Raw genomic sequence first — 288,358 nt, forward strand, 5'->3', positions numbered from 1 at the left:
GATATATGTATGATTTAAATTAGAAGTAAATAATAAAATATGGATGAATGCTGTGTTGCGCCACCTGTAGGATTTTTTATGAACATTGATATCGATCATATTATTTCAAAATATATTCCTATAAAAGATTTATTTTTAGTCTTAGAACAGGAAATACAATATTTATGTAAGTATAAATACTACATTGATGTAAAACCATGGGTTTCCACACCACCTAGCGGAAGAATTTAGAAACGCGACTCTCTTTGCTCATATCCTTAAGAAAAAAAAATTAATAAAAATAATTATATCTCATTTTTCTAGAGACAACACAATTTGAGAATGAAAGTAGCGAATAGAGTTGGTGGGCTTTTTTTTTTTTTTTCGTGATGCCCAAATGATACTGGGAAAGCTCGCTGATGTTAAAATTATCAAGAACTATGCGCAGATATTTCATCTTATTTTTCTCTTAAAGATATGCTGTAGGCGTATGAGGAGCGTGATTTAGAACAGGGGAGGGAGGGGTTTTATCCCTCAACCATTTCGAAAGGGAGCGGGGAGACTTTCTATCCCGGGTAGCGGGCGGAAGTGGTCGTAAAACATTAAAGAATCAATTTCACGTATCTCTAAAGTGGTAATTAAGCTATGAAAAGATGTTTATCATAAATGGAGGAAAGGCGTACAGGATATACTGTTCATTGCTGTAATTAATAGACCGCTATCAACAGTAAATTATACTTGACATGAAAGGACTTACTCTATTTGCCTTTTGAAATAGTATAGCAAACAGAAACGAGCTAAACAGACCAAACGCATCTGTGAACTTCACAAAATGGAAGCTGTTATCCATTGCAGTTAAACTAAACAAATGAAAGAGATTATCACGAGCAGCTGGAAATAAAATTATTTTAACCGCGAGACTGAAATTGCAGTTGTTATAGAAACGATTTTGAAACAGATAAAAAAAACGTGGCGCTACGTTACTATGGAAACACCATAGCAACTGTTGAATACTACCAGGCAACAATATAATATGTGATAATTGTTCAATCTAATTCACGTGTTTTTTGTTTTGCTGGATTTTCCGGTAACAGTTTTGATGTTCTTCATGAAGGTTATTTTCTTGATCATAAATTAGTAAATAATAATATTTGGTTTACCGATCAAGTGTTGATTAATTTTATTAACTGAACCAACTAGTTTCGCCACGCTTATCTGTTGGCATCTTCAGGGCACTTACATATAGGTTTAAAGAATCTCACAATTATGCGTAACTGCAAAACTGACAAGAATAAAAACTGACTAGAATAATTACAAATAAAATAGTATCGAACGTGAGTGAAACAAGATCAGCTAGCACTTGCTGAGGAACTTTCTGCAGTTTGTATTAAAATTAATTTCTTCCGTTTTTAAGGTTCTGATTAGGGTTTTCCATATCTCTGGGAGTATTAGGCCTTGATTTCTGTTAAGGTTTACAGTAGAACGGGCAACTGTGGCTTCTTCTTTGAAAATTCTTGAATGGTAATCTTCCTCTAAGTAAGGGGAACAACTTTTGTCCCACTCGATGACATGGTTAGTTGTAGAGAAATGAGACGATAGGCCAGAAATGTCCTGTCTGTTGTTTTTGACATAGCCAATGTGCTCCTTTTGCCTGATTTCGAGGTTTCTCGAAGTCTGTCCGATGTAACGAGAGTCACATGAGCATGGAATATTATAAACTGCAGCATATTTATAGATAACCTTTCAAGATGAGTTAAAATTTATTTCAAACAATCTGTACTTGAACCGCTATCCAAGAAGACTAGTCAATAAAGTCCTTTTCTCTGAACCACCACAAAGAGAACAAGAAAAGATTCAATATATAAAAACTATTACAATTCCGTTCGTAAGTGGCATCTCCAACAAGCTCGTCAATCTCCTAAAACAACACAAAATAAGAGTAACATTCAAACCAATAGAATCTATTCGTAAACTACTAAGATCTCCAAAAGACAACCATCCTTTCTATAAATATGCTGGAGTTAATAATATTCCATGCTTCATGTGGCTCTCGTTACATCGGACAGACTTCGAAAAGACTCGAAATCAGGCAAAAGGAGCACATTGGCTATGTCAAAAACAACAGACAGGACATTTCTGGCCTATCGTCTCATTTCTCTACAACTAACCATGTCATCGAGTGGGACAAAAGCTGTTCCCCCTACTTAGAGGAAGATTACCATTCAAGAATTTTCAAAGAAGCAGCCACAGTTGCCCGTTCTACTGTAAACCTTAACAGAAATCAAGGCCTAATACTCCCAGAGATATGGAAAACCCTAATCAGAACCTTAAAAAGGGAAGAAATGAACTTTAATACAAACTACAAAAAGTTCCTCAGCAACAGCTAGCTGATCTTGTACACGCGATACGTGTTTCACGCACGTTCGATACTATTTTATTTGTAATTATTCTAGTCAGTTTTTATTCTTGTCAGTTTTGCAGTTACGCATAATTGTGAGATTCTTTAAACCTATATGTAAGTGCCCTGAAGATGCCAACAGATAAGTGTGGCGAAACTAGTTGGTTCAGTTAATAAAATTGATCAACACTTGATCGGTAAACCAATTATTATTATTTACTAGTTTTGATGTTCTGTTTAAAGTTGCCTATTTTTTTAGACCTAAAATCAGCAGTGCAAATGGAGACGGATGAAAGGAAATAAAGATAATTTAGTCGTAATGTCGGACTATGAACAGGTGCTATTTGCGGTATTTATCTATCTCTCTTATATTAGAGCATATTTTCTTGCTTTCCGATGTATCACGAGTGTATAAATAGTAGAACTACTTGTGGAATTACACTAATCTGGTTCGAACCGTTATAGCAGTCTCAAAGGTAAGTAGACTGATGATTTTGATTTACATTACGTAACTACTAAGATTGTTTATGACATCCATATAAATATCTTTTGAATTTCTCAAGAAATTGTGTGTTTGTTCACTCGCAGACGTGACTATTTTATTTCTGTCTTTATTTAGGTATCAAAATGTTGCCAGTGATTATGATAGCAATGCTTGTTCTACACTCACTGTCACAACAATTCGATCCCGATTTGGACAAACAATGGGAAGAATTCAAGGTAAAAACAAGTTATATCAGTTGTTAAAACTTTAAAGCGTTAAAATGAACTATAAATATTGGAGTTGGTAATATCGTATCACATCCACATTCCATGTTCGTGAACTTATCTATTGTGCTTGAAGAGATATTAATTTCGATGTAAGGGGTAATTTGCAATAACGATAGCCGTAAAATATTAGAAGAGAAGATGTGGGAAAATGATACAGAAACGGGGAGAAAAGATGCAAATTAACAGTATTTAAAATGTATAAAAACAAAACACACACTATTTAAATTTTTTCAAAAAAATGAAATAATCAAAACTTAAAGTGGACCATGGATATGAAAAAAGGGAAAGAAACGCTGAAAAATAAAAAGGTAGTTGATATCTTCACGTAGTGGACGGGTGGGTGGTGGTGGTAAGATCTTACGCAATCTGAATTTAGCATTACTCACTCATGATTAAAAGTAGACAACAAAAAACAAAACAACAACAAACTAAACGAACTTTAATTCAACGAGACTTATTACAATACATTGTTCAAATCAATTAAAATATCTTCTCATCCAGTTCTTTAAGTAAATCTCAACCCAAGAAAGCCTGATTGCTTACATGTTAGTGTTAGAGTATATTAGTATCATCCAATAGCGCACTCATGATTTAATGCTGGGGGGGGGGACGATTTAATAGACGAGTTGAGAATACATTCTACGCATCGCATACGACCTATGACTGAGCATGTGCAACGATTGCTAATTCATAAGTAGTATAAAAATAGAAGATGACACAACATAAATAAAAAAAATGAATTTTAATTAGGAAAAGATGTGTGGAAATTTTTCTAGTGTTTTTTTTCCTTTTCTTTTGATGAAGGCCCCCCCCCCTCTGAGTGAGCCACTGGTATCATCTATAGCAGCGCTTCCCAAACTGTGGGCCGTAGGTTTTGTTGAGGGGGACCGTGAAATAATGAAAACAAATTGAAAATGTTTTAAGACTAAGTAGATTTTTTATTTAAAAAAAATATATTTAATTTTTATTATTTATTTTTTGTTATATTTTATATATTTTAATGGAGGAAAAAATCACACATTGGTGCGGGTTCAAAAATTTTGCTTCTACGTATTTCGGCGCTTAATGAATATTAGTAAATGTATGGTTATTCATATAAGTTTCATTTCAAAGCAGAAATCTAAGAATTGCAGTTTCAAATATTTCCCCTGATATCGGTGTAGCAGTATTGAAACACATCCACCGCATTAAATTGTTATTCAACTTCTTTTATGTTTTTAATTCTTTCTTTATTACTAATCGTTTTATGTTCAAATGTGTTGCAAATGTGTTTTGCAAAATTTTTGCTGTGTATATTTTGTATTGAATATAAATACAATAAATATTATAATAATATAAGTCTATATTACGATTTTTTTAGCGGGGGGCCGTGAAATATTTACATTTTTCCAAAGGGGGGCCCTAACATCCAGACGTTTGGGAAGCACTGATCGTACAGCAGTATCAGTAACAGGTGGGGGGGAATAAGGAATGGAAATCCGAAAACTCATACCCTACCGTTCTAAGGAAAGTTATGTCTGAGTATGAAAAAAAACTGGTTCTGGAAGCAGTGCCGCCTCGTGGTGGCATTCGATCACACGACCTATTGGTCGAAGAGCGGAGGCCCTGAACACCTAGTAAACCAGGCAGACAATTTACAAAATTATGAATAGAAATAATACAAAAATCAATTATATTATGACTCATTTAATGTAATAAAGTGAATCGTATGTATAAATGATTAGCACAAGTCCTTTCTTTGGGATTTTAAGATATTATTTAAAAAAGAGGTTTTTACAATATCTCTTTTAAATCGAAAGTTCAGTCGTGTCAAATTCAAAGTCTTTTGAACTCCATATAAGGAATTAATGGGTGATCCTGAAGGATCTTTCTCTCTAGCAATCCTGTGGACATAAAATCTCCTAGGACAGTCGTTCCACCTGTGGCCTGCATCCAGATGAAGTTTACTGATCTCTTTACAGATATCTGACTATATATCCCTGAACATCACAAATGCAACCTGTACATTGATAACGAAGGTGTGGAAATCCTTTCCATGTCGAACTAATATCTATGGCAAACATTAATTCACAGAAATAAATAACTAAAAAGTATTGCTTGCATGCGCGCAACAAAATATAAAAAAAGTACAATAAGCCATTGTATGGAGAAAGAGAAAGAACGATAAAAAATAGTTTATCAATTTGTATATTACAAGGTTTATCTGATGATTCAGCATGGATTTATTGGACGCGACTCGAAGGCTTTCAGGCCAATTAGTATGAGAATTGGATTTATTGCAGGCATATACAATGTGAGGGGTTAAAAATGTATGAGAGGGATGTTTGTCTCCACATTTACGCATCTGTACTCTGCTCTACAGAGCTTCGGCGCGTGCCTGTATTTCTGGCAGAGGTGGCATTGACCTGCAGATGTTTTCCTTCTGAGTGGTTCAGTCTTTATCACAAGGTTTCAAACAGTCTTTAGATCAGAGATCTCTCTCTCTGATTTCCACTAGAACCAGAGGCATTGGAGGTTTGTCTGCTCGATACATACGCGAGACTTTTATCGGCTGTAAGCCTTGACTTGGAGTCAGTGGCTATTTCATCCCATGTTATCGTTTCCACTAGACCTCTAATAACAACATTTAGTTTTTCTCGATCTTTAGTTGGAATGTATGGTATGGAATTTCCTGTTCACCCAAGAGCATAGTATGCCTACAGTAGTCCGATGCTCCTTCGGGTTGAATGCGGATTCCTTCATCGGCGTTTTTCATCACCTCCGCAACTGTCGACCAGAGGTCTGATGTTCCTCTGATTCAACTACCGGCATCTTATGTAGTCTGCTCTGCCCGGCCATTTGGTGTGTAGCAATATTCCTACTTTTCTGAATACTACGAGCAGTTGTTTATAGTCTAGGACTTCTAATTGAAGATCCATGTCTAGGCCTGATCTGTGATTTAATAGAGGTTTTGTGCGGTTCAGGACCTGCCTTGTCCCTTCCTACTACCAAGTGTACAACGGCAGTCGAAATGTCCTTCTGGAGACGGAAGACTACTGACGGGCACAGGAGAGTGCCTGAGTAAGTTGCATTAAAAGCAAAAATCTTACCTTGCATTGAACAAATGCTGATAATCTGACTTCCAGTCAGTCCTCACAATCGACCATCTCCAATCACTCCTACCTCAAAGTCGAGGTAAAAAAATCACTAATTTTCAACACGACTACTCATCTTAAAAAACAGTGAAACAAGTTGATCATAGAGCCAATCATCTGTTTACGCGAATCAAACTCCTACACTTTACTTCTACTATAAAACTTTATTATAACAATGTGATATAAAACAGAAAAAGGTGTATTCTAGATTTATCTATATTTTTCATAAATTATATTTTTAATTTATTTTCAATAATAAATAATATTTATTATTATTTTTAATAGGAAAATTATAAAATTTTGGTAAAAATTTGAAGAAACAGAATAAACAGTATCAGTAAACCTTGTTTCATTAAGTTTTCTGTGAATTTTCAGTTTTTTCCTGATCAGCAATTAGCAGAGCGATTAAAGTTTAGTGATCATGTGACCATGATTCAACAAATGCATGCTACTCTAAAAGAAAGTTCTTACCACAAAGTGAGGAGATACTCACTTGTCAACAATTAATATATCGAAAATATGTACTTATTTTAGCCTTTATATACGAAAAGCAACTTCGTTTATTGATACGTCAAAATGCACAGGAACACAAATTGAGAGGAATGCGAATTATTTTAATGTCAACAACAACAACATTACTGGCTAGATGGACGAAGCAAATATGCTTTTCATAATTCCCCTTTATCTGTATAAGGAAACTTGGGGATGGGGGTGAGGTTGTGAGCAACGCTGATCCTTTGGGGACTGAGGAGTTAGCTGTGTTCAGCTGGGAGCAGGATTGTCTGGTCTTTTGTGGTCGGATTCGTTGTAGTTGGCAGCTTGTCTGATTAGTGAGTTTGGCTACGTGCTTGCTTATAAGAAGAATTTTTCAGCTAGATGATGAAAGAGCAGAAACATGTATGGTATTCTGGTCTCTCGATGGATCTGGATGTTTCTAATAAACCATGGGCGTCCAATACCATCAGGCACTTATTCAGTATTCACTGTAATTTTAGAATGTTTGCATTCGAGGTATGGCTCCACGCTGGGGAGGCATATGTCATCAGGGCGTATCACCATCAAATATAGTAGTAGCTTTCGTGTATCTAGTTTGCTGCTGCGGTTGATTATGGGGTAGAGTTGAGCTAGGGCTTTGGATGTCTTTGCACCTATGAATTAGATATGGCTATTAAATCGGAGTTTTTTGTCGAAATGTACTCCGAGATATTTGGTTACTGTCTGCCATCGAATGTTTTCTCTAAAGAGCTGGATGTCATCATTGATGGAGGCTTTTCTTCAGGACAATAGTATGGCTGTGCTTTTGTGGGGATTAATTGGATCATCCAGTCCGAGAACCATTTCTCCAGTGTAGTGATACTGTCCTGGAGTCATCGGATTGCCAGGAGGGGAAGGAGAGGTCTTGCTAGTATTGCCGTGTTGTCTACGTATAGAGCTGCGATGGTTGTCCTTGGATTTTGTGGGATGTCTGCGATGTAAATTGCGAATAGTAGGTGGGCCAGTAGAGAGCCCTGTGGAATTCCTGCTGGGATTTTGCGCCTGGTTGAGACTGTTCCGTCGATTTTTACCTGCATGGTTCTTTCACAGAGGTATGCTTTTATTAACCTCATTTGATGTATTGGCATGTTTACTTTTATGAGTTATAGAGAAGACCTTGGTGCCAAATTCTATCAAAGGCCTTAGAGACATCTAGGCATACAGCGCCGTTGTGCAGATTCCAATTACTGTATATCCTGTTGTGATGTATTCTATTAATCGGTGAATTTGTTGAGCTGTGGTGTGCTCTCGTCGGAAGCCGAATTGTTCATTTGGTAAGATTCCTAGTTTGTCTGTTGTTTCTTCTGATCTTGAGAGGATGACTTTTTCTGTGACTTTTCCTAGGGGATGCAATCTGGACCTGGTGCTTTTACTTTAAAATCTTTTTTTTTTTTTTTTGGCTTGATGATTGAAGCAAGAATGCTTTTCATATTCCCCGTTATCTGTATAAGAAAATGTATGGATAAGGTGTTATTGAGCTATAAGCTCTGGTCACGGCTGGAGGGTAACAGCAATAGCCGAACCTCAGTTAAAACTTCATTGGATGCAGCATTGCCATCCATTACCCTTCCTGAGTACCCATTTTAGTCGCCTCTTACGACATTCATGAGCTACATTGGGGCATTTCTTATCCTCGCCACCACACGGGGATAACTAAAAATCCTTATATAAGGACTGGTTTAAAGGGGCGAAGCAAGAATGCTTTTTTTTATCTTCCCCGTTATCTGTAGAGGACAGTGTAGGGATAGATAAAATGGTCTTTAATAGCTCATTAACTTAGTGTTAATGAGCTATTAACACTAAGTCCAGAACATCCAATATCTTTTATACTAGTATTATATAAAATTATATATACTGTATAAAAACAAATTGCAAGTACTAAGTATTCTGATAAGGACTTCTATCTGGCTACTTTTAATAGCAAAAGGATAAAAACTTTCACAAAAATATATAGTTAAGTTTTACAGATAATAATAAATAATCTCTGCGCAGAACATAAGCAAAAATGGTGCTTGATTCAGTCCTTGTAATAGCCAATGACATCACAGCATTCCTGTATATCATACTGATTGCCAAACGTGCATGTTAAGTGATTTCTCTCAGATCATTGACTTAATTCTTTATCTTTAGAAAAAGAATTGCACGAAGCACGCATGTTTTAATTTTCTTTTCTAAGGAACAAACAAACAACAAGTTAATGAAGGAACGCCATATTGTTTAGCTATTATTTTATATTAAATAGAGGTAAACAGATCTCACCCATGGAAGTTTCTATACCTACGAGGGTGGACTGAAAAGTTCTGATAAACACCCAGAAAACAAAAATGATATTAAAGCAACCGATACAACCACAAGAAAGAATATATCTTAAAACCCTTTATCCCCCATTTTTCAACAACTTGTAATAATTTGTTCTTTTTCTTTTAGGATATATAAGAAGAGTTGCTATAATATCACTTTTGTTCTAGTTCTTTTTCAGAACTTTTCAACCCCCTTCCCTCAGCCGTAAATGTTATTCTGCCAAGTGTGACTAGGAAGCCGATAACATTGGTATTGGGGTGTGGAGCGATACTGCCGTGGACATAGCAAATTTTTTGCTATGACAAACAAATTGTCATAGCAAAAAATTCCTTTGTCTGTAAAACTAATTTTTTAAAAAATGTAATTCTTATTATATTTATTTTCAGAGAAATTTTAATAAGAAATACAAAGATGGAGAAGAGCATGCTAGACGGCTGATTTGGGAGCAAAACGTCTTAAAGATAAATCGTCATAATGATGAGGCTGATAAGAAAATCCACTCCTATAGGCTGGGAATAAATGAATTTACTGATTTGGTAAGTGCGTTCCGATAAGATTATTTTAGTTCTGGGTACAAATACGTTCCTTTTTTAGAAAGCACACACACAGCATCTGAATTCAAAAATCAGAAATACATGCTTCTTTGAATCGACAATCGACTCCAACTTCGCACTTTTCCAACTTCACACAAATGCACTGTGTTGTCTCAGAAGAACGTAAAAAAAAAAAAAAAACAAAGATCGGATGCTGTCTTAAATGGAAAAACAGAGCTTTCAATTTCCTACGATTTAAACAATGACGGTTGTCATGACAACTCACGATCTGAGAAACAGAAATAATTACACCAGTTAATGACACTGTTCCCATAGTAACAGTGGTTTGTTCAATGCCAACAACAATTGAAACTTTTTGCTCTCTCAAAGGATTATAAAAAACGCATTAAGTCAAAAAAAAAAAAAGAAAGATTGTTTGAAATGTAAAATACCTGAAATTAACTGAATTGGCTTCGCTGGTTTTTAGGAAAGGGGAAAACACTTACATTTTAATACACTTAATCTCAAATTTAATCTTTGTTATCTTTAAATAGTTCGAAATAACTGACTATTAAAATTAAGACTTTTTTTTGTGAATTAGAGCCATGAAGAGTTCATGAGACTTAATGGGTTTCGAAAAAAGTCAAAATTATATTCTAAACCGATTTTGTGTCCGGCTCCCTCCGATCTTGAAGCTCCAGCTAAGGTAGATTGGAGGTCTAAAGGCTATGTCACACCTGTTAAGAACCAGGTAAGCTGGGTGATTTCTTATTTCATTTTGTGAGGTAAAAATAAATTGTTAATGAAGGATAACATGAAATTTGACAACGTTACAAATAAAGAGTTTGTACAAAAATAAATCGACTTCACTTTTTGGTTTATTCTGGTATAATTAGAAAATGTAAATTAGCAAATCCACTAGAGATTTTATTTCTATGAAATCAAACAATTAACCAGAAATTTGTGTGCCACGGTTAGTTTCATTCTAACCGACAAAGAAACAAATCGGCCAGAGAACACACACATAGTTAATGAAGTCTGTTATGTAGATATTTGATTTAACTGGTTAAGAAACTGTGTGTGTGTGTGTGTGGAATAATAATAATAATAATAAATAATAATAATAACTGGAATAATATATGCTCATGAAATGCTAAGAATTATACTGTGTTACACAAACTACTCGTAAGCAGATTTTAGTGGATTTCGAAATTCGATTTACATTTCCAGGTGGCGTGATTGTATGAGTTATTTTGGCATTCCATACACGGTATCATTGTCTGTGTTCACTGTAGAGGACCAATAGTATGCAATTAAACTCCAAAATGCGATTCTAAGTTACGTTTATCAAACTCTTTCCATCACTAGTTATCATGTTTTTCTCTACCTCAGATGTGGACCGGAGAGATTCCCAGCTTGCAATGCCGTAAGGCTCAACGCAGTGGCTCCACCTAGGGAAAAAATTACGAACTACGCCTAAAGCACATCTTTCATTTGTATATTATGAAATGTTCATAAAAGCCTTAAATTTGTGAATTAAAATGCTGGTTGGTAAAAATTTCAATCAATCTGTTTTATTTAAGTAGAAAATTCATTATTTTTCACTGGAATTCATAAACTATCCAGTTCTGTCTAGTTTTCTTTTTGTAATTCTTCATTTAGGGAGCAAAATGTGGAGCCTGCTGGGCATTTTCTGCTGTGGGAGCGTTAGAAGGTCAACATAAAAAGAAAACTGGAAAGCTGGTAGCCCTTAGCGAACAGAATTTGGTGGATTGTTCTGCTAGTGAAGGTAAAATGATATTAATTTTAACTGCTAATTATTATGCATTGCTTGGGAAAGTTTCAAATTATCTGATTTTTAATTAATCTTAAGACGTAAAGTCTTTTGAAAGACTTTCCGATCTTTATTGAAAGACTAAACACGTTTTCTTCTTCCATTCAGGTAACTACGGATGTTATTACGGTTCTGTGGAGGCGGCTTATAATTATGTTAAAAAAAACGGGGGCATTGACACTGAAAAATCATATCCCTATACTGCCAAGGAAAGTATTGTGATTACTGTTTTTACATCATTTAATATGACGTAACCAAAGTTACTTTTAACTACAACTTTCATTTACTATATCGTGTATACTCTAGCAATGTTATTAATCCTAAAATAGCTTTAAGATATTAATAACCCACACCAGATGTGGGCTGTGTAGATTCACAGAACTAAAAGATAACGCTTGCGTTATTTCGATTGAAATAGTATAAGGAATGTATTTAAAATTTGATGAAATAATTTTTCTGGAATATCTTAGAAATCATACCTTGATGTAGAAGAATCGACAAATAATGAAGCCATATTGTCAGATATTGTAACTGGTCAAAGACTATAAATTAAGAGTCTTGGAATTGACGAGAAATTGTTCAGTGAAATACCAGCAGAAGAAAGGCCAAAACCGAATACTATAGGAGAGTGATTGGGATGAATCTATGAGAATGAAGTTCCTTAGTAAATCAGATTTGCATCTTCTTAATAGCATCGATTTAGGGACAGTTCCCCTAATGGGTGAGCAGTATTCCAAAGTTGGAAGAATTTGGAATTTACAGCGTTCTCGGGAGGAAGAGCATATCTCGTTTTTGGAGGTTGAAGAAGCTATGCGTTGTGGTACTGAAGTTCAGAAGGTTAGGAAGCTCACCATGAGTTTGAGATAGTGTTTGTTAAATAAAAGAGGATGGGTTCTGCCATTATCAAAAGGATTCCAGGTCAACGAGAGAGTTTGTCTTTTACATAGGAAGAAGACAGTGTGTGTGATAATACAGATCCCTGGACAGTCTTTTTGTGTCAGACACGATCCAATGACCTAGAAATGTTGAAAGCGACTATGTGGGTTTCTTCAAACTATGGCTTGGATCCAAAGATGGATAATTGCTAGGAGATTAGTGATCTAACGAGAATGGAAGATTCCATATTGATGATCATTAATTAGCTGGTAGCCTTCTAGGAAGTTAAGGAGAATCGATGTTGATGAATCTCTATGATTTTCAAAACGTGAAGGGTGAATAATTGGATGATAGTTGTTGGCTGATTTTTATATCCTCAGAATTCCATACTCTAAACATCATTCAATCCAAACACAAAACGTGACATCAATAACGGATGAATGTCACTCTGGGATTCCAAGATTAGAGATAACATTCCAAGTATTACATACTCTATGTTATCTCTAACCATCACCCACAATTCCATACGCAAACGAAAACACAAGATGTAACGTCAATGTCATATGTTGCCCAGGGAAATTTCAAACATTCCAAACTTATGACGTCATGCACACAATCACACACAATGACGTAAATGATCTTATCACCCAATCACGTTACGATTCCTTATCTTATCTTGATCTGGTTCAGAGTGCCTACCCTACTACTATTAATGGTGTTGGCCAATTCGGAGGAGAAGTGGCTTTATAAGTACTCCTGAGCCTTTATGAGTAACCGATTGGATGGAGTTTATGAGTTCAAGTTTATAACCCTTCTCTGGACAGCACGAAATATTATTCTTAGGGAGAGGTTTTCAGCCCAAATGTGTGATACCAGACGTCAGGGATATTGCAAGACAATAACATTATCGATAGATGAATCGTATATTTATAATTATGCATTATTCTTATTTTTTGTTTATTTTTTATTCAGGTTGGAAAGTGCGCCTTTTCCGTTGAGAATATTGGGGCCACGTGTACCGGTTACTGTTTCCTTCCGGAAGGTGACGAGATTGCCTTGCAGAAAGCAGTTGCCACTGTGGGGCCAATCTCGGTGGCGATTGACGCTAGCTCGGAATCCTTTGATCATTACACGTAAGATAAATAGTATACTTTTGCTATCATATCACGCAGAAGCTATTTTCCCTGTTTATAACAGGGGATCTCAAACGCAGCCAGTCAGTTCGATGTATATCAGACGCGGGCCGTATTCAATATTATTCTCTGAACCAAAAACTAAAAATAGATAGGCTCTAAAAAACGCCCTTTTGTTGCCGGAACTTTACAACTTACGTAAACAGTTACACCACCCCTTAAATTTTAAATTTATAATCATTTTTATTTTTAAATTTTAAAAATATAACAAGTTTCGAAAATATAAGTTCAATTACATTTTATTCATACTTTAAAGTATATATCGTGATGGATACACTATATTACTTTGATTTTACGAGATAATAATTTTTCAATGTGTTTCATTTTCATATCTCATACTTTAAATATTTCTGTGTTTTTCAAGAATGACATAATAAAAATTGATTACTTAAGTTTTTTTTTATTGCTCACTATTTTCTCTTAAATAAACGTTTGCGGCCCGATTATTAAAAATAAAATTTGAATGTGGCCAGCGGGTCTGAAAAGGTTGCCGAACTCTGTTCTAGATTAAATGCAATATGAAGTATTACATGTAATCTAGAATCTTTTATCCGTGAGCGGAACTTTGACTTATTAAGTTTCATAATTGAAAATAATTGCTCACATACATAAGTGCTTCCAAAGATGGACAACATTTTTGCACAATAAATTTTATATTTGGGATATTTACTGCCGAGGTATTTATAAAAATTTGGTATGCCAACTTCGTTATATTTATTTTTTAGTTCAGTACTGCACTGGAGTTCAATTACTTCCATTTGTAATTCTTCAACATTTTCAATATTAATTTAAAAAAGGTGAACTGAATAATAATAATTCACTTTCAAACAAAAATCAGAAAATCTTTTTTCAAATTCAATTTTCAATTCTTGAATTTGAGGAATGTACTTTTCAGCATCATTATTATTTCGAGAAATCGATTTAAGTGTAGGAAAGTGGGCTAAATTATTCTTTGCCAACTGGGTTTGCCAAAGATAGAGTTTTGCCAGAAATGATTTAATTGAATCATACGTATAACATATCAACTCTTCACTCCTTGCAGAGCACTATTCAGTGTTTAAGTGGCTTGTTATGTCAACTAAAAAGGCCACGTCTTTGCACCAATCTTAATCGGTGAGCTGAGGAATCAATTTTCTTTTGGATGAAGTAAACATGTCAATTTCTTTTAAGAGTTCAAAAAAACTTTTTTAAAACGACTAAGCCACCTAACCTCAGTATAATATCTGTATTGTGAATCCAATTCATCCAACAAAGCATTGACTTGTCGATGATTCACGACCTGAGAGCGTATCCAGTTTACTGTTTTAATTACTACTCTCATGACGTGTTCCATCTTTAGTTTTTTAGCACAAAGTGACTCCTGGTATATTATGCAATGAAACGATTTAAGTTTGTTCTTGCACAACATTTCCTTTTTCATTTGAAGTTTTGTAACAAGTCCGACGTTAACACCAACCATAACAGGACCCCCATCTGTAGTCACACTTACTATTTTGATCAGTCCGCGGGAGCATTTTCAACTTTTTCTTAATACACAAATATGTCATTTCCTGTCGTTGTTCCTGACATAGGCCTTATATCCAATAGTTCTTCAGTCACATTCATATCGTTATCAACGCCACGAATAAATTTGCTAACTGGGAAGTATTAATAATGTCTGTACATTCGTCAACTACAATGGAAAACGCTACAAAACTCTTTTATTTTTTCACGCAATATATCTTGGAAGTTCTCTGCTATATCTTCAACCCGCTTCACAACTGTATTTCCTGATAGGCTTATACTTTGAAATGCTTGCTTTTTTTCCCGGACATATGATTTCGACTGCACCTAAAATACAATTTTTAATAAATTCTCCACCAGTAAAAGGTTTCGAAGTCCGAGCAATTTTTTCACTTATGACGTAACCACATTTAATAGCAGCATCACTTGTGATAACATTCGAAAATGTCCTATATTGAAACTTCAGTTCATTTTTTAAATCTTTAAGTTTGCCATCACGCATCTTTTCTGTATATTTATCACAGTTCTACTGTTTGTTTCATAATGGCGTTTAAGGTTATATTCTTTCACCACGGCGACACTTTGTCTACATATCAAACATGTTGGAATATTTTTTACTTCCACAAAGACCTATGCCTTCTCCCATTTTTCTTGAAAAGTTCTGCCTTCTTGATCTATTTTTATTTTTTTAATTTTAAATTCAGACATTGTTATGGGCTAAAAAATATAAGTTATTGAGGTGACTTTTTTATTAACACACTATCATATTACAATGGTAACCTGTAACTTATTGACATTGAATCACGTGGCTTAAAATAGCTGCAAGTAACTTCTATTCAGTGTTGCCGATATTTGATGATAGAAACATGGCACAAAGAATTGTAGTAATAAGTTTTATTTTTGTTTAAAGCTGTCATAAAACATTTAGAAGTTTGCATTTTTTTCTGTTTTAATCCCCGCAGGATGTTAGAAAAATTGATTTTTAAAAAAGTTCTCATTAAGTTCGCGGGCCGTCAGTTGGCGAGCCCTGGTTTATAACTTTGAGAACACATACGCCATCTAGCATACGAAACTGTCATCTATTTGTTTATTATTAAAAAAAAAGGCATGTACGCCACCTAGCACACGCTATTTATTTATTATTTAAAAAAACGTCATTATTGTAAGGAATATTTAATAACTTAATCATATTTTTTTTATATACAGAAATGGAATTTTCTATCAAAGTAACTGTAGCAACAATCCCGGAAGCCTTCACCATGCAGTTCTTGTCGTGGGTTATGGTTCAGAAAATGCCGAGGACTACTGGCTGGTAAAGAATAGGTAATAATTTTAAGTATATTTCTAGATTTAGATATTAAAGAAGCGAAAGCTTCGACTACGATATTAAAACTATGCAAATAATTGAACAGAATCCTAAGAACGTGCATTCCGCTGTGCACAAATAGGATTTCAGTTGGGCAACATAAATCAATATTGAAATCTGAAGAATATTGTAAATAAGTAAATACGTGCATTCATTGAAACTTATTACAGTAAATAAGTCTGAATTAATTTCTTTTTATTTCTGTTTTTATATCTTTCTAGCTGGGGCCAGTCCTGGGGTGAAAAAGGATATATAAAGATGGCCAGAAATAAAAACAATAATTGCGGTATTGCCACGCTTGCCACCTATCCTACAATGTAAACAATTAGAGGATCTTCAAGTTATTCGGTAATCTTGTAAGCTCTACCATCTTGTGTGAACAATGTCATCATTTCTGTATGAAAAATGTCATTATTAAAAAAATAAAAAAATAAAAATATTCGCATTAATTAATGTAAGTGGATTTTCTTTTTCTCAAACAGCCAATTCATAACTATTTATGTAATAATTATGTCTATATCGGAACTGTATTTAATACTCAGAAAGGTAAAATAGAAAGATTCTTTTATAATAAAAGTTCATTTTAAAAGTTCTATAAACTTTAATAATACTTTTTAAAATGTCTTTATTTTATAAAATTAAAACGTGTTTTTCAAGACACCTGTTTTAATTTAAAAGTAAATTGTTATATAATACATAATTGAAAGAAAAGTGAGGTCTACTTGATCAGAGCTAGGAAAAGATTCCGTAACACGTGTGCACCACAAGATAAAACAGCTCTAAACAGGCCTAAATGGGACAGTAAGAGATGCGCTCAAAGCTAATAGAGGCCAAGTATGGGAAGAAAAGTTATCCTCCATTTCACCTACTGAACACTCCATCTGGGGACTACTGAAAAATATCAAAAACAAAGACAGATCCCTTCCCCCCAATATTCTCTGACCAGGGCCTTGCTCACACAGATGTAGACAAAGCAGAAGTTATAGCAAACAATTTGGAGGAGCAATGCAGGCCTTCGTATGGAAACCTTGACTTTGACCACATATATAAGATTCACAGCAAGGTCAGACACTAACTCAAATTTCCTATCACCAGCACTGACCATATTGCACCATCACCTGCTGAGATATACGACATTATTAAAAAATTAAAGAACAAAAAGCTCCTGGGCCAGACGGAATTACTAATCGGGTGATCAAACTTCTGCCCAGAAAAGCAGTAGTGGACCTGACCAGTATAATAAATGCAATTTTAAAATTTCCCTCTTTTCCTTCCACCTGGAAACTGGCTGATGTAATTCCTATACATAAGCCAGGCAAAGACTCACACCTACCGCAAAATTATCGTCCAATCAGTCTCATCTCCAATCTGGGTAAGGTTCCGGAGAGGATCATCCTCTCACGACTCCAAATCTCAGTAAATCCTAAACATCCTGCCTAAAGAACAGTTTGGTTTTCGACAACACCATTGTACTACTCAGCAAATCCACAGAATTGTCGAATACATCACCACCAGCTGCAACTAGCGCCAGTGTACAGGAGCTGTTTTCCTAGACCTATCCAAAGCATTTGACAAAATCTGGCATTTTGGACTCCTGCACAAACTTATCTCAGCCGGTACCTCACTAAAAATAGTTCATCTAATCCATTCATATCTTCAGAATAGATCAAGGCAAGTTAAAATCAACGGAGTGCGCAGGGATCTCTATTGGCTCCATTGCTGTTTTCTGTATACATGTCAGACATCCCGCACAATCCGATGACTTCCATTTTGATCCTGTATGCGGACGATACGGCAATACTAACCAGATCTCTCCGACCCCATTTCGTTACCAGAAAGCTCCAAGAAAACCTTCTAAAGATGGAGGGTTGGTTCTCCAAGAGGAGATTGGAAGTCATCACCCCTGAAAAGCTCAGCCATTCTTTTCTCAAAAAGGCCAATGTCTCCTACAGGAGATGTGTTACTATTCAATACCAAAATTTCCTGGCAGACAGAAACAAATTACCTGGCTGTAATTCTCGACAAAAAGCTATCTTTCAAAAAACACAAAGTCTGCGTTCGCAAAGGCATCTAACGCCATAGCTCAGATCTATTCGCTAATTAACAGAAATAGCAAGCTCAACAACAGAATCAAATTGCAGCTATACCAGATGACGATTCGTCCTATAATCACCTATGCCTCTCCAGCCTGGAGCCATATCTCTAATACTAACATTATCAAGATACAACGAGTGCAGAACAAGTGCTTGAGAATGATTCTAAAGGCCCCGTGGTATGTTAGAAACAATCAACTTCATAGAGATGCAAATATTCCCTATATTTTCTCTTTTCTACAATCTTTAGTTTCCAAGATTTTCTTAAAGACGTCCACACATCCCAACGATTTGGTTCAGCAAGCTGCAACATACGAGGCAACGGACATATTCAAATATAGAAGACCAAAAGCTATATTAGTCTCCTATAGCGATACATAATCTCCATGCCCATTCAGGACGAGCAAACTGCTCATAAAGTTTACCCTCACTGTAACCACAACAGATAGCGGAGAATATGAAAAGCATCTTGCTTCACCCCTAAAGACATAAATGTCAATTGTCAAAGTGAAGTCTAGGTTGATGAATAGAATGCGGTAGTGATGGTCGATGTAGAGTGAATGCGTGACGAGTAGTGATTTTTTCATGATTATTTTAACGGTAGCTATTGCAGAAAGCAAACTTGTAAATTCAAAAAAAACTTTACCAGGTGTGAGATTCGTTCAGCGAAAGGTAAGGTTTCGCTATTAATTTCAAGTCTTAGTAATTGACCCCCCCGTCCCCCATCAAAACCTACTAGACGTAATTATGACTGAAATAGACACCGACGCCCTGATAGAAACATTAGACAAAGGACTGGTGCTAAGCCTACTCAAAAAATTACTAAAAAATTTGAAGTGGAATGGCCAGGCTATTTGAACCTGTACTCCACAACGACGAACGATGAGGATAGCGAAGATACTGCTAATACAGAGGAAAAGCTGGATTTGGTGGTCTCCAATCCCCCCCCCAGGAACAAGGAGAGACCCACCCGCGGAAAAAACGCAAAACACAGACGATAGAACCACCCACAGATGAAGGTATGGAGGAAGACCGACAAAACTCTGACCGCCCTGCCTCCACTAAAGAGAAATTGCCCCCAATTATCTTAAGAAAAAAGAACAGGTGGATGGAACAAAGGACCACTATGACTAATCTAACAGATAGCATACACAACAGCAAAGAATTTAGACTCTGGCATAAAAATCCAGCCTGCCACTATAATGTACTACTGCAGACTCACAAAGGAGCTAGACAATAAAGGTATACAATACCACACCTTCACCCTCGACTCCGAGAGGAGCCTGAAAGTGGTTCTCCGTGGAGTATCAGAGCACATACAGAAGACAGCCGCTGATCTCTGCTACCAAGACCTACCACCCATCAAGGTCAGCAGAATGACCAGAGCAGACAAAAGTCCGATGCCACTCGTCTTAGTAGAGATCCACCAGGCATACAAAAACATATATGACCTAACATCAATTTGCGGGCTAAAAATCAGCCCAGAACCACTAAAAAAAAAGGACCTCATCAGGACAGTGCCACAGGTGCCAAAAGTATGGTCATGCCCAGAGAGTATGTAAAGATAAATACAAGTACTTAAAATGCGGTGAGAGTCATCCTACAAACACCTGCGCAAGCCAAAATCCACCCCGGCTAAATGTGCAAACTGCGGGGGCCCGCATCCAGCAAAATGCAAAGGTTGTATATAACACCCAAAAAGACAGAGGATCTGCTCCCTCTACTAATTTACAAAAACGAGTAGCAGTAGCCCAAGCTCCTTAACCCATCAGAGGTCGACAAAACACGATACAGAACCAACTGCCCCAACCAGAAACCCCGATCGAATCAAACCACAAACAGCAGACGAAGAACGACGAAATGCAGATGTAGTCCGCTCAACAAAGGCCACTCAGGAACAATACCACCCAAATTTAGCAGCCGTCATCACAAACTCCTTCGCAAATATGCTGCAAGACTTAAGTAAATCTAACCCCACATCGGACTCCAGAAAAAGATTTCTACAAGAAACCCAATCCATCGTAGCAGCTCTCATAAATGCATAAAAACAAAAGCACCCCAGTGTTTCCCTACAGATCATCGCATGGTACGCGAACAGACTTGGAAACAAGATTCTGGAACTCCAAGAATTCGTAGTGAGATACAACCCAGACATCATCCTAATAAATGAATCCCACTTAAGACCAGCAGACAACCCCAAAGTTAGAGAATACCTTCTCTACAGAAACGACAGAATAAACTATAGAGGAGATGGCACCGCCATTTTCATAAACAGCCACATCGATCACCACTCTGTAACCAGCCCCTCAACCAGAAATCTAGCGCTTACAGGAACAGTAGTAGTACCCACTACTTCAGCTGGGAAACTAACACTTTATTCAGCTTACAACCATCCATCAAAGAATCTACTGCATTCAGATCTGAATGCCGTCCTGGGCAATAAAGAGCAAGTCATCATTGCCGGTAACCTAAACGCGAAACACTCTGCATGGAACAGCAAAACCACCAACAGAAACGGCTATACCCTCTTCAGCTACTCCAGTTCAAACTATGCAGTGGTGGCAGGCCCCGCAGAACCAACACATCATAGTACGTATGGCACAGCCGACATACTTGGTATTGCTATCCTACAAAATATTATGCTACAGTAAAGCCTAGACTCTTTAAACGAGCTGACAACCGATTACAATTAATCCTGCTCCAGCTAGGAAAGCAAGAACAACTGCCGGTTCCCCTCCCCCTTCCAACCCATTCCTTCATCTCATGGGAAAAACTGCCAGAAGTACTATCGGAACACATTGGGCCTGTCCCTCACATCAGATCCATAAAAGAAATTGAAAATGCTGTCAAAAGCCTGACTCAGCAAATCAACACAGCCATAAAGATTGTCACCTCTATCAAAACCACATTTAAGCCAAACTGACTACCCGAAGACATCATGGATTTAGTTAGGGACACAAACAAAGCAAGGAAAAGGTACCACAACACCCGTGCACCTCATGACAAAAAGATCCTCAACAAACTGTACAATGACGTTAGAGAAGCACTTAAAGCTCACAGGAACGAAACATGGGAAGCCAAAGAAGCCTCTCTATCACCCGGCGAACACTCCATCTGGAACATATTAAGAAGGCTCAGAAACAAAAACAAATCTCTTCCCCCCACTCAAGTCAGACATTGGACTAGTACACACGGACGCAGAAAAAGCTGAAGAGATAGCAAAGAACCCAGAAAAACAGTGTAGCCCTACATACGACAACTTAGACATCAAGCATGTCTATAAAATCCACCTCCATGTCAGACATGCACTATAACTCACTGACACCTGCAACAACAAACCTGCAAACACCTCACCAGCGTAAATCTATGAAGTTCTAAAGAAGCTAAAGAATAAAAAAGCCCCTGGCCCAGATGGCATAACAAATAGAATAATTAAACTGCTGCCCCGAAGTGCTGTCGTACATCTCACCACCATAATCAACGCCATGTTCCGATTTAACTATTTCCCCAGCGATTGGAAAGTCGCAGATGTGGTCCAAGTGCATAAACCAGGTAAAGATCCACAACTGCCTGAAAGCTATCGACCCATCAGCCTAATCTCAAACTTAGGCAAAATTGCCGAAAAAATCATCCTCCCCAAACTCCAAGCCTTAGTAAACTAGTTAAATATCCTTTCAAAGGAACAATTTGGCTTCCAACAACATCACAGTACTACTCAACAGTTTCATATCATAATTGAGTACATCACCACCGGCTACAATTGGCACCAGCACATTGGAGCAGTTTTCCTCGACATAGAAAAAGCTTTTGATAAGATATGGCACTTCGGATTACTACACAAACTCATCTCAGCAGGCATGCCATCAAGAATCGTCCACCTAATTAAATCTTACCTCCAGGACAGACACATACAAGTCAAAATAAACGGAACAGTTTCAAGTCAGCGATGGATCTCTGCGAGAGTTCCCCAAGGTTCCCTGCTGGCACCGATCATATTCTTGATATATATATGGCAGACATCCCACACAACCCAATGTCATCCATCTTAGCACTCTATGCGGATGACACAGCAGTACTTGCCAGATCTCTACAACCAGATCTCGTCACTAAAAAACTGCAAGAAAACCTTCTAAAACTAGAACAATGGTTCTCCAAATGGAAATTACAAGTGAATCCCCAAAAGGGTATAGCCATACTTTTCATCAGAAGATTGGCAATTCCCAAGCGGGACTTTTATCTATTCAACACCAAAATCCCCTGGCAAACAGAAACAAAGTATTTTAGGGTAATTCTAGACAAAAAATTATCGTTCAACCCACACATCAAAGCCTTATGCGCGAAAGCATCTAAAAAAGCAAGCTAAATACCAGAATCAAAGTACTCCTCTACCTGCTGACGATCCGCCCCATAGTGACATATGCATCTCCAGCCTGGAGCCACACATCCAACACCAACATCCTTAGGCTGCAGAGAGTGCAGAATAAGTGTTTGCGCATGATCATGGATGCACCGTGGTTTGTGAGAAACGTCCAACTGCATAGAGAAACGATCTAGTTAAACAGGCAGCAAACTATGACGAAACTGACCTCTTCAAATACAAGAGGCCAAAAGCCATCCTAAATACTAGCAACAACGATTAATCTCCGTGTCCCCCATCCCCAGGGCGAGCTTACAGCTCATAAATCTTTCCTTCAATTCGTCCTCCCTATCAGACAAGGGAAATAAAAAGCATTTTGCTTCACCCTTCTGGCCAGTGATGGTAGGTTATGTAAGTGAGGTCTAGCGTTGTAAAGGATCTGCTTCTGCGTTTAATTTCATCTGTGGGATTACGCTGGATAGTTGAAATGGCCAGTAGAACCAAAGTAACCAAAAAAAGCTGAAGGTTTTTTTTTGGTTACATTGGATAAGCAGTTTACTACACACGGATAAAATTGAGAAAAGACAAATTTATAAATTGATGGTGCATTCTACTTTGGATTTGGATGTTTTATTTTATTTACATGAAAAAAATATTAATCATTGACTAATACTAGTCAATGAGAAAGAGGCCTCATTGATTAGTATTAGATGTTGACCCACCTAGTGCTTCTAAAATGGTCGTTTGAGTTTCACTCTTTAAAAGAAAAGTCGCAAAAAAAGCACTAAAAAAACCTAATAGGATTAAATAGATAAGAAGAATATGAAAAATGTTATAAAAACTAGTATACGAAGTATAAAAGCTTGTTGAATCTAATAAACGGATAAAAACACGTGAACAAATTGGGGAGATCTGGTCCGGGAGATCCCGAGGTGGTCCTGCGCCCGTTAAGGGCACAGGACCACCTCGATGTTGGGTTTTTGCAGCCTGTATTTGTTCGGAACCAATTCAGGCCCCTCTACATTGGAATAAAGTGAAATTAGACTAAAATGAAAAAAACTAATAAAATCTCAGTTTAAAAGATCATAAAAACAGTGATGTTACCGATAAATGCGCACTTTAATTCTTCCCTGTGTAATCTGACATATGTTCGTGGTCTACGCCATCTCCTTAGGAACAGTCTTTCGCCCCGGAGATATTTTCCTGTTCCAGGAATCGAGGGAGATAGGCGGAGAAGCACTTCCTAATTCGATGGTAGATTCTGTCTTCTTCGGTGTGATGTTTTTTTTTACGTATTTTCCATATCTGATATTTTGGAACATTGATAAGAAAAAATTGGATTTTTATTTTTTTCAAGCACCGGTTTGGGAATCTGCAATAGTACTACCTCAGAGAAAGTGGTAAGAAACGTGAGCACTTCAACCAACCTTACACTGATAAAAGATATGCCCCTACAGTTTCAAATCCCATTACGGCCTGGGAGGCTGCCGTAAGCGATTTCTCCGAGGCAAATGAATAGGTTTTCCACAGATGATTTTGATATTCTTAAAAATGCGCCTCTTCATTTGTATCAAATCTTTTTAGTGCTTTATATTTTGCATAGTATAGTACCACTCTGGCCCCATCTCCGCACATGGTCCAGCGTGGCCGGTGGTCCTAAAACAGGATAGGAAATACTTGTTTTAAAGTTTCGTGAAAAACAGAAAACCCAAAAAAGGAAACACGTAGGTTTTCGAGAGTTTTCTTAGGCGAAAATGTCGCGCGGTGAAAAATATATGAAAAGATAAAGAATTATTACAATGTGTAGGCCGTATTATATCGAAACAGCGTTGTATAAGTACCGCGTTATATGAGGATTACCTGTATTGTGACCACAGCTTGTTTATAAGTTCACTTTCAATCTATCGTGTAGGATATTGTGTCCTTTCGGAGACTTCTTTAAATTTCGCAACATAGCTATTAAGATTCAGTAGATGAACATTTTTGGAGTATCCAAATTACCTTCCTTAGCAGTACGATAAATAGGCCATGCTTTCAATTTTTTTTAGAATGATGTTATTTAGAATTTTCAGGATAATATATTTCTTGTTCCCTTTGCTTTTTAAGGACAAACTCTCCGATGAAAGCCATCCTATCTTATTCTACTCGCAAGCAAATTTCTGACAATACTGTTTCACAGTATTGTCAGAAATATTTATTCTCCAGCACTTTTTTCGTTTGCGAATTACTGTGGACTACTAAGTAATTGTTCTTAATTAATTTTATAATCCAACAAAGTTTCAGGTTAAGATAATTTAAAGTGCCTTCTATTTCATCGAGTTGCAGTACAGTTGAATTGCATTTCTCTTCTTCTTCTTCTTCAATCTTTTAGTTCTGTCCACTGCTGGACGAAGGTCTCCCCATGATTTTCCAGACCACTCTGTTTTCTGCCTTTCCCATCCATCTCACTCCTGCAATTAGTTCCATTCATCCCTCCACTTTCTTCTCAGTCTTCCTCTTTGTCATGCTCCATCCATTGACCTCCACTCTGTTGTTTTTCTAGTCCATCTCCCGTCACTGCATCTGGCAATATGGCCATCCCACCTCCACTTAGCCTGTTTAATGTATTTTACAATATCCATGACACCTGTTTGAGATCTTATCCAGGTATTTGTCTTTCTATCTCTTAATGTTATTTTTAGCATACTTCTCTCCATGCGATGTTGTGTTGTTCTCAGCTTTTTGTTTAGGTTTCTGTTCAAGTCCATGTTTCTCCTCCGTATGTTAGGACAGGAAGTGTGCACTGGTCGAAAGCTTTCCTTTTCAGATTCATAGGGATGTCACTTCTGAATATGTCTCTCATTTTCCCATGAACCATCCATCCAAGGTGAAATCTTCGTTCAAACTCTTTTCTTTGGCAATCCTCTAGGTGTTTAAAAACGAAATTAAAAACTAAAGACCTATAAGCCTACTTCCCACATATATAAGGTCTTCACAAAAATTATAAATAACAGAATAAAATATAGACTTCAGGGAATGCAATACTGTGAACAAGCTGGATTGAGAAAGAATTACACTACTTTGTACCATATTTACACATTAAGACAGCTCATTGAAAAATCAATTGGATACAAGAAACCCTTACGTCTGGCCTATATATATACTACGAAAAAGCATTTGATTCAGTTAAAACATCTGCAACAATAAAAGCAGTTGAAACCCAGAGAACTGAGGAACCATATATTGAAACACTAAAACATATTTACAATAATGCAACTTCTGTAATTAAATTATATAAAAACACTGAAAAGTTTCCAACACAAAAAGGCATCTGGCAAGGCGACACCATATCTTCCAAATTATTTACAGCTGCACTAGAGGAAGCCTTTAGAAGCTTTGATTGGGAAACAAAAGGAACAAACATAAATGGAGAAAGGCTGCATCATCTGAAATTTGCAGACGATATTGTGCAAATATCAGATCATCTTGAAACTCTGGAAGTCTAAACCAACTAAATGACGCCTCCAAAGTAATTGGACTAAAAATAAATAGAAAAAGAAACAACAATAATGGTGAATAAATACATAAATCATAGAACTATCAAAGTTGAAAACCATGAAATAGAACAAGTTACTTCATATGTATATTTGGGCCAATCATTATCCTTTGAGGAGTGCCAAAGAAAAGAGATTGAACGAAGAATTCACCTTGGATGGATGGTTTATGGGAAAATGAGAGACATATTCAGAAGTGACATCCCTATGAGTCTAAAAAAGGAAAGCTTTCGACCAGTGCACACTTCCTGTCCTAACATACGGAGGAGAAACATGGACTTGAACAGAAACCGAAACAAAAAGCTGAGAAACAACACAACATCGCATGGAGGGAAGTATGCTAAAAATAACATTAAGAGATAGAAAGACAAATACCTGGATAAGATCTCAAACAGGTGTCATGGATATTGTAAAATACATTAAACAGGCTAAGTGGAGATGGGCTGGCCATATTGCCAGATGTAGTGATGGGAGATGGACTAGAAAAACAACAGAATGGAGATGACAAAGAGGAAGACTAAGAAGAAAGTGGAGGGATGAACTAATTGCAAGAGTGAGATGGATGGGAGAGGCAGAAAACAGAGTGGTCTGGAAAATCATGGGGGAGACCTTCGTCCAGCAGTGGATAGAACTAAAAGATTGAAGAAAAAGAAGAAGAAAAAGAGAAATGCTATTGAACTGTACAGCAACTCGATGAAATAGAAGGCACTTTAAATTATCTTAACCTGAAACTTTGTTGGATTATAAAATTCATTAAGAACAATTACTTAGTAGTCAACAATAATTCGCAAATGAAAAAAAGTGCTGGGGAATAAACAAACAGTTCACCATGTTAATCACCAAATTCTCAGAGAAGAGAATTTGATCAAATCAGCGTTGATAAAATTCTTCAATTTTATCAACCTTGAATTTAAAAAAAAGAAATTAGAAAAACGTTGACTGGAAGGCAACATCAATCAGCACTAGAATTCTGTTTCTGGTGTTTATTCAATACGAGTTCCTTTTTATTAAATTCTCATCATAAGTAAACAACTTGATGAAAAATTTCTGACATTTTTTGAAAATTAAAACTTGACTTAGTAGCAAACTTTAGTACAAATTGTCATTTGTCAAGTAGAAGAAAAGAAAATAATTTTGTGAAAACTGCATTGTCATCTCCTACTTTGTTCCAAGAAGGCAACATTCAGCCATATGTTGCATTTTTTTAAAAAAATTAGAAATCGTCACATACAATAAATAAATGAAATCCTTAAAAAAAGATGCAAATATATTTTTTATCTACATTGGTATATGATTAAAAATAATTCCTCTTTACGACAAACTAGAATATTTTTAAGAATTTAATTTTTTTTTCAAATATGAATTCAAAAGCTCAATAGATTTTCTCTTGTGGTCAATATCTCTTTTCCCATATATACAGGGTGTTCGGGATAAATTTGACATTTTTATAATTAATTATATTTTTCCGTAAGTTACATGTACAATTAACACACACTTCTCTTCATTTAAAAGTTTGGACCCTTCTTCATTCATATACAAGATGTCAGAAAGGATGGATAGCTGGAACCCACCTGAATCATGGAAGAGAATAACTTGTATCATGATGATTCGTGCCCGCCATCAAAATAAGGATATTACGACTGCTGCCCAATGCTCCCTGAATACAGTAAAAACAATCAGGCATGAACTAGAGACTTGCAATGGTGACTACGAGGATGTAGCAAGAAGAAAGATCCCTAGCAGACGATCTGATTGCGTTCGTACAGCAGAATTCCTCGCAAATCTGCAGGAACAGGTGTTGAAGAACCCTGGCATTGGAATTCGGGCTTTATTCGTGGAGTTGCTAACTGTAGTCAAGCCCTGGATAACAAGGGTAGCCAATGGTAGGCCGTATGTATGGCAGCAGGATTCGGCCCCTTGCCACACCTCTGGGAAAAGTCAAAAATGGTTGTCTGAAAATTTCTACGACTTCACCAGTCCAAATGTTTGGCCTCCAAACTCCCCAGACCTTAACCCCATGGATTATTTTGTATGGGGCGCAGTTGAAAAAGACACCAATCGCACTTCCAGTAATACAAAAGCCCAGTTAATGGATAAAATTAAAACAGTTTTTGCGGCCCTTCCCAGGGAGACTGTAGCATCAGCTTGTTCGAGGTTCCGAAGCAGAATTGAAGCTGTGATCGATGCTAATGGTGGTTATTTTGAGTAAATCTTGTTGATAGTATTGTAATTAACTCTGCCTGTAATGTTTTTTTGTCAATTCATTAAATTTAATAGATACAAAGAAGATTTTGTTTTTCCTTACGAAACTGTCAAATTTATCCCGAACACCCTGTACATCACTATTAAGCCAAGAAAGTGTGTCAACTTGTTCACGTTTCTGATGAATTTAATGTGCAGTGTTTACCATATATTAATTGCATGTCATATGGATATTACCAAAGCATCCATCTTGTGTTCCTAACCCTAATTAGTAATAGTTTGTTGCCTGATTGTCTTTTTAATTTGTATAGTAAAAACCAGATTTCTTTTGAAGTTAAAATAGATCAACAGATCGACGTTAACTTATAACCAGCAATTATACCTTAAGATTCTGAGTTTTCCTTCCGTCAGATAACAAAGTAGTTAATTAATGGCATTGACATACTTCAGCATAAGCGTGTCTCAGTTATATGCTAGCATTTATGGGAGACCGAATACACTGGCTGCGAGGAGAACTGTCGAGGCCACATATGGAGATGAGACTGAGTTCCATCTGTGTTGACGGTATGTTGCCGAGTGTGTCACTTCTCATTGCAGGCACCACTTCCTATTTATCTCTTCCCCATCATATACTATGGACCACAACCCAAAGAAATGAGATTTTACGCTGACCTCAAAAATCCTACGACAAAAAAATAGTTCAAACTTCCATAAAAGCAAAACAAAAATCCAACCCACCAACATTAATTCTTACCAAAAAGAAAAGTTTCCACATCCACTTAACGTCCAATTCCAAATCCAGAAGGCTATTAAATTCATAGCAACATTCAAAACGAAAGTGAAGTTGAATCGATCCTGATTAATGTAAGTTATCCATTTAACACTAGTAAACATAGACTTAAAGGCAGTAGCTTGTTGTTATCAATTAAATAAATACTGATAATGCGTTATCTTTAAAAAAAAACTCTAACAAAATCTGTGGCGGTCGTTATCACAATTGCACGTATCAGCATTAGCATTAAAACCAACGTAAGGAAGCAAAGCTTCTGTAAATAGCCGCCAATCAGGACGCAGGTTTCAAGAACAGAATATCCGCTATGAAACATTATAAATTATTTTAAAATAGTTAATATAAAAAATATTTTATATTTTATATTAACCCTACACACGTAAAGTTGACCAAACTGTAGCGGATCATTTAGGCAAATAGTATGGGGAAAGCTGGATAACTGGCGCAGAATCATGTACAGATATTGACTAGTGGCTCCCTCTGCTTGTTAAGATAATATCAAAGGTTTGGTGGATTACGAAATTGTATACGATTAAAGACTGCAAATATTGTGAAAGGTCAAATGTGACATCAATCTCAAATTTGGTAAAGAAAATTATCTGGTAATAAAATAATTAGAGTTAGTATAGATGACTGCATAGTAATTATAAAGATGACTGAATAGCAAACGTCTATCTTTTTCGTGTAGTCTAAAGGTAACCTGGTGTCTATTCAATCAAAAAAGGTATTTATTCTTGCGATGAAAAAACAGAATGTAAGGCATCATTTGTTTCGATTTGGAACAACCAGAACCACAAATATATGCTGATATATGTGTTCATTTTCATGTAATTGATTTTCATTTAATTTCATGTAAATGTTTAAATCCAAACCTGCACACACGCCAAAAGTAAGTAACGTATTACTAATAAATATTATTATAATATTAATTGTAATTAAGAGGGCGCCTTTGTAGCTCAGTGGAAATGGCATGTGCCGTCTATGGCGAAAGAGCTCCTGAAGAATGAGCATCTTAAATGCTACTCTAGCTGGAAAAAAGTGTCTTAAAATTCCATTCACTTCAGGTCTCCAGTAAGCAAAGTACTGTTACGAACTAAAATGACCTGGATAGCATGGACAGTCACTTGCGTGGGGGGAGGGCTACAGGGACGCTTTTCGTAGTGATGTCTGTTGTTGATGCCAAACAAATTAGATGATAGACAAAAATAATTCATAACTTCATCTTTTATTTGCAGTTTCTATTTTTATAGCGGCAACACATTATGCATCTGAGGAAATCTCACATTGATTGTTCTTGTTTCTGGCGATCCTGACATATCCACAATCACTCCTTTCGTCTCCCCAGCTGCAAAAAAAAAAAAGATCAAATCAGTTGATTTAAATTCCATGTTTCAGTTTCCGTAGCTATTGTTGTTATTCATGTCGAAGTTTCTGAAACAAACTACGAGGATGCTGAATATAAGGAAATAATTTAATAGCTCAAATTAATGATTTTTAGCAGACGCTTCGCTAGCTTCAGCTAGCATTATCAGAGACAACTTAACACTACACAATCAGCATAGACAAATTAAAATAACACGAATAACAAAGACACGTGCCTGGAGGGCGAGAGGGGAATACTCATTGACAGATAGACCAGTGCACCAAAGCTGTTTAAAACCATCCCGTCCATTTTTTTTTTTTTTTTTGCATTTTGCAGTTGAATTCACCGAGTTTTGTATAACCTCTGCCACTTCCAGGAACAGTCTATCCGATTTAAACCGGGATTTGTAAATTAGCCTGGCTTTCTTCCATCTTACGAAGTGGTCTTTCTCCTGGGAGGGAGGGAGAGGGTCTAATCCTTGATTTGTCTTAGGCAGGTAAATATATTATTTAAAGGTTTGTATACAGTTTTGATTGTCTGTCGTTTCATGAGGGAACCCAGTTTATTGTTGTGCCTTGATGTAGGGCAAAGATACAGTGCACGTGTAGTGTGGTTTGGGAGTGGGTGGGGATTTCTTGTTCTTTTTAACGAGTTTGATCAGGGGTGTTTTGTTGTATCCATATTGCTGGATCGATGTGAGTAGAGCCTGCTGTTTCAGGTGCAGCGCTTGTCCTGAGGATGAAGTTCGCTCGGCCGTGTAGGCTAAGATTTTGAAAATTCCAAGTTTCTGGGCAGGATAATGGTGTGAAGTGATATTTAAGTATCTGCTTATGGGGGGGCGGAACTTAGAGTAAGCTGAACGTATGAGGGATCTATCTGTTTGCCTTGTAACTAAAGTATTCAAGAAGGCAAGAGCTCCTTTTTATTCTTCCACAGTGAAACTAATACGAGTATGGATATTATTGAGGAAATGTACAAAGTTAGACAAAGCCTGCGAACCATGCTGCCAAATGAAATCATCTAAACACCATAACTATACTTTGGGCTGCTTGACGGGTGGAGAATTAACTGCCACAGATTCAAAATATTCCATGTTTAAATTTGCAATGGAGGAGTAAAATGGGGAGCCCGTTGCAACCCCTTCAATTTGTGTAAAGAGCTAGTTGATCCAGATAAAATACCCTAATTTAAGATAGTGTTTAAAGAGTGGGTAAATGTCAGGGAGATAAATTTTGGATAGGAGAATTAGTGAGTCGCCTACTGGAACATTTGTAAAAACGGATGACACATCAAAGCTTACCAAGCGATAGTTCTACTATAATTGAAGGTTTTCTATAGTGCTTTTGAAGCTTGTCGGAGTTTTATATGTTCTACAAAACCCCAGTTACCTAAAACAGAATAATCGGTATGATTTTAAACAGATTTTGGCACATGTCCCTATCTGTCCATCAGCATTACCAACAGGAATCACAGCGAGGAACGCCACTGTCACCCACTACGCACGTGGCTATCCTTCTTATCCAGATCATTTTAGTTTGTCTTCACTGATTGTGTAGTGTTAAATTGCCTTTGATAATGCTAGCTTAAACTAGCGAAACACCGGCTGTAAATAATTGATTAGAGCTATTAAATTATTAGCTTACATTCAGTGTCCTTTTAGTTTTATTCAGAAATTTCAATATGAATAACACGTGATTAAAAGCTGTCAATGCAATTCACCAAGAATTATAATTTATTCTTCTGTGTCAAGTGAAATATAAATATAAATAAAATTACGAAAATCAAAACAAAAAATATTATTGGAAACTATTAGTCAGCTGAAACTAAAGAAAATCGACCATAGAACCTAAACTCTTTCAGACAATAGTATTAGGGTTAGGGAAAACTTAATGGTAGCTCTTGGCTGCCATACTCACTTTCCTGTTTAAAATTAGTGCAAGTCTTGGGTTAGATAGGGTTAAAACGACCTTTCATACTTACTTCAGGGAATAAAAGGCATAACGGATTTATTTATTATTTTAACCAACGAAATTGTAAAACACCAACATGCTTTGACATCTAGTGATCGCGCATGTGATTGTTAAGTACCTGTGCCTATTTTCTGAAGTATTTTTTGTCTGTCGTGTCTTTCGTTCTTATCTAAGTAATCTCTGTCTTTATAGAATTCGCAATAAGATATTTCAATTTAGAGTATATACTTACGAACTTTATTACACTTCCATAAGCTTGAAATGTTATACGTGGCTGAGACGTGATAATCCCACCATATTACATAATTTTCTTATACTGCAGATTAAAAACGTATGTGCTTTTCCCGATATTGGCTAATCAGAGAATTTGTTGAAAAAAAAGTCAAAAATCATTTCGCCATCAGATACTAGATTTTATCGTATAAGATCTCTCTTCTGATCAGCATTAGAGCCATTACGAGAAGCAAGGCAAATACCTCAGAAAAATTACAATGAAAAACTAACAAAAGCAAACTAAAAAATGTTCATGTTCTTGAACTTTAAGAATAGAAACTTTAAAAGCATATTTCAAAACATTTTAGTTTCACTTTTTATTACCGAATTATTCCAGAGTATATAAATAAACGAAATAAATCGACTATTGCCTTTTATCTCCAAACGGGAATAGGCATGGCATTTAGCCTTAATTAACTTTTTGAAATGAGTAGCTAGGCTCAACCCTTGTCCCAGATATTCTGTGTCAACACAGAATATCTGGGACAAGACTATCAGCGATTTTAATTGCACCCAGAGAGGAGAATGCGGGTAGACAACTGATGCCATCTTTTGGTCACTAATCGTAGTACTTTATATAATTGTCCGAACTAATGTGAGTTCTACAGTCAAATTTCTGCAGTTTACAACATGAAAAACACGAGTTTGGGAGAGTCAAAAACTCTTGCCAGGTCAGAGATCGATTAACTCAAGAATTGATCAAAGAAGGCTTCAAAAAAGTTCCTCTAGTCAGCAAATGAATTCGAATATGGAACAGTCTTCCTTCCAGCGAAATAGAACTATGGATATAAATACCAATTCCACAGAGGTACACAGGCCTTAGTAATTACAGAGTATATTTAGTATATAATAAATGAGAACATTAATTTCTGATACATTTGTATGGAAATAATTTTCGAAAAAAAATCAAATTGGGATTCCATTATGTGCATTGGATATACAAAAGTGTCAAAGCTTAATCTATAGTTTAATCGTTATGCTGCAAAATAACAGAACAATAAAAAAATTAAAATTAAAATAACACTGCTTTATATAAACATTCCTGCATTATGTTTAAATCAGCAGGGGTTTGTAAAAGAATCTGTTGGGTTATTCACCCATAATTTTATTTTTCTGTTTACTCTTTTCAAACAATTTAATATTTTTTTTCTAAATATGTAAGTTGTAAATCTAATTCTCCAATTATGTATATTGGAAGGGTTGAATATGAATTGGGTCATCGTATGCGATGTCTTAAGACAATGAGCTTTTTTTTAAAAAAATTTCAAAGAATCTAGTAAAGATATAACAAACTCGCACAGTACCGAGAAGAGGAACCACAGCTTCCTCAATTTACATCACATGATTGTTAAAGTGTTGCATTTAGTTAAGATCCCCATTGAGCATTTGCATATTTCGGAATGGGGCTATGGAAGAATTACCAGAATTCCATGTCAACCTTCCTTTGCGTTTATTGACTGAGATGACATTTTCTCATTTCACTGAACTGATTATATTCCATACAGTTGATTTTGGATAATGTATTTGAGGATTTTACTAATATTACGAAGGGATAGGCCAGTGACATAGCTATCATACATAATATTTCTTTCTGAGTTCATGTGCATTGAACGCATATTTGTTTCTTATGTGCTGCTTTGTAAAGGTACATAAGAACACAAGTAGGAACCCTGTTGTGTTGTGGGGAAAATAGAGTATTCACGGAGTAACCACTCCATTCAAGTATCAAGCTAAATCCTTACCAAGGTTTATCAACTGAATCTTCTTTCTCCTGGAGAAGAGATCGAAAATCAATGAATTTTCTACATTACACAAATTGCATAAGTAGTTCGTACATTTCTGAAAAACGATCGTAAGGCAGCAAAAGTGAGGTTGACTGACATTTTGCAACAGGGAATTTTATTATCAGGAGTCATTGACATTTTTGTACACTATCTAACCAGCCTACAGCAGTAACTTTACACTACTGATATCTATTCACAAACACTCATCAATAAGTTGAATCACAGTATTTCCAGAGAGAGGCTTAATTTATTCAGTGATTACAGTATACATAATTATGTTATATGAAACAACTATAAATCTCAGTGGATTGCCTTTAGAAATCCCCTGATCCCTGATCAACACTGGAATGTCATACCTGAGTGTGCCTAAAGCAAACAAAAACAATATAATGCTTATGTCTACAGAAGAAATGTCTTTAGGGATTCATTTTTTCCTGACTTGAATAGGAATCTTTTCTAGACTATAAGTTTCCAAGTTAGTTCTCAAGTTATTGCTCTTTGATAAAGGCATCTACACATCCTCCTCACTGGGATTTCATCTTGCAACTCAGAAACTCGGCTGTAGAATTCAAACAGTTTCAAACAGTAATACCACTTAGGACTAGGAACTCAAGATGGCTGTACTGTTGTGATCTCGTGGGTAACATTAAAATATGTCGGTAGAAATAAACTCTACTAATGACAACTAAAGGGAGATCAACTGTTTATTGATTTTATTGATTCAAACATTTAGACATAATTGGGGAATTTTTGGTAGTAAAATTCTAAAATTTCCATTTGTTATTGAAATGCTGTAAATTAATTGATATCAACTGACTTAATTGCCATATCTATGTCTTATACCTTTTCATCCGCTCTATGAAGACAGAAGACACCTTCTAACGTTGCACGAATCGGTAGACCGCTGGTTCTTGCCTTGGATCATCGCCAAGTTTATGTGCAATTAAAACGCCTGATAGAGAAGTGGCATGGCATACTAATCTTAAATTGTATTTATTTGAGCGTACTCGTGCAGTTGATTTGCTGATATTCCTGTTCTTTCACAGTCATTTTTATCCATTGCTGGACGAAGAACTCAAATGTTTTCCATTCAGTCTCATCTTGAGCTTTTCTATGCCATTTGAGTTCCACCTTCTTTTTATTCCGTCCTCCCACCGTCTTTCTTTAGAAGCTCTCATTGCACCTAAGGGGATACCATTCAGATTTCAACTTTCTCCATTTTTGAGTGTTACAAAGGGAAACGCAAAAGAAATAAATAAAATAAATCACTACTGGTTCACCTCACCTTTATGCACTATCCAGCAATGACCTCGTATTCTTTCATTCCAGTCTGTGAATAATCTCAGTATCAGTTTAATAAAATCCTCTCGGAAAATTACGCCTTTAGGTGGTATATGATTTTCGTCGTCCGGTGTGACACACCACGTTTTTTTTTTTTTTTTTGAATTTCTGAAAATAAAGTAGTACCATGTTTAATCTGAAGAGTCTGTTGCTAGTGTCGTGACGACTCTTTTCTGTCGTGTTCTAATTCTATCTAGTTTCAAGTCACTTTTATGAATAATACAACTAATTACGAAATGATCACCGATCCAAAAGTAGGGAAATTTATATTTATACTGCGCCACCCTATTCTTAGATTAGTCTATATAAATAGTAGGATCAGTTCTAAATTAAGTTAACAGTTATCTCATTAGGCCGAATCATCTATTATCATTTTTACTTGGGGTTCCCGCAAGATTCGAATATTTATGAATGGTGCAATAATAAGGAATTCAGGCAAACACAATATTTAGATCAACAAAATAAAACATTTAATATATGATATGGTCAACAAATACAAGAACTCTATTTTAAAATGGAACTATACAATTAACTTAACACATCTTCTTAGGTCACTGATGCTAATTCAATGTTCTAACTTTCATATACTATTCACAGTCTCAAAAAACACAAATTTTCTTATCTCAAGTTAATATAACAATTTCACATTTTATTCAGTCTTCACAAATCTATCAGCTCAATGTTTATATTCACAGCAGGCAATAAACTACGTAAGCTATATTCCAAGCAAATATATTCCAGGACCTTGAGCATCGGAGGTATATTACAGTTAATGCTAGAATAGAGAACCTTATACAACTACTCTTACCAGACAGATTCTTCAATACATCAAATTATTGAGAGAGCACTTATGAATTAACTTAATTAACATTAGCGGAACACACATAACAAATATTCTCCATAGTTTAAACTGTATTACTGTAAGTCGCACTTCACTATTCCAAACAACAGTAAATAGGTACTAATATCTTTTCCTGTTCACTTTTCTCCAAGTAACCAATATAACCTTTTCCTAGGGCAACATAGAATTTAATCGTAATCCAGATTAACTAGAACTAATCAGAATTTTCGCATTGACTGTCCAGTTTCCTTTTATCTGATTACGGTATCAACCTTTCTTCATAACAACAGCAGATTTCGCTTATAACATTAAACTTTATGTTTCACTACTTATAGGTTCACTTCCGAACACTATACTCATAAATTTCTGCCCTGAGGATTATATAATCTTGGTTCCGCAAAACTCTCTCCTCCTTCTTAATAATAATTCTTCTCTTCCTCTCTATCTTATCTATGACCTCCCCTCTTCTTTTCCTTTTTCCCTATATCTCTCTATCTATATGACCTTCACTCCCACCTTACGTTCGAACGCCACGTTCTACTCCACTCGTGGTTGTTTACGCGTGCGTTTCCATGACAATAGACTAAGCGTAAACATTTCGCCAATGTAATGTATGCTATATTACTGCTACATGAGTGATTACATAACATTAAATATTTCACAAATAAGAACAATATAATATTTAAGCTATTTCTTCAACTTTTTGATTACGTATACATTTAAATATAAAATAACACTTTACGTTACACCATATATATTTAGTTATACAAGATTCTATACATTTTATTATTTTATAAGTTAATAATAGGTCAGGTTTTGAGTAAATATTTAATTAGTAATTCTTAATCAAGGAATAATAAACAATTTTATATAAACCATGATTAATATTTAATAAGCAATGTTAAATGTGAATGAAAAATAATAAATTACATAACATAGCTTCATTCACAATTTAACATAGGCTCACCCTTTCTTTGAAAAATTTTTATTATAAGAAAAATTTTTCTTTTTACACTAGGCTCCTTTAAAAAAAACTGGATTACATATTCCTTTCCGATTTTTTAAGTAATAGCTAGTTTTACTGAAACTTGGTTCTTTATTATGTTTTGTGCCTTTATTCTCTTTCACTTTATCATCAATTCTCTTATTACTATTATTATCACTTTCTGCATGTCTTTCAAGTTTGTAGTATAGGATTCTCTTCTTTGAATTAAATTCACGTTCTCCATTATTAGAATTAAGTCTTTGTTGTCTCACAACCTGGCGGTTTGTTCTACGATATAGATTAGACATTTTACCAAAATTGACTTCAACCTTTAGTTTACTATTAGTGGTAAGTTCTGATTTGGGCTTTGTCACTACTACTTTTTGTTCATCAGTAAGAAGAGGAGTATCAGATTGAATGTGTACATAAGAGTTATCACCACTATCTCTATTAGATGATTGATTCACAGCTGATTTTTCTTCAGTAGATGGTTCTGATTCAAGTGGTAATCTAACTTGTTTTGTTTGATACTTAGACTTATCATAATTATGAACTTCATTTCTTCTAGTATATCTCCTTTTGTTCATCAGGGTTATTTCCTTTTTAGAAAAGTTACAAGAAAATTGATATTTTGCTAGGAAGTTTGTTCCCAAGATAATGTGAGAACTTAGATTGGAAGTAGTGGGGACAACAAGTAGGTCTTGCCACACGTACAGTCCAAATTCTGGTAGATATATTCTTGCTCGAAGCTTTTCATATGCCATAAAGTTTGAGTCTGAGAGAGAAGTAATCCTCACAGGTTGTCTCAGCTTGGCAGTGCTCTTCCACAGTTTGTTTTTTAATGTTAGGAAATAATCCATCCTGATGGTAGAGGCATTGCATCCTGTATCTAATAAGATGTCACATTTAGAACCCAGGATTTCTCCTCTAACTGTCATCATTCTTTCATTAGGTGCCTGGTGTTTCTGAATTCCATTATTTCTTTTGTGGTTCACATATCCAAATTTTGAATTCCTTCTGTTGTTATAGTAGTTTTCTTTGTTATGGAAGCAGTTCCTGGCATAATGTCCAACTTTGTTGCAATTGTAACACCTAAGAGGATTTCTTTGCTTTATCTCTGTCTTGGATTGAGGAATAGCAGACATTTGTTGTCTAACATCATTTAATCCTCGCATTACCCTATCTAGACTACTTAAAATAGGTTGACTTTGTTGTTCAACTTGATGTTTGATCATCTCATCAATTTCATCTGTAGTGGGATTTTGATTTTCCTGAGATTTCAGAGTAATAGCTGATAACTGTCTCACAACTTCATTAAGACTATTCATTATAGGCTGATTTAACTTATTCACGTTACACCATATATATTTAGTTATACAAGATTCTATACATTTTATTATTTTATAAGTTAATAATAGGTCAGGTTTTGAGTAAATATTTAATTAGTAATTCTTAATCAAGGAATAATAAACAATTTTATATAAACCATGATTAATATTTAATAAGCAATGTTAAATGTGAATGAAAAATAATAAATTACATAACATAGCTTCATTCACAATTTAACACTAGCATATCCAAACCATATCAGCCCGTTCATAGTACTAAATGTACGACAGATTTACAATCTTTCATGGCGACATTCACACAAAAATAAACAAACCTGTCTCGGTAACAAAACTGGTGGCGGTGAGCAAACCAAATGAATCAAATTTTAGCAGCATCTTCAGAATCAAATTCTGAAGATGCTGCTAAAACGCTAAGTTCTGATTTATCATAGAATGGATAAAAACAGAGCACAAAATAAGTTCGGCGACTAACATTAGATGTTAGTTTTTTATTCAAAATTGAGTCATTCGTCCCGATAATCGGGGACAATTATCGGGACGACAAATGAAAAAAAAAAAATGAAACTCCTATTATTATCGCAATCTCAACTCACTTCATCCTAAAAGCCCATTCAAGCAGGGAAGAGTATAAAAAAAAGTTTTAGCTCACCAGGTATTGCTTCCGACGGAACATCATCGTCGAATCCTTTAGCAGAATACGCGTATTTAACGCTAGAACAAGGCAAGTCACTTAAATTATTCGTACATTCTACTATTTTTATAACAAGCATTAGCACAAACAGACGAGGTCTTAGCCCTTCTAAAAACATTTCATACCCCCCCCCCCCACCCCCCCCCCCCCCCACCCCCCCCCCCCCCCACCCCCCCCCCCCCCCACCCCCCCCCCCCCCCACCCCCCCCCCCCCCCACCCCCCCCCCCCCCCACCCCCCCCCCCCCCCACCCCCCCCCCCCCCCACCCCCCCCCCCCCCCACCCCCCCCCCCCCCCACCCCCCCCCCCCCCCACCCCCCCCCCCCCCCACCCCCCCCCCCCCCCACCCCCCCCCCCCCCCACCCCCCCCCCCCCCCACCCCCCCCCCCCCCCACCCCCCCCCCCCCCCACCCCCCCCCCCCCCCACCCCCCCCCCCCCCCACCCCCCCCCCCCCCCACCCCCCCCCCCCCCCACCCCCCCCCCCCCCCACCCCCCCCCCCCCCCACCCCCCCCCCCCCCCACCCCCCCCCCCCCCCACCCCCCCCCCCCCCCACCCCCCCCCCCCCCCACCCCCCCCCCCCCCCACCCCCCCCCCCCCCCACCCCCCCCCCCCCCCACCCCCCCAAAAAAAGCTCCTGGGCCAGACGGAATTACTAATCGGGTGATCAAACTTCTGCCCAGAAAAGCAGAAAGTGCACCTGACCAGTATAATAAATGCAATTTTAAGATTTCACTATTTCCTTCCACCTGGAAACTGGCTGATGTAATTCCTATACATAAGCTAGGCAAAGACCAACACCTACCGCAAACGTATCGTCCAATCAATCTCATCTCCAATCTGAGTAAGGTTGCGGAGAAGGTCATTCTCTTACGACTCCAAACCTCAGTAAATAACCTAAACACCCTCCCTAAAGAACAGTTTGGTTTGTTTGGTTTTCGACAACACCATAGTACTACCCAGCAAATCCACAGAATTGTCAAATACATCACCACCAACTACAACTGACGCCAGTGCACAGGAGCTGTTTTCCTAGACTTATCCAAAGCATTTGACAAAATCTGGCATTTTGGACTCCTGCACAAACTTATCTCAGCCGGTATCTCACTAAAAATGGTTCATCTAATCACTCATATCTCTAGAATAGATCAATGCAAGTTAAAATCAATGGTTCTACATCGTCCCAGCGCCATATATTTGCTTTGGTGCCGCAGGGATCTCTACTGGCTCCTTTGCTGTTTTCTGTATACATGTCAGACATCCTGCACAATCCGATGACTTCCATTTTGGCCCTGTATGCGGACGATACGGCAATACTAACCAGATCTCTCCGACCCCATTTCGTTAACAGAAAGCTCCAAGAAAACCTTTTAAAGGTTGAGGGTTGGTTCTCCAAGTGGAGATTGGAAGTCATCCCCCTGAAAAGCTCAGCCATTCTTTTCTCAAAAAGGCCGATGTTTCCTGTAAGAGATGTGTTACTATTCAATATTAAAATTTCCTGGCTGACAGAAACAAATTACCTAGCTGTAATTCTCAACAAAAAGCTATCTTTCAATCAACACATCAAATCTACGTGCGCAAAGGCATCTAAAGCCATAGCTCAGATCTAGCCGCTAATTAATAGAAATAGCAAGAATCAAATTGCAACTATACCAGATGACGATTGGTCCTATAATCACCTATGCCTCTCCGGCGAGGGGTCACACCTCTAATACTAACATTATCAAAATACAACGAGTGCAGAACAAGTGCTTGAGAATGATTCTGAACGCCCCGTGGTATGTTAGAAACAATCAACTTCATAGAGATACAGATATTCCCTATATTTTCTCTTTTCTACAATCCTTAGCTTCCAAGACGTCCACACACCACAACCACATCAGCAAGCTGCAGCATACGAGGCAACGGACATATTCAAATATAGAAGACCAAAAGCTATATTAGTCTCCTATAGCGATGCATAATCTCCATGACCATTCAGGGCGAGCAAACTGCTCGTAAAATTTTCCCTCACTATAACCACAACAGATAGCGGGGAATTTGAAAAGCATCTTGCTTCACTCCTAAAGACATAAATGTCAAAGTGAGGTCTAGGTTGATGAATAGAATGCGGTAGTGATGGTCGATGTAGAGTGAATGCGTGATGAGTAGTGATTTTTTCATGATTATTTTAACGGCAGCTATTGCAGAAAGCAAACTTGTGAATTCAGAAAAAACTTTACTAGGTGTGAGATTCGTTCAGCGAAAGGTAAGGTTTCGCTATTAATTTTCAGTCGTAGTAATTGACCAACCCCCCCCCTTCCCCCATCAAAACCTACTAGACGTAATTATGACCGAAATAGACACCGACGCCCTGATAGAAACACTAGACAAAGGTCTGCCACTAAGCCTACTCAAAAAATTACTAAACAAATTTGAAGTGGAATGGCCAGGCTATTTGAACCTGTACTCCACAACGAGGGACGATGAGGAAAGCGAAGATACTGCTAATGCAGAGGAAAAACTGGATTTGGTGGTCTCCAATTCCCCCCCCCCTCCCCAGGAACAAGGACAGACCCAGATGTAGTCCGCTCAAGAAATGCCACTCAGGAACAATACCACCCAAATTTAGCAGCCGTCATCACAAACTCCCTCGCAAATATGCTGCAAGACTTAAGTAAATCTAACCCCACGTCGGATTCCAGAAAAAGATTTCTACAAGAAACCCAATCCATCCTAGCAGCTCTCATAAATGCATGAAAACAAAAGCACCCCAGTTTCCCTACAGATCATCGCATGGAACGCGAACAGACTTAGAAACAAGATTCTGGAACTCCAAAAATTCGCAGTGAGATACAACCCAGACACCATCCTAATAAACGAATCCCTCTTACGATCAGCAGACAACCTCAAAGTTAGAGGATACCTCCTCCACAGAAACGACAGCATGAACTACAGAGGAGATGGCACCGCCATTTTCATAAAAAGCCACATCGATCACCACTCTATAACCAGTCCCTCAAATAGAAATCTAGCGCTTACAGGAACAGTAGTAGTACCCACTACCTCAGCTGGGAAACTAACACTTTATGCAGCTTACAATCCTTCATCAAAGAATCTACTACATTCAGATCTGGATGCCGTCCTGGGCAATAAAGAGCAAGTCATCATTGCCGGTGACCTAAATGCGAAACACCCTGCATGGAACAGCAAAACCACCAACAGAAACGGCTACACCCTCTTTAGCTACTCCAGTTCAAATTATGCAGTGGTGCAGGCCCTGCAGAAGCAACACATCATAGTACACATGGCACAGCCGACATACTTGACATTGCTATCCTACAAAATATTAAGCTACAGTATAGCCTAGACTATTTAGACGAGCTGACAACCGATCACAATTAATCCTGCTCCAGCTGGGAAAGAAAGAACAACTGCTGCCTCCTCCCCATTCCTTCATCTCATGGAAAAAACTGCCAGAAGTACTATCGGAATACATTGGACCTGTCCCTCACATCAGATCCATAAAAGAAATTAAAAATGCTGTCAAAAGCCTGACTCAGCAAATCAACACAGCCATAAAGGTTGTCACCTCTACCAAAACAACTCTTAAGCCAAACTGACTACCCGAAGACATCATGGATTTAGTTAGGGACACAAACAAAGCAAGGAAAAGGTACCACAACACCCGTGCACCTCATGACAAAAAGATCCTCAACAAACTGAACAATGAAGTTAGAGAAGCACTTAAAGCTCACAGGAACGATGGGAAGTCAAACTAGCCTCTGTATCACCCGGCGAACACTCCACCTGGAACATATTAAGAAGCCTCAGAAACAAAAACAAATATCTTCCCCCACTCAAGTCAGACAGGGGCCTAGTACACACGGACGCAAAAAAAGCTGAAGAGATAGCAAAGAACCCCATAAAAGCAGTGTATCCCTACATACGACAACTTGGACATCAAGCATGTCTATAAAACCATCTACATATCAGATATGCACTAAAACTCACCGGCACCTGCAACAACAAACCTGCAAACACCTCACCAGCCAAAATCTATGAAGTTCTAAAGAAGCTAAAGAATAAAAAAGCCCCTGGCCAAGATGGCATAACAAATAGAATAATTAAACTGCTGCCCCGAAGAGCTGTCGTACATCTCACTACCATAATCAACGCCATGTTCCGATTTAACTATTTCCCCAGCGATTGGAAAGTTACAGATGTGGTCCCAGTGCATAAACCAGGTAAAGATTCACAACTGCCTGAAAGCTATCGACCCATCAGCCTAATCTTCGCTCGTCGTCGCTTGGTGTTGTACTGATTAGATCGTCGGCTTGTCGTGAGCTAATGAAAAGATTAGTAGTATTTTGTGTTAACATTAGAAAGTTTACTAGAATTTTAAGTAGTATTGTTTGCTTTTTGATTCTTGGTGTGTCTGTGCAATTTTTGCGTGTTTTCTGTTATTTTAATTATCAATTTTAAGATGAGATAGCGTACACATGGCACCGATAAAGAAAAAAATGGCGGCCAGGTCGCCATGTTTGTTTAAGAGTTTTGATGTAAACGAATTTATGCAATGTACTGTCTGTGAGATGTATGCTTTGCGAAGAGCGGTGGGAGTCTGGTTAGAGGGTGATAGTGGAGTTAATATGTGCAGAAAGTGTAAAGAGAATGAGGATTTCAAGCGTGTCTCGTGTGGCGAGAGTGATATCGTTAACGATAGTCAGAATGTAGAAAATGGCGGTGTGCTAGAGAACTGCGTGGTAGTGCCAGATAGGTGTGAGAGCGTCGTTGAAAGTGTAAATGAAGGTAGAAATATAGAACGAATGGATGATTTGATTGATAATGAAAATGGTGAGATAAATGCGAGTAGTGAAATTGCCCGTTTGAACGGTGCGATACACAGAGCTAAAAGGCAACTGGAGCGTATGGAAAAATGTGTGCCGAACGTACCGACTAATAACCGGCGAAAGTCTGTTACGGCAAATAATAGAATGTTCGTAAACGAAAATAATATGAAGGAGCGAGTACTGTATGGGGATTCGATATTAAGAGGTGTAATAGTTGAGAGTTTAACGAAGTCGTACCAGCCGGGTGCGAACATAAAGGACGTCAGCGAATCTGTGTGAGGGAATTATTTGAGGTAGCAAAAGAGAAGAGTGAGAGAGTTAGGATGGTGAGTATCTTACCGCGGTATGACAGCGAAGTGTTTAGAAGGAGGGCCATAATTGCCAATGACTTTATGCGTGGGTTATGCATGGAGAGTGGTGTGGAATTTGTGGAATGAGTTCGATGGGCGAAAGGACTTATATAAAATGGATGGGTTACATTTCAATGGAGTTGGTGTACGAAGACTTGAAAAAGTGTTGATGAATGATGTGGAAGTGGATGTACAGACTCAGGGAAACTAGATTTATTAAGAGGGGGGGGGAAGTAGATATGCACACTTTAGGGAGGCAGTTGAGTGTATGAATCAGTGTATTATGGCCGAGCGAGTACGAAGGACAACAAATCAGAATGGGATAGTTAGTATAAGGCATCAAAGTAGGAATGGGACAAATGGGCTTCTGCAATTCATGTACACTAATGCCAGGAGTATTAGGAACAAGAAGGAAGAGTTTTTGGCCATGGTTGGCACTTCCAGGCCGCAGGTTGTTGGTATTAGTGACACATGGCTGACAGAAGATGATAAAGCTAGTGGGATTGAATGCGACGGGTATAGCGTGTTCAGGAGTGACAGGGTGAATAAAAAGGGGGGGGAGTGTTATTGATGATAGCTGATGAGCTACAGCCAAGGAGTATAGAAATTGAACTGCAGGATAGAGAAAAGAGCACATTTGAGGATGTTTGGTGTGAGATAGAATCTAGCAGAATAAAATATACAATTGGGTGCTGCTATAGACCAGGTGATGGAATAGATGGTGGGGATAGTATGCATAGGTAAATAGAAGAAATGAGTGGAAGGAGGGTAATTATTATGGGTGATTTCAATTATGGTATCATTGTCTGGAAAGAGGAGAGGGCACATGGGAGGAAGGAATTGGATTTTATACGGTTATTAAGGGACAACTATCTACGGCAACATGTAGTGAAAATACCAGGGGGAAGAGAGTGCTGGACCTCGTAACTGCAACTGAGAATGTGGCTGTAACGAACATGACCATGTTGCCACCAATTGGTGAAAGTGACCAAAAGGTCATGACTTGGGAGGTGGCTAAAGGAGGGGAATTTACAATTAAAACAGGGTACATGTGGAATTACCGGGCTGGTATGTATGACAAGCTTAGGTGTGTGCTTGGCTCAGTGCCATGGCATGTAAAACTGCAAGGGCTGGATGTTGATAGTGCATGGGAGGTGGTTAAGAACTGTTTGCAGGAGGCAATGGTTGACTGTATACCAAGAGTCCGAATAATAAATCAAGTAGGGGTTAAATGGATGAATAACCCTATTAAGCTTGGGCTGCAAAAATAGAAACAATTGTGGAGGGAATTTAAGGAGAAAGGTGACCAGCAAGCGCAGGAACAGTATAAAGCTCAGGCCAGGATGGTAACAAGGGTGGTAAGAAAAGCAAAAGCAGATTACGAAAGAAAATTGGCCATGCAGGCTAAAGAGAATCCCAAACAGTTTTTTCAATATGTTGCAAGTAAAAGGAAAAATTCTCATGGTAGAATGATCTTAAAAAAATGCTGAGGGTAGGGAGGTAACCGAATCAGTCGATATTGTGGAATTACTGAGCGAGCACTTTGCAAGAGTATATCATCCAGGTGGTGACATTGCAGGAATGGAAGAACCAACAGCTTATACTGGAATTGTGATGAATGAAGTAGAGGTAACTAGTCTATTACAGAACCTCAATGTCAATACATCTGTGGGATTTGATGGCATACCAGCTCATGTCGTAGGTGAAGGGGCTAACGAGTTGTCGGTGCCCTTGACCATTTTGTTAATTTGAGCCTCGGGTCTGGTTCAGTCCCAAGGGAGTGGAAAGAGGGGAAAATAGTTCCGCTGCATACAGGTGGTTCCAAGGCTGCTGTTGAAAATTACTGGCCAATCAGCATAACAGGAATCATGATCAAGGTCTTAGAGAAAATAGTCAAGAGGAAAATACAAGATTGGATAGAAGAAAATGGGATACTGTATCGGGAACAGCATGGTTTTGTGAAGGGTAGGTCATGCCTCAGTAACTTGCTCACGTATTGTAACACAGTGACGGCTGAATTGGATAAGGGTAATGTGTTTACAGTGATTCTACTGGACCTTGCTAAGGCCTTTGACAGGATACCACATGGAATTCTAATCAGTAAATTGCAGCATATGGGGATGGACATAGGGTTGGTGAGACGGATAGGAGGGTGGTTGACGGAGAGATATCAGAGAGTGGTTTACTCAGGAGTAGAATCCACAAGACGGCCTGTGACTAGTGGAGTGCCACAAGGATCTGTTCTTGGACCACTGCTGTTTAGTTTGTTCATTAATGATATAGGAAAGGATCTGAGAGGAACAGTTCATTTGTTTGCGGATGATGCGAAGTTGGATAGGGCAATTGTGAATGCAGATGACGTCAAAATTTTGCAGGATGATTTGGATAGATTGGAGGTCTGGGCTAAGGAGAATGGATGTCAATTTAATGTGGCAAAATGTAAGGTTATGCATTTTGGGGTGAAAAGATTGGCGGCAGTTTACTGCATTGGTGGAACTGTGCTCCAGGAAATTGATGAGGCACGAGATTTAGGAGTGTTGGTGGATAAGGAATTGAAATTTAGGGGACACATTGCAAAAGTGGCCAAATCAGCTCATCAAATCACGTGGTTGCTGAAGAATACGTTGACAAGCAGAGACAAGCAGGTTATTATTCCTCTGTATCGAGCCTTGATAAGACCCCATCTCGACTACTGTGCCCAGATTTGGTCACCTAGGTTTATTCTTGATGGGGAGGAGGTTGAGAGGATCCAGAAGTGAGTGACCAAGATGATAGCAGGTCTGTGGAATGAACCTTATGAGAACAGCTTGAGGATTTGTGGGTTGCAAAAATTGGTTGATAGGCAGAGGAGGGGAGATATGATTGAGACATTCAAATTACTCAAGGGTTTCTATAAAATTAATTCAGAAGATATCTTTTAGAACAGGGCTGGTTGTGGGAGGACATCCATGGAAACTGGGCAAAAGTGTGATTAGTAAAGGTGTTAGAGCTGAGTTCTTTACTTTTAGAGTAGTGAATGAGTGGAATGCGCTCCCTGAGTCTGTGGTGGATGCTGTGACAGTGAATGAGTTTAAGGCGAGGTATGATAGATACTGTATGAATGTCGAATAGTGTTGTGATGAATATGATTTGGGGCCTCCCTCGATGAGTCTAATGCCTCCCTGGAGTTGCCCCTAATAATAGTAATAGTAATAATAGTAATAATCTCAAACTTAGGCAAAATTGCCGAAAAAATCATCCTCTCCAAACTCCAAGCCTCAGTAAACTAGTTAAATATCCTTTCAAAGGAACAATTTGGCTTCCGACAAAATCACAGTACTACTCAACAGATTCATAGGATAATTGAGTACATCACCACTGGCTACAATTGGCACCAGCACACTGGAGCAGTTTTCCTCGACATAGAAAAAGCTTTTGATAAGATATGGCACTTCGGATTACTAAACAAACTCATCTCAGCAGGCATGCCATCAAGAATCGTCCACCTAATTAAATCTTACCTCCAGGACATACACATACAAGTCAAAATAAACGGAAGAGTTTCAAGTCAGCGACGGATCTCTGCAGGAGTTCCTCAAGGTTCCCTGCTGGCACCGATCTTATTCTTGATATATATGGCAGACATCCCACCCAACCCAATGTCATCCACTACTGTGGATGACATTTAGTACTGCTGTATCATCCGCACTCTATGCGGATGACACAGCAGTACTTGCCAGATATCTACAACCACATCTCGTTACTAAAAAACTGCAAGAAAACCTACCAAAACTAGAACAATTGTTCACCAAATGGAGATTGCAAGTGAATCCCCAAAAGAGTATAGCGATACTTTTCAGCAGAAGATTGGCAACTCCCAAGAGAGACCTTTATCTATTCAACACCAAAATCCCCTGGCAAACAGAAACAAAGTATCTTAGGGTAATTCTAGACAAAAAAATTATCGTTCAACCCACACATCAAAGCCTTATGCGCGAAAGCATCTAAAACCATCGCACAACTTTACCCTCTAATAAATAGAAAAAGCAAGGTAAATACCAGAATCAAAGTACTCCTCTACCTGCTGACGATCCGCCCCATAATAACATATGCATCTCCAACCTGGTGTCACACATCTAACACCAGCATCATCAGGCTGCAGAGAGTGCAGAATAAGTGTTTGCGCATGATCATGGATGCACCGTGGTTTGTGAGAAACGTCCAACTGCATAGAGAAACGATCTAGTTAAACAGGCAGCAAACTATGATGAAACTGACCTCTTCAAATACAAGAGGCCAAAAGCCATCCTAAATACTAGCAAAAACGATTAATCTCCGTGTCCCTCACCCACAGGGCGAGCTTACAGCCCATAAATCTTTCCTTCAATTCGTCCTCCCTTCACCCTTCTGGCCAGTGATGTTATGTTATGTAAGTGAGGTCTAGCGTTGTAAAGGATCTCCTTCTGCGTTTAATTTCATCTGTGGGATTACGCTGGATAGTTGAAATGGCCAGTAGAACCAAACTAACCAAAAAAAGCTGAAGGTTTTTTTTTGGTTACATTGGACAAGCAGTTTACTACACACGGATAAAATTGAGGAAAGACAAATTTATAAATTGACGGTGCATTCTACTTTGGATATGGACGTTTTATTTTATTTATTTATTTTATTTATATGAAAAAAAAAATATTAATCATTGAGTAGTATTAGATGTTGACCCACCAAGTGCTTCTAAAATGGTCGTTTGAGTTTCACTCATTAAAAGAAAAGTCGCAAAATGAAAAAAAAAAGCACTAAAAAAACCCTACCAGGATTAAATAGATAAAAAGAATATCAAAAATGTTATAAAAACTAGTATACGAAGTATAAAAGCCTGTTGAATCTAATAAACGGATAAAAACACGTGAACAAATTGGGGAGATCTGGTACGGGAGATCCCGAGGTGGTCCTGAGCCCTCTAAGGGGTCAGGACCACCTCGATGTTCGGTTTTTGCAGCCTGTATTTGTTCGGAACCAATTCAGGCCCCACTATATTGGAATAAAGTGAAATTAGACTAAAATGAAAAAAACTAATAAAATCTCAGTTTAAAAGATCATAAAAACAGTGATGTTACGGATAAATGCACACTTTAATTCTCCCCTGTGTAATCTGACATATGTTCGTGGTCTACGCCATCTCCTTAGGAACAGTCTTTCGCCCCAGAGATATCTTTCCTGTTAAAGGAATCGAGGGAGATAGGCGGAGAAGCACTTCCTAATTCGATGGTAGATTCTGTCTTCTTCAGTGTGATGTTTTTTTTTACGTACTGTCCATATCTGATATTTTGGAACATTGATAAGAAAAAATTGGATTTTTATTTTTTTCCAGCACCGGTTTGGGAATCTGCAATAGTACTACCTCAGAGAAAGTGGTAAGAAACCTGAGCACTTCAACCAACCTTACACTGATAAAAGATATGCCCCTACAGTTTCAAACCCATTACTGCCTGGGAGTCTGACGTAAGCGATTTCTCCGAGGCAAATGAAAAGGTTTTCCACAGTTGATTTTGATATTCTTAAAAATGCGCCTCTTCATTTGTGCATAAATCAGTCGTGTCAAAACAAAAAATGAAATCGAAAATTGTCCAATAGAGCTTTGGGCTAAACTAAATGGAGGCATCCCGAATCCCATCTGTATCAAATCTTTTTAGTGCTTTACATTTTGTATAGTATAGTACCACTCTGGCCCCATCTCCGCACATGGTCTAGCGTGGCCGGTGGTCCTAAAACAGGATAGGAAATACTTGTTTCAAAGTTTCCTGAAAAACAGAAAACCCAAAAAAGGAAACACGTAGGTTTTCGAGAGTTTTCTTAGGCGAAAAAGTCGCGCTGTGAAAAATATATGAAAAGATAAAGAGTTATTACAATGTGCAGGCCGTATTATATCGAAACAGCGTTGTATAGGTACCGCGTTATATGAGGATTACCTGTATTGTGACCACAGCTTGTTTATAAGTTCACTTTCAGTCTATCGTGTAGGATATTGTGTCCTTTCGGAGACTTCTTTAAATTTGCCAACATAGCTATTAAGATTCAGTAGATGAACATTTTTGGAGTATCCAAATTACCTTCCTTAGCAGTACGATAAATAGGCCATAATTTCAATTTTTTTAGAATGATGTTATTTAGAATTTTCAGGATAATATATTTCTTGTTCCCTTTGCTTTTTAAGGACAAACTCTCAGACGAAAGCCATCCTATCTTATTCTACTCGCAAGCAAATTTCTGACAATACTGTGAAACAGTATTGTCAGAAATATTTATTCTCCAGCACTTTTTTCGTTTGCGAATTACTGTTGACTACTATGTAATTGTTCTTAATTAATTTTATTATCCAACAAAGTTTCAGGTTAAGATAATTCAAAGTGCCTTCTATTTCATCGAGTTGCAGTACAGTTGAATTGCATTTCTCTTCTTCTTCTTCAACCTTTTGGTTCTGTCCACTGCTGGACGAAGGTCTCCCCATGATTTTCCAGACCACTCTGTTTTCTGCCTCTCCCATCCATCTCACTCCTGCAATTAGTTCCATTCATCCCTCCACTTTCTTCTCAGTCTTACTCTTTGTCTTGCTCCGTCCATTGGTCTCCACTCTGTTGTTTTTATAGTCCATCTCCCATCACTGCATCTGGCAATATGGCCATCCCACCTCCACTTAGCCTGTTTAATGTATTTTACAATATCCATGACATCTGTTTGAGATCTTATCCAGATATTTGTATTTCTATCTCTTAATGTTATTTTTAGCATACTTCTCTCCATGCGATGTTGTGTTGTTCTCAGCTTTTTGTTTAGGTTTCTGTTCAAGTCTATGTTTCTCCTCCGTATGTTACGACAGGAAGTATGCGCTGGTCGAAAGCTTTCCTTTTCAGACTCATAGGGATGTCACTTCTGAATATGTCTCTCATTTTCCCATGAACCATCCATCCAAGGTGAATTCTTCGTTCAAACTCTTTTCTTTGGCAATCCTCTAGGTGTTTAAAAACGAAATTAAAAACTAAAGACCTATAAGCCTACTTCCCACATATATAAGGTCTTCACAAAAATTATAAATAACAGAATAAAATCTAGACTCGAGGGAATGCAATCCTGTGAACAAGCTGGATTGAGAAAGAATTACACTACTTTGTACCATATTTACACATTAAGACAGCTCATTGAAAAATCAATTGGATACAAGAAACCCTTACGTCTGGCCTATATATATATACTACGAAAAAGCATTTGATTCAGTTAAAACATCTGCAACACTAAAAGCAGTTGAAACCCGAGAACTGAGGAACCATATATTGAAACACTAAAACATATTTACAATAATGCAACTTCTGTAATTAAATTATATAAAAACACTGAAAAGTTCCCAACACAAAACGGCATCTGGCAAGGCGACACCATATCTCCCAAATTATTTTCAGCTGCACTAGAGGAAGTTTTTAGAAGCCTTGATTGGGAAACAAAAGGAATAAACATAAATGGAGAAAGGCTGCATCATCTGAAATTTGCAGACGATATTGTGCAAATATCAGATCATCTTGAAAATCTGGAAGGCTAAACCAACTAAATGACGCCTCCAAAGTAATTGGACTAAAAATAAATAGAAAAAAAACAAAAATAATGGTGAATAAATACATAAATCATAGAACTATCAAAGTTGAAAACCATGAAATAGAACAAGTTACTTCATATGTATATTTGGGCCAATCATTATCTTTTCAGGAGTGCCAAAGAAAAGAGATTGAACGAAGAATTCACCTTGGATGGATGGTTTATGGGAAAATTAGAGACATATTCAGAAGTGACATCCCTATGAGTCTAAAAAAGGAAAGCTTTCGACCAGTGCACACTTCCTGTCCTAACATACGGAGGAGAAACATGGACTTTAACAGAAACCGAAACAAAAAGCTGAGAAACAACACAACATCGCATGGAGGGAAAAATGCTAAAAATAACATTAAGAGATAGAAAGACAAATACCTGGATAAGATCTCAAACAGGTATCATGGATATTGTAAAATACATTAAACAGGCTAAGTGGAGATGGGCTGGCCATATTGCCAGATGTAGTGATGGGAGATGGACTAGAAAAACAACAGAATGGAGATGACAAAGATGAAGACTAAGAAGAAAGTGGAGGGATGAACTAATTGCAGGAGTGAGATGGATGGGAGAGGCAGAAAATAGAGTGGTCTGGAAAATCATGGGGGAGACCTTCGTCCAGCAGTGGACAGAAGAAGAAGAAGAAGAAGAAAAAGAGAAATCAATTGAACTGTACGGCAACTCGATGAAATAGAAGGTACTTTAAATTATCTTAACCTGAAACTTTGTCGGATTATAAAATTCATTAAGAACAATTACTCAGTAGTCAACAGTAATTTACAAATGAAAAAAAAGTGCTGGGGAATAAACAAACAGTTCACCATGTTAATCACCAAATTCTCAGAGAAGAGAATTTGATCAAATCAGCGTTGATAAAATTCTTCAATTTTATCAACCTTGAATATAAAAAAAAAGAAATTAGAAAAAAGTTGACTGGAAGGCAACATCAATCAGCACTAGAATTCTGTTTCTGGTGTTTATTCAATACGAGTTCCTTTTTATTAAATTCTCATCATAAGTAAACAACTTGATGAAAAATTTCTGACATTTTTTGAAAATTAAAACTTGACTTAGTAGCAAACTTTAGTACAAATTGTCATCTGTCAAGTAGAAGAAAAGCAAAATAATTTTGTGAAAACTGCATTGTCATCTCCTACTTTGTTCCAAGAAGGCTACATTCAGCCATATGTTACATTTTTTAAAAAAATTAGAAATCGTCACATACAATAAATAAATGAAATCCTTAAAAAAAGATGCAAATATATATTTTTATCTACATTGGTATAGGATTAAAAATAATTCCTCTTTACGACAAACTAGCATCTTTTTAAGGATTTAATTTTGTTTTTCCATTATGAATTCAAAAGCTCAATAGATTTTCTATTGTGATCAATATCTCTTTTCCCATATATACATCACAATTAAGCCAAGAAAGTGTGTGAACTTGTTAACGTTCTGATGAGTTTACTGTGCAGTGTTTACCATATATTAATTGCATGTCATATGGATATTACCAAAGCATCCATCTTGTGTTCCTAACCCTAATTAGTAATAGTTTGTTGCCTGATTGTCTTTTTAATTTGTGTAGTCAAAACCAGATTTCTTTTGAAGTTAAAATAGATCAACAGATCGACGTTAACTTATAACCAGCAATTATACCTTAAGATTCTGAGTTTTCCTTCCGTCAGATAACAAAGTAGTTAATTAATGGCATTGACATACTTCAGCATAAGCGTATCTCAGTTATATGCTAGCATTGCATTTATGGGAGACCGAATACACTGGCTGCAAGGAGAACTGTCGAGGCCACATATGGAGATGAGACTGAGTTCCGTCTGTGTTGACGTCTCATTGCATGCATCACTTCCTATTTATCTCTTCCCCATCACATACTATGGACCACAACCCAAAGAAATGAGATTTTACTGCTGATCTCAAAAATCCTACGACAAAAAAATAGTTCAAACTCCCATAAAAGCAAAAGAAAAATCCAACCCACCAACATTAATTCTTACCAAAAAGAAAACTTTCCACATCCACTTAACGTCCATATATTTCAAATCCGGAAGGCTATTAAATTCATAGCAACATTCAAAACGAAAGTGAAGTTGAATCGATCCTGATTAATGTACGTTATCCATTTAACACTAGTGATAAACATAGACTTAAAGGCAGTAGCTTGTTGTTATCAATCAAATAAATACTGATAATGCGTTATCTTTGAAAAAAAAAAAAAAGCTCTGACAAAATCTGTGGCGGTCGTTAATCCTATTGCACGTATCTACATTAGCATTAAACCCAACGTAAGGAAACAAAGCTTCTGTAAATAGCCCCCAATCAGGACGCAGGTTTCAAGAACAGAATATCCGTTCTGAAACATTATAAATTATTTTAAAATAGTTAATATAAAAAAAAATTATTTTTTATATTAACCCTACACACGTAAAGTTGCACAAACTATAGTGGACCATTTAGGCAAATTGTATGGGGAAAGCTGGATAACTGCAGAATTATGTACAGATATTGACTAGTGGCTCCCCCTGTTTGTTAAGATAATATCAAAGGTTTGGTGGATTCCGAAATTGTATACGATTAAAGACCCAAATATTGTGAAAAGTCAAATGTGACATGAATCTCAAATTTGGCAAAGAAAATTATCTGATAATAAAGTAAATAGAGTTAGTATAGATGCATAGTAATTATAAAGATGACTGGATAGCAAATGTCTATCATTTTCATGTAATTGACTAAATTCCGAAGTGTTTATATCCAAACTTGCACACATGCCAAAAGTAAGTAACGTATTTCTAATAAATATTATTATGATATTAATTGTAATTAAGAGGGCGCCTGTGTAGCTTAGTGGAAATGGCATGTGCTTACACGTCTATGGCGCTAGAGCTCCCGAAGAATGAGCACCTTAAATGCTAATCTAGCTGGAAAAAGTGTTTTAAAATTCCAGTCACTTCAGGTCTCCAGTAAGCAAAGTACTGTTACGAACTAAAATGACCTGGATAGCGTGGACAGTCACTTGCGTGGGGGGAGGGCTACAGGGACGCTTTTCGTGGTGATGTCTGTTGTTGATGCCAAACAAATTAGATGATAGACAAAAATAATTCATAACTTCATCTTTTATTTGCAGTTTCTATTTTTATAGCGGCAACACAATAAGCATCTGATGCAATATCACATTGATTGTTCTTGTTTCTGGCGATCCTGACATATCCACATTCACCCCATTCTTCTCCCCAGCTGCAAAAAAAAAAAGATCAAATCAGTTGATTGAAATTCTGTGTTTCAGTTTCCGAGCTATTGTTGTTATTCATGTCGAAGTTTCTGAAACAAACTACGAGGATGCTGAGTATAAGGAAATAATTGAATAGCTCAAATTAATGATTTTGCAGCCGACGTTTCGCTAGTTTCAGCTAGCATTATCAGAGACAACTTAACACTACACAATCAGCATAGACAAATTAAAATAACACGAATAACAAAGACGCGTGCCTGGAGGGCGACAGGGGAATACTCATGGACAGATAGACCAGTGCACCAAAGCTGTTTAAAACCATCCCGTCCATTCTCTTGCACTTCACCGAGTTTTGTAGAACCTGTGCCACTTCCAGGAACAGTCTCTCCGAATTAAACCGGGATTTGTAAATTAGCCTTCCATCTTACGAAGTGGTCTTTCTCCTGGGAGGGAGGGAGAGTGTCTAATCCTTGATTTGTCTTAGGCAGGTAAATATTTTGTTTAAAGGTTTGTATACAGTTTTGATTGTCTGTCTTTTCAGGAGGAAACCCAGTTTATTGTTGTGTTGGAGTTTTATATGTTCTACAAAACCCTAGTTATCTAAACAGAATGGTCGGTATGATTTTAAACAGATTTTGGCACATGTCCCTACCTATCCATCAGCATTACCAACAGGAATCACAGCGAAGAACGCCACTATCACCCACTACGCACGTGGCTATCCTTCTTATCTAGATCATTTTAGTCTGTCTTCACTGATTGTGTAGTGTTAAATTGACTTTGATAATGCTAGCTTAAACTAGTTAAACACCTGTAAATAATTAATTTGAGCTGTTAAATTATTAGCTTACATTCAGTGTCCTTTTAGTTTTATTCAGAAATTTCAATATGAATAACACGTGATTAAAAGCTGTCAATGCAATTCACCAAGAATTATAATTTATTCTTCTGTGTCAAGTGAAATATAAATATAAATAAAATTACGAAAATCAAAACAAAAAATATTATTGGAAACCATTAGTCAGCTGAAACTAAAAAAAATCGACCATAGAACCTAAACTCTTTCAGACAATTGTATATAGTATTAGGGTTAGGGAGAACTTGATGGTGGCTCTTGGTTTCCATACTCACTTTCCCGGATGCTGTTTAAAATTAGTGCAAGTCTTGGGTTAGATAGGGTTAAAACGACCCTTCCTACTTACTTCAGGGAATAAAAGGCAGAACGGATTTATTTATTATTTTAACCAACGAAATTGCAAAACAACAACATGCTTTGACATCTAGTGATCGCGCATGTGATTGTTAAGTACCCGTGCCTATTTTCTGAAGTATTTTTTATCTATCGTGTCTCTCGTTCTTATTTAAGGAATCTCTGCCTTTATAGAATTCGCAATAAGATACTTCAATTTAGAGTATATACTGTACATACTAACTTTATTACACTTCCATAAGCTTGAAATGTTATACATGGCGGAGACGTGATAATCCCACCATATCACATAATTTTCTTATACTGCAGATTAAAAACGTATGTGCTTTTCCCGATATTGGCTAATCAGAGAATTTGTTGAAAAAAAAGTCAAAATCATTTCGCCATCAGATACTAGATTTTATCCTATAAGATCTCTCTTCTGATCCAGCATTATAGCCATTACGAGAAGAAAGAAAATGCCTCAGAAAAATTACAATGAAAAGCTAACAAAATAAAACTAAAAAATGTTCATGTTCTTGAACTTTAAGAATAGAAACTTCAAAACGATATTTCAAAACATTTTAGTTTCACTTTTTATTACTGAATTATTCCAGAGTATATAAATAAAAGAAATAAATCGACTATCGCCTTTTATCTTCCAACAGGAATAGGCATGGGCATTTAGCCCTAATTAAATTTTTGAAGTGAACAGCGAGGCTCTACCCTTGTCACATATATTCTGTGTTGACACAGAATATCTGGGAGAGTACCATCAGCGATTTTAATTGCACCCAGAGAGGAGAATGCTGGTAGACAACTGATGCTATCTTTTGGTCACTAATCCTAGTACTATATATTATTGTTCGAACTAATGTGAGTTCTACGGTCAAATTTCTGCAGTTTACAACATGAAAAACACGAGTTTGGTAGAGTCAAAAACTCTTGCCAGGTCAGAGATCAATTAACTCAGGAATTGATCAAAGAAGACTTCAAAAAAGTTCCTCTAGTCAGCAAATGAAATCGAATTTGGAACAGTCTTTCTTCCAGCAACATAGCACTATGGATGTAAATATCAATTCCACAGAGCTACACAGGCCTTAGTAATTACAGAGTATATTTAGTATATTATAAATGAGAATATTTTGTGATACATTTGTATGGAAATAATTTTCGAAAAAAAATCAATTTGGGATTCCATTATGTGCATTGGATATACAAACGCGTCAAAGCATAATCTATAGTTTAATTGTTATGCTGCAAAATAACAGAACAATAAAAAAATTAAAATAACAATGCTTTATATAAAAATTCCTGCATTATGTTTAAATCTGCTTACTCTTTTCAAACAATTTAATATTTTTTTCTAAATATGTAAGTTATAAATCTAATTCTACAATTATGTAAATTGGAAGGGTTGAATATGAATTGGGTCATCGTATGTGATGTCTTAAGACAATGAACTTTTTTTAAAAAAATTTTCAAAGAATCTAGTAAGGATATAACATACTCGCACAGTACCGAGAAGAGGAACCACAGCTTCCTTATCTTACATCACATGATTGTTAAAGTGTTTCATTTAGCCGAGATCCCCATTGAACATTTCCATATTTCGGAATGGGGCTAGGGAAGAATTACCAGAATTCCATGCCAACCTTCCTTTGCGTTTATTGACTAAGATGACATTTTCTCATTTTACTTAACTGATTATATTCCATGTAGTTGATCTTGGATAACGTATTTGCGGATTTTACTATGATTACGAAGGGATAGGCCAGTGACATAGCTATCATACATAATATTTGTTTCTTATGTGCTGCTGTGTAAAGGTTCATAAGAACACAAGTAGGAACCCTGTTTTGTTGTGGGAAAAATAGAGTATTCACGGAGTAACCACTCCCTTCAAGTATCAAGCTAAATCTTTACCAAGGTTTATCAACTGAATCTTCTTTCTCTTGGAGAAGAGATCGAAAATCAATGAATTTTCTACATTACACAAATTTCATAAATGGTTTGCACATTTTTGAAAACCCGATCGTAAGGCAGCAAAAGTGAGATTGACCGACATTTTGTAATAGAGTTTTATTGTCAGGTATTTCACATTTTTGTACACTATCTAACCAGCCTACAGCAGTAAATTCACACTACTGATATCTATTCGCAAAGACTCATCAATAAGTTGAATCACAGTATTTTCAGAGAGGCTTAATTTATTCAGTGATTACATTATACATAATTATGTTATATTAAACAACTATAAATCTCAGTGGATTGCCTTTAGAAATCCCCTGATCCCTGATCAACACCGGAATGTCATACCTGAGTGTGCCTAAAGCAAACAAAAACAATATAATGCGTATGTCTACAGAAGAAATGTCTTTAGGGATTCATTTTTTCCTGACTTGAATAGGAATCTTTTCTAGACTACATGTTTCCAAGTTACTTCTCAAGTTATTGCTCTTTGATAAAGCCATCTACATATTTTCCTCACTGGGATTTCATCTTGCAACTCAGAAACTCGGCTGTAGAATTCACACAGTTTCAAACAATAATACCACTTAGGACTAGGAACTCAAGATGGCTTTAGCGTTGTGATCTCGTGGGTAACATTAAAATATGTCGGTAGAAATAAACTCTACTAATGACAACTAAAGGGAAATCAACTACTTATTGATTTTTAAAAGTTAGAACACTTTATTCTGATGGTCTTGATTTAGTTTCAATCAGTAAGATTGCAGTGAACGTTTGTTATTTTTATTTTTTAATAATTACACGTGCAAATAATCAAATGCACCACTCAGTGTAAGATCATTTACCTGTTCTTCACGAGCCAGTATTCTTTTTCCTTCTCTTTACCAAAGCCAATAATGAGAACTGCATGATAAATATCCGGTTGCACGTTTTTCGGTTGGGTATAAATTCCTTCTCTGAACATACAGAAATATTGTCATCATTAAATACTTCTCGCAATTACCAATAAGTTTTGTAAAAATATAAATTTAAACATTTAGACATGATTGGGGAATTTTTGGTAGTAAAATTCTAAAATTTCCATTTGCTATTGAATTGCTATAAATTGATATCAACTGACTTGTAACTAAGGAAGTGGTTGAGATTAATTTCAATTCCAACGGAAACGGGTCCTTTTTCTTTCACTGCAAGCTTAAGGGCATCCTCAGATGAGCGTATTTTTTCATAATTTGTGCATTTCACTGCAACTGCATCTTCCTTGTAGATACATCGGCCAGCCTATAAAAAGATTCAAATAGAAATCTTTTAAACATATAATGTAATATTGAGTCTTCTCAATCAATGTACAGACAAAGCTTAAGCTTATTTTCGTATCCATTTACACCACTGTGGCTTTTATTAAGCAATGTATTTATCTGACATCTAACATTCGATCTGTAAAAGAAAGATTTAAGAGAAATTCACAACGTAGGGAAATACTATTACTCAATCTACACCTGGTGTTCACTTTAAGAAATATTGAGTCGATTTATTGTGTTTAGAAGTGAGAAATATCAATATCACGTGTATTATCACGCTGATGTTCCTCTTCTTCCACAGTCATTTTTTATCCATTGCTGGACAAAGAACCCAAAAGTTTTCCATTCAGTTTTATCTTTTCTATGCCACTTGAGTTCCACCATCTTTTAACTCCATCCTCCCACCGTCTTTCTTTAGAAGCTCTTTCCACCTAGGGGATACCATTCAGATATCAACTTTCTCCATTTTTTAGTGTTACATCATGTAATATGACCTACCCATTGCCATTTGGATCTTTAAATATCCGATACAATATCTCTCTGTAATCGAAGCTCCGGCTCAAATATTGCATCTTCTATCTAGAATGATAATTCCGAGAAATGATCTTTCCATTTTCCTCTGGGTAATCCTCAACTAGTTGGTCATTTTGTAAACCAAAATAAAATCGACGTTTCACTTCCATATTTCATGATCGGAAGTATAGAACTGTCGAATATTTTTCTTTTATAAGGTAGATTGGAATGTTTTCTTTGCTTACATTAAATCATGTTAAACATTGAAATAATTTTCGATGACAGAGAGAGAGAAGTATGATAAGTTGATTCGAGTACATTGAAGTTGATCTGTGTAAAAATGTCTTAACCGTCCTCTGTTCATATTTTCATGAGTTCCGTGGAAAGAGGAGAAATGGTGAGTATCTTCAGTGCCTATGAAAGTACACTACATAAAAGGCAGAATCATATCCACTGCAAGAAAGCAATTACAGAGACTTTGAGAGAGGAAGGATCATCTTTTATCTCTTCAGGATTCATAAAGTGTTAGGAAATCAAAAGACGGGAATTGATAAGAGTTCTCTCTCTGTGACACTGATGAAATGCTATGAAGATATAGTTTTTGTCTTAAGGTAAGTAAATGTGGTTAGAAGAACAACTGTGGAACAGAACAAGAATGAAAGAATCCATATTGGTCATCTCTAATTACTTTGTGATCTTCCACATTGTGAAGAACTCAATGGTTGATGACGATTTTTGAAAACAAAGATGATAGCATGGTACAATAGCTTCATGACTTACTTTTATCTTCTATTTCAGACAGTGTTGAATCTAACTTCCTTGGGGTTAAACAGATACTAGATGATATCTTCAATAAGGAGCATCGGAAGATAGAACGTTTTCTTATATCTTTCTGGGGGAAGATCTTGATACCAAAGTCAGCTCTATTTCGTTGGGTGATGTAAAAGAATACTTGCTAACTCTAATCACTCTTTTTCTCTTATTAACCCCTATTCTTCTGTCTTTGCGTCTCAGACTACAATTTTGTTTCTTTCCTCTTCCACAGATTTAGCTTCCATAAGTTTCTCTCAGCACCATTTAATTTGGCTTTACAATGGCGTAAACAACCACTGATTCCAATCCTAACTTTCTCTTCCTTTGTCGAGTAACACTATTGTGTCCACTGTCCCAATTCACCTCGATTATGCTGTAGAATTATTCGCATTCGAATTAAGGACTTAATTTTCCAATGCATTCAACATTTCTGTCCATTCAAGACATGTTGAGCAACCGCTGTGCCTGGAGTCCCAAGAAAAAATTGAACATATCCCAAACACCTTCAGATAAGAATTACAGCTTCACAGAGGCTAAAATGAAGCATGCTAAAAATGCAAAACAACCATCAAACTCCACATTTTAGACTTCACATCTGTTTGTCCATTTTAAAAAGCAATGCCTCAGGCGCATATCTTCATACGCTTGCCAATAGGATGCGGATAACTTAGTCACCTTCAAATTTACCAAAGCGCAGTCCCATCTTTCTCGACAAAAAAAATGTTCAATCTTTCCTTACTTATAATAATACTCAGATACTTAGACAAGTGATGTGAAATCAATTACCTCTATGTACCACTAGACTAATCCTGAGGATACATCAGTCGTTGAAGTAATGTAAAATATATAAATTACATAGAAACAGCTGTCGCTACTCACCTGTCCAGTGTATTTGTGTGGGTAGGACTCTTCCGTGTAGATACCGTAAGTTTTCATATATTCGAAAGCCCAACTCACTCTACCTCCTTCATAAGCTAGAAACAGAAAATACTTTTGTTTACGTTTTCGCCATTTTAATACAAAATTAGAAACCTAAATATTTTAAATGTTTGTGGAAAGTTTATACTTCCTAAAATTGCTCATATAAGTGTTTGCATTGTGTATCATTTTACCGTCGAATTCCACACAGTCCACTATATTCTGTACACTCAGTGGTACAGGTTGTCCATTTTCCTCAGGAGGTAGGGCTCCTTCAACAGCTCCTACAGCAGAAAATGCCCAACACGTCGAGTGTGTTTCCTTAAGAAAGAACAAAGAGAGAAACACTCACATTATTTTGTTTATTGGGCTGGATGAGGAACGGTGTGTGTGTGGGGAGGGGGTGAACACCCCCACACAAATAAATAAATTAATTAAGGAATTATTGCAATAAAAGTAATTTATACATGCGATTTAAACGATAGATTATTGACCTTTTAATGTACCTGATTCTTCACATTAGTCACCTGGCCACAGCTTCTATAATCCATCGTATCCTGAGCCTGAGTGTTGTCAGTAGAAGCCGCATATCGCACTTTCTTACGATGTGATTTTTTTCCCTTTAATTGGTGGCTGTTTCGTCTTGCGAATTCTTTTGGAGGCTGTACGTCATAATAAAAGTACGATCTCAGTTAATAATAATTCATATCCATATTTTATTCAATTTTTCAACAAATTTGAGCTAGTTTTTTTTTTTATATTTAATACGAAATTATAGATGAGGTGGTGACACTTGTTGAGCCGTCTCTTCACTGCGTGCCGCTTAATTAGCGATAGCCTTGGGCCAGCTATCTCTGATTGGGTACCAGTGGAGATTGAACTGCCCACTCAGTCTCCAAAGGTTAGAGAGGGCTAAACGGCCTCGCCTACTCCCTATATACGGGAATAAAAAGGCGTTAGCTGGTTTTTTTATTACGAAATTATATAAACAACTACCTCCTTCAGCTTATTTCTGATGTATTTTAGAACTCCAACTGAAAGAGATAAGCTCAGATCTCTTTGAGTTACTCTCCTGGAGTTAAGGTCAAGTTTAGTTCATTTATTAAAATACCTAATCGTCCTGGAAAGTTTAATGGCTGCAGTTTTAATTGTATAATTTCTCTTTTTCTTAAAAAGAAAGATAAGGTAAAACATCTAAACGAAAAGTGCAAGGAAATTGAAAAAAGCAATATAATATGATGGGTAGAATAGGAGATCTGTTTAGAAAAAGAAATGATGTTGCAGGGAAGTTTATCCCTAGATTAGGAGTTGTAAAAGGTAGTTCGGGTAAATGTCTAATGGAAGAAGAATTAAAAAAAAAAGATGATAGGTGTATCTAGAAGATTTGTACAAGAAACATAATAATATTATAGGAGAATTTGTTGAGGAATCCATGATAATGAAAAGTGAAGTGATGTCAGCAATGGAACAGCTTTCAAAAGGAAAAGCTCCTGGAACTGATGGAATGTCAGTGGAATTATTGAGAGCAACTGGAGATGAAGTAGTGAATGTATTGACTGAAACTTGTTAACAGGTTTGGAAGAAAAGGTACTGAACTAGAGATTTGTAAACATCAGTGTTAATGCCAATTCCAAAGAAATCAAATCCACAGATTGTGCGAATTATAGAACCATTGCTTTAATTTCACATTCAAGTAAAGTTATGCTGAAAGTGATCCGACAAATGTTGGAGCCATATGTGAATAGAGAAATGCCACAAGAAACAGGGGGGTTTTAGGAGAGGTAAAGAAATTAGAGACCAAATAATCTGTTTTATTTGTTGTAAAAAAAGCTTTTGATTTCGTGGATCCCAACAGACTGTGGATTGTAATGAGATCAATGGGAATCTGAGCAGCATCTGATTCTCTTGATAAGAGAGTTGTATGACACCCAAGCAGCTTCACTTAAAACAGTTTTTGGAGAAACAGACAGTGTTAGAGTGGACAAAAAAGGGTGCTACTGGGTTGTATACTGTTGCCCTTCCTTTTTAATATTTATAATGAATATATTATGAGAATGACTGATTTAGACAAAGATCCAGCTGGAATTAAGATTAGTGACAGAAAAATAAATAATTTAAGATATGCAGATGATACAACCCCCATAGCAGAAACTAAGGAAAGTCTAGAGCAGTTGATTCTATTGGTTAATAGGGAAAGCAACAAAGCCGGGCTTTATCTAAACATCAGGAAAAGAAAAGTGATGGCTTCTGGCAACTTAAAGGAATTTATAATAGAGTTACATAAAATTGAGCATATTTGAAAGTTATGATTTTGCGGGGTCCAGAATCAGAAATGATGGCAAATATGAAGATGAATTTAAAAGAAGGATAGCCAGTGGAAAAAAAAAACTATGTTAAATGTGACAAAATGATAAACAATACTAATAAGGCTGCAAACGTTGAAATTGTTAAGGCAATGGTATTTCGAAGTAAAAGCTAGATGATTAAGAAGAAAGACAGAAAGCGAATTGATTCATTTGAATTATGGACGTGGAGGAGACTATTAAGAATCCCATGCACTGCAAGAATGATTACTAAGAAGGTTTTAGAGAATACAAAACAGAATGCTCCTTAGAGGCGATGATTGCTAAACAGAACTTAATGTACTTTGGACATAATATGCGAGTGGATGAAGCATTGGAAAATTTATTCACGAGTTTCAAACAATGACTTCTGCTTACATAACTAAGAAATTCAGAAGTCAACTTACCAAATCAGCGTGTTCGTTGAGGTGCATAGTGATCATCTCTTTTCCCAAATCTGCCAAAAGGTTATTCAGAATTATAGTTTTGATATTTTGTTCAAAGAATTTACGTCTACGTTTTTCTTCATTATCTTCATTCTATAAGTCACACAATATCATAGTGGTATTTTTAGGAGTTTATAGAATTATTAATAATAATATATAACAAATGCTGCATATAGTAAAACAAAATAAAATACTGTATTTTATAAACTCATTTTTGTGTCATATTTAAATATAAAATAAAAATTTATACGTAAATATAAATTAATTTTTATTCTACTTTAAAACGTTTAATAATTCTTCCAATAATCTTATTTCTTACTAATAAATGACAAAATACAAAGACACCTTTTTTTATCCTAAATAAATTCTCCTAAAATTCACAAAGTGAGAGTATAATCAACTGAGGGAATCAGTCGACTGTGAGATGCGGTGATTGATTCATTCAATCCAATACCCTTGGAGGGTAATGGATGGCAATGCTATAGCTAATGAAGTTCTAACTGAGGCTCGGCTATTGCTGTTACCCTCCTGCCATGATCAGAGCTTTAATTGCTCAATAACACCTTATCCCTACACTGTCCTCTACAGATAACGGGGAAGATGAAAAGCATTCTTGCTTCGCCCCTTTAAGCCAGTCCTTATAAGGACTAAGGACAATCAACTGAGGAGAATGAAAATCCATACCCTTGGAGGTAATGGATAGCAATGCTGTAGCTAATGAAGCTCTAACTGAGGCTCGGCTATTGCTGTTACCCTCCTGCCATGATCAGAGCTTTAATAACAGCTCAATAACCTTATCCCTACACTGTCCTCTACAGATAACGGGGAAGATGAAAAGCATTCTTGCTTCGCCCCTTTAAGCCAGTCCTTATAAGGACTAAGGACAATCAACTGAAGGAATTAATCGACCGTGAGATGCGGTGATTGATTTTCAATCCATTACCCTTGGAGGGTAATGGATAGCAATGCTGTATCCAATGAAGTTCTAACTGAGGCTCGGCTATTGCTGTTACCCTCCTGCCATGATCAGAGCTTTAATTAATAGCTCAATAACACCTTATCCCTACACTGTCCTCTACAGATAATGGGGAATGTGAAAAGCATTCTTGCTTCGCCCCTTTAAGCCAGTCCTTATAAGGACAATCAACTGAATTCACTCGTCAGAATTGTTGATTGTATAAGGACAATCAACAATTCTGACGAGTGAATTCTGATTGTGATTTGTTAAGTTATATTTTGATCGATTCCCGAAACTCCTTTTCTCCTTGTTTAGGATAGCCACCTATAATAATTTAACTTTTTGCTTGTGGATGCTTACTCTAAGCTGTCTGCAGGATTAGCTAGTGGACTCTCAAAGTCTGCAGGATCACTTACAAACTACTCGGGAAACCAGAGCAACCGCTGTTTTCTCTTGGCCAAGTTATGGACTCTTCATATGATGAGCTCGACTTCAAGCAGCTATTGGCAATCTTCAAACATGTAGGAGGTCTGCTGCAAAGGAAATGGCCAGGAAAGGTAGCAATCCACCAAATAGAAGAGGTTGAAACAGAGGACTGTCAATCCCCTGACCCTCTCCCCAGCACTTCTCAAGATAACACCAGGGAGATTATGTCGACGGTTAACGACCAGCCCTAGTGGACTCAGATAACTCTACAGACTATCAGGTTGTCAGCAGAAAGAAGCGCAAGAAGGGGTCGCCAGCTGCAGATCCTGAAATAATACCTCAACCCTTGGAAAGAACAACTCCAATGGACTTAACAGCACAACCTGATGAACGAATAGAGACCAACTCCAGGGCACAACCCAAAGAGAGGATTCCACCAGTAATTTTAAGAACAAAAGAAAAATGGTCTTTAATTACAGAGACGATGAAGAACGCAAACATCAAATTTACATCAGCCAAGAGCACAGATGAAGGAATCCGGATTCAACCCGAAGGAACTTCGGACTACCGCCAACTCACCAGACTTATGGATGAACTGAAAGTCCCATATCACACGTTTCAGCTTAAAAGTGAAAAAAATCTAAAGGTGGTCATCAGAGGTCTGGCTGAGACCATACCAGCTGAAGAAATAGCTACTGACCTCAGATCACAAGGCCTGGAGCTGATTAAGATATCGCACATGTACCGAGCAGACAGGCGCCCTATGCCTCTGGTCTAGGCTCATCATATGAAGAAATTTACGACGTTAAAATAGTCTGCAGCTTAGTCATCAAGACCGAACCTCTCAGAAGAAAGGCTTCAGCTGGTCAATGCCATCGCTGCCAAAAGTATGGGCATGCACAAAAACTATGTAAAGTAGATTACAAGTGCGTCAAGTGCGGTGACAACCATCCCTCGCACGCTTGTGTCAAACCGCGAACCACGCCTGCTAAGTGTGCAAACTGTGGCGGCCCACACCCGGCCAACTACAAGGGATGTTCACTCCACCCATCCAACCTGTAGAAGACTAGAGAGGCAGTATCCCCAACCACTCAGAAGCGAACTACACCAGAAATCAGAACGCGGGCTGTTACTCCCGAAAAATCATACGCATCTGTGGTCTCTACAAGTAACAAACCTTCAACCAAACCTCCGCAGCAATCTTAGCTGCTACTCTAGGAGAGATGTTAACGGCCTTTAGCAAAACAAATTCCAATCAGGCCGACACCAACAAGTTCCTCAAAAACGCACAAGTCATCTTCTCCATGATTAATGGATAACACGGTTACCATAGCTAACTCAATATAGATTGCTTATTGGAATGCTAAAGGACTAAACAACAACCTCCTAGAACTAAAACAATTTGCTGAACGATATACGATAGACATCCTTTTAGTCAACGAGACGCATCTTCGGCCTTGCGACAACCCCAAAATAAGGTACTACACAGTACTATCTGGCATTGAGCCTATCTGTCCTAAGGTACTTAGGACAAATAGGCTCAATGCCAGAGGGAGCGGAACGGCTATATTTGTTAAAAAAAGCATAAGATACCATGAGATCAAGAAGACAACAACTACAAACCTGGAAGAAACTGGAATTGAAATACACACCAACAACACAGGTAGTCTAAAACTATATTCAGTCTACAACCCCCCAGGCAAACCACTCCTAGCCTCAAACCTCTCCCAACTCCTTAACACAAACCAAGCAACAATAGTGGAGGGAGACCTAAACGCAAAACATTCTGCGTGGAAAAGTAGAAACACCAATAATAATGGGAAGAGCCTACACAAATTCGCTATGACAAGAAACATCACCATAGCAAGTCCTGTTGAACCGACTGTACGGACCACTGGGCAAACCTGATGTGCTGGATATAGCCATTTTCAGGAACAACCCACACCAGTTCCAGTTGCAGATTATTAATGATCTTAGCTCCGACCACAATCCAGTTCTGCTCAGCCTAGGCGGAGAAGCAGAAACCATCCCCGGACAATCCTACAGAAGAAGCTCAACGCAACTCTCTGCAACATCACGGGCCCTGTCCCAACCATCTCCTCACCCAAAGAAGTAGACACAGCGATCAATAAACTGGAAAGCACAATCCAAACTGGCCTTGCAACAGCCTCCACTGTTACCACACCAGCTCAAACTAACTTGCTCCCAGAAGAGATTCTAAAGCTTATTCGCAACAAAAACAGGATAAGACGTCGATACCATACAACACTATTACCCCAGGATAAACAAGAGCTAAACAGGTTAACAAACGTAGTCTGATATGCAAAGACCATAAGAATCAACTATGGGAGAGAAAACCAAGCTCCTTAAACACTATAGATAACTCACTATGGAAAATGACTAAAGCCCTTCGCAGCGATCACCCCAATATACAACCAATCCATAGAGAAAGAGGCATAGTCTACCGAGACGATGAAAAAACAGAAGCCTTTGCAGATACCCTGGAGCTGCAATTTCAACCAAACTACACTCATGCTGACTTGCGCTTCATTGAAAAAATCCACAGTCAAGTACGCTATGCACCTCATCATACCACCTGCAGTGACAACACAAGCTATACTACACCAAATGAAATATACCCAATCATCAAGAACCTCAACAACAGAAAAGCACCAAGTCCTGATCAGATTTCAAACAAAATCATAAAAGCACTCCCTCACAAAACAATAATGCATCTAGTGGCTATCATCAATGCGATGCTAAGACTCCACTACTTCCCCACTCGCTGGAAGCAGGCAGATATAATCCTCATCCACAAATCGGGGAAAGCACCTCAATTCCCCAAGAATTACAGACCTATCAGCCTCTTGTCAGGCCTTGGGAACATCGCTGAAAAAAGTAATACTAAAACGCCTACAAAACGAAACGGACAATCTAGACCTAATCCCAAAAGAACAATTTGGTTTTCGAACCGGTCACTGCACAACTCAACGAATCCACAGACTTACAGAATACATGACTATCGGATTTAATTGGAAACAACATACAGGTGCAATCTTCCTGGATGTGGCGAAGGCCTTCGATAAAGTGTGGCACAAAGGCCTCATCCACAAACTAATAACTGCGAAATACTCACTAAACCTCATCCAAATCATAGACTCTTATATGAAAGACCGAAAATTTCAAATGAAACTCCGTGGGCTCAGATCCACTACAAGAAATATCACAGCAGGTGTCCCGCAAGGCTCCCTATTATCGCCGCTGCTCTTCAATATTTTTATCTCAGACTTCAATATTTTTATCCCAAGCACAGCATCAATCACCATGGCTTTCTATGCAGATGACATGGCGATACTGACCAGATCGCTCAGGCCATACCTAGCCACACAACGACTACAAAACGCAGCAACAAATCTTGAAAAATGGTTTCGGAAATGGAGAATTGATGTCAATGCAGACAAAAGCACGGCCATACTATTTACAAGGAAGAAAGCAAACCATCACGGAGCAGTCATGATGTTCAATACTGATATCTCTTGGCAAAAAAAGAAGTAAAATGCCTAGGAATCAAACTAGATAACCATCTCAGCTTCAACTTCCACATCTCTTACGCCTGCAACAAAGCAAACTCAGCAATAGCTGAACTCTACCCTCTACTCAACCGTAGAAGCAAAGTCAGTCCAGAAAACAAACTAAGAATATACAAAGCAATCATCAGACCTATACTAACTTACGGTTCACCAGCGTGGAGCCACACCTCCCCTAGCAACATCAAAAGATTACAAACAATCCAAACCAAATGCCTCCGAATGATCTTCGATGCCCCGTAGTTTGTAAGGAACACTATCCTCCACCAAGACGGAAACCTGCCAGACATACCTACGTTTCTCCTCCAGATAGCAACCAAGTACTTTGCTCGGGCATCACTCCATCCCAACCTACTCATTCGTGAGTCATCAGATTACGATGAAAAAGACAGATGGAAATATAAACGCCCAAAGGCAGCTCTAATCACAGATTGAAATATTTCTATAGAACCCCTAATTAGGGCGAGCCAAGTGCTCAAAACTTTCTTTCTTTAAACAATTAAAAAAATACCGATTACGGGATACAAATCCAAGGAATTGATGTCCATCTAGCCATAGAAGTTATCAGTTACCACAATCAACAATTCTCTTCAAATCAAATTATTACATACTTGAGCAAAAATTACTACCATTATTCTTATCTTTACTTACCTGATTTTTTACATCAGGTGGCGTGCTAGTACTTCCCAAGTCAGCATCGTTTTGATTTTCATAAGATTTATTAAACTTTATCTATAGAGGAAGTAATTGTTGTAGTTAATTTCAATTCATAGACAAAAATGGTATTTAGGATAATATGTTAGTTATTAAAATAAATTATTTATTCTTTGGGATGGTGTGAGAACACTCCCCTGTTTATTGGAGATCTGAAGTTACTTGAAAAAGTTTCATGTTTGGTTTCTAGAGTACGGATCCAGATTATATAAAAAAAATAAATAAAAATACAAAAACATATAGAAGAAATAAAAAATATAATCTTAGCCTACCGATAGTTACTAATATCTTACAATTTAATATGAAAAACCTTTCGTGTGAGAGAGCCACATAAAAATTTAAAAAAAAACATTTTAATTAAGGATTAATTAAAATGTTCCTTCCCACCTCTTCGATGATTTCTAACCAATCCTGTTCATTCTTTTTATGATTTCAATTAAACTTTTCCACTAACAGCTTTGTTCAATTGGAATGTTCCACGTAAATTGCACTTCTTGTTGCCATGGATACATAGAAGCGTTACGTCACATTGCTCTTAGTCATTCACTCAAATAAACGAAACTACTTGATTATATGAAAACATGTGAGCAAACACAATTGGTAATTATATAAAAACAGAGCCAAAATAGATAAACAGATACATTATCGAGCTAAATCATATCTCTTTGGGGGGGGAGGATATTCATTAAAAATCTATTATATCTGCAGTGCGGTTATCCGTCGAAGGGTAAATTATATCATGGTTGAACTCAGTACGCTTTTGTAGTTGACTATTAAAAGAATCCGGTAATTAAATGTTTTTAATGACCTGATTATCATAAGCATATTTCTTAGCTGCGTACAGACCACATTTAGTTCGGTAACCTTTAATTAACAATTAATAATAGCTTTTTGTTTATTTATTTATTTTTATTTGTTTTGTTTATTTTATTTTTATTTTTACTTTATTTTTATTTTATATTTTTATTTATTTTGTTTATTTATTTTATTTATTTATTTTTTGTTTATTTATTGGTATCTAGCTTTTGTTCAATTGTGCAGATATTATATTCTAAAGTAGATAAACAGATGTAATTATACTGTAGTTCTCTATTGACTTAAAAAAAAAAGATGCTTCTAGAGCTTAGAAATCTTTCACTATATAAATTGTGGGTTTGAATCTTATTGTGAGCTTTAATGTTTGTAAACGACTTTATGAAATAAATACGCTTAACTATCCCACTTAAGACCACTATTATCCTTCTCATTGAAGGACAATAGTGGTATTGTCCACATGGAATTCCTCCTCTCCCGTCAAACTGTCAACTACAAATTTTATTGTGAGGTTTTGGGGGTTAAAGGAGAGCATTCGGCGCAAATGTCCAGACAAACGGAAGAACCACGACTGGGTTCTGCACCAACAACGCTGCTGTCCACACAACACTTGTTGTTCGATGGTTCCTGGCTTCCCAAAACATAACAGTCATTCTCCATCCCCCATTATTCCCCTGACCTTGGCCCCTGCGATATTTCCCAGTTCCCCAAGATGAAACTACAGCTGAAAGGGCATGGATTTGATGCGACTGACCACATCCATGTAGAATTGGAGGAGGTGCTCAACACAGCCACACTTGAGGACAACTTCCAGGGATGTGGAATCATGGAAAACCGTTTGAGATCCTGTATACGTGGAAGGAGACTGTGAAATCAAGTCTTAGGGTAAGTGATTTTGTTTTAATGATCAAATTACTCGAACTTTTGGCTAGCACTTTGTAGTAAGCTAGGCTATCGTGAGTGACATTAACAGGAACATATCACAGCCACGCAGAGGAGGGAGGTTAACAAAAAAAGAAAAAAAACATTTTTTTGTGAATAAATAATGAGTTCATGGAAGTTTTTTTCACTTGGCTATGCTACTAATTATATATTTGGTTTTATCCTTTATCCAAGTATAAATAAGCAAACAAAGTTTGCGCCTGAAGTATCTTTCAGGACTGGGGAAACTCGTGGCAAAGGTGGTATAACGTCTCATCACATGCCTTAGTATCCCATAATACAAAGCACATCTCCTTGCGGACATGAATAATGCTATGAATTAAGGGAATGGTTACTACCCAGATATGATATATAATTGGTAGCATAGCCAAGCGAAAAAAACTTCCATCCACTATCTCTAATCCAGATAATTTTAATAATAAGATGTGACACCTTTTGGCTACTTGTATGTGAAAATATGACTTCTGCATTACTTCAACCTTAGTATCACAGGAAAGAGGAATCCAATACCCTTGGAGGGTAATGGATGGCAATGCTGTAGCTAATGAAGTTCTAACTGAGGCTCGGCTATTGCTGTTACCCTAGTGCCATGATCAGAGCTTTAATCAGAGCTTTATTTATATATAGCTCAATAACGCCTTATCCCTACACTGTCCTCTACAGATAACGGGGAAGATGAAAAGCATTCTTGCTTCGCCCCTTTAAGCCAGTCCTTATAAGGACTTAGTATCACACTGCTTGGCACTATGGGATACTATGGCAAGTGATGAGTAGTTATACCACCCTTGCCACTGAGAAGTTATTCCACCGGTCCTGAAAAAATAATTCAGGCGCAAACTTTGTTTGCTTACACTTGGATAAAGGATTAAACTAAGTATATAATTGGAAATGATTAGTTCGTTAAGGGTTCATTTAGGAAGTGTTTCCTAAATCCTTAGGAAATGAGAATACATAAAGAAAAGGCTCAAGAGAGAAGCAGAACATTTATGAGAAATAAATTGGAATAAATGTGTGAGTGGGGGGTGGTAGTCATGCTCTCTTCCGAATAAAATGATCAATTTAAAGGAGGTTTTTAGTGCACCATCTCAAATGTTAGAGAGTCTTCTGACTTTGCTGAATTCGGGACTGGCATAATTATTATAAACTGTGCAGGTGACTGGAAGAGTGAGTTCTATACTTTAATGGTAGAACAGAGGTCACGAAGTTCTTTGAAAGCTGAGGAATCTATGGATACCAGTTTCCTAGAAAATCCTACAAACATATGCCAGTCCAAGAAGAGAAATCTGATGTGGTGTCTAGAGATCCCAGTATTATCAGAGATAAGAGAAGAAGGAATATCTTTCTTAAGAGAAATACATACCTCCATGAAGAATGAAATATTTCCCAGTAGTTGGAAGATTAATGTTAGAAGATATTGAGGCTTAGAATGTTATTGGGAAACCATCGATAAGATCTTCTGTCACTAAAAAAAGATTATTGATATAAAAGAGGATAAGGATAGATAAAAGAAAAAAAAGTACGCACTTCTACATTAGAATGGATGCCCAAATAAAGGCAGCTATTCCACTTGAATCGCTCTGAGTAATTAGAAATGAAACTATCCATCCATTTACGAAAGATACAAGACAGACTGTAGGATGGTACTTTACCGCGTGGATATAAATGCCAGATTTAATCGAATAACTCGATTGTCCAAATGTCAAATGCGTAGGCAAGAAGAATCCCCCAAGACGAATGAGTGCCCACTTATAGTCTCTGACTTAATGTTGACTTCTAAGGTAGCGAAGATGATTTGCTGGTGATCTTATTCATAATTTTGGACGAGATTAAACAAAAGATAAGAGAAATTGAAGTGAGAATAAAAATAATTTTCCATTAAAGTACCTTTCCAGTTTAATGGTAAACTAATTTTATGATCTCTCTCTCTCTCTCTCTCTCTCTCTCTCTCTCTCTCTCTCTCTCTCTCTCTCTCTCTCTCTCAGGAATAGGCTGGAGAAATATGCTTATATCCAAGCTTTGAGATATGATAAAATAATTATGAGAAACCATAGATGAAACAAGATTGCTTTGAGATGAAGAATGCATTCGGGGAACACAGTTTGTGTTGAAAGACTTGATTGACTTGAATTTGCTGTTCCATTAGTGCAGGAACTGAAGGCGAAGAATTACGTCACGAAGTCATGCTTTTTTGAGCAATGTTATGTTGCTTCTACAACTGTCTGGAAGGAGAGAAGAAGATATGTGAATAAACGGACAGTAGTTAGTAACTGCTTTAGATTAACGGTTTTCATTATACTTTGAGTATCAATGCTCTCATATATTCAGCATTTATTGAGGTTGTTGACACTATATTGATGATATTTTCCTCATCATGGAAGATGGTGTCAACAACCTCAATTTATTTTTAGACCACCTAAACAAGTGTCAAGAAAAAATCTCTTTTACCTTCGAACTGGAATCCGATGACTGCCTCCCCTTTCTAGACCTGAAACTTACCAGATGTGCTGAGAGTATTAAAATCTCAATTTTTAGAACGCCTGCTCATACTGACAGATACCTTCATGCTTCATCCCATCACTATTCCCCACAAACATTTGGTATTATTTCCACCTTAGCTCACCGAGCGAAATCATTACTTACAGAAGAAACAGAAATTGAAAATGAACTCCTTTTTCTTAAAAAAACTTTTATTAACAATGGTTTCTCTCCTACGAAAATTGACAAATTTCTTTCCCAAAGTCACTCAATTATTTCTAAAGATCCCTCTTCCCCTAGAGCCTTCATCTCTTTGCCTTACATCAGCTCTCTTTCACCAAAACTGGCAAAAATTCTCAAGACGTTTAACTTCAGAACTTGCTTCACTACGCTCCCAAAGCTTCGTTCAATACTTAGTAAACCTAAAGAGAAACATCTTGCAATTCAGAGTCCTGGAGTGTACAAGATTTTATGTGATTGTGGAAAACCATACTATGGCCAGACTGATAAATCCATCCTTCTACGTTTGGAAGAACACCGTAGAGATATCTCCTATAACAGGACTAGAGCCAGCGTTCGCTCTAGACACATTCTCTTTTCAGTTAACTCAGACGAAGGCCGCCAACACATTGTGAACTGGACTCAAACTTCTAACATCCATATGTGCTATGATGAGCTCGAAAGAAAGATTTTCGAATCTATAGAAATTTCTCTAGATTCTTCTCATATCAACAACAGCCTGAGTTTCAATCTCTCTGAAGCACACGTTGCCTCTGTTCAGTATTGGCGCACTCGCGATAGCGCGTAGTATACGTTTGTTTGGAACTCAAGCTCGCATTTTGTTTTCAAACACGCTACTGTCTTTTTATACTTGTTCTGTTATTACAATTTTAAGTCTCTGTAATTCTTTATATATTTATTTGATTGTGATACCTGAAGATGTTGATCTATTCAACGAAACTTGTTAACTAGTAGTATCTTTTAAAATAAACCATGGCATGTTTTTATCTCTCGGTAACAGTCATTAAAGTTTTTTTGAATAATATTCCAACTGAGTAAAAATGAATTCTGAATTAAAAAAAAAAAAATATATATATATATATACATATATATGTAATAAATTTTTACCTTGGGGATATTGTATATTAGGATAACCAAGTTATTTTATAAACTTGGTTATTTTAACTCCTAATCCCAAGTAAGCAAACAATTAAGTTTGCGCCTGAAACAAAGTTCAAGTCTAAAGATACAACAACCAGGGCAACTAGTTGTAAAGGTGTTTGCATACTTGGAATTAGGAGTTAAAATAACCAAGTTTATAAAATAACTTGGTTATCCTAATATACAATATTTCCAAGGTAAAAAATTTATTACATTTCTATTTCCTCCAGAGATTTTTATTAAAAATAAAAACACCTTGTTGCAACTTCTATAGGTAAAATTGATAACGCTCCGTAAAAATGAGGTGAATCAATCGACCGTGAGATGCGGTGATTGATTCATTCAATCCAATACCCTTGGAGGGTAATGGATGGCAATGCTGTAGCCAGTGAAGCTCTAACTGAGGCTCGGCTATTGCTGTTACCCTCCTGCCATGATCAGAGCCTTAATTGCTCAATAACACCTTATCCCTACACTGTCCTCTACAGATAACGGGGAAGATGAAAAGCATTCTTGCTTCGCCCCTTTAAGCCAGTCCTTATAAGGACTATAACCTTGGTATTTGAAAAAGAATCAATCGACCGTGAGATGCGGTGATTGATTTTATATGAGATGCCCATATATTTGAAAAAGAATCAATCGACCGTGAGATGCGGTGATTGATTTTATATGAGATGCCCATATATATATATATATAGGGTAACGGATGGCAATGCTGAACCAATGAAGTTTAACTGAGGTTCGGCTGTTACTGTTATCCTGGGTTAATGAGTTCGCTCTCTTAGGTTTTGCCCTAAGAGCACTTTGAGTCTCCGGGGAAGGTGTTCTCCGGTGCGGCCCGCTGAGGGGTACTTGCCGGTGAATTATTTTCCTCGGAATATGAGCGGTTCTGCTCAGTGGTCGGGGAGCCCGTCACTGAGTGGAACCAACGCTGAGATTAGGACGGTCTTTCGCCCACTATGGAGTGGCCTAGAGATCGTCCGTATTTTTGAGATTTCACCTTTACTTACATAGTCGGTGATTGATTCATTCAATCCAATATCCTTGGAGGGTAATGGATGGCAATTCTGTAGCCAATGAAGTTCTAACCGAGGCTCGGCTATTGCTGTTACCCTCCTGCCATGATCAGAACTTTAATTGCTCAATAATACCTTATCCCTACACTGTCCTCTACAGATAACGGGGAAGATGAAAAGCATTCTTGCTTCGCCCCTTTAAGCCAGTCCTTATAAGGTCTATAAGGAACCTTGGTATTTAGGTGGTAGAATTAGTCCTTTTTTGAACTTCCAGGCCAAAGAAGTTTCAACTGTGGCTCAGCTATTGCCGTTACCCAGCCATGACTAGAGCTACTTAGCTCAATAACACTCCATCCACACAGATTTACTTCATTCAGATGACGGGTTAAAGAGTCAAAGACTCAGTCCATCGCCCAGTTCTTATAAGAACCTTGGTATTTAGGGTCTAACTACTCACTGAGGAGACCTCAAAAAAGGTTGAAACCGGTCTGGGTAGTGACCCCACCCATAATGCATTGCAATATACATCTTCTAGTGAGATGTGCTTTACATTATGGGAAAATACTAAGAATAGTGATCAGATCTTTACAATGAGTTGCCTTGGTGTTGTATCATCTTTAGACTTGAACTTTGTTTCAGGCGCAAACTTATTTGTTTGCATACTTTGGATTAGGAGTTAAAATAACCAAGTTTATAAAATAACTTGGTTATCCTAATATAAATATATATATATATATATATATATATATATATATATATTACTGCATGATTCTTACCTTGTACTGCTCCCATAAGTCATTCAGAATATGATCAAATCCATTGTCAGCTGATGTTGCCATTAAAATAACTGGAAAAGAAACATGTTACCTTTAACATGTACTTTAAAGCTGAACAGAAGCATAATTATTCTGAAGGATCAACAAGAAAAAGAGAAATCTATACGACAAGCTACTGAGATTAAAATTTAATTCAAGAATATAATCATTCATTTAGCTATGAGAAATATTTAAACAAAATATCTGATTACAAAATTCGATTATTTTGATGAAATCATATAAATCGCCCTTTACAAGATATTATTTTTCAACAATGCCTTTTAACGCAAATCACCAGCTATCCCTAGCGGAGGATCTTCCTACTAATTGAAAATGCTTAATCTCGACTCTAATAAACTGGCTTCATAATTTGTATTTTTCATGGGTTATTTTAACTCTCTAAAACATAGTCTGTAAACTAATAAAATTAGTTTGTATTCACCTGTTAACCGAGTTCGTTTATTTTCATTTCTGTCCGGCATTTAGAATTACGTTTCTTATTAATAACTGGATTCTCATCATGCACAGATAAAATTAAAAATAAATAAATAAATAAAAATGCTTGAACAACGAAAGAATACGCATCATAACGAAATTACAGATTATATCACTGAATCACTGATTATGTGAAAAACAAGGTCAAACTCACGTCTGAAAATAGTCCCAAAATCTTCCGTATGGGTTACTTAGGTCTTACGAACATGTTCTTGTTAGCGATGCATCAAAAAACAAAATCACGGAGAGAGAGAGAGAAAGAGAAATTTGTGTCCTGATTTTAATATATCCTGTGGACAAAGGTCTTATCTTGATATTTACCATAAATTAGTTTCGCTGTCATCGTTATCTTTGTTCTTGTCCTTCTGTTAAAGATAATTCACGCTATCATGCACAGTTCTATTTGACATTTAAACAAAATCACTTTTTCTATACATGTTTGCCTAGTCATGAAGGAATTAATACAACTAATAACAAATAAGATAAAGATAATGAAATTCACTATCGTAGGACATAAATATTTTTTATCTATATCTCATTCACGACAGAATTATAACTTATTTTGCATTGTTTGATTTTATTTTTATATTTCTAACTTCGATCTGCTTAAATATATATATTAAAAAAATAAAAATAAAATGCAATAACCCATCCAAGGTACTAATCGACTGCGAATATGATCAACCTGTGGTATATTAGTATTATGGACTGACCGAAATCAGGATTAAGAAGAAATAAATACGAGGGTGGTCTCTCAAGTTCTGGGCCTAACAATGAAAAAACGAATTTATAATTTCGAAATTATTTTTATTTATCAACATAATCTCCCTTAAGACTAATATATTTATTCCAGCGATGCTCGAGCTCCAATACCCCGTCCCTGTAGTGGTTCTCAGTAAGATCTGCAAAATACCTCTCTAGAGCTGCAATCACCTCTTCATTCGAAGAAAAACGTTGACCAGCGAGGAAGAGTTTTAGTTTAGGGATGAGGTAGAAGTCAAAGGGAGTCAAATCTTGGGAATAGGGTGGATGTTCCAACAATTCATAGTGCGGATCCCTTAATTTTCCCATTGCCAAAACACCTTTGTGGGCAGGTTCATGGTCCTGATGAAAGATGATTTTTTTCTTCTGCAAATCGGGTCTTTTCTCACGAATTTCTTCCAGTAATTCGTGAGAAAGTAGAAAACACTTATACGAAGAAATTCTTGTTTTACCCTTTTAACGATAATTAATAAACGTAATGCCTTTAGCATCACAAAACAGCTTTCCTGTTTATGGAATCGACTTTGTCTTCTTTTGCGCTGAGCAACCAGCTTTTGTCCACTGTTTTGACTGCTGTTTGATTCTGGTGTGAATCTAAGTCTCATCCATAGTAATACATCGACGCACAAAATCAGTTTTATTCTTGTTAAAACGATCCAAGCGCTGTACAGAGATTTTCATGCGAGTGCGTTTTTGATCTGCGCAGCAGCTATCTTACGCAAAGCTTTTTCATTCGCAATTATTCATGCACAATATATCCTACACGTTCTTTGAAATGCCTATAGTCTCCGTAATTTCACACACTTTGACTCGCCGGTCATCCAATACCATATCGTGCACTTGATCAATGATTTCTGGTGTTGTTAAACTTTTTGGACGTCCTTCATATGATAACATCTGCAAGGCTAGTACGGCCACGTTTAACCTCGGCAGCCCATTTCGTAATTGTCTAAAAAGGAGGAGAAGAGTGCCCATAAACTTTTATGAACTTCCAATGAATTTCTTTTGGCGTTAAACTTTCTTTTACAAAGAATTTTATAACCGCACGATCCTCAATTTTATCTATTTCAAGGGATGCAGACAATACTTTTGCTTCAGACAGCTGTAGAAAACAAACTACTTGATAAAATGATTTGCAATTTCACATGGATGCGTATAATAGATGTACCAACTTACAAAAAGAAATCTTGTCGATAGTGTTGCCATCTATGGTTGAGGCCGAGAACTTTTCAGACCTCCCTCGCAGTTTGCTAATAAGGAATGATAATTTAAAGTTGAATTATTACCGTACCAATAATTGCTTGTAGACACGTTCGGTGCAAAAGTTTGGATTAGAAGAAGTCTAGAAAAATAATCCCACCAAAAGAAGTCCCACTAAGAAAAGATTTAGGGTGTTTGGAGAGTGCTTAGTGTTAACTGCTATTGTGCTGGGCATGTGAATAGTTTGTGAAAGATTATTGGTGATAGCAAATAGAGGGTGCTAAGAGGTGATGATTGCGTAATATTATGAAGTCTTTGAATTCATTATTATATATATAGCCTCTCCCACTCAAATACCATCCTCACCCTGTCGTGGTAGAACCTATTATCACAAACTAGGCTCTGGTGACTTGGTATCGGCAGTATAACCGAAACATCTACACGAGAGTAAACGCTTGTGTATAAAATGCATGTCTGGATGCTGAGGTAGCAGCCCTACTACCAAAATAGAAACTATGTGGACTAACAATCCGCATGTCTCCGAAAATTTAAATAATGTTTTCAAGTAGGATAAAGCAGAAATCAGACAAACGTCTTGGTATCGACTAAAGCTTGGAAAATTAGGACACGCATCGATCAATGGAAGTTTAAAACACTCAAACAAACAGAACAACTAGCACAACTAAGAAAGTACATGGAAAAATATAAAATTTAATTATGATTGTGTGGGAACCAATTTCAGAACGAATAATAACAGTACATCTTAAAACCAAATTTGGAAGGCTAAGAGTTGTTCAGTGCTATGCTCCAACTGAGAATGCATCCTCTGATTGAAGTCACCCATGCTAATTAGAGCATACTTCTCATGGGTGACTTCAACGCTAAAGTTGGTACAAATAATGAGGAGCTAGAGAATGTAATGGATACGCATTGTTTGGGAGAGAGAGAAATGTAAATGGTTCACTGTTGGTGGAACTATTTGGCAAATATAAATCAGTAATAGGTGGCACAATCTTCTAGTATAAGAGAATACATAAAGTAACATGAGTGTCATCAGATGGCAAAACACAGAATCCAATCGATCGTATTGCCATCAGCCAGAGGTGCAGGAAAATGTTATTAGATATCCGAAATAAAAAGAAGTGCTGATATTGGCTGAAATCATCACCTAATAATAGGATCTACGCAGTAAGATATTCAAAAACATCAGCAGTGGAAAACATTTAATAGACGGAAATTCGATATTTCTAAATTACAAAATGCTGACGTCTGCAATGAGTTTAAGATAAAGCTAAGGAAGATATGGATAGAAATTTTGAAGGAAGAGAGGATATAAGGAATGATGATATAGAGACTAAATGGAAAAGTCCTTAATGATACAACAGTTTTAAGACATACTAAAAGAAAGAACGAAGAATAGTTATCGGTTAAAACTTCTAGACTAGCGGATGAAAGGAGAAAAATTCTGGTGTCAACAGAAGAACAATTGGAAAAGTGTAGACAACATTTTAGTCAAATCTTGAACAACAGCAGTGATAGAATACAAACAGAAATAAAAAAGGAGTAGACGAATTAAAAATTGATATCAGCCCACCATCTAAATTGGAGGTAAAAAAAAGCTATTAAAGAAATGAAAATGGTAAATGGGCAGGACACTGCAGATGGCATCAAGGCAGAGGTTCTAACATCTGGCACGACAATGATCACGGATAAGCTCTATCCACTATTCCAAGATATCTGGGAAAAAGATACATTCCTTAGGGATTGGAATACAGGAATAATAGTAAAAATACCAAAGAAAGAAGATTTGGGAAACTGTAATAATTAGAGTGGCATAAATCTGCTTTGTGTCGTTAATAAAATTTTCTGCAAAAGTATTGTTTCGAGAAGCTTTAATATTTTAGATGAGGGCATGAGAAGTAAACAGTCTGATTTAGGCAAAACAGATCATGTATAGACCATATTAACACCTTAAGAATAATAATCGAACAGTAGGGTGAATTTAACTCTCCTTTATATTTTCTGTTTGTGGATTACGAAAAAGTTTTCGATTCCACTGCTAGAATTGAGTAGAGTGCACTTCAAAACAAAAGAATGCAACATAAGATAATAAACCTCATACAGGACGGATATAACAAACTCCAATGCCAGATATTGCATGATAGATATCTGACACAACCTTTTCGAACTGTATCTGGAGTGCGACAAGGATGTCTACTATTTCCCTTATTATTTATACTGACGCTAGATCAAGTTCTAGAACAGAGCAGTGAAAGACGCCAAAGGAATATCATGGAAAATAAATAAAACTTTGGGTGATCTAGACCAGTGCTTTTTCAAACTTATGGATGTAAAGGCTCCGTTAGAAAAATTAAAATATTTCACTGCCCCTATCGGAAAAAAAATCATAATACAGATAAAATATTATTATAGCATTTATTGTATTTATATTCAATACAAAACATACACAGCGAATATTGCAAAAATCAAATGCAAATATTACATTTTTAGCATCTTACATACACATTTGACATGGCACACTTAGTCTTAAAACTTTTAAAAATTTGTTTTTATTATTTCACGGTCCCCCTCAACAAAACTAATGGCCCTCAAGGGGACCGCGGTCAACAGTTTGGGAAGGCTGATCTAGATTATGCAGATGATGTATGTCTAATTGCTCACAGATATTGCCGATATTCAAAACAAGTTAACCACATCACAAGAAGAATCACTGAAAGAAGTCGGTTTGGAAATAAATACAAATAAAACGAAAAAAATGAGAATCAGTGTGAACAACAAGGCACTAAGTACAATTGAAAATGAAAAAATCGAAACTGTTTCACATTTTGCATGTCTCCATAGTGTTGTATCTGCAGATGGAGGAGCAAATGTTGATATACGGATTCAAAGCAAGAAGTGTATGTGCTCAAATATTCACACAGATACAAAATTACAAATACTTAATGCTTGTATTAAATCAGTTTATTTACATGGATGCAAAACGTGGCTAGTTTCAAAGGAAATACAAAGAAAACTACAAACATTCATAAACTGATGTCTGCGGAGCATAAATCGAATTTGGTGGCCACAAAGTATTACTAACGATCTCTGGAAAAGAACAAACCAGCAAAAAGTCAACCTTGAAATCAGAAAAAAATTTAGATGAATTGGACATACACTTAGGAAAGATCATGAAGAAATCTGTCCGCAGCCCTAGAAGGAAATCTACAAGGAATGAGAAAGCGTAGGAGTCCTAAAAAATAAACGAAGGAGATCTACTTTGATGGAATGTAAGAAGAAGAGTTTTGCTGAATTAAGACCAATATCAAGGATAAGGGACCGATGGAAAGCATTTACAGACTCCTGATATCCCCCCCCCCCACAACACACACACAAAAACATTCGTGGTTATTAAATATTTCTATTAAAATATTATTAATTAAACATTTTAATGATAACAACAGCACGAAAATATTTTCTTGAGATGGTCAACTACTGAAAAATTTAACTTCGTCGAGATATCGCAGTGTACACCAAGACAATCACTTGGAATTAATTTTCACTTTCGTATATCAACGCAATCAAATGTCAAAAGTGAATATTTTATCTTACCAGTGTCACATTTTATCTGTTTTGTTAAGGAAATCAGGAGAAGAGGTTGACAAATCGATCATTGTTCATTTTAAACATTTTTCGTGCACGGTATTGAAATTTTAAAAAAATAGTAATAAATGGCTAACTTGGTTTCGAAGTCACTTAGCTGGTTGTAGTCCGGAGAGGTGTGTTAAGTAGAAGCGATGATAGTAATAATGATGACATTCTACGTTCAATATTCTTTTTTTTTCCTTTTAATATTCAGTTTGGTACTCTAGTTGCTATCAAGTAATCTCAATAAACAAAACGGATAAAAGGATAAAGATATGACAAGATGAGTTGAAGCACATTAATCTTTTATTCCCCTTAGCTGATAAGAGAATACACCTGTGTGAGATGATTCATTGAGTATTTATACTCATCTTTAGTGACAGATAGCTTTGTGATGAGGTTTAGGTGAGTAAGATTGCTTTCGGGCATCTATATTCGTAGCTGACTCTCTCATCGCAGTCTGTTGCTTGCTGGATTTAGTACATTGGGGTGAATGGAAACGTCTCAGAAGAATTTAGTAGTAAAGAGCGCAAGTAAGTAGTAATGTTCGGTGTGTTATTTTCCCGGTGCAGTTATCAATAGATAGAAGCGAATTCAATAAGATAGGCTGTTAATAACAAGTGAATGGAGGATCGGTGTATATTATAATTCTTCATCTTCTTCTTTCCTTCACGTATTTGACTCAGTAGTCTGTTACGGAGTTATCCTTAGCCCTTCTAAACCGTACCGTCACGAGGATAAGGTGGTTAGCCCTATGCTTCTCGGTGTGTCCTATGTCTGTAGATGCGTGTGTTCACGGGACCGGTTTGCCTGCTTGCTAAAGGGAAAACCCCACATTAACTGGTGAGAAAAAACCTTGCAATCCACTCTCAAGACTTACTAACTTGGCTATGTCTGAGAAAGATCCTTAAGCTCCTCACGTCGTTGAAGGGAATCGAACCCAGGACACTCCTTACCCAGGCATATGGTTGCGAAGCTAACCGCGCTAACGTATATTGCAATTAAAGATAAATAGTTTAAAAATTGGGAATATGAAAGTAATTCTAATATGTTGAAATAATTAACTTTGCATTAACTAACATTGAAGTGGTAGCCACTTTTACGTGGCCACAATTTCAGCCTATTCAAATCATTCTGCAAGTACTGCATATCAGCAGCATTCCTGATTACCCTACCTATCTTTGCCTCATCAACAACAGCTGTATGTCACATGTCAAATTCTTCCCAATCTCATTAATGTACAGATTGGTTACCTTAAACCTTGCAGACTCACATTCCCCATATACTACGGTTTTCATATCTGTCAGTCAGCCATCCTCTTATCCATTCTGGTCAAAGGAATGCCCAGTTCAGCTGAACATTCTTTTAACACACGTGCTGATATCCTATCAGTAAAAGTGTCAATTTCTTATTCATTTTGTGTAACGGCTCTAATATCTCTTCCTCATACACTTGAGTTTCTTCATCTGGTGAAGAGGTAACAGTGAGATCAATGCTGCGTACACTAGATTCATATCTTTTAACAAAATCAATTCAGCTAATGAGTGCCAGTTGCCACCTTCATCAATCGATGAAGGTAGCAACTGGCTACCTTTGTCTTTGTCAATTGATTTGACAAAGCTGCCAAGATGTATAATCGCTTTGTGAGATTCAAAACTTAGATGATTTTTTATTGTATATAATGGTAGAAATGATAAATTATTCCACGAGGCTTTTGTTATTATATTTTTATTTTTGGCCTATTTGAGCTTTCGAGTTAATAGACTAGTGACAAAAGATTGCTGAATAACCTTGCCCATATCAGTAAATATCAGTAAACAGCGATGTTTCGGTCATCATCCAAGATACGAGCAAAAATAATCAAAACAATCACCCAGTTCACCCATTAAAATAAAATTATTGTTTTAGGTATTCCACATATGATAAGTTGTTGATTATTCATTTAAATAGAAGAACGAGAACGCAAAGCTTGTGCACCAATCTTTGCGAGGAATGTGAATGCATTTAATCTATAGGTCAGTAGCTTTAGTTAATAATTTATATAACTTGCTTTTTTGATCAATCATTTTGAAAAATTTTCAATATTAGTTTATTAATTTTCCTATTTATTATGATTAACCATAGAGTTTATTAAACTACATAATTACCGTTATTACTGTAGGATTAATGTGAATTCCCACCCGTAAAAGACTATAAACTTATAGTCTATGAGTAGATTAGTTAGATAAGGGTTACTTAATCTGCAATTCCTGGTGTACAGACCAAACATGGACGTATATCCAGGACATTTCAGTCCTTCAAATAGCAAGATAGTAGTCTCACATCCACAGAGCAATGCATTTTACCTTTTAAACACATTCTAAACATCATAGCTACAACAAAACTTGACGGTAAGGATAACCACTCTCCCAATCAGGCATGCATACAGTAATGCTTTAAATTGCTTTTTCAATAGAGAAAATAAATGGGTCTCCACTGCATTTTGATTGATGAAATAGACACAAATCTTGGGTTTAATTTCGTCACTGGGAAAGTATATGTAAATTAACATATGGCTACTATTTATTTATTTTTTTTTATATCCGACCTGTACACGAAAAGTTGCGAAACCTATAGTAATTCAGTGCCGTGTGTGGAAAAGAGGACAACAAGAAGAAGGAATCTGTTCAATCGTTCTTTTTGAAGTGCTGACGGTTGTATTATTTGGGGAAGGCTGATCCCTAGAACAGAAGTTGGATGGAGGAGGCAGAAGTTGTTCGAAAATGTCTCAAGCTGGACTGTAAAGTGGTGTTGGTTAGAAGCAGCTTATGTTCTTATGAATTTGGAGGAAAGAGGAAGAATGATATTGGCCTTAGCTTCACCGTGGAAGTAGCGTAGCTGAAGAACAGTAATTGAAGTCTATAAGAGAGAAAGAGAGAGAGAGAGAGAGAGAGAGAGAGAGACAGGGGTATGTCATTAATTGGACTGACCTCTTTTGGACAGCATCGAACAATTTTCGAGAGAGTTTTTGGAGAGTGCATTTGTCCCTGATGGAGTTGAAAATTACTGGAATTACTGACGTCAGTCAAGTCAGAAATATGTTACGGTGAGGTGTGGGTGGGGGCCCAACAGATTTGAACAAGTTGCGTGATTTGTCCCTAAATTTCGGGTTGTTTCGGTTTCGCTCACAGTACTATGTGTTATTGATTTACGACTTTTCTGAGGTGGGATATAAACTGAAAAAAAAAATGTTAGTTTTATAATTTAATAATCAAATGGACGCCATTTTGCACTACTTAAGAAATGAATCGTATTTAAGTTACACTGACCTGATAGCTGTTTCAAACTGTTGGTTCTCTTCAGAGATCAGGAAGTTTAATTTTTTTCAAATTACCAACTTCCAAAATTCGTGAGTCACCTAAAAGGTCACTCTCTCAAGTAACTCCAAAATTGGATCTCACGAATATCTGCTGTCAGTCTGATCACCGAGCTGAAATTAAGTCCTACACAACGAGAAAGCAAATACTGCTACCGAGGCAAGTCTTCTCACGGCAAAGTGGAAGACAAACCACTAGAGTTCACGGGCCTATTGTTCTTTTCGGAGATCAGGGCTTGAAGCTTAAGAGAGCAAAAACTCCAATTCACTGATCGAATCGTTCATTCTGATCAGCGACAATGAACATGTTCAAACCAGCTTAGTTCCAAAAACTTGGAACGGGTGTCTTTTGAAAGGCCACTGTCCAGTATCTGCAAACTAGTTCGTGCCCCGAAGAGGGGTCACCGTCAAGTATCTGGCAAGTAATCAGCGTCCAAAAGGATCATTATCTGAAATCTGCCAAACTCAATATGACAATCAGACTGAACTATAACCCAGCACAAAGAGACAAGTCCAGCAGCAGGCCAAGCCTTCGCTCGGCGAAGCAGCAGACAAACCACCAGAGTGAAGAGGCTTATCCTTCTCACCAGAGACCAGAAATAACATGTTCAAACCGGCCAAGTTATAAAACTTTGGAATGGGTCCTTTAAAAGACCACCACCCAGTATCTGGAAAACTTGACTGTGTCCCCAAAGAGGTCGCTGTCTAAGTAGCTGAATACTATCTGGATTATGTCACATTCCATCTGGCAACCAAGTCGAACCGCATCCTAGCCCAACCAGAGGCAAATCAACCGTCAGTGCCCAAAATAGGGTTTCTGTCTCAAGCAGATGACAAATAATTTATTCCCAGTTTGTCTGGCAAAGCAGGCCAGAAACGAAAACCAAACTTTAGCCCATCAGAACCAGAGTCAAATCAACCACAGTGCCCAGAGTTCACTATGCAAAGAAGCAGACAAAACACCAGTGTAACGAGCCTACCATATTTTTCGGCAACAAAAAAAACAGCCAAAAAAAATGTTTAAAAGACCACCGTCTCTCCAGTATCTGCAAACTTGTTGGTGTTCTCAAAATGGTCACTGTCTCAAGAAGTTGCCAATCAATCAGAACACAGACAGGTCACTATGGAAAACTCCATCTGACAATCAACCGAAACGTATCACAGCACAACCAAAGACAAATCCCCCATCACACCAAACTTTCACTCGGCAAAGTGTCAGAAAATCCGCCAGAGCAATCTTTCCTTTCAGGGAACAGGAAGGTTATGTTCAAACTGATCAAGTTCCATAAATTTCAAACGGGTGTCATTAAAAAGGTCATCACTCAGTAACTCCAAACTTCCCAGTGGCTCAAAAAGGATCACTGTCTCAAACAGCTGAAAACTAATCTTAGCCCAGAAGAGTAACTGTCTGGAAAACTTCACCTAAACCAAGCGAAATCGCTCAGTACGACCAGAGGCAAGCCCACCTCAGCACTAATCCTTCACACGTCCAACGGACAGACAAACCTTCAGAGTGCAAGGACACTGTATCATTCTCTTTGCGAACAAGACAATTCATATGGTTCAAATTGTCAATTCCGAAACCCTTTGAGTGACCTGGACGGTCCTCTCCAGTAGCTCAAAAACTGGATCTCTTAAGAATTTCTTCACCCCCCCCCCCATGGGCCTACCGTACTCATCAGAGACCAGGCAATTCAATCTAATCAGAAGCCTACCGTTCTCTTTGCGGACAAGGCAGAAACTTAAAAAGGCAAAAACCCTCTTATCCCCAGTGATAATGTGATAAAGAAAAGAGAATGTGATACTTTCTGATGTTTAAGCAAACTCGGTACTCTTTTTTGTCTTTCTGTTCATTAAATGTTTCGCATATTAGCGTCATTTTTTTCAACATTACTGTCAAGATTAGTTTCCCTAATTATAATATACATGTCCAAGCAAAAGCAAATAATTCTTAGTTATAATGAGTTTGTGTTACATATTAAAATTGTATTATTTTTGTTTTTAAGGGTCATAAAAATGTCATCTCTGATTTCAACATCACGCGTGAATGGATCCTCACAAAACGATAACTTTGAGGATATTCTGAATCACGTGTGGGGCAGATACAAGGTAAGAATACTGATATTTCCGACATTGTGTATTTAAGTATTAGAACGATTGATTATAAAAGTATTCGATTAAGTATATGCAAGAAAAAACTTTCTTACTACTACTTTTAAAATCCATAGATTAAGTGTTAGAACGTGCTAAACAGATTATCCTTAGTGAAGATTAAACCAACAGGAAAATATCGGACAGTAATTCATATTCCACTCACGTCTCGTGCTACTTCATGTCCCCAATAAGAGAACTGGGATCTCACACCGGGCGATGAAAATCATTTTCACCTGTCTAAAGTTATTTAGAAACACCCGTATTGGGATTCAAACCTAGTTGTCTGATACCAGATGCATGTCGCTAACATAGTCGGAAAACGCAACATACTACGTATTCAGTGGTGTTCACAGTCGTGGGACCTTCACATGACACTGAACAAACAGGGTGAAAACATATTGCTACTAGAAGCCCATTCTCTTGCCTACTGATATATGAACAACACGATTACTGACATGACGATGTAGGTCATTTTGCCATGGTTTCGTAGTTTAGGATGATTTTGGAGAAGAGTGAGATGAACAAAACTGCTTCCATCATCTAGTATTTGTTGTCTAAAATATGTAGTTTCTAGTCTTGCTTTTTCTCTTAAATCAAGGGGATATTAAATCAACATAGTTTTAAAACCGAATAAGAAACTCAAAGATTGGAAATCAGAGAGTTTCTTGCCGAATATAGTAAACTATAAAGTATCGGCGACACTAGCGTTAGCCAATGCAAGTGATCCTAGTACGTAGTACAATACCGGACGACTCGTTGCAAAGGTGGGGGAAGTTCAGATCGCTATTCTTAGGTATTTTCCATAATGTAAAAACACATTTCCTAGGAAACGTATGCTGTTATTACATTATCGTCCGGTATTGTACTACGTACTAGGATCACTTGCATTGGCTAACGCTAGTGTCTCCGATACTTTATAGTTTACTATATTCGGCAAGACACTCTCTGATTCCAATCTTTGAGTTTCTTATTCGGTTTTAAAACTATGCGGGATTTAATATCCCCTTAATTTAAGTAATGTTTTCATTGCTGAAATGAAGCTTATTAGCTCTTTATACTTAAGTTACTTTTTCTCAGTTGTGGGGTTAAAACTCGAGTTCTTCTGGGTAGAATATATTCCGTTTTAGAATCGTATTTCTTAAAAACCCATGATATTATATTGAATTTTATTATGTTGGATAAAACAATTTATAAACCTTATATAAAAGATACATATAAATATAATCAGAGTCATCTCTTTTCATTTGCAGACAAGATTTAATAAATCTTATTCAAAGTTAGAAAGAACAAGCCCTTTAACAGATGCAGAACAGCAGGTAAGAATACATAATGTATTATTTTTAATTATTAACAAATGGAATATTTTATGACAATTTTTCGGTTAATATATCGGTGCTAAAATGATTACTCCAAGATAACATCTCTCCTTTTAATTTCGCAAGTTCAAAAGATAAAAACAGATTCATATTACTATTATTATTTCTATAGAGTACAGTGTATAATTTGCTGCATATATATATAGTTTACAAGAATCAGCCTTTATATTTAGCCTATAATAATGCATGCAACAAATACCAAATCATCTGTAAATCTAAGTGCGATATGAAGTGCAGAAAAATCTCCAGCTGTGTTCCTTTTAAAAGGCAGAGGTAATTGTAGATAATTAAAGGTAATTATTATCATATTAAGATATGATAACAATTACCTCTTGCCATACTAGAAACATTGCACATATGTCCGCAATGTAATTTCCTCCAAGACCTCCTAACATTCTACTTAACCTCAATACTAAATACTCTTCTGGTCCTGCTGGTATCTCCAGTTTATACCCAAAAGTTGTGCTCTAGAAGTATATCTGTCCGACATCGTCGCTACGCCTTTCTATAACCATCTCGCTCTTGTTTCATACACAGAAGCAGACTTATATCCAACCGGATCCAAACACAGGAAAAGACAAAAGTCTATAATGAAATTTGCTTTCACCTCAATTCTTCATCACAAAAATAATGAAGATCAACAAACAAATAACTTATTTACTACCTACAGGCTCGCCATTTAATTCGTAGTAACCACCAGTATGAATTCCATGAGTCCAAAATGTACAGCATTCCTCTTCACCGACCACTGAATACTCGTCATGGAAGGAACTTGATCCTTAAGATGCCTATTGGTTAAATTTCTATTTTTTGGTGTATCTTTCGACGTATGTGACTGCGAAGCCAGCTTTCATTCTGATAATTTACTGCTTTTCATGTTGAAATACTTCACCAATCCGGGATCACCTCAGGGCTGTAGTTTACAGCCTACACTCTCTTTCTTTTATATACAAATGACCTTCCCATTAGCGATTAATCCTATGAATCCAAGTTTTTCTGATAATACAAGATTTTCTAACCTGGAAAAATCAACAATTGGACACGGGTATTCTTTTTGGCTGTAAATGTAATCTGTAATCAATGCTGAACACAGCTACTCATACTGATAGACTAACTGACGCATTCGTGGATTCCCGTGGTGAAGTATGAGGATATAAAAAGGCACGATGTGGAATGTGAGGAAGAGTAAGACATGGTCATACTCTTCCTCACATTCCACAATATTGTGATTGCAAATGGGACCAGATTTCTCTTCTTAGGTTAACTCATACATCTAATCTATCCTGGCATAAACACATCCGATCTATAACATCATTAGTCTCCAAATATCTTGGCCTTCTTTTTCGTTTCAAACAGTATTTCTCTCCTTCTCAACCCTTGAATTTGAAAGCAGAAACCCCTTTATAAAGGAGATACCCCCCCGACCTTAGAATACCATTCTCAAATTGGGGTAGAGCAACTAGGATCTCCCTCAGAATGCTGAAGAAAACAACCTGAAAAGACTAATCAATATGGATGTGAGTTCTGAAGCACAAGCTTTTAGTACAATTAGAGGAATACCATCATAGAGGAGACTTATTAGTATCAAAGTTACTGAGTATTTTTCTGATTTCCTCTTGGCATAAAATTTTACAGTAGGCATATTGTAGATAGGTTGCTGTATGGTGGGAAAAGATGTCTTGGTCATCTATAGAAACGTTGGAGGAGAAAATTGATATCAAGAATTTTAGATAGATGGAAACGTGGGAGGAGAGAACGTGCACCCTACAGCTTTAGAAAGAGTCCAGAAGGATCACCTGCCATTTGGCAAAGAGACATGATTTAAGTATTTGACTCATAAAAACTGGTTTAGAATCGTTGGATTTTTGCAGTTATCAAGAGCTGAAGCGTAAGCTAAGTGAGTGGGTGGAGGTTTTGAATTAAGTCTTTGGTCATATACTGAATTTTTATCTTGGAGTGGCTTAGAACAATTGTTGGAGATGTCCGCGATTCACCTTATTAATGGTCTTTCCTTCTTTAAATCTAATGCCATGATAGTTGCCATAAAGTTACATAGATCTTCAAAAATACCGAATTACTACAAATAAACTGACAAACTGTTTTATTTAGATCTGTGTAACGTAAACATTTAATACGAAATGCTAATTAATTTGTAAAAAAATCTCAGCGATTGAAAATGACAAATATTATCAAGGGGTTTCTCGCCCCTTCCAGAATGTAATTTTAAAAGGTGCTGATGCAATTTCTGTTACTTCTACAAATTACAGAGCGAAGACAATAGACGACGTAAAATCTGGGAAGAAAATGTGAAAACTATAATTCACCACAACCTTTTGGCAGATTTAGGCGAATCCACATATACTATGGGACTCAATGAATTCGCTGATCTGGTAAGTTCATTATCAATGGATTTCTCCCGTTTTGGGTTACATGAAATAGAATTACATGCATTGACAACTTTAAATATGGCTTGACAAGCCATATTTAAATTGATTTCCAAAACAATTTAAATTAAAATTACGTTTAAATTAAAAGTAATTTTTTAAACATGAAGGACGTCCAAAAAGTATAACAACACCAGAAATCATTGATCAAGTGCACGATATGCTATTGGATGACCGGCGAATCGAAGTGCGTGAAATTGCTGAGACTATAGGCATTTCAAAAGATCGTGTAGGATTTGCATGAAGAATTGCAAATGAAAAAGCTTTGCGCAAGATGGGTTGTCCCGCTGATTAAAAACGCACTCGCATGAAAATCTATGAATAATGCTTGGAGCGTTTTAACAAGAATAAAACTGATTTTGTGCGTCGATTTATTATTATGGATGAGACTTAGCCAAAAGCTGGGCAGTGGACAAAAGCTGGTTGCTCAGCGCCAAAGACGACAAAGTCGGTTCCATCAGCAGGAAAGGTGTTTTGGAATGCTAAAGGCATTTTGTTTTTTAATTATCTTGAAAAGGGTAAAACAATAACCGGGGAATATTATTCCGATCTTTTAACCAGACTAGAAAAACTTCGTGAGAAAAGACCCGATTTGCAGAAGAAAAACATCATCTTTAATCAGGACAATGCACCTGCCCACAAAGGTGTTTTGGCAACGGGAAAATTAAGGGATCTGCACTATGAATTGTTGGAACATCCACCCTGTTCCCCAGATTTGGCTCCTTCTGACCTCTCTCTTCTCAAAACTAAAACTCTTCCTCACTGGGCAGCGTTTTACTTCGAATGAAGAGGTGATTGCAGCTGTAGAGGGGTATTTTGCAGATCTTACTGAGAACCACTACAGGGACGGGATAATGGCACTGGAGCATGGCTGGAATAAATGTATTCGTATTAAGGAAGATTATGTTGAAAAATAAAGATAATTTTGAAATTATAAATTTGTTTGTTCGTTGTTAGGCCGAGAACGTTTCAGATCACCAGAAGTGAAATCATCAAGTACTGTGGCAATCTATAGAATTCGCCTATATTTCTTATAATTTTTGTCATAGCATTCGAGCAACCATTGGAAATATTAAAAAAATCCCAGGCAGTAAACAAGAAATAAGGAATTATTCTACATCAGAGTTGGTGTTATTTTTTAATCGCCTATTTCGTCCAATAAACACATCGTGAATCGTGTATACCCAACATTGTCGGTCTTCAAAGCAATTGATACCGTTAGCTTGCTTTTGTAAACCCGATTTTCATAATATCAATTAATTTTTCTTTTGCAAAGAAGTGTAGTATGATGTACACGAAACTGGTAGAGATTCCAATGGATAATCTCATCTGGTAAATATAATCATCATCAACAGTTTCCAAGTATGTTTTGATTTCGTAATTTGAATTTTAGGATTAGGAAGTTCGTCCTATGCCTATAAAAATTCTTTGGTCTGTAAATGTTCTCCTCGCCAATTACCTGTCTTTCTGGTGTACTCATGAGCCTACGAGTTCAAATTCAAAGCTGTAACAAATGTAGTCAAATGTATTGGTGAATTAAACAAATAATAATGATGACGATGATAATCTTTAAAATGTAATAGCGAAGCTAAAAGGCAATAACAAACATTTAGAATTAAAACGTCAATATTTCAATAAAATATAGGATAAAAAAGAAATACATAGATTGACTGGATGTTTAAGGAAAGAGAAATCAAAGCTAACTGGAAGCCAAAAGAAAGAACCAAGCTTTCGTTCGGATTGTGAGAATTCAGACGCATCTTCATCCAGCTCAGAAACATCCCAGGAGTGAGAAACCATGTAAGTTTACTGATTCCTTATTCTTTCATTTAAATCAATATAATTCGTTTTTTTATCGGAATATCTTTACAATTTTGAGAGTGGAAAGTGCTATTTGGATCCGCCATTTTTAATCTTAATTACCAATCACAAATGGCATTCAAATATACATCAGCAATTGTGGTTGGCCGAGTGGTTAACGCAGTGGTTAACCAGACTGAGGGTTCAAATGCCATTGTGGGCATAGTTGTTTGTGATTGGTTTTTAGGTGAAAGATGAATTTTTAATATTTTAAAAATAATACTACAACGTTGTACACCTCTGTCCAAAACGAAACCGAACTTTTCGAAAATAGAAGAAACTAGTGGTGCCACCTGTTGTATCGTTTTGTTATCGAAAGCGGCAACCTTCATTAGTGTTGTGTCAACTGTTTAGGACATTTGTTTCATTAGAAGCCGAGTTCTAGTGCCAAGAGCGACAGTGTGTTTTGACGAACGGTCGGTCGTCACGATATTCATGCCGTACGCGAATAATTCTCGCTATCAATCGCTTCAAAATTTCGAGATAAAACTCACCATTAACCATTTGGCCAGGGGGAACGAATTTTCTTTGTGGATAATGCACTTGGAATCGCAGAAACAACTCAGCATTGTCTTTACTTTTGACTTCTCCAAGCGAATTTTTTTCGGATGCCCCTCTTCTGGTGGTCTCCACTCAGCACTCTGGCGCTTTGTGTCGGACTCATGCTCAAAATACCACGTTTCGTCACCGCTAACGATCGTTTCAAGGAAATTTGAGTCCTTACGAGGGCTTTTAATGAAGTCCTTGCAGTGTTCAATTCGATACATTTTTTGGTTGTCGGTCGCCTTGTGGAGAACAAATCGCGTGCACAGTTGATTTTTCAATCACCATTTCATCTTCAATCAATCTCACGGACGGTCGGGTTTTCTTTGATTAAATCACGCACTTTTTGGATGCTAATTTCGCTCAGTCCAGTTTTTGGACGGCCCGGCTTTTGGTTGGTCCTCGAGCGTCTCACGACCACTTTGAAATCGCTTAAACCACTCGTAAACTTGAGTACGGGGTAAGCATTCATCACCGTATGCTTTTTGGAGCATTTCATGCGTTTCAGTAAAACTTTTACCAAGTTTTTACACAAAAGTCAATCGTAGCTCTCTGTTTGAAATCCATTTTCCGACCGTTCGTCAAAACACACTGTCGCTCTTGGCACTATAACTCTGCTTCTAATGAAACAAATGTCATAAACAATTGATACAACACTAATGAAGGTTGCCGCTTTCGACAACAAAAAGATACAACAGGTGGAGCCACTAGTTTCTTCTATTTTCCAAAAGTTCGGTTTCGTTTTGGACAGAGGGTGTAGTTTGAATTTGTTTTATTTTTCTATGAGTCATTGCCCCGGCTCTGAGGATATTAGTTAACACCCTACTGATAGCTTTTTATTAATTTACCCCTTTAAATGTTTTCATTTAGTTAGAAATGTAATTCATCTTCAAATACATCATCAATTCGTTTTTTTTCCAGCATCGGTCCAACATTGGATGGTCATGCATTTCTCAAGTAGTCAGTATAATCACTACGTGTTTTCTCTAAGGATTACTTCGAAGAACCATTTGTTCAAGAAAAGCATCTTTGTAAACTGATTTTTTTAAATCACTATTAAAAAGTTTTTGGATTATGTTTTTTGTTTAATAGCACACTAAAATAAGATCAACAATAAATACGAATTTTAGGTCTAAAGCTCTATCTGGTTGGCCTGCTGGATTGATTGTCCGAATGTATAACGTCTCCTCTGACTATCCAACAAGCTGATGGGTCTAATCCCGGTGGTAAGTTTTAATTACTTTAGGTGATTGTGAATGACTCCAGGTAGTAGAACACCATTTTTCGTTTGAGACTTACCTACATAAGGAAGCAGCGTGAAATGTTTGATATTTGTATCTAGAATAAGATTTCATTAGACGAGACATTAAATGAGTACTGAAATAAACGGTGGAAAAAACTTACCTTCCATTTATCTAATCATTTACTACATCGCTTATTATCTTTCAACATTCATTCAAATTCAGTGAAAGGTTGAGTACGTTAGAAGAAGAAAGTATGCAACTACATAAGACCATGACCAGTGGTCGTAATCAATAGGTGGCTATTGATTACGACACCCATTAGCATTGTACTGCGAAATATTGTTCTTATCAGATTAAAAGAAAAAATAATATGTGCTGATAATATTTTCTTTCTCGGCTGTGACGTTAATTATACTAATTAGGAATGCCACGTTACATCGTAAAATAACACCCACATGATCAAAACTATTACCTTTTTATACCAAACACAAAAAAGTTTTTCAAATGCATTTAAACATACAAAAAATAGAATATTTGAGCAAAAATATCAAGACGCTTCATTCGTAGTGGATATGGCTATATACATCATAACTAGAGTTCATACAGATATAAAAGGAAGCACGCGGTTTTTCAACCTTCATAGACAGACATTAAAAGTAAAATAGGCCGTAGTGAAGAATTCGGTGACTTTTGATGTGGTACTAACATAGGATGCCACTTTTACAATAATTCATTTGGGGAAATTTCTGTCCTGCTCCAACTGAAAGTGATGTCAATGTGAAGTGGAAACGCCTGGGGGGTGACAACAGTACAATTCGTGATTAGTAGGTCAAATGAAATCACAGAGCTGATCCTTGGCTAAAACACTTGCTACCAAGCTCCGAAATGCATTTTCCAATCACCACAACTGTTCGTTGGGCTGAAGAAAATGGATTTCCATAGCTGAGCAGCGGCACCCATAACATCAGCAATCACAAAGCCAAGGCGTTGGGTGGAGTTGTGTAAATCTCACCACCAAATCAACTCCGGAGCGATGAAAACGAGTTCAGTGATGAAACGCTTTTCACCATCTGGCAGTCGCTAGTCTAGGTTTGGATGATGCCAGAAGAAGGTGCGTATCTGACCGAATGTGTTGCGCTAACTGTGCAGTTTGGTATTGGAGAAGGCCTTCATGGTTTGGAATGGGCTCTAGTTTCAGTTGATGGGAAGGCTTAAAGCTGCGGCCTCTAATGACATTTCTAGACAATTATGTTCTCCAACTTGATGGTAACAGTTCCATGAAAGTCTTTTCCTCTTTTATCATCACTACAATGCTCCCGTCTACAAAGCGAGGTATGTTCAGGAATGGTTTAATAAGATGAATGTTGAAGAACTTGAGTGGCCTGTACAAAGACATGAGCTCAAACCCATCGAAGAGCTGTGGGATGAACTGGAAAGCCGATTGTGAGAGATGCTGAATCGTCTGACATCAGTGACCAACCTCACTGAAGAGTCTGGAAGAAGGGAAAGAAATCACCGCAGCAGCGTACTAAAAGCTAGTGGAAAGAGTCCCAGAAGAATGAAGGCTATTATAGCAACAAATAGAGGACCAACACCATATTAATGTATTTCATATTAGAGTAACAATTTGGGAGAGAAGCTTCCAATTATTGTTGATCAGATACTAAATTGGTAAATTAGCTACTAAATTACATAATTATTATTATGTAATTATACATAATTATACATAATCGATAATATACATAAATGTGGTAATAACTGAAACAGACGCTTAAGGAAACTAAGGATTCCCTCTTGTCACATTAGCCGATCTCATGACGAGGTACCAGGATTTTACCCCGGTGTTCGTCCGGCATACAGGAAAATCGGCCAGCGAACACACGCAGTTTACATGCGAAAATATTATTGGTGTTTAGATAGCTTGTGATGGTGGATAGACAGTGCTGTTGGGTATAAATGGAAGATTAAGCAGTGAGGACGCGGGTTGGGTAGAGTTCGAGTACACTCCGATGAGTTTTAGATTTGGAATGTTTTCCATTTTTCCATTTTTCTCAACGTACTTCTTACCTGTGACAAATCAGAACAACCTGAAACAGAAAGTAAATAAAAAGCAGGCTAAATATACTAATATGATGTACCATAAATGAGAAAGCATTTAGTGGTAAAGGAAATTCCCAAAGCATTATAAAACATTTTTTAAATAAATTAAAAAAACATTCAGGCCATGTTGTAAACAATTGTGCGATTCTCGCATAATATACATATCTATTTTGTCAAGGAAGATTTCAGATAGTTAAACGCAAGTCCACATTCAGAGCAATTAGATGAGCAAGATCTTCCCCATCACTGTTTCCGATTCTATGATATAAGAAATTTAAATATCACCTTATAAAGATGGATAATTCATAATCAATTTATAAATGTATCTGTTCTATCGGCAACATTTCAGTCCATTACGTAAACACCTAATACCAGTGTAGTTGTTTCAAATTCAAAACCTAAAAATTGCTGAGACCTGATTAAGATCAGAACACAAAATGGATTCTAATATTTATCAAAACAGTTTGTCATAAATCAGTGTCATCTAAGAGTCGATTCTCATTTAAATTTTTTTAATATTACATTCATATTAAATACATAAATAATCGAAATTATATCCAATGAAGTTAACTGACGTTTGGAATGGTAGCATAATGCTTCAAATTCCGGACAAATAACATCGAAGACATATAAGTTTTAGGACCTGTACGCGGCATTGTGTCTAGATCTTGAGACCTCTCGTGTGTGATATTAGAATAAAAAATGTTTATTACTAACCCAGTTCTCTGATTCATAAGTTAAAAAGTGATTGACAATTGTCTTGTATACATCAAGTTCAAGATTTCCCGAACTTCTTGTTAGAGTGGAGCCTTGAAGCAAGCAAAATGTTTTCCAATTTAGTTCTCCGTAAATTTAAAGAATTTAAATTCATTTTAATGTCTACAGTGCAGTTGTTGTTTTGAACTGCAGAGTTTTTCAAAGTCTGGTATGATGGACGTAACTTGTAGGATCATATCATTTCATTGTATCATCGATTCATTAATTAAAAAAAAAAGAAGTGAATGTTTGTAAACAAGATTCGGGGAGCCCTAAGACTCCGCGGAGCCCTTGACTTTGGGAAACCTTGATCTAGTTTAGTGTTTTAAATTATTTCTACCGCGTAAATATTTATTCATTTGACTCGCCATCACACCAGTTTTGATTATTCTGTCGTCCATTTTTGTTTTATGGAGGAGAAAATTGCAGAATAACAAGCTGGTATCAGAGATCTGTGTGTAGGCTTTGTAAATCTGGAAAAGGCATATGGCAAGGTGCCAATGTCTATATTTGAGTAGTAAGTCAACAGTTAGAATTGAAAGAGATAGAGGAGGAGGATTTAATGTTAAATCAGGTGTGAGACAATGATGTGCATTATTCCCTCATGGTTGCTCTTGAAGTAAAAGTTTCCTTTCTGGTTCGAACCCCGATAGGTTACACTCCACTGGAATGGAATGTTCCCTGGACATCGTATAAATCACTGTATACATATACTGTATAAATTACTCTAAAAACGTAGGCTTGTAAGTGAGGAAGGAAACTTTTGAGGCCGCCTTTAGATTGTGATGATTTGGGCCTGCGCACCCCTTTGTGATAGTCGTGTTTACGTCCTCCACCCTTACTACATGACCCTATTCTATACATTTTCTCAGTATTCTACAAACATGAAAGGCAGCATGATAAAATATAGTATTACAGAGATCAAAAAATGTCACAGAAAACTAATAAAAATTTTCAAAAATATCATATTACCCACGAATCACAAATTAAAAAAATAATAGTAATAAAATAACTAAGGCAATAAAAATATCTCGCTTATAAGTGCCGAAACATTCGGAGCTAGGTGAATGTGCCATCTCCAGCAAATATTGGATCCGTTGGTAGAAGACAGAGGTCCTCCGCAAAAGCTGCTTTCTTCGAATGATTCTACAAAGAGTAACTGGCGTGAAACCTCACTTCATTGTCCGGTCTGATTAGAAAGAATGGCCGAAGTTATGCTTCATACATCCTGCCATAGTCAATATTTTTTTAATAACTTTTGTTTTCAAAATTTCGTTGGGTTCTGATGTGTTATTTTCGTGTAGCTCAATCGTAATATGCACATGCTCGATACATGCATACAAAACATGCTATCACTACTTTGAAAGAAGTCGACGGGGTGTGAGGAATAAATAGCCATTTCGCCCACCTTAATAAGAAGTAGGACCTCCTTCCGCTGCGATGACTGCAGCAATCCTACCGGACATACTTTCCTCAAGAGTACGATAGTGATCAATGGGAGTTTGGACCATTCTTCCTGTAGCCATGTAATGAGGTCCTGGACTGTTGTAGGGTGGACATCCAGTGACCTCACGTCGCTGCAGTTCATCCCACAGGTATTCAATCGGGTTGAGATCATTAAAGTTGAGATTTGTGAAGGCCAGTCAAGTGTGGTGACGTTCATGTCCACAAACCACGCAGTTATAGCAGTAGACTTACGACAGGGTGCATTGTCTTCCTGAAATAGATAATGGTCAGTTGCGTAGAAATCCAGTAGGAAATCCAGTGCAGAATGTTCATATACTCCACGAAGTTCAATGTTCGTGCCACCACAAACAGAGATCCCAAGCCAAACTAGGAAAAAACGGACTATACCATCGCACCGCCTCCTCCGAATTTCATTAGTGTGGTAGCACTCTGATAAGAGACGTTCTCCGGGCATCCGCCATATCCACACCAGACCACTGTTCGGTAGAGAGTGTAGCGCACAATTTTCCAAGCTTCCACATCACACTGCACAACCTCTTTGCAGCAGGCACTGATGATGACGCTGAATGTTGGTTGGAATAATGTGGAGCTTTGCATATTGCTGTCCTATCATGGAAACACGTTGTGAGCTTCGGTTCTAAATGTTTTTATGCAGATTCGTCTTCCAGTCGATGCCTGTAACTCCGCATTCAACGTGTTTGCCTATTAATGACGGGTTTTACATATTATTTTTCGCAGCATCCTACGGTCATAGTCGGTGAGTGTGTTGAATTGTGCACTGCAGATAGCACTTGCAGTTGAATCCCTGACCGCAATTTGTTAACAATTTGCTGAAAAAACAGGCCTGCAACATGCAATCCTATACTATCCTAACACAATGCCTACTTTAAACTCTATCAGCTCTTTTAGCAGCCGATTTACCCGGACAATCTTTTTTATTAATGTGGATTATTCTTCCCAATCTCCAGTCATTAGGAATTTCTCCAGATTTATGACCAGGTTGAATGATAATGTTTTACTATTTCTCCTTTATATTTCCATAACTCTATCAGTATTTCATCTTTACCCAGAACGTCATATGTTTTCATTTGTCTTATCCCAGCATCTATTTTCACTTTTAATATTTTTGAACTTTTCTTCTTCACGGTCCCTTCACTGTTGCCAAATTTTCTCATAATTTTTAGTGTCATCTTTTGCTATCTATAGGTTTGTGTATTTTTGAAAATCGTTTCTTTGTAATTTTAATTTTCAACTGCTTGTCGTTTTCTAGCAATTTAGGTGAGCTCTGAGTAGTAAATTCTAAACTTTTTCTTGAACTGTAGGAGGGTGTTGGTTAGTGCTGCAAGCGCTTGCAAGAGGGGGAGGGAATTATTGATGCTAATTCTGATGAAAAACGGCCATAGAAGTATTTATAGAAGATTGCAGTTGCGGAGACCGACCTCATGTGGGAAAGTGAGTGGAGTGTGTTAGTGAGAGAAGGTTCGTCAATCTATCTATCTGCTCTGTTCTGTATAGATATAGTATTTTCATGAAGCTCTTAGAGGCACCAATTCAGATATGAAAGCAGTATTCAATGGTCCCGAGGATTTGTCATTTGTAAATGGCTAAGAGCTGTTCATGTTTAAAGTAAATATGAACGAGCGAAAAAAAAGTATAATTTTTAGAGGCAGAGCAGTCAAATGGTGAATCATATCTTGAATAGAGATTTTAGTATTGTCAAGGATGAGACTGGAAGATTCGAGTTCTTTTTTGTAGGAAATAATGCAGAGCTGTGTTTTGCTGGCAGTGAAGTTGATAATGTTATCCACTCCCCATTGATGAATGCTTTGAAGATCGGAATTTAACGCAGTAGAGGTTAGATAATCTGGAGGGTGCGGTGATTTATGCTTTGCAGGCTTATATAGAAGAAAGATGGTGGACGAAAGAAGGAAAGATATTTCTGGTACTCCAGAATCAGATAGAGGATCATGAGCCATCCATCATCACTCGAAGTGAGCGTCGTACCAGAAAGCTGGCTACGCAATTGCAGAAATCAGGGAACGGACTGAATGACGGGAGTTTTCCTAATAGGCCTTTATGCCAAACTCGGTCAAAAATTCTTGATATCCCCAAAGAGATATCAAAAACAACCACTTGAGATTCGTCAAACCTTTCCATGGTGTTTGTCCAGAGATGGATGACGTAGGTTAGTAGATCCACTGTTGGTTGTCAGTGACGAAATCCACACTGTCGGTCATTTATTAAATGAATCTTCAAGGTAGTGTAAGAGTTGGCTGTTGATGGTTCTTTCCAAAACTTGACAAAGACCTGAAATGAGAGAAATTGGATGGTAGGTCACCCGTCTTAGGAATAGGTTGTATTCAGGCTAGTGTCCAGACTGCAGGATAGAACACGGTAGAATAAGAAAGTGTAAATAGGTGGCTTACAGTGGAAGTCAGTTCTGGGGCACAGAACTTTAAAAGAATTGAGGGGATGCCATCAGGGAAGACAAGAGATTTTTTGGTATCAAATTTGAGCAAACCTTTTCTGATCTCTTTCTGGAGAAAGGTCAAATGTGGAATTGAGTGTTAAGTATCTGGAACAGTGGGGAGAGGGGACATTTATAATGATCAGCTATGCAAGAATTGGAGGAGAAGTAGTAAACCAGGTGGTTGGCTTTTTCTGTGGGTGATGATGGAGCGGTGTGATCTGGGCGTAATAATGATGGAAGTAGTGTTGGCCAGAAGTTACGGCCAATAGATTTAGCTAGAGTCCAGAAGGCATAGCTGCCGCTTGGGCAGAATGCAAGTTTTCTGCTTTTATCTATCTTAAAATCAGTTTTCCATGTGGTGGTAATTTTCGTGCAGCTCTTCCGTGATTTGGTGTAGGCTGTATAGGAAGATGGAGTTTAGGGTGCAAGCCACTTTGTGATATTCCTGACTCTTCTTTTGTACAGCCTTGGCACACCTGTGGGAGAACCAAGGCTTAAAGAGAGGACAAGAATTTAGGGAATAAATGGGATTAAATGTTTCCATGCCAATGAGAACTATTTCCGTTATTCGTTTTGCACGTAGGTTTGGTTCGGGTGACCCGAAACAGTAATCTGACCAAGGGAATGAGGAGTAGAAGCTGCGAACATCGTCCCTCCTGGCTCTCTTATTAAGCCATATTACGCGCTCGGATGCGAATGTTTGTGTGTTGCTCCATGGAAAGAAATCTGCACCACATTGTGGTCTGAGATGCCTAGAAGGCAGACAGCATTCACAGAGTACTTGGAGGAGTCACTGGTGAGGAAGAGATTCAAGGTGTCTGAGGAGTGGTTGGGATTGTCTGGTGTTCTGGTGGGCATGTAGACAATTTGAGTGAGATGATTTGTGATTGTAAGTCTCGGCCTCTCTACCTGCTTGATCTGTGCAGCTGGAAGTGGACAGCTACGTGGTGTTGTGGACATTGAAGTCTCCGAGGAAGATGACTTCGCTGTCTAGAGAGGGATTGAAGGAAGTGAATATTTAAGGAAAGGTGATTCAAGTTTTGAGGGTGATTGTTGGCATTAGGAGAGCAGTAGGGACAGCATATGAATTCGGTAGAATGGGACAGGATGATGTTTAGCTGAAAGAGGTCAAAACTGGGAGATTCCACTCTCTGGCATGGTACATCAGAGGAAACATATTCGCAGATCCCATCTCGAAGGCGACATGAGTTAAACAGTGTGCAGTTGGGGAAGCAGAGATGTTGGGATGAGGAAGGGCAGTTTTGCAGACTGAAGCTGGATGTGAACGTCATTTGTGAAATGAATCTGGAAGATTTTCTAAATTTCTTCTTGGCCACATGGATCCCACACGTTCCCTACCCAATATTTGGGATCAGGTTTTTCTAGTTTTCGCTGGTTGTTTATAAAATTTGATATTCTCACCAGCATCCCTTGCTTATAATTGAGTGTCCGTGCTTTGTCTCCACTCTGCGTTTCTCTTCCAGTTCTTTTCATAATTGCTACATTTTTGCGCGCTGTGCATAGGTCAGATCTGGTCGGGAACGTACACGTGATGGCTTTCCGATTTGCTGTTCAAGGCTGATTTGAACAGCTGGCGTTGTTTGCAGTAGACATGTTGGATTAGAAACTTTGATTGTGGATTGCTTCGAAGTTATTTTCGATTGTGTCAATTTTCCGCGAGAAGATTTCGTCAAGCATGATAAGGCGTTCCATGTACTTGCCGAAGTTTAGGAATTGTTTACAGTTGGGGAACAGAAAAATGGTGACTGAGGTTGCTTAGGAGTTTCAGGGCCAATTCATCTATTTTGGCACAACTGGAGTGAGTCCATTGGCAACAAAAATCGCAAAGTAAGCTCTCTTGCTTTTCCGTAATCTGCGACAGCGAGAATTGAATAGGAATACGGTACCAAACATAATTTTATTTTTTTAATTCATGAGGTTATGTACACATTTTCATGAGAGAAATGAGTAAAAATGTACCTGAATAAATCAATTTCTATTTCACATATTTTCAGATCTATGAGCCAACATCTAACAGCTCTTAGATTTAGACCTAACACAGAGGTATTATTTATAATTATTTTATTTAATTTTACAAGTAACAAAGATATATTTTCGGTAAAGAAAAGGGAATAGTTCTGTACATAGTTCATGTGCTTCGTTGCATTCATGGCATCTCTTGCTTTAAAACAGTCAACACAATAATTGAACATTGGAGGCCATCAAAACTATTCATCTTGAGTTATTCTGAACGTCATAAGAATCGAAGGCAACACAGCAGGGGTCGTACATCGTGATGTATTCTCTCACACACAACGTAATAAGCGTCGGAGGCGATAGAACACTGGTTCTTCTTGTTTCTGGCTATCCTGATGTAGCCTTTTTCTCCCCAATTTTTGCCCCAACTGTAGAAAGGATAAAGCCAATTGTTTAATTCGCCAAAGTACAATTCAAAATAGTTTCGCTTTTATTTTAATCAAATAAATACAAAATAGTAATATATATATATATATATATATATATATATATATATATATATATATATATATATATATATATATATATATATATATATATATATATATATATATATATATATACAGGGTGTTCGGGATAAATTTGACAGTTTCGTAAGGAAAAAGAAAATCTTCTTTGTATCTATTAAATTTAATGAATTGACAAAAAAACATTACAGGCAGAGTTAATTACAATACTATCAACAAGATTTACTCAAAATAACCACCATTAGCATCGATCACAGCTTCAATTCTGCTTCGGAACCTCGAACAAGCTGATGCTACAGTCTCCCTGGGAAGGGCCGCAAAAACTGTTTTAATTTTATCCATTAACTAAGCTTTTGTATTACTGGAAGTGCGATTGGTGTCTTTTTCAACTGCGCCCCATACAAAATAATCCATGGGGTTAAGGTCTGGGGAGTTTGGAGGCCAAACATTTGGACTGGTGAAGTCGTAGAAATTTTCAGACAACCATTTTTGACTTTTCCCAGAGGTGTGGCAAGGGGCCGAATCCTGCTGCCATACATACGGCCTACCATTGGCTACCCTTGTTATCCAGGGCTTGACTACAGTTAGCAACTCCACGAACAAAGCCCGAATTCCAATGCCAGGGTTCTTCAACACCTGTTCCTGCAGATTTGCGAGGAATTCTGCTGTACGAACGCAATCAGATCGTCTGCTAGGGATCTTTCTTCTTGCTACATCCTCGTAGTCACCATTGCAAGTCTCTAGTTCATGCCTGATTGTTTTTACTGTATTCAGGGAGCATTGGGCAGCAGTCGTAATATCCTTATTTTGATGGCGGGCACGAATCATCATGATACAAGTTATTCTCTTCCATGATTCAGGTGGGTTCCAGCTATCCATCCTTTCTGACATCTTGTATATGAATGAAGAAGGGTCCAAACTTTTAAATGAAGAGAAGTGTGTGTTAATACATGTAACTTACGGAAAAATATAATTAATTATAAATATGTCAAATTTATCCCGAACACCCTGTATATATATATATATATATATATATATATATATATATATATATATATATATATATATATATATATATATATATATATATATATATATATATAGTATATTAAAAAAATTGAAGCCACAATAAACGAAAATGCAAGTGCATAGTTAGACGTCAGTCTAACACAAGACACTACAACAAAGTAGATTAACATTCTGCACATTCCACGGGCATCTCGTGAACGATGAATCATTGGCTTGAATCGCTCTTGCTTAAAAGTTACCAAACTTTTCCTAGCCCACAACTTCAAATTTGATAGTCCACTAACAAAATGAAATCTCAAATATCAGGATTCATGTTCAAATATGCATAAACGCCTACGATTTTCCAAGTCGTGGGCGATTCAGTGCACCAATCACTTTAAAACTTACCTATTCTTCACAATCCAGTACTCCTTTCCATTCTTTTCACCATATCCAACAATGAGAACTGCATGATACACATCGGTTTCAACCTTTTTAGGTGGCATATAAATCCCTTGCCTGAAACAGACAAATATATTTTCATCGCTTAATTTTTATTTTTCCTGAAATTACGAAAATTGTAAGTTCATCTACTCTACGCCCACAGATGCGAGACAAGATTCTCCTTCTTCTCCGAATGTCAGAAGAAGGAGATTCCATTCCGATAATAGGGTAATCAATCCGTATTATGGGATCAGTGTTTTACAAGCCGGAAAATTAACTTCTATTTTATGAATATTGTAGTTTAAAAAGTGGTAAGTATTTTGTTTGTACAACAGTTGGAAAATTTTACGTATAAAGTATGTGATTTCGTGTGTGGGTGACCAATTCTTACATGGTCTTATTCCTTTCTCCCCTTCAACATGAATTGACTCTTCTTGGCACCGAGCCAACTGCGGTTCTCGTATCTGTGGTCGGGCAGTAAGCATAATCAAACTGCAATTGTGGTCATGAAAATTTTCGGAGGTGATTTTTATCAACTCACCTATAATTAAGGAAGTCTTTGGAATTAATTTCAATTCCTGCTGAAATGGGACCTCTTGTGGTCACTTCACGTTTCAAGGCTTCCTCCAAAGTTTCATAACCAGTTGGAACAATCTCAGCATATTCAATGCATTTGGCTGCAACTTTATTTCTGTCGAAGATACATTGGCCAGCCTACAAAAAATAAAGAAAAAATATTATATCTCCTGGTTGGTATCTCCATTTTATTGTAGTGGGAAGCTTGCGTGTACCAGTGACCCTCGGATCTACGCCTGTGAAAAAGTACCTATCAGTAGGGCATTATCGTCTAATCAAAGGAGAAGTGCTAGATTACGAAAGATAACCTGGTTCTCCTGGTTGGAGTTTAGCAAGCATCTGGTAACCTGTTCTTGTAAAACTATACAAGAACTCAGAAACATGGAAAGGACAAAGAAGCGGCAAAACAACAGCAAAAATATGAGCGAATGATTTGGAATAATGGATATGATATCGCTACTGGGAATGTCAGGAGCTAAACTAGGAATGAAACAAAACCAATCAAACTATTAAGAGGAAAATATTAATAGAGTTATAATAACGAAAACTAAGAATAAAAATGATAAATATAGCAGAGAAAGTAAAACAAATATTAAAGGGAATTACAGAAATGGAAAATTATGTGATATACATTATCTACCAATAATTGTCTGGAGACTAGCAATTTACAATTAATGCCAGCAGGTAAACCGTAATGTCGGGTATGTCCATCTCTGGCTTTGATAACCTCCTACACCTTTTGAGGGAGGATTTCCACCAATGCGCAACAGACATCAGATGGAATTTGTCTCCATTCCTCCATCAAAGTAGCACTATGTTCAGCGACAGATTGAGCACGTGCTTCTCTGGACCTCAATCACCGCTCTAATTCGTCCCACAGGTGTTCGATGGGGTTGAGGTCAGCATTCTGCACAAGCCAATGGTCGTTTAGTACCCATCTCTTCATGCCATTCCATAACAGCTACAGCTTTGTGGAATGGAGCCTTTTAACACAGATCTGTTCCATAGAAACTGCACAGTGTAGGCCGTATCTGATTTTCCAGAATATTAAGGTATTGAGCTGCCTTCATGGAACTACAGACAATGACCAGTGATCCAACTGCAAACCAAAGATTCTGTTGATATTTTTGTATATCTTAAGTTTGTAGTCCTTGGGAAAAACTGTATGGAAATAGAATAAACAGGATTTCTTGTTGGTTCGTCAGGTTTGGTGCTGAATGATATATAGATGTCTACCAGCAGTTTACCATACCAGTTTACCAGTCTTCAACGAATACAACAACTGTTCGTGAACTTCTTGAACTCCATCTGTTCAAGAAGATTATGAAATACTCCTGAAATATCTGCTTTTGTATGTCACAAATAATGCGTTATAGTTTTACGTGTTGTCTAGATATACAAATAGAAGCTAAATATATTAATTTGTCAAAACAGATTCACTTATTAGACACTCACCTTTCCAGTGTACGTATTTGGGTAGGACCTCTTAGTGTAGATACCGCACCTTTTCATGTACTCAAAAGCTGATTCCATTCTACCTCCTTCTTTATCTAGAAAGCCAAAATAATTTGCTTATTTTTTATAACCAAAAATAAAAATTTATATTTTAAATTTTAAAAAGGCACTTTATTTCTATCATAAAAATTTACGTTTATTCTTCCCAAATTCTTATCGATTTTACCATCGAATGGCACACAGTCCAGTATATTCTGTACACTGAAAGACTTCAGCCTTTTATTTTGCTCCTCAGGTAGAGATCCTTCTAAGGCTCCCACCGCAGAAAATGCCCAACAAGTTCGGTGTTTTCCCTTAATAAAAAAGAACAACAGACATTCAGTTATATTATTTTGGGTTATCCGACTTAGTAATTATTGCAATGATACCTCAGATTCAAAAGACAGAATAAAGAATCTATTAATGTACCTGATTTTTCACACCAGTGACTCTACCATGGCGTCTCCAATCCATATCATCAGGATTATCAGTACTGGCACTAAAACTACATCCATACGTGATTCTCTTACGATTTGATTTATCTAAGTCCTTTTTTCTTTGGCTTTGTCTGATGAAATCTATGGGTGGCTGTAAATGAGTATAATATGAAGTGGTTTAGCTGAAACTGAAGCACACACACACACACACACACACACACACACACACACACACACACACACACACACACACACACACACACACACACACACACACACACACACACACACACACACACACTACCATCCATTTTACATTTCATAACTAAAATTCTAAAATTCTTTCCCATTTAAAAAAACATCTATAAATATGATAATAGATGATACACTCATCAAGCAAAACATTCGGGCCATCTACCCAATAGCATGTTGCGACTCATTTAGCCAATCACCTTTTGTTCTGTCTCTGCATTGACTCCACTAGACCACAGACGGTATCATCAAGTATTCTGGGCCAACTACAGACGAATTTCCCAGCGGGCAGTGAGCGATCCTACAAATATTCGATGGGATTCAAATAAGTGGTATTCGACTGCACAATGCTGTCCTTATGACAAGGGGTGCTGTCTTGCTAGAAGTCCATATCCATCTGGCCATATTGTCACCATGTAGGACAATACCTCTCATACATAATCCCTAGTTAGGAAGGGATTAACAGTCAAGGTATGTTCGTTGGGAATCGGAAGATTCAGGGATGGCATGCCGCTACCACTGCTTTCTGGACAAAAGTGCAATGTGGTTGGCCTAAAACATGCAAAGTTGTCATAATGTTTTGGTTCATGGGTGCATTAAATATCGGTAAGTAGAAAATGTTTTATTTTTTGTTCCTCTATGGATTTCAGTTTCCTTACATCAATCTATGCCTTCCTTTCTCTCTGTTATCGTATCATTCTCCTATTATCAGAAAGAACCACATGCTCTTGACTTATTTTCCTGTTGGTTCGACCAAGTGTAATCAAATTACTTAAATATTCAATCCTTTTGGAACGTTTAATGAATGCATGTGTAGCATTACAACTTCGTTTCTTGCATTCTTCTGGAAAAGATTCCAAAACATTTGCCCATAAGAATAATCCTCACAAAAACATGAAAGCTTTGTAATTCTGAATCGATTGTTTCCAAACTCGATCCATCTTTTTCTTTAATAACCGTTCATATTATAATTTCTTCCACAGGGGTTCTGTTGATAACTTGATCTACAGTTTTCATACCCCATACAATATACACTATGTTTCTTCGCACTCCTTGTTTCATAAATCTGAACGTTGAGATATTGAAACTTTCTGTTTCACTAACAGAAAGAACAATTCAATGATGGTGAACCAGATAAGTTTATAACCAATACGACGAAGTTGATGTTTCTTTCCCACTTGATGTCTATTTCATATACTGGACATAAAAAATTAAAAAAAACGCCTCCAGATATTTTAATTCCAATGTTGTAGAGAGTTTACTGCTTCGAAAGACGTCAACGGACACCATACTATGAGGAACAAACAGCCAGGCGCCCACCTTAAAGGATTTAGGACCTCCATTCGCCGCAATGACTACAGCAATCCTACGGAGCATACTTCCAACAAGCATACAATAGCGATCAATGAGAAGTTTGGACTGTTCTTCCTGTACGCATGTCATAAGTTCCCGGACTGTTGTGGGGAGACGTCCCCTAACCCACGCTACACGTCATTATCACACATGTTCAAAGTCGAGATTAGGTCTCTGTGGAGGCCATTCAAGTGTGGTGACGTTTATGTCCACAGTTACAGCACCAACCTTGGACACGGTACATTGTCTTACTAAAAGAGACAGTGGTCAGTTTCTACGGAACTGACCATTGTCTAGAAAATTGGGATACTTCTCGGAGTGCAATGCTTTTGGCACCAATAAAGCCAAACCTGGAAAAACGGGACCATACCATCGCACGTCTTAGAACTTCACAGTTGAGGTTGCGCACTCTTGTAAGAGATGTTCACTAGGCATTCGTACACCCATACTTGTCCATCTGCTCGGTAGAGGGTGTCGCGTGAATCGCCGCTCCATAACACGTCTCCAAGCTTTCACTTCCCACTGCACACGCTGTTTGTACCAATGAAGACGACGATGCATGTTGGTTTGGGTGATGTGGGGGCTTGCATATTGCTGTCCTACCATGGAAACCCATGTTGTGACCCTCGATTCTGAATATTTTTGTACAGATTCGAGTCGATGCCCCGAACTCCGTAGACGTCCAGATCCATCTGGCCACATTGTCACCATGTAGGACAATACCTCTCAAAAATACTTCCTAATTAGGAAGGAATTAACAGTCAAGGTATGTTCATTGGGGGATCGGAAGATTCAGGGATATCCAGAGGAAAAATCTGCATACTAATGGCAGGTTTTAGATATTACCCTTCGTGGCATCCTAAGATCATATTCGGTGAGTGTTGTGGTTCGTCCACTGTGAGTATCACTTGCAGTTGACTCTCCTGCACTTCCATCTCAGTATGGTATCACTGATTGTTGACCTGGGAAGGCCCAATTTTTCAATAACTGAATGGATAGGCCTGCAACATAACATCCTATCACAACGCTTCGTTCAAACCCCGTCAGTTCCCTTCTCGCATCCGTTTCACTCGGACACAGTTGCACTGATTTTGGGAGCATCATATTCCTTCAATTTATACCATCTACAAACAGGTGACTCGTTAGGCATGAGGATATCCGTTTACTTTTTTCCAAGCAGAGTATATACATCAAAGCCATGACTATATTAGTATTTTATGTCCGTTAACTGCGTGAATCCTGTGACCACGTTGTTTGTTTTGCGCTACTCATGCTTCTGATTTGTCCATAAAATTCAACAGGATCCCACTCTAAATATTTTTATATTTTAAACTGAGTATTCAAATCGCGAGTTTTAGGCCATCACTTCATGTCTTATTCGTTATTGTTCCACCAATTAAAATTAAAGAAATCTATAAGAAGTCAACTTACCAGATCGGCGTATTCGTTGAGTTCCATAGTACTCAAGTCTATTCCTAAATATGCCAAGAGGTTATGGCGAATTATAATTTTGACATTTTGTTCAAAGCATTTACGCCTACGTATCTCTTCATTGTCTTCACTCTATACATAGAAAATAGAAATCGTAGTAAATATATGTGACTCTTTTAAATCACAAAAGATTGAATGTGTTTACATAAAATGAGGTCTTACTTCGGTATATAAAAGATATCTTTATGAAATCAGGATGGATAAGGACTTGGAAACTATCGATAAATTGGAAGTGTTGCAATAATACTGAAGCAGATAAGGTAACAATGGCTAAAGGAGGGCAATGGTAGCAAAAGATTCAATACGCAGGCTGGGTAGATGAAACGGATGCGAGTTTTTGGATGTGTGGATTGAGTTTGATGGCAGAAGAGATTTTGTATAAGAGAGACGGCCTGCACTTGAATGGAATTCGCATCAAGAGCTTGGAAAAGTTATTAATTGGGTTTAGACCTAATGCAGAGAGTATTGAAAACTACATCATCGGGGAATGGTATGTAGGTTCATTTATGATATGGAAAGATGACAATGATTGAGCATGGTTATGAATATGGTAAAGGAGTACAAAATTACGCTTTGGATTGAGACGTTTTGAATGTGGCTGTGTACATTAAGAGAAAGTTGCCCAACTGGGCCAAGCACACCCTAGATGTAGGCATACGAAACAAATCAGGAGGTAATTTGTTATATGTCCATACAGAAATACCAGGAGCATCAGAAACAAAGAGGAAGAGTTTGCTGCCTCCTTGGTGAATATGTTTGGCTCTACAATTATTCGCATTAGTAAAAGTTGGCTGTCAGAATCAGATGTTATAACTGGGGTAGAGTGTGAGGGCATATTACTTATTGGAAGGACAAAAACCAATAAAAGAGGATGAGTACTACTTATAATATATGATTGATGTCTAATTTCCGTGGAAACTGATAAAAACAATGATAATGCCCCGTGTAGTAATGAGTTTGATGCTCTTGGTACCGGGTAAAATTTGTCTGGGTGTTGCTACTGACCTGGTGGTTTAGCTACCGGAGACGATGAAGTGCATCGACAGATTAACCTGATATTACTCAGCGAGTAATCATAATGGGTGACTTAAATTATACAAGCAGTGATTAGATGGAAGGGAAACCTCACATTAGAAATGAAGAAGAAGGGTTGGTTAGCTGTTGCGAGACAACTTTTTTCAAGCAGTTCGTGAGAGATGGAACATGGAAGTCAAACAGTTTTAGATTTGATCGAAGGATTTCAGTTAAGAATGTTTTGCCACTGATTGGTGACAGAGATCATTCCGTACTGTCCTGGAGAGTAGCTAACTATATGGATGTTCCAATTCGGACAAGTTACTTATCCGAATTGGAACACATTGAACTACAAGGGTAGAAATTATGACAAAGAAGAAGTAATACTGCGTTTGGTAACGTGTTATCAGGTACTGCATGTGAACAATATCGGCAATGAATGGGAATATTTGAAAAATGCTTAAATGAGGCAGTGTCTGAATGTATCCCTAGAGTTCGAAGAAGAAATGGGGTGAAAATGAAATGAGTGGCCAACCTTATTAAGCAAAAGATCCACACTAAAATGATGATGAGCAAGAAATATCGTGAACAAATAAGAGTAAGTGAAGCGGGAAATATTAAAGGTGTTGTAGGAATAACTACGTTAGGACATGAAAAGAAATTGGTAGTGCAGGCTAAAGGAGTTTATCGCTATGCTGCAACTCATTATCTGAACAATCCCATTAGCTTCTGACCCTTGAGCCAGAAACTGATGGGATTGTTCAGATAATGAGTGCTTGCTTCACTGAGATCTATCAACCAGGTATAACATTTCACAATGCTGCTACTTCATAAGAATGAGGTGAGGTTAAAGAGCTGTTCGGTAACTTGCATATCAATTCATCAAAAGTTCCAAATGGGATATTAGAACATGTGCTAAAGGGACGTTCAGCAAAAATGGCTTTGCCCTTGACATGTTGTATACCTTGAATATCAGCTCAGGAAAGACCCCACAGGAACGAAAAGAATGCATATTAGTTCCAGTGTACAACAGCAAAGCAAAACCTGATGTGTCTAACTACGATCTATCAGTATCTCCGGTGTGGTGGTGGTGAAGATTTCAGAGAAGGTGGTAAGAGCTCGCTCACAGAAATCGGTTTGCAGACTAAGTATGCTTTGCAATGAAGCAACATGAGTTTCCTAATAGGGAAGTCATGTCTTAGCAATTTGCTTATTTTATAATAGTATCACGGCTGATTGGATAAAGTGAATGGATACACTACGATACTCTGTTAGATGTTGGTAAAGCATTTGAGAGAATGCCACATCAACGGAAGTCGCATAAACTGAGGAATGTGGGATTTTAATATAAACTCCCAACTTGAAGGAGTAGGTAATAGGTATAGAAAGTGGTATATGGTGAGTGTAAATCAACCAGATTTCAAAGGTGATTCGTGGTGTTCCTCAGCAATCAGTCCTTTGACCATTGTTGTTCAGTCATTACATGTCGGGTCCTTCCCAATGATACTGGGAAGTTGCACATATATTAGCGGGGTTACGCTACAAGAAACAGATAAGACTTGGTATCGTGAAGTTATGGGAGATAGGAAACTGAAAAAGGGTCACATTGAAAAACTGCAAATACATCTCAGCAGATAATTCCGATGCGAAAACGAACTTTGACATGCAATGATAAAGAAGTCATTTGACCATTTGCAAGACCTTCCTTGATAAGACCACACCTGGATGATTGTCGCAGATGTGGTATCCTGAGTTCAAAAGGAACAAAGATGCCGTGGAATGGGTGCACAACAAGAGATAGTATATGTGGACTGTGGAATGTAGAGACTGTGAGGACAAACTGAGATTGTGTGGACTGCAGAGAGTTAATATCAGGAGAAAGAGGAGTGATGTAATAGAAGTCTGTAGAGGAGATCCATAATCACTTGTTATTATCCTAAACAAATCGTCATTAAAATATACGATAAAGGAGGTTTTATAGACATATTATCTTCAGGTAAATTATTCCATTTGTTAACAGTGAACAACAGATTATCCTATTTTAACTTACATGTTGTGTTGCACCTGATAACGTACTTGCACCTCCCGAGGCAGCATCATAAGATTTTTTAAATCTTTTCTGTAGAGAAAGAAATGATTGTGATTAATTACAGTACTCATTGAACTAGGATAGGTTTTTGGTAATAAATACTTAATGACAATCATAATAATTGTCACTAAGTATTTATGACAATTATTATGATTCTTTTCTTCAATTATTTTTATTTAGAAACTCAATAGGTAGGAATTATACGGGAGCCAAAGATCTAATACGAATACGGTAATGCAAATTATTATCTCACAAACGTGTTATTTTTATTGTTTCATTTACTATAAAATTATATCTAAAACTATTATCATTTCCAAATAATAATTCGCACTGTTATAACGTCATCATTGTTTGGTCATTCAATTTGAATTCACAAACATCGTTTTAGCCATTTGGGCACACTTCGCGTCTTTTGTTCCTGACAATCTAACTGCTCTTCCAACGTTCGTGTAAATTGCACCTGTTGTTGCCATAGATACACGGAAGCACAACATGAAATCACTTTTACTCTCAGTCAACCAAATAAAACTATTTTATTACATAATGAGAGATATAAGTGTCCCTTTATGTGCAACGTTTTTGATTTTATAATGTTTTCTAGTACCGTCTGCAACTCGTAGCATAGTCAGCTTTATAAAATCCCATTGAATTCAAGAATATACTCTGCGTTGTGCAAAGAAATGGGGAGTGAACATGAACATCTTTTACACTGCGAGGTGCGATGGCTGTCAAGAGGGAATGTCTTAAGAAGACTTATTGAAATGAAGGATGAAGTTTTAATATTCTTAGACCAACATCCCCCAACGGCTAGGGATGTAATATTTGAATTCAAAGACAGTTTTCATGATGTCGATTGGTTAATCAAGGTTGCCTACCTTTGTGACATTTTTGATTTTTTGAATAATTTAAATCTGACATTACAAGGTAGTAATGGAACTGTATTTAAAGTTCAAGAGAAGGTGGAAGCTGCAACAAAAAAACTCAATTTGTGGTCCCGTCGTGTGGAAGCAGGGAATTACAAATCTTTTACAGAGTTCCATGTCGGATGGGATTTCAGCTGTTATCAAAGAACATATGCTAGGACTGCAGGCAAGTCTGAAGGAATATTTTCCCCCAATCAACAACAACAAAGCATGGATAAGGAACCCTTTTACAATGAATGCAGAATCTGAGACAGAATTGTCGGATTCATATATTGAATCTATAAATGAAACAGTCGTGTGATATGGCACTCAAGAACATCATCAACACAATACCACTGATGGGTTTTTGGCTGTCTTGCCGTCAGGAGTATCTAGTTTTAGCAGAAAAAGCGATAAAATTTCTATTGCCTTTTGTCACAACCTATAAGTGTGACACATGCTTTTCAACACTGGTTTTTCAAAAAAATAAATATAGAAACGGATTGGAAGTCGAACCGGATTTAAAAGTAACGTTATCATCTTTTCCTCCAAACCTGAAGTTTCTAGTTAACAAACAGCATCACATTTCTCATTAATAAACTACTTGGCTTGAGTTTAATTTCTTTATATTTTTGTAAGTGTAAAGGCTCCTTTATTATAATAATAATCAATGAAAACTCTATGAACATTCAAATCTGTTTCATTTTACTTATTGGCCATTAAAATTTTAGAGGGCCACGAAGATGAAGTATTAAAATAACCGAGCCACGGGAAAAAAAGTTGGGGAAATCTTGCGATAGCACATTAGCTGTGTAGTGGACCACGAAGTTAACAAATCCACTCTTCAACCAACAAGGTGTGGTTTTGAATCTCATGAATGTCTTTTAGGATGCCGTAGATCACTTTCATTAATTGGAATGAAATAATCGCTGTCCTTTTTTTAATGAAGATTTGAAAAGGTTCCTTTTTTTGGTATCTAGATAAAGTTACTGAATTAACACCCTGTCCACCCATGATAATAATACAAATGTGTTATCGGCTAACAGCTTTTCTTGTACACAATTAACATAAAAATCATACATGGGTAATTACTGAGTGATTCTTACCTTGTAACGTTCCCATACGTCATTCATAATATCCTGAAATCCATCGTCAGATGACATTGCCATTAAAACCTGCGAAACAAACATAAGTTAGTAACGTAAAGGTGAACACGCACATTATTAATCTCCATAGTCGTGAATAAATTTCTATAATTATTCTGAGAATGATCAATTAAGAGAACGCACTAAGAGTAGTCGATTATATTCTACCAAGGACTGAGGAACGTAGTGATTATAGTCTGCTCAAACACCGTGTTACGCATAGTTAAACGAATGATAAGAAAAGGGACATTATCATCCATCAGATATATTCGCTTTTTATCTCGGACTATCTTTTTTTATAGATGATAATGTCCCCTTTGTTTGTGATACGATGTGTGGGTGGCATTTAAAAAACTTAACTAGGTGTGCAATGAAGGTATTTAGGGCACACACGCTCTCTCTCTCTCTCTCTCTCTCTCTTAGTCTCTACTAATATTTGAAGGATGTGACAACATCCGACTACCGTAATATTTAATTGGGTAATGCTTTTCACCGTACGATACTTGAAATGTGCACCATCACAATAACATTGCTCAAAAATTTTAATTTATGAAATTTTTGAGCAACGTTATATAAACGGATCATATGAACAGATTGTATACATTTTATTTCGAAATTTATTAGGAATGATGGAGATGTATCACTCCTAATACTTTTTCAAAACTTAGCATCGCCAGCAAACAACTGAATATCAGCTTACAAACCACTCGTGATTTTCAAGTGGTAACACAGTGGTAACTTTCCTCCTCAAAGACAGTTCCTGTATACACCACCATTCGATATCCATTTGAAATTCAGTTTATTATTCAATCAACCAACTGATTTTTCAATCCCATTTGCCGTAACTTATAGACCAACTTACTGTGTAGTAGCTTATCAAATGCATTGGCAAAATCCAGAAGTATCACCGCATATTAATCAGACCTATCCATATATACGTGAAGAAGTTGTTTCCAAAATTATATTTAGTATAAATTATTTCCACTATCTTCATCATCTTTGTTTTCTTCTTCCTCTATGAAAGATAAGTCAATATTCTCGTACACAGTGATATACGGCATGTAACGAAAAACGAAACCGAGTTATCTGGGTAATTCATTGCCTAATCGTGAAGAAGATATCGTAACTCATAACAAGATAAGATACAGAAGAGGAACTTTACCTTCGATGGTGTTCGGCATTTTATTTTTTTTTATGTGAATCTTATCCAAGCAAGATTGTAAGCCGTACTGATAGTGAACGTCCGGTCCGATAATCAGGAAACTTGTCTCGAGATAAAGAAACAAACTAATTTTGAAGAGAATGTGTGAATCCATTGTTTCTCAAAATGTGTTGATCGTGTTCTCCCCAGAGGTAGGAGAAAAGGTTCCACAGGAAGTATAACTTTTTTTTTTTTAAATATTCATTGAATATGTTTTTACTTTTATATTTTTGTCACCGTATTGTCGCAGATGAGTGCGGGTCTATTCTGTAAATGCTCCAAAATTGAAAAAAAAAAAAATAATAATAATATTGAATGCATCACATTCAAGATCACAAGTGGAATCCATCCTAATGGAAAAACTAAGGAAGGATGTAACAACATCCCACATTTCTCAAGTCTATTGACCCTGGAATTCCCTTTATATGATTTCTTTAGATAAAGATTGTCTTCATTTGCTGCATCTACTGTTCTCTGTCTATTTCTGAAAAATAGGCAGAGAATAGTCGATTACATACAGTGTAATTACTCTACCAATGAGATAATTATCCTTGCGATTTCACATTTCAGATATCTTCTCTTCTCCACCATTACAGAACCACATTAGAAAAGAAGCCGAACTGTTTGGTGTTAGTAATGACACCAACTATCATAATTCCAGATAATCTTTATCATTCCCTCAACATCCTGGACCTGTCCTTAACCAGCTCTCCTTCCAGTAGATTTACTGGATTTAGCTTTCTTCTTTGCAAGTCGACCATAACTTTGTCCATATCTTCTTTTCTACAGATCGTCTTTCTCGCAGTTGTTTTAGTCACAAGAGTCACATCCAGCGGCATTTCAATACTACCAACTGGGATGACCTTCGGGACTTTTACACATTGTTTCCATGATCTGATTATTTTATCCTCTCATCTTAGCATCCTCTCTGATTTAATAACGAAAATTATTCTTACCCAGATGAGTGCTTTTAATTCCCACTCAACTCAAAATCCTCCACATTTACCCAAGAACTGTACCAAAGCTGTCCATATAAAACATTCCACATCTTCCCACTGGCTCCAGTCAAAATCTAAAGCCTCTAACTCGACCCATTTCAGCTTGTAACAACTGCAAAAAAAAATTATCAACTAATCCAAAGAAGACTTTGAAAGAGTCAAGTGCACTAATCGTGTCTCCTGTTTTGATGGTAGTTGTGTCTTCTCTCTTCTGGGCACTTGACAAAGCTGTGGGATGCAGCTTCTGTCCTTCCATGTTTCCACTTCTCTCTCTCTCACATGACGATGATACAATGCCAACATCTCCAAATAAAAAAAGAGAACTTCTCGCATCGTTTTTTCCCCTCTAACTCTGACATGACGACCAAGGAAGTGTTCCTCCTGCCATTCCACAAACTATCTACAGTATGCTTTCTCTGGAAAATTTCACCAGAACATCAGAAAAATCCTCGGTATCCTTGATACCAATATGTCTGTTGGCCCTGATGGTATTCCAACGGTTGTACTAAAATCTTTTGCTTCAGAACTCACACTTGTCCTGTATCGTCTCTTCAAGCTGTCCCACAGCCTGGAGGAAAGTTTTTTGTTCATCCTATTCCAACTACTTCACTACTTGGAGACAAACCGGTTACTTAATGATCATCAACACGGATTCGGAAATTCTCATTCCACGGCAGACCTTCTCTACTAGCCTTACCTACCTTTGTTCGTACCTACCTATCTCACCGATCTTATCTTATATTCAAGAAGAACGATCCTCTTTTCCTCACGTTTGATAATATTCCTCTGGGTAACTGTGATCAATTTTCTATTCTTTGATTAACTCTCATATCCTGACATATGCTCATCAGGTCCGTCGCATCTCTAGCCTTTAAAAAAATTGAAATTATTTTTCGTTCCAAATAATACTTTTATCCTGCTCAAACCTGACACTTTATGAAGCTGAAATCCACCGATCTATAGAATACTGTTCCCACATTTGGGACGGTGCTCCTAAGATCTTCCTTACAATTAATGAATTGTAAGGAAGATCTTAAGATCTTCTGCATACAATTAATTCCATCGTAATTAATTGTATGCAGAAGCGAGAAATTCCCTCAACTGGTGATCCCCGAACAGACTCCCTTCAGTTGGTTTCTCATAGATGCTCTTTGCAACATTGTGTCTTTCCTACAGTCTCATCCTGGTCTTCATTTCCTACGCCTCTTCTTTATGGAACAGTTTTCCTCATAAGGTTTTCCCCCAGTGGTTAGAACCTACAGCTCTTCAAAAACACCTCAGCAAATTCCTTTCTTTTTTTTTTTTACCACTTGTCCACATACGACACACTCGATTCATAGGTTTTTGGAATTCTCGTGCATGGGGATGATATTTAAAAAAATTAATTTCATCGTCGTCTGAGACTACTACCATTCTGCTTATTAAGGATCAGAAATAGCTTGGAAAATCTCCAACACCAAATCTTGGAAAATCTCTGAAGAAATCTTGAAAAATGAAGCCACCAAAAAAGTTTTGGTGGTTGCCAGCCAGGCTGGCCGAGTGGTTAGCGTATCCGCTCTCCAGTCAAAGGGCTGCGGGTTCGAATCCCGCCGTGGGCATGAATGTTTGTGATTGTCTGTGGAAATAATAGTGATGATCTGCGGTAGATGGCGTTGGTGTAGTCGCAGTCAGCTGGTGGATTGAGTGATGGAGACAGAGTTGTAGAGCAGGTGCCCTCCCTCGATGAGTCTTTGGACTCCCTTGAAATTACAAATAATAATAATTTTTAATCAGTTATATTCGTATAGTAGGTGGAGCATTCTGTCATCTAATGCTGCTTGTGAAAAGCGAAAATAATATCTCATTTATAATTGAAATATCGGTTTCACAGAGAGAGAGAGAGAGAATGAAGAAGTTAAGGAATGTAAAACCAAGATGTCTTCTAAATTTTAAAAATTGATCAAGTAGTGATTAAGGCTAAGTTAGGTTAAGTAAGGTTACTCACCTGTAGAATTACTATATTCCCTACGTTCGTGCAGAACCTCCGCTTCTGCCTTTATATAAAGAAAGAACGATTATGATAATCATACATGAACGTTGTTGGTTGATGGGAGTTTAGCAGTTTTATCTTTATGAATAGCTAGCTTTCATTATCTTCCATTATCTGATTGTACCAAAAGGGTAAAGGCAATTTATTTATCTCCATAAAAAATTTGATTGCGATATCGGTTGGCATGTTAACAAACCCCAAAAACTATTTCCCGAATTACTGATAATTATTCATCATTTCTCATATCATCTCTTTCCATTGTAAAATGTAGGCAATTAGGCCAAAGAATGTACACTCCCACATATAAGAATTATTGCGAGAGACTTTTAACAAATGCTCTGCTTTCCTACAGAGTAGACAAATTGGTGAAAACATCAATCTGTTGAAATGAGGTATGCACTATGCCTCATTTCAGGGCGAATTAATTTAATTTTCTTCACCCTGCTAATTGCAATTTGTCCCATTTATCGTCTGGGTTTTAAATACGACCGTGGTCGTGTTTATATATATATATATATATATATATACGTCCCAAAGATGTTCGGTGGGTTTGACGGCAGGACTCTGAGCCGGCCAGTCCAACACTTAAACGTTCTTTTTGAGGAAATGAGTCTCGGATCCAGTGCAGAATGGCATGGAAGATTGTCGTGCTGAAACATGCAAGAAAAACAGCCCGGAGTACTTCCACAGTGCTGGAAGCTTGAAGTTATCCAGGAAGCCAACAGACATCGTCGTTTCAAGCAGACCACTAATAGACCAAGCTTATTCTAATTGAAATACCCCAAAAGCATTACTTTGGTGGAGTTTTGGTAATGAGGGTTCGGAACGTTTCCAGCAGGACAAACTTGTCCTTCTGGAAACGCTTGCAGAGTAATCTCCAGATCCAAATAGGCTGATCACACGAAATCATTTTGGAATCTTAATTCGTCGTTCCACAGGACCCTTTTCTAATCATCTACTGTCCAGGATAGTGTGAAAGACATCAGCTTAAACGTCCTTTAGCGTTGATGCGTGACTTGTTTGCAGCAGCTCGACCGTGGTAACCAAAGGCATGCAACTATCTGAAGACAGTTCTAGTGCTGACAGCATTTCTCACAGCATGACGTGAGGAGGATGCTTAAAAACCTTCCGAGACAGAACTCCTCAACGTTCCATCCACGAATGACATAAGCAACGGAAAATTTCGCTACATTGAGAGGAGTAGCAACATCACGGACAGAAAGACTACTGATGTGCCACCCAACTGTCTTCCCACGTTGGAAGTCTGTCATTTCAACTGAATGTGGCATCTTGTCATCGAGTACATTACAAAACATGCAGCACATCACAGCTTTTATTACCACACTTACGCAGACATTCCCTGAATACTTGCATATGGTAGGATCCGAAATTTGCATGCCACTTAAGGTGTCCAAATACTTTTGTCACCATAGTGTATATACACTATGATGACAAAGGATCTTTCCGAGTTCGACAAAGGGATTATTGTGGGTGCCCGTCTGGCTGGAGCCACTATGTTGAAAATAGCAGAGCTGACTGGATTCTCAAAAGGTGAGATCCCCAATATAATCAGGGGAGAAATAATCCCCTTGCTTGTAATCCCCTAAGAGGCGTAACTGTGGTCATCGTCTGAAAAGGCTTGTTAGGGACAAATAGAACTTCCGCTTCCTGTGTAGCAATCGACCGAAGCATTTAAGGGAAAGCAGTTCCTGTCCTCATAGTTCTCATCGAACTATGCGCAGGGAATGTGAACAGGATCGATATTGGCATGCTATTAGAAAAGAACTTGATATTGTCATCATACAGGAATGCGTTAGCAAAGCTAATCTCATGTGGTATTGTCACTTAAATAAAATGCGAGAGGAAAGAATTAGCAAAACAAGTGTTCTCTGCCAGGTTGGCAGGAAAACGACCCAGAGGAGGACCAAGATGTAGGTGGATTGATACGGTAAAAAGTGCCTTAGAAGATAGAAATATAAGAGCTAATAATGTTGAAATGTTGGAAGATGACAGGCTAATCTGGAGGAAATCGTTGATAGAACGTTTGCAATGATATACAGGAATTTAATAATAATAATGATGATGATGATGATGATGATGAAATGGTTCAATACTGTCATTCCTCCAGAAAAATACATAAATGGGTAAGAGAATACACACTATTAGACAATAAATCACTCAGGTTATAGAATTTACCGTCCGACTGTTACATATTTATTAAAAAACATCTACATGTATCCAAAGAAATAAGAAACATTCTCTGTTTAACTTCTGTTTTTTTGAATCGAAGTAACCAGTCACCAACTTTATTCATCTCCTTCAAAATAACAGTACTGTACTCTTTGTCCACTTCTTCTACTCTTGCATGCAGCAGGCATCAGATTGTGTAAATATCAGAGCTGTCCAGCCTTTAGAATATATTTTTCACATATTGCCACGCTAGTGATGACTTTGATTTTTATTCTAAGTAATATAATGCACTGCATTGAACGAAGTGAACGGACACCCTCTGGTCCCAGTCGCATCACGCCTTGTAACAAGTGAAATGGTTGTAGGACCATCCCAAATTGGACAATGGGAGTCAGCTGCAAGTGCTATCCATGGACGAACCACGCTTACCGAAAGTGATGTAAAGTGTTCTGAAAGACAATATGTAAAAACATCCCTTCGCCGGCCTACATGGTACAGCGGAGTTTCGATCATTGACCGGAACACGAATTTGCACAAAAATATTCAGAACTGAGACTCATAACATTGTTTACCATGGTAGTACCCCAATATGCAATCCCCTCATTACAGAACCAACATGAGTCGTCTTCAGTTCTGCAAAAAGCATTTACATTGGCAAGTGGGAAGCATGGAAAGCTGTTATGGAGGGACCAAACACTCGATACTGATTACCAACTAGATGTACAGACGTGGATGTAGTGCAAGTCCTACGTCTTATTAAGGTGGGCGCCATGATTGTTTGTTTCTCACAATATCATGTCCAGTGACTTTTTCCAAGCACTGTATATTATATTTTATGACGTTTTGGCGTAACATCTTGTAGATTACCGTCTTTATGCAACATGGAGCCAAGTCCTTAAATTCATATCGTTCCTTGTTGGCACCCAGAGTTTATTCTTGTGCTCATTCCTTTTTCAGTCAGCATTGAGATAAAGGTTACCGTATTACGTTAGTGTGTGTGTGTGTGATAAGTGATCGTTTAATAACTTCAGTGCCATGAAGGAAGGAGGTTCGTTGAATTTTATGGAGATTAGTTTTCGAGTTGTATCTGTAAGATTTTGAATCCCATTATGTTTCTTTTAGGATTTGTTTATATATTTTTTTGCAGTTCGTACGGATTTTTACGTATAATTTAGACTCTACACAATAAGTTCATGTAGTTCCGTTTAAAGACCAGAGATTATCAGAATCTAAAGAAGGACCTACTGCAGTAATTCCTATATCCTGAAGGAAAAATGAGATCAATTTCAATTGTTAAGATTAACAATGAAAATAGTAACAATGTATAATTTCTAGAACATCCACACAACAAGTGATTACTTTTGACCAACTGATGACATCATTATTACGTCATAATGCGACTATTCTATAAATACCTTCAATCAGATAAATTTTTAGCTTGTTCTTGAAGCTAAGTTTTACAAATTAAGATTAATTGAGACCAGGAGAGGAGAGGTGAGGGGTCTCAAGCGTGAAGCAGGATGTTTTGCTGCAACTTTTTTTTATTGTGGGATTTCCTCGATCCGTGCAATAATTAAGCCCTGTCAAATGCTATTGGTCGTCATCTTATTTATCGCCCTTGGTGTTGATGTACGATGGTATCCGATTCCATCTTGTGATGACATCCACGTGGTGTCAAAATATGGTGACGATCGAATATCGTCTTGCGATGCCATTCTAAATCAAGTTGAACGGCCTCTACCTATGGCAAGGTGAAAGTGTAAGCCGCAAAGTCGTTTAAACCGAATTTGTGTATGTCCGTTCGCTTGCGTTGTGTTAGAAGGTTGAGGTGATGGCGAGGGGCGTATGGAAGTGATCCATGCTGATACAAGTGGGCAGAGGAATGGTGGGATATAAAAACAAACGAATGACAAGTGAATTAGAAAATGTTAAAATGTTTAAATAAAGCCTGAAAGAGGGTTTTTTTTTTGTATTCTCTGATAAGCAAACTTGTGTGAAATTTCACCATTTGGCCACTAGATGGCGCTAATGGTATAGAAAAAAAGTATAGTTTATTATTTCGTCAACAGATGGCAGTTTCAAAATTTTCATTTATTGTATTATACGACTGATAATTAGAGAAACAAGTTTTGTTTTATCTTAATATAGATGCTAATATGATTCCTGATATTTCTATAAACTACAGAATGAGGTTAAAGATATTCAGACATAAAATCAGAGAAGAAATGTCAAAAATGCATCTTTTGGCAGAACAAGGCGAATTTCAATTTACTATGGAAATCAACGCTCATCTGGTAAGATTATATTCTAATATATTAGATTGGATTGGCAGACAACCAATACGTCATTTTCAATCATACAAAAAATATTTTCTGAAAATAAAATTATTTAATCAATTTTAAATATGTTACGTATTTCGCAGTGATGAATTGTTTCTGTAATTGTTTTTGGTCCGTTTATAGATCATTTATAATTTTTGTTCACTTAAAATCTGAAAACATAAACTATTGATGAACGAGAAGCTAAATAAGCTTGTCGTTGCAATTTTCGTTCGTTGAATCATAATTATTGTTCAATCCGCAAAAGAATAACATTGAGTAGTGGACTTCGAAAACATTCGTGTGCAAAATCGGCTGTCTGGGTAGCGCTACGTTAATATGCGTAGCATTTAATTTTATATTAATCCAACAAATAAGGATGTCGCAAAATATAGAATGTATTTGTGCTGTAAGACTAAAGGCATTTTAGGAGCCATTCTCCTTGAATAGCTGAAGGCTGTAGTCCTCGAAGAACGTTTCGTAAGAGAGGCTGTTCTAGAGAACAGGGAGAGATGGAATAAAAGAAGAAGGACAGAAGAATCAGATGCAATGCCTTTACTGTGGGACTACAAAAGTATTTGTATCAGGATCCACTCGTGTGTCGGTCGATTTGGTGACAGATGATGGATTTCACTTCCTAAAATAATATCCTTGGAAGTACCTGTGGAAATATCACAGCCATCTGTGGGATAATGATTGAGTGAGAGGAATCATTTATCGGCTGAATGACTTTCCTCTGGATAGCATCAAGAATTTTAGGGAGATTCTTGATGCATCACTGCCAACATGAGAACAATATTCTATAATAGCGCTGATCTTGTCTAGAAATTTGGCATCATCTGTGGTAAAGAGAGAAAGATGAAGCAGTTTTTAGCGAGAAAGAAGGAAGAAAGGATTGATTTTTAGCAATATTCAAGATGAATATGTTAACCCACACTAGACTTGAAAACAGTATCAAGAATTATGTTTAAGGTACAAACTTGGGATGGGATGTTCGGTCACTATAAAAGTGTTTCAAATGAGATGGAGGAGGAATGTACTGCCACTGTAAGAATATAGATAGGGTTGGTTACTAGTGACAGAAAGTCATTAAGAAATATGAGAAATAACATAAGAGATAAACAGGGTCTTGGGAAACTAAATTGGCGAATGGGTGTGAAGAAGAGACCGTCCTCCATGACATGAGTAACCGATCAGAAAGAAATCTGCCATTCAAGAAATATCCTGAGCAAGCATTGATTTCAACTTGACCGAACTCAAGCTCAAACTCAAATAACGTCAGCTCTGAATCAAACACAGATTACTCAGTCTCTAACCTGATCAAATTCATTCACAAACTCAATCAATGTCAGAGCTCAGGCATCATTACGTGCAACAGAATATGTTCTCCAAATCTTCCGGCTATGTCGACTAGAAGATCTGATGTGGATCTTCTAGTTGACGTAGCCAGTAATATCTCTGAAGATGTTGGTTATAATAACCATATTTATTATTTTAGGAAAAAAGTAAGTTAATAGCATTCGCCAGTTTGAGCAAATCTTTTTGCTCAAAAAGATTTGCTCAAAATCTTTTGAATAAATTGGTATCTTTTGGTATCTTGATGCCTTTGTGCCGAAGGACCATAAGTGAAATGAAATGCGATGCTTTTTATTGTAAGAAGTGATTTAAATTGGCTATCTAAGCAAGATTAGACGAGAAGAACGACGCTAGGAAGTCAGTTTTGTCTTTAGGTTTTGTTTCAATTTTGCCATGTTAAGGAAAACGAGGTGGAAGTGCTGATGAATTGGGGTTACAACCGACAGGCTTTCCACAGGATCAGAAGGTACAACCGACGTTACATAGGATGTGATTTCATTTGGTCGTTTCAAAGTGGGATTGTGTTTTAATGGCTGTTTTTCAATCGTTACAAACCTCAGTGTCGACTCTGAGTGAATGAATGGTGAGTTTCATCTTTTTCCGTAGGCTGGCTCTTCCCGCCAGTTGTTAAATCTTGACTTGAACAGAAATTGTGAATGCAGTTGGGCATTTAGCCACCGAGAATAATTCCACGATGGAATTATTCTCGGTGGCTGTGGGGGTAAAAATAGAAATTGCAATCCACGTGGTGCGTTGAACCTTTAAATTCCACCTAAATTATCGGTTATGGTTAAGAAAAGTTCAAGAGCATTGGAGAGAGAGAGAGAGAGAGAGAGAGAGAGAGAGAAGTGTTATCTGTTATTCTTTTACATCACCAAAATTTAAAGCTGATCTCTAGACATCTGTGTTATGCTCCAAGTCGTAATACGACCAAGGAATGTTAGCGCGATATCTTTAGGGACTATGAAAGCGATCTGGGGGATTAGTTTGCTGATTCAGAGATGGTATTTCCTCAGATATACACATTTGTATTCCAGAATTAACATCCGTCCTATGTTGGCCATGAATTCACTTTTCATACTCGTCTGATGTCACCCAACCTCATGGAATCAAGCCTATATCTAGCTCTACCCTAAAAAGGAATTTAAAATTCCTGAGATCAATCTCAATAGCTCCCTCTTAATCCATTCGGAAGCAAGGAAATCGATAGCTAATTTATTCACCGCTTGGAAGTCCAACAATTAATCAATGAACACTAACACAGATTGCCGAATCTCTTTCCACCACAGATCTCCTAGCCAACCATATCAATCTTTGGGTACAAAACATGAACGCCAATAACCACCACGCGAGAAATTCAAGTGGCCGTTTTGGCATTTTCAAACCATTTGATAAGCTGGAATAGAGGATATCATACCAAGATACAATCATAATCGCCTAATATGTTATAAATTCCAAACCACCCAGTCTTAAATCATCATTTCGTATTTGCGGAAGTGTATCATCTCTCTCTCTCTCTCTCTCTCTCTCTCTCCCTGGCCTTGATGGTCTTACGTGATAGTTTTTCCAAGTCTTCTGGAATCAGTTCGGACCACTTCTCCTCAAAACACTGCAAGAAGCGTACTTTAACGGGCTCCCACAAACCGTCACGACCTCAGTAGCCCGATTGATACCGAAGAAGGGAGAGCACGCGGATATCCGAAACTGGCGTCCAATCTCCCTAATTAATACCGATTGCAAAATGATTTCCAAAGTTATAGCAAACCGAACAAAGCCAACACTGCCTTAAGGTATTGGGCAACATCGAACGTACTCTGTCCCAGGAAGATCAATACATGAACGCCTCCATTTAATAAGAGATCTCATCCACATCGGGAACAGCCAACATGAAAACCTAGCACTTGTCAGCCTTGATCAGGAGAAGGCTTTCGACAGGGTATAACACCTTTATGAAGTTCTCTCGAGGGATCAAGCAAGGATGTCCTCTCTCTGGACAATTATACACACTGGCCATAGAACCCTTCTTAAAAAGAGCACACGGCACCATCATCTCCAAACGAATCAGCATAACAGATCCTCATCAAAAAATAACCCCATCAGCATATTCCGATGACGTCGCTGTAATAATCCGAAATGAAGAAGAAATGACAGTAACCGAGGAAGCACACACACACACACTATATGCACAAACCTCAGGGCCCAAATGAAATTCTTCAAAAACTACTGGCTTATGGTCAGGCAGATGGAAGGGTAGAAGTGATTCTCCGATCGAATGTACCTGGTCAAGTGAAGGACAAAGTTACTTACGTGTGTACCTTGGTAACAGCAGAATATATAACACACTGAACTGGCCACAGCTGCACAACCGTTTTAGACAGGTGCTAGGTAAATGGAACGGCATTCGTTCCATGTCTTCACTTAGAGGAAGAGTACTAATAGTTAACCAGATGGCTGCCAGTGTGTTATGTCATACCCTCAAAGTACTCACATCCCCCTGAAGAAGTTATCCATCACATCCAAAAGGCAATCAAAAGTTTCCTCTGGAACAATACTAACTGGACAATGCAAGCCACTCAATAAGGGAAGTCAAAGCCTGAATTCCCTTGAAAACAAGATTATATCCTTCAGGATAATCCTCCTAAAGACACTTCAGTCCGGTCATGCTTACGTAACCACCTTCAATACTTCATTAAATCATCCACCCGAGGACTTACACTTTCCACAATCCTCCGAATGGCCATTTCTACACCATCTCCTCTTAAACTACCTCATTTTTACAAAGATGCTCTACAGCGGTGGAAAAACACAGGCTTCATCACACACTGACAGGATTAACAGAGTCAGCTATACTTAGTCAGAACCACTATTTTCGAACAGAAACATAAGAAGTCTCACAACTGGCCATCCATTTCTTTTCCGTACATGGAACTGGGCAGGAATAAGAATTATAGGGGACCTCCTGACCCAGACCCTAAAGTGGAAAAGATTCACAAGCCTACTAATGAAGAATCCAAAAAGTGAAAAGCAATACCAACAGATGCAAGCTGCTATTAGAAGAGCCTACCTTTCCTTTTGCATCATCTGAAGGCTTACTTCCAATTCTTCCCTCCAACTACAAGAAAATATACCACTTCCTCATATGAGTGCCTCCAACCTCGCCCTTCATATATTCACCCTTAACCCTCTCATTTACTAAGCTGCACATGTCACCCAGTTTTCAGTGGGATCTTCCATATAAATAGAGGTGTGCCAAACCAGATTCCGACATACAGTGAAGGCTATGGCATAACATCTTGCCAACTCCTACTAAACTCCACAAATTTCAACTAAGACAATCGGATCAGTGTCTATTCTGCGAAGTTTCAGGCACCTTGGAACACGCTTATCTAACCCATCCTGCAAACAAAGCGAGGATCACCTACGCCCTAAATACAGCCTCTAGCACCTGTAACTACGCACACAACCAAGATAACTACTGGAATTTAGTTCATACAGAAGAGAACAAACACAAAATATGCAATTTCCTCTTCATCTGCGCCAGGGCCGTCATTTACAGTTTCTACCTTAAGCACAGAAGATATAACGAGCACCCTTCCATCACTGAATCGGAACAAACTCCCATGTGTAGCCTACGGCGGAAACTACAAAGCAGGAATTCACTGGAATTTGATTACTACAAAGAAACAGGAACTGTTACAAAATTCATAGAGGAGTGGAATCCAACTGGTATTGTTTTATTGTTTTTGTAACTGTTTGTGCTTTAAATTTTGTGGTCTGTTGTTTCAGCAGTGCAGCCATGCGATGTGATCTCACTACTAAACCGTATGAGTTGTTCAAGCGCCTAGTTATGGTGGATCATGTTATGCGATATGTGACTCAGGTGTTACGATAAGTGTTATTGAAGTAATTCCTTAGTAGAACTACGTAGTTTTTAAGGTTTTTTAATGTTCAGGATTTTGTGTATCGTCAAGTGGTTCGTTTATTAGCCACAGCACATGAAGCCTACAAAGCACTACCGAAATAATTTTTCCAAGTAATTTTTCTAATTTAGTTAGATGATTGTTTGATGTTTTTGCTTAGATTTATATGGCATCTGCAATTAACTGGCCATCACGTTTTCCAGATCAGACGGCTTCCGATTTTTTGCTATGGGTGGAGGGTGTATCTGAATTAAGAGGTGTATGCGAACAAGCCCAAGAGAATCCAACAGCCGAAGGAGAAAATTAGTCCAGAAATTAGGGCGCTCAAACATCAATAACTATCATCGAACATGCCATAGAAATGTTCCGTGTGGATATTTGGATATTTTTCCAATTGGGTTTGGTTGAATATCCACATGACAGTAGTTTAGTGCTGTGAAGAAAATTTTATAAAAACTTCATTGCATTTATTTCCTGTAACTTTGATTTTGGTGTTTCGTTCTTTACAGAGATTTTAACCGAACTGCACAAAGTTATTATATTTATTGAGAGTTTGTCTCTTCTGTTTTCCCCATAAAGACAGCAATGACAATTTCAACGCATTTCTTTCGTTGAATAAAATAGAAGTTTAATATTAATAAAGAGATTGGTGTGCTTTAAATTACGTTGGTACAGAGCCTGAGGTTTTAATGACTAAACGATACTTGTTTTTGGATGGGTCAGTGTGTCCCATTGCAATGGTCACCGGTATGCACTGTCTTTGTTTTTAATTTCTTCAATATCTTGGAAGCTTATGCTCTGTAAGATAAAAATAAATCATCAGAAGCCGTTTTCATTTTCTATAGGAAATAAGCGGCACCCATGTTAGCCTTAACTTCTTGAAAATAGATAGTGAGTCTCCACCTTTCACCATCGCCGAGGTTGAATGCATTCGCACAGAGTGGTAGATGAGAGCCAATATTTCTAATTCTAAGTAGTATTTTTATATACCCTAATGTCGGTTCCACTGCAGCCGTTTTCTGAGTAACGAGATTAAAAACAAGTAATTTGTCGTAGGAAAAAAGTTATTCATTTCTGCTAACGTATAAAATCGGTTGCAAAAAACGTTTTTTGAGTCAGTAACCAGAATCGACAGGATCAAGTTTTTTTTTCTACAGATCTAGAGTTATGAAAGTTACGAGAAGCTAAACTAGGAATTTATTAGGAGATTTGAAATGAAAATTTCAAACAAACTATAATGTACACTGCACACAATGGTTCAAATCCCTATACGATCAATTAATGATAACAAAATGGACAAACGCTGGTTACCAATAGCGAGAAATACAATGCATTTATTTAATCATAACAATATCGCTGTATATGATTTACAAGAATGGCTTTTAACCTTCGATGTCAAGAAAGCTGTTGAGTCAGTAGTACAATGATAATCGATGCCGTAAATCATTATAAGCCACAAACTAATCAGAGTTCTGTTTACCAATTTCTAGCTAACATTAATCAAGGTATTATATAGCAGGACAACGAATATAATCTATAATCAGCACAATTAGTCCATTCTTTAACATTATGAAGCACTTTTAAATAACTCGAGACATTTTTATTGTAAATATCATCCACTCCGGTTGTAGATCTATTGTACATTAGTTCAGTATAACACTTGGCTTGGGAGTTGTTAATACAGCTGTATATGCGTGCCTAATTTTATGACATGATATGTATTATGGAATTTATAATGAAATACTAAAACATGGGCGTAAAGAAATGGCTGAAAACATAAGAAATTGAAACATATCTTCAAGAAAAGACAGATTCCCAATGAATGCAGAATGAAGATTAAATTAGGGTGCAAAATCCGAATCCAAAACCATCGAGGAATAAATTTACCACGCTCCACTGTACAAATATTTACAAGAATTATCTAAGTAGAATTAGAATCAAGACTAGATTATAAGGGAAGTTATATACTGATGCTATATTTGTTATAAGGCAAAAAAAAACAGAAAAATCAGTGAATTTAGCAAACCAATACTTATCTCTTTCATTGACTTCGTGAAGACTTATCAGAGAGAATCAGATTACCGAAAGCCCAAGGATTTAGAAAATTCCACTGCAAATCTTTGAAAAAATTATTGAAGATTACACAAAAAAGTTAATACATAATAAGATAGCAGAACGCCAATACACAGAAAATCCTTATAAGGACAGACTTAGATGAGGGGATTCTTTAAGTGCACGTTTATTTAGCATAATCATGGACGAAATAATAACAGAATTTAAGAAACAGAAATTAAAATGGAATAAAATTAAAAAAAAGAATATTTAAATTTGGGTTGAAATGCAGATGAGGTAGGGTTACTCGCAGAATATGACGATGATCTTCAGAAGCAATAATACAAACGCCAGCAAATATGCAGCAGTTTTAACGCACAAATATCAACCGAGAAATCAAAAACAGTGATAATTGCAAAAGAAGTAATCAGATGTAAATTTAAAACTAAATGGGAAAATATTAGAATAAGTAATGAAATTTACATACTTAGGAATAACTGCTAATATTCAAAATATAAAGCAGGATTAAGTAAAAAAAAATCATCCTTAAGGATAATACAAATACCATTATGTCTAAATTCAGTATATGAAAAAAAATAAAGATCTAACAAAAAGAAACAAAAGTATGAATGCGAAACAAGAATAGAAACGACAAGTGAAATGAACACATTAAGAAAAATAGTTAACAGAACAAAACGTGATACATATAAAAATGAAAATATTTATGTTTTAATACAACCCATAAGCGCATGGATGAAAAAGAGAAGATTGGAATGGAATCAACATGTTAATAGAATGGACCCAAAAAGAATAGTTAAACTAGTAACAGGCTGGAAACCAAATGCTAAAAGACGTAGACCAAGGAAGAGATGGACAGACGTCCTACATCGAAGTATCGCAAACGCATTAAGCCGAATTTTAAAGCAAGAAGAGATAAATACCATCAAAAAAATGGATTATATTCTTACACAACCGTTCTTTGGCAGAAAATGAATGATTTTCCTCTTTTGGCATTTCTGTTAAATCCTTGATCATCCAATGTTTAGTCCCTACAAGAAAAAAGAAGAAAAAACAATAAAATTATTATCTGATTATAATTCACGATCAATTTTACATTTGACTAAATGAAAACATTTAACTGGATTGAGACGCGATAGACCATAATATAAACGTTGCTTTATTAACCCTCTCATGCATAAGGGCTCATATGAGGACATATATAGTTTCCCTCATAATAATTATTCATTCATAATTTAGTGCTACTGTATGCATGTAGTCCTCGTCTGGGGAGACCAAAGTGTTCTTAGAAACCACACCAGATGGCAGGAGTTTCAACAAAGTTACAGGAATACCAATCTCTCTGCAGTGCATGGTGATGTCAAGGAGGAAGTGAGTTTGTCCAATTGAATTTGTTGATTATATGAGTCCTCTGGAAAGGTTAGTATGGTTTAATCTATTGCTATACCTTGTAGATGGAGTGAGCAGATTTAACTTGTTCATGTTTATTACCATATTCATAAAACGAACTTGAAAACAACCTGTCCTCACATGAGGACAATATGTTTGTAAGGTGATCTATGATGCAAATAGTTTGAGGTTAGAAAGTTCTTGTACAATATTTTTACATGTTTATTTATTTTATTTTTGCAAACATAAATGAATATTAAGTCTGTTAATTGGCATTATCATCTCTTTTACAGATGGATAACCAAAAGCCAGGTCCGTCAGGCAGAAAAAAAGGCCTATTGCCACAAGAGACTTACTGAAGAAGAGATTGAAAAACTGTTGGAGGAATCTGAAGATGGTTCGGAGCTGAGTGATTCTGATGACGATCCTACATACAAGCAGCCACAAAATGATCCTACAGAGAGTGACACTTCAAGTGAAGACAGTAATGTTAATGTTCAGTCTTCCCCTGTTGGTTAGACTCACAACGTTCAAAGTCCAGCTAGTGTGCAAAATACAGCTGTTGCTGGTCATATGCCATTGCAGAGACCACCAGTGGGGTTTTATTGAGAAAGATAATCCCTTTGCTGGTACTGAATCACACTTTCGAAGAAACCACCGAGGAAAACACTTACCGAAGAAGGTAACAGATGCTAATGCCAATCATTGCAGAGATTTATCTTGTTTTACTCTTGCAGTGTACATATGTGGAATGTTTTCAGTCTTCCCATACAAAATGAGGCAAAGAAAATAAGACTATTCTTGATTTAGATATCTCCACTGCAAATTCCACTTGTACTACTTTTTTGTATATACTAAGTAATCCAAATTTTTATCATTCAGACAGTGCTTCAGCAAAATATAAATTATTTATAATCAGTTTTGTCATCCTTGTAATGTCTTTCAATGAAAATAAATTACTTAGTCGAAGTCATTTCCATCGAAATATGTTTGTAATCTATTGGCTTTAGTGGATGATGTCCTCAGACGAGGACATCATTTTTAACATATACAGGACACAAATTTAGAAAAATTAATGAATTCATGGTAATACTGTAAGATTAAATTGTACTTTTTAAAGCCATTATAATTTTTTTTATCAATGAATATAAAAATTCGTGCATGAGAGGGTTAAAGTAATACGTGACCAGGGTATCAACTGGCGTCATGAGAGCTGGAATAATGACTCAGAGAAAAAGTTAAAAAACAAATTCAAATTACAGTACGGTGGAATGAATGGAGTGGTGAGTTAGCCGCTCCTATGCGGAGGGGGAAAGGTTTTTCTCCAGGAAATTGGTGTTTTTTTGTTGTCGATCAAAACTGGCAAATCAGTCCCGTAAACACACATATCTACAAACATAAGATGCTTACTGCGAGATGGAAGAGATTAGCTCCTGACCATCTTAACTTTATACTGCACCATATATATATCTCAGGAAGAGATCGATAATAGTGAACGTCTCCTGGATTGAAATGAACTTGACAGGACAATATGAATCTTTTCACATCTAATTTAAAATCCTAGGATTTGATGAAAAACTTCGCGAAATAACTAGATTGTTGTAAAACGTTTTGCCATGTAGATGATCTCTTCGGAAATAAGAGAGAAGAAATAAATGTTGTTTACGATTAGCTGGTACAAGGTCTTCATAAATAATCTTTCTCAACTGTACGAGCTGACATTCGCCATTTTGTTTCGATTCTCGGTAGTAAAATGACCCTGTTTAGATCAGCAGGGGTCAGATTTGCTATGTTCTTAACGATAGTTGTAATCCATATGTTCAACAGCAATGGATTCTGTAAACACCTGGGAACTCGCCAAAGATCGAACTTTTCTTTTGTAAATGAAATGAAGGAGAAAAGGATGCTAGAATAAAAGAAATAGAACTGAATAACTTCTTAGTGGTAAAAGCAATTTCAGAAATGTATTATGCATATTTGATTGTTATATGGTGTGCAGATGCAACTTGTCAGCATATGGATTTTGATTTGGTTAGAATTGTATTCACTGTAGACAGAAATCCAAGGATTATCATTGAAAGAGAGCCCCCTGTTCATACGGTTATGTCTTTGAGATTATGGATTTCGGTAGAAGATATGGCATTCGTATATATCTACTGTTCAACAGAAATTATGTAAATAGACGGAACATTGATGATGATACAGAAACACTGTGTGATGGAGTTAAGATTTTTGTATCAACATTTGATAAAATTTTACAAGAATATTATTGATATGGCTGAACCCATTGGCATACCGTAAATTTATACCTTAAATTTTTGTCTATTTGTCGGGATAGAAATGTGCTCATCTGATCCATTTGCAAAACTAAATTCGAAAACATTTCAATCGAATTTTGGTAAGAAAAAGAACTCAATTTATTAGCATATCCCATCATAAGCTTCTATAAATAATCTGACAAAAACAATTTATTGTGTCATAAAATGAAGAATAAATAATCAGTTAACTTACGCGATTTTTTACTCCTTCGCTGCTGCAGTGTTGGATGGAGGAGAGGCTGAATTCTCAACTTTCTCACAATCCGAACGAAAGCTTGGTTCTTCCATGTGGCATCCAGTGAGCTTGGGGTTTGGTTTCCGTAAGCATCCAGTGAGCCCTCGCAGTTCCTTTTCAGCCTATATTTCATTGAAATATTGAGGATATTATATACAATTCTTAGTGGACGTTCCGATTATTATCACTTTTTTAAACATTACTGATTATTAACATGACAACCTAATAGTTTGTTATTTTTAACTATCAGTGTATGAAAATCGTCAGGTTGAAATTATCAGCATATCGAACTCGAGGGCACACTTCAGACAAACATGTTTGCGTTGAAATTTCTATCGCTTTTGCATGCGTATAAAGTTATTTTATATATATACATTCATGGAATATGTCCTTCGAGAACTTCCATTGGTAGTTCATTGGATCTGTTGAAATAATGAAAGCCACGTAAGCTGTTTCCTAACAATCTCAGTTATGTTGTTATCTTGGACCGACGAAAGAACTGATTCTTTGTCTTACTTCAAACATTTGTGATGTGATCAGTGTATGGTATGTTTAGGGATCGTCAATAGCACCTCATTTCAAATGCCAGCAACCTCTTTTGATCTTCTTTTAAGAGCGTCAAAGATTCACTTCCGTATAGAAGAACTGAATCAACTAGATTGTCTATAAGCTCGTTATCTGTTCATCGTGGTTTTAGATTTTGGAGTGCTCGTGTTGCTTTTGCAATGCTTGTTCTACTGTCCCATATTTCCCCTTGATTTTATCCGTCATTTCAATAAATGAGTACATGGATTCAATCAGTGATATTACTTTGTTGTCGTTTCTAATCTACAATGTAGCAGTGTTCCACATCTGCTGGCAAATTTTGTGGAGCGCACTAACAGTATGTTCTCCCCTCTCTTTAAGTAGTTCTGTTGGACTATTCCCAATTCCTTCCGTTCTTCCCGATTTTGATCTTAAGATGGCTCTTTTTACTTCTTCTCTAGGTAGAGAGTAATCACTGTTCACAGTTTGTCAATCTCCCAACCAAGGTTCTCGCATATGTGATCCGACAACTGGGACAATTCTCTCTAAATTTTGTTGGTCCAAGTTATTGGACCAAGAAAATGCATAAATATTTAAATATTCAGATTGATGCTTCAATTTTAAGCAACTGCACGTCTTTATTAAAATATTCTCTTAACTTTTTATGAACCTAGATACTTTCATGTTTGTGAGACAAGATGAATCAAAGAGCTTTGTGGAGTTCAGGATATTTAGTCCTATTCGACGACATTCATTCATTCTTCAATGTAATATGTTAAAGTAATGTTCGGTTTCGTGTCCATTACTGTACACTTCTTCACGAATGCAATATAAAATTACTTGATACTACAATAACTGGGTTTATAACGATAAGCGAACATATTAAGGAACATTTAAACTACTGGAGTAGATCAGTAAAGTTGCACTTGAGTCATTCGTGATGTATTATGCTATATAGCGATGTAGTGCATCATATGGGCTGAGATCCTCACGAAACAACTCGAAATGCAGAATGGGTCCTCATTCCTTGATGCATTGACTGGGATTTCGTAATATTTCCAATTATTCGTCGAATGCTCTGACGAAAATATTATAAAAATATAAGCACAAATTGTGCATTGCTACAGTATGTGATATGTTTCTGTTATGTGTGAGCTATTTCTGATTTACGTTTTATTTTCTTCTTGGCTTCCTTGATAGCTCCCGACATGCATATTTCTCCGGAGTAGCCTATTTGTTCCACACAAAACATCTGCACATATAACATACTGTCCGACCTCAGAGGAGGGGACCTCTCGACACTTTTGCACATGGAAGAAGAAAGCGAATCCATTCCGATAATAGGATAATCAATGCGTTTCACTGGATGAGTGTTTATTATTATGAGTCGGAAAATTAGCTTTTTGTTATGACAATTCTAGTTTTTAAATTGGTAACTATTTTGCTTGTACAACAGTGGTAAAATTTTACGTATTAAACCACGTGATTTGGCGTGTTAGTGACGAATTCGTATATCGCCTTATTCCTTTCTGCCCTTCAACATGAATTGACTCTTGGCAATCTGCCAACCACGGTTGTCGCATCTGTGGTCCGACAGTACACACAATTCAGATGGAATAAAGTTTCTTTGGGAATCAGTTTAGAACAATATACGTTGCTTATTGTTTGTCTATTAATATTAGTTACCTTTTATGTACTCCAAAATATAGGAATGTCATTAGAAATGAACTTACCTGGTCAGTAAATTCATTGAATCCCATGGTAAACGTGTACTTTCCTAAATCGCTAAAAGGTTATGATGATTTATATTTTTGACATTTTCTTCCCAGATTTTTCGTCGCCTGCTATCTTCGCTCTGTAATTTCCAGATATAAGAGAAATTACATCAGTACCTTTTAAAATTACACCCGTCAGGTGTGGAAGAGCTAAAAGCACTTGAAAATATTTTCAATCACTAAGAAATTAAGTTGACATTTCGTTCTAACTGTTTAATTACAGAGATGAGAATACGTTACACTATACTCAAGAGATTCAGATTAACAGAATATTTGTAAGAGTTCTTCTTTTTCTGAAAAATCTTTGTAGGTTCATGATAACTATTGTGACACCAAGACCGAAAAAGAAAGTCAATTATAGAGCGAACTGCAGTCATAATTTTTATGGCATTCCACGCTGACCTTTTCAAAGTACGTGAATCTTTGATAACATGTGTACGTAACAGCGATTTTCTCATTTTTCTTCCAGGCAAAAGAGACACTGGATTTTAATCATCATGTAACATATCAAAACCTGTCCTAGAACAAAAACTAGAATATAACCAAATAAACAAATATGAATTTCGATTATGAAAATCAAGTCTCATTTAGCACGCCTTTGGAATGAACTGAACGTCGGTGAAGCAGAGACCAGCTGCCAACCGATTTCCTAAAGTGTTAAAGGTAAAAGGGTGGAATATATTCGCCCTTTTGCGGAATCAAAAGGTTTTGCTTTGAAACTTCACTGTGAGGAATGCCCAAGACCTTAAGAAGGTCCACGCTTTTTCTACCATCCTGGTGACCAAGGAGTTCTATCTGTAGTATAGAGCTGAGTGATTGTTTTAGATATCTATTTCCGATTTTCAATCTATCGTGTATTGAAGTACAAATCTAGGTTAACTCTAACACCATGGCTAACTTATCCTTCTAAACATGTCAAGGTCTCAGAGACTCTTAGCACATTATGATGTCTGCTTTAAACACACACATATACACACACACACACATTATAGTTTGGGTTACTCAGTAGAGGTTATATATCAGTGGATATGTAACCTCTACTGTATAATTAGAAGAACAACTGAGTAAGAAAATACGAAGATTATTGTTAGAATGAAGAGGGTTAACCAAGATCAAGGTTATTGGGAAAGAGTGTGGAAAGGATTATTGGGTATACGGTTTGGTGGGTGTACGATTTGCGTTAGATCATTGTTTATAGCAAATACTTCTACTTTTCTTTCAGCTCAGTAGGGAGAATTTGAAACAAGAAGCTAGTTAGAGTTATGAACAATAACAAGGAAGCAAACTTCAATTTGGTTAATAGGTATAGAACTAGAAGCGTTCCTTGAAAAAATATCAAAATTAATGAGCCTGGAATGGTTTTAAATGCTGCAACAAGTTCGCATTGGCCTTGCTTGTGATAGCACGTTTCTAGGAAACGTGCCGTTACAAGCAAGGTCAATGTGATTCGCTCAGGCCCGGCACACCTGTAGTGTGCGCTGTCACATTTTTGGCAGGCGATACAGCGGTAGTGTGCGATTAGCTATAGATTGAATACGTGCCCAATGATACTCGACCATGTAGTTGATATTCCCTCAAAAAATAAAGATTTTCTCTACATTGAACAGGTTGATTTTTTTTTTAATTTGCGAAATAAACTGTGATAGTTATTACCCTGCATAAATTATTAAAAAAGCACAATAAACAAAAGGTTAAAATTAACGATTAAAATTTCTATGCGGTAAACATTCCGGTTATCAATAAAGAACAACAAGATAGAATGTTTTCCTACCTTCTTTGATCCTGCCACTAACAATTCATCTTCCTCTGAATAATATTTCTTATATCTGTCCTGTAGAGTAAGAAAGTATCAAAATAGTTTGCTTTTCATAATTCAATCATGTATTTTTCTTATAATGTTTATAATTTGTCGTTATAATTCAATCGAATGAAATATCATCGTAATATTTTCAAGTTATTTTCTAATAAAAATACTTAAAAATTATAATAATCTATTTTAAAATAAAAAAAAGATGATTAATGTGTTTCTAAAAAGCATATAAACAACAGCTGGAACTTTCTTTATTGGCAAGAGAACCATAATTCCTCAAAGTCATCACAATCATGAACTCAACAATCAGTGAGGATTAAGAGTTTCTACCGATTTTCAAAACTTAAAAAGTGTTCAAGTTAAAAGTGTTCCTCGTGCTATCTTTAGAGTATAAAAGGTGTCACTGCATTTATTCCTTTATTTAATACTTAAATTACTACTAAATTAAGCTGTGCTGTGAAAAACTGCTTCAGTTTTATCATTACAGAATATCAGCTGAAATCAGTAGCGATGTCTTTAGGTGGTAGTAGATGATTTTTATCGTCCGTTTCTACCTCTTACTAGAGATACGCGGTTTAATAGAATGGTTTCCTAATAGAATATATTACTTTTATCAGTGTTCACTTAAATATACAATATAAGTTCGAATTCTTACCTTGAAACAGACCCATATGTCATCCAGACTATTGTCGAATTCATATTCGTGTGAGATTACATCCTCCTCCTTATAATTATCTTCATTGTTTAGAGAAGTTAAAACCTCCGTTCTTGACATTTTTATGTCTAAATAAACAGAAACAAAATAAATACCGCATGCAACACAAACTCATATTAACTGATAATTACTTTGCTCAGTAGTGTACATTCCACACTCTTTCAGATCGTAAGGAACTTCGCTTGGTTGTTTCGAAGGATTCGGAACAACCAAGAAAAGCATTTTTCATGGTTGTTCTGGCAAACATTCTGCTGCTGATTATTTTGCAGGTTGTACTGGAGTCTAGTACTCCCTGTGTAGGAATGGCGAAGCCCCGAGAGGTTAATTCTACCCTTCCCGCTCGCTTAATTTGCCTTATCTTACTCGAAACCATGATCACCACTATTAAGAATTCCAGGGTCATCGTGTTTGAAAAAAAATCTCTCGCAAAAAACATCAACAATCTTTAAAATATCAACAAATTCTCCAAACAATTGCAAAATATACACCAAAAAATCCTATAAAATATAATAATTCCTTTGAATAAAAAATCTTTCCTATTGACTTCACTAATATCAGAGGTCCTAATTCCAACATCAATGATGTGCACCACATTCAAGCCCGATATGTTATGCAACCACCACTGGCATTCTCTACAACATCGCATTTCAAATTTACCATCTTCTCTGCCCACGCGTACCACCATCTCTCACGTATAAGTAATAACTGCAAACAATTAGCTCGAAGGCTGTTTTCTTGAAACCGTCTTTACTACTTTCTTTTATAATGAAAGAAACTAGACGAGTGTCAATGTTGAAAATCCTTGATACCAGTGTCATTTGAAGAAACTCACGTAGTCTGAGTTTAAAACTGGAAGAAACCACAGTCTTTAAGAGTGCACTTAAAGAACGTAAAGGCAAAAAGAGTGCTGTCGAACTTGTCTATCTTGATGGCGGTCACTACCTCCAGATTTACGGGTTTACCTCCATTGTGGCCAAATAAGTGTTACCTTCATTGCGGTATGATGGACGTATCTTTTGCATGTAGACTTTTACAGTGGCAAAATTAAACCCAGGATTTCTACCCAGTTTATTAATGATAAAATACGGTGGACCCATTTTATTCTTTAATATATACCAACCTGGTTGAGAGGTTGGATAGTACTTCTGTTCTCTTTACCCAAGAGGCCTTAGGTTCGAATACCACGTAGCATGGATGTTTGCGAACGTCTTTAGAGGGGAGATGAATTTCATCGTCCAGTGTCAGACACTGTTATTATCCTGCTTATTGGAGATCTAAAATGGCTTAGAAAATCTCCATATTTGTTCCTTAGAGGAGGGATTTTCACATTAGCAACCCTTAGGACATCTCTAATTTTTTAGGGTAGATTTCATTTAAAAAAATCAGTGTACAAATTCGAGCAGTTACAATTATTATTAGGGATGAAAAATGTTAACAAATAAAGAAGGCCAGAGGAGTAAGAGAAGTGAAAACAAAGAAAACCTTTTGTAGTTAAGTTTTTATATATGTATAGCTTGATATTCCTTTAGCTGGATATCCACTATCACTAACAATGTTTCCTTATATACACAAATAGAGTAACATAATTTCGGATAGTTTTCGTAGTTTATAATAAGTTACTGGTTTGAGATAAAGTAAGTTAGTTGATGTGTTTATGTGTAATCAAGAGCTGTAGCCATACTGGGTTACTAGAGAATTAAATTAGTTCGAAACAGTCACTGAGAGTCCAGTGACCATATCTATGAGGGCTCACCTTACATTGTTTGATTCATGTACATGTTAATATATTAGTCTCCTAAGTGATTGAACTGGTTAGTATATTGGTACGTTAATTGGATATGGTATGTGAGTTATAATGATCTCTTATACTGTACGTGTAAAGTAATTGTCAACATTGTTTAGTCCCATGAGGTAGTCTCTCAATCTTTTTCTGAATGCATAAGCATAGTAGGCGAAACATTCTGTTTGCCAAATACTGTTTGTGAAAAGCAGGCAATGTTATAGCAGAAAGCATATCTCATTTGTGGGGAAATATCTGTTCCAAATAAAGGGTGAGGGAAAGAGAGAGTGATCAGAAGCTAATTGATCAGGTAGCGAGAAGGTTAATTAAGGTTACTCACCTATAGAATTACTTTTTCACCACGTTCGTGCAAAACCTCTGGTGTTTATACAGAACTTCTTCCGCTGTTTATATAAAGGAAGAACTATTAACGCAGTCATACACGAATATGGTTGGTTGGTATGAATTTAGAAGTTTTATCTTTATCAAACTAACTAGCTTTACTTATCTTTTGTCATCTGATTGCAAGAAAAGGGCAAAGGCAATTTACTTATCTCCATAAAGAATTCTGAATACGATGCCGGTTGTCATGGTAACAAACACCAATATCTATTTCCTGAATTACTGATAATTTTTCTCATATCAACTTTTTCATCGTAGGCAAATGGACCAAAGAATATGCTCTCCTGCATATAACAAACTGCCGTCACCTGCTTCACCATCATACGATTTCATATAAAAATACAATAATAAATTATTCAAGGTTTTTATCTCCAAAAGACAATAAGGGACATTTTAAAGCTATCTTCCTATTACTGATTTCCAAGTGACCTTTCTGTCAGTTTGTTGTGTTTAATTTTTATTCCATTTCCATAAACGTGTATGACAGACTTAGCACTGATAAACAGAGGGAAGAACAGTCGAATGTTGTCAACAATAACAAATATTTTTACGGAAAACTGAATTTGAGTTCAATCACCACAACTTCTCACATAAACTATATTCTGTTGGCAGTGAGTAATAGTTATTGATAAATATAATTAACGATAGTTGATGTTTACAATCCTATTATGATTTCGTCGTTATATTGTGGAACGATGTCTTCAACACATTATACTAATATTTAACCACAGAGATTTAATAATTTTTATAATGTAAAATAGGCATACTTTCTTTATTCAAATTAAGTGGACATTGAATCCCACATTATTTCTTAGCCGAATAAGAAACTCAAAGATAGAAAATCTAAGAGTTTCGTGCTGAATGTAGAAAACTATAAAAGTTCAATATCCACTTAATTTGAATAATTTAACTTCGCCGAAGTGAAGCCTGTTGGCTCTTACCTCAGTAATTGTATTAGTGCACCGTTTAGCGATTCGTACAGTAAAGAACTAAAGAAATAAGCTCTGTACTACTGCAACCTCAGTATTTACATCTGGGTCTACCTACTCACTGATGAAACTCAAAAAAGGTCGAAACCGGTCTGGGTTTCTCCCATAATGTATAACAGCATACATTTCATAAGAGTTGTGTTTTACATTATGGGAAATACTGAGGAGAGTGAGCGGGATTACTCCACCTTTACTACGAGTTGCCCTAGTATGTACTAGGTGTTGGCTTACGCGTGGACTCGCCGAACGTTTATAGTTTTCTATATTCGGCATGAAACTCTTAGATTTCGTATCTTTGAGTTTCGTATTCGGCTAAGAAATAATTGGGGATTCAATATCGATTTCGTTTGAATAATTTAACTTCGCCGAAGTGAAGCCTCTTGGCTCTTATCTCAGTAAATGATTTCTTTATATTTAAATGAACCCTACTCATAGAAGAGGGCGCAAAAACCTAACATATTAACGTAGTGTGTGGATAACTGATTATAGAAAAGGAAAGAATCTGTTGAAATGTAAAGTGAGCAGCTGGTGATCATAGTCCTTGAGTAAAAATGTGAGGGAGGCTCTCCTGCTTATGGAAAATAGCCGCAAAAATACTGTTAACAAAACTCTAGGAAATAACAGATTTAAACATTTAACTTATTTTTCCAGAAATTAAGCATCAGTAAAAGTGTAGATTCCTATTCAACCATAGCAAAGAATCGTAGAACACAATGGGATAGAACTGGAAACAATCAGCCCTCTTTTTTTTTTTTTTTTTTGGATATCGCGAAAGCTTTCAAAAGTGTGTTACAAAGCTTTCTCTGTAAACTCATTAGCGACTAAATATAATCTGGATTATTAAATCCTATTTTCAAAGCAGAAAAATACAGTCATATTACAGGGAATCAGGGCTTTGAAATGAAGGATAACTACTGTTGCTTCAAGGCATTTTTGTTATACACCCGTTCTGTAAGCAATCCACTACCATGGCGTACACTAAGACACAACCATACTACTACCACTACGTGCGTTGCTTCCATACCTTGTAACCAATCGTCTCCAAATTGCACGTACCGAATTCGAAGCCCGGCTTTAGAAATAGGACATCGCAAGCAGTAAATGAAGATAAAAGTTCAGCGTTTCTTTTTACAATAAATTAAGCACCCTCGGAGATAACGTGCGCACGTTTGAAGCTCTATCTCATTACCCTGGGAATCATGGATCAACTACATGAGAATATTAAGTCTATTAATATTCTCACGTAGTTTCTTCGCTATGTTGCAAACTACTACAAGCAGAATAAGTGGAAACACAAACGCCCAAAAGTGATACTCCTCACTGAAGACTAACAATTAAAAGCCACCAGCCCTCAATAGACGTCAACTGATGCTCAGAAAGTACACAGCCACTCCAGATTAAAGGGAAAAGAAATAGCTAATGGCTAAAATCCATCTTTCGTCATCGCAGATTCAGAGGTGTACTATTAACACCAATCTATAGTTCAGCTAAAAGTATAATTTCAAGCATGGACAACTATGAATTCAGAGCACAGACAGTAGCTATTGGGACTACTAAACACAAAAGATAATACGGAAACTATTTAATAGGATTTTCATTATAATAATAATAATTGGTAAATGGATGGCCTTATGTTAACTAAATATATTTTGAAAACATTGAAGCAATAATAACAGACGAGAAATAAGCATATAATGGATAAACACAAAATCACTAGAAGCAGAAATTAATTATAAATACAAAAGAGAGAGAAAAAAAGCGTGTGCCTGAAAAAGACTAGAGAAACAGGGGATCACTTCATAGGAAAATTAGAAAGGGATCTTACAGTGAAGAGAAAATAAATGCAAAATTCTAAGGAATATGAATAAGGAGGTAAAACAAAAAGTGAAACTTGGAATAATCAAAGCAAAAACTTAGTTGCACCTCTCCCAATCCTTATGGCAAGATAGTAACGAATCTGAAACTGACATGCTTACTACTAACTATACAGTGGAAGAAATAACATCACGACAAATCCAACAAGCGATACAGCAAAGCAAATCAGGAAAATCTCCTGGCGAAGATGGAATAAATATAAAACTTATAAAATATGCAGACAACCTATTCATCATACGAGTTTTAAAATCATTAAACAAGAGCTGGCAGCAAGGAAAGATCCCAGAAAGTTGGAATGCAGCAATTCTCATTCCAATATATAAAAAAGGCGATAAGGGCAGCTGAGAAAACTACAGAGGAATAGCTCTTCTAATTACTGGTTATAAGTGATATTCAAGAATATTAATTAAATAAAATAAAGTTTGCGAAGAACAAAATGGCTTTCGAAAAGTACGATCGAAAAGCATTGACCCAGCTTTTACATCAAAACTCTTTGTAGACAATCGGAAAGCCTTTGACAGAGTCTTAAGGAACACACTGCGGACCGCACTCAAGAATCTAAACATTCCATGTCAGCTGCTTGCTTGCAGCTGTAATAACATGTATCAGAAGAACCAAATAGGTGTAAGAATCAATATAGAGGGGATCGTCAAGGATGCCCAGTGTCACCACGCTTATTAAATATCTATATAGATAAAAATAGTAAAGAAATGGAAGAAAAATATAAAACCAACATTTAAACTGGATCGCGTAACTATACCTCATACCCTTTTGTTTGAAGACGACCAGATTATCATAGCAAGGAGCAAATATGAACTCCCAAGATCAGTATACTCCTTAAAGATAATTATTAAACGATTTGGAATGCAAATTTAAACATACAAAACAAACATCATGGCTTTTAAATGACCATCTGTATTCAGAAGTAAAATCGTGATTGAAATAGTGTTTTAGAACAAATTAACTGCTTGAAACACAAAAGAAACTGACACTGATATCAAAATTTCAAAGTTACTAAAAATAACAGGAATAATCAATAATATTTTCAAACTTAACTAAGTTCAAAAGTATACAAGAAGAGTTTATAAAGTTCAAGACTTCTACTGTACGGAAATGAATTATGGACCATAAAAACGTCAGAGGAAAAAGTAATAGAAACTGAAAATCTTGCGAAGGATAGCAGGTTACACTTTTTCGGTCAAAAAAAAGAAGCACAGAACTAAGTAGAGAACTAAAAATAAACTCAGTATTGAACAAAGTATATGAACACCGAAAAAGTTGACTGAACATATGGAAAGAATGGACAGTTCAGGACTACCTTAAAAGATACTCCGATGCCACCCAGTTGAAGAATATATATATCGGGTACGATCAAGGAAGGTATGGAATGAGACCGGAACTGGCCATTGGGGCCTAAATCCCCGAAAGGATGATGATGATGATGATGATGATGATGATGTTTTAGTGTCATGGTAAGGCTAAGGATTAGATATTCCGAAGAAACTGAACATTTAAAATATAAAATCAACATTCGCTTATTTCGATTTAATTGTGCTTCGTGATTTCTTTTAAAAAAGTGGCACTTAAATTAAAACTGCTCTTGGCCATTGCATTCAAATACGAAAGTGAAAATGAATTTGAAAATATTACTGGTTGCATGTCTGCAATACTAGGAGATGTATTTATGTCGAAATTAAATGTGGTTATCGTTAAAAACAAAACTTTATCGCTACTATGAAAATTAATCTGATTTTTATGATAACTGTAATAGAGTTCTGCTTGCAGTTGCAATGGTTACGATTAAAATCTTTATATATATATATATATATATATATATATATATATTATGCAGCGACTTGCACTGAAAAAAGGTTATTTGCCAACCTAGAGTACACCTGTACCGTGGGTGAGCTAAGGAATTTTTTTTCTTAGTTTTCTTCGATGTGTATGCTTTTGCATTTTGTCTATTTTTACGTAGCCTGAAAACCCCGCTCCATAGATCTGCCATTCAACTTTTTTCAAGACACTTTGTCCCTCCAATAATCATCCAATATACATTCAAAATTAATTTCATTCTCCGGAGTTTCTTGTAAAAGAAATCTTAAAATAAGGAATTCAATTTTAAGCTTCTTCGAGCCCACTTAACTAGCTTTTATTTACATTTTACTGTTACTCACACTTTGGCCCAGAGGTGAAATATTGCATTAATTCACTCTAATATCTTCTCAGAGAAGTACCAACTTCGAATCTCCTGCGTTTTCATTTTCTTTAACTAAACATCTGCACCATCTTTGAAATTTATCTGAGGCCTCCATTCCTCTCTTAATGTCGCCGTTTCAATTTCTTTTCATTAAATGTCAGTTTTCTCCAGTGCAACATTATTTTTATACACCGTATCTTTCTGGTAACCCCATGAGATGAAATCTTGAGGTGACAAATTTGGTCCCGAAGGTTGCCACCTTCTGGACCAAAGTCATTCAGAAATCAGAATGTCACCAATGAGCAATTTTGAACATTGCCAAAGCATTTGATAAACTATGGCACAATGGGCTTCGTTTCAAACTCTTGCAGGCGAAATTCCAACTAGAAACTTACTTACCAAATTGTACCTCAGCGATCGCAAACCCCGAGTGAAGCTACACGGAATTGGATTTGAACGTAACATCATTAAAGGCATTCCCCAGGGTTCCCTGCCATCACCTCTGCCCTCTGCCCTTTGCATCTATGTAGATGACATCCGATGCACTGTGCCATCATAGTGACCATACACGTAGATGATATTGCAATAATGGTTCGCTCCTTACAACTACATAAGGCGAAGCCCTTTATCTAGTTTACTCCTAAGTATTTGGCAACCAGTAGCCAAATACTTAGGGGTAAACTAGGGGTAAATCCGAAAAAGTATAAAGGACCATAAGTCCAATCGATCCATCTTGCCAAAACAATTAAAGTTATTTTTTTGAAATTTTTAATAACGAGATCAACTGAGTATGGACTCTTATCTAATGGAATCATTTCAACCGTGGTGCAATGCAAAGCTTTTGCAGTTGGTCATCTACATCCTCTTTGTTTTTAAATAATTCGTTCATATTAAATAACATTTGTTCTTTTGGTGTATTTAATTTAAATTTTGGAGGCTCACTTGTTCTTCATTGTGGCTTGATATTTCATTTTTTTTTGCAAATTCATTGCTATGCTTGCCTTTTTATATGAAGAATCGTAGATGTATACTTCCTCTGTCCTGTGTGACGCAGATATTTTGTTGTTTGGATTTTTACGTTTCGCAACTTTTGAATTTTCATAAATCGTAAAAATTCCAAATAGCGTGTTTTATTATTTATGGCGATATCCCCTTTTTCAATTTTTTAACACATTTGAAAATCTCATAATATAAATAACTTTTGAGACTGGGGTCAAAATCTATATTCTTTCCTATATGAAAAACTTTTCATGACTACAGCCAAAGTGGACATAAATTTATTGTCCCCATACCAATAAATTATATCACACAAAAATTGTGTTATAAAAATTGAACAAATTAAATCGCAATATATTTTTTGCAAAAGTTACAATTTTCCTAAGGACGTATTTAAAGGAAAGAATGTACAGTGCTTACAGAAAACTATGCGGAGAGACATTTCAATATGGAATGTATCCACCTCGAACTGCGATTCAGCTCTCAGAACGTTGTGCCATGCTTAGCACAAAGTGATTCAGGACTTCATTGGCAAACTGGTCCACTCCTCCTTCAGAGCAAGGATAAGGCCTTGTTTGTTTTCTGGAGGGAAAATTCTCGCATGAATGTGTCTCCCTATTACGCCCAAAACGTGTTATCTGGGGAGCGTGTTGGCCACTCGATTCGATTAATGTCCTCGGTCTCCAGAAGTATCTCCACTGCGCCTGTACGATATTGTGAGCACTGCCATGCATAAAAAGGAATTCTTCGTCTACAGCACCACGGAACAATCGAACATTACGTTGAAGAACTACGTCGGAATATTGTTCCCCAGTCATAGTCACTTTTTTCCAGCATTTGTAGCTCAGTGCGTTGATTAAGCATAATGCCTATGCTTAATCAACTCCAACTATTATGATCCCAACACCTCCGTATCTGCATTCTCGGAATGGTAAGCACTACCACTTTCACGATAGTTCAAGTGTCTTCTAGAATTGTAGGAAAGACAAAAACGACTCTCATCTGTAAAGAGTAGATTAGACCATTGATGTCTTTTTCAATTTTTATGGATACAACACCACTAAAAACATGCTCTACGATGAGCTGTGGATAAAGAGACGTAGACTGCAGGCCTTCGGGCGTTTAGGCTTATTTGTCGCATTCCTCTTGCCACAGTTTGTCGTTCAGAACTGATTGTTCTTTGAGCAATCAGCTCTGAATTTAGAGGTTACGAATTTCATCACAGAGTATAAGACCACCTCTTGAAAGGGTACAAGTTCTTTTTCCTATCTGGAAGCTTCTGGTTATCTAACAGTTAGTACATCAACGTTAATATGGTTAGTTAATATTGTGTAGACAGTATTAATATTGTGTAAACACAACGTTAATATTGTGTAGACAGCCTTAGGTAAGTTTTACATTAAAAACATACACTGAACACCAACGAGAATAAATTCCCTCTTCTTTATCTTATCTTAATATGGATTGTGATATCATTTTCACGATTAGTCAAACAATTACGTAGAAACAAGTTTCAGTACGTACGAAATATAATTGTGTGCATGACAATATTGAATTATCTTCAAAAGAGGAAGATACGATCAAAGATTATGAAGATAATGGAATTTATATATCCTAAATATCAGGAGAAGACCTTTGCACTAATGATATATCCAAATGCGAACTCACCGCAGTCCCTTTCTTTCTCTAGTTGTGTCATACGTAGCTTTTTCACGTATTTATTAGCTGTAGAAACAAGTTTGTGTAGACATTCCTAAGCCGTACAGACGATTTGGGACTGTTTCCTGGGGTAAGTTGTGCAGTCAATTATATTAGGTGATCGGTATGATTGTGTAATCAATGTGATGATTATAATTGCTATTGCCTTGTTTTCTTGCATTGTCCAACAAATTTATCATAATCCAAATCAAAGGTGCTTTCTTTTATCCCCAATTGGTTAACATTTCAAAATAACGGATTTAGGGTAATCGAATAACAGCTTAATCTAATCTTACTTCAATTGAAAAGACAGCTTTTGAGGATTAAAACCGATTGTAAACCGCATTTACGAAGAAAGAGGAGACAGAAGAAGCGACATTTTTATTCCGTTTTTACAGTTAGTGCAGCCTCCGCTAGGTGTAGGTAGTGTAGAATCTGTTATGTGATTCCTTGTTTATTTCAAAGTTATAACTTCCGTTATTGAAAAATATTACATTGTAAAGATTTATGGGTACTTTTATGTTTTTTTAAAAAGGAAAACGTTTTCAATGTAAGGAAAACTAACAAAACCACAGAAATATCAAAAACTTGCTTTTGGAGAGGAAGCAGCAGAATTGAAACATTTGATTGGTGTTACAAGTTCAAAAGTAGGATGACGTCTATGGAAGTCAAACGAATATAAATCAGGATCAGAAACACCTACAAATTGACACACATCGTTAGCTGTCAATTGGGAAATCTCATTTGTGTTATGGTGAAATATTCTGAATGGAGATCGAAACAAATTTAGGTTTGCTGCAAACTTTTCTTTGTTGTACACGAATTTTTGGAGAAGAATTAGAAGACTGCTGTTTGGTATGCTCTTTCATTAATTGTCTGATTCGCTGACGGAAATTTAGCGACAGTTTGTTTTTACATTAATATGAACGGTAGAAAAGTAAGTGAATCTCGCCATATTAAATTTAAAAAAAAATATAATTTGTAAAGCATTTTAAGTAAACTAACCCTGCGAGCGTTTGTTTTGGGAGGGGAAAAGTGAAATTTTAGTTGGAAAGTCTTTTATTATTTTCTCTTATTTCGTGATGTTTTAGTAATTTTAAAAACCATTAGCAGTGCTTTAGAGAGAGAGAGAGAGAGAGAGAGAACATGGAAATTTTAAGCCACTTCAAACCTCCAGTAAGCTGGGCGGGGCTGTTTTCTTACACGAGGCGATGAAATTAAGATCCTGCCCAAAGACATTCACAAATTTACATGTCCACACTGGGATTCGAATCTCCACTCTGTTGATGGGAATGCACTAACCACTCCGCTTACCAGGCCAGCACTTTAAGAGTACTTTTAGAATTAGTACACATAAGTTAGGCGTAAGTAATGCTTTCATGTATCAAATACAGAAAACAACAGAAATTTCCAGAAAAGAGTTAATAAATGCTATCACTCCATCCATATTATCCATATTATGCCAAATGTAGTGAGGAAATATTATATCATAAATATCATAAAATATTATTTTTATACAAATCAGTTTGAGCGGGCCAGTGAATCTCTGCAATCATGAGCTTCAATAAAGGTTCTCAAAGCCAATAGAAAATATTATTCTTGAACACTAAATCGCGATCATCTGTTGCTTTGTCATATAGCTACGTCTTCTATCTCTTGAAAAATTTTAACATTTTGTTAACAATCTTGTACTGAATTAGAGGTAAAAGTTGCGTACATCTACATAAAGATTTCTGAATTAGGAAACTTGTATGCATATGTACGTAAACGTCACTTACGCAGCGTATATGCAAAATTTTTGGTCACGTGCGTCACCACGTGCTCTAGGCAACTATTTAAGAATGCAATTGGTCAGTAATCGTCAACAGTCTTGATCACAATGGGGAAAAAAACAAAGGATCTCTCGGAGTTCGATAAAGGGGTTATTAGGGGTGCCCATCTGGCTGGAGCCACGATTTTGAAAACAGTAGAGCTGACTGGTTTCTCAAAAGGTTTGTTTTCGGATGTTTATTCAGTGGAAAAATAACCCACATTGAGAGGAACGAAATCGCTGTCGTCTGGTATCTACCTTTTGATGAGTTCTTAATACTATTCCTATTTCATTTTAGATAATTTTTGCTGATTCTTAGAAAGAATTACATAAATATACTTACGTATGTTTCTCTCTCTCCTTCTCTCTCTCTTTCTCTCAGGTGTTGATTGATGGCAACATTCCTCTACGATAAAATTGACCATAGTCTGGATGACGTATGGGAGTATTACAAGGTGAGAATCATTTACCGTGTGTGTGTGTGTGTGTGTGTGTGTGTGTGTGTGTGTGTGTGTGTGTGTGTGTGTGTGTGTGTGTGTGTGTGTGTGTGTGTGTGTGTGTGTGTGTGTGTGTGTGTGTGTGTGTGTGTGCGCGCGCGCGTATGGTGTACAACGGTAGACACAAATGATAAAAAACTGAAACCTGTAACATGTCGCATGTCAGTGGCCCAAGGTTTAGATAAATTTTTCACGAGATTGCTTTTACTCATTTTTCTGTTATCCAAGCATAAATAGTAATTATGCGTCATATTGATTCCTTGATGTGGGCAGTTCAGGATAAAGTCTGCACAAGGAAGAAGAAACAAATTAAGTTTTACTTTTATAATTTTGTAATATTTGTCAGCATTTTTCTAAACGTTTTAAAACAAAGTTATCTAAATTTGTTTTAAAACAGTCCCATCAAATCCTGGTTACACCAAAAGACAACCTACTTACTCTACTAAAGAATACCTGTGAAAAATAGCCAGTTATATCAAAAATACATTATCCGATCAAAACTCTATGGACATCATCACTCATAAAGTTGTAAACCGAAGCACACATTCCTTAGAATCTATGTAGACAAAGATTAACAGTAATATGGACCGTATTGGACAGTTCAGTGACTTTCGCCGTAGCACTGTCATACGATGTCATAGCCTGACTACCTACTGCTAAGGTATGTAGTACAAAAAAAAAGCTTATACTCTGTTGACATATTGGTTACCGAGTATCCGAAATGTCTAAACAAGGCTGGCATCACAATCATTTGTAGGAGTTGAAGTAAATGGGTTTCCATGGCAACACACAATCATCGGAAGATTGAAACGGGAACCATCGGAAGATTGAAAGCTGTTATATCAACGAAAGGTGGACCAACTCATATTAATGTTTTTCATACTGGAGTGAGAGTTTGGTTTTTGATCAGATAGAGTATTTTAATGATGAAGAAACCATGTCCTACATAATATAAAATATTCAAGTGACATAACTGTTCTAGAAATAAGCCAATCAAAATTATTTATACACTAAATGCAAAAATCCTAAAGAAAAATATGAGCATGCATCGAAGGATATGCGTTAGCAATGTCTGTCGTAATATTTGTTAGAGATAAAGTAAACGTCAACTTCAACTTATTTCAACTTTTCGTTAAGATTGCAATGACGGTTGCAAACTGGAATAGAAAAAAATTACTGACTACAATTATTTACAAGCCAACGTTTGACTAATTCAAGCTAGCATTATCAGAGACGCTTCAATAATACGCACTCAGTGAAGACAAAAAAAACAACATGACCAGGATAACAAGAACAGTCACGTGCATGAAGGGCTACAGTGGCACTCTTCGTGGTGATTTCAGTTATTACTGAGGACGAGTAGATATGGGTGGTGCGCAAAAAATTTATTCCAGATAATGCCGTCAGTTTTGTTACGCTTATCCAGATTTTGTACAATTTGTTTCACATCCAAGATGTCTCTCCGATTTAAATTATGATTTATGAAGTAGCCAAGCTTTCTTCAATCTGATGAAGTGGTTATTCTCCAAAGTATGTTTGTGCTTAACAGCGTTTTGAATTGTTTGTTCATGATGCATTTTTTATGTTCTTTTTTCCTGACCAATCGGTCTGGTCTTTCCAAAATACTGCGTTTCACATGCTGTAAAAACTCGGGAAGGAGAGAGATTCCGAATATTCTTGATTAGGTAAGGATTTTCTCGCTAACGTCCTTTAAAAAAACAAATCAATTCCCTCATAACCATAACATGCACCGTATCTTCATCCTACATCAAGGGTACAATATAAACTGCGCTTCCTCGGTAACAGCACAGTATCTCTGTTATTTCAGGAATACAATCGACAGAGGTAGCAAACTACACACCAATTAATGCATCAGGAGTGGATGTTAAAGTATGGGAAAAGTTGGTTAAAGGTAAATCCAACAGTGGGTGGTTAGGGATGTGATACTTTATAGTTGGCATGGCATATGGCCGTAGATTGTTTGAGAGAAGCAGAATCAGACTGCATATCCAAGGTCAAGAGGAGAAACCAAGTGAGGATTAAGTGGATGGGTAGTAGCATAAAGCAAGAGCTGCAAAAAAAAAAAAAAGAAAACACCGTGTAGGAAACTCTAGAAAACGTGATCTGAATATCCATGAGCAGACAAAGTGCAAGCAAAAAGAGTGACTAGTATGGTAAGGAAGGCCGCATCAGACTATGAGAGAAAATTAGCCAAACAGGCCAAACCCAAAACGAACAAACCCAAATGAGTTTTTTCGTTATGTAGAAAGTAAAAGGGAAAATGGCCACGTTAGGATGACTTTAAACAATGGTGATGGTAGAAAGGTGACAGAGGCAAAAGAAATAGTTGAGTTGATGAGTGGTCATTTTGCAAGTATCTGGGTGACATGTTTGCTGTGCACAACGTGAATGTGTAAAAGAATTGGCTTTGCCTCTCTGACGAAGTTGTTCAATCCCTCACAGCTCTGGTGGATTCCAGGGGAGAGGGGAGAAAGTGTAAGATAGCCCATTACAAAAAGGTGGCTCGAAGACAGAGGTGGCAAACTACAAATCAATTAACGCATCAGGAGTGATTCTTAAAGTATTGTTAAAATTGGTTAAAGGCAAATCCTGCAGTATGTGGATAGGGATGCAATGCCCTGTAGTAGCTAACATGGCTGTATAAAGGGTGAGTCCGGTCTTAGTAATTTATTCGCATTTTATAATAAAATGACAGCAGAATTGGATACACAAAATGGCGACAGCATGATATTGCTGGACTTTACAAAGGCATTTGACAGAATGCCACAAGGAAAAGTATTACAAAAACTGGAAATGAAGGGAATGGATATGAGCCTAGGAGTATGGAGCAATATATGGCTGAGTGGATTCCAGGAGAATGAGGATGACTAGTGGAGTAGCTTAGGATTCTGTACTAAGGCCACTATTCTTTAATTTGTATATCAGTGATATAGGGAAAGAGTTAAGAGGGGATATTCAGTTGTTTGCAAAACTGAGGAGAACAATAGCTAAAAAGGTGATGTAGATATTCTGCAGGATGATTTACATAAACTGACATTGTAGGCGGAGGTTAATGATTGTCAGTTTAATGCTGCAAAATATAAGGTTTTGCACTTTGAGTTGAAAATGTTTCATCGGGATATCACATTGATGGTACTGGATCGCAGGAAATTTATGAGGATAGTTGCTTGGAGATAATCTTGGACCGAGTTTACGTTCAGATGATGACTTGGATGCTGAAAAAACAAGCTAACAAGTAAAGATAGAGAATATATTATCCCTCTTTATAAGGATATGGTTTGGCCACATCTTTTCTATTGCACATATTTGGGAACTTGAGTTTCTTGGGAATCAGAAGGTGGAGAGGATTAAAAGACGTGGGACCAAGATAGTGACAGGTCTGTCGAATGCTTCCTATAAGGATAGGTTGAAAGTTTGTGGGTTACAAAGTTTAGTTGATAGACAGAAAAGAGGGGACATGATACAAAAATTTAAGATATTAAAGGAGTTTTATAAAATTGATTGAAGTGAGATTTTTCAATATATGACAATCAGTGAACTAGGGACCATCCGGCGAAGTTGTGTCAGAGAGTTGTTAGTAGGGGTTTGCAGACCAGATTTTTTGCATGTCTCGAGAGTGGTGAATGAATTCCCAGAATTACTTGTGAGTTCCCTAACAGTGAATGAGTTTAAGGAGAGATATGGTAGCATTAGTATTATAATAGTTAGTTTATGTCTCACAATTAGTCTCCGGATTCTATATAGATACCGTACAATAATAATAATAATAATAATAATAATAATAATAATAATAATAATAAATGTTCTCAATAATTTAAGAAAAGTCATAAAAACAATAAGCAGGATTGAAAGAGGTCATTGAAGTGGACGAAATACTGCCCAATTATTTCTACCACCATTTTCTGAAGTGGAATATAATTTCTGTCAGTATTTATGTTATTTCATGAATAATATAATTTAATAAATAATTTCTTTTAACCAATTACAAATTGTACAGAAATATCCTGGTTAACTGTGTATTGCGATTAATCAGCATAAGTTTTTTCTCTATAGAAAAGGTTTAAGAAATCTTATGAAAATGATGCTTCCTTGAAAGGTCCTCACACCTTACAAAGTTTAAAGAAACAAGTAAGTTTATATAGCAGTAATCCTACGTCACTTTATTTGAAAAAAATATGTCCATTAAAATTGACAATTGACAATTGACATTTATTCTTTAAGGGTGAAGCAAAATGCTTTTCATATTCCCCGCTATCTGTCGTGGTTACAGTGAGGGTAAAATTTACGAGCAGTTTGCTCGCTCTGAATGGGCAAGGAGATTATGTATCGCTATAGGAGGCTAATATAGTTTTTGGTCTTCTGTATTTAAATATGTCCGTTGGCTCGTATGCTGCAGCTTGTTGAACCAAATCGTTGGGATGTGTGGACGTCTTTAGAAAAAATTTGGAAGCTAAGAATTGTAGATAAGAGAGAATATAGGGAATATTTGTGTCTCTGTGGAGTAGGCTATTTCTAACATACCACGGGGCGTTCAAAATCATTCTCAAGCACTTGTTCTGCACTCGCTGTATCTTAATAATGTTAGTATTAGAGGTGTGGCTCCAGGCTGGAGAGGCATAGGTGATTATAGGACGAATCGTCATCTGGTATAGCTGCAATTTGATTCTGTTGCTGAGTTTGCTATTTCTATTAATTAGCGGGTAGATCTGAGCTATGGCTTTAGATGCTTTTGCACATGCAGACTTGATATGTTGGTTGAAAGATAGCTTTTTGTCGAGAATCACACCCAGGTAATTTGTTTCTTTCTGCCAGGGAATTTTAGTATTGAATAGTAACACATCTCCTGCAGGAGATATTGGCCATTTTGAGAAGAGAACCGCTGAGCTTTTCAGGGGGTTGACTTCGAATCTCCACTTGGAGAACCAACCTTCCAGCTTTAGAAGATTTTCTTGAAGCTTTCTGGTAACGAAGTGGGGTCTGAGAGATCTGGTTAGTATTGCCGTATCGTCCGCATACAGTGCTAAAATGGAAATCATCGGATGGTGTGGGATGTCTGACATTGTATACAGAAAACAGCAATGGAGCCAGTGGAGATCCCTGCGGCACTCCAGCAAAGATATGGCGCTGGGAGGTCCATTAAAATCTCCTTTTGTTTTTTTTTTAATAAGAATTTAGGTAGAAAAATTAAAGGTGTCTTTGGATCCTCTCACACGTTATAATTGAAAAATTTTAGTTTATCGAAGAAATAGCACTTTTCAAAGAAAAATAAAATTGAATTTATATTTATATAAACAAATATTTATTTTTTCTAAAGATCGAGCTATAAGTTCAATTTCAATAGTTAGCAAATCAAAGATAGCGTGTCCAAAACTATCGCTAATTATAAGTGACATCGGATGAAAAGTTGGCAAATAGTGTCGCCATCTCGTTATCCATAATTATAACACAATATATTTATTGTCTGAAATAGCGTGGTTTCTACGATTGCTTTCCTTAGGTTTGAAGGAAGAAACATCCGAGTTTCAAATTGCTCTACCATGTCAGAGATAGACTAACGTGAGAACTCATAGCTTATTTTTCAGTTTTCCAAATTCTTGTATTGTAAATGCTAATTTCTTTTGAGAAAATTTCAATAATTAAAAAACGAAAAGATGTAACGTATTTTTTAAGATAGATGCTGTTGTAATTTCTGATTTTTTTAAATTATAGAACCAAAATAATGAAGAGACAAGAAGGCGTAAATTCTGGGAACAAAATATTAATACTATAATTCGCAATAAACTCTTGGCAGATTTGGGAAAATGCGAGTCGACTATGCAACTCACCGAAGACGCTGATCTGGTAAATTGACTTCTTACGAACTTCTTTAAGTGTCGATACGCAAATAAAACTACCCTCTTTTGAAAACAAAACTGATTGTCTTTATTATTACTTGAATTGCAGCTAGATGTTTAGCATCTTTAAAGTGATTTCATTCTTTTTATGTATTTCGTATTATAAATTAATATGATATTCTTTTCATTTTTTCTTGCCATAGACTCAAGTATGAACATTGAAAATTGTGATCGATTGGACGTATATATTCTAACTATTATTTCTGTACTAACTTTATTATTATTATTATTACCGACACCTCTTAGGAGTCCAAAGAATCATCGAGGGAAGGCACGCATCTACTCTACAACTCTCTCTCTCTCTCTCTCCCCACCAACTACACGAACGTCATCTACCAGCCACTACCACTAGCATTTCCACAGACAATCACAAACATCCATGCCCACGGCGGAATTGTTCCAAGATATTTGAAGCAGATGGCACTTTCAAATATCAGGTTATCAATGGTTAACTGGTCATTTTTTTGCTTCACTGTGATGTCGCATATATTGAAATATTCAGTTTATTCTGGTTGATTTGTGATATTAGTTTTTCAGCAGCAACTTTGAGTTTTCTAAATGTTCTAAGGTCTTCATCATTTTCTCCAACCAGGCGTATATCTTTCTATCCTAATATTACAGTTCTCTTTATGTTATCTTTTACAATTTCTCAAATACATTTTTCTAATGCTAAATTAAAAAGGATGGGCGAAAGGCATCTCATTGTTTTAATCCTGTCTTAATATCAAAAGGTTCAGATCTGATTTCAATTGCTAGTACTACGCTTCAGTGGTGCAAATTTTGATTAAACGTTTTACCTTATGAGGTATTCATCTAACATTCCCCAAAGTCCTTGTCTACGAATGTTATCATACTCTTTTCTAAAGTCTACAAATAAAATATGGATCTGCTAATTGTATTCATATTTTTCCTAGTATCTGTCTAAGAGTATGTGGTCAAATGTTGATCTATTTCTTCGGAATCCTGCTTGATATTCTTCGAACGTTCTGTCAGCAGAATTCTGTTTAGTGCAATATTAGGTAACGTTTTGTAGCCTGCTGATAATAATGATATTCCCTTGTAATTTTCAAATTCGTATTTGTTTCCCTTTTTATAAACTGGAATGATTCAGCACGTTCATCACAATTTAGGAGTATGTTAAAGTGCTCTTTCAACCTGTTTGCTATTTCGTCTCTAGTGGCTAGTATTTCTCCATTGGTATTGTCGATGACTGTCGTTTGCACACGTGGGTCTGATGTTTGGTTTTTGTTTTCATGGAAACATTTTCTAGGGTTATTTATTGTGAAGTATTTATGTGTTTCTTCAATCATTTCACGAAACAAATTTCTTTTCTGTTGTCTTGTTATTTTATTGACTTCCTTACTGCTTTCTTTGTAACTCAGAGCGGCATGAATATCAGCTGGTTTATTAAGCCACATCCTTCTATCTTTTTCTTTTTCTTTACTTCGTATTCACATTTTTTATCGAATAATTTTTACGCTATATTTTACTTTGAATTCGAATTGAGTTTACCGTTGCTACTTCTATGCTATCTTTGATATGATTTCAGATGATTTCAATATTTTCATTCTCCCCCGCGTTGTATATTTCTGTTTTAATTTCTGTTTTAATTCAAACTCATATTTTCATCTCTGTTCTGTTATGTTTTTTTTTAATATTGTATCTCAGTTGATTTGCATTTTCTACTGATTATTTTAATCTTAAGTGTGGCACAAACTAGGAAATGGGTACCATCGCACTCAGCTCCTCCAGATATTCTGAAAGCAATTTCTGTCTCTTGCTGATTATCTTATGGTCTGTTTGATTGAATAGATGAATGACCATCAGGAGATTCCAAGTTTGTTTGTGTATATTCTTCCTCATAAACATAGTGCTGCTTATTATTAAATTTCGATATGTAACCAAATTCATTAATCTTCCCCCAATAATATCTGTCTCTTCATGAAGGCTTTAGTTTCCAATAGTTTTTTTATAAATTTCTTCTTTTCCCATTTTTGCATAGCAACCACCTAATCAAATTATTATATCCTGCCAGAGAATTTTTTCGAAGACTAATTCCAGTTTTTCATGGAATTCATCTTTTATTTCGTCTTCTACAGCTTCCGTAGGTGCGTCTGCATTAACAAACGTTGTCTTGAACCATTTTGCTTAGAATTTTAGCTTATTTATTCTTTAATTAAAGGTTTCAAATTCGATCAGAGATGGCCACAATTTTTTCCTAATGATGAAACCTGTTCCAAATTGATGTTTATTGGAGTTGTTTCCACCATAAAATAGCAAAAGGTTCTCTTTGTTTAAATTTCTTTCTCCTGGTCATCGTGTCTCTTGTATTGCTACTAATTCATGTATGGTTTCTTGAAATGCTCCAACTCTGTACAAGCTTCTAACATTCCATGAACCTATTCGTAAACCATTATTCCAAGATCTAGGCCGCTATCCATTTAAGTCCATCCAGTGAAGATTACTTGGTACATGTTTTGTGACTAGTTGATTTTTACGAGGTTCTCAGCTCATATGAACCCCTCAACCTGGAGAACTAGGGTGACTCTCATCGTCTGAGTCCTCATATGTGACCTGTCCAGTTTGGGAAGCCTTGCTGGTAGAATTCTCCCGCCGGTATAGCTCACAAGATCATTGGAATATGAAAGCCCCCCCCACCCCAATGACAAGGTTGGGACACCATCGTGTCGGTGGAGACACTCATTAGTGACAAATAAAATGAAAATTTGAAAGAATGAGCAGTAGAATTAAAGCGCATTCCATCATCTTAGTTTAGGATTATTTCGTATTTTATAGTGTTCTGTGACTGTGTTCTGTCCATTAAAACATGCAGAACAGATGTTTTTTTCATAAAAACTGAAGTCTTCGTTGAGAGTTTGAGTAATGGAAGGGACGTGACATAGATTGCAATAGGTGAATTCGTTCCTTCCGGAAAGAATTAATATGATTTTAGATTGATGATGGCAATAGTAATGAATGCCCAAAAGTAGTGTATGTATGTATAATTTAGTGTTGTATATGGGGAAACTAGTTGATATTTGTTGAGACATTTAATAAGGATATGGATATGAATTGTTATTAACTAAAGCTTACTTTTATAATGACGTACAGCCTCCAGAAGAATTCGCAAAGAGACATCAAAGGAAGGAAGATAAGCCAATTAGTAAGAAAGTGCGTTATGCAGGGTCTGCTAACAATTCTGAGTCTCACGATACGGTGGATTGGACAAGATGTGGTAGGGTGACGAAAGTGAAGAATCAGGTCTTTAATTTTTTCTTTTAAAGCGCATTCATGAATTTCTTTTTATCTTAGTAACGCTTTACAAATGCCTAATAAAGAAAATAACATAAGCGATTGTTTCTCTTTTGGTTTTTTATTAAGGGGAAAAATAGCCCAACGTGTTGGGCATTTTCTGCTGTGGGAGCAATAGAAGGAGCCCTACCTCTGGAAAAAAATGGAAAGCCGGTGCGACTCAGTGTACAGAATATAGTGGACTGTGTGAAATTCAATGGTAAAACGATACACAATTTAAACACTTAGATAAGCAACTTTAGGAAGTATAAACGTCCCACGATCATTTAAAATATTTAACTTTTTTTATCTTATATTAAAATGACCAAAACATAAACAAAACTATTTTCTATGTCTAGCTGAAGAAGGAGGTAGAGTGGATTCTGCTTTTGAATATATGAAAACTCACGGAATCTACACGAAAAAGTCCTACCCACACAAATACACTGGACAGGTGAGTAGCGACAGCTGTTTCGATCTAGCTTATATATTTTACATTAGTTCAACGCCCAAAGAGATTGTAGGACTTAAAGAACATGACTGTTTTAATGTTGGCAGGCATTTCAGAAGTGAATTGATATTCTTCTTGAACAGCTGAAGGGCGTATTCATTTTTCTAGAATTGTTATTAACTAAAGCCTAACTTTCTTCTTCTCCTTCTTCTTCTTCTTCATAAAGGCTGTTGCATAAAATAGAAGCAGATGGAAGCGAATAGCGAAAAAATCATTATGTGGTTCTTCAAGTGATCCACAAAAGCTTTACTTAATTGGTATATCTATATAGATGGCTACTTTCGAGTCAAGTCAATACGGCATGATCTACGTCGCCATCTGGTGGCAAAACAGTCGCATTCTTAACTGAGACCACCTTATGACGCTACGATCAAATATACCACTCTATAATCTCAAGTTACTTCATTCAAAATGGCAGATGTGCGAGTTCTGCCAGTGACTGAAAAGAGGTGGTCGTCCATTTTGACAAGAGGCATTGACCAGAAAGAAAACCTGTTAACCAGCAATTTGCTTAAAGTAAGTGTATTGCATTTAGTTCTTTCAAAGTCAGATTTTGATTTCTTGGTTACACTGCATTTGGTAAATGCTGCACTGAATACTAAATATGAGGTTATAGAGTTATCGTTTCTAGTAGTTTGTGATACACTGATTTTTTTTGTCTTGTGACTCTCTTCAACTATGACTTCAACAATGGGTAGAAATGATGAATGCATTGAAGAATTAAGACCACTCCAATCGGAACAATTATGTAACAACATTGGAGGTGTTCAGAGATGATGGAAAGAGGACCATAGAAAGGAAGAGAAAGCGGTCCAGAATTTATGCTCCTTGACATTACAAGATATATCTGAGATATTGAGAGAGGATAAGAAGGGGTAAAGAAATGAACAAGGGTGTTGTAGAATAAATAAATAAAATAAAAATACCCGTAGTGCCTAGGGAATAGGCGAGGCCATATATCCCAATCTAATTTTGGAAACTAGTGGGGAAGTTCAGCCTCCACGATAACCAATCAGTGATGGATAGCCAATGATTATCGCTAATTATAAACGAAATCCGGTGAATAGCAGCAGAAGCGCCTCATATTGTGGTTCTTAACCCTAACACAGTATATTTATTGTATGAAATAGTGTTATACGGTCGATTTCCTTCAGTTATCGGGAACGAAAAACCCCATTTGTCTGGAGAAAAAATCGTTTCCCGTGTCATAGATCGAGGAACTCGGGAACCAGTCGAAGAAAGAGTTAGAAAACGTTATTCTAGTTGGTGACTAGATTCGAACTGTGAACAGCTTTCTTCTGGTGGCCTAGCGCTATTCTGCAAATGCCATTACACAGAGTAAAACCACTTGATCCAATCATTATTACACTTCGCCTGTACCCATATTTTGAGCTTCAAACTTATCTCCTATCTGATATCGCCCATTAAAGATATCAAGTAGGATATACTTACGTATCCCCAGAGAATTAAGGTCTAATACTTTCTAAACAGCTCTGTTTCCAGAAACAACATTCACCATCTGAAAGTTCACGAAGTGAGCTTTTCCATGTTAATTCTTCTAATCAGTATTACTGATTGTTATGCTAAAAACTCATCTTAAGCATTTTATCGGGTGTCTCCTAGAGACCTCCTTCACAAGTTCCCATTTCATGGTCTCCTAGCACTGTTTAAATATAAATTCCAAAACCTGGAATACGGGTTTCATGTTTGGGATGGGGCACCATCAATAACCGTAAGAATACTTATTTCCATCTTAAACTTATCTTAAACTTATCGTGTTAGGGTTAAGGAATACGAGATGGCGGTTCTTGCGGGCCGTCACTTTTTGAAATTTTAACAACACATGATACCATTTATAAAATTTATATTTAGTGATATTCATTGGCCAGCTATCTTTGATTGGCTAACTGTCGAGTTTCATTGCCTGTCTGTCGTCAAATGTTGGATAGGACAAAAATTTGGATATAAAACGTTTTAGCATATTTATTTATTTATTTATATTTAGCAAATCAGTTGTACAATACATACCAGTGTATGCAAATAAATACTGCTAAATATTAAAAATCCTTGTCTCACATCTACCACACAGTCTAAATGCAATCAACTTTGGCAATGATCAGAGATGGACCGATTATTTTCCAATCTTAGAGATATGTGCTGCTCTGCTTGTAGAGATGCAAAGGCTAAAGAGATTCACTTAATTATAGATGGAATAGGAATATTTTTTATGATATACGTGGCACTTTTCACTTCTAACTACAATCTATAGACTCAAGGTTTGTTAAAGTGAACATGAGGAGAGATGAAATAGATATAAATCTTTCAGCCCAGAAACTCTTTGATATAAATACATTGCTTAATAAAAGTCGCTACGAAAATAACCTTAAGATTCCTTCTATCTGTACATTATTAAATACAGTCAGAATTAGCTGATAAGATTTAATATCCCATTGACTCATAAGATTTTTACTTAATCTCTTAATAGGTTGACCACTGTATCTATAAAGAAGATGAAGTTGCAGTGAAATGCACAAAATATGAAAAAATACAGTCATCTGAGGATGCCCTCATGCTCGCAGTCAAAGAAAAGGGTCCTGTTTCAGTTGGAATGGAAATTAACCTCGGACACTTTCGTAATTACAAGTCAGTTCATAAGAATTATTTTATAGGAATTCTCAAACAGAAAATTTTTGAATTTGACTGCAAACATTGCTACGTAATCAGGGCTAAATCTTTTAATTTATATTTTTGCAGAAAAGGAATTTATATGCTTCCAGAAAATATGGAATCAAAGGAATGTCATGCAGTTCTCTGTGTTGGCTTTGGTAAAGAAAAAGAAGAAGAGTACTGGCTTGTGAAGAACAGGTAATTGAGATTAATTCAACATCACTAGAAAAGAGATCGTTGTAGATTTTTAGTTACGACGAGAGGAACTTTTTCTATCATTTTAATTTTGATCCTTATTGCTATTTAATATAAGAGAATCATTTATACGCCAAAGAAACGCTGTAAAGCTATTGATCGGTGTTTGTGCATATTTTATTTAAAAGGCTGGTCAATTATAGTTTTGCTGTTGTACGTGTTGCTCAACTTGTTTCTCAGAAATCTGTGAGCACGTGATGCAGGTTTCCTCTGGCAACAACTTGACTGAAACTATTGCAAGTGTTTATGTGCTGAACACGAGTTAGCCGATCTCATAGAAAGCAGCAAGTTTTTTTCACCCGAAAATTCTGGTTTACCCACAAACCAAAACGTGTTTATTACGTCAATGGCAAATGATAAAAAAATTTAGAAAGAAGTATTATCAATGGCCTATCCATTCAGAACATTAGATCCGCGATTGGATCGTCTCCAGTCAACTGTGCGGAATATATTATAATCAAATCAGTGAAATCAGAAGGTGCTATATGTTATCCATTAAACTTAGAGGATGTTAACATCTAGAGAAACAAGAATGCTTGGAAAGATAGTATGGAAGTCTGGTTAGTTTGATGTGGAAAGACTCAATCAGAAACTCAACAATATGGGACATTTATTTAATGAATAGATCTGTCCCTTTTAACACGACCACACACATAACGTGCATGATATTATTATTATTATTATTATTATTATTATTATTATTATTATTATTATTATTATTATTATTATTTCGGGCTACTCCAGGGAGTCCTTAGACTCATCGAGGGAGGCCCTAAACATCATGTCCACACAACTATTCGACATTCTCACAGTATCTATCATACCTTGCCTTGAACTAGCTCACTGTCATAGCACCCACAACAGACTCTGACAGCTTATTCCACTCATTTACCACTCTAAAAATAAAGAACCCAGCTCTAACACCCCTGCTAATATCTAACACCCAGCTTCCATAGGTGTTCCATAGTTCTCCCACCACCAGTCCTGGTCTCAAAAATATCCTCTGAATTAATCCTATAGAATCCTTTTAGCAATTTAAATGTCTCAATCATATCTCCCCTTTTCCGCCTATCAACTAGTTTCTACAACCCACAAATCTTCAACCTGTTCTCATAAGGTTCATTCTATAGACCTGCTATCATCTTGGTCACTGGCCTCTGGATCCTCTCCATCCCCTCCCCATCAAGAAGGAAGAACCGAGGTGACCAAATCTGGGCACATTAGTCGAGATGAGGTCTTATCAGGGCTCGGTACAGAGGTACAATAACTTGCTTGTCTCTGCTCGTCAAGGTATTTTTCAACAACCAAGTGAGTTGATGAGCTGATTTAGCTACTTTTGCAATGTGCCCCCTAAACTTCATCTCCCTATCCACCAACACTCCCAAGTCCCTGACCTCATCATTCTCTTGGAGGACAATTCCACCAATGTGGTATACTGCTGCTAATCTTTTCACCCCAAAATGTATAACCTTACATTTTGTCACATTACATTGACATCCATTCTCCTTAGCCCAGAACTCCAATCTATCCAAATCATCCTACAAGACTTTGACATCTTTTGCATTCACTATCGCTCTACCCAACTTTGCATCATCAGCGAACAAATGAACTGTTCCACTTAGATCCTTCCCTATATCGTTAATGAACAGATTAAACAGCCGTGGTCCAAGAACAGATCCCTGCAGCACACCACTAGTTACAGGCCGTCTTTTGGACTCTACTCCTGAATAAACTACTCTTTGATATCTCTCCATCAACTACCCACCTATCCATCTCACCAACCCTATATCCTGTCAAACGCCTTTGCCAGGTCCAGTAGTATCAATGTAAACCCATTTCCCTTATCCAGTTCAGCCGTCACCTTGTTATAAAAAAACTTTGTTATATTAAAGGTTAACTGCGACATAGTTTATGGAGAATAACGTGGAAAAACTCAAATGTTCTAGTCATGGTGTTGCTGTTAACCAAAAACAATATCTCTATGACATGGCCTGAAATGTTGGTTGACGGACCAAATATGCCCACACCAGCACATTTTCAAACAATGGTTACGGTAAAAGAAACAGAATTATTTTAAAACTATCAAAAAATTACAGTAACGTTAACAAGCAACATATCAAATACATTTGCAGTTTTTTACGTATAGGTTTCAGGTGATTGCTGAAATCGAAAAGGTCTGACATGATACATCGATGGATGAGAGACTTCCACATATCACGGAAGATGAAGCATTGATTCCTGTTTGTAATTCTGTGGAGTGTATAAGGTTCCTAGATTCTTTGAAAATTTTTCATAGGAAAAATTTTCTTCAAAAAGCATTGAGGATAACTTCCATGAAAATTTTCATATTTTATAAAATTTCATAAAATGATCACAAAGTGCATACCAAGGTTTTCTATTAAGATATGGAAGGTAAAGGTCAATTGATCTTGGTGCTTTTGGCCAGCGTTGTTTTTGGATTGGGGGGGGGAGGTTCTGAATTTGAGTTTAGACTCTTCTTCCAGGATGACCTACATAAGCTTTTTGAAGGTGGAGGAAATAACTGCAAACAGGAAATATGTTTAAATGAATCGTTAATAGTTATGATTATTCTTCATAACTATCTTTTGATATCCATATTACTGTTACTACACTTTAATTACTCGCTGTTATATAATTCTAAATATACTCTGCAGTCAGTAAGGACTGTATAGCCCTGTGCAAATGACGTTCGCATCGATATCGCTAGACAGCCCGAAAAAAGACCAAGATTCATAGATGAACTTTTATTATGCTTTTCTCTGAAGGATTCCCTGATTAGTCGATTTCTGTTTTTTATCTAGAAAACTGAAGAACATCGACCGTAAAACACACTATTTCAGATAATAATACGATATTATTATTATATATTGGATATTATATACGAAAGAAAATTTACGGTAACAGACCACGATATGCGTCAGTTGCTTGCCTTATTCTCTTCCCAGGTTGCCAAATAAAATCACTGAAAGTCTGAGCCAGCTATTCTGCGATTGATTAAGGGTCGAGAATATCAGCTCACTAGTCTTCAAAATGTTCGTTAAGTTAGAACTCCTCTCCTACTCCTTCTGAGAATAAAAATTTCTAACGGATTTATTGTATTTATAAACCTGTAATTATTTAATAACACAAGAAAATAATATTGAAATGTTTTGAAATTTCTGAAGATTACAACCGCAATTTTATACGAATCAGCTTCTGGCAATTTGCATAGCTGGCGATTTCGAGTAGAAAGCGGGTGGTACACATTCCAATGTTTCAATCACGCTCAAAGGTGTCGCGTGGTAACACTCGATAGGACAAAAAAAGCAGAAGGCTGATCTAAGCAATTGTGTTTGAAGGAACATATTTTTATGAAGGAATAAACTTGCAAACTTGGATGTCTTAATGTCTAAAAAACATCACTAGATGATTCCAGACAAGGAAAGTTATTGAAAGAAGGTCGCAGATGTATTGATATTGCAAGACGGTTTGGAATCTGACATGCCGTTGTATCCAGGCCTTGGGCAGTGTTTAAAACCAATGGAACGTATTCCAGATATTTGCTAAGAGATCGCCCTCGCTCTACCACGGAGCATAAAAAGAGATTTTTGGTTATAACAACAAAATGTAATCGCACCACGGCAGGTCAGCTTGCAAATCACCTCAATTCAAGCACAGGCACGCAGATATCTCGACAAACTGTGGCATGACGTCAGCCACAATTAGGCCCATAAGCCCGAAAGCTTGTAGTCTGCGTCCGTTTTTCCACATCTCCTCGTCAAGTACGTTTTCAATGATGTTTCCATAAAAATTCAACAAAACACCAATGGATTGATGTACTCTTAACAGATGAGAGTCGTTTTAGCTTTTCCTTAGATGCTAGAAGACACTTGATCTGACGTGAAAGTGGCACTGCTTACCATCATGAGAATGTTCTTGAAAGGGATAGATATGACGGTGCTGGAGTCATGGTGTCGGGAGGCATTATGCTTAATGAACGCACCGAACTACAAGTGCTAGAAAACGGGACTATGACTGGTGAATGATATTGCAACGAAGTTCGTCAATGTGATGTTCGATTGTTCCATGGTGTTGTAGGCGAATAATTCATTTTTATGGATGCCGTACACGACGAGTGCAGATACTTCTGGATACCGAACATATTCATCGAATTGATGGCAACACACTTAGCAAATCTCAACCCCATAGAACATGCTTAAAGGGAGACTTGACTGCTCGAAAATCCCCTGCAGAAAACAAACAAGGCTTTATCATCTGAAGAGATAGTGGGATAGTTATCCTCAAGAACTGAATCATTTGGTGCTAAGCATGGTACGACGATGTGAGAACTGCATCACAGTTCTGGATAGGCATATTCCATACTAAAAGGTCTCTCCGCATAGTTTACTCTAAGCACTGCACGTTAATTCCTTCGCTATGTCCTTAGGAAATTTGTAACTTTTTCCAAAACGCATTGCAGTTTAATTATCCATCCTATGGAGTAGGTAAGGCCATTTTAAATCTAATGGCGCAAGCAGATTCCATCGTTAACCAATTAGAGACACGATTTTAAATGTCATAATGTGAAGAGAGGTTATGGCAGACCAAAGCCATCTCCTTGTCCCTAATGCAATATTCTTGTCCGAAAGAGTGTGTCTTTACGGTCGATTTTCTAGAGTTTCAACTCATTAATAGTTTCAAATATTGTGTTCTGTTCTATACTTCATGAATAAATTGCATTATCACCGTTTTAACTGTTTTGTTTTACAGCTGGGGGAAGAAATGGGGTGAAAGTGGATATGCCAGGATAGCCAGAAACAAGAACAATCAGTGTGCCATTGCCTCAGATGCTTATTATGTTGAGGCTAGTAAGACGAAAAAATAAATGTAAAAGAAGACGATTCTTAGAATACCGTCAATTGTTCTTCAGTCATGCATGATGCCAATAAACTACTTTGTTTCCCCTTTGCTGAAATATGTTTTTGCTCATAAAGCGGTTTCATGTGCAGAAGCACTAGACGCAGATACTTTTGAATTTCCGTAATTGAATTATATACTTTTATAAAACAAGCACCGTACTTTAACTGCTGAACTCAATTTTTAGCTACCACTCAATAATAACATCACACAACAACAATTATAATTGTTAATCGAATAATTGTAGTCACTATTAGAGGACTACTAACATCGCCATTAGCATTTCTGTTTATATCCTCAGGGACAATATGCCAAATATTTTGTGACGTGATATGATCATTTCCATGAGTATATGTATTTGTCTAAACACAACGGTAATATGCTGCTTTACTCGGGAATTATTATAAACAAAGTGGTTTTCGTTTGTCTTCCTTTTCCATATTTTATGTCAGTAGATGTATGTTTTCACTGGCAGGTTGCATGTTTTTAGAGACCAAAAATAAGACTTTCGGGATTAAAATCTTCACATCTATATGAGACCAACTAACTCACTTTCGATTGAAAAGTCCACATCAGTATGAGACCGATGTACTCACCTTTGATTGAAAAATCCACATCTGTAGGAGTCCGCGTAACTCGTCTTTCCTTGAAAAGTCCATATCAGTATGAGACCGACTAACTCACCTTTGATTAAAAAGTTCACATCAGTATGAGGCTGACTAACTCACCTTTCATTGAAAAGTCTACATCTGTATGAGACGAACTAACTCACCTTTGATTGAAAAGTCCACATCTGTGATTCAGACTAACTCACCTTTGATTGAAAAGTCCACATCTGTATGAGACGAACTAACTCACCTTTGATTGAAAAGTCCACATCTGTATGAGACCGACTAACTCACCTTTGATTGAAAAGTCCACATCTGTATGAGTCCGACTAACTCACTTTTGATTGAAAAGTCCACATCAGTATGAGACCGACTAACTCACCTTTCATTGAAAAGTCCTGATAAAATTTTTCACTTCATAGACGTAATTCAAATCTAGGTCTTTCCAGCCAAATGGTCTCAACAGAATCAACTGAGCTACGGAGTCTCTATGATTAATAAGATTAATCATAGAGACTCCTTAGCCAATTATCCTCAGATATGTGTAATTCGGTTTTATTTTTTTTTTCTCATGCAAATGTTTATTTCAGATCAAAAATGAAAAAAAAAATCTTTTTGAATACCTTGATACTCTATTATCTAGTTTGGGAATACTAAACACCACCAACATATAGTGGATTCGATTTCTTCCAAAAATGCATTGAAATCACATACTTGAGCAACGCATCGAATGTATTCACTGTTGGCTAACAATCTTAAATGCAACACAGTGATGATGCAATAGTTGCATTTCAAGCTGGCTTGAAAGGCAACTTTTTTTGGATATTTTTCCAGATTTCACACTTGTGATGTGACATTTGACCTTTCACAATTTTAGCATTCATTAATCCTATACAAATCTTGAAAATCGACCAAAGCTTTCACCTAATCTTAACGAACTAGAGAAGCATTAGTCAACATCTGCACACGATTCGACTCCAAACGTTACGAGGTTTTCGCATGCAATTTTTATGTTAGTTTTTGCAACCTCTTCTATGTAAGGTTAGTATAAAAAATAAGAATCTATTTATTTCAATAAGTACATAGTGTCCCCATAAGTTCCTGGATATTTCAGTAATTCGTAAAAATTAGAAATCGCAAGGAAGAAGATTTTTTGGAGGGGAGAAAAAATTTACTTCAAATTTTCACCGATAGAGGGCACAATACCACTTGCATTATTTGTAAATAGGTGCAAATGAGAGTTCTTTAAAACGCAGGGTGTACCCCTGGCAAGTCGAAATTAATGCGTGAATTCCCAGTCATCAGTATGTTTTCGAAGCTTCCTATGCATTGCAATATTCTTCCCGTTCAGCAACTGGTATCATGAAACCCAAGATAACTCTTGAGGTTTTCCCAATTTCCAGATTTGTAGTATATATTTTATTTGTAGATTTGTAGTATTTGTAGGTTGGATCTAGTATTTGTAGGTTGGATCATCCTTATAGTTGACTACTTTCGAGGTCAGTATGCTAGTCACCAACTGGTGGCAAAACTAGTGGTCATCAGGGTAGAAAATGCATTACGTCTTCCCCCTCTCGTACACATTCTGTCATTCCTAAAAATAGGAATGATAGATTCGATTCAAGTCACGATATCCTCCTCTGAGAGCCGAGTTTCAATAATGTCAAAAGTTTTCGGTCACCAAACGTATTCACCAAAGCAAGAATCTCAATCACTTTGTTTCTAATGCTTCTGGCATTTTTGTGTAAACATAACAAGTTACGTGTACCTCCTCGCTTTTTTTATTTCTAATTTAAATCTAAATCTACATTCTACTTGGCCTGTCGGACAACTTTCTCTTTTTCATTCTCACGCACTCAAATTGCCAGAACACAAAGTGTAATCCATACATCAACCGCGCTGTTTGACATTCGCGTGACAATTACCTCTAAGATCTTAGCTGAACTCAGGTACACATCCTCGGCGTCCCTTCTAAGATTCACCACAAAACTCGATCATGTTAAGGAGCATTGTCGACAACCTTGTAAAACATACAGATTAGAATTGCTTACTTAAAATAAACGATCCTGTAACTTTATACGAGAACTTCCAACTAATGTTCACAGAAATATACAAAAGAGCAACAACGCCTACGAGGCGACAAACAGACAATAATACATGGATAAATGGTGACATTCTAAATAGTATTACTGTAAAGGAAAATCTATGGAAAAGACTAAAAAAGTCACCCATTAACACAGATTTACAAACCTTATACAAAAACACAAGAAATCAACTAGCAAAAATTAGTAGGGCAAAAGACGCTGCTACTTCCAAAAATTTATGAAATATGATGAAAACATGAAGAAACATTGGCTACACTCAACGAATTAGCAACTCGAAAAAATGAAACTTCAGCACAAGATTTTATTGCAAAAAGCTTTGCTCAGAACATCAACCAAAGAGAACTAGGTTTCTACCTTTATTGAGGTCTCGTCAGTGGGAGCCAGACCAGACAAACTCAATAAAGGTCGAAACCGGTCTGCGTAGTGACCATTGCCTTTAATGCATAGCATCATACATATCCGCAAGGGGATGTGCTTTACATTAAGGGAAAAATACTAAGGAAAGTGATCAGAGCTTAATCTACCTTTACCACGAGTTGCCTAGAGTGGCACTACCATGAGTTGCCTCAGACTTGCACTACGTGCAGGCACAAACTTGACTTACTTGTCTGTTTGCTCACTTGGGAAATAGGATTAAAAACCACGTTTATATAAAATTATTTGGTATCTTGAATATATCTGTATCTTCATTATTATTATACACCGTACTGACTGTTTTGTTACATAATTTACAGTCTGTGTTAACGAGGATTACGTGTGGATGAATGTGGCGAATTAATCCCACCTACTTCGAAGCTTGGGTTAGTTTTTATGAAGAAAGTCGGATAATATGTCGGATAAAGTGGGATAATAATAATAATAATAATTTTTTATTTATTTATTTATTTATTTAACATTTTTTTATTATTTCTCAGATAAATTACATACCGTACATTATATGAACACAATTATGCATAACAAATATTTTTTCGTACATAATTTTTTTAATAATAATAATAATAACAATAACTGTTTACAACGTATATTATTATAATATTCATCATGATGATTATTACAGATGTTTCTTTGCAATTTTACACTCTATATATACAATATCACTGGATATAATCACTCTATATTGCATACTTTTGTTACAGTTATTACATACATTACATGCATTTGGTTACATATACATCTTGGATGAGAACTAATTTCTCTGCTTTCATCCCCGAAGCTTATATCTAAGTTAAATCTGAGGATGACACCAGTTGGTTATTGTGTATTGGTTTGTTTTTTTTTTGCTGTGTTAGGAAGCTACGAAATCTATGATTGAGAAATTCGCACGCACGCACGCACGCACATACATACACACACACACACACGCGCACACACACACGCACACACACACACACACAATAACTTGGAATGTATGTCGCTGAACTGGAAGCCTGAACATTGTGTTTCATTAAGTTTGTATGGTATTTTGGGTGCGTGTTTCTTGTTCATAGTATGTCCTTAGAGCTCTTCTCAGGCTATTGTAGTTTGTAAGGTTTCTGAAAAGTTAATTTGTTTATCATGACTGGGATGTAAAAATGGCCTTTCCGTAGTAATTATTGTATTTATATCTGATATAATTAGTTGTCTGAGGTCTTATTATACGGTATGTATTTCTGACTGTCCTGTACTTCGAAATAATGTTTTAGCAAAGCTGCATAGTGACATAAATGTTTTGCTGTCGGTATTTTGTGTTCTGCCATTGCAATGTTTATAAGGTCGTGATTTTCTCTTTGTTCCCAAAAGATCAGTTTTGTCATTTTGTACTGTAGCGACATTAATCTATTTAATTTGTAGGGTGCACAGAAAGCATACGTTGTTATAGCGTATCTTACTATATATTTTGGCATAGTGCTTTGTATATTAGTGTTTTTAGGCGTGTGGGAACTAGGTATGTCTCTTGACCTGTAGAGTTTGCCAGTTATTGTTCGGAGTATGTTGTGTAGATGGTTTATGTGGCTATTCCAGTTCATATCTGCATCGAAGTAAATTCCAAGGTATCGTATTGTTTCAACCTGAGTGATTGTAGTGTTTTTGCTGTTCTGTGTGTTTTTTATGTTGGAAAGTGGATGTTGGATGGTTATATATTTCTTATCAGCTGGTCGAGTCAGTGGATTTCTGAATATCATTAATTTTGTCTTTTCTGAGTTTAGGTGTATGGAATTTTTCGTGAGCCAGTCTATGATCAGATTTATGTCATGTTGCATATTTGTTTGGGCTATGCTTGCGTTATTATAGATGGATATTATTGCTGTATCGTCTGCGTATTGGAATATCTTACCTTTGAGTGGTAGCTGATTAATATCGTGTGTGTAAATGTTGAATAGAGTTGGGAATAATACAGCTCCCCATATTACTCCACACTCCACAGGTTACTGGTAGCTCTCTGCTTCGGTTTAACCCGATACGTGATATGCTTTCTATTTTAAGGTAGTTTGTAAACCATCTGTGAAGAGGCCCGTTTATTCCAACATGCCTCAGCTTTTCTAACAAGGTATGATGTGCGAGTGTATCGAATGCTTTAATTTGATCAATAAAGACTACCATGGCAATTTTGTTTTTGTTTAAGGTGGTATTAATTACGTCCGTAAAGTCTTCTAAGAGAGATGTGTTCCCTTATTTTTCTGAAAACCATCTTTTGGCGATAATATGAAAGGTCTCTGTGTATACTGTGAGTTTCTTCAGTATGATCCTCTCCATAATTTGATTGATAATTGGTAATGTTGCTATGGGTCTGTGATTATTGACTAAATTTCTTTTTCCATGTTTGTATATGGGTGTGATTATGGCATCTTTAACATGCTTGGTATTTGTCAGCTTTTAAATATTTTATTTATTAATTTTAGTAGGATAGGACTTAAACTAGTTGCATGTTGCTTTATATCTTTAGGTCTTATACCATCAATCCCTGGGCCTTTGGTTTGATTTGATGTATTGCAGAGAGAAGTTCTGCTTCTTTTATCGTTGGGAACCGTAATGTCTGTTGTGATTGTGGTCCCAGTGGAGGGTCACGTTTTGTGATTGGGGGAATATTTCTGTGAGTCTGCAAAGTATTGGTTAAAGTCGTTCTAGTTGTTGGGTAGGGTTTGCGTATTTCATGAAACTGTGTTTTATGGTTTAGGAGGCGGTGGTGTTGGAAACAAAATCTAGCATCTCATTGATCAAATGCCAGGTTTGTTTCATGTTGTTTTGTGCGGAGGTTAGTTTGTCTCTGTAGTAGTAGTTTCTTTTCGCATTTCTGATTTGTGTTGTAAGGCGATTCCTTGTTATCTTATATTCAGTTTTTAGAGCTGTGTTATTTGGATATCGCTTTAATTCTTTCCACAAAGCGTCCTTTCTGTGTATTTCTAGGATTAAGTTGTGTGTTATCCAAGGATTTTGTGTTGTTTTGTATAATAATAATAATAATAATAATAATAATAATAATAATAATAATAATAATAATAATATTTTGACTTACTGTGCTTTTCTTCTTGTTATTTTTCTTCTCAATTTCTCTTTTCTTGTATTATTTCTTTAAAATGTTTTTCTGCTTTCTCCAATCCCCTGGCTGATTTTCGAATTATTCCTTTTAATCTTATCATTTGTTCATTATTCTTCATTGATTTCGTCAATATAAAGGTTCTCTTTACTGGGGAATCCGCTCTATCGGTATCTTCACTTTTCCAAGCTACTCCACCTTTTGCCAAGTTTCTGCCATAGTTTTCCAATCTTAAATTAACGTCTTAAAAAGGCATTAATAAATGTACTGAATACAATAAGAACAGTACAATCCACCATAATATATTACAAACACCTTAAGTAAATAGAAAATAACTATAATCCTTTAATAATAAAGAGTTTGGATTTTTGTTTCGAAAAATCTGAAACGTTTTTGACAGGAAAGGCTTTTTCAACCTTACGCTATTAAAATGAATCAACAAACGTCTTCCTCTGCGCGTTTATCCCGCTTCCAATGCATGGTCCGATTGTTATATTTATTATTTTTGGTTATTATTTATCCTCTCCGATTTAGTTACAGATGTAGAAAAAAACGTATGCATAATTAACATAATTACGCCTATTCTTCTGTGTTTCATTAAAGATCAAAAAACATTTTGTTTAATTCTCCAGGACAAGTTGTGTCTGTTGACGAGCCTTGCCCATATACTGCATATACATTTAATTGATTTTTTCTTCTAAAATACGACAATCAAAAATACGGGAAATATCTTGAAAAAAATCACTTGGAACTTCATTACCATATGTATATTTGTATAAAATAATATTGTCAGTTTAATACTTTAGTAAAATATTTAAATAGTTTTAATTATAATAAAATTTGAAATATTAAAAGGATATGTTTCATTCAAATACCATTATATTTTATGCATAAAAACATATAAGTAGTTATCAAAAAGTCGTTACTTCGCGATTGGTGTTGGGCAGTCAGTGCTTCTTCAATGACTCTTAATTATGGAGTGGTTGTTATGACTGAAAGAAAGTCAATAAAAGATGCTTTTTTTTTTTTTGCTATGCAGAGATACCATAATTGTCCTGCTAAACACGTTCTAACCGTACGATGTAATTCCTTTCGAGCCACAAACGTATACATTTTACAAGAATTCCAATTCACCACGTTTTGTAATAAAACTAAAAGGGATGAATTTCAATACAAATATCGTGTGTATCGAATTTTTATCAAAGAGGTAATGCGAATGTTTAGCGTTTGAGAACCCTCTCTCGTTTCTTGTCTTAATTATTTCTTACATTCCCCTTCGTACTTGATCAGTTTAATTAACAGTTTAACTCATTAAATATCAGTTCAATAAGATATCTTATTTCACAGTTACATTTATTGGACCAATCATGCAGAGTAACCATTCGATGTTATGACACATCTTGATGATGTTATTCTTGTTTACTAACATTTCCTTCTCAGATACCACAGAATTACTCAAAGAAGATTTTGTGTCGGATATTGTAATTCGTGTACACAAAAGTATAGAAACAAAATTCAAACTGTAATACAAACATTTTTTCAATAGGTATAATTCATATAGGTCCTGTTCACTCGGCTATCTTTGGTAGGTCAAATCCGTCTCAGATATAAGATTCACTTGGATTTAAAGATGGATTTCATTTACGTGTTTATTATTAACGTTTCAATCAGTTCTTTAATTTTTTTTTTTTTTGAATAGCAAGTTACGAAACAACCAATGCAATAAATCAATCTCGCAAATTTCTTTACCACCTTATATAAATACTTTTTTTAAAAATCAGAAAAGGTGGATTAAAACTTACTAAAAGAAATCTAAATTATCTTCCAAATTTTCTATAATTGCTAAAAAATCTAATTAAAAATAATAGTTTCTATCAGATTATATATATATATATATATATATATATATATATATATATATATATATATATATATATATATATATATATATATATATATATATATATACTTTTACGATGTCATAAATATGGAAATGTGTAATTATGCAATGCGATTTAATTGTATTACACAATACAAATCAAGTTGTACAATTCAATGTACAATCTTATACAATACAATTCAAGTTGTACACTTCAAAGTATAGTACTATACAATACAATTCAATGTACAATATTATGCAATACATTTCAAGTTTTGCAATTTAATGTACATTAAATTGCAGATTTCATATACATTATTTGATTTCATTGATTGTCATTATTTTTATACCTCAAGGGCTCACTTTAGTGAGTAGGAGCATGGTAAACCCGAGGTACCAGATGCTGGTCCATGCCTTACGTCATGTAATATACATCTGTTATATTATTCTGTAGACTGGTCCCTCCTTTTCTTTCTTTGCTTCTTTCTCCTCTCCTTGCTCCTTCCCCCTGATGCTATTAGAGTATTCGAGGCTTACGTTAGACATTTCTCTCTTAACATCTTTTTAATTGCATAATCTGGAATTCATGTAAGAATAATAATGATCGCAGTAATCGCTTGCAAATATAGCTCACAGCTACACAATATATATATAGTTCCTTTATTTATTTGGCAAAGCGTTATCTTTATCATACGGCTATTTACATTTAGACTATTCACATATTGTATTTCGGTTTAGCACACAATGTTATATATTAATAATTATTATCATTCCTATTATTAGCGGCTAAGGTAATTTTGAAGTTAATTGTAGTGATTGGCTAATGAGGAATATTTGATTAATCCGTGCTAATCCCACCTACTTCGAAGCTAGGGTCAGCTTTTATGAAGCGAGAGGGACTAGCCTTCATTGGCAGAACTCGCAGTTCTGCCATTTTGCAATAAACGAAGTAACTTGAGATTATAGAGTGGTAGATTTGATCGTAGCGTCAGAAGGTGGTCTCAGTTAAGAATTCGACTGTGTTTGCAAACCAGATGGCGACGTAGATCATGCTGTATTGACTTGACTCGAAAGCAGCCATCCATATAGATATACCAATTAAGTAAAGCTTTTGCAGTTCACTTGAAGAACCATAGAATGATTTTTCCGCTATTCGCTTCGATCCTTCTATTTTATGCAACATCCTTTATGAAGAAGAAGCAGAAGAAAAAAAGTTAGGCTTTAGTTCATAACAATTCCAGAAAAATGAATGCACCCTTCAGCTGTTCAAGAAGAATACCAATCCACTTCTGAAATGCCTGCCAACATTAAAGCAGTCATGTTCTTTAAGTCCTACAATCTTTTTGGGCGTTGAACTAATGTAAAATATATACGTTAGATCGAAACAGCTGTCGCTACTCACCTGTCCAGTGTATTTGTGTGGGTAGGACTTTTTCGTGTAGATGCCGTGAGTTTTCATATATTCAAAAGCAGAATCCACTCTACCTCCTTCTTCAGCTAGACAGGGAAAATAGTTTTGTTTATGTTTTGGTCATTTTAATATAAGATAAAAAAAATTAAATATTTTAAATGATCGTGGGACGTTTATACTTCCTAAAGTTTCTTATCTAAGTGTTTAAATTGTGTATGGTTTTACCATTGAATTTCACACAGTCCACTATATTCTGTACACTGAGTCGCACCGGCTTTCCATTTTTTTCCAGAGGTAGGGCTCCTTCTATTGCTCTCACAGCAGAAAATGCCCAACACGTTGGGTATTTTTTCCCCTTAATAAAAAACCAAAAGAGAAACAATCGCTTATGTTATTTTCTTTATTAGGCTTTCGTAAAGAATTGCTAAATTCATGAATGCGCTTTAAAAGAAATAATTAGAAACCTGATTCTTCACACTAGTCACCCTACTACATCTTCTCTAATCCACCGTATCGTGAGACTCAGAATTATTAGCAGACGCTGCATAACGCACTTTCTTACTATTTGGCTTATCTTCCTTCATTTGATGTCTCTTTACGAATTCTTCTGAAGGCTGTACGTCATTATAAAAGTAAGCTTTAGTTAATAACAATTCATATCCATATCCTTATTAAATGTCTCAACAAATATCAACTAGTTTCCCCATATACAACACTAAATTATACATACATACACTACTTTTGGGCATTCATTACTATTGCCAGCATCAATCTAAAATCATATTAATTCTTTTCAGAAGGAACTCATTCATCCATTGCAATCACTTTCACGTTTCATTACTCAAACTCTCAACGAAGACTTCAGTTTTTATGAAAACAACATCTGTTCTGCATGTTTTAATAGACAGAACATAGCCATAGCATACAATAAAGTAAGGATTAACGACCTAAACTAAGATTATCGAGTTTTAAAGAAGTCAGGTTTTGTTACATGGTTGTAACCGGCCACTGAAATAAACACGAAAGAAAAATGAGATGAGGGAAAACAATACCCAATGGAATGCGCTTTAATTCTACTGCTCATTCTTTCAAATTTCTTTTTTTTTGTCGCTAATAAGCGTCTCCACCTTGTCATGGGGGATGGTTGCGCAATCCAATGATTGTGAGCTATACCGGCGGGAGAAATCTACCAGCAGGGCATCCCAAGCTGGACAGGTCGCATATGAGGGAGCAGCCGATGAGAGTCATCCTGGTCCTCCAGGTTGGGGGGTTGACTTGGGGCTGAGAAACCTACCCAGTAAAAAATCAACTGGCCACAAAACATGTACGAAGTAATCTTCACTGGATGGTCTTAAATGGATATCGGCCCAGGGCTTGGAGTAATGATTTACGAATAGGTTGATGGAATGTTAGAAGCTTGTACAGAGTTGGATCATTTCAAGAAACCATACATGTATTAATTAAATGGATATAAAATGGAAAAATGATTCGGTGAAAAATGTGAATGGGAAGTAAAGAAAAAGAAAAAGATAGAAGCATGTGGCTTTATAAACCAGCTGATGTTATTGCCGCTCTGAGTTACAAAGAAAGCAGTAAGGAAGTCAATAAAATAATAAGACAACAGAAAAGAAATTTGTTTCGTGAACTGATTGAAGAAACACATTAAATACTTCACAATAAATAACCCTAGAAAATGCTTCCATAAAAACAAAAACCAAAAATCAGACCCACGTATGCAAACGACAGTCATCGACAATACCAATGGAGAAATACTAGCCACTAGAGACGAAATAGCAAACAGGTTGAAAGAGCACTTGAACAAACTCCTAAATTGTGATGAACGTGCTGAGCCTTTCAAACAATTCTTATCATACTTGTCAACCAAAATTAATTAAACCTTCCCTTGCTGAAGTAGAGGAAAATATAAAGCTGCTCAAAAAATTAGATTATTATTTTTCCCACCGATATTTCAGATCCTAACTCCATGTACAGTTAGATGAAGTTGTAGTCAGAAATTCTCATTCAATATTAACTGACAAGAAGAATCTTTGTTTTCTCTGAAAATGTTCACAATTTTCTCTCAATTTATATCATTAATCGATTGACTAATATGGCAGCCTTGACAAAACTTTATAGAAGTTTGTTACTGCAAGGAATACTACATTTCCAGTATTGTTTACAATTACATTTACCTTTTATTAATTTTGATAGTTGTTTATCTTATTGCACTGATATATTTTTTATTTTCGTTTTTTAAGTATCATTAAGAGGTAAAAAAATCGCCTTAAAACTTACCAAGAATGGCAAAGCTGCAGGAGTGGATGGTATACTCCCTGAGTTCCTAAAACATCTTGGTCAACATGCCAAAATAATTGCCGTGCCCAAACCAGGGAAAGATCCAAATGAAGTGAAAATCCTACGACCTATCTCTTTGCTTTGCACCACCTTTAAGCTCTGTGAAAGAATTCTCCTTAAAAGAATTTCACCACTCACTGAAAGAGCACTCCCGACTGAACAAGCTGGCTTCAGACCAGGAAGAAGTTGCTGTGACCAGGTCCTGGCCCTGACAACTCAAATTGAAGCAAGCTTCCAGAAGAAACTTAAATCTGGAGCCATTTTCATTGACCTAACATCTGCTTATGACACTGTCTGGATCAGGGGGGGCCCTCCTCCTAAAACTAAGAAATATTATAAAATGTAAAATACTGTACAACTTTTTGAATCTATTCTCTCCAACAGAAAGATCCGGGTCCATATTCGCAGAAAAAAGAGCAGGCCAGATTCTTTCACAACGGTCTTCCTCAGGGCTCTATGTTATCCCCTGTACTTTTTAACATCTATATGTATGATCTACCTCATACCAGATCCAACAAGTTTATGTACGCCGATGACCTAGTGATCTTACATCAAACCACCTCCTTTACCAACTTAGAATAAACCTTGAATACAGACCTGAACACTCTGTAAGAGTACTTCAAGCAGTGGTACTTGAAGCCAAATCCAACCAAAACAGTGTCCTTAGTATTTCATCTCTACAATGCAGAGGCGAATCGACAACTCGACCTTTCTTTCTACAGAAAAATGGTAGAACACGAGCCTCACCCAAATTACCTTGGAGGGAGCCTGGACAGAAGCCTAACCTATAAAAGCCACATCATCAACCTCTCCAATAACATGAAAACCAGAAATAACATCATTTTAAGGCTTGCTGGAACAACCTGGGGTTGTGGTCCAGAAGACTTAAGGTCGTCTGCACTGGCCCTCGCATTCTCTGCAGCAGAACATTGTGCCCCTGTCTGGGAAAGACGTACACACACTAACATTATCGACACCCAGCTGAACTTTACCATGCGCACAATTAGTGGGACAATGAGAAGAACCCCCCTCTCTCCTGGCTGCCTGTTCTATCTAACATTGCTCCACCACACATACAGTGAAGACAAGCCTCGATTAAGGAATTTAATAAAGCAATGAGCATCCCACTCCTATCCCTACACCAGACTCTCATAAATCCACGTGGTCTTCGCCTCAAATCTAGAAAGCCTCTCTGGTCCATGGACGAACTCTCTTCAGCTGTGGTGCCATTAATATCTGACATATAGAGGGAATACTGGTCCAACAATCTCCCAACAAACAGCTTCCTGGTAGAAGATCTGTGCTCCGCAGCCTAGGTTTGATTTTCCTAGGAAGATTTGGTCATCAATAAACAGGATCATAACTAGTCAGGGCAGATGTGGCTATCTTCTACATAAATGGGGGTTGTCAGAGCACCCTTATTCTGATTGTTCTCCCGTGGCTCAGACGATTACTCAAGTTGTGTACGACTGCCCAAGGCGCCAATTTCACGGTGGTGGCCTACAGGACATCCACAAGGTAACGTGTGAGGCCTTGAATTGGCTTTCCAGCTTGGACCTTGACCTGTAGATGGTGGTGGAGGTGGTTATGGAGGAAACAGAAGATCAAGGTCCCGTCTCACAACGAAGAAGTTATTCTAATAGTCACTCTCATAGTCCTCGTCATAGTATCAGCAGAACTCCTCATGTTAGAAGATGATAATTGATAATGTAATGTGAAAAGGGCCCCCTCTAATTGATCAAGTTTTCTCATACAAGACACAACTGCTCTTTACTTAAACTTCGGATACAGCCACTTTTATGTTGTGAAGTGTTGTGAGAACATGCAGTCTTGTCATACTTGGTGCAGCAGGACGATAATTGTCCCTGGCTTAATTATGACAAGTTACTTTTGCTTTATATTAAAAAAAAAAAGAGTAAGACTTAGTAAGCAGGTTGTGCCTTTTATATAATAAATTTTTATATGTTAAGATTTTCATCATTTGTTTCTGGAAATTGTGATTGTTTTTTCACTTACCAGTTTCATGTAGCCACAAGAATAAACAAATAAAGTATCATTCAACTAGAGTTTATGGTATTGCAATCGATAAAATTAAAATTAAAGTTTAATTTCTTGGTTTAGATCTCCGATAGTGGACGTGCAAAATTTATAAAACCATTTCCACCGATTTCTATCTTTTTGTAGAAATAGTCAGTCACAGATATCCTTTAGAATCTCACCATAAGATTCAGAGAATCACAGATATTAATCGAGAATCACAGATATTAACAGATGTGTGGAGTTATCTAGAATAGAATTAATTGTATACAAATTCAGTTAAGTTCGTAAACAGTAATTGTTTTAACAAATGTTGAAAGTAGCGCAACGTTTTAAATAAATTTATCTAGACTTGTTTTTGTTTATCTACACTTGCTTTATAATGCGAAATATATAAAAAGAATGAAATCACTTCAAAGTTGCTAAAAGTCTAGCTACAATTCAAGTAATAATAAAGACAATCATTTGTCTTTATTAGATTTGTTCTCAAAATAGGGTAGTTCTATTTGCGTATCGATACTTAAAGAAGTCAATTTACCAGATCGGCGTCTTCGTCGAGTTCCATAGTCGATTGGCATTTTTCCCAAATCTGCCAAGAGGTTATGACGAAGTATACTTTTAACATTTTGTTCCCAGAATTTACGCCTTCTTGTCTCTTCATTATTTTCGTTCTATAATTTAAAAAAATCAGAAATTACAACAACATCAATTTTACAAAATACGTTACAGCTTTTCATTGTTTAATTATTGAAATTTTCTCAAAAGAAATTAGCATTTAGAATACAAGAATTTGGAAAACTGAAAAATAAGCGATGAGTTCTCACGTTAGTCTATCTCTGACATGGTAGAGCAATTTGAAACTCTGATGTTTTTTCCTGAAAACCTAAGGAAAGCAATCGTAGAAACCACACTATTTCACACAATAAATATATTGTGTTATGATTAGGGATAACGAGATGGCGACACTGTTTGCCAACTTTTCATCCGATGTCACTTATAATTAGCGATAGTTTTGGACACGCTATCTTTGATTGGTTACCCTTTGAAATTGAACTTACAGCTCGATCTTTAAAAAATATAAATATTTGTTTATATAAATATAAACCCATTTTTATTTTTCTTTGAAGAATGCCCTGTTTCTTTCATAAATAAAAATGTTTCCATTATAATATGTGAGAAGATCCAAAGACACCTGTAATTTTCCTACCTAAATTGTTATTAAAATGACACAAAAGGAGATTTTAATGGACATATTTTTTTCAAATACAGTGACGTAGGATTATTGCTATATAAACTTACTTGTTTTTTTAAACTTTGTAAGGTGTGAGGACCTCGCAAGGCAGCATCATTTTCATAAGATTTCTTAAACCTTTTCTATAGAGAAAGAAATTATGCTGATTAATCGCAATACACAGTTAACCAGGATATTTTTGTACAATTTGTAATCGGTTAAAATAAATTCTTTATTAAATAATATTATTCATGAAATAGCATAAATAATGACAGAAATTATAGTCCACTTCTGAAAATGGTGGGAGAAATAATTGGGCAGTATTTCGTCGACTTCAATGACTTCTTTCCATCCTGCTTATTGTTTTTATGACTTATCTTAAATTATTATTATTATTATTATTATTATTATTATTATTATTATTATTATTATTATTATTATTATTATTATTATTATTATTATACTGTATTTATACAGAATCCGGAGACTCGTTGTGGAGCCTAAAAAACTAACATTTATAATTCAAATACTAATGCTATCATATCTCTCCTTAAACTCATTCACCGTTAGGGAACTCGCAACTAATTCTGGGAATTCATTCACCACTCTCGAGACATGCAATAAATCTGGTCTGCAAACCCCTACTAACCACACTCTGACACAACTTCGCCGGATGGTCCCCTAGTTCTCTGATTGTCATATATTGAAAAATTTCACTTGAATCAATTATATAAAATTCGTTTAATATCTTAACATTTTCTATCATGTCCCCTGTTTTCTCTCTATCAGCTAAACTTTGTAACCCACAAACTTTCAACTTATCTTCATAGGAAGCATTCCACCGACCTGTCACCATCTTTGTCACACGTCTTTGAATTTTCTCCACCTCCTGATCCCCTCAAAACACTCAAGTTCCGAAATATGTGCGATAGTCAAGATATGGCCAAACCATATCCGTATAAAGAGGGATAATATATTCTCTATCCTCACTTGTTAGCGTGTTTTTTGAACATCCGATTAATCATTTGAGCTATTTGACCAAGTTTGACAATATATCCTCTTAACGTGAACTCTATCCACGATTATCTCCAAGCAACTATCCTCATCACTTTCCTACGATCCAGTACCAGCAATGTGATATCCCACATGAAATGTTTTCAACTCAAAGTGCATAACCTTATATTTTGCACCATTAAACCGACAATCATTAACCTTCGCCTGCAATGTCAGTTAATTGAAATCATCCTGCAGAATATCTAAGTTTTTCCCTATATCATTGATATGCATATTAAAGAATAGTGGCCCTAGTACAGAATCCTAAGCTACTCCATTAGTCATCCTCATTCTCCTGGAATCCACTCCGCCATATATTGCTCTTTGGTGTCTGTCCTTCTTTTATCCCCCTTATCCATGCTCCTAGCCTATATCCATTCCCTTCATTTCCAGTTTTTGTAATACTTTTCCTTGTGGCATTCTGTCAAATGCCTTTGTAAAGTCCAGCAATATCATGCTGTCGCCATTTTGTGTATCCAATTCTGCTGTCATTTTATTATAAAATGCGAATAAATTACTAAGACCGGACTCACTCTTTACAAAGCCATGTTGGCCAATACAGGGCATTGCATCCCTATCCACATACTGCAGGATTTGCCTTTAACCAACTTTAACAATACTTTAACAACCACTCCTGATGCGTTAATTGATCTGTAGTTTGCCACCTCTGTCTTCGAGCCACCTTTTTGCAATGGACTATCTTACCCTTTTCCCCACTCCCCTGGAATCCAACCAGAGCTGTGAGAGATTGAACAACTTCATCCGAGAAGCAATGCCAATTCTCTTACATATTCACGTTGTGCACGGCAGACATGTCACCCAGATCTTCGCAAAATGACCACTCATTAACTCAACTATTTCTTTTGCCTCTGTCACATTTCTACCATCGCAACTGTTTAAAGTCATCCTACCTGGTCATTTTTCCTCTTATTTTCTACATAACGAAAAAACACTTTTGGTTTACTTTGGCCTGTTTGGCTACTTTTCTCTCATAGTCTGATGCGGCCTTCCTTACCATACTAGTCACCCTTCTTGCTTGCATTTTGTACTGCTCATGGGTATTCAGATCACGTTTTCTTGAGTTTCCTACACGGTTTTTTCTTTTTTGCAGCTCTTGCTTTATGCTACTACTCATCCACTTAATCCTCACTTGGTTTCTCCTCTTGACCTTGGATGTGCAGTCTGATTCTGCTTCTCTCAAACAATCTACGGCCATATGCCATGCCAACTATAAATTATCACATCCCTAACCACCCACTGTTGGATTTACCTTTAACCAACTTTTCCCATACTTTAACACCCACTCCTGATGCATTAATTGGTGTGTAGTTTGCTACCTCTGTCGATTGTATTCCTGAAATAACAGAGATTCTATGCTGTTACCGAGGAAGCGCAGTTTATATTGTACCCTTGATGTAGGATGAAGATACGGTACATGTTATGGTTATGAGGGAATTGGTTTGTTATTGTTTTTAAAGGATGTTAGCGTGAACAACCTTACCGAATCAAGAATATTCGGAATTTCTCTCCTTTTCAGGTTTCTACAGCATGTGAAAGGCAGTAGTTTAGACAGACCGGACCGATTGGGTGGGAAAAAAGTACATAAAAATGCATCATGAACCAACATCTGAAAAAGCTGACAAGCACAAATATACTTTGGAGGATAACCACTTCATCAGATTGAAGAAAGCTTGCTACTTCATTAATCGCAGTTTAAATCGGAGAGACCTCTTGGATGTGAAAGAAATTGTACAAAATCTGGATAAGCGTAACAAAACTGACGGCATTATCTGGAATAAATTTTTTGCGCACCACCCATATCTACTCGTCCTCAGTAATAACTGAAATCACCACGAAGAGTGCCACTGTAGTCCTTCATGCACGTGACTGTTCTTGTTATCCTGGTCATGTTGTTTTTTTGTCTTCACTGAGTGCGTATTATTGAAGTGCCTCTGATAATACTAGTTTGAGTTAGTCAAACGTTGGCTTGTAAATAATGTAGTCAGTAATTTTTTTCTATTCCAGTTTGCAACTCTCATTGTACCCTTAACGAAAAGTTGAAATAAGTTGAAGTTGACGCTTACTTTATCTTTAACAAATACATTGCTGTCTCATATCCTTTGATGCAACCTCATATTTTTCTTTAGGATTTCTGCATTTAGTGTATAAATAATTTTGATTGGCTTATTTCTAGAACAGTTATGTTGCTTCAATATTTTATATTATGTAGGATATGATTTCTTCACCATTAACTCATATTAATGGAAAGCATTAATATGAGTTGGTCCACCTTTTGTTGCTATAACTGCTTTCAATCTTTCGATGCTTGTGTGTTGCCATGGAAACCCATTTACTTCAACTCCTACAAATGATTGTGATGCCAGCCTTGTTTAGACATTTCGGACACTCTGTAACCAATGTGTCAACAGAGGATAAGCTTTTTTTTTGCGCCACGTACCTTAGCACTAGGTAGTCAGGCTATGATATCCTATAACAGTGCTACGGCGAAAGTGACTGAACTCTCCAAAATATGTTGTCTTTTGGTGTAACCAGGATTTGATGGGACTGTATTAAAACAAATTTAGAAAAATTTGTTTTAAAACGTTTAGAAAAATGCTGACAAATATTACAAAATTATAAAATTCAAACTTAATTTGTTTCTCCTTCCTTGTGCAGACTTTATCCTGAACTGCTCACATCAAGGAATCAATATGACGCATAATTACTATTTATGCTTGGATAAGAGAAAAATGAGTAAAAGCAGTCTCGTGAAGAATTTATCTAAACCGTGGGCTGCTGACATGCGACACTCTGTTACAGGTTTCAGTTTTTTATTATTTGTGTCTACCGTTGTACACACACACACACACACACACACACACACACACACACACACACACACACACACACACACATTAAATGATTCTCACCTTGTAATACTCCCATACGTCATCCAGACTATGGTCAATTTTATCGTCGAGGAATGTTGCCATCAATCAACACCTGAGAGAGAGAGAGAGAGAGAGAGAGAGAAAGAGACAGAGAGAAGGAGAGAGAGAAACATAAGTATATTTACGTAATTATTTCTAAGAATCAGCAAACATTATCTAAAATGAAATAGGAATAGTATTAAGAACTCATCAAAAAGTAGATCTCGGACGATGGCGATTTCATTCCTCTCAATGTGGGTTATTTTTCCACTGAATAAACATCCGAAAGTAAACCTTTTGAGAAACAAGTCACCTCTGCGGTTTTGAAAATCGTAGCTCCAGCCAGATGGGCACCTACAATAAGCCTTTCATCGAACTCCGAAAGATCCTTTGTTTTTCCACGATTGTGATCAAGACTGTTGACGATTACTGACCAACTGCATTCTTTATGGCTTGCATTTGAATGGTTACGGTGTAAGAAGACTTGAGAAAGTGTTGCTGAATGTAGTGGATGTGCAAATTCAGGGAAACTAGATTTGTTGGGGGGGGGGGGTAGAGATACAGTCCTTATAGAGGCAGTTGAATGTAAGAATGAATATAATATGCCAGAGCAAATAAAGACAACAAATCTGAGTGGGATAGTTAATATAAGGCGTCAAGGTATGGTTGGGGCTAATGGGGGTCTTAAAATCATGTACACTAATACTAGGAGTATTAGGAACAAGAAGGAAGAGTTTTTGGCCATGGTTGGCACTTCCAGACCACAGGTTATAGGTATTAGTGAAACATGGCTGACTGTAGATGATATAACTAGTGGGATTGAATGTGATGGGTATAGTGTGTTCAGGAATGACAGAGAGAATAAAATGGGGGGAGGAGTATTGTTGATGATAGCTGATGAGCTCCAGCCAAGGAGAATAGAAGCTGAATTGCAGGATAGAGAAAAGAGCACATTTGAGGCCATTTGGTGTGAGATTGTGGCTAGCAGAACTAAATATACAATTGGGTGCTGCTATAGACCAGGTGATGGAAAAGATGGTGGTGACAGTATGCACAAGCAAATAGAAGAAATGGGTGGAAGGAGGGTGATTATTATGGGAGATTTCAACTATGGTCGTATTGATTGGAGTGAGGAGAGGAAACACGGGAGGAAGGAACTGGATTTTATGCGGTTATTAAGGGATAACTATCTGCGACAGCATGTAATGGAAAATACTAGGGATCAGAGAGTGCTTGACCTAGTAATTACATCTGAGGATTTGGCTGTAACAAATATGACCACATTGCCACCAATCGGTGAGAGTGATCATAGGGTCTTAACTTGGGAGGTGGCTAAAGGTGTAGAATTTTCAATTAAGATAGGGTACATGTGGAATTATCGGGCTGGAAAGTATGACAAGCTTAGGAGTTTGATTGGTTCAGTGCCATGGCATGTACAACTGCAAGGACTAGAAGTTGATAGTGCATGGGAGGTAGTTAAGAAGTGCTTGCATGAAGCAATGGCTGACTGTATACCTAGAGTCCGAATAATAAATCAAGTAGGGGTTAAATGGATGAATAACACCATTAAGATTGAGTTGCAAAAAAAGAAACAACTATGGAGGGAATTTAAGGAGAAGGGTGACCGGCAGGCACATGAACGGTATAAAGCACAGGCCAGAAGGGTGACGAGTGTGGTAAGAAAAGCAAAAAAGGATTACGAAAGAACATTGGCCATGCAGGCTAAAGAGAATCCTAAACAGTTTTTTAGATATGTAGCAAGTAAAAGGAAAAATGTACATGGCAGATTGATTTTAAAGAATGCCGATGGTAGGGAGGTAACTGAATCAGTTGAGATAGTTGAGTTACTGAGTGAGCACTTTGCAAAAGTATATCATCCAGGTGGTGACATTGCAGAAACGAATAAACCAGTAGATTATACGGGAATTGTGGTTAATGAAGTGGAGGTGAGTAGTCTATTGCATAACCTCAATGTCAATACATCTGTGGGATTGGATGGTATACCAGCTCGTGTTGTACGAGAAGCAGCTAAAGAATTGTCAGTACCCTTGACCATTTTGTTTAATTTGAGTCTCGGGTCTGGGTTAGTCCCGAGCGGGTGGAAAGAGAGGAAAATAGTTCCACTGCATAAAGGTGGTTCCAAGACTGCTGTAGTAAATTACCGACCGATTAGCATATCAGGAATCATTGTCAAGGTCTTAGAGAAAATAGTCAAGAGGAAAATACAAGATTGGATAGAAGAAAATGGGATACTGTATCGGGGACAGCATGGTTTTGTAAAGGGTAGGTCATGCCTCAGTAACTTGCTCACGTATTATAACACAGTGACGGCTGAACTGGATAAGGGTAATGGGTTTACGGTGATTCTACTGGACCTTGCCAAGGCCTTTGACAGGATTCCATATGGAATTCTAATCAGTAAATTGCAGCATATGGGAATGGACATAGGGTTGGTGAGATGGATAGGAGAGTGGTTGACGGAGAGATATCAGAGAGTGGTTTACTCGGGAGTAGAGTCCACAAGACGGCCTGTGACTAGTGGTGTGCCACAAGGATCTGTTCTTGGACCACTGCTGTTTAATTTGTTCATAAATGATATAGGAAATGATCTGAGAGGAACAATTCATTTGTTTGCGGATGATGCGAATTTGGGTAGGGCAATAGTGAATGCAGATGACGTCAAAATTTTGCAGGATGATTTGGATAGATTGGAGGTCTGGGCTAAGGAGAATGGATGTCAGTTTAATGTGGCAAAATGTAAGGTTATGCATTTTGGGGTGAAAAGATTGGAGGCAGTTTACTGCATTGGTGGAACCGTGCTCCGGGAAATTGATGAGGCACGAGATTTAGGAGTGTTGGTAGATAAGGAATTGAAATTTAGGGGACACATTGCAAAAGTGACCAAAACAGCTCATCAAATCACTTGGTTTCTGAAGAATACGATGACAAGCAGAGACAAGCAGGTTATTGTTCCTCTGTATCGAGCCTTGATAAGACCCCATCTAGACTATTGTGCTCAGATTTGGTCACCTAGGTTTCTTCTTGATGGGGAGGAGGTGGAGAGGATCCAGAGGCGAGTGACCAAGATGATAGCAGGTCTGTGGAATGAACCTTATGAGAACAGCTTGAGGATTTGTGGGTTGCAAAAATTGGTTGATAGGCGGAGGAGGGGAGATATGATTGAGACATTCAAATTATTGAAGGGTTTCTATAAAATTAATTCAGAAGATATTTTTGAGAACAGGGCTGGTTGTGGGAGGACTAGGGGACATCCATGGAAACTGGGCAAAAGTGTGATTAGTAAAGGTGTTAGAGCTGGGTTCTTTACTTTTAGAGTAGTGAATGAGTGGAATGCGCTCCCTGAGTCTGTGGTGGATGCTGTGACAGTGAATGAGTTTAAGGCGAGGTATGATAGATACTGTATGAATGTCAAATAGTTGTGATGAATATGATTTGGGGCCTCCCTCGATGAGTCCAATGACTCCCTGGAGTTGCCCGTAATAATAGTAATCTAATAGTAATCTAAATAGTTGCCTAGAGCACGTGGTGACGCACGTGACCAAGTGTTTTGCATATACGCTGCATACAGGTTTCCTATTTCAGAAATCTTTATGTAGATGTACGCAACTTTTACCTCCAATTCAGTACAAGATTGTTAACAAAAAGTTAACATTTTTCAAGAGATAGAATAGACGTAGCTATATGACAATGCAACTGTTGATCGCAATTTAGTTCAAGAATAAGATTTTCTATTGGCTTTGAGAACCTTTATTGAAGCGCATGATTGCAGAGATTCACTGGCCCGCTCAAACTGATTTGTATAAAAATAATATTTTATAATATTTATGATATAATATTTCCTCACTACATTTGGCATAATATGGATGGAGTAATAGCATTTATTAACTCTTTTCAGGAAACTTCTGTTGTTTTCTGTATTTGATACATGAAAGCATTACTTACGCCTAACTTATGTGTACTAATTCTAAAAGTACTCTTAAAGTACTGGCCTGGTAAGCGGAGTGGTGAGTGCATTCCCATCAACAGAGTGGAGATTGGAATCCCAGTGTGGACATGTAAATTTGTGAATGTCTTTGGGCAGGATCTTAATTTCATCGCCCCGTGTAAGACAACCGCCTGGCTTAGTGGAGGTTTGAAGTGGCTTAAAATGTCCATGATCTCTCTCTCTCTCTCTCTCTCTCTCTCTCTCTCTCTCTCTCTCTCTCTCTCTCTCTCTCTCTCTCTCTCTCTCTCTTTCTAAAGCACTACTAATGGTTTTTAAAATTACTAAAACATTACGAAATAAGAGAAAATAATAAAAGACTTTTCAACTAAAATTTCACTTTTCCCCTCCCAAAACAAACGCTCGCAGGGTAAGATTACTTTAAATTTTTTTCAAATTATATTTTTTAAAGTTTCGGATGGCGAGATTCACTTACTTTTCTATCGTGTACCCTTCGTATATATATTTATGTGTTCATATTAATGTAAAAACAAACTGTCGCTAAATTTCCGTCAGTAGATCAGACAATTAATGAAAGAGCATACCGAACAGCAGTCTTCTAATTCTTCTGCAAAAATTCGTGTACAACAAAGAAAAGTTTGCTGCAAACCCAAATTTGTTTAGATCTCCATCAGAATATTTCGACACAAATGAGATTTCCCAATTGACAGCTAACGATGTGTGTCAATTTGTAGGTGCTATCTGATCCTGATTTATATTCGTTTGACTTCCATAGACGTCATCCTACTTTTGAACTTGTAACACCAATCAAATGTTTCAATTCTGCTGCTTCCTCTCCAAAAGCAAGTTTTTGATATTTCTGTGGTTTTGTTAGTTTTCCTTACATTGAAAACGTTTTCCTTTTTAAAAAAACATAAAAGTACCCATAAATCTTTATAATGTAATATTTTTCAATAACGGAAGATATAACATTGAAATAAACAAGGAATCACATAACAGATTCTACACTACCTACACCTAGCGGAGGCTGCACTAACTGTAAAAACGGAATAAAAATGTCGCTTCTTCTGTCTCCTCTTTCTTCGTAAATGCGGTTTATAATCGGTTTTAACCCTCAAAAGCTGTCTTTTCAATTGAAGTAAGATTAGATTAAGCTGTTATTCGACTAATCTAAATCCGTTATTTAGAAATGTTAACCAATTGAGACTAAAAGAAAGCACTTTTGATTTGGATTATGATAAATTTGTTGGACAATGCAAGAATAACAAGCCAATAGCAATTATAATCATCATATTGATTATACAATCATATAGTTCGGCCACCGTTTGTAGGTCTCTGCTTGACATCTTGCCAAGAATAGTCGATTGATGCTGAAGGGTAGAAAGAAATGAAGGATGTACGAATTGGTCGCCAACACGCGAAATCACGCGCTTTATAAGTAAAATTTTCCAACTGTTATACAAGCAACATAGTTAACTACAATAATCATAAAAGAGAAGTTTAATTTTCCGACCGGTAATAATAAACAACTCATCCCACAATACGGACTGATTACCCTATTATCGGAATGGATTCTCCTTTTTCTGACTTGCGCAGAAGTGTCGAGGGATCTCTAATCGGTGGGCGAACTATACCGATCGCTTAATATAACTGACTGTACGAGAAACAAGTTCACAACTCAACCTAGGAAACAGTCCCAAATCCTTCTGTACGGTTTAGGAATGTCTACATAAATTTGTTCTTTCTACAGCTAATAAATACGTGAAAAAGCTACGTATGACACAACTACAGAAAGAAAGGGAGTGCGGTGAGTTCGCATTTCGATATCTCATTAGTGCAATGGTCTTATCCTGATACTTAGGATAAATAAATTACATTATCTTCATAATCTTTGATCGTATCTTCCTCTGTTGAAGATAATTCAATATTGTCATGCACACAATTATATTTCGTACTTACTGAAACTTGTTTCTACGTAATTGTTTGACTAATCGTGAAAATGATATCACAATCCATATTAAGATAAGATAAAGAAGACGGAATTTATTCTCGTTGGTGTTCAGTGTATGTTTTTAATGTAAAGCTTACCTAAAGTTGTAAGCCATACTAACGTTGTTGTACTAACTGTTAGATAACCAGAAGCTTCCAGATAGGGAAAAAAAAACATGGACCCTTTCAAGAAGTTTTCTTTTACTCTGTGATGAAATTCGTGTAACCTCTAAACGTTCAAAGAATAATCAGCTCTCAGGTGGACTCGAATCTACATGACGATCTCGAGTAAAAGCGAGCTGACATTCAAATTTTCGAATCACGCACAAAGGGCTCACAGGTCAGCACTCAACAGATAAAAGACAAAAGATAACGCCGTGCGAATTGTGTTTGAAAGTAGCTCTTTTGTGAAGGAATAAAGTTAGTTACGAGCTTGGATGTCTTGTAATGTCTCAAAGACGTCATCTAGATCACAGGTCTTCAACCTTTCAGACAGTGCGGGCTGCATTAAAAATTTCAATGAAGCCGCGGGTGACAAAGTTATACTGTGGTATTTAGAATTGTAAGATGCTTTCCAGATTCACAAGGAACGCTGCGCATTTGATACGTTACATAAAATCCTATAAAAATAAACAAACTTTGCTTTAAGAACAGGGAAGGAGTCGAGTTCATGATAAGTAAATGCAGTCAATACTTGAAAAAAGATAATTTAATGAAGAAAACATTCATTTTTTACAATGTCAATGGGAAACTTGGAAATGCTTTTCCTTGACCAGCTTGTCGATGTTGGCATCAATCTTGGAAGTCGCTATGCGCAGAGTATTCTCGAGATGTCTCTGAGTTCTTGTCTTGGGCTGCACATGCTTCATTCTGGAGAAGAACTGCTCACATAAGTATGTGCTTCCTAACAAAGCGCATAATTTAGCTCTCAAAGAAGAGTTGTTTTGGTGATCAAGCAGCTCCATTTGTACTGAATCTGGCATTTCGGCAGCATTGACACTGAATGGCATTGAAAATAATTCTAAAGAAGAGTGTTGGTTACGAAAATCACTAGATCTATCTTCGAACTCACTTCGCAACACAGCCCATTTTGTAGCGTATTCATCAAGAAAAGAACAATTTATTAATTTATTGTAAAAAGAAACGCTGAACTTTTGCAATCGCAAAAGTAAACATCGCAAGCAGTAAACTTCATTTACTGCTTGCGATGTCTTATTTCTGAAGCCAGGCTTCGATATGTACAATTTGGAGACGATTGGTTACAAGGTATGAAAGCAACGCACGTAGTATGGTTCTGTCTCAGTAAGCCATGGTAGTGGATGGCTTGCAGAAACGGGTGTATAGCAAAAAAGCCTTGAAGCAACAGAAGTTATCCTTCATTCCAAAGCCCTGATTCCCTGTAATGTGACTGTATTTTTCTACTTTTTAAATAGGATTTAATAATCCAGATTATATTGGGAAGTTAGATGTCAATAAGTTTATAGAGAAAGCGTTGTAACACGCTTTGTTAAAAGTTTTAGCGATATCAAAAAAAAAAAAAAAAGAGGGCTGATTGGTTTCCAGTTCTATCCCATTGTGTTCTGTGATTCTTTGCTATGGCTGAATAGGAATCTGAACATTTAACGGATGCTTAGTTTTTGGAAAAAAGAAGTTAAATGTTTAAATCTGTTATTTCCTAGAGTTTTGTTAACAATATTTTTGCGGCTATTTTCTAAGCAGGAGAGGTGACTATAGATGAAAGATAACTTTGTGGAAATTGTAATGTTTTCTAGGATTTGATGAATAATTAATTTATCCACCATTTTCTAGCTTAATGGTTTTAGTGTTAGTGTTAACATCGCATTAATTCCACTCTGTTTGCCGAGTGGCTAGGACACAAGGCTGCAGATTTGAATACTGCTGTGGTCATGGGTGTATCTGACGATTGTCTTTAGGTGGGAAATGAATAACTACGCTAGTGTGAGACTACTGTCCCGCTTGGTGAAGGCCTCAAGTGACTTGAGAGCCTTCACCAATGAATTATGTATAAGATTGTTCTACAAAGAAGACATTTTATGTATTGTTAGATATTCCGTTCGAACATGTTGCTCTCCTTTATTTGGGCTTATTTTAGTTTATTTATTACTTGTTTTTACGATTTCGTAAATTTCAAAAGGAGAGACTAGCCAGATGTCTGTTTGCTGGATGTGGTGTAGTTCATCGTGGGGCATGACATCGTAATAAAGCCGAGTTGTAATGAGATTGGATTTTGATCTGAAATGGAGTAGTTCATCACTTGTAATTGATACATGTCTTTCATTTCCAGAAGATGGCGAAGGCCTGCACATCTGGGCGTCCAATGGAGTGAGTGGATTACAAGTGTCTCGAGATCACGTTTCTGGTAGCGGCACATTGGGTGAGTCATTTGCCGCTGAGGTTGATTAATTTACTCTTCCAGGTTGAGTGGTTGTCCTTTAAGTTTCTGGCTACTAGTACAATGTCCTTGCTGTTTAGGAGTTCTTCGAGACGTGATTTCTGCAGTTATTTGTGGAGATTTGTGTCCAAAGTAGATTTTTAGTTTATTATCATTGTTAGTGGTAGTGTGGATTGTAATCCTGGTAATTTTCACATTTGTGGTTGTGGGATTCACAATTTCATTGTTTTATGTTGCTCTTCGTGTATATTGCAATCCATACGCCTGAGCGACTGGTCTTCCTTGTGGTAAATGAGTAGTGGCTGGTTTTAGCTTTGCTTTCTTTCCAGATATGTCTCATTGATTACGATTACTACTATGTCATGTCGGTTAACGAATTCCTACAGTCCATGAGCTGTATTGGTTAGACAATATTCATTCCAGTCTACCTGGCCAATAATTCAACAACGAAATTAGAGTTCCGTTGCTTTCATTATAATTATCTCAAATGTAGCGGAAACGATAATTCAAGAGACTACTCCTGCGCCATCCGGAAGGTCATCATTTAATTAATGATCACCAACATGGATTTAGCCACTCTCAATCCATCGCGGATTTCTTTCCCAACTTCACCTATTTACGGCACAACCCATATAAACGCTTCGAGAAAGTCGTGTAGTCACTACTGTCAATTCCATAACATTTTAGGACGTCTGGTACCAAGCCTCCTTACCAAATTCTCATTTGATAGTCAGCGATTTACCTTTTGCGACCGAGTTACAAGTTTCCAGTTTGGTAGTTCGTACAAAGGCAGATGCTGAAGTGACTACGCCCAGTGTTATGTACTTCCAGAAGATGGTGAAAGCCTGGACATCTTGGCGCCGAATGGAATGAGTGGGTTACAAGTGTCCTGAGATTAAAACGTTTCTGGTAGTGGCACATTGGCTGAGTAATTCCCATCCCCCATTCCTCTAAAATTGCAACCAGTGCTGGTCAATATCCATGAACCATTCGGATTCAAACTTGCAGATACAATTTCTCTTCCTTCATTTCATTTTATCTTTCTCCCTACCTCCATTCTATGGAATAGTCTCCCTCACACTTTTACTCAAGGACTATGATCACCAGCTGCTCACTTTACATTTCAACAGATTCTTTCCTTTTCTATAATCAGTTGTCCACACACGACGTTAATGTGTTAGGTTTTTGCGCCCTCTTCTATGAGTAGGATTGATTTAAATATAAAGAAATCATACTTATTTTACATTATAAAAATTATTAAATCTCTGTGGTTAAATATTAGTATAATGTGCTGAGGCATCGTTTCCAATATAACGACGAAATCATAATAGGATTGTAAACATCAACTATCGTTAATTATTTTTATCAATAACTATTACTCACTGCCAACAGAATGTAGTTTATGTGATAAGTTGTGGTGATTGAACTCAAATTCAGTTTTCCGTAAAAATATTTGTTATTGTTGACAACATTCGACTGTCCTTCCCTCTGTTTATCAGTGCTAAGTCTGTCATACACGTTTATGGAAATGGAATATAAATTAAACACAACAAACTGACAGAAAGGTCATTTGGAAATCAGTAATAGGAAGATAGCTTTAAAATGTCCCTTATTGTCTTTTGGAGATAAAAACCTTGAATAATTTATTATTTTATTATTATATGAAATCGTATGACGGTGAAGTAGGTGAACGCAGGTTGTTATATGCAGGAGAGCATATTCTTTGGTCCATTTGCCTACGATGAAAAAGTTGATATGATAAAAATTATCAGTAATTCAGGAAATAGATATTAGTGTTTGTTACCATGACAACTGGTATCGTATTCAGATTTCTTTATGGAGATAAATAAATTGCCTTTGCCCTTTTGTTGCAATCAGATAACGAAAGATAATTAACGATAGTTAGTTTGATAAAGATAAAACTTCTAAAATCATACCAATCAACCATATTCATATATAACTGCGTTAATAGTTCTTCCTTTATATAAACAGCGGAAGAAGTTCTGTATAAACATCAAAGGTTTTGCACGAACGTGGTGAAAAAGTAATTCTACAGGTGAGTAATCTTAATTAATCTTCTCGCTACCTGATCAGTTTTGAAAATTTGGTTATCATCTTCACTTTAAATGCTTCATCTGCTGCATAGCTTCTGATCTCTCTCTCTCTCTCTCTCTCTCTCTCTCCCCCCACTATCTGGAGCAGATATTTTCACCACAAATGAGATATGCTTTCTGCTATAACATTGCTCGCTTTTTTCACAAACAGTATTTGGCAAACAGAATGTTTCACCTACTATGCTTATGCATTCAGAAAAAGATTGAGAGACTACCTCATGGGACTAAACAATGTTGACAATTACTTTACACCTATAGTATAAGAGATCATTATAACTCACATACCATATCCAATTAACATACCAATATACTAACCAGTTAAATCACTTAGGAGACTAATAGATTAACATGTACATGAATCAAACCATGTAAGGTGAGCCCTCATAGATACAGTCACTGGACTCGCAGTGACTGTTTCGAACTAATTTAATTCTCTAGTAACCCAGTATGGCTACGCCCCTTGATTACACATAAATACACAAACTAACTTAATTTATCTAAAACAGCAACTAATTATAAACTACGAAAACTATCCGAAATGTATTTTACTTTATTTGTATATATAAGGAAACATTGTTAGTGATAGTGGATATCCAGCTAAAGGAATATCAAGCTATACATATATAAAAACTTAACTACAAAAGGTTTTCTTTGTTTTCACTTCTCTTACTCCTCTGGCCTTCTTTATTTGTTAACATTTTTCATCCCTAATAATAATTGTAACTGCTCGAATTTGTACACTGATTTTTTTTAATGAATTCTAACCTAAAAAATTAGAGATGTCCTAAGGGTTGCTAATGTGAAAATCCCTCCTCTAAGGAACAAATACGGAGATTTTCTAAGCCATTTTAGATCTCCAATAAGTAGGATAATAACAGTGTCTGACACTGGACGATGAAATTCATCTCCCATCTAAACACGTTCGCAAACATCCATGCTTCAATGGTGTTCGAACCTAAGGCCTCTTGGGTAAAGAGAACAGAAGTACTATCCAATCTCTCAACCAGGCTGGCATATAATGATATATTAAAGAATAAAATGGGTCCACCGTATTTTATCATTAATAAACTGGGTAGAAATCTTGGGTTTACTTTTGCCACTGTAAAAGTCTACATGCAAAAGATACGTCCATCATACCGTAATGAAGGTAACACTTATTTGGCCACAATGGAGGTAAACCCGTAAATCTGGAGGTAGTGACCGCCATCAAGATAGACAAGTTCGACAGCACTCTTTTTGCTTTATGTTCATTAAGTGCACTCTTAAAGACTGTGCTTTCTTCCAGTTTTAAACTCAGACTACATGAGTTTCTTCAAATGACACTGGTATCCATGATTTTCAACATTGACACTCGTCTAGTTTCTTTCATTTTAAAAAAAAGTAGTAAAGACGGTTTCAAGAAAACAGCCTTCGAGCTAATTGTTTCCAGTTGTTGCTTATACGTGAAATATGGTGGTGCGCGTGGACAGAGAAGATGGTCAATTTGAAATGCGATGTTGTAGAGAATGGCAGTGGTGGTTGCATAACATATAGGGCTTGAATGTGGTGCACATCATTGATATTGGAATTAGGACCTCTGATATTAGTGAAGTCAATAGGAAAGATTTTTTATTCAAAGGAATTATTATATTTTATAGGATTTTTTGGTGTATATTTTGCAATTTATTTGAGAATTTGTTGATATTTTAAAGATTGTTGATGTTTTTTGCGCGAGATTTTTTTCAAACACAGTGACCCTGGAATTTTTAATAGTGGTGATCATGGTTTCGAGTAAGATAATGGGAAATTAAGCGAGCGGGGAGGGGAGAATTAACCTCTCGGGGCTTCGCCATTCCTACACAGGGAGTACTAGACTCCAGTACAACCTGCAAAATAATCAGCAGCAGAATGTTTGCCAGTGGAACAGGACGTCTCCCGAAGAGTTAACAATAAGTACGGTCCGTGTACCACTGACGGTGGTCTGCTGAATCTACTTGACCACTATAGCCTGGAATGGAGGAGAAACTCATTCCTTGTTAAAAAGATTATGGAAAATGGTATCTATCCCTGCTCGTGTATCTTGCGGTGAAGTTTCTAAAATGCTTTTCCTATAAGTTACTTTTATATTTTCTGCTCCGAATCCTTCGAAACAACCAAGCGAAGTTCCTTATGACCTGAAAGAGTGTGGAATGTACGCTACAGAGCAAAGTAATTATTAGTTAATATGAGTTTGTGTTGGATGCGGTATTTATTTTGTTTCTGTTTATTTAGACATAACAATGTCAAGAACGGAGGTTTTAACTTCGCTAAACATTGAAGATAATTATAAGGAGGAGGATCTAATCTCACACGAATATGAATTCGACAATAGTCTGGATGACATATGGGTCTGTTTCAAGGTAAGAATTCGAACTTATATTGTATATTTAAGTAAACACTGATAGAAGTAATATATTCTATTAGGAAACCATTCTATTAAACCGCGTATCTCTAGTAAGAGGTAGAAACGGACGATAAAAATCATCTACTACCACCTAAAGACATCGCTACTGATTTAAGCTAAGAATCTGTAATGAGAAAACTGAAGCAGTTTTTCACAGCTAATAATCACAGCTTAATTTAGTAGTAACTTAAGTATTAAATAAAGGAATAAATGCAGTGACACCTTTTATACTCGAAAGAGAGCACGAGGAACACTTTTAACTTGACTAACTTTTGAAAATCGGTAGAAACTCTTAATCTTCACTGATTGTTGAGTTCATGATTGTGATGACTTTGCGGAATTATGGTTCTGTTGGCGATAAAGAAAGTCCCAGTTATTGTTTATATGCTTTTTAGAAACACATTAATCGTCTTTTTTATTTTAAAATAGATTATGATATTTTTTAAGTATTTCTATTACAAAATAACTTGAAAATATTACGATGATATTACATTCGATTGAATTATGATGACAAATTATAAACATTATATGAAAAATACATGATCGAACTATGAAAAGCAAACTATTTTGATACTTTCTTACTCTACAGGACAGATATAAGAAATATTATTCAGAGGAAGATGAATTGTTAGTGGCAGGATCAAAGAAGGTAGGAAAACATTCTATCTTGTTGTTCTTTGTTAATATTCGAAATGTTTACTGCATAGAAATTTTAATCGTTAATTTTAACCTTTTATTTATTGTGCTTTTGTAATAATTTATGCAGGGTAATAACTATCACAGTTTATTTCGCAAATTAAAAAAAAAGCAGTTCAACGTAGAGAAAATGTTTATTTTTGGAGGGAATATCAACTACACCTAGCAGGTAGAAGATGAATTGCTGTCACTGTACCCACACACGCACACACGCACTCACGCACGCACGCACACCTTAGTGCAGCGTTTCCCAAACTTTTCTTACGACGGAACACTTCACAAATCCTGAAATTTTAACGGAACACCGTGGTCATAGTCGAATATCATTGGTCTCGTATTCAATGTATAGCTAAGCGCACACTACCGCCGAAGCAGGCTGTATCGCAAGCGACAGCGCACACTACAGGTGTGCCGGACCTGAGCGAATCGCATTGACCTTGCTTGTGACGGCACGTTTCCTAGAAACGTGCCGTCACAAGCAAGGTCAATGCGAACTTGTCGCAGCATTTAAAACCATTCCAGGCTCATTAATTTTGATATTTTTTCACGGAACACTTATTCACTTTCTGCGGAACACAGTTTGGGAAACCCTGCCAATATGTATACTGGAGGCCTAAAGAGTATTGCGAAACCGCATATGAACCCATAACTTGCTCCTTTGTATGTCATACAATGGAACAAGTTATATGCAGCAAGTTATAATGGACCAATGAGTCAAAAGGATTCCAACAGGCCGGCAAATAATTCTGCTAGCATATACACTGCCAGATCGTTCTTGGACAAAGGGAATCCTACTGTCAGTGGTATGCTGGAGTCAGCACTATCGAGGCAATGTCATGGCAAGAAAGGCTGAAAGTTGACGTTCTGTACCTATTAACCAAATTGAAGTTTTCTTCTTTGTTGACCTTGTTCAATCTCTCTCTCTCTCTCTCTCTCTCTCTCTGTATGGCCGACATGTCCATGTGTCTGTCGCTTCGCTATATGCATCTCAGTACACGCTTTCCAACTATTTCCAAATCAGAGCAAAAAAGTACAACAAACGATCACTGTCAATGCAGTGAATAAAAACTTTCTTAAACCCTATCTTAACCAAAATTGCAAAACAAGAAAAACACTCTGATTAAAAAAACTACACCAAACACCCACCTACCATACAGCAAATCACTTTCACTCCCACTTCACTAACTTCCCTGTCATAAAACTTCGACATAAGTGACCAAATTATCACTTACAGACATCCAGACTACGATTTCTAGTTGTGCGAGAAATCCAAATTACAGCTTTAACACCCACAATACACAGGTGAGATCCAATAATGCTTGCCAGAGGATGTCCAACTTAGAATCCTTTAATTATAACCACCTCTGGCTTAAGGTTTCCTTTCCTCATTTAATAAATTCTGCTGTATTTTTTCACTGTTCAAATTCTTTACAAACTCTAATCTCATCTCTTGAGCATCTTATCTCTGAAAGTTGATGTTCTGTACCTATTAACCAGAATGAAGATTTCTTCCTTGTTGAGCTTATTCTTCACAACTCCAACTAGCTTCTTGTTTCCAATTCCCCCTACTGAGCTGAAAGAAAAGTAGAAGTATTTGCTATAAACAATGATCTAACGCAAATCGTACACCTACCAAACCGTATACCCAATAACCCTTTCCACCTTCTCTCCCAATAACTTTGATCGTGATTAACTCTCTTCATTCTATACTACAGATAGAACTCCTTGGTCACCAGGAATGTAGAAAAAGCATAATTCCTTAAGTAGACCTTCTCAAGGTCTTTGGCATTCCTCACAGTGACAAGGCAAAACCTTTTGATTCCGCAAAAGGGCAAATATATTCCAACCTTTTACCTTTAACATTTTAGGAAATCGGTTGGCAGCTGGTCTCTGCTTCACCGACGTTCAGCTCATTCCAAAAGCGTGCCAAATGAAAGTTGATTTTCATAATCGAAATTGGTATTTGTGTATTTGTATATTCAAGTTTTTGTTCTAGGACAGTTTTTGATACGTTACATGATGATTAAAATCCAGTGTCTTTTTGGCCTGGAAGAAAAATGAGAAAATCACTGTTACGTACCCATGTTATCAAAGATTCAAGAAATCGAAAAAGGTCAGCGGGGAATGCCATAAAAATTATGACTGCAGTTGGCTCTATAATTGACTTTCTTTTGCAGTCTTGGTGTCACAATAGTTATCATGAAGCTACAAATATTCTTTAGAAAAAGAAGAACTCTTACAAATATTCTATTAATCTAAATCTCTTTAGTATAGTGTAACGTTTTCTAATCTCTGTAATTAAACAGTTAGAACGAAATGTTAACTTAATTGCTTAGTGTTGAAAATATTATCAAGTGTTTTTAGCTCTTCAACACCTAACTGGTGTAATTGTAAAAGATACTGATGTAATTTCTCTTATATCTGGAAATTACAGAGCGAAGATAGTAGGCGACGAAAAATCTGGGAAGAAAATGTCAAAAATATAAACCATCATAACCTTTTAGCGGATTTAGGAAAGTACACGTTTACCATGGGATTCAATGAATTTACTGACCAGGTAAGTTCATTTCTAATGACATTCCTATATTTTGGAGTACATAAAAGGTAACTAATATTAATAGAAAAACAATAAGCAACGTATATTGTTCTAAACTGATTCCCAAAGAAACTTTATTCCATCTGAATTGTGTGTACTGTCGGACCACAAATGCGAGAACCATGGTTGGCAGATTGCCAAGAGTCAATTCATTTTGAAGTGGAGAAAGGAATAAGGCGATATACGAATTCGTCACCAACACGCCAAATCACGTGGTTTATTACGTAAAATTTTGCAACTGTCGTACAATCAAAATAGTTACCAGTTTAAAAACTAGAATTTTCATAAAAGAAAGGCTAATTTTCCTACTCATGATAATAAACACTCATCCCATGAAAGGCATTGATTATCCTATTATCGGAATGGATTCGCTTTCTTCTTCCATGTGCAGAAGTGTCGAGAGGTCCCCTCCTCTGAGGTCGGACAGTATGTTATATGTGCAGATGTTTTGTGTGGAACAAATAGGCTACTCCGGAGAAATATGCATGTCGGGAGCTATCAAGGAAGCCAAGAAGAAAATAAAACATAATTCAGAAATGGCTGACGCATAACAGAAACAAATCACCGATACTGTAGCAATGCACAATTTGTGCCTATATTATTATAATATTTTCGTCAGAGTATTCGACGAATAATTGGAAATATTACGAAATCCCATTCAATGCATCAAGGAATGAGGATCCATTCTGCATTTCGAGTTGTTTCGTGAGGATCTAGGCCCATATGATGCACTACATCGCTAGACACCATAATACACCATAATACATCAAGTGCAACTTTGTTGATCTACTCCAGTAGTTTAAATGTCCCTTAATGTGTTCGCTTATCGTTATAAACCCAGTTATTGTAGTATCAAGTAATTTTATGTCGCATTCGTGAAGAAGGGTAAAGTAATGGACACGAAACCGAACATTACTTTAACATATTACATTGAAGAATGAATGAATGTCGTCGAATAGGACTAAATATCCTGAACATATCTCCACAAAACTCTTGGATTCATCTTGTCTCAGAAACATGAAAGTATCTAGGTTCATAAAAAGGTAAGAGAATATTTTAATAAAGACGTGCAGTTGCTTAAAATTGAAGCATCAATCTGAATATTTAAATATTTATACATTTTCTTGGTCCAATAACTTGGGCCAACAAAATTTAGAGGGAATTGTCCCAGTTGTCGGATCACATATGCGAGAACCTTGGTTGGCAGATTGACAAACTGTGAACAGTGATTACTCTCTACCTAGAGAAGAAGTAAAAAGAGCCATCTTAAGATCAAAATCGGGAAGAACAAGAGGAATTGGGAATAGTCTAACAGAACTACTTAAAGAGAGGGGAGAACATGCTGTTAGTGCACTCCACAAAATTTGCCAGCAGATATGGAACACTGCTACATTGTAGATTAGAAACGACAACAAAGTAATACGACTGATTGAATTCATGTACTCATTTATTGAAATGACGGTTAAAATCAAGGGGAATTATGGGATAGTAGAACAAACATTGCAAAAGCAACACGAGCACTCCAAAATCTAAAACCACGATGAACAGATAACGAGCTTATCGACAATCTAGTTGATTCAGTTCTTCTATACGGAAGCGAAACGTTGACGCTCTTAAAAGAAGATCAAAAGAGGTTGCTGGCATTTGAAATGAGGTGCTATTGACGATCCCTAAACATACCATACACTGATCACATCACAAATGTTTGAAGTAAGACAAAGAATCAGTTCTTTCGTCGGTCCAAGATAACAACATAACTGAGATTGTTAGGAAACAGCTTACGTGGCTTTCATCATTTCAACAGATCCAATGAACTACCAATGGAAGTTCTTGAAGGACGTATTCCATGAATGTATATATATATATAAAATAGCTTTATACGCATGCAAAAGTGATAGAAATTTCAACGCAAACATGTTTGTCTGAAGTGTGCCCTCGAGTTCGAGGGTATGAAAATCGTCAAAAACCTGACGATTTTCATACACTGATGGTTAAAAATAACAAACTATTAGGTTGTCATGTTAATAATCAGTAATGTTTATAAAAGTGATAATAATCGGAACGTCCACTAAGAATTGTATATAATATCCTCAATATTTCAATGAAATCTAGGCTGAAAAGGAACTGCAAGGGCTCACTGGATGCTTACGGAAACCAAACCCCAAGCTCACTGGATGCCACATGAAAGAACCAAGCTTTCGTTCGGATTGTGAGAACGTTGAGAATTCAGCCGCTCCTCCATCCAACATTGCAACAGCGAAGGAGTAAAAAATCGCGTAAGTTAACTGATTATTTATTCTTCTTTTTATGACACAATAAATTGTTTTTTGTCAGATTATGTATAGAAGCTTATGATGAGAAATGCTAATAAATTAAGTTCTTTTTCTTACCAAAATTCGATTGAAATGTTTTCGAATTTAGTTTTGCAAATGAATCAGATGAGCACATTTCTATCTCGACAAATAGACAAAAATTTAACATATAAATTTACGGTATGCCAATGGGTTCATCCATATCAATAATATTCTTGTAAAAAACATTTTATAAAATATTGACCCAAAAAATTTAACTCCATCACACAGTGTTTCTGTATCATCATCAATATTCCGTCTATGTACACCATTTCTGTTGAACAGTAGATATATTAACCGGTTTTTATTATACGTAGATTTGCAGCAAAACTCAACCCCAGCAATCGAATGCCATATCTTCTATTTGAAACCCATAATCTCAAAGACATAACCGTATAAGCAGCTGGCTCTCTTTCGATGATAATCCTAGCATTTCTGTCTACGGTGAACAAAATTCACACAAATCAAAATATATATGCTGACAAGTTGCATCTGCACACCATATAACAATCGAATATGCATAATAGATTTCTGAAATTGCTTTTATCACTAAGACGTTATTCCTTACTATTTCTTTCATTCTAGCATCCTTTTTCCCTTCATTTCATTTACAAAAGAAAAGTTCGATCTTTGGTGAGTTCCCAGGTGTTTACAGGATCCCTTGTTGTTGAACATTACAATCATTGTTAAGAACGTAATATATCTGATCCCTGTTGATCTAAACAGGGTTATTGTACCACCGAACATCGAATCAAAACGAGAAGTTTCAGCTCTTGCAGTTGAGAAAGATTATTTATGAAGACCTTCTTGTACAGTAAACAACATTTATTTCTTCGTTCGTATTTCCGAAGAGATCATCTACATGGCAAAACGTTTTACAACAATCTAGTTATTTCGCGAAGTTTTTCATTAAATCCTAGTAATAATTAAATAAAAAAATAATTAAATCCTAGAAAGGAATAATTAGATGTGAAAAGATTCATACTGTCCTGTCAAGTTCATTTCAATCCAGGACGTTCGCTATTATCGATCTCTTCCTGAGATATATATATGGTGCAGTATAAAGTTAAGATGGTCAGGATCTAATCCCTTCTATCTCGCAGTAAGGATGTTATGTTTGTAGATATGTGTGTTTACGGGACTGATTTGCCAGTTTTGATCGACAACAAAAAAACACCAATTTCCTGGAGAAAAACCTCTCCTCCTCCGTATAGGAGCGGCTAACTCACCATTCCATTCATACCACCGTACTGTAATTTGAATTTGTTTTTTAACTTTTTCTCTGAGTCATTATTCCAGCTCTCATGACCCCAGTTGATACCCTGGTCACGTATTACTTTAACCCTCTCATGTATGAATTTTTATATTCATTGATAAAAAAATTATAATGGCTTTATACAGTACCATTTAATCTTACAGTATTACCATGAATTGATTAATTTTGCTAAATGTGTGTCCTGTATATGTTAAAAATGATGTCCTCATCTGAGGACATCATGCACTAAAGCCAATAGATTACAAACATATTTCTATGGCAATAACTTTGACTAAGTAATTTATTTTCATTAAAAGACATTACAAGGATGACAAAACAGATTATAAACAATTTATATTTTGCTGCAGAACTGCAGGAATGATCAGCATTTGAATTACTTAGTAAATACAAAAAAGTAGAACAATTAGAATTTGCAGTAGCGCTATGTAAATCAAGAACAGTCTTATTTTCTTTGCCTCATTTTGTATGGAAAGACTGAAAACATTCCGGACAGATTGGAACCTCATATCTACCACAGATGTACACTGCAAGAGTGAAACAAGATAAATCTCTGCAGCGATTAGCACTTCTTGTTCTTCGGTAAGTGTTTTCCTTGAATGTTTTCCTCTAAACGGTGGTTCAGTACCAGCAAAGGGATTATCTTTCTCACTAAAACCACGCTGGTTGTCTCTGCAATGGCATATGACCAGCAACAGCTGTATTTTGCACACGAGCTAGACTTTGAACGTTGTGAGTCTGACCAGCAGGGGAAGGACACTGAACATCACTGTCTTCACTTGAAGTGTCACTCTCAGTAGGATCATTTTGTGATTGCTGGTATGTAGGATCATCATCAGAATCACTGAACTCCAAACCATCTTCAGACTCCTCCCACAGTTTTTCAATCTCTTCTTCAGTAAGTCTCTTGTGGTAATAGGCCTTTTTAATGCCTGATGGACCTGGCTTTTGGTTATTCATCTGCAAAAGAGATGATAATGCCAATTAACAGACTTAACGTTCATTTATGTTTGTAAAAATAAAATAAATATTTGCAAGAACTTTCTAACCTCAAACTATTTGCAGCATAGATCACCTTACAAACATATTGTCCTCATGGGAAGACAGTTTGTTTTCAAGTTCGTTTTATGAATATGGTAATAAACATGAACAAATTAAATCTGCTCACTCCATCTACAAAGTATAGCAATAGATTAAACCATACTAACCTTTCCAGAGGACTCATAAAATCAACAAATTCAAATCGACAAAACAGCAGATTTTCACTTCCTCCTTGACACCACCATGCACTGCAGAGAGATTGGTATTCCTGTAACTCTGTTGAAACTCCTGCCATCTGGTGTAGTTTCTAAGAACACTTTGGTCTCCCCAGACGAGGACTACATGCATACAGTAGCACTAAATTATGAATGAATAATTATTATGAGGGAAAATATATGTGTGCTCATATGAGGCCCTTATGCATGAGAGGGTTAATAAAGCAACGTTTATATTATGGTCTATCGTGTCTCAATCCAGTTAAATGTTTTCATTTAGTGAAAAATAAAATTGATCGTGAATTATATAATCCGATAATAATTTTCTTGTTTTTTCTTGTTTTTTTCTTGTAGGGACTAAACATTGGATGATCAAGGATTTAACAGAAAGGCCAAAAGAGGAAAATCATTCATTTTCTGTAATGATCACTGCCAAAGAACGTTCATTTTTAAATGTATCACGTTTTGTTCTGTTAACTATTATTCTTAATGTGTTCATTTCACTTATTTCTATTCTTGTTTCGCATTCATACTTTTGTTTCTTTTTGTTAGATCTTTATTTTTTTTCATATACTGAATTTAGACATCATGATATTTGTATTATCCTTAAGGATGTTTTTTTTACTCAATCCTGCTTTATATTTGGAATATTAGCAGTTATTTCTAGGTATTTAAATTTCATTACTTATTCTAATATTTTCCCATTTTGTTTTAAATTGACATCTGACTAGTTCTTTTGCAGTTATCACTGTTTTTGATTTCTCTGTTGATATTTGTGCGTTAAAACTGCTGCATATTTGTTGGCGTTTGTATAATTGCTTCTGAAGATCATCGTCATATTCTGCGAGTAAACCCTACCTCATCTGCATTTGAAACCAAATTTAAATTTTCTATTTTTAAATTTTATTCCATTTCAATTTCTGTTTCTTAAATTCTGTTATTATTTCGTCCATGATTATGCTAAATAAACGTGCACTTAAAGAATCCCCTCATCTAAGTCTGTCCTTATAAGGATTTTCTGTGTATTTGCGTGCTATCTTATTATATATTCATTTTTTTGTGTAATCTTCAATAATTTTTTCAAAGATTTGCAGTGGAATTTTCTAAATCCTTGGGCTTTCGGTAATCTGATTCTCTCTGATAAGTCTTCAAGAAGTCAATGAAAGAGATAAGTATTTGTTTGCTAAATTCATTGATTGTCCTGGTTTTTTTTTTGCCTTATAACAAATATAGCATCAGTATATGATCTTTCCTTATAATCTGGTCTTGATTCTAATTCTTCTTAGATAATTCTTGTAAATATTTGTACAGTGGAGCGCGGCAAATTTATTCCTCGATAGTTTGGGGTTCGGATTTTGCTTCCTTTTTTAATCTTCATTCTTCATTCATTGGGAATCTGTCTTTTCTTGAAGATATGTTTAAATTTCTTATGTTTTCAGCCATTTCTTTACGCCCATGTTTTAGTATTTCATTGTAAATTCCATAATACATATCATGTCATAAAATTAGGCAGGCATATGCAGCTATATTAACTACTCCCAAAATAAGTGCTGTATGATATTTACAATAAAAATGTCTCGAGTTATTTAAAAGTGCTTCATAATGTTACAGAATGGACTAGTTGTGCTGATTATAGATTATATTCGTTATCCTGCTATATAATACCTTGATTAATGTTAGCTAGAAATTGGTAAACAGAACTCTGAATTAGTTTGTTGTTTATAATGATTTACGGCATCCATTATCATTGTACTACTGACTCAACAGCTTTCTTGACATCAAAGGTTAAAAACTATTCTTGTAAATCGTATACAGCGATATTGTTATGATTGAATAAATTCATTGTATTTCTCGCTATTGGTAACCAGTGTTTGTCTATTTTGTTATCATTAAATGATCGTATAGGGATTTGAACCATTGTGTGCAGTGTACACTATAGTTTGTTTGAAAGTTTCATTTTAAATCTTCTAATAAATTCCTAGTTTAGCTTCTCGGTAACTTTCATAACTCTAGATCTGTAGAAGAAAAACTTGATCCTGTCGATTCTGGTTATTACTGACTTAACAAACCTTTTTGCAATCGATTTTATAGATTAGCATTAATCAATAACTTTTTTCCTAAGAAATATTACTTGTTTTTAATCTCGTTACTCAGAAAACGGCTGCAGTGGAACCGACATTAGGGTATATAAAAATACTACTTAGAATTAGAAATATTGCCTCTCATCTACCACTCTGTGCGAATGCATTCAACCTCGGTGATGGTGAAAGGTGGAGACTCACTATCTATTTTCAAGAAGTTAAGGCTAACATGGGTGCCGCTTATTTCCTATAGAAAATGAAAACGGCGTCTGATGATCTTTCAGATCATAAGCTTCAAAGATATTGAAGAAATTAAAAATAAATAAATCTACGCAAACACATGAAATAACCATCTAACTAAATTAGAAAAATTACTAATTTTTTTTATTTAGAAATTTTATTTATTTAGAAATTAGAAATTTTTCTAATTTCTAAATTAGAAAAATTACTTAGAAAAAATTATTTCTACAGTGCTTTGTAGGTTTCATATGCTCTGGCTAATAAACGAACCACTTACGACGATACACAAAATCCTGAACATTAAAAAACCTTAAAAACTACGTAGTTCTACTAAGGAATTACTTCAACAACACTTATCGTAACACCTGAGTCACATATCGCATAACATGATCCACCATAACTAGGCGCTTGAACAACTCATACGGTTTAGCAGTGAGATCGCATCGCATGGCTGCACTGCTGAAACAACAGACCACAAAATTTAAAGCACAAACAGTTACAAAAAACAATAAACACGAACTGTGGGATCTATGTCAACACAGTTAGTATAACAAATAACATCTACATACGCTTCCCAAATCATAACTACAGCATTCAATGCCTACGTTCCATCCAGTGGCAGCTCGTGGCTTGAAATCGTGGGGGTGCTGCAACTTTCGAAATATACATACACACTGTAAGTACAGTGTATACGTGTTTGGATAAAATGTCAAAATTATGGTAAAAATTAAAAAAAAAACTTAAACATGAAAAAATATTGTGTATTATCGATAAAATTATACAGTTTAATATAATTCAAAATTATTTAAAAATTACTACAACAAAATGTTATGCCTTTAATTGCAATGTCGAAATATTTAAAGAGACAGAGTAAACACGATGAGCACTACGAACACTCTACTATGGCGCAAACTGCATCTAAACAACAATGGAACTGAGCCACGGACAGTGCAGCATTACGCTAATAGCTCGCATCTCGTTATGACGTGCATATGCTTGCGCGCGTAGCAATATGACACTGTGGTAAACACAGTGCTTCTAGCGCCCTCCTAAGTGCTACAAGATGGATTTTTATTATTTTTTATACAAAATAAGAGAACTGTATAGGATTGTTGATCATAAAATTAAATATTATAAGCAAATATAAATAATTAATTAAATATATTGGAGAGAGAGAGAGAGAGAGATGTTTTCCGCTAGGAGTGCTCTTTTTTGAATAGCAGTGAGCATTCATAGAGAGGGATTCACTTCCCCAAATACGAAATTGCGCTTTAAGACTGGGTGATTTGGAATTTATAACATATTAGGGGATTACGATTGTATCTTGGTATGATATCCTCTATTCCAGCTTATCAAATGACTTGAAAATGCCAAAACGGCCACTTGAATTTCTCTAGTAGCTATTATTGGCGTTCATATCTTGTCCCAAGATATGGTTGGCTAGGAGATCTCTGGTGGAAAGAGATTCCGCAATCTGTGTTAGTGTTCACTGATTAATTGTTGGACCTCCAAGCGGTGAATAAATTAGCTATCGATTTCCTTGTTTCCTAATGGATTGAGAGGAGGCTATTGAGATAAGAGGTTGATCTCAGGAATTTTAAATTACTTTTTCGGGTATAGCTAGATATAGGCTTGATTTCATGAGGTTGGGTGACACCAGACGAGTACGACAAGTGAATTCATAGCCGACATAGGACGGTTGTTAATTCTGGAATACAACTGTGTATGATTGAGGAAATACCATCTCTGGATCAGGAAACTAATCTCCAGATCGTTTTCACAGTCCATAAAGAGATCGCGCTAACATTCCTTGGTCGTATTAAGACTTGGAGCATAACACAGATGTCTAGAGATCAGCTTTAAATTTTGATGATGTAAAAGAATAATAGATAACACTTTTTCTCTCTCTCTCTCTCCAATGCTCTTGAACTTTTCTTAACCATAACCGATAATTTAGGTGGAATTTAAAAGTGCAACGTACCACGTGGATTGCAATTTCTATTTTTACCCCCACAATCACCAACCGTCTCCAGAGAGTATCATGGAATTAATCTCGGTGGCTAAATGCCCAACTGCATTCACTATTTCTGTTCAAGCCAAGATTTAACAACTGGCGGGAAGGGTCAGCCAACGGAAAAAGATGAAACTCACCATTCATTCACTCTGAGTCGACATTGAAGTTTGTAACGACTGAAAAACAACCATTGAAACACAAATCCCACTTTTAAACGACCAAATGCAATTACATCGTATGTAACGTCGGTTGTACCTTCTGATCCTGTGGAAAGACTGTCGGTTGTAACCCCTATTCATCAGCACTTCCACCTGGTTTTCCTCAACATGGCAAAATTGAAACAAAACCTAAAGACAAACCTGACTTCCTAGCATCGTTCTTCTCGTCTAATCTTGCTTAGTTAGTCAATTTAAATCACTTCTTACAATAAAAGGCATCGCTTTTCATGTCACTTATGGTCCTTCGGCACAAAAGCATCAAGGAATCTTTAATTAATGAAAATACCAAAAACGTCTTTAAAAAGATTTGCTTCAAAAACTACCATTCATTTTTATCGTCCCTACCTACCTTTATACATATGACATCTGCTCAGCATAAAAAAAAACAAGCCGATAATCATTCAATTTAAAAAAAAGGAGATGAAGATTTATTATCAAACTAGTGAATGCTATTAACTTACTTTTCTCTAAAATAATAAATATGGTGAACATAGCCAACGTCTTCAGAGATGAAACTGGCTAAGTCGACTAGGAGATCCACAGAAGATCTCTCTCTCTCCTTGTTGACATAGACGTAAGATTTGGAGAATGATATTCTGTTGCACGTAATGATGCAAGAGCTCTAACATTGAGTTTGTGAATGAATTTGATCAGGTTCGAGATTGCGTTTGATCAGAGCTGACATTGATTGAGTTTGAGATTGAGTTCGGTCAAGTTGAAATCAATGCTTGCTCAGGATATTTCTTGAATGGCAGATTTCTTTCTGATCGGTTACTCATGTCATGGAGGACGGTCTCTTCTTCACACCCATTCGCCAATTTAGGAGTTTTCCAAGGCCCTGTTTATCTCTTACATTATTTCTCATATTTCGTAATGACTTTCTGTCACTAGTAACCAATCCTTATCTATATTCTTACAGTGGCAGTACTTTCCTCCTCCATCTCATTTGAAACATTTTTATAGTGACCGAACATCACAAGTTTGTATACCTTAAACATAATTCTTGATACTGTTTTCAAGTCTAGTGTGGGTTAACATATTCAGCTTGAATATTGCTAAAAAGCAATCCTTTCTTCCTTCTTTCTCGCTAAAAACTGCTTCATCTTTCTCTCTTTACCACAGATGATGCCAAATTTCTAGACAAGATCAGCGCTATTATAGAATATTGTTCTCATGTTGGCAGTGATGCATCAAGAATCTCCCTAAAATTCTTGATGCTATCCAGAGGAGTGTCATTCAGTTGATAAATAATTCCTCTCACTTCAATCATTATCCCACAGATGGCTGTAATTTTTCCACAGGTACTTCCAATGATATTACTCTAGGAAGTGAAATCCATCATCCGTCACCAAATCGACCGACACACGAGTGGAACCTGATGGACTGATGGACAAACTGTTGGACTACAAATACTTTTGTAGTCCAATAGTAAAGGCATTGCATCTGATTCATCTGTCCTTCCTCTTTTATTCTATCTCTCCCTGTTCTCTAAAACAGCCTTTCTTACGAAACGTTCTTCAAGGACTACAACCTTCAGCTATTCAAGGAGAATGGCTCCTAAAATGCAGTCTTACAGCACTAATATACTGTATGTTTTGCAACATCTTTCTCTGTTGGATCAACATGAAAATAAATGCTACGCATATTAACCTTCGTCAAAACAGACTCTCCTGTTCCACACTTGCCATCAAAACCGACCCTTATAAATGCAGAATACGACGAAACTCCTCGTAGTCCAAGGCAAATGTCTGTTCTTCCTCTTTGAGAGGACGCTACCCAGACAGCCGAGTTTGTCCACGAATGTTTTCGAAGTCCACTACTCAATGTTATTCTTTTGCGGATTGAATTGAACAATATAATTATGAGTTCAACGAATGAAAATTGCAACGTCAAGCTTATTTAGCTTCTCGTTCATCAATAGTTTATGTTTTCAGATTTTAAGTGAACAAAAATTATAAATGATCCATACGCGGACCAAAAACAATTACTGAAACAATTCATCACTGCAAAATACGTAATAAATATATTTAAAATTGATGAAATAATTTTATTTTTAGAAAATATTTTTTGTATGAAACAAACAAAAATTGAAAATGATGTATTGGTTGTCTGTTTCTAATCTAATATATTAGAATATAATCTTAATGAGCGTTGATTTCCATAGTAAATTTGAATTCGCCTTGTTCTGCCAAAAGATGCATTTTTGATATTTTCTTCTCAGATTTTATGCCTACATCTGTCTTCATCTTTAATCTCATTCCGTAGTTTATAGAAATATCAGGAATCATATTAGCATCTAAGAGAACGCAATCGGTATTGCCTTTCATTTTCTTAAATGAAATTTTGCATTTTGTAAAACTATTTAACAATAAAAACTTGAGTAGTTGTAATAGTCAGTTAATTTTCATCGCATTCACATCTTTCTATGAATCCATCAGATTTAAGATGGATGGATGCTCTCAGACTTCTATTGGTTCACAAGTCCCTTTTGCGCTCTACCAGAAATTCCATGATAGATAGGCCATGTCGTAAAAGAAATATTTATTTTTTACGACATTTACGTACTTGGATAAATCGTCATTAAAGATATACAACAGAAAAAAATCTATAAAGACATTCTCTCTTCAAAGTATTGTATTTTTTGACAAAAAAAGACCAACAACTTATTCCTATGTTAAGTTATCTTTTTTCTTCCTCTGATGAAGAACCTCTAAATCTCGAAGCACAGGTACCTGCATACGGGTTCTTACACTTTACCTGTCCAGAAAGATATTATTATGATCATTTATGTTGCGCAGTCAAGTATGATATTTCTCATCGAATTTTCAGACGCACTGGTGCAGTATACTAACCATTTACAAAAATAAGACAGCATGGAATAATGCAGTTATGAAATCGCCGAAACAAGTAGGGTTTAAACATGATGTCGACCTGGATCTGACACCAACCTACCAACAGGCTGTGGGTCCCATTTCATCCGTGAGCATGAATATTTATGGTTTCATTAGACGGGAAATTAATTGTGTTGTCCATTCTCCCATTGGCCATAATGTTTACCACATAATTGACCACCTATCAGCTTACTGAGGGGGATAAACAATCTTCACAAAATTATATTGTTGACTTCAAGAACAGAGTTTTCAGGATTATGTAAACAATAAATTAAGCATGGAACAGTTCATTAATAACATTTTTTTTTGCAAAATATAGAGAAGAAACATATTAAAATTACCGGCCCGTAAACTAAGAAATATTTCGATGAATAGGGAAATTACTCAAAGAGATATGATATCTCTTTGTGTATGATAAAATTCCACACGGAGTTGGAATTTTATGTACGGTTTTCAACATACCAGACATTCCCCAGACAGTTCTTTATCTGGCTCAGATTTCACGGAACAGGACTTTGCTCCTGGATTTGTTTTTCTAACATGTTTTTCAAATTTTTGGGAAGTGGGTCATCTCCGTGGTTTGTGGTCGCCAGGAAGATGGCAGAATTCGCTGTCATGCTCGAGCTGAACCACTGCTAATCGTGGAACAATGTTCTGATAATCCTTGGAGGACACTCGACCGTTCAGCAATATCATGGGACCCGTTCCTTACCAACAAAACCTGCCCCACACCATGACACTACCTCCAGAACCTCAAGTTGCGTTTACAAGGCAAGCTGGGTTCATTGCTTGACGGGCTACAACCAGACTCTCTGCCTCTCGTCGCTACAGAACAGCGAAAATGAAACGATATCCCCTTAGCATGATCTTCAGAAAAGGAAACAAATGGACTCAGTTATGATCTGAGTTACCAAGAGGAGAAATGACAGAATGTTCGGAATGAGAGTTGGTTATGAAAGCAACCAAGGCGGTGGAAGAATGATTATGTGGTATGCTGATGGATTAATGAATGAATTGTTTCAAAACATTAAGAACCTTAAAAATCTCGGCATTTCTTCTAGTTCTGAAGAAACATCACGTTTCAGGCTGGACCGGAAGACCATTCTGGAAAATTTTATACCACGGGGGGGGGGGGGGGGGGGATCAAAGAGAAACTGAGTTTGGCACTCTCTTAAATGGGATGTTAGATATAACGTATTCATAGTTACCATCCGTGTGACAAAGGAATCACAAGGATAGTGAAATTATTTATTCATTTATTTTAATTTACATCCCAATCCACACTTATTAGAAATATATGATTTACAAGATTTCTCTCTATTGTGCCTACTGGACAAAATTTGAAAATAAAATAGAAACATAATATCTCGTTATACATATCAACGAAAAGAATATGTAATGTTGTTTGATAGTTTCAATTAAAAATTAGGTAATACAAAGAAACATGCTGTTTATGACGTATTTCTTTCATCTTTTAAAATTTTAAAATTTTAAATTTTAGCTTCTTATATTCTGTAATGAGCATCGAAACCAGTTAGCCGTTTTCTGAATTAGAATTTAACATTAATCGATTTCAATTAAACTGCACTTCGTGTTTTGTTAAAAAAAAAACAGATAACGAGTTGCCATTTCTGGTCGTTGATCGTATTGATAGACACAAAGTGAAAATTAAATGGAAGTGATTACACTCCTACATATTTAGATTGCCATGTTAATTTTATCAATAGTGATAACCTTATGCAGAAGGAATTTTAGTGTTGTTGCCGTTACAAATGTCATAATACCAGAAATGTAAAACGAACTTTATGATAATTACACTGAGTCATATGCTTGCTGAAAGATTGTGAAAGTCGATCGTAGTTTTCATTGTGGATCTACGACAAAATCAGAATTGTATCCTTGGGATACGATAAATCCCAAGGTTACGATTAATGAATAAATATGACGATCAATTTAAAAAATGTTTAAAATAAGTTACACGATTTATTCTACCGAAGTTAAAAATTACAATGGACGACTTACCACACTCATCGAACGTGACCTTACGGTGCTACGAAGGCCAATAAGTAAAAACGGCTACTCGTCAGCCGATACGTTGAATGCGAGTCCTGGACATCGAATGGAACATGAATTTGCACAGAAACCTTCAGAACCGAGGCTCACAATGTGGGTTTCCATGGCAAGGTCACAGTATGCAAGTCCCACATTACCCAAACCAAATGAAGCGTCGTATTCAGTGGTTCAAGAGCGTGTACGGTGGACGTGGAAACTTGGAAAGCTGTGTTATAGAGCGACAAATCACACTACACCTTCTACCGAGCAGATAGACGGATGTGGATGACGCCAAGTGAACGTCAGAGTACGTAACCCCAACTGTAAAATTCGAAGATGGTAGTGTGATGGTATGGTCCTGTATTTCCCGGTTTGATCTCTGACTTTTGGTTTTTTGGTGTCACGAAAATTGAACTCCGAACTGTACTGAACATTCTTGATAATGCAATGCTTACTACTTTGTGGGGTTTCTACGGAAATGGTGTCCGTTGTGTTCTTTCCTACCAGTATGTTCAGGTGAAAATCACAAAACCCAAGGACACCTGATGATATTATTATGTACGTCATATGGACAAAATTTCTCCAAATTAGTCCATTATCTGCCTGGACTCCAATACTGTAAAATCTCATATTTCTATCTTTGTAATGAACTTCTTGGAAGCAGTTATATCAATTACCTAAAATTTGATGATCTTCCTCAATGTAATTCTCATATTCAGGTTTATTTCCGTTTTTTATAGATGGTTCAGATGAGAGCTCTACTCCAACAATCCGTAATTTAAATTATACAAGTAACCACTGTGAAACTCCAATATTTACAGTGGTTAGTTAAATATTATCTATCCCCAACTATCTTTATATATTCCTGGTTTTGATGGCTACAAATTCTACAGAAAGGAACTCTGAACGATATTGCAAATAAATTCTTCAACGTCATGTTCGATTGTTCCGTGGTGCTGTAGGCGAAGAATTCATTTTATGGAAGACAATGCAATACTACATCGTACACGAGAAGTGGAGGTACTTCTGGAGACCGAGGATATTAATCGAATCGAGTAACTAGCACGTTCCCGTCCGCGATCTCAACCCATAGAACACGTTTAGGGCGCAATTGGGAGAAGCATTCAAAAAAAAATCAGCTAACACCGTTTTATCCCTTATAGAGAGTAGGCGAGGCCATTTTAGCCCTATCTGACTTTTGGAGACTAAGTGGACAGTTCAGTCTCCACTGGTAGCCAATAACCGATAGCTGGCCCAAGGCTATTACTAATTTAGCGGCACGCAGTGAAGAAACAACTAACAAGTGCCGCCATCTCGTGTTCCCTAACCATAACACAATAGTTTTAATGTCTGAAAATAGTGTGGGTTCGACGGCCGATTTTCTTGAATTTACAGGACGAAAAACCCGAGTTTCCGGGAGAATAAACCCGCTTGTCCCTGCCTGAGATCGACTAACTCGGGAATCAGTCGAAAAAAAAAAAGGCTTGGAAAATGTTCTTCTACTCGGTGAGTTAATTTTAACCCAGGTCTTTCTTTGTGCGATCAAGCGTCGCGGAGTGCAAACGCCACTTCTACTGAGCTACACAGCCTTTCACGGGAGTCGAATTTCTCCTGGAAATTTCCTTCCAGACTAGAAACAAGGTATTATCCTTGCTGTAAATGAGGTAGATTTAACTATACGTCAAATAAAATTGCTGATGATAACGTTGGATTATCTTTAAGAGCGGAAAAGATAAGAACAAAGATAATGAAGATAATGAAACTAATTTACAATAAATATCAAGATAACCTTCATACTAATCTCTCTCTCTGAGTCATCATTGTGTCACCCATCCTTTCTTGCCATAAACACCATTTTACAAAAACAAAGTTTTCTCATAAACTTACACTGACAGTCTGGAGCCCGTCTTTTCCAGTGGGTGAGTTGTGATCTTGTTTTTAGCCAATGGAATATAAAAATAATTATAAAGAAAGGTTTATAAAGCAATACCAGCCTGATGTATTTTCGATTTTTGAACTTATGTTTAATTTTAATCTCTAAGAGTTTCTTTTTAATGTTCTTGTATTTAAAAACTAATATGACAATTGGAAGCAACTCGCAGCTATATCAGAATTTTTTGTATTTGCAGGAGAAATTTGACTGGATTGTATTAACAGGGAAATAGGAGACATATTAGTAGAGAATCTTAGCATCTTTTAAAAGATGCTAATATTCTTTTCATTATTGTTATTATCATTTCCAAAATGGTGTATTTTATCAGACCAATATTTCATCTGTCCTTGTCGCTATAGTAACATCTGCGGTTTCTCGTGAATCTTGCAGAGTGTGTTTCACAATAATTGTATATATTTACTTATAAATGTGTAGATAATAATCAGCATTTGTTGGCTTTCATTTGTATATCAAAATAATTGTTTCTTTTCTAGTATCAATGGCTATATTTACTGATTGTTTTCTGGATGACGTATGGGAACGTTACAAGGTAAGACATACATTTGTTCGCGCACACAAATTACAAGAGCGAATGTGGCTTTATGCTGTAGCATCATGTTTAAAGTTCTCGTCTAGTATTATGCCGAGGTAGCTGATGCCAAAAAACATGTATCCCATCTGCTAATATCTTCTATTTTCCTTGCTTGTGTGTTTTATAAGAAATCTCAGGAAGGCGCCATCTCACAAAATAAAAGAGAACAGACAACATTAAATATTTTAGAATCTTTGGATGGTTTTATGTTCAACTAGTTTTGAATATTATAATACATAAATCTGCATAAATAATAACGATAAAAAATTATTGCATTTTTTGCATTTTCAATGATTTAAAAATGACATATTTTTTCTAATAAAAATCCTCTTCTCCTTCCTTTCCAGGCTTACAGGCCAAGGGGCCTCTTCCGGACTCAATTCCATCTTTTTAAGGGTCTTCCTCTGCATCGAGTACCTTTTAGGTGGTAATTTAGAATCTGTTTAGGTATTCTGTTTCTATTCATTTCCATTACGTGTTCTTTCCATTTTTCTCTATAGCAAATACCTATTTCATTTAGGGAGGTTGTAATTCCAAGTTTTTGTCTGATTTCGTTGTTTTTCATTTTGTCCATTATTGTGACTCCTTCAGTTCTGCGCAGAAATTTCATTGCGGTTGATTCGATTCTTCTTTCATCTGCTTTTTTTATTGTCCATATCTCACTGCCATAAAGTAAGATTGGTTTAGCAACTGTATTGTAGATTCTTATTCGTGTGTGTTTTTGTACATAATTGGGTTTAATAATTTTATTTATGATGCCTGTTACTTTCAAAATGTTTGATATCTTTGGTTCTATATCAGCTTCGTTTTCATATGACATTGTGTCTTCTAAATACTTGAATGTATTTACTTGCTCTATTTGGTTGTTTATTACTATTTTACTTCTTATTGGATTAGCACCTTTGAACGCCACGAATTTTGATATTTTCGTAGCCTATGTTTTTATCAGATTATTTTGACTGCATAATGATTTTTGCAGTTCATCTTCATTGATTCCGAGGATTATTTGGTCATCGGCAAAAAGTAGAGTAGTTAATCTGGTGTTACGGTTTATCTTGAATCCTCTTTCATTAGTTCTCTTCCATTCTTTTATGATTCCATTCCTTCCATTCTTTTTATCTTCCATTCTTGTATAAAATCTAATAAAAATTATATAAATGAAATGGTTGGAAATGCTTTGATAACAAGATCTGTAATTGGCTATTATACCATTACTAATCATACACTTTAAAGGATGTAGATATTTATAAATGCAATGAAATCTGTTTAGATCGTATTCGATAGATGCTAAAATACAATACTATAGAAAATAATAGATATATAAAATAGATTATAAAACTGCGGAAAACAATAAAACAGTTAACCAGAATAACTATTGTTAATACGATATTGTATGCAGATGATCAGATTATATTACAAAATAAATGAAGATTATCTTCAAAAATCAGTTTATAAATTAAATAAAACAAGCCACCAACACAATCTGAAAATTTCACTAAAGAAATCAAACCTCGTCGCATTTCAAGGTAGAGATTCTACTTATCTAAAACTAGACATCGTACATAAGGTAATAGAACAGGTGATACAGGTTGCATAGCAACGCATCTAAAGGACGGATGAAGAGTAAAAATAATTCATAAATTTGCCGAATTAAAAAGACAACGAATAAAAATCAAGACGAGAAATGGAACTCTAATTTTGTACATAGCTGTTCTCACATTTAACCACTAAAGATCAGAATACAACACTAGCAGAAATGCGATTTTAAAACCAGTTAAAAGGTATACAAAATTAGACCATATAAAAATAAAGACATTAGACTTTCTCCAAAGGGAGCAGAAAAAAGTGAACAAAGAAATTCCTCTAGTTAGCAAGTGTAATGGAACTTACATCCTTCTTTCTTCTATCACTTTATTACATTACATATTACATCGGTTCTGAGAATTTATTGGGGCTTGAGCAGAATATTTGCATAATAAAATATTTATATTTATTACCAGAGGCAATTCTATTAAAACATAATTGCCTAAAATAAAATACAGATTAAATAAACCACTTGAGGACTTCGATAAATGGGACTGTGGTCTCCAACACAAAGACATTGACAAACATGTATGCCCACAGCGAGATTTGTACCCCACTCCCCAAAAGCTGGTTTGTTATTGAGTAGACAAACTGTGCACTCGGAAGAGATATTTGTGGGATTTACGAAAAGCACAAGATAATAAGTCGGATTTACTAATCGCAGGTGAAGGAACTTGCTGATATTTTGAAACAACTGATAAGGCTGTAGGCTGAGATAACCTATTTCAGTTAGTTGAGTTTAAATATATGTAGATATTAATTAAGAGCTTACGTAGCTTGCTTGGTTTCGACAGGGCCCTTTAGGTAGAAAGACCTGGGTTTGAATCCTGTCCATGACACTAGTAACCTTTATCGGAAGATTTCAGTCAAAGGTGAGTTCGCCAGTCTCATGCGCAGGTAGAGAGTTTTTCTACTGGAAACTCGGGTTTTTCGTCTCTCAAAACAGCGAACGGGGCTGTCAATCAACACACGTATCTACAGACTTAGGATACTAACTACACCATGGAAGAGATTAGGGCCTCACTATCGTTTATTTTCAACAAAGATGTTCCCATGGCGACGGAAGCTTTACGAGCAACAATTCGTATGTGATAAAAGATGTAATGAAGAAGGTAAAGAATATAAATGCAAAAAAATGCAAATTATGTATAAATGCAAAAAAAGATCAAATTTATGAGAGTTTCAAAAGAAAACAGATCCGAGCCCAGAAATATTCATAAACAATACGAAAATTTAACATACAACAGAATACAAATATTTAGGCACCTTTACTGCAGATTGAAAGCAAGATAAAGAAATAAAAAAACAGCTATAGTTAAGAAAGAAAGCCACCAACAGAGAGAACTGGAAGGACATGGTGCTGCACTCTCTCACTGAGGAAACTGCATGAAAAAAAAAAAAAAGAAAAGGATGTAATAGACCAATTGTTTGCAGATCAACAAGAGACTCGCCACCACTTCTTAAAGTTCTATATTTGAATCTACTTAGATAACAAAATGGTGCGTTCAGTTCATGAGCGTGTTATAAGATTTACTGGAGAAACATACAAAAGGCCACTCAAATTTAAATTCTTTTAAAGCAAACACGAGAAAAAAATAAAAAAATTAAAAAAATAAGCGGGAAAAGATTCAGTCATTAATCAGGAAAGGTTGCGTGAAGAGAAAAAGTCTGGCTAATTAATTCTCAATTTTCACTTCTTTTTACAAATGAATTAAATTACACCAATCATTTGTTTTGCTCAAAAACGAATTTATAATAATAAATTACAAATTATACAAAGAATACTCTATTTGCGTATGCAGTGAATCATATATATTTTCTTAACAGAAAACCTTCAATAAATGTTATGCATACGAAGACTCGGAAACTACAGGTTCATCATCAGATGAAGACTGTCAGGTAAGTTAGAATAGGAATAATATACTGTTCGTTTTTATCAACAAACTGCATTTTTGTTCGAAGTTATTATCTGTATAAAACTATATGTTTTGCGTGTTTGAATGAGAACTTCCTTGGGATAATTACAATCATCTAACAGATCTTCTCGATTAAATAAATAACTATTTTTGAAGTACACGAATAACTGAGCATATTTCTGCTTCACCCTCAGGGAAGTATATTTAGTTTATATTCATAGATAGTGATACCCTTCCAAGTGATAGTGATTCCCTTGCAACTAATGTAATCTGATATTTCTATGAATTATAGGATCAAGAGAAAATTAGACGTGAAATCTGGGAATCAAATATCAAAATGATGGTTCTTCATAATCTTTTGGCAGATTTGGACAAATCCAAGTTTACTATAAAACTCGACAGATACTCGGACACGGTAAGTTTAATGTTAATGGATTCTTTCGTTTTTAAGTACGCAAATATTGTTAATGTTCGGATTGTAATCTGAACATTAACAATATTTGCGTAAGCAACCAATAAGAATTTTAGTCTTTGTTAATGACATATTGATTGATAATCAACCAATCTAACAAAATGTAGTCTACAAATTATTTCCTTTTTAAATTCGAGAGAAAATAATTATCCTAATAGTTATTTGAAAATTTCTTGTCTTTTTAGCAGTATCTAAATAATTTCTTTATTCGCAGTGATGTGGCTGTTTAAGCGAATGAGACCGGCTGACTCACTTTTAATCGAAAAACGTCTATTTATATTTATAATGGTTCTTCGCCCACTAGAAGGAACTGGAACCTTCTAGTGTTTCCGATCAAAGCGTATCTTCGATACTCACTGAACTACAGACACTGGGATGCAGCTGAAAGTGACATTGATTGAACTCATGATCTGAATTCACGTAATTGTGAATTGAAACCTGAATTGAAATTGATGTGAATCATACCCGTGAATGTCTTTAAAGCTACTGTAAGTCTCCAGTAAGTACGGTGTATTCTCATACCTGTCGGTGAATATCATCTCCTGCATTGGAAAAAATTCTTATAACCCTTCAGTATGGAACCAGCAGAGAAGAAAAAGAGTTAAACTGCCTCTTCTAATTAAAACAAAATGGCACAATCTGTTTTTTTTTTATCTTTTATAACGAATTCTTTTTCAAGTAAAATAAAATCCAACCTACATACACACGCACGTACGCACGCACGCATGCATACATACAGCAGCTTGCAATAATTATTGGACATTGTTAGCAAATAATTAAAATTAGGAACATCACTAGAAATCAGTCATAGCGTGGATTTAATAAAAGAAAAGGTTCCGATATTTCATTCATTTAATGAGATTTCAGTATAATTACAAGAATTCAAACAATATTGATTGATTAACTGGAAAAAGGAAAACTTGAATGTAAAAAGAAACTCAAGAAGCACCCAGGGAAAATGACTCAGTGGGTGAGAATGATAAAAAATAGTTCTGCGTTTCTCCTTCAATGCATCAATGAAGAACCTCACATCTAGAAGTTGAGGATGTCCATGGATGCAAAGGTTTGTGTCTGAACATCATGCAGTGGATCTCAAACTCTAAATGTCCAAGGAAGGACTGGAGTATGAAAGCCAAACATCACCTTTACAAATAATTGGACAGCAGAGCACTGGAAAGTTGTAGTATGGAAAGATGAGGTCAAGGTATTAGGACTCTCATATTTACCACAATGTTCCGTCTTATCGATTTTATCTGTTGATGGCAGTGTTGCTGTCTAAATATGTTCCTCTTAGTTTGAAATAGATCCTGTTCCTCCCGTCGCGTGATATTATATATTACTGAAAATGGACGCTGAAATTACTATATTTTGAAGAATATCTCAATACTCGACTTGCAACTGCAAAGGGTTATCTGGAGTGGACCGATATAAAATTGTGGAATACTTTGAGAAAATTGTCTGGATTGGATCGTCTGTAATATTTGAATATGAGTTTTTTTGTAATCTTGGCTAAAAATCGACCAATCCTGGGATGATTTTTGAAACATTATAAATGTGAATCAGCACAAACGATTAGGTATAGAGTATGAAATCGGTGAATCATATTGTAATTAATATTGTTGCGGTGGGGTGACGATTGAAACGGTTTTAATATCTTTAACTGTAGTACAATAAGTATTTAATTTTTAGGAGAAAAAAAACAGGAAATATTAGAAGAGCGATAAATGAGAAAACAAAAGAGATATACGTAATGATTAAGTTGACTGTGATCACCAAGTCCATCATTTCAGAGAAAAACAAATGGAATAGATGAATATTGACCTGATCTCATGATGATGAGTAGATGCTATATGTGTATGAAGGAAGTTCGAAAGATTTCCAATAGTTATTCAGCAAGGATCAAAAAGATGGCCTAAGTAGTTGGAGTTGGAGAAAAAAAGTTAAATGAATGAAGATGAGTGGTTGGGTTGAAGCTACAAGCAGCACGTTTGATTTTGAGGCATTCAGATGGAAGACGTAGTTTGTTTCTTTTTAAATCTACACCTTAGCAACCAATATCCCAAACTTAGATATAATTATATAATTTTATATCAAATATAGAAATCTAGTTGAAATTTATTGTGAAATTAATTAGTAAAAAGATGGCCAAGAATTGCAGCTAAGGTTTTAATATGTTATAATGCTATACAGACTCCAGTTGAATTAACAGACTAAAATGAGCACTTTATTATGACGTACACATATCGGCCACTAAATTAGACACCTTCATGCAGATGAACGTAAACTCACTGGAGTACATGTGATTACGTGTGATAATCACATGTACTCCAGTGATGTCATGTACTCCAGTGATAATCACATACGTCACCACGTGTTCCAGGCAACTATTTAAGAATCCTGCTGGTAAGTAATCGTCAAGAATAGATCAGAATGGGAAAAACAAAGGATCTTTTCGCTTATTGTAGACGCCCGTCTGCCTGGAGCCACGATTTGTAATGGATTGAACACAGAATGAGACCGAGAACCTGTAGAACATTAGCGTCATATGTTGGTAGGCGTTCATTTTAGGAGCCTGTTGATAATCTTCATGAGTAGCTGAAAGTTACAGTCGTAGGATCACACTTCGTGATGTACACGAGTTTCCGGAAAATAGAAGCTGACGAATGAAATTGAAGAGAAGAAGATTCAGTGGTCAATGATAAAACAAGGAAAAGGCAGACCTTTTTACGAGAAATAGAAGGTTTTGCGAAGGTGAATAGGATATCTACGTTCCACTGGAAAACAGTATGAAGAGGTATGATTAAGACACTAGTTGTAGATCTTAAATCTTTGGATATTTGTGTACTGCTAAGTTTTTCAAATGAGGAAAAGAGTATTCTATAAAAGTATGGAGAGAAGTTTTCAGAGAAGCAAGTCATTTATATACAAGACACATACAATAAGCAATCAAAAATTACCAAGAACTAAGGACGTTTTTGTAGCTGGGTTATTTAAGATTTCCAGATATCTTTCTGGCAATAGATCTCATGAAGTGCATTGCTACTAGTAGGGTTAGAAGCAATTTGCTTGGTCATGTGTGGGACTAGAGAAAACTGACGCCGTGAACTTTATATTTAGGTTTTCCTTATGAGTACGGCGGGCAGAAGGTACACGCGAGCTCACGGACAGAAGTTGGTGTTTAGACAAGAAGCGACTGTCTGCATTTGACCCTTTCGAAACCATATTTAGATTTGTTTATGTTTTTTTTTTCTTTCATTTGTTACGATTTTCAGTTGGTGAGAAAAAGAGAGTATTCCTGACTCAAACATGTGTGATATGATGAATTTTTTTTCTCTTAGGGATGTCTTCCTATGATTGCTGATGAAATATTCATCGGATAGTTAGGTAAGGAACTAACTTTCTCCGTTCCAGCAAGAATAATTTTATGATACACTCGGAGGTGAATCGCGAAAGTGGATATAGTACACTTACCACGAAGATCAATAGAATTGTCGAAAATGTGCCACATTACTCCTGATACCGCCAAATTACAAGGTTAAGAGGAGTTGAGAGAAGTGCCTTCGGTCAAAGAAGAAAACAAAAAGGACTTAGACAACAAGGACAATGTGTGACCGAGAGGAGGATTGATTTCTACAATAAAATCAGAAAGAAGAGGGCTGTTAATTCTTTACATTGCCGTAATATACGGCCAATCTTGACATTGGTCCTATCCTCTAAAGCGTGCATATACGACCAAGGAAGATCACCTGACACACTACCAAGAAAGGCCCACTTTATACCTCTTCTGATCTTTCGCCAAGACATCAGATTTTGTGGTGTTCTTGTAATTAGAAAGGGAAATTAAGATCGGAAATTATTGTCACTACCTCGAGATCCACTAATGATCACTAATATCGAATTCGAAATTTTTGTTCTTTACCTGAACTTCTAGCCAACCTTATCCACGTTTAGACACGAGCCATGAACGATTTGGAGGAGATAAAAGCATAAATGGTCGCTTTTAGACATTTCCAAGGTATTCGACAGGGCTAGCATAAAGGCCTCCTTACTGTGTCTTACGGTCTCCTAACACTATATGTACGTTACAAATCCGACTTTGCAGTACTATTTCGGTGGTGCATCATAAATATTCCCTGAAATGCAAGATGCTATTCATAAGGGATCAGTTGATCCCTTATGAATAGCATGATCCCTTTCATATGGACTCCGTCTCATCCAGCACAAGTTTCAATACTAAAGCCATTTGCTTCGATTTTTATAACAGCGTTCCACGTGGTTCTTTCCAGATGTATTTTGTAGGTTTTTCTGAAGGTTTTCTATGAACTAATGTATTGAAATCCAAACGGCAATTATTGGAATGCATTTGCAAAGAAACGGGAGAAATATTAAGAGCAGAAATAATAAAATTTAAACTGATTGTCATTCGACACTTAAAATTAGTACAAAGATAATCGGCTAGTCGTAGTTAAAGAATTTGGTTGGTGATAGGCTGTTTATTTCACACAGTTTGTATCGATGAGAGAACCTGTGTAGCTCAGTGGATGTGTCGTTTGCACCACGGCGCTTTACTGCACGAAGGAAGACTTCTTGGTTTCGATTCTAGTCGGCGACTAGAAAAAAATTTTCTAAGCCTTTTTTCGACAGGTACCCGATTTAGTCGATCTCTGGCACGGGCAAGCTGATTTTTTCTGCTAGAAACTCGGGTTTTTCGTCCCGTAAACTCAAGAAAATCGACCGTAGAACCCACATTATTTCAGACATTAAATGCGAGTGTTAGGGTTAGGGACCACTAGATGGCGGCACTTGTTGAGCCGTCTCACTTCACTGAGTGCCGCTTAATTAGTGATAGCCTTGGACCAGCTATCTCTGATCGGGTATCAGTGGAGATTGAACTGCCCACTCAGTCTCCAAAAGTTAGATAGGGCTAAACGGCCTCGCCTACTCCCTACATACTGTTATCTCTTGTGACAAATGTTAATATTCTTTTTCTTCCAATCCGGTATGATTCTGAATATAAACAGCAACCAGCAAGCCCATATTTCCTTGTTTTACATAACACCTTCTAACTTTAGTGAGTTTTTACGTAATGTTATTCTGATTTGACCTTTATATTTTTCTCTTTTGCTGTTTCTTCAAAACAATTATATTGATTTACTTATGCCTGCGTAGTTAGTAATCAGCACACGTTCACCTTTAAGTTGTGTCTTAAACTTATTTTGTTTACGTTGCAGTCATCAAGTTCTACGTCAAAGAATGGAATTGACCAGAGTCTGGATGAAGTATGGAAATGTTTCAAGGTAAAATTTAATTCAAAACAAATTTTTTAAAATTTTAATTAAAAGTATATTTTTAATTAAAATATTAAAAAACATTTATCTCGACTGGGATACAGAGGACCTTACAAAAGTGCATCAAACACATTTAAATGTTTTATTTTAGCATCATGGATTTAACTGTGAAGAAGAAGAATGAAGTCCATGAGAGCTAGATTTTTCTCTCCCAGAGCAATAAGTGAGTGGAAGAGATTGCCTGTTGAAGTGCTGAGTGCATCTAGTTTGGATGAGTTTAAGAGAATGTATGACAGTTGGTATGGATATATAAACTCTTCGATGAGTTCGGGACTCCTCGGATATTTTTTTTATTGAGTACTAAAATTGATGAAAATGATGAAATAAGGTGATGACATTGCACCTTATAATTTTACAGAGTTCAGCACTAAGTGCTGCAATTTCTACATTGGATTTCAATTAAAATTTTTAATAATACTTTTTTGCCTTTATATTATTTATTAACAACACATGTTCTTCTAATATTAACAATGAAGTTTATAAGGATTACTTGTAGATGAGTGAGGCAAGTTAATCCCACCTACTTCTAAGCTTGGGTTAGCTTTTATGAAGAGAGTGGGATTTAGCCTTCACTATTTGTGTTGTTGCTATTGTTTATGTATGGGATGTAAGCATTGGATGCTGGTGATTTGTGATGTGTATATTAGTGTTAATGGTTTCTTAACTTTGTTGGTGTATTTTCCAGAGTTCGTTTTTTAATGTTCTGTAGTTATCTACGTGTTTTAACTTTCTTGGTAGGTTTTTGAGTTGCGTGGGTATCTGATGTGATCTCACAAAGAACCGTGTGAGTTGTTGAAAGCGTGTGGGGATGTAGAGAGTTGTTGTAGGTCGTGTTATGCGATATGTGTCTGTTGTTTCGATAGGTGATGTTGAAGTAATTCATTGTTAATGTCATGTAGTGTTTCAGGTTTTAAATGCCCAGAATTCTGTGTATCGCCATGTGCTTGTCGGATATTGGTTGTTGCGTGTAAGGTGTCCAGATCACTGTTGACACGATCTTCCTGTGTAGTGTTTCTAATTTTGTTAGGTGGCAGTTTGATGTATTTGCATAGACTGTTATTCCGTATCTGAGTAGGGATTCGCAGATACCGTGATATAGGAGTATTTTTATGTTGGGTGGAATAATGTCTTTAACTTGGAAAAGTTTTGCTGCGATGATCCAGAGTTTGGTGTGTAGGTATTCTATATGTTTTGTCCATTTAAGGTGGGAATCTATATAGAGACCGAGGTATTTTGCGTGTGTTACAGGTTTGATTTCGGAACATTGGCAGGTATTTTTGTTGTTAATGCAGCAGTATGTGTGACAATTATATCGATAATGATGCGGGGCGTATGATTCTTGGGTTGTGTATTATCAACATCTGTGTTTTAGTGCAGTTGATCAGAATTGCGTTTTGGTGGAAGTATTTTATGATTTCGTGTAAGTCTTGTTGTGCTTTGCAGAGAGAGCTGTGTTAATGTCTGTGCGGATTGCTAGTAGTGCAGTGTCATCTGCGTATTGAAATAGTTGACTTCTTATGGATATATTATGAACATCGTGAATGTATATGTTGAATAGAGTGGGTGATAATATGGCACCTTGAGGTACACCGTGTTTTACTTGTATATAATAATAATAATAATAATAATTCAAGAAAAAATATTCTTTTTCCTCATTTTATTGAAATGAGGCAAGACGGTCCATGCTCAACCTATAGAGAACCTCTCAATAGTTACATAGACATTGCCAGCGTGATTTTCTAAAAACCACATTCAGAAACTACCTCCTTATCTAGAATACAACTTATGAGTATTAGTCTTTGATTGTGGCTAATCACGCTGGCATCAGGGTGGTGTGATGTTGTGAAGCACAAGAATTATTACTTCTGATGTAATTATAAATCAGTTGCTACGATATAGTAACAGTATACTGCACCCACTCTATTTTTTGCAGAAGACAACTGAAGAATCCATCTCTGATTACCAAAAACACTTTTAATCCTAACTGCTTCGCCCAGTAATACTCAACCAGTGCTTCAGAAAGATCACACCACCCTGATGTTACTTATTCAAATTATCATAATTTGGCAAGAAAGGAACTTTTTTGCGTACCTCAAAATATTTTGGAGATGTATTTGGGATATGGTTGGAGAAATCCACGCTATTCACTCTACATTTTCGATATTTGAAAGCATTTAAGCTGACTCAATGAAATACCATACCATTCCACAGTCGATCTTGCATACTAAGTAAATGAATAGACATTTTATTTCTAAAAGCTGAGCATTACTCACAATGGCTGATACTTCATTTCTTCAGATATGTCTGATAATCCACGAGTTCCCAAAACTCCTGTTCTTTGATTTGTTTGATTTGTCATGGTCTTCAATTTCGTCAATAACTTTTTTTCTTAATGTTCTCAAATCCTGTTCTCACGAAAGCTACATTCCTCTTCTTTATTTGTGAAACTTTTAAGTGTCGAAACATTCTAACTTTCCAGATCCTGTGTGATCAATGCTCCATCTATTAGACTTCTTGCCATTATTCAGTGGAATGAAAAAATGTTATAAACGTCGGTGCTATCAGTGGTTTTAAAACTACTTTAACCTCCAGTAGCGGTGGTGATCTCACATTAGACAAAGACAATTGTCTACCACCTAAAAAGGCATTAATAATAATTTTAACCTTTATGATTCGCCTTTTAATGATCGATTTTAAGTTTGTATAATTCATTATACCAAAAAAGTCGAGTTCGAATGCATTACGCCATCTGTTGTTGAATCTGCAAACTATCTCACCATATGCGTTTACATACTGTATGTCTGTTTAGATTTCCACTATCTAGATCGCATTAAATGTTGATTTTATTCAAAAAAATAACTGGGTATTGGTATTAACCAGAATCATTTCTTTCTCGACAGAAAAAATTTAAAAAACCTTATGACATGGAAAGGAAAAGATGTTTTACAAATGAAGGAAAACAGGTGAGTTAAAAATATTTTGTTAAGCACTTCGACCAATTGCTGGTTCGAATCCCGTAGTAGGAATGATTGTTAGTGTAATTGATAGTACAATTGATAAACTTCATTTGAGAAAATCACAGTGATTTAAAATGGAATTTCTGATATTTCTTTAAATTATAGAAGCAAGATAAAGAAGAGAAACGCAGACGTCAAATATGGGAACGTTGTGTCAAAGACGTAGTTCATCATAATCTTTTGGCTGATTTGGGCGAATTCACCTTTACTATGGGGATAAACGAATTCTCGGATCTGGTAAGTTCATTTCTAATTTTTTCAAGTTTTAATTGAATTAAAAAGATAATCACGTGAACATGGTTAACTCAAATTCGTAATCCTTATATTTCCAGAGTGAATCAAAGCTTTCGACGACGTGCACAAATTTACACGGGAAAATATGAACGAAAATAAATCGTTAACAGTTCTAGTAAAGTAAACGTGTGAAGAAATTATGTGCATAACTTCATGGTTTATTTGTAACGTTAAAGAACGTCTAAAAAATGAAATCATCATCATCATGCCTGTCAATGATTTAGGCCTAGAGTGGTCTGTTCCGGCCATAGAAGTCATCGTTGAATCTCTTAAGAGGACGTCCTGGTTTTCTTTTTCCTAATTGCTTGTACTTTTAAGGCTTGGTTTGGTAATCTTTCTGTTTTCATTCTTTCAATGTTTTTCATCCATTTATGTTTATATTTTTAAATTTTTCCTATTACTGATTCCTGGTTTAATTCTTAAGGCCTGTGTAGCTCAGTGGAAGTGGCGCTTGCGTCCTCTGAGCTTGGTCGCTTGAAGTCAGACTTAAGTTCAAGTCTAGTCGCCTACGGGAGGAACCTTTTCTAAGCTTTTCTTCGACCAATTCCCGAGTTAGTCGATCTCTGGCACGGGCAAGCGGGTTTTCCCTCCCGGAAACTCGGATTTTTTATCCCGTAACCTCAAGAAAATCGACCTTAGTACCCACATTATTTCAGGCAGTAAAATATCTTATTAGAGTTAGGTACCAAGAAATGGCAGCACTTGTTTGCCAGCCTCTTCATCGACAGCTGCTATAATTAGTGATATACATGGACCAGCTATCTCTGATTGGCCACCGGTGGAGATTGAACTGCCCACTCAGTCTCCGAAAGCTAGATAGGGTATAAAGGCCTCGCCTACTCCCTATAAAGGGAATAAAAGGCGTTAGCTGATTTTTTTTTGGTTTAATTCTTTCATAATTTCTTTATTTCTTTTGTGATCAAATAGTAATCATAATACCACAGAATATGTAACACGAAACAAGACTACATCAGTCGGTTCTATTGCTTTGTCCTTAGGTTACTCCGTGAACTACGACAACGTGAGTTTCAAGAAACACAACAACAACAACAACAATAACAACTAATATACAATCCTTAAAAGAAGTACATTCTTTCGACTAAGCTATTAACCGAATAAAAGTTATCCAACAACCAACCCAATTCATACCATTGTCAGGACTAACATGAGAAACCAAAAGTAAATAACATACGCATATAGTAGGACTTTGATGTGATAAATCAGTGATAGCAATGATAAGTTTTGAAAGGCAACTATGAATTGTGATTAAGATTTAAACATTTCAATGAACTATAGGACGAAAAAGAAATCTCCAGGATGACTGGATGTCTGAGGAAAACACAATCTATTTCCTTTCGTTCAGATTCCAAGAGGGTTACGTGTTCTGCTGATCCTCCATCCAATAGAGGGACCACTGTGGGCTGAGCAACCATGTAAGTTAATATTTATTCTTGCTGTTGGAATATTTTTGCCATTCTGATCAGCAGTTATTTCATTAGTTATATTGAAAAATAAAGCAATATTTCAAATATTGTTATTATTTAAAAAAATAATTATGACATTAAATTCAAAATTCAATTCATATTAATACGATAATTTAAATCATTAAAATATACATTAAACTCTAAAAATAGAACTTCGTTTGAATATCATGTGGGAGATTCCCAGGGGAAAGAGGAGTCACCTCACCTATCGACAAGCAATTCCATGTCGTAAATCTATTTTTTAATGTAAATTATTTCATGTTGTTGTTTATCGTATCTAAATCAATTTAAATATTTTCATTCGGTTAAAATGGAATTAATTTAGTATTAAATCATCGCATTAAATTGACCGTCTTTTATTATTTTTTTACAGCAGAAGGGATCGAACATTGGATCATAAAGAATGTGTCAAGAAGATTAAAATCAAGGATACCTGCCATCAAATATGAATGTAGATACATATTTATATTGATTTTTTCGTCATGTCTATTAGAGTTGTTGTATGTGTATAAGCTCTACGGTGAAATTACATACATTTTTTTATTTGCGTAGAATATTTAAACATACGTACTAATGGAAATAACAAATTTTATTGGGTGTTGTAACTACTTCGCTTTTCAGCCAAAAGGAAATTTGCATTTAATAAAAAATTTAAATTTATGTCATATAACAAAGGTATTCAGAATGAAACTCAGTATTGCGAATTTAAATACGAGCTATGAATTGTCAAAAGGAAGGAGTGAACACGAAATAATGGTGAATGGAATGGACTATACAATCTAATATGAAATCTATTTGGAAAACTAAAAATTAAGAAACAAAAGGAAACAAATCCTAGTAAATATATATATATGTCACAAGAGACATGCCGGTGCGCTGGCCGCTCTTGGGAAAGAGCGTCGTCAGATTTTGAACAGCGCAAAAATTATACTGTGTGTTTAGACTCATCTTCGGCACGAAATATTCCTACCTTCCGAAATTGTACCATCAGGTATTTCTTTTCGCCTACACAATATAATTTCAATTTTATATTAAATGTAAATTTGTCTTTGGCTAGAAAGACAAATTTACATTTAATATAAATGTAAATTTGTATAAATATATAAATGTAAACTGGGTACCTCCAATATCCAATAAATTTTGCTATTATTTACTATTGGCTTAAAACTAATAATGATTAACAATGTGGTAGGATTATCATAAAAAAGCTACCGGATATGTCTAAATGTTGTTGTTTTTTTCCCTGAAACATAAATGTGTTTATTTTTTATTCCTTTATATTAAGGAAAATTGTTGTAAGTTATACTATCGTGAAGAACAATTTAAGTATTCAAATGAAAATGAATCCGGCTAAAAAATATTAGTCACTAATATTTTTTTTCCTTTTAGAGAATATTCCTTTAGGTTTGTTTTTATTCGGACATAATTTCTTCATAAATCAGGCATTATTGGATAGTAATATCAAAATTTAAAAAAGACATTTTTTTTACTATTTTTTTGTATAAATTGTTGTGAAAGGTGCCAACGCCATTATCTGGAAAACTGTACGCATAGCCAAACGAACAACTCTTTCATGCTTCCTTTTAATTTTACTGGATGCATCAAAGGATTACCGTGGAAATATAATTTCATTAACTTACTCTACATCTTTATGTTCTTGTCCTGATTACTTTTCTTATCTTTATCCTTATCCTTTACCCTTATATTTTATCCCATCTTTATCCTTATATTTATCCTTTTCCTTTATCCTTAGATTTTATCCTATCGTTATCCTGATCCTTTATCCTTATATTTATCCTTTTCCTTTATCCGTATATTTTATTCTATCTTTATCCTTTTCCTTTATCCGTATATTTTATTCTATCTTTATCCTTATCCTTTATCCTTATATTTTATCCTATATTTATCCTTATCCTTTATCCTTGCATTTATCTTATCTTTATCCTTATCCTTATATTTTATCCTTCTATTTTATCCTTATCCTTTATCTTTCTATTTTATCCTATCTTTGTCCTTATCCTTTATCCCTATATTTTATCCTATCTTTATCATATCCTTTATCCTTATATTTTATCCTATCTTTATCCTATCCTTTATCCTTATATTTTATCCTATCTTTATCTTATCCTTTATCTTTATATTTTATCCTATCTTTATCTTATCCTTTATCCTTATATTTTATCCTATCTCTATCTTATCCTTTATCCTTATATTTTATCCTATCTCTATCTATCCTATCTACATATGCATATAAATTGCACGTATATCCTACCTGGTTTCTGTTTTATGGTATTAGCAATCCATTATCTAAAAGTAGAAACACGACCACTTCTAACGCTGGCTCACTTTCATTTGAAAGGTCTTCGTTGGTCCCAGACGAGAATCGAACCCATGACTTACCAGACAATGAGCATTACTGCTATTGATTAAACTACAGAGGCTTTGTAATAGTTTGTTTAAGGTAGTTAAATTTTTCCATCCTGTTCTGGCTTGAACGAACCTGTGGTAGATGCCAATCTTGGAGTTTTCAGAAAATAAATAGTTACAAAGAGACACTCTCACGTGACATTTAATTTAGTTATTTTTGGGATTAATATGTACAACTGTTCTAATTTCATTGATTATTATCAATGGCCAGCTCCACCCAAACAGGGTTTCTCAGACTTGTGGTTCACTGTCTTTCAATGCAATATGAACTCAGTCTTGAATCTTAAAATAAAAAGACTGTGTGGGGAAATAAATATGCCAGTGCAGTCTAGTCCAGCTCAGCATTAACAAATTTATATCTGTGAAAGTGAGCCTCTCTAACTTGATATCGATGATGTCCTTCGATTAAAAATATCTATTTTCTAATATAAACCGACCAGAAGTACATGTAATTAACACATATAATAGTGGAGTGGCTACGACTACAATTCCAAATCAACAACAACAATAGCCTGTGATACAGATCCATAACATACTTTAATACTCGCTATATTAAAACTTGTTAAATTGTATATGGACTATTTATCCTTTTGTAATAAAAATTATGCCGATAGCTCGTTTCTATTCTGTTTTTTTTTATTAATTCATTTGGTAGCAGGCATGTAAAAGAAAAAGATGCAATCGTTAGACTTCTTTTTTTTCTTTTAGTACACCTTTCCCATATATGGTTTTAATAACAGAATTTCAGATATTCTAATTGTATACGAACGTGAACTTTAACCTTTGACCCTTTTGTGATGTGTAAGAGGTATCTAAATTTGCTTTAAGATCTTCCATCAGAGTTGATAGAAACGTTCAATGTTCAAAGAAATATTTCAAACAAAGATTGCAAAACACAGTTGCAGTATTTTCAAGAACATTCCTAAGAAAAGTTTACATCCTACCGTGATTTATGTCGTGTGTTACACTAAGGGATAGCTGGAAGTACTGGAATGGTTGTTCTTGTTCCTGGCTATCCTGAAATATCCTTTTTCTCACCAAGATGTGCCCCAACTGCAAAGAGATCAAAGACAGCTGATCGAATAAAAATGGCCAAATTTCAAAGAGAATTAGGTCTGATTTATAATCCTATAAAACTAAGGATTCTAAGGATAAAACTAAACTCCTATAAAACTAACGTATTGTAAATACCGAAAACTTAAAGATTTCTAATGACAATTAGTTCATAAATGAGATTTCTCCTAGTGCGATTTATCAAAAATTATTTCTTATTAAATCCTAATAAATTCAGGCATTATTTGTTACCAGGACAATCCGACATCTGCATGCTTTTCCAATGACCTATTATTAGACATAATAAAATTTGAATTTTTTTTAATTATCAAATTATAAGATAGATTTTTAGAAATGAAATTATACAATAAGTTAGTTGGCTGAATGAATCATAGATGGCGCTCTTATTAGTATATTTCTCTGCTCAATCCATAAATGGCATGAGACAAATCTTGAGCGATATTTTTCATTATTATTATTATAAATAAGTAAAAAAAATGCATGATAATTTGCCATAATGCAGTGGGAATGATTTTGGATTGATCTTGGACTGATGGTAAGCCCAAGTGTTTCGAACAGAGAGCATCGCTAATCCCTAATGTGACTGATGAAAAATATGTACTTATTTTATTGTTTTGGTCAGCTTAGTTTTCATTTTTTGCATTGTAAAATTAAGAATCACTAATTTTTTTAAACTGTAAATATAAATATGTAATCTGTTAGCAAGCTAATACCAATCAACTCACCCCTAACGTTGAAAGGGCGATCGGTATCTGATGCGGCTGAGATGGGACCTACACTTACCACTGTCTCTCTCAAAGCATTATCATCACCATAAGGGATACCAACGTAGCATGTACATGTTGTGCCAACAGTCTCTTTCTTGAAGATACACTCTCCTTCCTAAATAAGTAAAAAAAGGAAATAAGATATCTTGAAAGTAAAATTTCTAGACACAGTTACCTGAAATAGATCTTTCCCAGCATTAGTTTCAACTTATTCACCTATTCTAGATTCACAATATATATTTGACAATGTCTATTGATTAACAACATAAGTTATGAGATTAGTTAACGCTTTTTATTCCCTTATAGGGAGTAGGCGAGGATTTTTTAGCCCTGTCTAACTTCTCGAGACTGAGGGGGGGGTGCAATTTCCAATGGTAGCCAATCATACGTAGCTGGCACATGTCTATCACTAATTACAAGCGGCAATCGATGAAGAGACTGACAAACGAGTGTTCGTTTGATGTGTTCTTGTATATCCTAAAAGAAAAAGAGCAAATTACAATTGGATGAAATATTGAGATTAAAGGGTTTTAAGATATGTTCTTGTGGTTATATTAATTATCAAACTTTTCCAGATCTCTTCGTATGCTTTATTTTTTGTGAGAAAATTCTTGAGAAGAGTTAATCATTCAATTATATATATTTACATAAATGATGGATTGCATGATATATATATATATATTATTAGCGAAGCAACTAAGACCATGAACAAATGTCCTGTAAGTTTTGTAAAATGGGTTTAAAACAACATCATTTAAAGAAATGTTTGCAACAACAAAAAAGCATCTTGTAAGGACTGTCTTGAAAGAGCATAACTTACGAATGTTTAATTATACGATCTTCTGATGGAGCACAAACACAGTCTACTTGTAGCTGAATTATGTGCATACTTATGCAGATAATTCGCCTACCAATTAAGGAAATATCCCATCATAGCAATGTGGAATTCACCCTTTGCGAAAGGCGATAATTTTGTGTTTATTATTTACAACGATTTTATTGTGTCGTCCGCTAAAACATATTTTACAATTTTAATTAAAATTTTAACTATTCTAACTCTGTTTTATTACCTTTGCATTCTTCTGCTTCACTTCTTCGCCTTAAACTTATTTTTAATTTTTGTTTTTTTTAAACATACAATATAACTTACTTATTCAAAATAATAATCTACATTAATGGTAATCTTTTGATTAAGATATAATCAAAATTTCGTTTATATTCGTCTTGTAATATTTAACGTACTTTGAATATTTGAATACAGAGGCTGTTCCAGACCTGAGATTGAGACAACATAAGCTTAAGGGTTCACAAAATCACATTAAGATGATTAAAAATATATGTTTTAAGTAAAACTGACAAGTGACACCCTAAATTCTTCATTTGCCCTCATGACCAGAATTACAAGTATAAAATATACAGATTAGTACTGCGTTGAACAAGGGTTACAACATTTATTTTACAAATAATATTCTATCTTTTTCAATTTAGCTGCTTGAATACAAATTCTATCCTACGGTTCTTCTTTATGAACTGGTCAATAACATCGTCATAAAAAGTTGGTTGACTTAATTTTCCCAAGCAACACGCACACTTGTAAAGGCTGGTTGAAGCTCACTGGATAGAGCTACGTTGACTGTGTATGGCCTGTTGTTTAAGCAACAGAGTGAGACAACCTGAAATGGCTATATGCGCGCATGAAATCACAGTGCTGCAGCGAGGACCTGGAAGCTCCTACAACCGAGCAAGTCAAGGTAGCTTTGACTAGACGAGCATGCATCGGCCTTCGATACACAACCCAAAGCTCAATTATTGCCGCGCAAGCTTAAAACGTCTTCTGTCTACAAAAATAAAAGCCTAAATGGAATGCTTATAAATGCATGCATTTATTAACAAATAAATAGCACTTCTTTCCCAATTAATGAGCTTGCTCAGCAAGCATGGAGAATTCGCCACTGGTTGGGAATCAACAGCATGTATCTCACTCATCCCACAACAAATGAAAGCACTCATGGTGCAAATAACATCCGGAAGGTTGATATCATTGCTAACGTGGAGGAGGAAGTTATCAAAACGTGTGTCAAATTAAATTTGCATTCACTGTTCTCATCCCCAAGCAGTACAGAAATGCAGTTCTCGGTGTTGCAGAAAATATCATTCAACAAGAACATCCTTGTCGAAGGATGAGTTCTACATTATTCAACATGCTCGTTTGCCACAGTAGCCAGGAGGCAAACGAGCATGTTGAAAACTGCAGAACTTGATGCCAAAAACATCAAAACCTATTGAATATAACTGAATTATTTTGGCCCAAATATTTATGTCTACCTCTTATTTAATCTCTTCTGTCCATTTTGGTGTCCTTTTCTTGTTTTCGTTTCTCTACTAAGACAAGCGGATGTCATGTTTTTGTTTCTATAGCAACAAAAGATAACAAAACAAAAATTGTTTCTCTAATTATCAGTCGTATAATACAATAAGAAAATGAAAAATTTGAAACTGCCATCTGTTGACGAAACAATAAACTATACTTTTTTTCTATACAATAAGAAAAATCCAAACACTAGTGTGCAGAAAACTAATTATTAGCGCCAACTAGTGGCCAAATGGTGCAATTTCACTCATGTTTGCTTATTGGAGACTACAAAAAAAAACCTCATTCAGGGTTGGCTTTATTTTAACATTTTCTAACTTACTTGTCATTCGTTTGTTTTTATATCCCACCATTCCTCTGCCCACTTGTATCAGCATGGATCACTTCCATACGTCCCTCGCCATCACCTCAACCTTCTAACACAACGCAAAGCGAGCGGACATACACAAAGTCGGTTTAAACGACTTTGCAGCTTACACTTTCACCTTGCCGTACGCAGGTAGAGGACGTTCAACTTGATTTAGAATGGCATCGCAAGACGATATTCGATCGTCACCATATTTTGACACCACGTGGATGTCATCACAAGATGGAATCGGATACCATCGTACATCAACACCAAAGATGAATAAATTAACGACCAATAGCATTTGACAGGGCTTAATTATTGCACGGATTAAATCCGACGATAAAAAAAAGTTGCAGCAAAACATCCTGCTTCACGCTTGAGACCCCTCACCTCTCCTCTCCTGGTCTCAATTAATCTTGATTTGTAAAACTGAGCTTCAAGAACAAGCTGAAAATTTATCTGATTGAAGGTATTTATAGAATAGTCGCATTATGACGTAATAATGATGTCATCAGTTGCTCAAAAGTAATCGCTTGTTGTGTGGATGTTCTAGAAATTATACCTTGTTACTATTTTCATTGTTGATCTTAACAATTGAAATTGATCTCATTTTTCCTTCAGGATATAGGAATTACTGCAGTAGGTCCTTCTTTAGATTCTGATAATCTCTGGTCTTTAAACGGAACTACATGAACTTATTGTGTACAGTCTAAATTATACGTAAAAATCCGTACGAACTGCAGTAAAATATATAAACAAATCCTAAAAGAAACATAATGGGATTCAAAATCTTACAGATACAACTCGAAAATTAATCTCCATAAAATTCAACGAACCTCCTTCCTTCATGACACTGAAGTTATTAAACGATCACCTATCACACACACACACTAACGTAATACGGTAACTTTATCTCAATGTTGACTGAAAAAGGAATGAGCACAAGAATAAACTCTGGATGCCAACAAGGAACGATATGAATTTAAGGACTTTGCTCCATCTAGCGTAAAGCCGGTAATATACAGGACGTTAAGCAAAAACGTCACAAAATATAATATACAGTGCTTGAAAAAAGTCACTGGACATCATGATCTGAGAAACAAACAGCCATGGCGCCCACCTTATTAAGACGTAGGACCTGCACTACATCCACGTCTGTTCATCTAGTTGGTAATCAGTATCGAGTGTTTGGTCCCTCCGTAACAGCTTTCCAAGCTTCCCACTTGCCAATGTAAATGCTTTTTACAGAATTGAAGACGACTCATGTTGGTTCTGTAACGAAGGGATTGCATATTCTGAATATTTTTGTGCAAATTCGTGTTCCAGTCGATGATCGAAACTCCGCTGCACCGTGCAGGCCGATGATTTTACATATTATCTTTCAGAGCACCTTACATCACTTTCGGTGAGCGTGGTGTCGTTGGTCCACTGCGGGCAGCACTTGGAGCCGAATCCCATGCCCCAATTTGGGATGGTCCTACAAACATTTGACTTGTTACAAGGCGTGATGCGACTCTGCCAAGACGGCGTCCGTTGACTTCGTTCCATGCAGTGCATGATCTTGCGTAGAATAAAAATCAGTCATCACAACCGTGACAATATGCGAAAAATGTATTCTAAAGTTTGAGATTTGCACAATCTGATGCCTGCAAGAGTAGAGAAAGTGGATAAAGAGTACGATACTCTGATTTTGAAGAAGATTAAAGAAGTTGGTGACTAGTTACTTCGATCGAAAAATAAATAAATAAATAAAGTTAAAAAGAGAATATTGCTTATTTCTTTGGATACATATAGTTGTATTTTAATAAATATGTAACGGTCGGACGGTTAATTCTATAATTTGAGTGATTTGTTGTCTGTTAGTGTGCATTATCTGACCCATTTGCATATTTTTCTAGAGGAAAGATACTGAACTATGTTGCCCATTTCTAGAAATACTGCATCATCATCATCAAATTGCGGTATAACGTTACAAACTTTCTATCAAACATTTCCTCCGGATGAGCCTGTTATCTTCAAACATTTCAACATTATCAGATCTTATATTTCTATCTTCTAAGGCACTTTTTGCCGTATCAATCCGCCTATATCTTGTTGGTCTTCCTCTGGGTTTTTTCCTGCCAACCTGGCGTAGAACACTTGTTTTGCTCATCTTTCCTCTCCCATTCTGTTCAAGTGACCATACCGCCTACGATTAGCTCTGCTAATGCATTCCTGGATGCTGACAATGTCAAGTTCTTTCCTAATATGCTCGTTTTTAATATGATATTGCCATTGATACATCTATTCACTCCACTAATTTTTCTTAGAACTCTAATATATTCTTTGATCTTCATCTTCTTCCTCTTCTGCAGCTTGCCCACTTAAGTATGGTCGCTGTTTTTAGTAAGTTTCCTCCACATCCTCCTGTCTTCGATTATAACCACATCCAAGTTCTCTTCAAGTCCTCCTCCACAAGCTCCCTCCATTTCTGCTTTGGCCGCCTGTGCTTCCTCCTCCTCTGCACATCCATCTGCATGACCTTTCTTCCCACATCCACTTCCTCCTTCCTCCTAAGTTCGTAACTTTCACTGTTCCCCTTACATAGTCATTTCTCAGTCGATCCTTTCTGGTCATACCGCACATCCACCTAAGCATTCTCTTCTCTGCTACCTCCATCCTGCTGATGTTATTTTTCCATTGCATATAGCTGGTCTCGTCACTGTCCTGTAGATTTTGACCGGCACCTTCTTATCATATGGCACTCCAGCATCTCATTCCAGTTCCTCCACCCAGCTTGTATCCTGCATCTTACTTCCTTCTCAGCTTCTACATTGTCTTTCCCTGTTGAATCTAAGTATCAAAAGTCCCTAACCTTCCTGATGACATTTCCTTCCAGCTCCAGATTTGTCTCCTGGCTACCATCCATTTTACAACACATATACTCTGTCTTACTTCTGCTCAATCTCTCATACCTCTCTCTTCCAGTACTTTCCTCCATCTTTCCAGTTTAGCTGCTACTTCTTCTCTTGATTCTGCACACAACACGATGTCATCCGCATATAGGATAGTCCAAAGCCTCCGTCACCACCTCCATCACAATATTAAACAGGAACGGACTTAATTCTGACCCTTGATGTAAGCCAACTGTCACTTGAAAACTTTCTTTCTGTCCCAGGCAGGTCCGAACTCTTGTCTTCACATTTCTATACATCTCCTGCACCAACCTGGCAGATATCTCCGTTGCCTTCTTCTCCCTCAGACACCTCCTGACTTCTTGCCTTGGCACTCTATCGTATGCTTTCTCCAGATCAATAAACACCACATGTAGCTCCCATTGTTTCTCTCGAAACTTTTCCATCACCTGCCGTAACACAAAGATAGCATCTGTCATTGATCGACCAGGCATGAAGCCAAATTGCTAATTTGCAATCATCACCTCGTGCCTCAGTCTTCCATCAAGAACCCTTTCTAGGATTTTCATTGTGTTGGACATCAACTTTATTCCTCTGTAATTCTTACACTCTTGGGCATCTCCTTTACTCTTGTAGATGGGGACAAGAGTACTTTCCCTCCACTCCTCGAGTACATTTTCCTGTTGGCAAACTTTTATTAACAGGTCCCACAGAAGGTCAATTCCTTCTTCCCCCAGTGCCTTCCATGCCTCCACTGGGATCCTGTCAGGGCACACCGATTTTCCATTCTTCATCCTCTTTATGGCCTACTTCACTTCCACTCTACTGATGTTCTGCACCATTCCCTCATAAGGCTTCCCACCTTCTCTGTGAGTCCTCGCATTTTTCCACATTCAAAATCCCTTCAAATTATATTATCCATCTGTTTCTTATATCCACATCCCTCCTTAATACTCTTCCTCTAGTGTCTTTGATCTACCTCACATGTAAGAATCCTTTGATGCTTTATTTCTACATTTTTCCCAATTGATAAATTTTTCTCTTTCCTTCCTTTGTTTCTAATTGATCATAAAGATCTTGATATGTCATGACCTTCGCCTGCGCAACAACTCTCTTGGCTTCTCACGTTCTCTCTCTCTGTACCCTTCCACTCTTGACTCGTCCCACTTCTGCTTTGCCTTCCTCTTAGACGTCACTGCTCCTTCTACATGATTATTCCACCAACAACCCTCCTTCTGCCCTCTAATCTTTCCGGATATTTCACCAAGCACCTCAATTGCACAGCTTAGAATTGTTTTTGGATTATGTCTCCAACAATCGTGTACACTGTCTAGTCCATCCGAAATCCTCTCTTATACCCTCTCCCTAAAACGGTTCCTCACACTTTCTTATTTTAAGCAAAATCCCTTAATTGTCTTCATACCATTGCTTCCAAACTTATCTTCGAATTTGTTTTAAAGTCTGCGCAGAGCAGCCGCTGCTGCTGGGACACTTGATCTGTTGAGATTACCTTACAATTTGTTACTACCTTAAGGTGTTTTCTTCTAGTCAAACTACAGTCAATCTCTTAACTGTTGTTACCATTTCTAAATGTTATCAAATGTTCTTCCCTCTTGCAGAAAATCGAGTTCCCAATTGTCAGATCAAACGCTATCGCGAAGTCCAGAATCCTCTGTCTTTCCTGGTTCATCATTCCCACTCCTAGTCCGCCATGCACCCTTTGACATCCTATGTGTCCATTGAAGTCTCCTCCGATAATCATCATCTCGTTTTCTTCCAGTTCCTCTCATTTCTTCATCTAGCATGGTCCAGAACTCATCTTTTACTTCTGCTGTACAGCGAACTTGCGAGACGTATACACATAAGACGATCACTTGCTCTTCTCCAAGACCCAGTTTCATACGCATGATCCTGTCGTTCCTCCTACCCTCTTCCACTACTTCGCCCTTCATTCAGTCACACACCACAATTTCTTCCCTCTTTATTCGCCCCCATCTCCCAGTTCCTTCGGCTTTCCCCCATTCCACCTTGTCTCATAGAAACATAAAACGTCCGACTTCCTCTTCCTCATCATGTCTGCCACCTCTCTTCGCCTTCCACTTATGCTTCCAACGTTCAACGTTCCCATTCGCAACATTCTCTCCACCCACTGGGTTCGCTTCCTTAACCGCATCCGCCCTTCATGCGGTAGCCCTCGTCCACTTTTCGCAGCTGTAGGGCGATTTAGCTGCGCGTCGCCTAAGGGGTACGCCGTAGAAGAAGCAAAGGAAAAAGGGGGGGCCAGTCTACAGATAATATAACAGATGTATATTACATGAAGTAAGGCATAGTCCAGCACCAGATATCTCGGGTTTGTCACGCTTGTACTCACTAAAGTGAGCCCTTGAGATGTAATATAGTCTTTGATCAAGAGTTTTACTTCTGACCCAGCTCCCAGACCCAAAAGTTCAAATTGGTTTTAACACCGTCTTGTATACAGCTAATTTAGTGTTTCGACTAATCTCTCTCTCACAACTCAAATAAAGACTAAGTATTGCTTGATATAATGCCCCACTGACACCCTGCAACGATAACTTTATGAACAGCTTTTCTCTTGGCACCTTGTCTGTCGTAAAGTTAAAACCTGATCCTGACAGCCTCTACATGACCTGAATCCAGCGTGTTCTTCTCCAAACTTTCTTCTACAATTTATAATAACCATTTTTCAGGTATACTTGCATAAACCTTACCAGGAACACTCAGTAAGAAAATCCCTCTGTAATTCTCACATTCAGTTTTATTTCTCTTTTTATAGTTAGATACTATGAGTGCTTTACTCAAATCTGGAATTCGATCCTCTCATCAGGATTTCTGAATTATGCAGTACAGTCACTGTAAGACTTTTAGATCTCCATTCTTGTGCATTTCTCTACTAAACAATCATAAACACCAGATTCGAAACCGCATCCTGTTGGTAGAGAGTAGATGCGTTAATCATTTGGCCGACCAGGCCAGTATCGAAACTTGAAGCAGAAGTGTTTTCTAGTAGACTAAGGATTGGAAGAAATAGTTTTCATTGTATTTTGCATACGAGAAATTACTGAGATAATAAACAAAAATAAACCATATTCATCATAAAGGGGAAATGTTAACTTGGTATATTCGCAGGTACGATTAGGCATATAATGTACCACCTACCATGAAGGTTATCGAAATGGCACTAGTAAACTGAAAGGATATAAGACTGGAATCTTATATCCTTGAATCTCTTAAGAGGACGTCCTGGTTTTCTTTTTCCTAATGGCTTGTACTTTAAGGCTTGTTTTGCTAATCTTTCTATTTTCATTTTTTGAACGTTTTCCATCTGACACAATTTTGTAAGACAATTTCCCATACTTTAGGAATAGCAAGAACGTCATTACGGTTTAGATTTAGTCTGTGAAGTAGGGCTTCAGCACTTTCTTTATATAAACGTTCATGTTTGTATGAAGATCTATGTAGAAGTTTGACCTTTTCCCAATGAATCCTATGGTTTGGGTTTTCAACTCCGTTTTCAGCGAGGCCAGATTTCTGCGGTTTGATAAGACGGGTATGGTCTTGATGTTCCTAAAGGCGTTTATGAACATATCTACCTGTCTGTCCATAGTAAGACAATTTACAGGAGCATGGAACTTCGTACACGCCAGGTAGCATCAGAGGTGAGATTTTGTCTTTAGGAGAAGGTAACAATCATATAAACATAACCGTTTATATAAAGAAGTGCTTAAGCCCTACTTCACAGACCAAATCTAATCCGTAATTACGTTCTTGCTATTCCTAAAGTATGGAATGTAATTTAACTACTGATTCGTGTCATCAAACTACTATGAAGTTATTTTTAATTTGGCCATGGTGGAGGTAAAAGTGCATTTTGGAAAGTGGTAACTACCACTAATAATGTTGATTACCACTATTAATGTTCTTTATAGTTTAAGAGGGGAGGGGTCTGTGAATCTTAATGTTCTTTATAGTTTAAGAGGGGAGGGGTCTGTGAATCTTAATGTTCTTTATAGTTTAAGAGGGGAGGGGTCTGTGAATCCGTTTAGGTGGTGAGTGATTTTCTTTGTCCACAGAGTTTCATCCACATTCTTGTCACATCAACATCCTCTGTACCAATATGCGATCTGTTATAAACTTTTCCTGGGTGGATTCATATAAAAACAACTACCCTACTGGAGGTTGTTCACAACTGGTAGTAATACGGATTACCTAAAAACAAATCATGTTTGTTTTACATCCACCAAAAGCCATCGATATGCATGGTCTAGTGAAAATATGATGGCCACTCCTGATATTGCACAGTCTGCCATTCTGTCTTGCTAGTTGGAATGGCAGATTGTTACTGGTTGATATGGAAAAGGCACGTAATCTGAAGAACTTCAAAAAGGTGTGATGTGAAGGGGGGGGGGGACTAGCTGAAGTGAAACATCAGCAACATCCAAGAAGTTGCGAATATTGTAAGCTATTCCGGGAGTGCTGTCGTGGTCTCTTCAGCTGAGAGCCATGACTCATCAGTGCTCCTGTGGAATGTCTCACCTTGTGCTAGCTCATAGACGAAACATTCAAGCACAGGTACTCGGATATCTCAACAAGTTGTGGCAAGACGTCTGCGACAAGTAGGCCTGTAAGCTTGTAAGTCTGCATCTCTTTATTCACAGCTCATCGTAGATCACATTTTCACTGGTGTTTTATCCATAACAATTGGACAAGATGTCAATGGGCCATTGCAGCCTTTATAGTGACAGTCGTTTTAGGTCTTTTCTGCGATTCTAGAAGACGCTGGATGTGGGGTGAAAGTGATACTGCTTACCATCGGGAGAATGTGATTGTAACGGAGGTGCTGGGGTCATGGAGTGGGGGGGGATTAATGGACACCCAGCTATAAGTGCTGGAAAAAAAGGGACTAACGACTGGTGAACGATATTGCAACGGTGTTCTTGAACGTCGTGATTGATTATTTCATGGTGCTATAATTCTTTTTGGGGAAGACAGTGACAGCAGATCGTACACGAGCAGTGGAGATATTTCTGGAGACCGAGGGTATTCATCGAATCGAGTGGCCAGCACCCTTCCCATATTTCAGCTCCATTAAACACGTTTGGGACGCAATAGGGAGACGCATTTCTGCGTGAAATTCCCCTCCAGAAAACAAACAAGGCCCTATCCTTGCTCTGAAGGTGGAGTGGGCCAGTATGCCTAAAGAACTCCTGAAACGCTTGGTGCTAAGCATGGTACAGCATACTGAGAACTGCATCGCAGTTCGAGGCGGACATATTCCATACAATGTCTCTCCGCATACTTTTCTGTAAGAACTGCACATTAATTCCTTAACTACGTCCTTAGGAAATTTGTAACTTTTGTCGAAAACGTAATGCAATTTAATTTGTACGAAATTTATGACACATTTTTGTATAATATACTTTGTTTGGTATACTGGCAATACATTGATTCACATTTGGATGTAGTCATAAAAATCTTTTCATATACACGTAAAAATGTAGTTCATCCTTAGCCTTTAGGAACTCCAGTATAGTCACCCGTTTAGCTCCTCCAGATTCCTTTCAAGTTTTATATTAATCTCTTGTGTGGAATTCTGTCACGTTTATTGTATATTCACTCAATCACTTATCCCTTTCTTTCAGTCCCTCACGTCATTTGTTTCTTTATTATGATTTTATTTTATTCCATATATTTAGATACAAGCACATTACAGTACCAACATATTCCACTATACATACAATATATCTAATATAAGAACCTATCCTACACCCAGAATAATTATTTATTTATTTTACAAAATTTTAGTTATATTCGAATCTTCTTGAATCCGTTACTGAAGGACACACCTCATATTTTCTGTCCTAAAAATAAAAATAAAAACTTGTAATAAGTTTCTAAATTTGAATAGCTTGAATTTATTTAGGATATTCGTAAAAAAAAGTAATTGATGTTACTTCCTTGGGACATGCCAAACCTTCTAACAAAAGTTTGATATTTTGTATGGAAAGTTTGGTGTGTGTGTGTGTGTGTGTGTGTGTGTGTGTGTGTGTGTGTGTGTGTGTGTGTGTGTGTGTGTATTTTCCTCCCAATAGTAACAATACCAGGAGGTAATTTATTCCTACACGCTCCATTGCATACAATGCCTTGCCATGTATGCACTGATTAACATTTATATTTATATTTTTGTATCTAAATTCATATTTACATTTATATTTTATATATCTTTATATTAACACCATATAATTCACACAATATCAGTAATTTGTTAGATTACAAGCACTGAAAGTTGAACTTATTGGCAAATTTAATTAATTTTGAGTAATACTCTTCGATAAGTCTCTCTTTTGATACTGGCCAGTTGTCTCCGGAAGTGACGACATGTTGTATTAGGGGCATCCGGATGAAGTCCAGTAGCTGATAGTCGTAGAGTATGTGGTCAACAGTGTGTTGAAGTTGTGAACTATAAGTATAATGGCGATTCCAGGATATGGAATCTGTGTATATAGTGTCTTAGTTTTCCGTGTCTCGTTAGTAGTGTGGTTAAACCTGGAGAAATGGCGTGTCTTTTCAGCCATAAGTAGTAGTCCAGGCGGTTTGAACAAGATCAAGATAAGGAATCGTGACGTGATTGGTTGACGTCATTGCTGGCATGGCTTCATGGGTTTGGAATGTTAGGAATTTCCCTGGGGGCATATGTGCCAATGGCTTCAGTTCTTGAGTTTTGGTTCGCGTATGGAATTATGGGTGATGGTAGAGATAAGGATTCGTGTCGTGATTGGTGGGACTTTGAACAAGATCAAGATCAAGAAGATAAGGAATCGTGACGTGGGTGGGTGATGTTATGAGATGTAGATAGGTGACGTCATGTGTTATTTGTAAATAAGTGACGTTATTGTTTTGAATGGAAAGGAAGATATATTAGAGATAAAGAATCATGTCGTGATTGTGGGACACTTTAAACAAGATTAAGATCAAGATAAGATAAGGAATCGTGACGTGAATGTTTGTTGTTGTCAGATGAATATCAGTGACATCATTTGTTACTTGTAAATAAGTGACGTTGTTGTTTTGAATGGAAAGGGAGATATATTAGTGTATAAGGAATCGTGTTGTGATTGGTGTGATACTTCTGACAAGATCAAGATCAAGATAAGATAAGGAATCGTGACGTGAATGTTTGTTGTTATTGATTTTGGAATGTTTGGAATTTCGCTGGGGCCCTCGTCTGTCGGGGACATCACGTGGTGTGTTTGGTGATGTTTAGAGATAAGAATGGTGACGTTATGCATTTGGAAATTCACAGTTTCGAGGTTTTCTGAATAATTTAATTATATGCTATGTCACTCAAACATACAGTTTTTTTTTTTCTTCTATAGATGGTTGTACTAATTTTCCAATACATTTTAGGGTAATTCTTTACTGTTAAAGGGTGGGAATTCTTAGAGTATGTCGTGATGGCGGGTGTGATTAGGTTTTCTGAATAATTTTATTATATATAATACTAATGTAACTCAAACACATTTTTTTTTCTTCTATAGATGGTTGTACTAATTTTCCAATACATTTTGGGGTATTTCTTTACTGTTAAAGGGTGGGAATTCTTAGAGTATGTCGTGATGGCGGGTGTGATTAGGTTTCTGAATAATTTAATTATAATGGTGTCCTTAAACACACACATACACATTAGACATGAAAAGTCCCTAATGTATCCATTTTGATACTCTAATATGTACCCTATGATTATTCTTATGTAAAAAAAAACTATTCAGTATTAGAATTACGCTTACCAAAAACATACGAGCAGTGATTATTGAAATTACAATTATCAATTGTTATGTTTAAATTAAAATTACTTAGAGATTTCCAGAATGGCTTTTCTAAATACGAATATTCCAAAATAGTTGAACTTTATATCCACACCACAACACAAACACAAAAACCACAAAGAACGAAATTTCTGTAAATACTGAAACCTGAAATAGATGGGTACTTATTCCTTTAGATTACAGACCATAGATGCTATGTTATCATCATGAGCAATATCCCCCAGCGAGCGGTTTTCTTCAAAGGGTCTTTCATGAAGATGACATGAGTCACATCCGTAAGTTGCGGTATTGTTCAAAAGGTAGCATTTCCTCAAGTTTGGATATTCTTCGTTACCGTCGAATAAATTCCGACGGTAATGAAGAATGAATAATTTTAGGATATGACTAAGGGATTATAGCCTTCACATGATAGCGATGACACATATTCTAAAATTATTCATTCTTCGTTATCATCGGAATTTATTCTTGTAGTAAATTAATGCTTACATTTAATTTTTAAAACCAATATTGACTATTAATTTTACCTGCGATTCCTTGTGCTCTTAACCTATTTCTCTAACTGAAATTTATTTATTTTATTTATTTTTTTCTTTAGCAGTAGTAATTTTAAGTTACGGATATTTGTGAGAAACAAGGTTTTTGAATTAGCCTTTGCGTTTTCTTTTAGAAATTTCTTTTGCCAGCACAAAAAATAAATAGTTATTTCTTATTATTTCAAATGAATATTAGCTCTGTAATATATACTTTGTTAATTTCTATGTTACGTTTTATTTGACTATAATAATATTATTATTAACAAATGGCTCTGTAAAATAAAATAAAAATTCTTACAGTATTGTAACTTTTCAGGTAAAATTTTGTCCACTAAAATTCTGGCTATTAAATTAATACCCGATTATTCCTTTTGATCCAGAAGATGTCTGCTCAGCCTAGTGGAGATGAGTGAGCTCATCTTTTGCAGATATCTTTTAGTGTTTTCACCTCCAACTGATACTGATAACTTTTTAGGAAAATAAATAAAAAAACGCGTTTTTTCCGAAAAAGTTATCATAAAAAACTCGTTTTTTTATCGCGTTTTTTATATTTTTTCCCTAATAAGTTATCAGTATCAGTTGGAGGTGACATCACTAAAAGATATCCGCAAAAGATGAGCTCACTCATCTCCACTAGGCTGAGCAGACATCTTCTGGGACGAGAGGGGGGGAATATGGAGTGATGGGGTTAGGTGGGGGAGCATTGCAGGGAAGACATCTCTTACCCTATTGATGACCTTTTCACTTCCACCAGCTAATGCTATTTTTTTTTCCATCCCAACAATTTCGGACATATGATGAGAGAAATAGTCACATTGTCTAACATCAAAAACACTTTTTGAGGATAAAATACTTAACATAATAAGGACAAATAATATAGAATACTCTTCGAGCCACAGAGATAAGATTTGCCCTATGATGTCTCAAAGTAAGATAATCTCACAATAACATCATATCCAACAACATCTAGAAACATGTCTGTGAATCATCTGTGCGACAGTTTCATTTTGGAAGGAACTGTCAAGATTAAGGGTCAGTTAGACAGTACTATAAGGAAAAACAAATGAGTCAAGTGTCTTTGCAGTTACGGCAATTCGTTCATCCCATGCAGCTATCGTATTGTGTTGTGGTGATTGGTATCCAGGAAAGTAAAGTAAAATAATTGGTGAGCCACAAAAGTCATTGAAATATTCTTTCTTCAGGAAAATAGCACAAGACAAAACTCTTCACCTAGCTCTATAAGGATGGAAATCGATTATTATTTTAAAAGACACATATACATTGTGATGTATTTATCCAGGACCACTTGGGGAAAGTTATGCAGGAAGTGGTCTGATATCCTCGGCTACTTGCAATGAAGAGTTGACTACGAAATGGACCTTGGTGATTGTTATATTGTGAAATGCCAAGATGGGGAACTAATACTTGATGATACAGGAGCTGATGGAAGTAAAGTTTTTTCTATTAGTTGTGAAGAAGCTGAGAGATTTTCACCAAAAATGTACGACATTGATAATCGCTATTTTTGGAAACTGAATTACCATCTATTTGTATCATGGGGAAAATTATCGCCACTCAATTAAATTCATCTATGGTAAAATTAGACTTTCAAGATTTTATCCAATTCGATAAAGATTCTTTATTTAGGGACATTTACGAACATTTACAAAAACTGTTTGTGTATATTTGCTGACAAAAGAATACACAGAATGTTTAGGGAGGCATGGTGTCATTTCCAGACTGACACAATATCAAATGATTTGAAGTGTGGTTACCATGGTATTTGATTTAAAAATTATTTTGCGTGACCAGCTATTTTGATGTAATGTAACCAAGAAACAGTGGGTAACAAAAATTTACTCATTGAACTCTTTGGAAAATGTTAAGAGTCTAAACTAAATATTGTGAAATGTTTTTAGGTAATTACATGTTTCGAGTTTTTCTCAGTGAATATACTTGTAAATAGTTTTTCAGCAAAATAAAATATGCATTTGTAAACTTAAATGAACAAAGATGTGTGTTTTTGTTGTTGTGATTTTCCACTGTGAATTTTTTACTCAGTTATTCTGATTAGAACTTGATATTTAAATCCACAACTTTATATCTTAATGCAATTCTGTTTAATTATTTAAAAAAATCAAAGCTGTGAAATTAATGCCAGGACAGGAAAAAAATTGTTGAAAACTAATATCCATGTATTGATTATTTTATAAATTGTCTAGTGCTACCTATTGACATTGTTTGAGTTAAATGAAAACAATTCGTTCACATAATCGAAAATCTGAAAGGTTAGAATTTGGTTGTTTTACAGAGAGAGCGAGAGAGAGCAGCTAATTAACCCAAAACGTGACTTTAACTCTTAAAGTTTGGTAAAGAAAAAATGACACATATACAAATTTTACCTTTCCCCACACAAAGTTAGATAAAAACACACCAACAGTATATCCAGCAGAACGTGAAAGCATGTCGTTGATTCATCTGCGCAAAAGGTTCATTTTGAAGGAATGGTCAGGGTAGGGAATGGTAAGTGTAAACAGACCTATAAGAAAATACCAGAGTCGAGTGACTTTGGAGTTAAGGTAATCGTTCATCCACTGCAGCTTCTGTTTTGTGTTGTGGTGTTTTGTGTTTGGTAATTTAAAAATAATGGCTGAGCCACAAATTCTTTGAAAGTTTCTTTGTGAAAAGTTCTAATTGTTTAGAATTTTGTAACAGAAAGTTACCATAAAATATATGATCAGAGCTAATAATCAGTGAAATAATAATAATAATAAATAACTATTTACTTGTGGTGCTATATGAAGTAATCTAAGAAGAAGAAGAAGAAGAAGAATGAAGGAAAACGATTATGAAAAATCGACAGTGGGTGAAAAATACGAATTTTCAGTTATCATTGCTATAATTGATGTACAATTTCTTTTGAATAAGAGTTCAAATTTATTTCCTAAAGAAATTTGTATTTCTGATGGAATTATTGTAAGATATGCATTGACAAAATCACCTTGTAGTTGGAAAGAATTACCTGAAAGAGTTAAAAAACAGAATTCTTGGTTAATAAAATATAACCATCAGCTGAAGTGGGAAATTGGTTCACTAGATTTGGACAAACTAAGAGATTGGATGATAGAATCAACATGCAAATATCATATATTACTTGCCAAAGGAAGAGAAAAATCAAAAACATTAGCGATGTTAATAGGGAGGCCTGTTCTTGATTTAAATGAAATTGGATGCCCAAAAAGGGAAAACATAACGTGTACTTTTAAATGCTTTTGGAAACATAACGAAAGATTCTGTGCTTTTAATAATTCTCAGAAGTATATGTATTGGTTTCAAGAAAATAAATATGCAACCCTTAATTTTACTACAGTAATAAATTCCCAATGAAACACCAAATGAAAAATTATCTTTCAGATGAGAGTCACTTTGTCAAAAACCACGTGACGCCAATTCCACAAGCATGGGAAGATCCGTTGATGAATTTTTCAATTTATTTATTTATTTTCTGTATTGTTAGATTCAGTAAATACAAATTGTATATAATATTTCATTCAAATAAAATGTGTAAATTTAAATGAACAAACTGGGTGCCTGGACTACTACTGCCATAGTCTACTTCTGATGCTTGGCAAGAATTCTATTGTGGTTGATCCGTTTTTAGATGTCTTCCATTCTTTTTCCCACAAGTCAGTCTTTTCTCTTCTGCAAGTGTTTTTAGATTTTGAGTATTTTTGGTGACTTGTTTCTAGCCGTTCGTTTCTAGCTGTTTCTAGCCGTTCGTTTCTAGCTGTTTCTTTAGCCAACTGATCCGCTCTCTCGTTTTCTGCTACCCTAGTATGCGTGTTCACCCAGCAGAACTTCATTTCACCCTCCAGAGGAAGATTCCGAACCAGCTTTCTTGTCTGTTCTATTAACTTATAGCGTTAATATAACATGGTTGTATAAAATGTGGTAATATAAAATGGTTGTTCTGGGTTTTGATGCCCCAATAGCGCTTCAACTGTCACTGTAAATTGTTGCTGTCTTTTGATGAGAAGGGTTGACTTCTAATTCCCGGAGATATGTTAGTGACTGAACTATAGCAAGTTGTTCTTCTTGGTTATTGGAACAGAGAGGATGTAGCCTAGCGCAGCGTTCTTGTATAATGGACTGTCTGTTGTATGCAATGAAAGAACAACTGACGTTCCCTTCGGTTTTGCTTCCGTCAGTGTATATTTGAAAATCGTTGCTTTCGGAGCTTTCCTTCTCCTTAATATTTGTTTTCTTTGCTGGGCGAGGCCACTTACTGTAGTGAAGCGGGTTTTCGTAATAATTAGGATCGATGTTGTAACTTTCATTATACCTGTCCAGAAGTGACGTCATATACAAGACAATTCTTGTATTTTCAGGCAGATCGAGCTGCAATAACGCAAGCTGCCTAGAAAGATATTGTCCTTCAATTATACGTATGGCTATAAGGCATTGAACTCTGCTTAACCGGCATAAAGATCAATACAAAGATAAAAAATCTAAAGGCAAAGATAGACCGACAAAAATTCGTTTTATCTTTGATTTTAGTGTATGTTTCCAGAAAGGTGTAGCATAAAATATCTGTAAAATAATTTTTTCTAAGGAACACTAAGTTTCTTGGGCATTTTAAATCTCTTAATTGATTGATTATGGCTGGCCACCACGCAGCATCGAAGGCTCCTTGCACATCGAGTGAGATCAGTAGTACGTCTTTTTTTTGGTGTAGATTGTCTTCTGTGAACTCTTTAACCTCCGTAATTGCGTCTACTGTGCTGGACTGAGGTCTAAATGCATATTGATTGCTGCTTAATAGGTTTCTTGAGTAGACATAGTGCATTATTCGGTTTATTAGGAGTTTTTATAGTAACATATCAGCAACGTTTATGAGACTGATTGGTCTGTATTTGCTAATTTCGTCGGCTGTTTCTTTTCCTGGTTTTATTATGGGTATAATTTTTGAGCGTTTCCATATTGAAGGAAATCGACCTCTTATTAGGCATTCGTCGTAAACTGTTGTTATCAATTCTGGGAATTCGACAAACGCTCTTAGGAATATATCGCTGGTTATTCCCGTCCTCTCCAGGAGTTTTTCTTGGATCCATTGATCTTAATACTAACTCGATTTTTTTGGTTGTAAATAAGTCGTCGTTAGTTAGTTTCTGCTACGTCGTTTTTAGTGTAGATGCCGTCTGTTTTCTTGATAGTTAATAATACAGATGTTGCCTTATTCTTGCTTGCTGCTAATTTATATATGCAATTCCAAGGATTTGATACGGTTGAAATTGTACAGAATTTTTTCCATGATTCTGTTTTCGCGTTTGTAATTTTAGAGTCATAGCTGTATTTGGCTTCATAGTAGTTCACTCTTCTACTCTCTCAAATCTTGGTTATTTTAGGGTCTTTGGTATAGTCGTCGGAGTGCGTTAACACGTTTTCTTAGGAATGTTAGTTCGTCGTTCCACCAAGCTATTGATTTTCTTCCTTCTATGTTTCGATTACTGGTTGTTCTGAGTGTTTGGTCGCTGGATTTTATGAGCCTTGATGAAAGTGCAGAAGCGAGGAAGTCTGTATCGGTTTGTACTGATGCCCAGATGGCTAGGTTTTTGTGTAAGCTGGGATGTTGTTCGCTGTTCGCATTATAGTGATCTGAGATTAGGCTTGGAAATTCTCTTTTCAATGATTTTATAAAATTCTCTAAGTTGGTTTTATTAGTGAAGTAGTCGATATTAATTCGATGGTTTTTGTGCTGTGTATTTCGTTTAAATTTTTGTTACTGATAATGAAACTTGATATGCGATGGTCAGGACAGCTTTCCTCTTCTTCGCATTTTCATTCAGAAACCCAGGGTAGCGTTGTTTGCTATTGTCAGATCAATGAAGCTGCTTCTTCTGGTATTTTCAAATGATGGACTGTTAGAGTCGTCGTTTAGTATGTGTAGGGAATTTGATACTATGAACTCTTCTAAATTTTTTCCTCTATTGTTTGTGTTTTCGTTAAACCATAATACCGAAAGGATGTTGCTATCTATTCCTAAATGTAGACCGTGGTTGATGGTAAAATCCACGATGATGCCCATTTTTTCTAGGTCGTATTTTATGTCAGCGTGAGAGTTTAGATACATACTTGCAGCGAAAGTTTTAATTCCTCTGGATGTAATTTCGATAAGTACCAAGTCCTCGTTGTTCTGGGAAATTAATATTGCCTCGATTTCAGGGTTGACCACTAGTATTGCAGCTCTCTTTCTTTCAGATCCTTTGGAAAATATTTTAAAATTGCTTGGAAAGCCGCATATTTTGTTGTTGATGTTGTAGGGTTCTTGTATAAATTTTAGTCCTATATTTTTTCTATTTATGAGTTCTATTAAAGTTATTTACAGCCATTATGCAGTTCATCTCGGACTTATTTCGTGGGTACTCGCTGAACTTAATTTCTTTAGTGCAGAGTGGATAGGTGCCCCCCCTCCGCTGCAGTCTTGTGTGTGATGGTGGAATTTATTGCAGTTAAAGCACCTCAGAACGTTTACATAGTCTGCACAATGCTCTACAGCATTTTGACACCAGTTTTTAGCAATTTGGTCCTCACCGTTGGATTGACTTCAATAATTCAGTTTCTCTTGTTCGTTTTTTAATTTGTGTCAGCATTGTATCGGTTCTGAAGAGTTCTTCATTTTCATGCGGATTGAGTCAATTGGGTTGTTCGTATCAATTTCACTGAGAATATCATATATAATTAGTCTTGGAAAATATTTCTTGCTGGGATTTGCTACTAACGTGTCTTTGCATTACTTCGTGATTTCGTTATGTAGCAAGTCAAAGTCGGTCTTTTCTTTGGATTCAATTAAGACTCCTGCGTTATTATTACTTTTCATTTTTGTTATTCCGATTTTCATTTTCCTTGGGTCTATTTTTTCTCTGATGATATCTTTAGTTTCCCCGCTGGTTAGTTGAGCAGTCGGTTTCACTATTAGTTTATAGCATGGATTGTTTTCAAATTCGTAACGACTTGCGAGTATAGCTGAGTAGGTTGAGCTACGTTAACCTGTTCCTGGTTGTTTGTAGCTGCCTGTAGTTCTATTGCTAGTTCAGTTTCGTTTTTCCTTTTATTGAAAACCTTGGTTAGTTCGCTAACTGCAGTTAGTATGTACTTTTTTAAATCGTTTCTTAAATTACCGTTTACTTTGCCAACGTCACCCAGCAAATCTCGAGCTTTTCCCAACTCTAATTCGTCCCGTGCCACAATCATAATGTTATTTAAAGGTGTGTGTTACAGCCCTTCCTATTGAACTGCTAAGCTTTCTAAGATACAATGTTTAAGATAGTGTACTGACAGTTTTCCAGCTTGTTCGTAGAAGTGACGATTCCATTGAATAGGCTTCAGTGGCAGCAGTTGGGAGAGGGGGTGGGAGGCGTAAGCCCTTGCTGTTGCAGTTATTCTTATTAGGACTGGGACGTTGTCCTTGAGGTAGCTGAACAATAGATAGTCTGACCAACAGTATTCAGTTCATAAAGATAGAATAAAATTTCACTCATACCCGCTTAGAACTATGAAACTATAGCGTAAGTTACTCACTGTTAGATAGAGCACTGCACGAGCTATCAGTCGATGCTAGATACATCCAGTTTTTCTGTTCGATACAACACTAATTCAAGGTAGAAGCAAAAGCGATTTCAGGCACGTCTCTTCGCGTCTGAGCTTTGTGTGTGCGTGCGTGCGTGCGTGTGAGCAATGTAAGGATTTCCTAGAAATATCTTTGTTTATCTCTTCCTACTTGAGATGCGTTGTATCACTCTTATAAGGGTGAAAGTCAGTAAACATGATACTGGAGATGTATAACATGCGATTCATTCAAAATTCATTCGATGTTGCTCATAGACATGGACAAAGAATGTAATTTGTCAGATATCGGGAATATAAGCATCATCTTACAGCATTGACTGAAAGATGATGTTTATTTATGATATTTTTAAAGCATGGAATTTAAACACAAGACAAATGGAATGGAAGTGTTTCACAGATAGCGTGAGAAACGTCATTTGACAACTGAAGACTGGAAATGTTGCTTTTCCAACTAAGTTGTATGCACGCGGTGGAAACAGACGAAACCTTGATGGGACAGGATTCACCCTGATATCCTCATCTAGTAGAAACAGAAGAATGGACTGCCTTACACTATAGAGATATTTCCTTGGGAAACTTGTTGAGCCGCATTTCCCATAGACCTTATTATGAATGTTGCAGAATGCAAATTCTTTGTTTCAGCATACCCTCCTCATGGTATCTGAAGAGGGTGTGATGATCAGTTAAAATGGCACACCAAATCACATGGTACAGTATCTAGCTGAAATCACCTATTCGTTTTGGCTGAACAGCACATCCTCTGCCTGGTAACGATCTTCCCAAATGGCACATGTGTTTTTCAACATTATTTGCACCATGCCACGTTAGTTGAATCGTCAGAGAATGTTCATCAAACAAGACAGAAACTTTTAGATGTTGCATGACTACTAAAGATTCAGTATTTGAAGCCACAAATGTCTGGAATTCTCTTGGTCGAGAGATCCAGCATTTAAACTGTTCATCCCGAACACTTGCAGATACACGAGGATAAATCCTAACAACGTAGTACCTCACTCCTTCTAAAACGTTCAGCTTCATATAGTCCATCCATGCCATACTGCATAGCAGCAGTTCTGGCAACCAGAAGGGAGGGGAGATATGAATTATTAGTGTGCATGTGTGTGTGTGTCTATCATATGGTTCTGCAGTGAGATCACATCTCATACCCACATTACTCAACAACCTACCACAAAATTGCCTAACACCAAAACCTAGGAAACTACATCAACATTTGGTACGACATACATACACTTCACAAATCGACAGATACATCTTACAGAGCATAACAAATAATTGTGTAAAACAGGATGTGCGAGTTAATCTCTTCTGAGAGAATACAGTTCTCCAGGGGAATAAAGCACGAATAATTCACTTAGTAGATTTGTTTGAAAGGAATTGCTAATACAAATAATAATTTACCGGATTATCTAAAATCTTGAATTACAGATTGTTAACATTAATACAATCTACCTTCTTTAACCTTCTAAGGATGCATATTAATCGCTTTCTTCAGAGCCAGAGCATAATCGGCCGGGATTTCCACCGCATAGATACTTTTCGACAAATGCCTCATGGGTCTGTAATGACAAAAGTTTGTTTTTTTAATACAGATTTATTTAATGTTCAAATTATTATCAGTGTACTGATATGTCGAATGATCTCATTACTACCATCAGCATAATTAACGAGCAGTTAAAATATCAAAATGTCATACAATAAGCATGGGCAGCAATATATATTCGAGGATTCGTTTTTATCTTAGATCTTTTGTTCAACTCAAATTTAAGAACGCGCGCGCGAATGCACACAGTAAAAGCAGTTTGAGTCTGTTTTACTGACGTAAAAGGAGCTCAGACCTCAGTAGCTCAGACCCAGTCTGAGAGTTCATATCCAGTCTATGACAGGAGAAAACATATTTGAATCTAATATCAGAAGATGGCATCTGTCTGTCCTTATTCTTGAGGTCATGACATTCTCGGTCTTTTCTGAGACCATATCTTTAAAGTGCCTTTAGGAATCTAAGATTTAGCTGGAGTAACATCAACCAGGAAATAATTGAAAGGCTTGTAGACTGTTTTGATTTTGCATTGCTAATTGTAAATTATGAATTTTTCAAGTCTTCGTAGCTCTGTCCATATTGACAATGCCCTTCAGTTACAGACCTGGATTCATTTTCGGTCTAGAACCCAAAGAACCCTATCAGAACCTTTCAAGTAAACATGAGTTACCTGTTCTCATACGGTGGTTTATTTTTCTGGAAAATGGGGGAAATTTAAATATGGAAACGTTATAATACTGCTTATGTATGGATAAGAACTGATGTGCACAGTACCGTACTACCAATATCTGTTTACAAGTACTTACCAAATCTGAGAACTGATTGATACCTAATTGATAGGTAATTTCCCCCTTGTCATACATTTCGTTAGAGGCATCGATAAACTTGAGATTGTTTATAAAGATCAGCTCTCTTTTATGATCCTCTTCGTCATCTTCATATTTTTTGTTGAATTTTTTCTATAGGAAAAGACTATCATAATTATCTGGGACTATTAAATGATTTTTTTCAACTATATCTAACATAATAAAATAATAAAATTTGATATAATTGTCAAATGGTAAGATCAGGTCATCTTGGTACGAGATCTAATACCAGAGTGGTGGTGGAAGGAATGGTGAGAATAACTTCTGCTTTTTTAGGTCTGTTATGAATTCCCTATTCGAAAAGGGTTTTTTATGATATGAAGGAGAAATAGTGGCTGATAATTAATAAAAGTTTGGATCATTCTTATAATTATTCTGTCCTATCCTATAGCTTTGTCAAGCTGCTAACTGTAGTTTTGACGAACAGTCGGTCGTCACGATACTCATTCCGTACCGACAAATTTTCACTATCAATCGTTTCAACACTTCGAGATAAAATTCACTATTGACCATTTAGTCTGGCGGAAGGAATTCTTTGTTGATAATGCCCTTGGAATTGTAGAAACTAATTAGCATTGTCTTTACTTTTGACTTCTCCAAGCGACTTTTTTTTTCGGATGCCCCTCTTCTGGTGGTCTCCACTCAGCACTCTAGCGCTTTGTTTCTGGCTCATACTCAAACCACCACGTTTCGTCACCAGTAACGATAATTTCAAGGAAGTTTGAGTCCTAACGAGCAGTTTAATGAGGTCCTTGCAGTGTTCAATTCGATACATTTTTTGGTCGTCGGTCAACTTGTGGAGAACAAATCGCGAATTCAATTTACGAAGTCCCAAACTCTCGGTCAAAATGTTGTGCACAGTTTGATTTTGGAATCCCCAATTGATCTTCAATCAATCTCACGGACGATTTCGAGTTTTCTTTGATGAAATCATGCACTTTGTGGATGTTAATTTCGCTCAGTCCAGTTTTTCGACGGCCCGGCTTTTCGTCGTCATCAAGCGTCTCACGCCCACTTTGTACTCGCTTGAACCACTCGTAAACTTGAGTACGGGATACGCATTCATCACCGTATGCTTTTTGAAGCATTTGACACGTTTCGGTAAAACTTTTACCAAGTTTAACACAAAAGTCAATCTCAGCTTTCTGTTTGAAACTCATTTTCCCACTAGAACATTCTCCCGTTAAAACACACCTTCATTTCTTATCACTATAACTTGGTTTCTAATGAAACAAATGTCATAAACAGTGGACACAACACTAATGAAGGTTGCTGCTTTCGAAAACTAAAAGATACAACAGGCGGCGCCACTAGTTTCTTCTATTTTCAAAAAGATCGGTTTCTTTTTGGACAGAGGGTGTAGAGGTCATTGATGCTGATTTGTTATTGTTTTGTTTTAAGTGACTTCGGCGTTTTCATATATAATGGATTTTATTTTAACTATTATTTAGAGGTGATCTGTTATGTGGTATTCGCATATTTCTCTTGACTTCGTTACTTGTGCTATCCTTTGTGGTGTTTATGAAGACAACACTTACAGGAAACTTCATCTCGCCTTTCCTAGTTGGTTGGAAGACATAGTTTAAAGCACAAATCATTTCTAATGTTTAGGTATCCATCCATTTATCTTATACATAAATATATATATTCCTCAAGAAAATTCAAAATGTAAATTTAAATATACAATTTCAGAATACTTTCTTGGAATGTAAACAACTGCAAAATAAAAGATGAAAAAGAAATAAATTTTACCTTAAAATCCCTCCATTCTTTGTGATAGTCACGGTCTTTTGCTGACTCAACCAAGAAAGTTATCACCAGTAGAATGACCACAATCTTTCCCAGCATGGTTATACCTAAATCGAGAGATTAAACAAAATAAACATTAGCAGAATACTTCATTGATAAAGCCTAAAAACAGTGGCAGTTCGTTGTATAATGAAGTCTTAAGAAAATCGAAATGACTCCCAAGTTACTTGGTGAAAATATTCATCAATTGCCTGCCTGGTTGGACAGCAAACCTCTCGAATGGGTAGCAGCAACGTCGTCCTAACAACAAGGTTTTTAAGATTTGCACTTTGTAGTTGCTGCCAAATCCATTTTGAGGACGGCAGTTTCAAGAGACCAGAGGTACACAAAATAAAAGAGAAATAATAGTTACAGTGAAAAAGGATGCTATTGAGCCGCTCTTGTATTAACACACACAACAGAATGTGGAAGAATGGTGCTGTCAGTTCGCTGGAGCAACTACCATTGAAGTACCTACAGAATAGAAACAACGCCAAAACTATGCTTCCGTGAAACAGAGACTCAAGTGAATCTGTAAGTGTGCATTATCTATGAAAGTAATTGCTTTCCTTAGGACGGTGTCAAGGATTTTAAGGGAAGTTTTAGGTGCACCACCCTAAACATCAATGGATTTGGGATTTGTATAAAGTTAAGCGTTGGCTCGGTGTAAAATAACGTCCTGAACGAAAGAGAATGGATGCTGAGGAGGCAATTGATGTAATGTGTTTATGCCAGGAGACTATTACTGAGGATTAGAGAATGCGAGCTGAGATTTCGTTTGCATAAACACGGATACAGTCAACAATACTTAAGACAATCCCTCCACCCATAGGTCTGAATTGTCAGCAATGCTGGTTCCGAGCCCATAATTATTATATTATTCAAATTTCTTGATGCAATAATGTTAATGTAATCCTCTTATTATATACAAATCACATGGCTTAAAGGGGCGAAGCAAGAATGCTTTTCATATTCCCCGATATCTGTAGAGGACAGTGAAGGGATAAGGTGTTATTGAGCTATTAAAGCTCTGATCATGGCAGGAGGGTACGAGCAATAGCCGAGCCACATTTAGAACTGTATTGGCTATAGCAACCCTCCAAGGGTATTGATCACCGCATCTCACGGTCACTGTTGTAAGTTTCCGCAGAAGAACGATACTGACTTGATGGGTGAAGCATAAATGCTTTTTATATTCCACTCCATCTGAAAAGGAAAGTTCTTTGGGTGGAGATTTATTGAGCTTTAAGCTCGTCCTGAACGGGCAGTGAGATTAACTGTGTTCAGCTGAGCATAGAATTGACTTGGGTCTCTTGTATTTGCAGAAATCTGCTTCATTATAGTCTGAAGCTTGCTTGATCAGTGGGTTCGGATGATTAATTGTCTTGATGAAGAACTTCTCAGCTAGGTCGTGAAGGAGAGATGTAATGTAGGGAAGGTTGACCTCTCTCTGTGAATTTGTGAGTTTCTGATAAACCACGGGGCATCCAAACTCATTCTCAGACATTTATTCTATGTTCTCTGCAGCTTTTGAATATTTGTGTTCGAAGTATGACTCCACGCAGGAGATGCGTAAGTGATGACTGGGCGAATTACCATCTTGTATACGAGTAGTTTGTTCTGAATATCGAATTTACTTTTTCTGTTGATCATGGTGTAGAGCTGCGCTATTACTTTGGTTGTCTTTGAAGTTATGTCTTCTATATGATTGCTGAATTGTAGTTTTTTATCGAGAATTACTCCGAGATATTTGACTGTAGTCTTACATGGGATTTTAACTCCTAGTAAATGTATATCTTCCTTGATTTGAGGATTTTTTTCTAGTGAACAATATGGCTGAACTCTTCTGTGGGTTGGCTTGGATTCTTCAGTCCATCAACCATTATTCTAATGTGTGAATACTGTTTTGGAGTCTCTTGATAGCTCGTTTGGGGCTAAGAGATCTTGCCAATAATGCAGTATCATCAGCATATAATGCAGTGATTGTTGAGCTTGGGTTTTGAGGGATATCAGCAACATAGATAGAAAACAGCAAGCGGGCCAACAGTGAACCTTGCGGCACTCCCGCCAGAACCTTGCATCTGGTTGATACGGTTTCATTTATTTTGACTTCCATGTATTTGTCTGTGAGGTAAGAATGAATTATTTTAACTAGATTAGTAGGCATATTGAATGTGATGAGCTTGTAGGGAATACCTTGATGCCACACCTTATCAAAAGCCTTTCAGCATCTAAAAAGTATAGGGTTGTGATCGGATGGAAGTTCATTTATTGTTTCCAGCTGATATTGGTATCTGATGTTTTTGAAGACGACTATGTCAAGTACATCTGAACTTCCAGTTGAGATGTGATGGGTGGGCTCTGTGGGTCCAGTTACAACAATAGAGTGTTGCGTTGAGTAATGGTTTAGAGTTCGACCTTTGTCGTCGATTGTGAAGCTATGCCAAGCTATGTGTTTGGCGTTAAAGTCACCAGCCATGATGATGGAGTCTGAAGCTGAGAATGGAGTCCAAGCCAGATACCAGTAATGGAATGCTGGGTGAATTATATACAGCATAGATTTTGATACTGCCAGCATTGTTGGTATGAACTTCAATGCCTGTTATCTCTAGGTTCTTGGTTTGTGGATTGGTCAGAACATTGTGGCTTAGGTAATTTTTAATGTATATAGCTGTGCCTCCTCCGCTGCTGGTGAGTCTATCTCTTTTGTACATAATATAGTTCCGTGATTTGGGATTATTAGCTGGCCTGAAATGTGTTTCATTTACTAGTATTATGTCAGGATTGTGTCTGTGAGAGAACTCGTGTAGTTCTAGGATTTTGTTGTTGAGTCCGTTGGCGTTCCATGCAGTGATCATGAGAGAGTTGGGGTGGAATTTTCTTTTATTCATTATTGAGGGCTGTCAGAATTAAGGGGGTACTTTGTAGGAATATTTTCGTGGAGGACGGCGAAGGATTTGTCATACTGAATTCTTGTAACATGGTGAGGCAGGTAGTACTGATGTTAGATTTGAGCTTATATGGTCATGAGATGGAGTAGCCTTTGTTCGTGCTGCCTCTGCATAAGTTTTAGGCATTTGTTTCCTTTCTTGAGTTGTCGAGCTGGAGATGATTTGGACCGGGGTGTGACTTTCACGGCTGTCTTGAGCGTCGCTGAAATGTGTTGGAAGGGTAGTTTTTCCTGACCATTAGTTATTTGGGTGTGTAATGCATCCCTTGTAGTTGGCGGGGTGAGGTCGTCCCCAATTGGTGCATTAGCTGGAATGGATCTTGGATCTTGGTTTTGTACACATGACGGTCTGGTGGCCCTCGCCGCATTTTAAACACCTGTAATTTGCCTTGCAAGGTTTTTGGGCATGACCAAACCTTTGGCACCTATGGCACTGCCCAGCTGTCAACTTTTTCCTTAGTGGTTCAGTAGAAATTCTGAGGCCACAGATCGTTGTCAGTTCGCAAATCTCTTTCTGTATCTTATCAATTTCTACGAGTACCAGTGGCATTGGCCGTTTATCTGCCCTGAGCATCCTGCTCACTTTCACTGGTGTTAGGCTCCGACTCATAAGGTCGGCAGTGATTTCTTCACAGGTGACACCTTCGGTTACTCCACGAAGTACTACTTTGAGATTCTTTTCACTGGGTAAAGCAAAAGTGTGATATGGAAGACTTTTGTTATCCATTAATCTTGTCAGCTGTCTGTAGTCAGTGACTGAGGCTGAGTGGATTTTGACTCCTTCATCTTGATTTCTAGTCCAGGAATATGAGATTTTGTTTTCCCTAAGGGCTGATGTGACAGTGGTCCATTTGTCCTTGTCGCTTAGTATAACTGGTGGAACCTTTTCGATGTTCCTCGGGACATCTGATGTTGGTATGTCTTCATTCATTTGGTCTTCTATAGTACTTCTTTTGTTAGAGTGCTCTCCCTGAGAGTTGTTTTGACAGGGGGATTTTGGTGACAGAGCAGCAATGAGTTCATCTTGTGAAATCTCATTCTCCTCCTCCTCTCCATCTTGATCATTAGAGTGAATGTATTGTTTTATAAATCCTGGCCAGTCAGATTCTAACTTGCCTATTATGAGTTTCAGTACCTCTAGGGACTGCTCCTTATTAAGGATCTGGGTCTGATGTTTTCCATGTCAAAGTGACGATTTCTTGTCAGCAGAAATTGGTTGACAGCAGTATAAATAATCCCCCAGGGCTAGGGTCCTACCAGCAAAGTATCCTGTAGACCTAGATGGCCTACTAGCAGTATATAATCCCGCAGGGTTTGAAGCCTGCCATCAAGTGTCCTGTAGACTGAGTTGGTCTACTATCAAATTAAGTCTTGTTTCAACCTACTAATTGGGGAAAAGGAGTATCAACATCTCACTTGGCCACAGTTTAGAAACTTACCTCCCTATAGAACCTTAAATCCACCACTTGTTCTCATTGCGGGTGGGGCCTACCGGCCATTTGGCCTCTTACACATTTCGTGCAGAAGGGGAGACAGTAGGAATCACACTGTGTTAGCACCAGTGCAATTTGAGATTACTGAGAAACCTTGCATGCAATGTAATCAGGCTCAGTCTAAAATAACACGTCCGTTCTCATCAAAATCGCCATTCAATCTGACCAAGTCTTGTAAGTTTCCTTGTCCTTATCAGGACTGGCTTAAAGGGACGAAGCAAGAACTATTAAAACTCTTATTGAGCTATTAAAGCTCTGATCATGGCAGGAGGGTAACAGCAATAGCCGAGCCTCAGTTAGAACTTCATTGGCTACAGCATTGCCATTAATACCCTCCAAGGGTATTAATCACCACATCTCACGGTCGATTTGTCTCTCGTTGTAAGTTTCCGAACTTCTAACGCTCTGATATACAAATCTTATTTCGGATAAGTATAGGTGTATAAGTATATATGGGAGTCCCATTATCCTTCTGAGGAATCTTTATTATGAACAAGAAGCTACTGTCCGAACAGATCCTGGAGAAACTGAGTATTTCGCAATAGGTAAAGGGGTGCGACAATCTCCGTACCTGTTTAACTTGTACAGCGAATACATTTTAAGAATGGCAGGGCTGGAGGAGTCTCCAGTTGGAATTAAAATTGGTGGAAGAAATATTAATAATTTGAGGTATGCAGATGATACCACCTTGCTAGCAGAATGCAAAGAAGATTTGAAGGAACTTATTATGAAAGTTAAAGAAGAAAGTGCTAAATATGGTCTTAAACTTAATCTCAAAAAGAAAACATTATGGCAACATGTGAACTTAATGATTTTGAAGTAGATGGAGAGAAAATGGAAGCAGTTAACAATTTTGCGTTCCTAGGATCCCGAACTGATAAAGATGGTTATTGTACCGAAGACGTTAGAAAGAGATTATTAATCGGAAAAAAAGCAATGACAAATTTAAGGGCGATCTTTAAAGATAAAGATCTTTAAAGATAATTTAAAGATCTTTAAAGATAATTAGCCTCGCAACAAAAATCAGAATCGTGAAAGCAATGGTATTCCCTGTGGTGCTGTATGGATGTGAAAGTTGGACCCTGAGAAAGAGTGAAAGAAGGAAGATAGATGCATTTGAATTATGGGTTTGATGACGCTTACTAAGAATACCATGAACTGCAAAGCAAACCAATAAATCAGTGATAGACAGAATAAAGCTAGATTGCTCCCTCGAAGCTATGATCATCAAGCAAAAATTGTCATACTTCGGACATATTATGCGAGCAAATGACAGTCTGGAGAAGGTGATGATGCTTTCTAAAGTTGATGGAAGCAGGAGAAGAGGAAGACCAAGAATTAGATGGGTGGATGGAGTTAAAGAAGCAACTGGCGGTTCTGAGAGACATGGTCAGGGACAGATCGGTGTGGAGCGTGTATGTTCGTGGAGTCGTCAGGAGTCGGAAACGACTCGATAGATCATAACACACATACACATAAATGTATTGTTTCTTATATTTTAAATTATTTTAATTTCCACTTTTAAATTTTTACATAAACCTTTAAAATATTAAATATTCGCATTTTTTTAAAATCTACTTTTCTCTTCTTTATTAAAAATATGAATAATCACTCCACTTGATTGCAATCGTGGTTCAAAACTCATTAACTGCAAATAGAACGATGTAAGCTTACAAGATGATTATACTCCTGTATGATGACAGTATTTTGTGCTTCTTTTATCTAGGCAGCGGTCGCCTAGGGCCTAGATGGCGAACCTATGGCACACGTGCCAGAGGTGGCAGGTCCGAGAATTTTGCTGGCACGTCAACGATTTACAGGTGATATCTTTTATGCGCTTATACAAAATACTAGGTGAACCATAGATGGCGTTGGTGCAGCTACGGTTCGTGGTGATTGGTGGATTGAGTGGTGGAGACAAAGTTGTGGAGTAGGTGCCTACCCTAGATGAATCTTAGGACTCCCTGGAAGTGTCTAGGAATAGTAATATGATTAGTGCGATATTAACAAAAGATAACGCTACCGAAGACAAAGGCAGGGAGTCCTAAGATTCATAAGTTGAAATGCTTATTCTCTTCAACCGAATTCCATTCCATAACATCTGAAACTGTCATAACAACATTACCAATATAGTTTCGACACATTCACAACGGGGTGTTGTTTTATCGTTCCGATGGAACTTCTCATTACCGCCAGGCTCAACTCACACAAAGTTTAAACCCTTGTTGAATTTTATTACTGATTATTTGTGTTTGAGCTGGCAGGCGAACGCTTACACACATTAGATGGCATGTTTCAATTCGTGGTAGAATTTTATTTGAAGTTAGCCTTTGGGATCTGTCATAATGACATCGAGAATTTCAAACTCAATAAAACAAACACTTATTTCGTGTACTTGAAAAACTGGACAAGCGTTAGATACTGTGTTTCCCGTGTAACATACGGTTTTGCTTGAATCTATACGGCATAGTTTCTGTGAGAAGGGACATGTGATTCTTTAGTTAGTGCTGTTTTTATTCCAACTGTATCTAATTGCACTATTTGTTGAGAAATATATTACACCGACTGCAAACGTATCTGTACCTTATTCAGGGATACAATAAAAGTACCTGTTTTTCTTTCATCTGCAGTATAATGGCTGTTGGGGAGGGCGTGTTGTTAAACGCGGCGAGCGAGTTACTATCGCCTCCACTTGAGCATGCTTAAACGTTGGGCGATGTATATGCAAAGTCTTTTGCATATACATCGCATAGTCTTTTTAATGTCTTTTTTCGTAAAGTAAAATATAAATTTCGCCCATAAGTCGACACCTGCTACTTCCCCTACTCAGCTGACTGCTATATTGAGTTAATGCATATATATTTTTCTCACTAGCATTTTTTTTTCAAACCAACATCATTAAAATCAATATAATAATACAATAATATTATAAATTTATATATAAATAAATATTATAAATAAAATAAAAACTAAAATATTATTTATAAAATATTATATATATATATATATATATATAAATTTTTGGCACGTGCACATAAAAAGGTTTGCCACCACTTGCCTAGGACATCTAGAAGAGATGCAATATTTACTTACCCATCTGTGTTGCTCGAGTGCCGATAACTTCTCGTAGACCCACGGGTAAGCTTTCGCTGTCTTTGCGACTAGTTCATGCTGACTGGAATGCAAACCTGTTCGAAGTACTAGCCACACTTATGAACTAGAAGGATGATTACATCATCTCTGCTAGTATACCACGACCTCTGGTGGATAAAATTACCCTTTCGTATTCGCTTGTGATATGATCCTACTAAAACTTCTAAATCCTAACTACACGGATTGCGCAATAAAACTCCCCAAATGCTTTTGCGGTGCGCAGTTTTAAAAGAACAGTGTGATAAATACTGAATTTCGGAGGGTCATCTGTGAAATCCCGTACTAAAAAGTTAGTTGGGATTTTAGAGGAGGTAACTAACAGAGAAAGTTGGGAAACATCTGTATCATATCTAAAATTACATGTATAAAATAAGACCTAGTGCGTACAAAATACTAAAACAGGTGAATGTAGATATAAAAGAAACTGCAAATATCAGTGGTGAAATAGATGTAAAAGAATTTGTAAAAATAATCATAATTAAAATTCTGAATATTTTTACGTATTGTTTATGTTAGTATGTTTATTAGTTTTGTTTTCATAACACGCATTGTCGGCACTTACGATGTGCCCGTTATGGAAATTGTTTTGTGATAAAAGTGATATGTAAAACAGTTAAAAATTTATGTACTTACCGGATTTCAATAGTTGTGTTACTTTAAACAAATTTATTGTAGTTTGAAATATTAAGTTTTGTGTTTTATGAAGGCATTCTGTTATCGCTAACGGAAATACTTTTCAATATTTACATTAATGCAATATTAATACAGTGGAACACCTTAAACAATCAAGGTATAGAAATTTCCCGGAATAACAAAATAAATACGCTATTATTTGAAGATGATCAGGTAATAATATCAGATAAGGAAGACAATTTACAAAGAGTAATATATAATTTAAACATTATAGTAGAACAGTTTAGAATGAAATTTTCCATAGATAAACCTAAAACAATGGCATTTTGTTGACAAACTCCAGTTAGAAGCAAAATCAAAAAAAAAAAAAAAAAAATCAGCTAACGCCTTTTTATTCCCGTATACGGGGAGTAGGCGAGGCCATTTAGCCCTATCTAACTTTTGGAGACTGAGTGGGCAGGTCAATCTCCACTGGTACCAATCAGAGATAGATGACCCAAGGCTATCACTAATTAAGCGGTACACAGTGAAGAGAGACGGCTCAAATGTGCCGCCATCTCGTGGTCCCTAACCCTAACACAATATATTTAATGTCTGAAATAATGTGGGTTCTACGGTCGATTTTCTTGAGTTTACGGGATGAAAAACCCGAGTTTCCGGGAGGAAAAACCCGCTTGCCCGTACCAGAGATCGACTAACTCGGGAACTAGTCGAAAAAAGGCTTAGAAAAATTTCCTCTAGTCGCCGACTAGACTCGAAACCAAATCTTCCTTCGTGCGGCCAAGCGCCGTGGTGTGCAAACGCCACATCCACTGAGCTACACAGGCTCGTTAGAAGCAAAATGGTTATTAATAATAAAATAATAGTACAGATAAATATTTTCAGTTACCTTGAATGTGAAATATCACATGAAGGAGAAAAAGACATAAAACTAAAAACTTCTAAATTATTACAGATTATAGACCTGATAAATAGAACACTCAATCCAAATATAGTACAAAAAGAAACACGTTTGAAAATATACAATATTTAGCAGTGCCCACGTTATTGTATGGCAGTGAAATTTGGGCAATAAACAAACAAGATAAACAAAGAATTTATCAGAAGAACTGCAAAAATACATCAAAAAAGGAACGAAGACATTTTAAAAGAACTAAAAACAAAATCAATAGAAGAAAAACTAAACGATTATGAACAAAAATGGATTGAACATGTGAACCGAATGGCCAACACCCGACATCCTAAACAAATACTAAAATATAAGCCAACTGGAAAGATAAGGTAGAGTAGTCCTCAAAAAAGGATATTAGATGGATAATGAGACCGGAACAGATCAATATGATCTATACCCAGTGGTGAACTATAAGGGGCTCGCGAGGATTCGCTCCAGCCCTTTGTTAAATTTTTCTCAAATTTGCGAGCCCCTTGTTCTTCTTGTTTAATAATCTTGTAGAACTCGAAAATACCACCGTGGAATCTATACATGCTACTATAATTGCTACTTAAAATTCATATGGATTTTCTGATAACTATATAAAAAATCATTTTATTGCATTTTGTTCTGATGGAGCTAGTGTAATGTTAGGAAACAAATCAGGTGTTGCAATCAAACTTGTACAAAAATTTCTCAACATTCTGATTTGGCATTGTGCTCATCGTTTACACTTAGCATTAGACGATTCGATAAAAACAAAAAACATTAAAGAAATAAATCAGCTTGAAATTTATGAACGGCTCTTTCTGTGTGGAGAAATTACCCAGTTTTATGCAAGTATTTTGCATCGAACGATAAATGTACGGACTTTTTTTTCCTCGACGATGCGAGCCCTTTGTTAAAATATCCATAGCTCACCATTGCCTATACCCGTAATTAGTGTTATGATGACGAAGTTAAATAACATACGACGGTAGTGCATTACGTCTAATTATGTGTTCTAAGGTCAGTTTGCCTTTCTACGTGGAAAGTAAAGGCTCCATAAACATTTACGCTATTATTGAATTAAGTGAATTAAACGAAAAGTCACTTAAAAAGGAAAACATTTTATTCCATTTCTGCCACCTCAAATTTACGATTCCTCCAATTTTCGAATATTAGAAAATAATACTGAAACATACTGCAATGATGATTTAAATTAAATATAGATTTTGGAAATTTCTTTTAAATTTATTTTTACATTTGAGATTTCCTGAAAGAGTTTCGGGAAAATGTTTCTGACTCCATAGCGCTATACTGCCAGAAGAAAGACCATTATAAGTTCGATTCTAGTTGACAACAAGAGGCAATCTTAAGTAGGTTTTTTTTTTCATTTTAGTCGGTTCAAATAAGGTAAGTGGATCTTTAACAAACGCAAGTGGGAATTCTTTCTTATTAAACTCTAGTTTTAACCCAGAAAATAAAGAAAATCGACAGTAGCCACACTACTTTAGATTTATATTTCAGACTTATATATACTTGTTAGAGTTTAGAGCCACTAAATGGAAGCAATTGTTTTGTTCGGTTCTATCCCCTTATTGCTGGATAAAACCGAACAAAACAGTTGCTTCCATTTAGTGGCTCTAAACTCTAACAAGTATATATTTGTTAGAGTTTAGCCTTGTGCTCGGCTATCAGTTATGAAGTACTCTCATCCTCCATAAAAAAAGTTATAATTTTGGGGCTAAATCAGGCGCCTATTATATTTTTTTTTTTATTTGAGCCTAGACCAATCTGAAATTTTCTGGTTTAAGCGCCATAAGAATCTATTTGACTTTGCGATAGCGCTAATTGGTAGTAGAATGGATCGTAATAACGATATGACTATTGCAAGACGCCTCAGTCATCCATTAGTGTATCTTGCTTACATTCACAAAGAGTAATCTTGGATAATGAGTTTCAGTTACATTGAATTAAAAAAAAAAAACTTAAAATATTAAGTAAGACAACGGCTGTCTTTTAACGAGATCGCATAAATGGAATTTGGGGAACAGTTTTACAGCCATGACAATGCACCTGCTCACTCCTTCCTAAAATAGATGGAAAATTAACCTCTCTCTCTCTTTGTGGACATGAATGTCGCTACAATTGACTGGCCTTCACAGATCTGAACGCTATTGAACATCTGTGGGATGAAGTGGAGCGTCAGGTGAGGTCAAGGGTCGTCAAGCAAAGTTTTTTCTAGCAAAGCCAGACAAAAATGTTAGCAAACGTCCGTCCATCTCGGTGTATGTTGATGACTTCTCTGTACTTACAGATACTTCTATTTCATCCATTATATTTTTACGATGAATTTGTACTGGATTCATTCAGAAGTGTCTTTTGTCTTCGAAAGGTTTTTTATATATAAGCAGCCAAGTTTCATATAAAGAGTGGCCGTAATTAAACCTCCTCTATTCAGAGCCTTATATAGCTCGATCTAACAGCTGGGACGTTACCAATTTTGGTAGGAAAACTAATCAAGACAGGGGAAGAGAATTCCGAAAATTACGATGATTATGATAAGCGACTGACATCCCTCCGACGTTTCTGGTCAGATAGGAAGTCGACTATGCTTGGCCTTGGAAAATTCTGTGAGGAGATGTGGCGCATATGTATCTGAATGGGACTGTAAACACCCAAAATTCTCGAATTTGGGCTTCCGAATCAACCCATGATCTCTCCATGATCTACACTCGCATTTACAGAATATTACCGTTTGGTGTGGCTTCACAGAAGATTTTATAATAGGACCATTCTTTTTTGAGGATATCTCTCCGACAGGACCAGCAACTTGCTTCATTAGCGCACAGACCAGAAATTGCATCCTTGTACATTCTGTACGAAGGATGCAGTTTCTGGTCTGTGCGCTAATGGATGAACTCAATGTGTGCGAGTTGGGTAACAGGTTTGTGACAGGTTTATTGTTGTGTTATCATAAGTGCAACACATGAAGGTAAACTTTTCATTTCAATTTAGTCTTTGTTATTCATTTGTTTGTCCATTTTACCGCTTCTTTTTCGTCGGCTTTTCGAACTAATTTTTTGGAGTTGTTGCAAGACAACTTCTTCAAGTTGTCTTGCAACAAATCAATATTATCAAAGAACAACTTAATATTAAGAAAGAAGGAACTTAAAATCAACGAGTGGTAGATCTGGTTATAGTTTCAGAGGGACGTTTCAGCTAAAGACATGACTTCTGCCTCCAGGTGTTGTAAGGTCATGACCTACTGACCTAGGAAGTGACTCCATTCAAAAAAAGGTTACATGCTGAGCTACAAAGAAGAAAATTGCGACCAACTGGAAAGTATTAAAAAAAAACATCAAAGATACAATATTGGAATACTTCGATACTGGACTTATGCAGATATCATCAAAGTAAATGGCCTTGGATCCTCATTGGTTGGTAATATTACCGCAACCTGCAGATGATTAATGAAGACAACCCAAATATATAATACAAACATTTGATTTCGTGTGACGCAGACCTTTGATCATATCAAACGATATGATCAAACAAGTGCATAACTGAAGTTCCTGTGAATATCATTTCTGACAAAGTATGCGAATGTGGGCCTAAAATATTAACAGACTTTGAAGCATTTGTATAAAGTTACGTATCTCAAGAGTCATGCGTTACCTTGTGCGAACTAAGAAAGAACATATCTCGTATCCCGATTGTCGTTATCCAAAAAATCTCATGATCTAGTGAAAAGGAGACAAAAGAGATGCGAAACCTCAGACGAATTAAAAACGAAAAAATGCCACGCTTCGTATTGTTATATAACCAGAACACGCGTTAATGAAACGTATATGGGTAACATTATAAATATTGAATGTTTGCTTGTAAAGTAAGCCTTTATGAATTTATAAAAATCTGGATGTTTTTTTAGAATTGTCAATTTTGTTTTTGGCAATATTACGTATTATGAATTGGAATAAACATGCGTTATTAATTGGAAGCTTTTAAGTCACTGTTTTATTTTTATTTTTTGGTTAAATTCGTCATATTCTCTGAAACTGCTATAAAGTCTTTATAGCATGACCTTTATTTTACTTTTATTTTATTTTATTTTTGTTTTGCAATGACTGACTTCGTGTTTGCTATGAAGTTGGCATATATGAGTCAATAATGATTCGATTAATTTTGAAATTATTATTTGAAACGTTATATGAAGAGAAGAATTATAATACAAAAGATGCCGATATCTAGTAGGCTTTTCCGCTTCCGTTTCTGTTTTTTTTTTTTTTAATTTCATTCTTCTTTTGTTCAGAATATATTCAAGTTTTATTCAAGTCATCTTTTATTCGGAATAAACTACGAAAGAGGACAAATATTAAGTACATTTTAATTAGTTTTAAAATATAAAACTGCGGAAGAAATATTGTTAAAAAAAGGGTTAACATAAGGTCTAGTAGAACGTCTGTATGAAGTCCAGGTTCTCGTGTATTAAGGACATCGATCCATAGATTCCAACGAATTTACAGTTGACATTACAAGCTAATTTGATTTACTATTTTAGTCCATCCGAAAGCTGTTGAAATATATGTAAAATTTGACAAATTATATGTAAAATAATTATTGAAAAAAAGACAAATTTATATTGAGTTAATCGCCAGCCTAGTTGGCCAAGTGGGGTATGTATTCTCCAACCAAAAGGCTGTGGGTTCGAATCCCGTAGTTGGTATGAATGTTTGTGGTTGTATTTAGGTGGAGACGAATTTCATCGTGTGGTGTGAGACATCACCTTATTATCATCGCAAGATGATTGTTGGCTAGTGACATAAACGTTTCTGTCGACATTATGATAGTGAATTATAATATAGAAAAAATCGAGTTTCTTAGAGGAAAACGTTTTCCACGTGTATGAGACTGGCTTACTCACCTGTGGATGAAAACAACCCTCATAAAACCCGTAAACTCAAGAAAATCGACCGTAGAACCCACATTATTTCAGACATTAAATATATTGTGTTAGGGTTAGGGACCACGAGATGGCGGCACATTTAAGCCATCTCTCTTCACTGTGTACTGCTTAATTAGTGATAGCCTTGGGCCATCTATCTCTGATTGGTACCAGTGGAGATTGAACTGCCCACTCAGTCTCCAAAAGTTAGATAGGGCTAAATGGCCTCGCCTACTCCCGTATACGGGAATAAAAAGGCGTTAGCTGATTTTTTTTTTTTTAAAACAAACTGATGAACATATAATTTGGCCAACAAAACAAGTGCTGAAGTTACTGAAGAAGTAAAACAAGAATTATAGCGACTGCACAGAAAATTAAAAGATATGAAGAAAGAATAAACCCATATGTGCAAAATATGCAACTACGACAGAACCAACGTCAGTTCTTTCAGTCTCTCCAGAGAAATACAAATGCAAAATATCATTATCACTAAAGAAACGGTCATTGCACAAGCTAGAAAATTTTGGAAGTCAATCTGAGATAATCCTATTGAACACAATAAAGATGTTCCATCGTCGCGGACCACAGGTGGTCCGCGACGATGGAACAGGTGGTCCGCAGGCAGACTTAAATTAATTAAATAAATACATTTTTTAAATTATCCAAACAAAACAAATTAAAATTGAATAAGTAAGTAAAAATTATTGAAATCAAATGGAGCCTTAAAAAAAACCAACAAATAGCGTCAGATTGTTCAAAGGCCGAAGAAATAAAACTATATTGTTGTTCACTTCATCCCTCTTTTATTATTCGTCAAATCTGACGCTAAATTTGTAGCTGCAGAATGACGAATAATAAAAGAGGGGTAAAGTGAAAAACAAGTGACAGTGGACTTAAAATGCAATTCCATGATCTTGGTTTTGCTCGATTTTGGTTCTCGTCTTCAGTGAGAAGTCAAATTTGTGGAATTATCTGAAGAAGCATTGAAAATCATCCTGCAGTTTTTTACAACCTATCTTTGTGAGAAAGGATTTTCATCGCTCCTGCAAATAAAAACAAAATACAGAAATCGTCTTCGTGTGTGTGCTGATCTTCGACTGAAGTTGACCAATATTGAGCCAGATATCTGTAATTAAAACTTTGTTCAATGATGATACACTTTTAATCGTTTGCTTCCAATTTAATTAATTATGTGACCATATCTTTCAAAACATGCTTTTAGATTTATTATGTTATAAATGGCACAGTTTTTCCGAAATGTTGGTAATTCCTACAAAGGTTTTTAAAAAAAAATACAGAAAGTCAAAACGACGTATAGGCAAATAAATTAAAAACACTATGTTTATTTTTGAAGTAAAACTTTAATTCCAACATTCTAAAATGTTATTTTTCTTGCTTTTCCGTCGTCGATCATTGCCGAAGTCTCTTTCATCACTCAGTTGCTGTTTTATAGACAGTAAGGCAAGATTTCATAAACGCCAAAAAAAGGTTCGCCAGGGGGCGAATCTCCTCCCCTCCTCCCAACCACTTCTCTGTAACTTAGTGGTCCGCAGAATGTTTAGGCATTTTACTGGACCTTGGCCTTAGAAAAGTTCAGAAACGCTGAGTTAAAGCATTTAACAAGTCTACATGATCGAATGGAAGAACAATTTAATTATTTGATGCCGTCAGGCTCAGTGGAAGACGGGATGATATCTAGGCCCACTTTTCTTTTCATGAAAGATAAGGATGCAGACCCAAGTAACTATCGTCTAATAACACATGCCTAGCAACTATGATTAAGCTGTTCACTGCAATCATACCAAATTCCATATCCCACTACTTATCAGATAATCAGATTTATCCGATTGAACAAAAAGACAATTTTCAAAAATCTAGAGACCAGATCCTTATTAATAAAATGATTCTCATAAATTCAAAAAGACGAAAAACTAACTTAAACATGGCATGGAGAAACTACAAGAAAGAATTCAGTTCCCTCCCACACTCCTGGATCCTAAAATCATTAAAAATATTTGGAATTAGCAAAAACATACGTTGGTTTCTTGCTGCTGCTATGAACGTAGAATTTTCCAAGGTGATTCCTTATCACCATTGCTCTTCAACATTTCTTTGATACCTTTGTCTATGATTCTGAAGAAAACAAATCTTGGATATCAAATTCCTAAATGTGATATTAAAATTTCCCATCTGTTCTATATGGATGACTAAGTTATATGGAAAATCGACCCAGCAAATAGACTCTTTACTGAACACAGTTCGTATTTTCAGTCAAGATATCAAAATGGCATTTGGTTTAGATAAATTCGCAATTTTATCTATTAAACGAGGAAAAATTAATGACACTAGCAATTTTAATTTTGATCGAGAGAAATATATAAAAGCAATTTTAGCTGACGAACACTATAAATACCTAGGAATATTAGAAGCCAATGATATTCTCCACTCGAAAGTTAAACAACAGGAAGCATCAGAATACATTAAAAGAGTTAGAAATATTATGAAAACAAAACTAAATGGATTAAATACAATTATATCAATGAATTCTTGGGCTATAGCTGTGATCCGATACAGAGCTGGCATAATAAATTGGACAAAAGAACACCTGGACAAACTAGACCGCAAAACTAGAAAACTAATGACTATGCATCATGCATTACATCCACGAAGTGATGTTGACCAGTTGTACCTACCAAGGAGAATAGGTGGACGCAGTCTGCTGCATGTGAGATAGATTGTGGAAGAAGAAGAAATTACCTTAAAAAGTTACATCGACAATAGCTCTGTGCAAATGCTTCAAGCAGTTATAAACTGACTATAAACCACCATGATCAAGTGGAAAAATAATTCACTGGCATATACGCAAAAAATATGGCTTTTCTACATCTGATAACTGGTGGCAGCATAAAATAGAGACTGTATTGGAAAACGAAACAGCAAAAATTCTCTGGGACTTTCGAATAAAAACTGATCTGTATTTGGAACACAATAGACCTGACATCACAATTATCGAACATCGACAGGTTTGGATTATCCATATCGCAGCACCTAGTGATAAAAACATTAACAACAAATAATTGGAAAAAATGACTAAATATCAAGATCTGGCAATCGAAGTTGGCTGTGAATTAAACACACTAAAGTTATCCCAATAGTTATCGGTGCATTTGTCAGAGTTTCAAAGAAGCTATCAAACTATTTACAGCAATTATTTCAATAATAATGATGATAACATAGTTTTTTTTTACTATTTTTTTTAAAATAACTATCACCGTAATAATTTACCATTATCTAGTTCTGAGTTACATGAGTTATATAATATTACATGTTGTAACTATTTTTTTTTTTTCAAAGTTTGAAAAGGTGTGATTATACAACAGTATTTACACATATGCAATCAAAATATCATTCCTAATTCTCACAATCATACAGTGTAAACTCATTGTTTACATTTTTTTTATTAAATTACATACATTTGTTACAGTTATTACATACATTTGTTTACATATAATGCATACAAATACGTACGTACATTACGTGCATTTGGTTATATATGATACATACTTTTTTTATTTATTATTATTATCTTGGATGAGAACTAATTTCTCAGCTTTCATCCTCGAAACTTATATCTAAACTTATCTCAGGATAACACCAGTTGGTTATTATTTATTGGTTTGTTTGCTGTGTTGGGAAGCTACCAAATCTATGATTGAGAAAATTCGCGCGCGCGCGTGCGCACACACACACACACACACACACACACACACACACACACACACACACACACACACACACACACACACACACACACACACACAATAACTTGGAATGTATTGATGCGTAGCAGACCTGGAAGTCTGAGCGAATATATTGTGTTTCATTAAGTTTGTATGATATTTTGGGTGCGGGTTTCTTGTTCGTAGTATGTCCTTATAGCTCTTTTCAGGCTATTGTAGTTTGTAAGGTTTCTGTATTCAAAAGGTAATTTGTTTATCATGTCTGGGATGTAGAAGTTTCGCGTGCCCTTTCCGTAGTGATTATTGTATTTATATGTGATATAATTAGTAGTCTGAGGTCTTGTTATACGGTATGTATTTATAACTGTCCTGTAGTTGGCATCGAAATAATGTTTTAGCAAAGCTGCATAGTGACATAAATGTTTTGCTGTCAGTATTTT

General features: G+C 36.4%; 9 protein-coding genes and 1 long non-coding RNA gene across 13 annotated transcripts; 5 read left to right on the plus strand and 5 right to left on the minus strand.

Annotated features, from left to right (window-relative positions):
- The first annotated feature begins 830 nt into the window (after positions 1-830).
- LOC150093262 (cathepsin L-like peptidase) lies at positions 831-16,871 on the plus strand. Its single transcript, XM_090413946.1, has 10 exons — positions 831-1,066; positions 2,637-2,853; positions 2,997-3,097; positions 9,504-9,653; positions 10,252-10,401; positions 11,313-11,439; positions 11,593-11,702; positions 13,333-13,493; positions 16,263-16,379; positions 16,644-16,871. The coding sequence occupies exons 3-10, from the start codon at positions 3,005-3,007 to the stop codon at positions 16,741-16,743; spliced, it is 1,008 nt and encodes a 335-aa protein (XP_090270072.1). The 5' UTR covers positions 831-1,066; positions 2,637-2,853; positions 2,997-3,004; the 3' UTR covers positions 16,744-16,871.
- Positions 16,872-30,603: 13,732 nt separating this feature from the next.
- Positions 30,604-40,112, minus strand: LOC150093263 (uncharacterized). Its single transcript, XR_016550457.1, has 2 exons — positions 39,953-40,112; positions 30,604-30,742 (listed from the first exon to the last, which is right to left on the minus strand). It is a non-coding gene; the product is annotated as an uncharacterized LOC150093263 (long non-coding RNA).
- Positions 40,113-55,898: 15,786 nt separating this feature from the next.
- Positions 55,899-84,680, minus strand: LOC150093264 (cathepsin K-like). 3 transcript variants are annotated; one of them, XM_090413442.1, is made up of 10 exons: positions 84,499-84,680; positions 78,391-78,461; positions 71,145-71,225; positions 65,484-65,615; positions 63,241-63,396; positions 62,929-63,055; positions 62,696-62,790; positions 60,313-60,470; positions 60,038-60,148; positions 55,899-56,037 (listed from the first exon to the last, which is right to left on the minus strand). In XM_090413442.1, exons 2-10 carry the CDS (start codon positions 78,451-78,453, stop codon positions 55,911-55,913), a joined length of 1,050 nt encoding a protein of 349 aa, XP_090269568.1. In that variant the 5' UTR covers positions 78,454-78,461; positions 84,499-84,680; the 3' UTR covers positions 55,899-55,910. The 3 variants fall into 3 exon arrangements, with proteins under 3 accessions (XP_090269568.1, XP_090269567.1, XP_090269569.1); XM_090413441.1 differs by lacking the exon at positions 84,499-84,680 and adding an exon at positions 79,079-79,255; XM_090413443.1 differs by lacking the exons at positions 60,038-60,148; positions 84,499-84,680 and adding an exon at positions 79,079-79,255.
- Positions 84,681-84,908: 228 nt separating this feature from the next.
- Positions 84,909-97,338, plus strand: LOC150093265 (cathepsin S-like). The gene is made up of 6 exons (XM_090413738.1): positions 84,909-85,064; positions 89,893-89,995; positions 91,291-91,356; positions 93,684-93,806; positions 95,506-95,660; positions 97,185-97,338. The coding sequence occupies exons 2-5, from the start codon at positions 89,903-89,905 to the stop codon at positions 95,650-95,652; spliced, it is 429 nt and encodes a 142-aa protein (XP_090269864.1). The 5' UTR covers positions 84,909-85,064; positions 89,893-89,902; the 3' UTR covers positions 95,653-95,660; positions 97,185-97,338.
- Positions 97,339-106,199: 8,861 nt separating this feature from the next.
- LOC150093266 (cathepsin K-like) lies at positions 106,200-123,253 on the minus strand. Of its 2 annotated transcripts, XM_090413440.1 has the most exons (10): positions 123,193-123,253; positions 118,971-119,039; positions 116,924-116,992; positions 113,800-113,931; positions 110,756-110,914; positions 110,514-110,640; positions 110,288-110,382; positions 108,798-108,970; positions 108,221-108,331; positions 106,200-106,705 (listed from the first exon to the last, which is right to left on the minus strand). In XM_090413440.1, exons 2-10 carry the CDS (start codon positions 119,031-119,033, stop codon positions 106,555-106,557), a joined length of 1,080 nt encoding a protein of 359 aa, XP_090269566.1. In that variant the 5' UTR covers positions 119,034-119,039; positions 123,193-123,253; the 3' UTR covers positions 106,200-106,554. The 2 variants fall into 2 exon arrangements, with proteins under 2 accessions (XP_090269566.1, XP_090269565.1); XM_090413439.1 differs by lacking the exon at positions 123,193-123,253 and having other exon boundaries at positions 118,971-119,099.
- A 12,463-nt stretch (positions 123,254-135,716) lies between these two features.
- LOC150093267 (uncharacterized) lies at positions 135,717-146,019 on the minus strand. The gene is made up of 6 exons (XM_090414076.1): positions 145,979-146,019; positions 143,799-143,926; positions 143,105-143,164; positions 141,292-141,413; positions 138,992-139,155; positions 135,717-136,122 (listed from the first exon to the last, which is right to left on the minus strand). Exons 4-6 carry the CDS (start codon positions 141,306-141,308, stop codon positions 135,992-135,994), a joined length of 312 nt encoding a protein of 103 aa, XP_090270202.1. The 5' UTR covers positions 141,309-141,413; positions 143,105-143,164; positions 143,799-143,926; positions 145,979-146,019; the 3' UTR covers positions 135,717-135,991.
- Positions 146,020-153,758: 7,739 nt separating this feature from the next.
- Positions 153,759-173,712, plus strand: LOC150093268 (procathepsin L-like). Its single transcript, XM_090413768.1, has 10 exons — positions 153,759-153,889; positions 155,991-156,063; positions 160,180-160,254; positions 161,836-161,967; positions 165,132-165,281; positions 165,402-165,531; positions 165,671-165,765; positions 168,308-168,465; positions 168,577-168,687; positions 173,515-173,712. Exons 2-10 carry the CDS (start codon positions 156,001-156,003, stop codon positions 173,627-173,629), a joined length of 1,029 nt encoding a protein of 342 aa, XP_090269894.1. The 5' UTR covers positions 153,759-153,889; positions 155,991-156,000; the 3' UTR covers positions 173,630-173,712.
- A 29,392-nt stretch (positions 173,713-203,104) lies between these two features.
- On the plus strand, positions 203,105-214,967 carry LOC150093269 (protein CTLA-2-beta-like). The gene is made up of 6 exons (XM_090413876.1): positions 203,105-203,206; positions 205,515-205,642; positions 206,276-206,335; positions 208,817-208,939; positions 211,091-211,254; positions 214,213-214,967. The coding sequence occupies exons 2-5, from the start codon at positions 205,523-205,525 to the stop codon at positions 211,244-211,246; spliced, it is 459 nt and encodes a 152-aa protein (XP_090270002.1). The 5' UTR covers positions 203,105-203,206; positions 205,515-205,522; the 3' UTR covers positions 211,247-211,254; positions 214,213-214,967.
- Positions 214,968-225,170: 10,203 nt separating this feature from the next.
- On the plus strand, positions 225,171-240,654 carry LOC150093270 (cystein proteinase inhibitor protein salarin-like). Its single transcript, XM_090413326.1, has 9 exons — positions 225,171-225,273; positions 225,782-225,837; positions 229,291-229,362; positions 229,672-229,794; positions 235,083-235,148; positions 238,100-238,162; positions 238,322-238,453; positions 239,807-239,943; positions 240,368-240,654. The coding sequence occupies exons 2-8, from the start codon at positions 225,787-225,789 to the stop codon at positions 239,933-239,935; spliced, it is 636 nt and encodes a 211-aa protein (XP_090269452.1). The 5' UTR covers positions 225,171-225,273; positions 225,782-225,786; the 3' UTR covers positions 239,936-239,943; positions 240,368-240,654.
- A 14,911-nt stretch (positions 240,655-255,565) lies between these two features.
- Positions 255,566-277,735, minus strand: LOC150093271 (crustapain-like). Its single transcript, XM_090414071.1, has 5 exons — positions 277,628-277,735; positions 270,056-270,159; positions 268,244-268,396; positions 267,350-267,456; positions 255,566-255,755 (listed from the first exon to the last, which is right to left on the minus strand). Exons 1-4 carry the CDS (start codon positions 277,629-277,631, stop codon positions 267,376-267,378), a joined length of 342 nt encoding a protein of 113 aa, XP_090270197.1. The 5' UTR covers positions 277,632-277,735; the 3' UTR covers positions 255,566-255,755; positions 267,350-267,375.
- Between the last annotated feature and the right edge of the window lie 10,623 nt (positions 277,736-288,358).

The sequence above is a fragment of the Typopeltis vanoorti genome, chromosome 24 (genome assembly GCF_054136105.1).
Source record: "Typopeltis vanoorti isolate ZY-2024b chromosome 24, IOZ_Tvanoo_1.0, whole genome shotgun sequence".
Classification (NCBI taxonomy): domain Eukaryota; kingdom Metazoa; phylum Arthropoda; class Arachnida; order Uropygi; family Thelyphonidae; genus Typopeltis; species Typopeltis vanoorti.

Bases quoted from the DNA above. Each gene is read 5' to 3' on its own strand.
- LOC150093262 (XM_090413946.1), top strand. From the start codon at position 3,005: ATGTTGCCAGTGATTATGATAGCAATGCTTGTTCTACACTCACTGTCA. The intron at 9,654-10,251 runs GTAAGTGCGTTC...TTTGTGAATTAG, and splicing joins TAAATGAATTTACTGATTTG to AGCCATGAAGAGTTCATGAG. The intron at 13,494-16,262 runs GTAAGATAAATA...TTTTATATACAG, and splicing joins GAATCCTTTGATCATTACAC to AAATGGAATTTTCTATCAAA.
- LOC150093264 (XM_090413442.1), bottom strand. From the start codon at position 78,453: ATGGCAACATCAGCTGACAATGGATTTGATCATATTCTGAATGACTTA. The intron at 60,471-62,695 runs GTGAGTAGCGAC...ATCTTTTTATAG, and splicing joins CACACAAATACACTGGACAG to GCTGGCCGATGTATCTACAA. The intron at 60,149-60,312 runs GTCAGTTGATAT...CTGTATGTTCAG, and splicing joins AACCACTTCCTTAGTTACAA to AGAAGGAATTTATACCCAAC.
- LOC150093265 (XM_090413738.1), top strand. From the start codon at position 89,903: ATGTCATCTCTGATTTCAACATCACGCGTGAATGGATCCTCACAAAAC. The intron at 89,996-91,290 runs GTAAGAATACTG...TTTCATTTGCAG, and splicing joins ACGTGTGGGGCAGATACAAG to ACAAGATTTAATAAATCTTA. The intron at 91,357-93,683 runs GTAAGAATACAT...TACAAATTACAG, and splicing joins TAACAGATGCAGAACAGCAG to AGCGAAGACAATAGACGACG.
- LOC150093266 (XM_090413439.1), bottom strand. From the start codon at position 119,054: ATGTTTGTTTCGCAGGTTTTAATGGCAATGTCATCTGACGATGGATTT. The intron at 113,932-116,923 runs GTAAGTTAAAAT...TTCTATGTATAG, and splicing joins TATCAGGTGCAACACAACAT to AGTGAAGACAATGAAGAGAT. The intron at 106,706-108,220 runs GTAAGTTTTAAA...TCCTTTCTACAG, and splicing joins TACTGGATTGTGAAGAATAG to TTGGGGCAAAAATTGGGGAG.
- LOC150093267 (XM_090414076.1), bottom strand. The intron at 136,123-138,991 runs GTAAGTTAACTG...TTTTTCTTGTAG, and splicing joins GCGAAGGAGTAAAAAATCGC to GGACTAAACATTGGATGATC.
- LOC150093268 (XM_090413768.1), top strand. From the start codon at position 156,001: ATGGCAACATTCCTCTACGATAAAATTGACCATAGTCTGGATGACGTA. The intron at 156,064-160,179 runs GTGAGAATCATT...TTTTCTCTATAG, and splicing joins ACGTATGGGAGTATTACAAG to AAAAGGTTTAAGAAATCTTA. The intron at 161,968-165,131 runs GTAAATTGACTT...AATGACGTACAG, and splicing joins TCACCGAAGACGCTGATCTG to CCTCCAGAAGAATTCGCAAA.
- LOC150093269 (XM_090413876.1), top strand. From the start codon at position 205,523: ATGTCAAGAACGGAGGTTTTAACTTCGCTAAACATTGAAGATAATTAT. The intron at 206,336-208,816 runs GTAGGAAAACAT...TGGAAATTACAG, and splicing joins TAGTGGCAGGATCAAAGAAG to AGCGAAGATAGTAGGCGACG. The intron at 208,940-211,090 runs GTAAGTTCATTT...AATGAAATCTAG, and splicing joins TCAATGAATTTACTGACCAG to GCTGAAAAGGAACTGCAAGG.
- LOC150093270 (XM_090413326.1), top strand. From the start codon at position 225,787: ATGGCTATATTTACTGATTGTTTTCTGGATGACGTATGGGAACGTTAC. The intron at 225,838-229,290 runs GTAAGACATACA...TTTTCTTAACAG, and splicing joins ACGTATGGGAACGTTACAAG to AAAACCTTCAATAAATGTTA. The intron at 238,163-238,321 runs GTGAGTTAAAAA...TTTAAATTATAG, and splicing joins TTACAAATGAAGGAAAACAG to AAGCAAGATAAAGAAGAGAA.
- LOC150093271 (XM_090414071.1), bottom strand. The intron at 268,397-270,055 runs GTAAAATTTATT...CTTTTCCTATAG, and splicing joins AAGAATGGAGGGATTTTAAG to AAAAAATTCAACAAAAAATA. The intron at 267,457-268,243 runs GTAAGTACTTGT...TTGTCATTACAG, and splicing joins TCAATCAGTTCTCAGATTTG to ACCCATGAGGCATTTGTCGA.